Below are 288,358 nucleotides of genomic sequence, written 5' to 3'. Positions count from 1 at the left end.
GTCCTAGGCCAAGAATCAGTAAGACTCATCTTTATGAGTTCAAATCTGGCCTCAGATCCATGCTTGCTGCATGACCTTGGTCAAGTCACTTAATCTTTGCCTCAATTTCCTCAGCTAGCTATGTGACCCTGAACAAGTCATTTAACCCTATTTGCCTCAGTTCCTCATCTATAAAATGATCTGGAGAAGGAAATGGCAAACCACTCCAGTATCTTCCTCAAGAAAAGCCCAACTGAGGTAATAGAGTTGGATGTGCCTGAAATGAGTCCTCATCACCATGAGTTCAAATCCAGCCTCATACATGTGCTAGCTGTGTGACCCTGGTCAAGTCACTTAATCTCTACCTCAATTTCTTCAACTATAAAATGAAGACAATAATAGTACCTGCTATGAGGATAGTGAGAATTAAATGCAATAATATTTGAAAAGTATCTGGTACAAAGTAAATGCTCTATAAAAGCAAGCTATTATCAAAGGGCAAGTTTAGGTAATATTTGTAAAGCAAATGTACCAGTTACATACTAGGAACTTGATAAATATTTTCTTCATTGAAAGCCATATTTAAATTTTATATCTGAGATCTTAACAATGTATTTTATTTCCAATGTGCATATGCAAGATAAACACTAGAGGTTTTTGTATTCTATATTGAATAGGAAATATGGAAAGGTTTACTGAAATCTAATGGATCTTATATCCATTAGGATACAAAAAATTTGGGGAACCTGTGGACTAAATGATCTCAAAAGTCCCTTCCTCCTTTCCTGTTATAGATGCAATCTTTTTCTTGTTTCTAACCTAAATACTATGATAATCCATCAAAATGAACCTGCCACTGAATATGACTGTCCTTATGGACCTTTGCCCCCAGAATCCACAAGTGAAGCCGGCCTCCCAGTCAGATCTGATGGCTCCCAGAGTAAATGAAAATAGAAATAGAAGTAGCAGATCTAAAACTCTTAATATCCACAAACTGAATGTAGAGATTTCTATAGCACTTTAGGGTTTAAAGAGCATTTTATTCACAAGTAAGGTATGCAATATAAGTATTGGGCTCACAGGAGCAAGAGTTGGAAGGGACCCCCTTATTTTATAAGTGAGGAAACTGAGGCCCAGAGAGATTAAGTGATTTGTCCAGGGTCAGGTAAGTAGTAATCCTCAGGCTTGAATCCAGTTGTTCTGACTACAGGAGCAGTGTCATTTCCTCTATATTATGATTATTCCCCTTTTGTAGATAAGAAAATTGAGGCACAGCTGGTGATTTGGGGGAGGGGGCCTTAGAGTCAGGAAGTTTCAACTGAGTTGCAATCTTAACTTAGACATTTAGTTTGCTGTGAAGCCCTGAACAAGTCACTTCAGCATTATCAATGTCCACACCCTAACTACTTCACTGAGATGTCAGGAAGATTAAATGAGACATATTTAACAAAGCTTAAAGTATGGTAAATATATTATTAAATGACTAAGTCCAAAGTATCTAAGACAACTTAAATTCCAGTTTTCTGGTTCCAGACCACCAACAAAATACCCACTATTACCAATATGGCCACAGGGAGAGTGAGGAGAAATAAAATCAGAGTTAGTAATGTAGAGAAAAATTACTTTCCCTTACCATTTATTTTTTTTTGCCAGAACTCATGTTCTAGTGGCTGGCACATACCAGCAGAGGTTTTTTTTCCCCTTTCTCCTCAATTCTGCAAATCCTTCACCCCAGCCCTATTACTCCTATCCAGTCTAATCCCTTCCAAATTAAGAAATTGATGAAGTTGGTCAAATTTAGTACCCTCCTTCCATAATCATACCACACTACTCTCATCTGTTCAGGGTTTTATAGTTTATAGAATGCTTTCATAGGACATGATGGGATTTAGACTGAGAAGGTATTATCATATCACCTTTCGCTAGGCTCGGAAAGGTTAAGTTATACAATTCTTAAGTGGTCAGATTTGAAGCCAAGTCTCTATCTATCTATCTATCTATCTATCTATCCCTCTATCCATCCATTTTATCTATCTGGACTATAAATACCTTAGTCTAAAAGTGACCAGAGTGTGAGGCCTATCCCCATGTATGCTTCATGAGATAGTTACTCAATTTTTTCACTCTCCTTCCTCTGCCTCTCCTATAGAGGAGAAGGTAAATAGATGAAATGATTCTTCTTTCCCAATCTAAATAGCTATTTACCCAAGAAAGTTTCCAAGGCCACAATAAAGCTGGCTCTCCATATCTAAAAAGGTCCTGTTCCCTACAGTGAAAGTAGAGACAACCCTAGGCTCTAGGAGACTACAAGATTATATTGAGCATGATCAATAATGAAATATAGCCAGAAGAGACTGGAACTATGGACCACCCTATGTTGGCTCATCTGTTGTTGTTGAGTCAATTTTTAGTCATGTCCAATAGTTTGTGTTCTCATTTGGGATGTTCCTTGAGGTTTTCTTGGTAAAGATACTGGAATGGTTTACTATTTCCTTCTCCATCTCATTTTGCAGATGATGGAACTGAAGTAAAAAAGGGTTAAGTGACTTGACCAGAGTCACAAAGCTAGAAAGTGATTGAGGCTAGATTTGAACTCATTTCCTGAGTTCTGGCCCCATACCCTATCTCCTGTGCTACCTAGCTGCCCTTGACTTTATTTAAGATTTCTGATAGAGGCAGAAGTTCCTCCATGAGGTCAGAGCTACACAGCCAAAGCAAAGAAGAGGTTGAAGTGATTATTTGAGAAATCTAGACCATCTAAAATAACCAACCTGGTTCTTTCAGCTCCCCAAATCTCCCAGGACTACTTTCTGAGAGTACAGATAGTTTCACTATCCCAGGTAGAAGAAAGTTAGGGTAATGTCCAGATGTATTTTTGATCACCAAATCTCCTCTCCCTCCCTCCCAAACCCTATCAGACAGGAAAATTCTCCTTCCAAAAGAAGGATGACCCAGCTAAGTTCAGTTTATCTGGTCAGCTTCAAACCAAAAGCTTTTCTTAGTCAAGCCAAGGGGCAGAATGTGGTCCTCTGGTCCCTGAAAATGAAAATAACAGGAACTGCTCTGGCTGCTGTTTTAGACTGTGAACTATGAGGTTGGGACACTTATCTTCAATCATACTGAATCTGATCTTTTGAAGTTATCACAAAATGACAGAAGGCCAGAGCTGGGAGGGGCTTCGGAAGCCATTTCAGGCACCCACTCATGTTACAAATGAGCAATCTGAAATGTTTTGCACAAGGCCACCACATTGATCCTTTATCTTCCCATGGTCAGTGAAAGGCAGACATATCACTCTTCCTGCTCAGAACCACCCCCAAACCCCTACTGTGGCCATAACCACCAGGAACAACCCCTCAACCCCCTTCAAGCTGTACTGAGATCAGGATTGCTCATCAAGTTGAAAAATGACTAATTTAAAGAGTGGGAGCAGAAAAGGATTAAGAATATATTTTAATCTTAATCTTAAAATGATAAAATCTGGAGCTAAAAGTGACCTCAAAAGTCATCTAGTCCAGCCTCCTCATTTTACAGAGGAGGAAAACAAGGCCTAAGGAGTTTGTGTCTTGCCCAAAATGACAAAGGTAGTAAAGGACAGAGGTAGTATCTGAACCCAGTTCATTTGACTCCAGAGTCAGTGATTATGAATTGGATGACCTTCATTATCTTCCTCTGCAGGGAAGCCATAAAGAATGTCAAGATGGACTCTAAGTAAATCCTTGTCAGTTCTAATATTCCATTAGTCTAGAGTAGGGACCAGTCTTTTTTTTTTGACTATAATAAAAAACAACTGTGCTGTGTCTGACTCTTCATGACTCCATTTGGGCAAAGATACTGGAGTGGTTTACCATTTCCTTCTCCAGCTCATTCTATAGATGAGGAAACTGAGGCAAAAGGGCTAAGTGACTTGTCCAGAGTCACCTAACTAGTGTCTGAGGGAAGATTTGAACTCAGGAAGATGACTCTTTCTGACTTCTGGTCAAAAACTACATTTCCTCAAATCCTTGATAGTGAAATACCAGAACTAAAGTCCCTTTTCCCTTTTTGGGAATCCTGGGAAACCCAGGGAAAAGACAACATGGGAGCAGAAAATAGTTGGAAATACTCTATATTGGGCATCAAGACCATCTGGTAATGCCCAGCCTGAGGAGGAGTTCTAATCTGGATTAATTAATTTATGTCTAAATTGCCTAGACAAAGGGTAAAGAAAATGGAATGTTGTGAAACAATGACTCAAAAACAAGATAACACTGTTAAAATAAACTTAAAAGGGATGAAGGCCGCTGTCTCAAGACAACTTAAGTGGGGAGCAGTGGGTAGAGGTCTAAATTTTGAGTCAGAAAAAATTGCGTTCAAATCCAATCTCAGATATAATCTACCTGTATGATCCCAGGCAAATCATTGAACCAGTCTGCCTCAGTTTCCTCATCTGTAAAATGGGAATAATTATAACTCCTACCTCTTGAGTTGTTGTTAAGATGAAATGAGATATTTGTTAAGTGTTTCACAATCCTTAACAGGCCATATAAATGCTAGCCCTATTATTACTTAAACACAGGATTTAGGGTCATCTAGTTCAATCCATTTTACAGATAAGGAAACAGGCCTGGAGAGAATAAGTAACCTATTCAAAGTCAAACAAGGAAGAGCTGGGTTCCCTGCAACAACAACAACAAAAAAAACCCCAATAAAATAAAATTTAATGGATGTAAGATCTACACTAAACATGTAAGCTGATGGTGATGCCAGGTCAACGCCCTGCCTTAAATAAGTCAATACACGTTTGGACCAAGAAACGCCCTCAAATGAATTGCTGCTGTACCTTGGTTTCATTTCTGTAATTGGGTCATAAGAGACATTGCTAAGCCCATTACAGTATTCCCAGCAACTTCATGTCATTATCTAATTTAGTGTTTTCTAGGATAGATCTTTCTTCAATCCTAGTGGGGCTCACACTAGACAAACTTGGCATCCAATACTAGTTATTTTCTTCTATGAAATACCTTCTGGTCCTCTCAGAGGTCTCAGACCAGATGGCAACTGCTAACAAATAGACCAGGTAGGTGTCTCTGGAGGCAGAGTGGACAGAGTATCTGGCCTGGAGTTAAGGAAGACCTAAATTCAAATCCAGCATCAGACAATTACTAGCTATGACTCTGGGCAAGTCATTTGACCTCAATTGGCCTAAATTTCCTCAACTGTAAATGGTGATTAAAAATAGCACTTACCTCCAAGATTATTGTGAGGATCCTATGAAATAATATCTGCAAATCTTCTATAGAAGCTATATATATATATATAGATAGATAGATAGATAGATAGATAGATAGATATAGATATATATAGATATATAGATATATAGTAGGTAAACTAAAATTGCTTTATTCCTTTTTCCCTGATCTCTCCAAGCCCAACTAATTATCAAGGTCTTTAATTTTATGAGGATATGATAAAATAGTAGTACTAAAAGAAGTAATCCTGGAATAGGAATAGACCAAGGCTCAGCTCTGTCACTTACTCATGGAATGACAGCCAGACTGAGTCACCTGGACTAGGTCATTTAACCATGTCACCCATCTATAAAATCAGTGGCTATCATATCAATGCTACCTCCCTTATTAGTCTTGATTCTTACCCATCCTTTAGTTGTTGAAAGGGCATTGCATCAGACAAACTGAAACTTGGAAAAAATCTTAATTTAGGAAGACCTGGGTCATCCACCCCATCCCAGGCCATTATCAGTCATCTCGACTTTTGTCTTGCCACTGGACTTTGATGACTCTGAAGGAGAGAGTGAGTCTGATGATTTTGCACAGCTCTACCTCACTTAAATCCAATTCACAAGCAAGTTACAAAGAACAAAGGAACAGAAGATAAACAACAACTTCACAAGTGAATTTTTTAAAAGGAAAATTTTGTTCTTAATTACACATCAAAAAACAATTTTAACATTCTTTTTTTTTCAGTTTTTGCAAGGCATGTCTGAGGTAGAATTTGAACTCAGGTCCTCCTGACTCCAGGACCAGTGCTTTATCCACTACGCCACCTAGCCGCCCCTTTAACACTCTTTTTAAAAAAAATTTGGGTTCCAAATTCTCTTGCTCCCTTCCCTCCAAAAGAAGGCAAGAAATTTGATAAAGATTATATATGTGCAGTCATGCAAAATTTTCCATATTATGCATAGGTGTATTTTAAGGAAAAAAATGAGATAATCATGAAACTACTTGGGAGAGCATACAATGCTATGAAATCATTAAATACTATGACCCCGCAGTTGTCTGCCATATGCCATGGTATATAAATTGAACTTTACAAGATTAAAATCATAAAGATGGAATGGACTTAGGAGATTATCCAACCTGATTCCCTAATTTTATAGATAAGAAAACTAAGAATCAGAAAAATCAATTGACTTTCCCAAGGTCACACAAGTTACAAGAAGCAGACCTGGGAAGCTAACTCTTTGACTCCAAAGACAATCAATACATGATACCATACTGCCTACCCATACAGACAGCTGAGCTTCCCCACTCTGGATCTAAGCAACTACAGAACTGTGACTAGTTATCCTCAGGCTCCTCCTAAAACCCCTGAGAATGGAAACTTTGGGGTGATAGTTACCCATTTCCATATACTTCAGCAGCAGCTTTGCTACTCATTCTCTGCAGGGAACATTTTTTAAATTGGAGGTCTGTACAGCACCTCTTGGATTTCTCTTTTCACTTCCATTTCCTCCCAGATTTCTCTTACGCAGACATCACCTTCACTCCCTCCCCAATGGAAAACTGGATTCTGTCCCTGGAATCCCTCTGGGTGGTTCTAAGTCAGCTTTTTCTGAGTTCTATGTCTATACAGTACTTCCTGGGTATCTCCAGCTATGATCCTGGGAATGTACCCCAACCCTCCAGTCCTTTCTGATTTCCTTTTATTCATGTTAACTGTCCCAAAGTTCATTGGTATGGGACTTACTGGTGGAGAAGAATACACTGATCTGACTAAGAGAAAGAGTTTTGAAGAGGTAAGAGAATTCTAGTCTTCAACAGTTCCCCTTTGGGAATTCATCATTTGGGTGTTCTTGGATTCCAGGTACAAAAGAGTAGATGGAAGAGGCCAACCCCATTTCAAGTAGCTGAAGGAAAAGACTCTGGTAAGACAAGAGAAGAATGGTCAGCCTCCATCATGGTCCTATTCCTGGTTTAGCAGTCCAAAGATTTGGGGGGAGTTTTCCCTTGTGTGAAAGCATGAACACTCTTTTTTTTTGGTTGAATCTAGTTATCAAGATTACCTTGGTAAAGCATGGACACTTTGAGTTGTCTGATATGCATTATTCTATGTATGTCTTCTCTGATTTCTATTTGACATGATTTGACTAAATGGGTTTCTTTGCTGTTTTCTATGTGTGTTCATTGTGGTACTGGTATTAGGAGGTAAAGGAGTCAAGACTTGAATACATAGCTCCTTCTTCCAAAATGACAAAGCAAGCAAAAACTAACTTAGACTCTATCCTATCTTCTACATTAACAATCTTTTCCTCTTTGAGGAAAACAGAGTGGTGGCCTTTTACTTTCCCTCCTGACAGGAATGAAAGTCTCCTTTGGAAAAAAGATTGAGCCTAATAGGAAGCTAAATTGGTGCAATGAGTGGATCTCTGAGCACTAGAATTGGAATCAGGTTGATTGAGAATTTATGATTACTGGCTGAGTGACAATAGGCAAATCACTTAATCTTTGCCTGCCTCAGTCTTCTCATCTGTAAAATGGAGATAATAATTACACCTACCTCCTAGAGTAGTGAGGAAAAAAGGAGATAATATTTGTAAAGCCCTCTTGAAGCCTGAAAGCATTACATAAATGCTAGCTATTATTATGTATTGTCTTGTCCCATTAGAATGTCAGTTCCTTGCAGAATCAGGAGAATAATGTATACAATAACAAAACTGCTGTAAAAGCTAACTTTAAAAGACTTAAGAACTCTTAATGATCAACCATGTTTCCAGAGGTCCAGTGATGAAGAACGCTGCCACTCTGAGAGAAGGGTGATAGATTTAAGATGTGAATTTGGTGCCTGGCAAATGTTGAAATTTGTTTTGCTTAATTTTACATATTTTTAAATAGGCTTTTTTTCCTTTCAGTGAGGAAGGAGATATGAGAATGAAAAAAAAAATTCTTAATTGAAAAAAATTAACTTGTAAAAAAGCAAAAAGACCTTAAGCTCCCTGAAAGCAGGCACTATATTGTCCCTTCCAATACTCACAATGCTGGTACAAGTCAGAGCTTAATAAATGTTTTCTCTCACTAGCTACCTATCTGCCTAATCAGGGTACAAAAATTATAGGGCATAGGACAATTGAAGTCCCTTTGTATTCCCAAGGATGATTCAATTCAACTCCACAGACATGTATTAAGTACCTACCACATTCTCCTGTATTGGAGAAACAAAAATAAAAATGGAACAATCCCTGCCTTCAAGGAGCATTCTACTATGAAGATCAAAAAGTGTGCATGGATACATTATGCTAATGCTCTACAAACTTACTTCCTGGAGGCCTGGGAGGGAAAAGCACTGTGGGTAGCTGAGGATTTTTTAAATTCAAACTTTCCATTGAGTTACTATACTAGGGATCCTGAATTCTTGGGTCGGAAGGGCCTGTTTCCTTAAGATCTTGCTGACTTAGAACTGAGAGTTTATCACCTCCACCCAGAAGAATGCAGGGTGGGCCAGGTAATGCAGTAACTTTATGTGGCCTATTTGTGAAGAAGGAATTTTGTCCGTTTTCTGGTTGGGATTTTTTTTTGTCTTTTTGGAAAGAAATAACAGGATGGCATACCTATTCAGAGCCTTTCTAGGTTTGTCTTTGAGACAAGTTTGTTGTTGTTGAATCATTTCAGTTGTGTCCAACTCTTCATGACCCCATTTGGGGTTTTCTAAGCAAAGACACTGGAATGGTTTGCCATTTTCTTCTCCAGCTCATTTTACAGATGAGGAAACTGAGGCAAAAAGGGTTAAAGGACTTGCTCAGGGTCACACAGCTAGTAAGTGTCTGAGGACACATTTGAACTCAGTAACATGAGTCTTTCTGACTTCAGGTCCAGCACTCTATCTCCAGTAGGATCTAGCTACCCGTGAGTAAAACTACTACCAAAATCCCTTCCAAGTCTTAAGTTGTGTGATCCTGATTTATAAGAGCCAGATTTGGGAACAGGAGGGATGCAGAAGGGATAGACTCAAACCTGTATATTTTGAGATATGGTCTTAAGTCTTTAAAGTTTGAGTTCTCTTACTGAGCTTTTTCCAATTGTGTGACTCCAGACAAGTGAGTTAACTTCTCTTTTGTGCAGTTTCCTCAGATATAAAATGGTAATAATCATACCTGTTTCCTTGCTTCACAGTAAGTAAAAATAATAATAATAGAAGTAGTATTTGAGGCTTGTAATACATTCTATCAATATTATCTCATAATTACTTTCTCAATAAAAGGGTAGTTCTCCTCTATCCCAGAAAAATCCTACTAAGCTTTAAGGACACATCCCACTGGAATAGTCTTTGAGGGCCCAGGATCACCTATAAATACATGGCAATAAACTAGTAAGATTTTAGTGGATCAGTATTAAATTGTGGCAATGATATTAAAAGCACATGCATGCTATTCTAGGAAAGTAAAGAGGTTGATTATCCATGAATATATTAGACACAATGAACCTTCTTCCTTCACAACCTAATTTGCCAATAGCATAGTCAGACAAGAGGATTGAACATGAGGGTTATGAGTATTTCTGGCTGAATTCCACAAATATCATATAAATAATTTCAACATTAGCTATGGTTCAGAATCATTGGCACTTCCTCTCTTTCAATTAATGCTGATAACCAATGCTTAACTTGTATATAACTACAGCATCAGAAGCTGCATTCAGTAGCAACTGGGTGGCTCAGTGGATAGAGCACTGGATCTGGAGTCAAGAACTAAGTTCAAATCCAACCTCGATATTACTTAATAATTGCATAGTCCTGTTACCTTATTTGTAAAAAAACCAAAAACAACACATTAAATTCTATATAAATATTAGTTGTTATTATTATTCAAGCTTCCTGATTAACCAATGCTCAGAAGGTTGCCTAAAGGAAAGTCAGCATACAGATTGACCCTATCAGAGCAGTACTTGTATCTCTGACTAAATTGCCCTCATTTCCACCCAGTCTGTTGTCTTGGTCTATTTTCCCTACTTGAACTTCACCCTCTCCCTTTCCTCTCAATAGATATACATTTTCCTAATGGTTACAACAGAAGTTACATGGATTAATCCATTATGATGTTTATCAACATTGACCATTCAGCATTTTTGTACCAATTGAAAGGACAGGAAATGCTGTGAAAATAACAAGGTTAGGACACCCCTGCCTATACTGGAATTATAATATGTATAATTTTCTGTACTTACCTCCAACCTTTTAGGAGAAGCATTTCTCAAATAGGTCAACCTATGAGTCATATAAGAGAACCTGGGTGGAGCCAACAGGGCTAAACAGTTGCTCTTGGGCAAAAGAGGTTGTTTTCATGTGAAATTCCAGTCAGGGCCTCACTGGGAGGCAGTTTTCACAGAACCTACAGCTTAGGGAAGACTCATCTTTCATGCTTCTATTTATGATGAGGCTGTTTTGAGGCAACCCTTCCTTAATGCTCAAGTACTAAATAACTCAACTAATTCACCAGGAAGGGGAGACTCACCTAGAGGGCCAGAGTCAGGAAGACTCATCTTCCTGAGTTCAAATCTAGACTCAGACAGTACTAGCTGTATGACCTTTGGCAAGTCACTTAACTTGGTCTACCTCAGTTTCTTCAACTGTCAAACAGATAATTATAGCACTTGCCTCCTAGGGATGTTGTGAAAATCAGATGAGATATTTAAGTGCTTTGCAAATCTTAAAATGTTATGTAAATGTTAATTGTTGTATCATCATGGAGAGCTGTGAGAAAATCATTGATGTTCTATAAACACCATCATTAATTCCATAGTTGACATGTGATCCTTCTAGCAGTCTCTTTTGGGCATTTCCCTAGTTGTTTATGATATAGGAACATAGTAGAATCTCAAGGTTTATACAGACCTATAACCCAGGAAATCATCTATATTTATTTCATCAGAGATGGAAAAGAAAGGAGCAGAGACCTACTACCCACATCCTGGAAACTCCATATTCGATCTAGTATGGTGGGAACTTTTCCATATTGTTCTACAGAAATAGACCCAACTTTGCTAAAGGTTTGTTTCAACTTTCTCCTTCTGAAAATCTGACAAGTCAGAAACCACTTATCACTATTGAAAGAACAAATTGAAAGAAAAATGAAAGTAACTAAATTCAAAATTAGAAATAACTCCTGAGGAGCTAAATGAGCCTTTTTTTTCAAGGCTGAGATCTCTTTGCTATAAAATTCAACCCTAGGCAACTCTTGTACTCTCTAGAATTTCCCACACTGGACTCTGGACTCTCTCTAGAGTCATCTAATATATATAAAGTTGCTAGTGTGGTAAGGGAAACGTTTATTTACCTAAAAGTATTAAATTACTCTCAAGATCTCACTGTTACTTTTACAGAGACTTTTGTTGTCATAACTTTTAACAATAAAAGCTACTGTTTTGAGGGGGGAAAGAAAAAAGAACAAAGGCAAATGTCACCCTTATTTCATGTACCTCCAGCCCAAATGACTCACCCTCCCAAAATCATAAGTATTCATCTGAAAACTAGACTATTTACATTTATGACTCAGAAAAGAGACCACCTTCATGATGCAACTTGCAATGCTAATGTTTTCCCAATCTTTGTGAGTCTCTGTCATCAACACATCCCAACCTTCTACCTAAGTCATGGGTCAGTGCTGAGTTTAGAGAAGGTACTACTCATGAAAATATTCCTAGTAATACCACATGTCTGCATATCATGGAATGCCACAATCTCCAAAATGGTAGTGAAGAAAAAGGTCAATGGAAAGCTGTCTGGTAGGTCCACAGAGGCTCTGGCATATTACCAGTAACTCACAAGCTATCATCCAGGAAACGCAGGATTGGAAATAGGAGTAGGTTGGTCATGTAGCAAGAGTGAGGCATAACAGTTGAGTATGAGGGTGAGTATGAGGGTATCCATGAAATAGTAAAATAAGCAAAGGAAGACTCCTCTATTTCAGATTTATGGAAGGTCTCAGGCAAGAATCATAGAGAATTAGAAGGCATGGCTTGGCCATATACCTCAAGGGATACCCACATTTCAGAGCAAAATATTTGAAATCAGTCAATCAAGAAGCATTTATTACACATTTGCTATTTTCTAGGCACTGTATTAACTGTAGGAGATACAAAGGAAGGCAAAAACAGTCCCTACCCAAAGGAAGTTTCCATTTTAAGGGAAGAGATAACATTTCTAGAAATAGTTACATATAAGATACAAAGTAACTTTAGATAGGAAATATAAGGAAATGGTGAGCTCTTTTACCCATTTACCCCTTATCTCAGCCAACTTGGGTTCATGTTTGACTTTAGCATAGTGGAAGGAAAAGATTGTGCTGTCTGACTAGTGGACTAGTGGAATGCCCTGTTATATTTTCATACCATAAATGAATTTGTTAAGGCATTGATGGGTCGTGCTGTCTCTTGATTTGCTCATGAGCAAGATGGAGAAATGTGAGCTAGATTAGAGTGCCCTGAAGAGAAGACTTAAGGGAGGACATTAAAGCTTGGCTTTGATATCTATTTGATATCTACTGTTGACCCTTCCCCTAAACTATGGCTTTATCTATAATCTGTATATTGTCCTATATTTTGGACCATAATATATATTATTTTGTATTATAATCATCTTGTTTTATTTAGATCACTTCTGCTAAGGTGAAAGGTTATGATATGAAAGAGGGAATGGATTTACTCCATGCAACATCAGAAGGGATTATAAGATTTGTCTATGCCTGTGGCTCCTGTGGCTCCTGTGGCTCCTGTGGCTCCTGTGGCTCCTGTGGTCCTTGTGATCTTCCTTTCTCACCACATCCTGGAAACTCCACATTCAACCTAGTTTGGGGGGGGAACTTTTCCAGATTGCTCTACAAAAATAGACCTTTATCTGTTGACTGATTGTTAATCAATACAAACTGTGTGCAGTTCCTATTTCCCCCTTCTTTCCCAGTCAGCTTTGCCATACTGTATATGATCTTGGTTCAGAATTCCATATTTTTCTAAGTTCATATCTTCTCCTTGGATCTGATACTGGAATTACCACTGATTTTCCTGATTTCCTTGCACTCTATTATATAGTCCCCCATTAAAAAAAAAAAGCTGGAAAATTTTGTTCTTTTCAAATGCCTACAGTAATTTCAGATGTCATCCACTGACCCTGAATCACTGGCCAGGGTTGGACTGTTCTCTGCTAGTAGCTATAGCTCTGTCTACCCACTATGTTCCCTGACATGGGTACATGTCACAGTCTATGAACTGTCTTCAGTTTTTGAATTCCATACTAACTTCCTCATAGGGACCAGAGCTTTCCTTCTTGACTCAACCTGACATTCTTTCAACTAAATTGCTGTTCCTTGATCTCTAGTTTTCATATCTGTAAAATTAGTCATACAAGTTTAAAAAAATTTAGGGAAGTGTCAAACAAATGCAACACTTTTGATCAGCTCAAAAGAGTATGTGTAACAAAAACAGGTGAGCATGCAGGGAGAGAGAGAGAGAGAAGCAGAATCAGGTAGATGTAGTTGCCCTCACAGAAGGAACAAGCCAGCCGTCATCCTTAAAGGGACTGAGGGAAAAGTTGGGCCCAGGAGAAAGGTAACCCTGAGAGGGACCCATGGGAGCAAGTCAGGCCAGTAGAATTCTACAAGAGTCATTGGAGGAAGAAGTGCCAAATGTCAGTGCCCTAGGACAAAGCCCCGTTCACCACACACAAGTTGAAGCTCTTTGGAAAATGGAAAGGAGAATGGCATTTCCCAATTCATAGAGTAATTTATTGTAAGGAAAGTACTTTTTAAAGTGCCTTGTCAATGGGAATTGCAATTATCTTAATCTTTTACCTCCCTCTGAGTTTTAGTAGTCTCTCAGGTAACTGAAAAATAAGTAATAAAGATGACCAAGTGGTATTTTCTAGCAAGAGAGCTATATAAACACTTAATACCCTTTTACAGAGGAGTTTGGAGAGGTATACCTAAAGCATTCCTGGGTGGTTGAAAGTCAGTGTACCATAACAAAGGAAGTGATAAGATCCGCAAAACTGCTCTGCCACATCATGCTATCCATTGGGTCCTTCCAAATGAGGGGAGAGAAAAATGTGGCATTAGGACAACCACAGAAGACCCAAGCCACACTTCAGCCACCAGTTTCAACCTGCCTCTTCCCCTGGCTAGACAAAGGGCTCATTGTTAACATCAACTGCAAGTTAATCCACTCAGCATTTGGCTTCTCAGTAAGCCCTGGGCTCACAACATCACAAGTTTCAATCTTTTCTGTGGGCTTCTTCTTCTACTCCCCTCTCCTATGGATACCTGGCATTTCTTAGGCCGCAATTTTATCCTTGAACCTCCTGCCTTTCACACTCTGGCAGAGCAATGTGAGTCAGTGGTCAAGAAAAGATGTTTTGGAAATCCAGAGCCTTGCTTTTACCCTATAAGTTAAACAAAGAAGCTAAGACCACCATTTTTTGTTGAGGATCATGAACTAGAATAATTACTGTTGACCTACCCCCTTCCCCTAAACTATGGCTTTATCTATAACCTGTATATTGTCCTATATTTTGGACCAAAATATATATTATTTTATATTATAATCATCTTGTTTTATTTAGATCACTTCTGTTAAGGTGAAAAGAATACTGAACTGGGAGTTAGAAGACCTGGATTCTAATTCTCTCTTTTCCCTTAATTGCTCTCACACTTTGGGCAAGTCATTCTCAGCCTCAGTTTCCTCATCTATAAATGAAGAGGACTGGATGAGATGAGCTCCAAGGTCCCTTTCTTTTTTCTTCAAGGCCCCTTTCAATTCTAAGATTCTATAATTATATGCCCCAGAAGTTAATCATTCAGTAAACATTAATCAAATGTCTCTTTGTTTTAGGTATAGGGGATATAAAGATATAAAATGAGAATTTTCCCTCATTCCTCCTGGCCTCAAGGAGCTCACATTCTATCAGCAAAGGCTCCTATCTCATCTTACTCTGGATCCCTACCCCATAGCCAGAATTGTCCTTAGGATTTGATTAGGAGTAATTATCCATCAATCCCACTCCCCTAACTTAACTTCACATTAAGTCAGTCAAGTACTATAGTGGATAGACTTGGAAGAGAGGAGGGGAGAGGAGGGGAGGGGAGGAGAAGAGAAGGGAGGAGAGGGGAGGAGAGAGGAGGGGAGCTAAGAAGAGGAGGGGAGGAGAGGGGAGGGGAGGGGAGGGGAGGAGAGGGGAGGGGAGGGAAGGAGAAGATTAAGTGGCTTCACCATACAGAAACTGAGTAGAGAAGAGGTCATGAGTAGAGTTGGGAAGGGGATAAACAAGGCCTTTGGCCTACACTTACTGCCCACCCCCCAACATTGTGCTGCATATAGCCTTTCACCTAGATGAGAATGTGAATTAACCAAAAACTCCCAGGAATTATTTGCATGAGCTATAAAGTCCTGATACTAAGAGCCTCTGGAGTTTTGGCAAGCTTTGAATGTGACATTGTGTGGTTGGTTAACTAGTGGAATGGAAAGAGCACTGAGCTAGGAGACAGAGGACTTGGTTTTCCTCCAGCTAAGGTTTGCCACTTAACTCTGCCTCACACAGAACTTGCCAAGCCTCCCTTTTCCACATCTGTAAAATGGAGCTAATAACACTTAGCCTGCCTACATTGACAAGGTTATTGGGAGACTTAAATGGGATACAAAGGGCGAAGATTGTTTGGAAACTGTAAGTTGCTATAGAAATGTAATTTCTCTACTGAATAGTAATTCACATGTCTTGGCTCAGTGCCACTACCATTTACTTCAGAACAGTCCAAAATAGTCCTAACAAGTCTCTTCTAAGTATTTCCAAACACTGGGCACTTTCACTAATCTCCCCCCTCCCTATCCTCTCCACCCCCAAACCCAGGGACATTATACAGAGTACTCACTTGGTGAGTCACAGAAGATTTCACAACAATGACATATTATCTTTATTCAACATACGGAAGACAAAAACTCATCTGGAGGTTACAGGAAGACTTAGAATCCCCAGTTTGTTTTTATTGATTCAAATCACTTCAGTATTGAGTGTCTGCTAGGAATAAAGTGGTAAGATGGGAAAAATACTATGCATATATATGTATATATATATATTTATATAGAAATGGTTATAAACATATATTATTATTAAAAATGAAAAATGAAATAGCATAGATCCTGCCTCTGTTACAATAATCTATCTGGTAATACTATGTGACCTTGAATAACACACCCTCACAGGGCCTCAGTTTTTTCATCCATAAAATAAATGGGGGGGGGGGGTTGGATCATATGATCTTGGTCCCTGGCAGATAAAGAATCTACCATCTTATGACAAAATGGAATTGGAATAAAGGAGGACTAGGTAAGTGATTTGAAAAAGTTTGAGGCAGGAGAGATTCTTTTCACAGGACTTCATGGAAGATTGGCAACTTAATTGGACTTTAAAGGAAAGAACTTGAAAACAGCATTAGAGGATCACTAGGGATAGGAACCATAGTCCATTATAATAATGAATGGGAAAAGAGTGGATGGTGTGAGCAAAGGCACCAAGATGTTTTACTAGGTCACCTTGCTTGGTGGAGTTGTGTTAGTAGTTAATTGGATAAGACTAATAAAGCTGCCAGTATGGGAATTGGCTTTTTCAATAGTGTCTGCAAATAAAGTCAAGCTCCACCAAAGATCAGCTAAGTAATGGGCCATTTGCAGAAGGCACTGCCCCTCATCCCTCCAGTTCTAACTCTGGTGTCACCTAAAACATATAGTCAGATTTGCCTGTCAATCCAGAAATGCATGAAGCAAACAGTTCACCTAAAGAGTGAGAACAGAAATTTAAGAACCAGGGTCCTAGCTGCTTCCGGGTTTTCCTGAACTGATAGGAGTTCCATAAGTTAAGAAAATAACTAGTCTGATCAAAAAATACTTGCTTAGTAGGAAAAAGGTTAGTCTCTCCTGCTCCCACACACAAATTCTACCCCTCAGAACAATCAAATGGGAACTTATTATAAAAGAGAATATGCTCCCCACTTACTCTATTGAATTCCTAAAATTTGGCATTTCCATCAACATGTAAAAAGAAAACTGCTAATATTCCTAGCCCCTCTGACATCTTTTCAAATTACTCAGGAGAAATCAATGGACTATGTAGAGTCTATCCATTCAATTTTTTAAAATTTTATTCTGAACTTAAGAAATAAAACAAGCATTTCCATAACATAATAGAATAGAAAAAGATATGATTGTATAAGAAATTGCAAATCTATTATGTATAACTTGTTATTTCTTTTAAATATGTGAGAAAGTTATCACGTAACCTTTTTTTTTCTTTTTTCTCCCCTCTTTCTCCCTACTTCTAGAGAAGGCTATTATTAGACACAAATATATAATATGTATCTTTTTTTTTGGTTTTTTGCAAGGCAAATGGGGTTAAGTGGCTTGCCCAAGGCCACACAGCTAGGTAATTAGTAAGTGTCTGAGACCGGATTTGAACCCATCTACTCCTGACTCCAGGGCCGGTGCTTTATCCACTATACCACCTAGCCACCCCACAAATATATAATATGTAAAAAAAAATCTATATTATACTTTATTTCAGTCTCTTCTGTGGATGCACGTAGCACAAAGCACATATATCCTTTGTAGTTAATTTGGGTAGTTATAATAGACAAAATGACTTAGTCACCCAAAATTGTTCTTAAAACAACATTACTGCTATTGTATACAACAGACGCTTGAATCTTCTCATTCTGTTCAAGTCTATCCATGTTTTCTAAAATCACCAAGCTCATCATTTCTTATATCCATTCAAATCTATGCTGCTTTCTTCTCCCACCCCCCAATAAGACAGTTTTGAAAGAGGAATCACTAGTTAAAAAACTGGGTTTTCAAACTTGTTTTCCTTTAGGTTTTAATTTTGGGGAGGAGGCACAGTGGATGGAACACTGCCTGGCCTTGGTGTCAGGAGGACAGGAGTTTGAATCCAGTCTCAGTCACATGCCACTTACTAGCTGTGTGACCTTGGGCAAGTCACTTAACCCTGATTGCCGCCCACCCAGTTCTATCTCCAGATGTCCTGATTCATATCTGGTCACTGGTCCTAGATCTCTCTGGAGGAGGCTGGTGACAGTACAGCATCCCTTCACTCAAATCCAATTCCTGTGCTTATCATGGTATCACCACCCTGATGTCATGGTCTTCTATGAAATGAAGGGCAAACATCATCATCATCACCTGAGAACACAGAATCACATAAAGTTAAAGCTGCAAGAGATGATATTTTGTCCAATTCCTTCATTTTATGAAGGAGGAAACTAAGGGGCAGAAAGACTAAAGATCTTCTGTTATACTCATTTAAGTCTGTTCAGGAAAAATTATACGGCAAAAGAGGAAAAGAGTCAAGAAATATTGATAATTCCTATGAGTGATCCTGAAAATGTCTATATCTAACTGCTACCTGGAACTTAACCTTCTAAACAACAGTCATGCCTTACTTAGCCCGCAAATGAGGTCTAGTACAGCATGTGGGAAGTATACTTGCTTTAGAGTAGGAGTCCTGGGTTCCAATTTTGTTGCATCCCCCAGCTGTCTACATGGCTCACTTGAGCTTTTTTGGCCTGAGTGTTCTCATCTGTAAAATCAGGGGTCAGGGGTGGAGGGGTGGGAATTAGTTTCTAAGGTCTCTTCCAATTTTTCAATCTATGATCCTATGATCTTCTGAAGGAACCACAATTGCCAAGTATTTAAAGAGCTTGCACAAGGAACTGGACTTGTTCTCATTTCCCCAGAGAATAGGGTGAGAAACAAGGAAAAAAAGTTGGAAAATGCTAAGTTTAGGGTTTGCATAAGGACAGTCTTCTATTAATAAACACTTATTAACTGTGCTAAGCATGAAGGATGCAGAAAGGCAAAAGACAAGTTCTGCCCTCAAGGAGTTCACAATCTAATATGGGGGGAGGGATAACATGCAAACAAATATATAAAAAGCAAGCTATGTACAGGATAAATAGGAAATAAATAACAGAAGGAAAGCACTAGAATTTAGGGGGCTTGAGGACAGCCTCCAGGAAAAGATGGGATTTCAAAGGACTTAAAGTAAACCAGGAAGGTCAGGAGGTGGAGTGGAGGATGGTTGGTATTCCAAGCATGAGGAATAGATGAGAGAAAAGGACAGGAGACAAGAGAGATGCCAAGAGAGGAGCCAAGAGAATGACTTGTTAGTGGAATGGTCAGGAGGTCATTCCTGGCTCCAGGATCACTGATTTAGGGAATAGGCTTAGGAATGCTGGAAAAGTACGAGAGGATTACATTAGAGAGAGACAGAGGGACAAAGAGACAGAGAGAGAGAGAGAGAGAGAGAGAGAGAGAGAGAGAGAGAGAGAGAGAAATGTCAATATATATTATATACATCAAAGTGCTTTGAATGTCAAACTGAACATTTTGCATTTGATCCTAGAGGTAATAAGAAACCACTGGAGTTTATTTAGTATAGGAGTGGGATGGGGCACACAGTGATGTGGGTAAGCCTAAGGAAATAACTAATATTCCTGGTTATTGCTTAAAAGCTTTGTGGAGATTAGCTGAGAATATGAAAAAGCAATAAGATCAGTACCCCAAAAAAAAAAGCATTATTGAAATTCAGTTTCAGGGCAGTTAGGTGGCACAGTGGATAGGATACTGGCCCTGGAGTCAGGAGTACCTGAGTTCAAATCCGGCCTCAGGCACTTAATAATTACCATTAACCCCATTGCCTTGCAAAAACTAAAAAAATAAGTCAATATGAGAACCAGAGAGATCTTAGTCTATTCTTATGTATATTTTAGTGACCCTGATTCTAACTTGAGTTTAAACACCATTGGACTAGATGACTTCCAAGGTCACTCTTCAGCTCCAGATTTATGAACCAGTGCTAAATTCTGTAAATTGCCTTGAAGCTCCAATAAGCCTCAAAAAGATATTAGCAACATTAGAAGGAAAAGGGCGAAAGGTGGTGACCATTATCAACATTCCTGCCATTATGATAATTTTTTAAATAACTGGAGATCAAATATTCATGATTGGTTTTGCCAATTTAACAAAAAAAAATAATGATACTACCTAAATTAATTTACTGATTTAGTACCATGCCAAATTAAACTATCCAGACAAAATCATAACAAAATTCATCTGGAAAATTCTCTAAATAATTAGTTCCTGATCTAGAGTCATCCATGATAGAATTTTTATTTGTTTTTTTTCCCTTCCTCAGCCTCCTCTTCTTCATTCTGAGGAATCAGAAGGTAATGATCAACAATGAATATGATGCTGCAGACAGGACAGCTGAAATATGGGGTGGAGACCTCTTGCCTGAACCATCTTGGTTCCTTTTTTTCCTCCCACTTTGAGCAAATGCAAAAATGAAAGTCAGAATATTTGCTGTAGCAGCATGCCTAAAAATGTGTTTGAAGTCACATAGGGAGAATGAAGCATTCTGGAAATCACAGAACTACTTCTTTGTAAATCAGGGTGAGTAGTTCAAACTTCCATCAGCTGACTAGTCAGTCAGCTAACCAACATCAGTCAAAGGTCAACCCTTAAACATTTATTAAGTACCTATGTATCTGGCACTCCGCTAAGGCCAAAACATCACACCTGCCCTCAAATAGCTCAATAACCTAATGGGGGAGGAGGGGTGATAATAAACAAGCCTGAAGAGAAACCACTCTCTAAAGCCTCAGTATGGTAGAGAGGTAAAACCAGACAGATTAGGGAGCCAAGGCATCTCTGAAGAGAGGGAGGTCTCAAAAGCATTGGTAAGACACTACTGGAGTGGACACATGATGTGCTGGCAAAAATTCTAATTTTATCTGTTTGAAAAGTCAGGGTATGTTCATTTCTCTGTTTTTCATTTCAAATATTCAATTTATGTGCATTAAAAAACAGACTCCTGGGGGCTATCATAAGACCCTAACCATTATATGAAATATTGTTTCAATAGGAAAAATCATTCTAGGCTCCAAAAAAACTGATAAACATAAACTTTTTAAAATCATCATCTAAATCATCATACCTACCATTTCTTTAGTACTTTATGATTTGCCGAGCACTTTACAAATGCTATCTCATTTGCTTCTCATGGACATTGTGAGGTAAATATTACTATAAATCCAAATTATATAGATGAAGAAACTGAGAGTGAAAGAGACTGACCTATCTCAAAGTTGGCAAATTGAGGGGAGATGTGACTCTAAATGCAGCACCTTTATCAAGTATGTGTAGATTGCAAGCTGCCCACACACACACACACACACACACACACACACACACACACACACACACACACACCTCATTACCTCATTTACCAGTTCAAGAGTTCAAGAATTTGTTGGTTCGAGAGATTTTCAAGCACAATTGAGGAAGCATAGACATAATCTCCAGACAAATATTGATACTAAAAGGCAAACATTTGAAAGAGGAAGCTCTTGAATGAGAACACCACCAAGATCAGAGAACAGACATAGCAATGGATTCAAAAGAGAGCTGTTCTTAGCAAGAAAGGATCAAGCTATTGGATGAAGTGTTTTTCTCTGAATTATGCACCCATGGACTTATAGCTAGATTTCCAGAGTTAGATTAAAAATATCAACTGTGAGGGGGTGGCTAGGTGGCACAGTGGATAGAGCACCAGCCCTTAAGTCAGAAGTACCTGAGTTCAAATACGGTCTCAATACACTTAATAATTACCTAGTTGTGTGGCCTTGGGCAAGCCATTTAACCCCATTGCTTTGCAAAAAAAAAAAAAAAAAAACTAATAAAAATTTTTTTAAAATATCAACTAGGGGAAAGACTAAGTATAAGATATTCTTATAGAAGGACTCTGTTGTCTGGAATAAAGTCACACCCCTGAAGAGAGAGGGGATAACTGTGGGAAACTTAGCTAATTCCTGTGACCTTACTCTCTGCAAAATAGGCCAACCTCCAACCTAGAGATGAGAAATATATTGATGGAATAGCCTAGTGGAGAATCATATATGTTCAGAGTCAGAAGAGACCATAGTCTGATGCCACATAGCAAGAATGTATGCAGTTCCTAAAGAACCAATTTGGTGATGCTGAGAATCCACAGGAAGCTCCCTTTACCCATTCTGATTTTAGGGAGAGAAAAGCCAGCTGAATGTCCAATTTGAGATGGCTCCAAGGCTTTAGAGACCATATGGAGAGAAGAGCCACCTTGAGATGAAGATAATATACAACCCAACAGGCACATAACCTTATTGTTCTTGAGATACAATGAAACCACCACATTTCTACCATCTGATGGCCATAATGTGTAGGATACAAGTTGAATATGCAAATGCAAAGAGGAATTACCTCTGGAGCACAGACTCATGTGTGAGCCTTGGAAACTAGGCAAGGAAATCATACAGTAAATGTGAAGACCAAACAACCAGGGAAAATATGGTAAAGATGGAACCATGGACTACCTGGAGTCAAGGATCTTCTATGACAACTTCACAGGAGATGGTCATATATAGATTAAATGAATTTGTGAAAAGAATACAGCTTTGATGCTATAGAAGCTGTGATCTAAAGAACTAACATTGGAAAAAGAGATTATATTGGATCCAGAAAACAGTAAGTGTTATATTATTATTCATTGATTATGGGAGTATCTCACCTGGACCCAGGACTCTTCCCAGAAGTGATGACCTTCATTCTTCAATCATTTCACAAGAGATATTAGAAAAAAATAACATCAAAGAGGAGGGGGGGGAGAAGGAGGGAGGAAAGAATCTAGAACTCAAAATAACAGCATTAAGTACTTAGAAAGACTTGGATTTGGAGACCTGACTGAAGAATAAGTCTAAAATTTGCTAAGGAGATTATTGGTATCAGTATATTAGTATATTAGCACTGATTAATTCTACTCTATTCAAGAAGGATACTCCATCAAGTGTGGACCTTTACACTCTGAACACTTAGGAAGTCTGTGCAGAAGTTGACAAGAGAACACAGACAAGTAGGTTGCTTAATCTAATGACTCCCCATGACTGGAAGAATGAAAGGATTGAGGCAAATGCTCAACAGGAGGTCAGATATAATTTCTCTAGATGAATGGACTGTGGGACGTGCTAGAAGGGCAACCACAGGACCCAGGTCGATGATTCCTAATCATTCCAAAAATGATACAGGAAGTTTCCTTTATCTGTGAAGCATGACCTCAGCAACCATCTCCAAGCTCTGCTAGCTAATGGCATGATACACAGACCAGTAGCTCAACTCTCAATTATTAGCTAAGAGTCCAATACCAATTCTCATCTCTACTATCCTTTTTTCTTTTTCTTCTTTTTTTTTTTGGTAAGACAATGGGGTTAAGTAACTTGCCCAAGGTCAATAACTAGGTAAGTGTTAAATGTGTGTCTGAGGTCAAATTTAAACTCAGGTCCTTCAGATTCCAGGGTCAGTGCTCTATCTACTGTATCACCTAGCTAACCCCTATAGTTATCCTTTTTTCCCCTGTTCTTTGTATAGGAGAATTATCACATTTGTTGATGTTTGTCAAGTTCACAATAATAAAAAGAAATGTTTTTTAATAAGCAAAGTTCTGGGTAGATTTGTATGAAGTGAGCAAAACCAGGAGAATTATATATATATATATATATATGTATATATATATATATATATACACAATAATATTGTAAAAAAGAAAAAATTTCAAAGACTTAAGAACTTTGTTTAATGTACAGGCTAACCATAATCCATAGGGCTCATTATAACAAAGCTGCCTAGATCCCAGGAGGGTGATGGAGAGGGTGACACAGAAGAAGATACACATTTTGGCACATGACCAATGGGTGGACTTTTTTTTCCTGATTGTATGTATTTATTACAAGAGTTTTCTGTTTTGAGGGCTAATGACAGGGAAGGAAGTATGACATGGAAAAGAAGTGAAAGGGAGAGAAAAAATTATTAATTAAAAAAGTGAAATTCCACTTGGGGGGGGCAGGGTGGAAGGGGGAGGAAGGAATAAAAGAAGCTCTGAGATTCTTTGAAAGTGTTAGACCAAACCTAAAGACCACATAGGAGAGTAATTGCTATGATCAAGAAGACTTCCTTTAGCCCACATTTAAATTAACTTTTGAGCCAGACTTTTGCCAACATGGTTGAATCAACTAGCTGACTAGGCCACAAAAGTTAAGAGCAAGGTGGTTTTGATAATTCTACAAATGGGACATATAATTTACCTAAATGCATGAGTCAGGAGTCACTCAGGTCACACAGGAGTGTGGGCTGAAGCAAACAGTAGCCACACTAAGGACAGGCATGTGAGTATCTATTCAAGAACCTAAGATTTTAGAATGCCACTTCTGATAGCTAAAGAAATTAAAAGTCAGGTTACTGTGGTAACTTTTTTTCCTGAAAAATGACATTTAGTAGAAGACACTAAAGATGAATAAGTTTGGAAAAGTATTAGGAAGCATTAACACTGAGATTCCAAATATGTGCATACGTGCATGCCTCCATGGATGTATTTTACATAGGAACACATAGGCATGTATATCCTTGTGTGTATCTCTGTGTTATTCATGGGCATATATATGCACACACCTGTGAAGTGTACTTGCATGTTTCTATTACAAGGAAGGGAGAAGAAAGGAGGGAGGGAGGGAGGGAGGGAAGGAAGGAAGGAAGGGAGGAAGGGAGGAAGGGAGGAAGGAAGGGAGGGAGGGAGGGAGGGAGGGAGAAGGGAGGGAATGACCGGAAGGAGAAAGGGAGGGGAAGAAAGGAGAAAGAATTGGAAGAAGTTTTGGAGGAGGACTTTATGTGATAGATTCAGAGACAAAGACATCACCAAGTCAGCAAATAATAAATAGGCCCTTTGGAATGAGAAATCTTTAGGTTCACAATTCAGGTCTTTCTTTTATAACATTGTTAAATGTTGCATTTTAATATATTCAAGCATTCAGCTCCAAACTCAAATTCTCAAAGTGTATTTTGGAGATCACAGAACTCAAAGGGATTCCAAAGGTCTAGTCTTCATTTTACAATCCCCTCATTTTACAGATGCCCAAACTGACCTACTTGCCCAGGGTCCCACAAGTTGGAAGCCTTAGAGGGATGATTTTAACCCAGCCCTTCTTACAGGGGAGAAGTCACATTATCACCTCTAAAATGAGAATTAAATGACAACTTGGTCCAGGGGAAGATCACTGGATCTAGATTCAGAAGCCCTAAATTTCAGTTCTGGCTCCATCATTTTCATATCATATGATGTAGAGCTACAGGAGTCATACTTTATCAGACAGTGTTCATGTAGGAATTTGTTTTGTTTGACTCTGTATATGTTACAAGGATTTTTTTTGTCTTTTCTTCCCAATGGGGGAAATGGAGGTGAGAAGGGAGGGTGGGGGGGTAGTGTTAGAGCCACCTCCCTACCCCCAAAAAATGGACCCTTAAAGCATTTTTCTTTTTCTTTTTTCTATTTTTTAGGTTTTTGCAAGGCAATGAGGTTAAGTGGCTTGCCCAAGGCCACACAGCTAGGTAATTAAGTGTCTGAGACCGGATTTGAACTCAGGTACTCCTGACTCCAGGGCTGGTGCTCTATCCACTGCACCACCTAGCTGCCCCCTTCAAAGCATTTTTAAATGAACAGAAGAGAACAGAAGAAAAGAAAGAAGAGAAGGCACTTAAAGTAAGTGCCTTTTATATACAATGTTTTCCCATCCAATTTCATATATAAAAATGCTCATTTTATTTAGTATTTTAAAAATTCAGAATAAAATAATTCTTTAATTTAAAAAAACATCATGACCATGAGCAGATCATGATCCTGTCCTTTTCTAAGCCTCATATTCCCCATCCATAAAGAATAACAATGACAACACTATTTATTCATCAAAGCATTATAAGTTTCAGATGCAATTAGCATTTGTAGACGTTTAAGCAGCATCATAAGATATAATAATAAGTTAAAAAGGTGTAAAACCAAATTCTACCAGTCTTTGGTTCTTATACTTTTCAGCAAATAATGACATAACTGAGAATGCAGACACAGGTACCTTAGTTTTAAAAAATAAAGAACCATCAAGCAATTTTAACATTTGACATTAATACTGACATTTTAAAATCTGCTCCGGTGGTCTTAACAAGTCACAAGATTCATGAAATCCTAGACCACAAAGCCCTGGGTCTGTGTCATATGTTCACATCTCCTCCTCCTCTGAATATATCAGACCTTAAACTTGGTTCTCACTTATCAACCTCAAAGGCGAAATTTTCAAGCCTCAATTTAAAAACTTGAACCTACAGAGTTGGTGGCTGGGGGTGGGGCAGAGGCCCTAGAAACAGTGTATTTAAGGAAACAATAACTGAAGCTTCATATTCATAGGGCATAGCACAAAATTAGAGTGCAATTTCAGAAAGAATGAAGAGTGCTGTGTCCAGGAAGCCAAGAGTTATTCATTCACAACTCCCACCACTGAACTTTGCCTGAATGGACTCTGGGTTTGTTATTTGTAGGTTCTGTCACGCCTTTGTTGTGATCCAAGATTTTCCATCATATATGCTGGCATTCCTGAAGCTAGTTTTGTCTCTGCAATTGCTTTTCCAGATGCTAGACTTTGGTCTGTTTTGTTATGTTTTCCTGTTTTTAGAGACTTAGAATTACTTTAAATACAATGCATGAGAAAGGAGCAGTTAATCAGAACAGTGGGAAGCAGTAATTATAATCTCCAAGTCCATTCATGTTTAACATTGGAATGAAAGAGATACTAGACTTGTGGTCAAATGATCTGGGCTCAAATCTGGCTCTATCATTTTCTAAGTATGTGACCTTGGGCAAGTCACAATGTTTCTCCACCTGGGCAGGTGAAGGGTGGGATGGTGGAGAGAGATGTGGTAGGAAAAGAAAAAGCATAACTCTGATAGAGAATACCTATGAGACTTTGAACAAAACATTTCCATCTCTCTGTGCCTCAGTTTCCTCATCTGTAAAAGGAGAAGGTTGTATTAGATGAACTCTAGTCTCACCTCCAGCTCTAAATATAAATCTAAATTAAGAATGAAGAAAGAAGGGGGGGGGGAGGAAGCAAGTATTTAGAAAATCCTATTTTTAGTCAAAATTATTTTTGACCCCAAGACTTATGAGTTTAAAAAAATGACAGTCAATAAATATTAAGTGCCTATGGGTCAGGTATTATTATTAATAGGCACTGGGAATACAAAGAAAAACTACAATATGTTGCCTGAATCATGGAAGTAGAAAGTATTCTCCCTTCTTTACCTAAAGATAGGACTACCACTAAATTATAAATTATAAATTTTTCTTTTCCCACCATATCTCTCTCCACCATCCTACCCTTCATCTGCCCAGGTGCAGTAACATTGTGACTTGCCCAAGGTCACATACTTAGAAAATGGTAGAGCCAGATTTGAGCCCAGATCATTTGACCACAAGCCCAGTATCTTTTTCATTCCAACATTAGAAATGAATGGACTTGACTTGGAGATTATAATTACTGCTTCCAACTGTTCTGATTAATACCGGTATACCCAATAAATTATCCATATTTGTAATCTAAAAATCAGGCTGGACATCAGATTTAGGGAAGGGCTTGTCAAAAGAAGGGCATATGTCCAGTGGAAGGTAAACAAAACATAGAGTAGATTTGAAATCAATTCATCCTTCAGCCAATTAAAGGAACTAGGAATATTTGCTCTGAAGAAGAAAAAAAAACTTAGGGAAGAACACAGTACCTTTCTTCAATTATTTGGAAGGATGTCATACGAGTAGCGAGAGCTTGGTGGTTAGAATGTCAGACTTAGAACCAAGTGATCACAAGCTATGTACTCATGAAAAAATCACTTAACCTCTTTGAGACTCAATTTCCTCACATGTAAAATGAAAATGCTAAAGTTGAAGGAGTTTACCAAAGAACTCCAATGACTTGAGTTTCTCAACATACTTGATGAAATTACAGGATGGCAGGAACAAGTCATAAAAATAATGAGGTGTTAAGATTTTTTTTCCCAGTTCAGATTTTATACCTTGAAAAGCCTACAAAACTGAGAGAAATCCTTTCATTTGTTGTAAAGAAAGTGTAATTATTTGTATTTCTTCACGCCTTTAGAAAATGTGAAGAAATCCTTCAATCATACTTGATAAAATTATATAGAAACTTAACAACTATTAGCAGATATCTTTTTTCTCAATTGATTTTTTTATTTTTCCATTTACATGTTATTAAAGTTTTTCAACACTCATCCACATGCTTATGCATATTTATAAGTTATATAATTTTCTTCCTCCCTCCCTTCCCATCCCCCTGTACATTGTACATTTATTTGCATTTGTGTTTAACGTTTACAGGTTGGTCATTTTCTGCATGAGGAATTAGGACTAAGGGAAAAGAAAGAAAACCATGAGTTAGGAAAGAAAAACATAAGAGAAATTTTTAAAAGATGAACATAGTATTTATTCAGATTCTGTAAGTTATTCTTTGTTTTCTTTCTCTGAATGCATATAGCATTGTCCATAACAGGTATCCCAGGGTTGTCCTTGGTCTCTGAACTATTGGAGTAGTCTTAAAAACTATTTGGTATTGATTTTAAAATAGAGAAATAGATTAATGGAACAAACTAGATAAGGTTCAATCAAAACCAAACCAATAGTACACAATAACAAAAATGTCTGATAAACCTGAAAACATAAATTCTAAAAGAAAGAACTCACTATTTGATTTTTTAAAAAAACTATTGGGAAAACTGGGAAGCAATTTGGCAGAATATTAGACTTCAATCAACTTCTTATACAATATTCCACAAAAAATTCAAAATGTGCATGTGACCTTAATATTAAAAATCACAAAACAAAAAAAAATTTGAAGAAAAGCAACTCATATGCCTATTATAGCTATGGGTAGGAGATAGATTCTTAACCAAGCAACAAATAGTGGTAAGTTCAAGAGATAAAATAGATATCTTTGATTGCATAAAACTAAAAAGCTTCTATACACAAAATAAGTGTATCTAAGATAATAAAGGAAGTGGTCAAATGGGGAAAAATCTTTATATAAAATTTCTGAGATAGAATTTGATACTTAAGATATATAGGCAAATTACAAATACATTCATGGATATATACGTATATATGTATATGACCAAAAGTAATCCCCATCAAAAAAAAAAAACCCTACTCAAAAGATATAATCCAACAGTTCTCAAAAGTAAAATGCAAAGTATTAACAACATATTAAAAATATTCCAAATCACTAATAAGAGAAATGTAAATCAAAATAACCTGAAGTTTTACCTCACAACCTGCAAACTGGCAAAAATAGAAATAATCAATGTTGAAAAATTCAGTGGGGGAAAATAGGCATCCTAGTACATTAATTATGGAGTCATTCTTCAGTATAACCATTCTAGAAAACCATCAGGAATTATTCAAATTAAATGTTCATACCCTTTGGACCCAGAGTTTGTATCACTAGGCACACATAACAAGGATATCATTGATAAGATACACCAAAATGTTTATAGCAGCAATTTTTCTGGTAGCAAAGAACTAGCAGCAAAATAAATGGCCAACAATAATAGCAGAGCATTATGACCCTGAGAGACAGTCCTACCATTATCCCCATTTTATACATGAGGAAACTGAGACAGAAGTTAAGTGACTTGTCCATGGTCATACAACTTGAGGCTGGATTTGAATGCCAGTATGGGAAATGGTTAAACTGTTTTGGTATATTACTATAATAGAATATTTCTGTGCTGTAAGAAATGATTATGATGAATATAGAGTAGCATGAAAAAGCTTACATCATCTGATTCAGAGCAAGATCCACAGAAAGAAAACAATATGCACAAGTACTACACTGTAAGTGGAAAAACCAATAACTACAATCAAAAGTTGCAAATGGCAAAGGAAAAGCAAACATAGACTCAAAGAAAAGAAGATACCGTCCCCCCCATTCCTTTGTAAAGGTAGGACATCCGTGAACGTGGAATACTGAATATGTTTTCAGATCTTTTGGATGAATGAATTGGTTTCACTTTTTTCCTCTCTTCCTTCTTTCCTTTTAAAACTATTGGGGGGGGGGGAATGGCTAGGTGGTGCAGTGGCACAGTGGATAGAGTGCCAGCCCTGGAGTCAGGAGTACCTGAGCTCAAACCCAGTCTCAGACTTAATAATGACCTAGCTATGTGGCCTTGGGCAAGCCACTTAACCCCATTGGCTTGCAAAAACCTAAAAAAACCCCACCAAAATCTATTATTTGTTATATATAATGGCTTTCCGAGAGGAATACTAGGAGAAATTTAAAAACAAGCATACTAGCCACTGTAATAAACTGTTAGTGGAGTCATCCACACCCTATGAATCCCTCCTCACTGACAGTGGGAAATGACATCCAACTTGCCCGTGGAAGATGCCCCACCCAATAGATAGCATATCTAGAGAATATAGTTGTGGCCTCAAGATAGGGAGCATGGGACCTGGAATACGAATTCTGCTGGAAATGGCAGAGCTCAGAGATGAGATATGTGAGAAGCAGGATCAACAGGTTCAGGAGTGTAACTTGTCAGTAGAGAAAACGTATCCCATGAATGTGAGGATATCTCAAAGAGGAATGGAGGGAAAGGAAGTCTACAATGCTAAGGGTATATGTGATTTTGGAAAAATGCTCCCTATCAAGGTACTTCTCTGATGATGATGTTTGTCCTTGTTTTTTGAAGAAGACTATGATATCAGGGAGGTGATGTCACGACAAGCAAGTGAGTTGGATTTGAATGGGGGGGGGGGTGCTAAGTCACCAGACTCATTTTTTTCCTCCAGAACCACCTGGGTCCAGTGGAGATAGCCCAGGATGCAAGGCAATCTAGATTAAATAACTTGCCCAAAGTCACACAGATAGCAAGAGTCAAGTAACCGGGTCAAATTTGCAGATTCTGGTACTCTATCCACTACACCACCTAGCTGTACCTCTCTATTTGTGAAATCTATTTGTGTGTCTAATTTTTCCACTGAAAAATTGTGTATATATGTGCCTTGGGTTAATATAGGGATGTTTTTCTTATTACTGATTGTGCTGTGCCATTTCAATAAATCTTTTTGCTTTGGGTTAATTGTATCAACTGGCTGATTATTAAAAGTGAACACCTTGAGTGGGGCCTCAGGAGCTATAGTTTAGAATGGAGTCAGTAAGATCAAATAAGAAGTTCTTGCAATTATTCTGGCTGGTTCTGGTTTAATGTTTCTCATCTCTCCAATAACAGACATAAACAATACCCAAAGCAGTCTATGATTTTTTTGTTTCATTTCCTGCAGTGTTTGAGGCTTCCAAATTATATCTCAAATCATTCCATCAATGCTTTTCAGTTGCCAGTGTTACGATATGTTTACCTAAGTTTTAATGGATGATCTTTTCCTGGGTTTTTGCATTAAAAAATTAATAGGAAAAAATCAAACTTCCTTCATAAATCAGACATCATTTGAGAGCAGTCAGGTGTTGGTGGACAGCATGGCAGTCCCTGAATTCAACATCACTACAGTCATTATTTTGACATTGCTTGCTCAGTAATTCTAATCCTTAAATAAAATTGCCTACTATGCTTAATGTCTGCCTTCATAAAAGGATTGGTAACACACAGCTGCTGCTACAGCTTCCAGCAAATGAGTATATCTTAATTGATTTCATCCAAGAAGATGGCATGCTTAATATTTTTTAAAGTGTAGGCTTTCTCTGTACAGCAGATTCAAAGGAAGTGATGAAGCTGGAAAGAAACTGATAAAATGGAGACAAAACCCAAATGATTTATTCAGTTTTAGAAAGCTAAAATGCCAATGGTACAAAATTATTGTACATGGATAACACATTCAACAGTTTACAGAGTAATCACATTTGATCCTCCCAACAGCCCTGCGAGGTAGAAAAGGACTGTACCTGTGACTTCATTGCTATAGAAAACCTCTAAGTGGAAATGCAAGTTGTCACCTTCTCTAAAATTTGATCTTTGAAACAGTTTCCTGAGGTACTAAGAAGTTAGGTGACCTAGGGTCATATGTGTTGGACAGACAGATCCTTAGTCATTTGATCCTTAATCAATCAACCAGGATTTTAAGAAGTACCTATGATGTTACAAAGATAGGGTGGTAGGTACTAGTGAAAAATGAAAATACAATGAAAAAAATGAAAAAAATGAAATAATCCATGCCCTGAGTTTATATTCTATTAGAGTAAAAAGCTTGTATATAGTTACATACAAAATATACACATAGCTGATACCATATGATGGGAGGTAAAGGAGACCAGGAAATGCCTACTGTAAAAAGTAAACTTGGGGACTGAGTCTTGAAAAAAAATCAGTAAGCACAAGAGGCAGAGATAAGGCAGAAGGGCTTCACCAATTTCTTACCTGGACAAAATGGAAATAATTCCTTAGGATTTTCTATCAGTTCAACAATTTGTCTGTTTCACAAAGAAGTAATTTTACCTGTAGAAATTCCTTTCCCATCACACCAACAACTGGAGGGAAAGCTATATAAACATATCATTAAAAACAAATATCAAGTAACATTTGGCTGTCTAGTAATCCCTTTCCTCTTCATTTTTTTAGGGTTTTTTTGCAAGGCAAACAGGGTTAAGTGGCTTGCCCAAGGCCACACAGCTAGGTAATTATTAAATGTCTGAAACTGCATTTGAACCCAGGTACTCCTGACTCCAGGGCCAGTGCTTTATGCACTACGCTACCTAGCTGCCCCTCAATTGATTTTTTGCTCTCTCCAGAGCTGCTGTTTCAAACCTCCTCCTCTTCTCTCAAAACTTCCATACTTTCCCTTTATCACACCCTCTCAGCAGAAGACTTTTTTCTCCTACTTTAATGAAAAACAGAAACCATTTCCCATGAGCTTCCTCTTCTCTTCCTATTCCACACTTCAAAATAGCTTCCATTATTCCGTATATTCATCTCCTTTACTTCAGTCTCTGATGAGGAAATATCCCTTCTTCCTAAGAACAACCTCTGCTTGTACATTTGATTGTGTCTTCTCTCTTTCCCTTCCAGAGATGGTCCCCACAATAGTTACCCCACCCTCAATCTCTATATTATAACGGTTCATTCCCTGCCTAAAAAACATAGGCAAATCTCCTACATCCTTTAAAAATCCTCATTTGTCTGTTTTGTCTCAAGCTATAATTTTATATCTTTCAAAGTCAAACTCCTAGAACATCTACAATTATTGACTCCACTTTCTCTCCTTTCACCCACTTTTTTAACCCTTTGCAAGATGGCTTCAACCTTATTATTCAACTGAAATGGATTTCTCCAGACTTTAAATTACCAAATCTTCTTGGTATTTATCCTGCATGATTTATCTGCAGTATACCACTGACCACCCTATCTTCCTGAATATTCTCTCTTCTCTGGATTTTAATGGCACTATTTCCTTTACTGAATCATTACTCATTTCTCCTGTATCTAGCTGTGCACCCCTAAAGTTATGTAGTGGGAGGTGATCTATATTCCTCTCTCTAATCAGTTCCCATGGGTTCAGTTATCTGTAGTTAACTCCCCAATCCAGCCCTGATCTCTCTCTTAAACTCAAGTACCTTATCACCAGTTGTCTTTTGGACATTTAAAACTGGATGTTCCAGAGCTATTTCAAACTCAACTTATCCAAAATAGAATTCATCTTTTGCCAAAAACCTACCCTTACCCCAAACTTCCCTATTTCTTTTGATGACACCACTATGTTTCCAATCCCCCAGGTTCCTGACCTGGGAGTCTCACTGAACTCTTCTGCTCTCCATTTATGTTCCCACATTCATTCAATGGCTAAGTCTTGCCAATGCCACAACATCTCTCACAAAGCCACCATAGACCCTCATATGTCATGTCACATCTAAACCACTAAGAGTCTTAATTGATCTCCCTAACTCAACTCTCTTATCCAGTACACTACCAAAGTGATCTGACCTTGCTGCTGCCCAAATCAAAAAGTTCCAGGGGGTTCTCTTGCCTTGAAGATAAAACAAAAACTCTCCACAATCTGGTCCCAGTCTTTGCACTCATTACTCTTTTCACCGATTCTAGGGTCTAACCAAACAGACCTTTGATACAGGTTCTCCTGAAACTCATCCTTTCTCTGCCTAAGAATATTCGATTTGTTTCAAAGTTTTTCTAATGGCTCTACCAACAAAATCACTTTATTTATTTTGCATATATTTAGTTGCTACTCATATAAATAAAGGTAAAGATTGTTTCATTTTTATCTTTGTATCTCCTGGACCTGACATAAGCATATAGCAGGAATAAAGGCTTATTCATTGTTTTCTTTTAAGAAGTGGCAGTGGACTTATATCATCAGATTGCTGCTGCTTGGGGGCGGGGGGGGGAGAGAGAAGGGAGTGAAAAAATTTTACAAAAATGAATGTTGAAAACTATCTCTACATGCAATTGGAAAAAATAAAAAAAGGAAGTTGTGTTGGTAGAGGCATATGCTTAGTGGCAAAGTATATCATAGGCATTTTCCTTTGCCAAGAAACATCTTATAAAGCAGGCAAACATTACTATTCCCATTTGACAAGAGAACCATTACCCAAAATATATTGGCCTTACTTGCACAGAGACTCAGTAAAAAAATTCAGCATGTCTGAATCTCTCAGGCTTTACTTAGATTATAAAATTGCCCTGCCTCCTTAAAACCTTCAGAGAAGGTTCTCTGCAGTCTGATCTTATAAATTAAAATATCTCAACTACAGGAAGAAAACTGCTAACACTTCCCTTCTGTTATCAGTTAAATAACCAAAAATATATTTACCTTTTAGTTAAAAGTCAAATTTGTACTCTAACCACTTTGTGGTTCATAAACCTAGAACAGCTAAATTATCAGCAATGTTGAACAGCTTTTATGGGAGTGGAGGATATATCTACATAATTTTGACCTTTAAAATGAATGAATGGAAAATATTAAGTTCTTACAACATGCAAAGATTTTGTTTGGGGTCATTAAGTCAACCAATCAATATGTCAGGTCCTTAGGACAGACCTTAGACAAGAAAGGTAAAAGTAAAGCAGTTTCTACCCTTGAAGAGGTTACATGTTAATGAACGAGTCAATACCATGATTCCAGGACACTTCCTGACAGGTAATGGACTCAAGATGCAGAATGAGGTATACATTTTTGGATATGGCCAATATGGGGATTTGTTTTACTTGAGTCTGCAAATTTGTTATAGCTGCTTTGGTTTTATTTTCAATATGGGGAGGAAGTGAGGAAAAAAATATTTATTAAATGAAAAAGTTTAATTTAAGTAAAGATAAAGTCACCTTAAAGGAGAAGCCACTGGCATCTGGAAAGGTGGACCTGCCAAGAAAGGCAGGTCCCCTGTAGAAGACATTGCCTGAACTGAGTCTTGGAGGAAACTAGGAATTACAAAAAGCACAACTAAGGAGGAAGAGTAGTGCAGGCATGAGGGACAGATGGTTAAAATGAAATAAAAAATGTTTTAAAGTCCAGTTACAGGAGATGGAGAGCAAGCAGGTTGGACTGTGTTGTATATGGTGAAGAAAAGTGGAGCAAAAAGAGGGGGAAAGGTAGGAAAGGCCATTTTTATGAAGTTCATTAAAAGCCAAAAGAATTTGTTTGATCCCAAAGATAACTAGGAAGGCACTGGAATTTGAGTACTCATACTGTAGGAAAATCACTTTGGTGGATCTGTGGAGGGTGGACTAAAGTGGGAAGAGGTACAAGGCAAATTATTTTCTGTGACAAAATCATCCAGATGATAAGGGTCCTAACTAGAATGGTGGTTCTGGGAATGGAGATTTCCCAGAGATGTTGATGACTGAGGCAACTAGATCTGGCAAATAAGCTAGATCATAACTACATGTGTTGAGAGTTCGAAAACCTGGGAGACTAGAAGGAAAGTGATGCCCTGGGCAATGAGAGGGAGCTTCAGAAGAATGGTGGGAGGGGAAAATATTCTGTTCAGTTCTAGACATGTTGGACTTGAGATGTTTATGGGATTTATGCTGTGAAATGCCCAAACGGCAGATGATGATGTGGGATTGGAGCTCAAGAGAAACTAAAACTTTATATGTATGGGAATGAACATCTGTATTCATATATGCTATATTACCTGTGTGCATGCATATGTATGTGCACACATAAGAAATACAGATGGGGAAATCATCTGCTTTGTAATTTTTATTTATGAAGAAATTTTGCAACTTCACTTATTCTGACAATTAAAAAAAATTTTAAATATGAAAAGTAGAAAATATAGCCAGGACAGATATTATTTGCGCCTGACAAGTTGTTGTATCTAGACAATGAAATGCTTCCATAAGTGCAGAGATTTGCAGGCCTAATTTTGAAATAGACCCCCCCCACATACACACCTTAGAAGTCCAACAGTTAATCTTGATAATTGAACTTCTCAGAGCATACTTTTTTTTTTCCTACTAGAGAATGGAATGGAAGCATAGTCGACTGTGAGACTTGGATCTTCATCTCATATCCATTGCTTGCAAGCTCTTCAACCTTAAGCAAGTCATTTAACCAGTGCATATACCTTTGGCCATAAAAATCTATGATAAGCATTACCTGTTCTACTTACCTTAAAAAGAGTATTAAATGAGATCTCATCTATGAAAGTAGTTTGCAAGCATTGAAAATGTAAGAATTCCCTCCACCTATATAGAATTGAACTTAATCTTAAGTCCTAGGAAGCTCCCTGAGACACAAATATCAAGTGACTTATTCCAGTTATATATAAAACATGGAATTTGAACCAGGTCTTATTGACTCAAAGCTCCATTTCTTTTTCCACTATTTCCAAAATGACTCACAGTGTAAATATTAGGTATCTTTTATGAGTTAACATATTACTAACTACATCAGAGACATCTTCAGATTCACTTTGTAAGGGTATTCAGGGCAACTGAGTAATACCTCAGCTCTTACAACATGAGATTTAGAACTATAGTTGGACAGCACTTCAAAAACAACCTCATCCAACCCTCTCATTTTAAAAATGAAGAAACTGAGCCAAGGTCACACAAAGAAGCCTGTACCCTCAAATGTCACTGCTTTTCTCCAGAATACTATGTTGCATCCTTATTCATTATAACTCATTGATTGAACTTAATTCTGGTCTTTGCCTAAGAAACCAAGCAACTTTTGTAAAGAGGAAACATTTTAGTTTTAGCTGGTGGAAAAAATACAATGGAATTTTCTTAAACCTGAAAAATGGAAAATATGTTCCAAACAGAGTATTAGGGAAAAGGAATTTCCTCTGGAAAAGTCGCTTTTGCTGGCTTGGTATCTTAAGTGAGATTGATCAGTGGAACAGACTAGATAGAAAACATAGAAACAAAGATAGAGGTTTAGTGTTGGATAAACTGAGACCCTTCCACCCCTCCCCCCACCCCTACCTTGCCATGAGGTAAAGCCTTTAAAGGGCAAAAACTATTGGGAAAATTGAAAAATTGTGTAGTAGAAATTAGGTAGAAACCAATACTTTATTATACACCAAGATAAGATCTACATGGATATATGACTTAGATATAAAAAATTACAACATAAATAAGAAAATGCCCTTCACAACTATGGATAGTTGAAATTGATGACCAAATAATAGAGAGGATCATAGATTATTAAAAAGAGCATTTTTGATTGCTGCCAAGGAAACACTTAAAAGTCAAATTCTAAGGCTGAAGATTTAAGGAAAAGGAGAAAGAAAAAGGGATAGTGCACCAAAGATTTTTCAGCAGAAGTCCCACATCATCAATTGCCTATGAGTATTTTAAACTGGATGTCCTATAGGTATTTCAAAGTCAAAGCATCTGAAACAGCAAAATACATTGCTCTTAACCCACCCATCTTTAGAAGTTCCCATATTGCTAAGGACACAATGATCCAGTCACCCAGACTCACAACTCTCAATATTCTATATAATAGAGTTAATCAATAAGAGAATGATGACTGAAGATTTTGATTACCTTCCCCTTCTTAACCCAAATATATTATACATAGCTCTAGAAGGTCAATCCAAGAGCAATGGATGAAAGCAGCAAAGATACATAATTTAGATATACCATCAGGACAAGTTTCCTTGAAATTGAGCTGCCTTGAGAAGAATTGGATTCCCTCCCTTACTGGAGGTCTTCAAACATAGGCTTGCCAAGTATCTTTTGAGGATTTTTTAGGTATAGATTGGATTAGATAAGGTTAATTCTTAACTCTCAAACTTATTCTGTGCCTATATTCTGTCCAGTTTTACTATATACAAGATGAAAGAATAAAGTTGTTGGAGATACTTTCAAGATAAATAACAAAAGTTTATAGGAACTAGAAGTTTGTTTTTTAAATCTTGCTGAAAAATGGATTGTTCACCTCAAAAAAAGCAGAATACCAAATAGTGAAATAGCAGTTGCAGAAATCACTTAGGAAAAAAAAGAGCATTATCAGGGTGTTGATATATGTTGTTTAACTGTTATCATTTGCTAAAAAGGAGAGTTCCTATGTCCTAGGGTCTGTATTCCAAAAGAGAAGGGAAAAAATTATATAAATATATATAATGTATGTATGTATATATATGTATATACATACACACAAATATTTATAGCAGCTTTTTGTGGGTGGCAAAGAATTGGAAATTGAAAGGCCCCACTAATTGGGGAATGGCTAAACAAATCTTGTTATGTGATTATGATGGAATACTATTCTACTGTGGGAAATGATGAACAGGATGCATTGGGAAAAACTTGTAAAGATTTACATGAATTGATGCAAAGTGGAATGTACCAGTGTACAAAGTTACAGCAATACAGTAAGATGATCAGCTGTGAATGACTTAGGCTTTCTCTCAGCCATACAATGATTCAAGGCAACTTAAAATGTTATCCATTCCTAGAGAAAGAGCTGATGGAGTTTGAACACAGATTGAAGCATACTTTTTTCTTTATTTTTCTTGAAGTTTTTTTTTTGGTCTATATTTTCCTTCACAACATTATTATTATTAAAATTATAAAAATGTTTCACATGATTACACATGTATAATGTATATCAAACTGCCTTCTTTATGGAGGGGTAGGGGAGAAGAAAGGAAAGAATCTGGAATTCAAAGTCTAAAAGTAAATATTAAAAATTGTTTTTACATATAACTGGGGAAAAATAAAATACTAAATAAACCCCCCCACCCAAAAAATAAAGAGTTTCAATGAGAGTGGAGGGCAGGAGGAGTGAAGAGTCTTTAAGAAGAGACAATTAGGTATGTGTATAAAAACAAATACATAAAATCAATGTTAAAAGGTTTGTTCTTCTAACACTTGGATCTGAAGGTAAGCAAAATGATCTTACCAACCTGTTGAACAGGGACAAGTTGGACAGCATTCCTTGGCCAATACTCAGTTGATGAATTAAAACTTCAAGCAACACCCAGGAATATATGGACTAAACTAAGCAACTGCTAAAGGAGAAAAGTTTATTTACATATGGAGTCTTAGACGTCATTTATTATTTTGAGGGGAAGAATATGGTAAAAAAAATTTTAAACAAGTTCCCAGCAGTCCTTTGATTTTACCAGTTTCAAATTCTATGAATTCAATCTCCAAAAGCCTCTGCTTTCAAAGTTCAGTTGTCCTAGAAGGAAACAAAGCTTAGCAAAATAACCAACATTCCTTAAATACACAAAATACTAATTCTCTTTGTGTTCTGTTGCTAAACAACAATGTGGTAAGTAGCATTGTAAATCCAGACTTCAGAAATTTTTCTGATGAGAAGACAGAACACAAAGATTGATTTTAAATTAAGAGTAAGTCCTAATTTACTTTTTGGTCAACAACTCAATTTTCATGACTTCCAAATTGCCTTAGTTCTTTTTGTTCAGTTTTTGAAGTAATCCTACAACAAAATAAATCTGTCTTCAGTAGTACCTAACTAGGTTTATTTGCAATTCACTAGGGGAAATTAATGCAGTCCTACTGTCAACTTTAATTCTTTGTTTAAGCTGAGGAATTAATTTAATACTGTCTCCTAATAGGAAGAAATATATTTAAAGTCTGACACTGCTAGTCTCTTGCACAGCTCTCAAGGGGAGTAGAGAAGTTGGTTGACAAACAATCTCACAAATTATTAGCTTTTGGAACAAAATAACAAATGAGTTCATGGTGGATAAAGTTGCAAATAGTGGTTCCTATTAGGATATTTACCCACATTTCTGTTTTCAGCCTTGATAGCTATATGCACACATAACATTTCTCAAATCTGCTAAACACTAAACCTAAGCATAATCCCTTTTGTCAAAAGATGAATTAAAAAATGAATAGGTTGGGCAGCTAGGTGGCGCAGTGGATAAAGCACCGGCCCTGGAGTCAGGGGTACCTGGGTTCAAATCTGGTCTCAGACACTTAATAATTACCTAGCCGTGTGGCCCTGGGCAAGCCACTTAACCCTATTGCCTTGCAAAAAAACCTAAAAAAAAAAAAGAACAGGTTTCCACATTCATTTTGTACTTTATGAAGGCAGTTAGGTGACACAGTCAATAGAATGCTGGGTCTGGAGTCAGGAAGATCTGAGCACAAATCCAGCCTCAGATACTTACTAGCTGTGGGACCCTGGGCAAGCCACTTAATCTCTTTGTGACTCTGTTTCTTCTATAAAATAAGAGGGGTGGACTTTAATGACCTTGAAGATTCCTTTCTGGTTCTAGTCTTACAAACTGCTTTTTAGGAAACTCATTTGGGCAGTTAAGTGGATTAGAAAGACTAGAAACAAGAAAACAATCACCTACTTTATATCTCTTAAAAAGGTCAGTTACAAAAAGCTATATCCTGGGATAATTGTGGTCTCTGTTTACTACATTGTCTGTATAAACCTCCTCATAGCATGAAAACCAAATGATGAGAACTGTTATCCCAGAAACACAATAAAAGACAAGCCCATGGAAATCTCTATTTTCTAACATTTGAAGTACAATCCACATTGGTTAAAAAATCTGCTCAAGTGAATTATCTTAAATCTGGGACTACTCCACAAATGGCTGACATGACAAGTAAAGGAAAAAGACAAATGCTGGAGGTGATGTGGTACACAAATACATAGTTGATGGAAGTTGTGATTGGTCCAACTATTTCTAGAGAGAAATTAGAAACATGGCCAAGGCTGTGGCTATTTTGTGCATACCCTCTGATCCTCCAATACCACTAGGTCTACCAGTCAGAGATCAAAGAAAAAGGACCCATATGAAAACAAATAGCAGCTCTTTTTGTGGTAGAAATAAATTGGAAACTGAGGGATAACCAACAATTGGAGACTTGTTAAACTTAAGTTATGGTATATGAACATAATGGAATATTATTATACTGTAAAAAATGGACTGTTTCAGAAAAACCTGGGAAGATTAACATGAATTAATGTGAAAACAGAACTTACACAGTTAATAGTAATATTGTTAATGATAATCAACTGAAAAAACTTGGCTATTCTGATCAAAACAATGATTAATAATTTCAAAGGATCTATGATGAAAAATGCTATCCATATCCAGAGAGAGATCTGATAGAACTGGAGTGCAGATTGAAGCATATTTTTTCTCCTTAATTTTGTCTTTCCTTTTAACCCCTGCAACAAGGCTAATATGGAAATGTTTCAAATGATTTCATATGAATAATGAGTTATCTTATTTCTTGTCTTCTCAATGGATGTGGAAGGAAGAAAAATTGCAACTGAAAATTAAAATTGAATTTTAAAAATTATCTCAAATCTCATTCTTTCCCATTGCAAAAAGTTCCAAAGAATGGCACAGTAGACTGAATTAAAGAAACCAATTTAAACTAGGGAGATTGTTTAAACTCAGATGAGGAAAGTTGGAAGTTTGCAACCCTCTAACTTGGTCCTGAAATCTAGTCTGTTGGAAATAAAGTATTCAGGCACACCCTTTGTCCATTCTCCTATACTTCCTCGACTCTGTAAACTGTTGTGCATCCATTAGAGCCAAGTAAAACTGCCATACAAGAAAATAGGCAGGTGTCACCTAAAAACATTTACCTAAGAAAGGAAAGGGGTGACCATTATGCTACTTTTTACACAGCACAGCAACATTTACTAAGGAACTACCTACCATTTTTATTTACTCTTGCTTGAATAAATCTCAAGATTTCTATGCACTTTATAAGTAAAAAAAGAAGAAAAATTCAACTTATAAAACTCTGAAGGCAAAGTAGTATCAAATAATCTGATTAAGATTGCTTTCAAAGCAAGACGACTTCTGCCTACACCTGCAACCATAGCACACTGAAAATATTTTATATAGTATTTCCAAAGATTCATAAAAACTCATCAGTTACAATGCTGCCTATTGATATGAATTCAAACCTGTGTCCAATTAAAACATGATTTCATGATTTGCTATAACAAAAAATATTCATGGTCTGGTAATTAATCTTCTCAATTTAGAACACACAGTAAGCTTCTCCAGATTTAGGTAGATCTGTTCTTAGAAGATTTTGGGGACAACCAAGTTACTACAGTGGATTGAATACCAGGCCTGGAGTCAGGAAGTTCCGAGTTCAAATCTAGCCTCAGACATTTACTACCTGTGTGACACTTAAATTCTATTTACCTCAGTTCCTTTTCTGTAAAACGAGGATACTCTGGAGAAGTAAATGGCAAACCACTCCAGTATCTTTGCCAGGAAAACGCCATGGACTTTCAAGCAGTCAGACATGATTGAACAATTCTTAAGATTATTGTATTACTAAACTTTCCAATTTGCTATAAGACCTGCCAAGTTTGCATTCCACTGGCACAGTCTTGGAGAATTCAGGTTCAACTCTACATGAGTAGGACTTTTTAATAAAAATTTATAATTTTACAATGCAATTTGGCTTCACAAAATCAATGTAGTACCCCTATGAAAAGGTTATCATAAATATATAAATAGGAATGACAGATGTCACTTCCCAAATTTAAGATGACAAAATTACTATTCCCTTACCCCTACAAAATTGTTATATTACTTCTACCTATACTGTAACAGGGTGTAGTAAGCATAAAGTTATAGAATGGTTTTTCTTATAAGTCTTTTCCTTTCATTTTCAGAGCTTTCATTAGATTTCAACAATCAGGGCAACTAGGTGGCGCAGTGGATAGAGCACTGGCCCTGGAGTCAGGAGAACTGAGTTCAAATCCGGCCTCATACATTTACTAATCACCTCTGTGTGACCTTGGGCAAGTCACTTAATCCCACTGCCTTGCAAAAAAAATTTTTTTTAACCATCAACAAGTTTTCTTCAAAAATTGTTCATTATGTAATTTTTCTTTATTAAATTCCTTTTCCTTGCTCTAGTCTAGATCAACTCTTAATTTTCCATGATATATTAGGAATCCAGTGTATTCAATCCCATTCACAATAGTCTCTTTTCTGATATTTCTCAATTTAAAGCTTCAACTAGTGGATTCTGTACTAACACAACAAGGACCCTATCTTCACTCTCCCTTCTACAAATATCATCTTCAAGTAATTTCTGGAGAAATTTCTTTCCTCGTCAGTTACTGTTCTGTCCCAATTTTGTGATTCAACTTGGGATTTTCTTGGCAAAGAAACTGGAATGGTTTGCTATTTCCTTCTCCAGCTCATTTTACAGATGAGCTAACTGAGGCAAATGGGGTGAAGTGACTTGCCCAGGGTCACAGAGTTATCTGTGGTCAGATTTGAATTCAAGGGTGAGTCTTCTGGCATGCATGTAGATGCACTTCATGCTTCTTGAAACTGAATACAGAATAGCATTTTGGAGTGTCTATAGCAGGGACTAAGGATAAAAAAAACCAGCTCTGATCCCAAGAAGTTCACAAGACAGAGGAAAAGATGACATCCAAACAATTGCACAAGTGCAAGATAAACTGAAGTATTCTCAGAGGGGAGACACTAAGATGAAGGAGGGGGAAAAGTTTCTTGCAGGAGCTGGAACTTTAGGAAGGGAAGTTAGGAGAAATGACACAGAGTTTTCCAGGTCAGTGTTTTACAGGGGAGGAGGGTAGAAAACCAGAAAGGCCTGAATGCCTCCCCTCCTCTTCACCTTCCCCCTCTCCCCCAGTTTCTCTGGCTTGCTTCAGGGTTCATCTCAAACTCTACCTTCTGCAGGTCTTTTCAGGTGCCCCTGGGTTCTAGCACTTTTTCTTCCACTTATACTGTGAATAAATCATATCCACTCCTCATTATTTTGTCTATCCTGGTGGTATGCAAGTCCCTTGAGGGCAGCAAGTTCACAATTCTTGGGGACCAACTGCTCTGTAAGCATGTGGTTCTTTGAGGAATGAATGCCAAAAGTTAAAACATCAACTTTTTAACCCTTTCTAGCAGTGAGATATAGATGAGTCCATTTGTCCACAAGTCTTCCTTGTGATCAGTGGTATGTATTTGTGGGATGCAAGATATAATCTCTTGAAAGCTAAGTGGCCTATTTGGAGATCCAATCTCTGACCATGGCTGAACTCATCATCATATGATGTATGTATGCAGTCATCAAGTCATCAAGTTCATTTCTGAAGACTGAAATAAAGTACTTTGATTACTTACTATAACCTTGGTTCTCCTATGGCATATGCTCATGTCTACTCATCAATACAGTTCCCAGTGGAAATCTAATTTTTTAATGTGCTTTTTAAAAATTATTCCACATATAACCTAATGGCTTTGCTTACGATGAAATTACTTGCTGTCATGAGAAGATAACACGGTAGGGGCCAAAAATTTCAGCCTCTTGCTATAAATTTCCACATAAATACACAATGCTAGTCCTTCTGACAGTTGGATTAGATAACTTCTCATATCTCATCCAGTTCTAAATTTTGTGATTCTATAATTCTAAGAAATGAGGATAAAGAAATACTAAAACACTGATTAAAAGCTACAGCATATATTTGAGCACAAAAACTAGTAAATCTGACAGAAAACAGATCACAAGTATTGAGCCCTTTCAAAAATTTTAAGTTACACAAACACATTTCCACCCATTTTATGAAAAGTTCAAAATGGGAATAAGTATACTTATTCAATTTATGCATCAACAAGAAATTGTAATATTAATCTGTAACATTAACTTATTACAATTTTTATACCAGGCCCCAATGGCTTTGAATTTCTATAACAGGTACTTTCCATTTAAAACCAATTTCCCCTCTCCTATAGAAACTTGTTTTTTTCCTACAACTACAATTGTCAGCAATTTGGTTACAGCTTCAAGAATCAGTGCAGTACAGTACAAATTTCATTTATGGGGAAAGTTTATCAAAAATCAGATAGTTCTGTTTTGTTTTTTAACTCAATTTCTTAAAAGTGCAGATTTAGGAGAAAAGCATAGCACATCTCAGAAAAGATTGTTTTAAATGAAAAAGGAACAAAACAAGTAAAATGTACTCAATTATGTATTTGTACTACAAGAAAAATATCAGATCACATTCTCTAAGAAAAATAGCAACTGAAGATTTTTGATTATAAAAATATATAGGCAATAGGTTAAAAATGCATATGCCTTCTCAAAACAGTTCCACTTGACTCCTAAAAGAGTTTAATTTTCTATGTACCAGGATACAAACAGAACAATTTTCTCAGGTCTCAGGTTTCATCATATTTCTTAATCAATTATATCAATGTAAGTATGAAGCCACAGGCTGTGTATACACACACACACAAGCACAGCATATCAGTTATGTACATATACCTGAATGTGTGTGTGTGTGTGTGTGTGTGTGTGTGTGTGTGTGTTGTGTGTACAAATGTTATCTCTCAGAGGAAAAAATGCAATTATTTTTAATTAAAACCAACCTTGTTATACTTTTGCTTCATACTAGGTCAGGTAGATCTATGAGACCTCTGGAGCTTTAAAAAAAGTTAAAATAAACTCAATCAAAATAAGAGTTTCAATCTAATTTTAAGACAATGTAATAATTCTCAGTCACATAAATTAAAGAATCAAGTCTCTCATGATATCTGCACCATATATTCAAATTTTAAGACAAAACAGAAGAGTCCAGAATTAGAGTTAATACACTTCAAATTGATTTTTCTATACACAAAAAAAAAACCACTATAGTTATCTCCAGCATACAAATAGGAAAACTAGTGCAATACACATACAGGTTTATTATTCAATAAATATACTTTTGACCTAATGGTTGCCTCAAAGTTTGCAAACAGTGTAGAAATGGTCACTTCTCAAAAATAACCTACCATCAAGAAAAGCTCACAATTTTGAAAGATCATCTGTCACTCTATTTTCATGGATTTCAAAAGAGACATCAGAAACAAATCAAACATACTATCATTTTACAAAAATAGAAATACTGTTTGGGATTTTACAAAACTTTACAAAACCTAGTTTACTATTAATTTTTAAGTTCAAGGTTTACTTTATTCAGGGCCAAAAAGACCACTGAAGTTAGAAACCTGTTCAAACTTAAATATATTAAAGATATTTTCTGCACTTATCATTTTTGCAAATTATTTAATTCCAACTTTTCAGGCTCAAGTGTCTTTTCCATTTTTAGCAAGTAATTTTCATTCCTATATCAAAGAATGTTAGAAGAGACTACTTATTTTTAGGGTATTCAGTGGAAATTTTTCACTTTAGCTTCAACTTTTAAAGTCATTCAATTTACATTTTAAAAGAATTCTTACTAAGATTAGAGACTAACTATTGAAAAGGTTCAAAATAAACTTGATAAACTGCAAAGTAAATTCTTAAACATGACAGCCTTATTAATACAAAATTCTGGCTTATTAAATACAATTTGGTACCTATAAAAATGTAAGAATATAATCACTCTAAACTATTTTATAGGAAAAACATGCCTATGTGAAAATGACTACCGCCAAATTAGTAGCCATAGTTAGGACTTCCTTTCTTAAGCACTAATTTTATAATTTTTTTTTCAAATAGCACCAATAGGTTTTTTTTTCTCATTTATAACAATTGAAAAAGTGAGAATGTAGGGGTTTATTTCCTGTAACTGTGCTATCAATATAAGGCACTACATGGCATACAAAATCAAAAGCAAAACACAGTGATGCCAAATAAATGACACCTATGTTTGTTAGGGCCTTAAGCACTAGATAGTATGGTTAGAAAAACTACTAATCTTATGTAAATAACTTATTAATCCAAAAGTACATTCAGTTTTCCATAATTTTATGATGCTTTTATACCAAATACAGAAATGATGAAAACAGCAATGTAACATATGATCTATCAATGTTCTAAAAAAAAGCTCTAACTGAATTTTTCCAACCTTATATGAAAAGGATAGTCTAGAAAAACTCAAGTATAAGAAGGAGGAAAATGATGTGATACATTTGCAATAGTCTATCCCTGAAGAAGAGTAAACTATTCTCTATAGAATATACTGAGGCACATAGATTGGAAGTTTCTCAGGTAAATTTATGGCTAGAATGAAATTTTTGGAGGCCACAATAATAAATCTTCCCCCCCCCAAAGCAGATATCTTTGATTACACTCAATTCTGTTTCTGAAAATACTTTTATAGCTTTAGTCACTACTATCTTCATCATCTTCATCATCAGATACATTATTCTGAGGGGACTTAGGTGAATGGCTATAAGAGTCTGATCTAGTAGGTTGACATGTAGCCAAGTCCCCAGTAGAAAGTAGATCAAAGCAGAAATCACAAATCCGAACAGGCTTAGAAGACTGGCTAGGCAGAAGAAACCGTTTTTCAGAGCAGGGCCCACATACAACAAAGCCACATTTGCGGCAGTGGTGTCGACGATTAACAGGAGTAAATTTTGCTTTCTGACAACGCATACACACAGTTGCCTCAGAGTCAGGTACCCAGACAGCAGCATGTTCATTACTGGGAGTCTTCCCACTTTTGGAGAGTAAATCAGTAACACATTTATTTATGTGATTCATCCATTCTGATTTTTCAGTAGCTGTGGCAGCATAAACAGCAAATGATTTAGTTGGTGTCTTGATAAGCCATCCATTCCGTAGATCCCCCTCATCTTTGATGGAATCGATAGTGACATTTTCCAGAGGAATTATATGCTGCTTGTTATATTTTTTCTTCTGAATAACAATATTGCCATAGACAAGAATATCATTAAATAAGAAAAACTGCCTTGCTTTTGGCTTCTTTCTACACAACTTAGTCAATACTCCTTCTCCAATAAGAACTCGTCCAGGAATAGTCAAGGGTTGCCCAGCTGCTCCAAAACAGTTTTCCACTATACTTATACGCCGAGTATTTGCTTCACTGTTTGCCAATCGATCCACCATCTTCTGCCAGTAGCCTTTAAAAAAAAAAAAGAAAGAAAGAAAAATTGTTGGCACACAAGGAGAAACAAGTTTACAAAAGCTAAAACAAAATTCCTTGACTGTTTTTAAAAAAGAGTCAAGTGTTCCAAAATTCCTAGTAGAAAAGTAAGATCACCAAGACAATTCTTGAATTGACCCCCCCCCCACTATTATTATGATCCAAAGCACTTTCTCTACTGAATAGTACAAGGTTATGATAACAAATAATGAGGTTGGTTTAACAAGTTGAACAAAAAAAAATTTCATAACTTCAAAGACCCCACATACTCTCAAAAAACCAATTAAGCTTATTTTGTGGAGTGCCAAGCAATAAAGAGCTGCCTGTTTCTTCTAATTTATCATGGATGGAAGCAGGGAGGAAAAGGGATTTGAGAAGCTGCTTGAAGAATGTTAATTATTATGCTTAATATATCATTAACAATGAGTTTTACAGATTTACAAGAGAAAATTCCCTTGTCTCTAAAGTAAAGACAACTATACTACTATTTATATCACTGACCTAATGGGATTATAGTGGAAAAAAAGTACTCTTTAACTAAAATGTCTTATGTCACATCATTATAGCTCTGCATAACCACAGTTGAGTACACACAACTATTCATAGATTGGTATTTTTACCAACACCACAGTGATCTCTGCCTAAAATATTTCAGACAAATGGAAACTGCAAAGAATTCAAAGATCTGACAAAAAAGAAAATTAATTTAAAATAATATATGTTCACTAAAGTCTAATTCTTCACTATGCTATGGAGATTAACATGGGTCCTGGAAGGCTATGGCCAGCAATTGTTGTATCTTCTGGAAAGTACAGGCCTAAACAAGTATGTCCATTATTTAGCTAAATGATCAAGTTAACCACACTGCAATAGGTTTCAACCAGAGCAATTATTGAAGACCATCAACTAAGTCACAAGATGTTGTAATATGAGTAAGAAGAAGAAAGATTCCTAATGAGATGCATTAAAATCCAAAGAAAATAAAATTCAGATGCTACTGCAAAATTGCAAAATTTAAAAGTCCTGGAATTTGATAGAGCAAATGATATCAAACACAAAATTATTAAATTGTGAGCCATTTGTTTTACCATTATAGGTTTTGAAATGCCATAAATCAGACCCAAGATTTTTTATAGGGTCTCTCATACCTCCCTATTGGGCAAGTCCTGTATTAGATTAGAAGCCAAACAGAGAGAAGAGCTGAAAAGAACCCACAACTCATCAAAATGCAGCAAATATATTTCAGCTGCAATTTAAATTATCCAACCCGGAACATATATATATGGGAAACTAGTCAGAGTGGTTGTTATCTCAGCCTGGTCTTTTCTGGGTCAACACTATTCTTAATAAAGAAAATTAATGGGATCATCTAAAGGTGTGGATTTTCCTCAATAATAAGCTTAAGGAATAAGCTAACCTCAAAACATAACCACTGAGTTTTGGAATGATTGTACCTCAACTATGATGAGGGGGTACTTCCTAATCCTATGACTGAATATTGCCATGAATCCAAGAGAACTTAATTTAGAATTTAAAGCAAGCAATTCAACATACTATATCAATTATAGTTCAAATTACAATTAAGAATTACGTTAAGCTTTGGAAAATGATTCCTCTTTCAGACAAAACAAAATATTGGAAGTCCATCTGCCAAAACAAACTCAGGAACTATAATGATCATAATTACAAAACACTTTTAACATACATAGAGACCTAAACAGTTGGAGAGCATTATTATTCACAGGTAGGTCAAAATAATAAAAATGACAATTCTACCCAAATTACTCAGTATTGTAGCAACCTAATTACAAAAAAAAAATTATAGAGCTAGAAAAAATAATAAAATTCATCTATAAGAACAAAAAAGCCACAAATATCAAGGTCCAGTGGGGGGAAAAAAATGGGAAGGACAGACTAGCAATACCAGAGTTCAAATTATTACATCAATCCTCAAAATCTGGTACTAATAAAAAGTGGTCGACTGGTGGAATAGGTTAGGTACACAATACAGAGCAGTAAATAATCAAAGTAATCTAATATTTGATAAACCCAAAGATCCAAATTTTAAGGGCAAGAATTCATGATCTAACAAAAACTGTTTGGAAAAGTGGCAGTTTGGAAGAAGCTAAGCATAAAACATCTCTTATCAAGATAAGGCAAAATTAGATAAATGATGTTAACATAAAGAGAAAATTAGGAGAACAACCCAAGAGATGAAGAGGGGAATTTTGATTCCAAGAAATTAAAAAGCTTTTGCACAAATAAAATGAATGCAACCAAAATTAAAAAGAAAACAGTAAACTAGGGGGAAAATTTTTATAGTAAGTTTCTGCTAAGAGTTTTATTTCTCAACTATATAGGGAGCTGTGTAAAAATTGATAAAAGCAAGACATTTCCCCAGTTGATAGATAATCAAAAGATATGAACAGGAAGTTTTTAGAAGAAATCAAAGTTTCAAAGTCATCAATAGTCACATTTTAAAAAAGTTCTCTTAAATCATTACTGATTGGAAAAAAGGGAGCTGTGTAAAAATTGATAAAAGCAAGACATTTCCCCAGTTGATAGATAATCAAAAGATATGAACAGGAAGTTTTTAGAAGAAATCAAAGTTTCAAAGTCATCAATAGTCACATTTTAAAAAAGTTCTCTTAAATCATTACTGATTGGAAAAATTTAAACTGAGAAAACTCACCCCACATCTAGCAGATTAACATTACAGAAAAGCAAAATGACAGATACTGGAGAAAATTATGGAAAAACTGGGATACTAATGTGCTATTGGTGGAGTTGTGAACTGGTCCTATTATTCTGGAAAAGGATTTGGAACTAAGCCCAAAGAGGTATAAAATTTTGCATACCTTTTGACTCAGCAGTACTAATACCAGGTCTGAATGCCAAAGTGACCAAAGATGAGGGAGAAGGAACTATATTTATTTATAGCAGCTCTTTTCTGTGGTAATAAAAAATTGGAAATCAAGGAGACGTTCATTAATTGGAGAATGGCTGAAAGCTGTGATATATGATCATGATGGGAATACTATTATGCCCTAAAAAATAATAAGGTGAATGGTTTTAGAAAACCCTGGAAAAAATTCTATGAATTCATGCAAAGTGGACAGAACTTGGAGAACATTGTACACAATAACAAGCTGATCATCTGTAAATAACTTTGATACTCTTAGCATTACAATGATCCAAATGATTTATGATGAGAAATGCTATCCACCTTAAGAGAATGAACTGATAGGCTATAAACGTGGATCAAAGAATAATTTTTTCACTTTAATTTTTCTTGGGGTTTTTTTGTATTTTTTTGCAATATGGTTAAGATGGAAATAGATTTTTCATGATTTCATATATATAAAATCAATTACAAATGTCTTGCCTTCACAATGGGTGAAAGAGGGTTGAGGAGGGGTGAAATGGAAAAAAGGAATTTTTCTAAAAAATGATATAATAAATGAATTTTTAAAAATAAAACACACCTTAAAATTCTTTTTTTTTTAAAAATGATTGCCAAAAATTTGCATTTAATTGGGAAATATTAAAATCAAAACATATTTTAAAAATAAAATCAAGGAAATTCATGAAGAAAATGTAAAGGAAGGTAGCCCAGCAGCACCAGAGTTCAAACTATAATATGAAACCTAAGAAATAAAGTGGTAAGAAAGATCAGTGGAAGAGATTAGGTTCATAAACAAAGAGATTAGGTTGCACAAACAAAATCAATGCAGCCAAGATTAAAAGGAAAGCAGAAAATGGGGAGTGGGAGGGGCGTTGAATTTTTTACAGCAAGTTTCATGAAAAATATGGAAATCTATTTTTCATGATTTCACATATATATATCATACATATAATTGATAACATTTCTTGTCTTCTCAATGAGTAAGAATTTGGAACTCTTTTTAAAAAACAGAACATTAAAGTGGAATTACATGACAGTTTTAAAGCTGGGCTGCAGATTTTTCAATTATTTAGTTACTTAAAATATACAGTCACTGGCTCTCATCACAGCAGACTAACATCCTAATCACCACTGAAATCATGCCAATTAAACCACCCCAGCTTTCAGTTATCCTCCCTGATGCCATGTTTTTTGCCATCTAACCTATTGCAGCATATCTCCTAGATTTCTAGAGACCTAGCTCCATTTTGGAACTTCCTGCCCTGGGGTTTTATAAAGATATCCAAACTGATGAAGTGATAAATGCAAATTCACTTAGGTCACTACTAGATCTAGTTTAACAGTTCCTAGAGTATGAGACCATGCTTCCAGATAATCACCCTGCCATGAAAGGTATATGTGTATCTCTAGTTCAGAAAAATTCTAACATTACCATTGCTCCTATAACAAACAATGAATTCCCTATGACTCAATTCACCATTCCTATAATTTCCCAGACCTACACACATTTTCCTGGCCACTCCTCCCATCATGTGCTGTTTCAGACTATTAGTATATAAAACTTCTTGAGGTCAGAGATAGTCTCTTTTTCTTCATTTGCATTCCCAATCTTTATCATAGTGCCTGGCACATAGTAAGCATTTAATAAAGATTCTATTGATTCATTCATCAGAATCAAAACATCCAAAAAAGATGCTGGATCTTAGGAGGAGGAAAGAAGCAAAGGAGATACATTTCCTACTTTTTCCTTCCAGACACATTTTTCTCTTAATCAACTCTTTTTTTTTCTTCAAGTCCTGATTATAAGTTTAAAATGTTCATTTATCATAACAAAATTTCACTGCAACAAAATCTGGCTATTCTCAGGATTTCTTTATAATGCAATTTTACTACTAACTTGAACAGCACATATTCCTTGGAATAAACATATAAAGGATTACATAGATCTACAGCTGGAAGCTGACTGTAAAGGCCTGATAATCTATTCACTCATTTTACTCACTCATTTACAGATGAGGAAACTGAGGTCCAAGAAAGAAAGGCAAGCAATTTGATCAAGGTCAAACAGGCAAAAAGCAGAGATGAGATTTGAATTGAGGTCTCCTGACTCTAGAATCAGGGTGTTTTTTTTTTAATAATCTATATATTTTAAAAACCAAATGATTTAATTACCATGAGGAACAAAATCATTCATGAGATGAAAACTAAAAAAGAGAAAGACCTAAAAAGTAAAACTGAGTCAATTTAAAGATTATAATACATCTTAGAAAGACACTTTCCTTTATTACATTTAAGACAATTAACAATGAAATCTTTACAAGATGGATTTACTAAATTTTACTTAATTTAACTAAAAAAGTAAGATAAAGGAATGAAAAAATAGTTAAGTTAAAATCATTACAGAATCAAATGTGGACAAAGTTTTGGGATGTTTTCTTATTTAGTATTTCAAAACCATTAAACCATTAGTGCATACTCTACAGCAGTCTGTACTACTGGATTTTTTCCAGTCTAAAAGGTTTTTCTCCTTAGCAAAATAACAGGTTTGCTACAATGTGTAACAGGATTCTCATTAGTTCAACTGTGTTTCTTAGATTTCTATCCTGTATGAAACTTAAATTAGCCCTTATGTATGTTTTAGATATACAATCTTCTTAAATTATATGAAAAAAACTTTTTTTTTTGCATTTGGGGGCTCATCTTTTATGTTTACTATGGAAATAAAATATGAGAATCTTAAAATAATGTCCTAGATCTAACCAATAGTACTATTTCATTTATCTTCAAGTCACTGAACTAGCAACACTCTTAGCCATTCACAAGAAGACAAGAGACTAGAACAAGCAATAATAGGCTTTTAATCTCCCCAGAGATGTCAACTCCTGTTCAAAACAAAAGCACTTTAGGATGCTGCCCAAAACTGTTTCACTGTTAATTCAGAATAATTCTAACAAATTTGTATCATGGTTCATGAAAAACTAAAGCAGCAAATTGAAGGGTATATATATGATATCCAAACTGGTCCTGTCTACTACTAAAGTTGATCCAAAGATACTTTCAGTGAGGCTACAGAAGACAACCTTGTAATACAAAAAGCAGCTATTCAGATTTTGTCCCAAGGCTGTTTCTAACTGAACTTCGAAAAAGATAGAGGGAAAAACAAAAGACAAGGGGTGGGGGAGAGAGGGAGAGAGGGAGAGAGAGAGAGAGAGAGAGAGAGAGAGAGAGAGAGAGAGAGAGAGAGAGAGAGAGAGAGAGAAAACGAGAACAATAGTAAGAAATAGCTGGCATATATAACAATTTAAATATCTCATTTATCCTATGTTTTTTTTTAGGTTTTTGCAAGGCAAATGGGGTTAAGTGGCTTGCCCAAGGCCACACAGCTAGGTAATTATTAAGTGTCTGAGGCCGGATTTGAACCCAGTTACTCCTGACTCCAAGGCTGGTGCTTTATCCACTATGCCACCTAGCCACCACTATCCTATGATTTCTTATAGTCAAAAAAAGTATAGAGGAATCTAGAATTCTCTGAATATTTAAATCAACTATGTGATTACAGAGATGTCATCTGCTATAGATTATCATTTATTTATAAGTCAGGCAGTTTCCTTCTCATTTCATCTAGGATGTCCTTGATATACCCATTTCACTCACACAAAGATTTCAAAGATAGAAAAATTGATATTTTCTCAATTAATTTTTTAAAAGATAATCAGTCTGTAAATTTTTTCCTGAGAGTACTTTCCTCTTCCTCTTCTAGATCTTGAGACTTGATCCTTAAATGCCTACAAAATTGTTTCAACCAACATGGATGTCTCCTGTATATTCTTGGATCTGATCTAACTATTCTTTTCACCTACTTTTTAGTGTCGTTTCCACTTCCTCAAGTAATATATTAATCAAGGACTATGATGTTAGCATCTACTCTTAGTCTTTCTCTGAGATTATCTCACATCATTAACTATCTACTGGACATTTTGAAATGCATGTCCTATAAGCATCTTTTTAAAATTAATTTTCCCTTGAATTTAATACATAATAAAATTTTTCCCTATACAAAATTGATCAGAAAAGAAAGAACTGGACATAAAATCACAAATCTTTATTGCATAGCTTGATTTTCCTTTTTTTAAGGACATCAATACTATTCTAGTTTTCTTTCAATCCTTCTTTCTCATCTGCACATTTCTTTTATTTTTGCAAGGCAATGGGGTTAAGTTGACTTGCCCAAGGTCACACAGCTAGGTGATTATTAAGTGTCTGAGGTCACATTTGAACTCAGGCCCTCCTGACTCCAGGGCCAGTGCTCTATTCACTGTGCCACCAAGTTGCCCCCCCCATGCATCGTTTTTCAATGTTTCAATGATACTGTTTTTTAGGAGGAAAAAACAACCAACCCCTTCTAACTAACCTCCCCCACAATTTTTTTTTAAATGGGAAAGAAATAATACCCTTATAAAACAAATTTCTACCTTGGTCCTAGGAGTTTCCCCCTCTCCCTTCCTATTTTGTAATATTTTATTTTTTCTAATTACATGTAGAGATAATTTTCTTCATTATTTGGGGGTTTTTCTACAAGACAATGGGTTGAAATTGACTTGCCCAAGTCATAACTACTTAAGTATTAAGTGTCTGGGGGCTGCATTTGAATTCAGATCCTCCTGACTCCAGGGCTGGTGCTCTATCTATTGCACCACTGAATTGCCCCTTCCAACAATCAATTTTGTAAAATATCCTCCCTTCCACCCTTTCCTCTCCCCTCTGAAGTCTGCAAGTAATATGAAATAGGTTATATATGTCCAACCATGCTAAATAGTCATATGTTAGACATGTTATGAAAAAATGAAAACAAAAGGAAAAAATCATAAGAAAAAAATCTTAAAAAGTGAAAATAGTATGTTTTGATCTGCACTGAGATTCTACAATTCTTTAACTAAATGTAGATTATTTTCTACAAGTCTTTTAGAATTGTCTTTGATCACTACATTGCTGAGAAAAGTTAAGTCTCTCATAGCTGATCACACAATGGTACTGTTACTGTATACAATGTTCACCTGGCTCGGCTCACTTCACTCAGCATCAGTTCATGTAAGTCTTTCCAGATCTTTCTGAAATTTGTCTGCTCATCATTTCTTATAGAATATTGTCCATTACATTCATATACACAACTTGTTTGGCTACTCCCCAATTGATGAGCATCTCCTCAACTTTCAATACTTTGCTACCACAAAAAGATACTACATTTTTTGTATATATAGGTCTTTTCCCCTTTTTTATGATGTCTTTAGATTAAAGATTTAGTAGTGATACTGCACAGTTTTATAAGTCCTCTGGCATAGTTCCAAAATGCTCTCCAGAATGGTTGCATCAGTTCACAACTCTACCAACAGTACATTAATGTTCCAGTTTTCCCACATTCCCTCCAACATTTATCATTTCCCTTTTCTGTCATATTAGCCAATCTAGGTATGGCAGTACACAGCAGTGAAATTTTCATTTTCATTTTTCTATTTAATAGTGTTTAGAGCACTTTTTTCATAATTAGTTTCAATTTCTTCATCTGAAATTTGTTCAAATTCTATGACCATTTATCAAATGCCTCCCCTCCTTTTTGAATCCTTGTTTAAAAAAAAAGCTCACAAGATAGGGCATATTATTAATATTTTAATTTTCATTAAAACCACACAATAATCCTACATGGAAATCTCTGTACAAGAATGCATCTTAGTACAAACAGACTATATTCAACCTCTTAATGCTTACTCAATGCTCATTATAATTTATCTGTAAAGAAAAAATATACACATCAAATTAAGTCTACTTACAACCTCCAACAGCCAAAGCAGAAAAAATAAAGGGTGAGTTCATGCAGATCACTAAACAGGTGTTTACACTGAGCGGCATAGGGACTAAATGGAAAGAGTAAGGGGTTATAATCCAAAACACATGTTTGAGTTCCAACATTGTTGCTAACTTATTCCTCAATACTTCCTATACCTCAATTTCCTCCTCTGTATATTAAACTATTATACTAAAATGTCTCATGTTTCTTTCAGTTTTCAAGTCTTAAGGCCCATCAACTTATTGTTAGATTTAGAGACAATGCTAATTTGTAGTTACAGTAACAATACTATACTGGAAAACTGAAACACAAATTTAAAAAAAAAGAGGAACAAGATGAAGGGTGGGGAAAATTATATACTCCCTAGGGCAAGTTTACTATTTGAGTGCAGACAACTTCCTCTTATCTTTTGACTAATCAAGTAATTAGGGAGGAGAAGCCATTTTGTAAATTACATTTTATCTAACAGCTGACAAGGATTTAATTCTAAAGTTAAGAATGCTACAACAAAAGAGATTTTTAAAAAGCCATTAGATGCAGTAAAAGATTGTTGCTAACCTTGGATATATCAGTTTCAAAAGAATAAAATAGGAACTCATATTGCAGATGATTTAGAAGAAAGTGAGAGAAGAGGAAGTGTTTGCATATAGCACAGATTACTTCAAAGGTGCTAGAGAGTTAATACTCATTGAACTGTTATCAGTTTAGCCTGCACTAAGACTTTTGGGGCATCTCTGGACATTCCACATTGCTCTACAGTGTAAAGTCCTGTTTAAATAAACCCATGCTTCTTTAACACTAACTAGCTATTCTTTAGTACGAACTAAGGTAAACAAATTCCTCAAAATTATCATCCAAAGGCCAACATCAATGAATATACAAATGGCCAACATGCCTTGATCACAGCTCTGAAACATCACCTAGTTCATGAGTAGGATAATTTATTCTTTCAGTTAGTTTCAATGTTATGATTTTGGAGAAGATAGAGTGTATTTAGGAACAAAAGGTCATCCAGAAGTCCAGTAAAACTATATTAAAAGGACTGGCAAAAAAAAAAAAAATCTTAGGAGAAAATGTCTCTCATTAAGCCAGCTTTCTCTCCCAGCTTTTCCTTGCATTTTATTTTATCTTTTTCTAACAATAGCTTCTTCTATTAGTCCTATCCCACATTTCCTAATCTGTTTATAAGACTCATTTATCACTTGACTAGAAAAAATAAAGGGTTGATTAATGCCAAGTCATTTAACAGGTATCCCAATAAATAGACAAAGGATATGAATAGTTTTTTTTTTCAAAGCAATGGGGTTAAAGTTACTTGCCCAAGGTCACAGATAGTAAGTGTCAAGGCTGGATTTGAACTCCTATCCTCCTGTCTTCAAGGCTAGTGCTCTATCCACTGTGGCACCTAGCTGCCTTGATGACCTATATAGGGCATCTAAAACCTTCAGTAGTTTCTAGGTACCACACATTAAGAGGGGATTATCTGTATCAGGGCTATCCAATCTTACTTATAAAAGCTTTTATTGAAACAAAAAGACAATATATTTTGATTTGCCACTTTAGTGAGAACAACTGCAGTAGCTCAGCTTCATTTACTAGCATTTAGTAAACCCACAGGAGGCTGCATAAAATTGAACTGCCAGTCCCATTTTTGGACAGCCCTGGTCCACATGAAATAAAAATTTTTTAAAGTCTTAACTGCAAAAAGGATTGTCCCAATGATAATTATGAATATTATTAAATGGAAGGGAAAAAAACAACTATCTATACACAAATATTCAAAATATAAATTATAGGGCATATTCTACAACCGAGAAATATTTAAACAAACTGACAGATGAATATTTATTGCATCACAATAAATGACTAAAATAGACATGTCAAAACATACAAAGAAAACAGACTAGAACATTCAGACTATAATTACACACACAATAATGGGGGGGGGGGGCTGAGGAGTGAGAATCTAGACCTGTGATTTCATTACTTCAGAGAACTAACAATGAAGAAAATTCCTCTCCCAGAAAGGCAGCTGGATGGTGCAGTGGATAGAGTGCTGGCCCCGAAGACAGGAAGGCCTAAGTTCAAATCCAGTCTCAGACACTAACGATAGCTGTGTGATCCTGGACAAGTCACCTTGTTTTGAGGTTGAATTGAGAATCAAGTGAAATAAAGGGCTTAGGAAAAAGCCTAACAAATATATACTATATAAATGTCAGCCTATCATTAACTATTAACTATTAAACTATTAACTACCAGGCAACTAACTATTCTGCAACCAAAGAGCCTTAAAGAGTTCAACTTAGGGGTGGCTAGGTGGCGTAGTTTACTACGCCAAGGCACACCGGCCTTGGAGTCAAGAGTACCTGGGTTCAAATCTGGTCTCAGACACTTAATAATTACCTAGCTGTGTGGCCTTGGGCAAGCCACTTAACCCCATTTGCCTTGCAAAAACCTGAAAAAAAAAAAAAGTTAAACCTAAAAGCTTAAGGACCCTGCTTAACACTACCTAGTCGTGAATACAGATCTTCTGACTCCACAAACAACCTATTGCCATCTATAATAAACATCTCATGGTGTTTTTCTAGTAAAAAAAAAAAAACAAAAAGTCTGATAAGCACACTGACAGAAAAGAAATTGAGACACAGAGCAAATTAAGATAAAATGTTATTAAAAATTTGTCACTTTTCTTTTTAGTAATGTGGCAGAACAACAGGACAGCAGCTTTGGGAAAACAGTTAAAGCAGCATTGATTTCAATCAGTCCTTTAGAAACAATAGATTAATTAAAAATAATGCAGTCTAATTTACTTGTCCACATTAACATATGCAAAAAGAGAGTAGATGGTAAGCATCAAACCCAAAATTCATTATAAGTTTACAAGGGGGGCAGGCTAGGTGGTGAAGTGGATAGAGCAGGAAGAGTCAGGAAGACCTGAGTTCAGATCCAGCCCCAGACACTTAATACTTAGCTATGTGACCTTGGATAAGTCACTTACCCTCACTGCCTTGCAAAAAAAAACCAAAAAATAATTCTTCTATAAGTTTCCTCATTCATCCTTAAATCTCAATAGTAAACTATCTCTTAAGACCAATAAATTTACTCCAACTTGCAAAAGTAAAACCACATAAAAGATGTCCCAGTTCACCTAACTACAGTACCTAAATGAATATGCTAAAGATTGAATAAGAGATTAATTAATAATGAAATCATTCTCAAGATGAAATAACATTTAGGACAAAGCCTTTTTTGGGTTTTTTTTTTCCCTTTGGCAAGGCAAATGGGGTTAAGTGGCTTGCCCAAGGCCACACAGCTAGGTAATTATTAAGTGTCTGAGGTTGGATTTGAACTCAGGTACTCTTGACTCCAGGGCTGGTGCTCTATACATTGTGTCACCTAGCTGCCCCGGAAATAACATTTAAATATCTCATCTTCCTTCTGAAAAATTCTATTTTTTCAAAAGGTAAAGAAAAAAAAGACTATATATATTTTCATCAATTAAATAAAAGCATTCATATTTCTAAGTTTTTTGGCAACATGGCTAATATGGAAATATGTTTTAAATCATTTCAAATGCATAACCAATATATTGCTTGTTTTTTCAATGGGTGGGGGATGGAAGGAGGAAGAAAATCTGTAACTCAACACACAAAAAATATCAACAAAATAAAAATGTTTAATCTTTTCAGGAAACACTACTTCTAAGATAGGATGAAAGCTGTTTAAAAAATAACAAATTATAAAACATAAAAACACAAATAAAGTCCAAGCAAATAAATCCCAGTCAACACTGGTTCCTCATTCATCCTTAAATCTCAATAGTAAAATATCTCTTAAGACCAATAAATTTACTCCAACTTGCAAAAGTAAAACCACTTAAAAGCATATTTTGTCATATAATACTGTCAGTTTAGATTGTTAATGTTAGCAATATTAAAAAAACTTAATATAAACATATACCATCTAGGCTTAGTCCTTAGTATATTCACTTGCCTCGGGCTCCCTCATTCCCAAAATGAGGGGACTGAATTGGATAATCTCTAATGTTCCATCTCATTTCTAAAATTCTATTAAGTTTATGAAACTACTCATATTTCTTCCCTACCCTTTCATATCTGCCACATAAATGCTATACATGTTTTATTTGATACTCGTATTGATTTGATTTGAAATACCACTAGTTTCTATCACTTATCCTTGTTCAGTCGTTTCAGATGAAGGTCTGTGACCCCATTGGGGGTTTTCTTGGCAAAGATATTGGAGTGCTTTACCATTTCTCCTTCTCCAATTCATTTAAGGATGAGGAAACTGAGGCAAACACAGTTAAGTGACTTACCCAGGGTAAAGCTAGTTTCTGAAGCTGAATTTTGAATTCAGATCTTCCTGACCCCAGGCCTGGCACTTTATCCACTGTGTCACCTATTTGTCTTGAGGTTTCTATTACTATCCCCAACTTTTAAAAATGAGGAAAAAGGATTCTGAGAGGCCAAAGTGTTTGTTTTGGTGGTGGTGTTTGTAATCAAAGAAGACCATGACAGCAAATAAATGGGGGCATGACTTGCAAAGAAAACCTTCTCTCTGCCTTTTTTCAGACCCTATGTCGTCTGATCTAAAAGGAAACAGAACTTCTGGTGATGGGCTGGTTGTTGTGGGAGCTCTTGAGTCCCTACCCTATCTGAGAGGCACCACAGCACAACACTGGGTAGAACATCAGCATGGTTATTTTTTTTGGTGACAACTTTGCAACACAATATATTGCTAGCCTGTCTCTTAATGGTCTGCTCATCAGAGTAAGGTGAATGCATGGTTGTACTCAATTCTGCAACCCAAAGTCTTTGGTTTCCCAGAAGCTGAGAAATAGGTCATAGGAATAATGCCACCTGAGCTCAAGTCAGCATCAGTATCATTTATGGTCAGAACTACAACAGTATCTTTCAACTTCCAACTTTCATTCTTGATTAATGAAAAACATTCTTAGTAAATGCTTTTGCTCTGGTGGTGTTTTGCCCCCAGCTGCCCCTCTTAATCATGGCCCCAGTTCCAGAAAAGCACCAAACCAAATGTTTAAAAGCAGGTCCATGTCACATGGATACCCTAGCCAGAAATAATGGAATAGGATCTCAGTTTTATTATGTTAGTTTTGGGAACTGGGGCCATGATTAAGAGGGAAGCTAGAGTGACTTGCTGAGAGTCAAGAGGTGTAGTAGGAACTGTGGAATTTGAATGAAGATCTTTCTTTTTCCCTCACCTTCACCTTAGATAGAAATTTCTTTCTCTTATCTGATTTCCTAGAACTTACTATCACATTCTAATAATTTTTATTATATTTGCTTGTGTATATGTTTATAATTGTCTCAACTGGAGCCAGAACACTACCTATGTGTCTTCCACACATTCCTGAGCACTGTATGCTTCATTGAGAACTCAAGAGATACAAAATGCTAACTGTGGGGGATCAGCAGAGGGAGTGATACCTACCACCTAGCAGGTTAGTATAGTGGCTACAGTAGGACACAATGACACTGGTTTCCTTGCTGTTCCTCAAACAAGACACTCCAATCTCTGCATTCTGGGTATTTTCACTGGCTGTTTCCCCACTGGAATTCTTTCTCACCTTATCTCTTCCTCCAAGACCTAATTAAAAATCCCAGCTTCCAAAGGGAGTCTTTTCTGATCTCTCTCTTAATTGTAGTGCATTTCCTCTAAATTATCTCTAATTTATCCACAACATAGCTTATTTGTACATAGTTTCTGGCAAGTTGTCTTACTCACTGATTGTGAGCCCTAGGAAAGCCAAGAATTGACTTTTGCCTTTCTTTAGCATGATCTCTAGCACCACAAAAGCACTTAACATGTGTTTACTATTTTAATGTAGGGCTTTAAGTCAGAAAGACCTACATTAAAATCCCACATTTACTACATCTCTGCGGCCTTCAGAAGTCTCAGAATCTGTTTTCCTCATATATACAGTAATAGAAACTAACAATGTTGTCATGGGGATCAAAAAATATATATAAATGCCAAATATCGCTACATTTCCTCTGCAATGCTGACTTCCATTATAATTATAAAATAACTGGCATTTTGTATATCATTTTACCTTCTTTGTAAAGTGGATACTATAGACATTACAATTTTACATACCAGATCAGGACACTGAAGCTGAAAAAGATTAAGTGACTTGTTCAGGGTCACATAGATAACCTAAGTGTCAAAATTTGAACCTGAGAGCTCCAACTTCTGAACTCCATTAACTCACCATCATCATTATCATTATATAATTATGTAAGAGTAACATTCAGATTTTTCAACTTGGAGGACACTGCTAGAAAAAATTTAAAGTTCTCCATGGTTTTGTAATAACAAGCACACATGCAGATATCACCCCACTGCTTTTTGGAATTAGCCTCATGAACAAAATAAAATTTATGCCTGGAGTCAACTTTGACCCAAAGATAATGAGTTTCTCCACTCTCTATATTAAACATAAAGTCAGATACTAGTGCATCAATTATATATCTGCTTAAAACTACTGGTAATGCTTGTTATGACAAAGGATTTACTCATAATCAGAAAAGGGTCATCACCTTACTCCCTATGTAATGTTTACAACATTTATTTTATTCCAGTGTGCTGCTGCCCTTCCACCAACTATGTACAGGCTGTCGTTTCTCAGAAGCATGGTTTGGCAACATGGAGTCATATAATCTTATTAGCAAATCCTCAAAACGTCCTTTAAAAAATTTTTTTTTAAAAACCTTATTTCTTGTGTTGATAAAAGACTGAGGGGCTCAGGAACTAAATACAACAGTCTTGTGCAATTACTATCTTCCAAAAAAAATTTATGCTGTTTTTCCAATCTGAGAAATTGATACTGTTGAAAAATGCAGATTTACCCTCATTTATAATGTCATAATTTCAAATTTACTGTTATTTCTCTAGATTTTTAGATATAGCAACAAGTTCTAGATAAAGTAAAATTCATTTTTAAATGAGATTTTCACTAACTGAATTATTTTCCCTACCTTCAGTAAGGCAGTTTATAAACGATGATGGTGATTGGAAGATAAAATATCCATAAAGGAAAGTAAATACAAAATTAATCTGAAGAAAGTTAAGAGTAGCAACTTCGAGAACCCAGAGAGGTAACAGATAAGAACTAGACTAGGAACAAACTTTAAAGGAAGTTAAAAGGTTACTAAGAAATTGAGGTAAAGGGGCGGCTAGGTGGCCTAGTGGATAAAGCACCGGCCTTGGAGTCAGGAGTACCTGGGTTCAAATCTGATCTCAGACACTAATTACCTAAGCTGTGTGGCCTTGGGCAAGCCACTTAACCCCAATTTGCCTTGCAAAAAACCTAAAAAAAAAAAAAATGAAGTAAGGAGGGAGTACACTATACTATAAGCACAAAAACACAGGCTGTAGGAAATAACAAAGGAGACTGGAATAGAGTTTAGTAAACAGAAAATAGGTCAGTTTGGCTGAAAGAGTGTGAAGGGGAGTTAAAGTAAAATCAAATGAGCAAGTTTAAGTCAAATTGTGAAAAGCTTTAAATACCAGTCTTTGGAGTTGTCTTAGAACCTAGAGAGGGGGTCAATGAAGATTTTTTGAGCAAGGGAGTGGCATTCATTATAAACACTATACCAAATGAAAAAAAAAAATCAGATACCAGAGCAACAATTTATATATCTGTACTTTAAGATTATCTTGGTGATAATCTTTTTAGGCTGATATAAAATCCTCTAATGGCATTTCAAACCCCTTCATAACCTGCCCTCCCAAACCCCAAATTTTCTAGTCTTCTTACACCCAAGGTCCACCTTTTAGATACTGAGATGCATAACATTAGTCCCTTGCTGCTTCTTGAAAAAGATAACTCCATCTCTTGGTTCCTGACATTTTCTCTGGTGGTGCTCCACAAGTCAAAATTCCCCTCTTCTCTGCCTCCTGGCTTCCCTAAGTTCCAGCTAAAATTTCACCTTCTTACAAGAAGTCTCTCCCATCACCTCTAATTCTATTATCTTCCCTCTGTTGATTCCTTCTAATTTATCCTTATTTAATTAGCTTATAATTGTATGTGTATGCTCTTCCCCATTAAGACTGAGCTCCAGGGCAGCTAGGTGGAGCAGTGGATAGAGCACCGGCCCTGGAGTCAGGAGTACCAGAGTTCAAATCTGGTCTCAGACATTTAATAATCACCTAGCTATGTGGCCTTGGGCAAGTCACTTAACCCCATTTACTTTGCAAAAACTTTAAAAAAAAAAAGATTGAGCTCCATGAGAAAAGAAATTCTATTCTGCCTTTCTGTGGATCCTCAGCACTTAGCATATCATAGGTTTTTGTGTTCACTGCCTGCCACAGCATCCATCATACATACCTTGATCACTAAATGTCCAGTCAAATCCTGTCTGCTAGTTTCTCCATTCAAATCTAAGACAAATCAAGTAACCTCGTTGAGCTCAGCTTCCTAATCTGTAAAATGGGAAGGGATGGGGGGAATATTCTACGACCCATGATCTTTACTACTCTACATGTCACTCCCTGCCATTCCCAGGTCTTTCTTCTGCCACCACCATTCTGCAAAGTCTATTTTGAAGATGATTCTCTCATGCTGTCAAGGTCCTTGCAATTGTTCTCCTCAAGGCTACTTAACATGCCATCAAAAGAGGTTTAGCATCTGACTCGAGGATTTTGAGAACTCCCCTAGAATATCAATCCAAAGGCAATCCCATAATCTCCATTCTACTACACTGAAAAGGCAAAACATCTTAATCTCCCAAATGTTTCATTTCTATGATCATAAACTGCGAAATTCCTCTCAGATCATAGTTTTCTTATCCTTCCATTTCTACATTTATTATTTTTTCTTCTTTTAAATAGTTTCCCCATAACTTTAAAATATATGGAAAAGTTACCTATATCTAGTCCTTGCTCTGTGCCTTTTTTCTCCTAATAAAATGGGCAGATATAAAACATTTGCAGAAATTCAAACATTTGGCCTTCAGTCCTCTAATTTTATTACCTCTGATTCACTTTTAAACCCATCTTTCAAACTCACCAAAACCTAGACTACCTTCTCTCCTTTCCTTGTCCTAACTATTCTTTATTCACTTCAAAGTTCAAATGTACTGTCTTAAATTCAATTCTAAAAGCACCTGTTACTTGCCCAGGCTTGCAACTTAAATGTCATCATTGGCACCTCACTACTACCTCTCTACTATCTCTCACCTCCTACATCCAACCTGTTGCAAAAGCTTTTTTATTTCCACCTCTGCAATAATTCTCAAACATTCCCTCTTCTTTCTGGTACTGCCATCACCCTGATTCAGGCCCACATCACCACATACAGTATAACCACTGTAATAACTTGCTTATTGGTCAGCCTGCCACAAGTCTGTCCATACTCCAGACCAACCTCCATTCAGCTGCCAAAGTGATTTTCTTAAAGTGCAAGTCTGATCATGTTTGTGACTCTCTGACACATACACACACACACACACACACACACACACACAAAGAGTGGTGGTGACAGCAGCATGTTCCAGATTGGCATATTTGACACTTCTGATCTACAGGATCAAATTTCTTATCTTGTTTGCTGTTCAGAGCCCTTCATAATCTAGCCCACCTTCCCCCACACTTAACCTCTCTGAAGACTCTCTGATCCAGGGATGCTGACCTCTTTGCACCTATCACTCACTTCCAAGTATTTTCTCTGGTTGTCCCTCATGCCTGGAATGCTCTTCCTTCTCTTTGGTTTCTCTGAGATCTCAGCTAAAATTCCACCTCCAAAAAAGTGACTTTCCCAGTTCCTCTCATTCTAGTGCCTGCTTCCTCTTTATTCTATCTATGGCTCTGGGTGCACACTGTATTTCTCATTAGACTGGGAGATCCAGGGGACAGGGACAGTATTTCGCCTTTCTTTATATTCCTAGCACAAGCACACAGAAAGGACATTGCACTATGTTAAACTATGTTCAAGACATAGAATGCAAAGAGAAAAACAAAAGTCCCTGCCATCAAGAACTTACATTCTCCTGGCAGAAACAAGTACACAAAAAAGTAAATACAAACTATATATAATTTGAGGGAGAGGAAGGTAACCAGAGCTGAACTATGAAGAAAGCTAGGGACATTAAAAAAAAAGGTAGGAGGAGAGAGGAACAGGAACAGAGGACAGAGATGTGATGCTGCCTGGGGGAAACAGCAAGTAAGTGAAGGAAAGCAAGAAGCCAAAAGCCTAGAAAGTTAAGCTGGAACTAAACTGTGAAGTTTAGGAGTCAAACAGATTTATGTTTTCTCCTGGGGCTAAGAGATAAGCATTGGAGTTTCTTAAGTAGGGAAGGAGAGTCACAGAATTGCGCCTAATTAAATAGCTGTTTAGAGGACAGAATGGAGAGGGAAAAGTCTGGGAGCAGGGAGACTAATCTAGGAGTCACCAGAGAGAACTCCAGTGAGAAGTGTGATGCTTTTGAGTGAAGAGAAGGGTTCAAATGTGGATGGATACACACACACACACACACACACACACACACACACACAAACACACACACACACACTATGAGGCTCTTACTCAAGACTTGTTGACACAACAACCCCCATATAACAAACCTAATCAAATCAGTGGTCATTCTGCCAATATTTGAAGACCTACTATATTCTGAACATTCCTGGTACAAAGGAAGAGCAAAAGATTTTCAAGAACTCACTTCAAATTCTTCATGCTCTTCACTGCTTGAGTCACCACAAACAAGACACTTATCTGCAAAATGAGAGCTGAACAAGATGGGATCTAAAGTTTCTTATGGCTCTCTTTTTTCTGATATCAAACCTGTCTTACTCTTTGCAACTTTGCAATGGGAGCAACACCCATTGTTCCCAGGTCTGACCTCTGTCAGACAGCTAAACTAATCCCTAAGGATCCCCATAACCTTTCAAATACAGCAAAGACCGCTATTATGATTTCTCAAGTTTTCTCTTCTCCATAAATTGCTGACCTCAAAAGTTATGGATGAATGTTAGATCAGCAACCACAGAAGTTTTCCATATGCCAGGACATCAAAAGTTTGGTCCTTCAAAAAAGATCACACTTTTTGTTAATCTGACTTGAAAGAGCTAAAGGTCAAGATTGGGTTGCTCTAGTCACTTTCAATTCTAAATAATCTTGAAATTCAAGAGTTGCTTGAGGACTTGAAATGCTTAATTAACTGTCCAGAAATAAAGTCTCAGAAGACAGACTAGATTCCTTCTCTCTACTATGCCCCATTGGCTCTTCTTTTGTTTCTTATTTACAAAATAAAATTATTACTGAAAATTATGAGAATCACTTAAGTTTTTCATGCTGATCACCAAATTTTAATGAGTACTTAGTCACTGTATAAAATAATCACAAATAAAAAAGATCATAGCAAGATGTCCAAATTGCACATGATCAATAAATTAAGGGTAACTCTTGTCTTTTCTTAAATTGACCAGAAATTTAGCCTGTCTTTTCATCAAGAACTGTTTTGGTGGGTTTACATAGCCTATCACTTTAATCTGTCCTCTGTCAATCATTACATTTTTATTGCCTATCACTGACCAGAATGACATTATCTATTAAAGTCACCACCACTACCAATCAACAGCTACTTTGCAAAGCTGAAGGCTGCATATGTCTTTGAAAATATTTCTTCTGTTTAGTTTGCAAAACACTTATATTCCTTCCAGCTCACCCTACAAAGAACTTAAATGAAACATCTACTACTATCTGTCACATAACTAACTCAAAAAATATTCAATTCAATCAGCATCTTTTACTAAGCACTGTTCTAAGTACTAAATAAAGGTGAGAATAGGCTGTGCACTCCCAGTCATACTAAATTAGCATTTCTGATTAGCCCTAGGCTACTTTCTGGAGGGTATAGAGGTACTTGTAATCTTCTGGTATCTGGTGTTCCCACAACAGAAACATTTTGTTAAGTTTATTTTTTCCTAGTATATTACTACGAAATAAAATTAGCTGGGTGAGGGAAGTCTATACAATCATTATGCAGATTCATTGCCACTACTTCCCTTCTGTTATTGATGTACAGTCGAACTGAAGTAATTGCACCCTCCATATCTACAAGTTTTTACAAATATTTAAGCAACTATAATTCAGTACTGTCATCACAGAAAATTAAAAGTCAGTCTCTGAAGTTTCCAAATAGATTGCTGAATACGTCTATGCATTTCAAGTAACCTCAGGAGAAAACAAATTGCATATTTCACTATGTTCAGCATATGGACAAGATATACTTCCTATATTCAAAGAGGTCAGGATTAACAAACTAAAACAGATGTTTATAGAGAATTGATTTCAAGTCAGGAAAGATGGGTTTTCAGTAAGGCTGTGAAAAGCTGAAATATGGTGAATGGAAGAACATTCCATGAATTAAGACTCTAGAAAGCCCTAGAACAGAGAAGTCCCCAGATTTTTTTTGACGGCAGGTTACATAATAATCAGAAATCCAAGGTATGTATACAAGTCTGATTTACTCATATCCAGTAATGATAAAGAGAGAAAGCAAGGAAGAGTAAACAGAGAGTCAATCTTGAAGCTAGGAATGCCTAAATATAAATTTTGCCTCTGACAAGATGACTCTGTGACCCTGAGGTCATTTCACCTTTAGACAACTCCTATTACAAGCTTTAAGTTGCAGGGAAGATGTCTCCCCAGAACTTCATGATATCAATGAAATCAAAGGTCTAGTCTAACCCCAACCACAATAACAGTGAAGTATAGCTTGTTAGCTACAGGAAAAAAAAATCGATTTTAATAATACAAAAGCAATCAATCTTATTCCTTTAAAAATCTACCATTACAGGGCTAATGTCAGTCATTATCTGATTTTTTTTTTCAAATTAGTGTGACTCCAGATATTTAAAAGACATAACTATTCTCTGAAAGTGTGAGTTCTATTCAGTAACAACATCACAATTCTGACTCAGTATATATCACTATTCAGTTTTGCTTTCATCCATTTTATGAAAAAGCAGATGGACCTAAATACTATCAGAACTTGATTCAGAAATGCCATGTGGAAAAAAAAAAGGAATGCCATGTGCCCTATTGACATATTAATTCATGTAATTTGATTCTTAAAAAAAGTTCTCAACCACTTCCCTCCAGGATCTGACAGTCTAATTTTGGTCTTTCACTGGGCATCTAAGAAGAGGGACTAAATTTAAAAAGAGGCATTCTAATACTTGAAGGCTGATTTTAAGACTAGGGAGGAGGTCACAAACTGTGGCTTCAATGGAGAGTGAAAAGAGAAAATACTATTTGGAGTATTTAATGTAAAGATTGACAAGTTTCAAAAGTCAATTGCTTCTCCTTAACTTTCTAATGTGACTACTGTGAAATTCAGTTAAAAGTCACAAAAAAAATTTTTTTAAAAATATAACTGGGGGTGGCTAGGTGGTGCCGGCCCTGGAGTCAAGGAGTATCAAGAGTTCAAATCGGGTCTCAGCCACTTAATATATGACCTCGCTGTGCGGCCTTGGGCAAGACACTTAACCCCATTGCCTTGCAAAATCCTATAAATACATAAATAACCGGTGGACTTCAACGCATTTCTGATCAAAATGATGCCTTGAAAAAGATCTCATTCGGTGCATTTTAGGAAATAGGACCGGTTTTAGAATTAGAGGGCTGGATTCAAATTCTGTCTTTCCTCTTTGTGGCTCTGGGCAACGCTGCAACCTCTCTAGGTCGGTTTCTTCACCCGTAAAATGAGGCTGAACCGGATCCAGATGCCCGGTCTCTTCCCTACCTTCCGAGTCTCTACGGTCAACAGTTTTAGGGATAGATTCCGAGTATACTTACATTCTTCAGTGTTCTAGCCCATTTAAAAATCTTGCTTTTAGCTTTTTTTTTAATTTTTTAGAAAAATTGTTGGTTGCTACTGCTAAGCAATAGAGAGGTGACATCTAACACGGCTCAATCCCCTCGCTGGCACGGCTTGAGGGGAAAACTAACTAGGGGTTCCGTAAGGCTGAGGCTCCGGAGGCCCCGGATCCCTCGGCAGCCCCCGCGGCCGCCGGCCGCCGGGCCTCGCCGCGGGGACGCAGGTCCCGCTCCCCCGGCTGGCTCCGCCGTGAGAGCCCGCGGGCCCGGCAGGCAGGGCAGCGCCCGCGTCCGCGCCAGGCCCGGCCCCCCGACCCCAACATGGCGGCGCCGCCCGGGCCGCGGACGAGTCCCCCCCGGGCGCGGCGGCGGCTACCTACCCGGCCGGACGCCCGGCGGCCGTCCGCGAGGCTCGAGAGCGCCCCGGTGGCGGGAGGGCCGCGGCCCCGCTCGGGGGCTGCTGGGGGCGCCGCGGCGGAGGCGCTGTCCGGGCCGGTCCCCGCCGCCGAGCCCGCCGCTCCCTCACGGTGAGGCCGAGCGCGGCTCGCGCGGCTCCCGCGGCTCCCGCGGCTCCCCCGGCCCGGCCGCCGCCGCCTCAACCGCCGCCTCAACCGCCGCCTCAACCGCCGCCTGCGCCGCGCGCGTGCGCAAGCACTTGGAGCGCGGGGCGGGGCGGGCCGCGGAGGCCCCGCCCCCGGGCTGGAGAGGATGGGGCGAGCCGCGGAGGCCCCGCCCCCAGGCTGGGAGGGCGGGGCGGAGCGGGCCGTGGAGGCCCCGCCCCCGGGCTGGAGAGGACGGGGCGGAGCGGGCCGCAGAGGCCCCCGCCCCCGGGCTGGAGAGGACGGGGCGGAGCGGGCCGCGGAGGCCCCGCCCCCGGGCTGAGGAGGATGGAGCGGGGCGGGGCGAGCCGCGGAGGCCCCGCCCCGGACTGGGGGGGGCGGGGCGGGGCGGGAGCGAGCAAGGGCGGCCCCGGCGCCATCTTGGGCGGGGCTTGGGAGCCCCCCCCCCCACGCTCCCCGCTCCTCTCCTGCCCCGGGGCGCGTCCCGGTGGCTCTCCCTCTCCGTCCCCTCGACTTACCTCTCAGCCCGGCCAAAAAGCCCGGCATCCCTGCCTCTTCCGTGCGGCGACGCCTCCCACCGGGACCCGCCCTTGGACTTGAACTCGAACCCGCCCGGGACTCTGACTTCTGACTGTGATTCTCCCCCGGTTCCTCGTGTGGCACTCATAATAAAATACCCTTCCAAGTAAATCCATTTTCCCAATGACGGTTCACCTTGCCTTCAGTTTTTGGTCCAGCTAATTAATTGGCCATTTGCTGTTTTGCCTGAGACAGTGCAAAACTGTTAAGGGGCTCAATGGATTACATGTCCATTTCCTGCTATATTCTGGGCAATAGGATTCTTCATCCATTTTTCTTGAATGTATTATTAGGTTGATTGCTTCTTAATGGCTTTTGGCATTCTCATTGTTACAACTGTTAACATCGGTTAAACTTAAAAAAACGGAGGTGGTAACATAACATCAATAAAAGACTGTGGTTACTTAAAAAAAAATACCCTTCCAAGGTCGCTGAGAAGCTAAAAGGAGAGACTCAGATGCTGTGTAAATAGCTATTATCGGCATAGGTAGCTGTTGAATTGGGGAGAAAACCCAGCTGTTCAAAAATATTGATTGAAGGGGGCTGCTAGGCGACGCACAGGCCCTGGAGTCAGGAGGACCTGAGTTCAAATCCAGCCTCAGACACTTAATAATGACCTAGCTGTGTGGCCTTGGGCAAGCCACTTAACCCCGTTTGCCTTTCAAAAAACCTAAAAAGAAAAAATTTTAAAAATATTGGAACCGGGGTGGCTAGGTGGTATAGAGGATAGAGCACCAGCCCTGGAGTCAGGAGTACCTGGGTTCAAATCCTGCCTCAGACACTTAATAATTACTTAGCTGTGTGGCCTTGGGCAAGCCACTTAACCCCATTTGCCTTGCAAAAACCTAAAAAGAAAAATTTTTTAAAATATTGGAACCAGAGTTCTAATTCTGCCTCTGCTATTAATGTGAGTTTGTGCCTTTGGGAGAGTCATTTAAGCCTACTTTGCACAATTAATTCACTGTTGTCCAGTCGTGCTGTGACTTTGTTTGAAGGTTTTCTTGGCAAAGACACACCAGTGGTTTGCCTTTTCCTTCTCCCTCTAATTTTACAGATGAGGAAATTGAGGTCAGGTCACCAAGCTAGGAAGTGTCTTTGGTTTGATTTGAACTCAGGTTTTCCTGACCAAAGGCCAGGTGGTGCTCTATCCACTCTGCCTCCCACCTGCCCCTAGGCTTTAGGCTAAGTAATGTTGGCCAGTTTAAGGAAAGGAATCAATTGACCCCTACAGAAGTTCAGGTAGGTTTGTACAACAAGGAAAAGGTTCTACATCATTTGGTTAGTTCTCTTAACCCTACATTAATGGGGGACCCAGTGGTGAGAGTTTAGGGGCTTTTCCATTTGTTGATTCTGTGAAATGGGAAAACTTCAAATTAGAGTTAAGTGGAAACAGTGTGGTATAGTAGAAAGAGGTCTGAACTTGGGAGGAGAGACCTGAATTTAAATTGACTCTGAGACATACTTGTCTGGGTCTCAGTTTCCTTATCTGTCAATGAAGGGATTAGAGATAAATTGGGCATTGCATTTAAAAATTGACTTTTGCCCCCCCCACCTTCAATTTTACTGATATAAGGACTGAACTCCTTGAAGAAAAACTTCTATCAATGCACATGGCACATCAACCCTTGTTGTATATCACAAGTAGTTTGTTCAGTCATACAGCTGCTAATGTGTATCAGTTGGGTTTGAACCTAGGTCTTCCTCCAGTTTGAATTCCATCCAGCACATAGTCACATTGCTTATCTTATAAAATGTTTACTGACCTCATTTTATCTCTTTTTCCAACATGAAAGCTGTAATGCTATTTAGAGTGTTCATGGTTAAACCATTTAGGAAGTGACTTGACTCATTCCACAAGCCTTTATTGAACTTCAGTAGAGTAGGTAAATACCAAAGTATATAAAGATACCTCAAGGAATTTATTTTTGAGTCAGGAGAAACTAAAATAGACACAATTAACTTCATTAATTCATTCAGTAACATTTATAAAGTGCCAGATACTGTGCATATAAAGACAAAAATGGAACAGAACCTTTCCTTGAAAGAGCTTATATGTTCTTGAAAGAAACAAGTACTCAGAAATAAAGAAAAAATTTGCTGCATTGCTGACTCATCACAGGATTTTCTCTACCAGGCCATAGAAATCTGTACATACTGGAAGCTCCCTCCATCCCTGTAGCCTCATCTGCTGACTGGCCAGTTCCTCCCAGAAGCTCCAATGTAAGGAATAGACCTAGGCCAAAAATGTCTTGATCCCCTTTTCAGGCTGTCCTATTGACTCACATCACAGGACTTGACTTACCATGTACCCAAAGATACCTTCTCCTCCCCTCCATGCCCCCTTAAATGTATTATCTTTCTCCACTAGAATATTCCTTGAGGAGCAAGGCCTCTGCAAGATTTGTATTTTCATCATTCAGCTTAGTACCAGATCCGCTGTAAGCTCTTAATGTTCATTGATTGACAAAAGTAAATACAAAGCAATTGGTGGGAGAGAGGACACTAATACTTTGGGGGAATAGGAAGGCTAGGCAGAACCACAGGCTCAGTCTTTAAAGACACTAAAGATTCTAAGATGTGAGGGTAGAGTTCAGGATATGTTGAATAGACCAGTTTGGTCTGAATATAAAATGCAAGAACGGATTCATGTAAAGTAGGAGGGAAGCTAGAGTCAGACTTCGAAGGGAGTTTAGATTTTATCTTAGATTCAGGAGTTTCTTGAGTTTGGAAGCGAGTCAAGCTGGCAGCGTTGCGACTAATGGGGTAGTAAGGAGGAGCAACTGGAAACAAGACCAGTCAGGAGGCTATCAAAATAGCATATTAAGTGGAAATGAAGAGGAGATATATGCAAGATGTTGTGGAGGTAGAATCAATGATGAGCTAATATTTATATAGTGCTTAAAATTGTCTCATTTGATCTTCACAATACTCTTGAGAGGTAAGTGCAATTAGCCCCATTGTACAGATGAGGAAACTGAGGCAAACAGCAGTGACTTGCCCAGGATCGCATAACTAGTCTCTAAGGTCAGATCTGGACTTAAGTTCTTCCAGACTCTAGGATGGGTCATGCTAAGGAGATATCAGTTGTGAAGGAAACTAAAAAAAGTTTTTTTCCAGGAATATGAACCTGGGTAATGGAAAGGATAACAGAACCATAAAAATAATTAAGGAAGTTAGGAAGAGGGGTAGATTTGAAGGGGAATAATGCATTTTGTTTTGGACATGTAGAGATTGAGATTCAGTTAAATTTGATAAGTGCTATGCTAAACAATGAGGATACAAATAAAAAAGCCAGAAGAAAGCTCTTGAGGAGTTTACAATCTAATGGAAAAAATCAAAATATAAAAGGGAGGGTGGAAAGGGGACAGGCGTATAAGGGAGCATGATATTCGAGGAATTCAAACTCTATACAAACATGATATATAAAATTGTAGTGCCTTTCACAACAGCACATACAGAGAAAAGTTGGTTCTTCATAGCTAAATGGATGTCAGTAAGTGAAAGAGGTGTCAAAAATCCAAGACAGCAAGTGCAGGAGACAGAGAAGATCAATGCTCTTTGCTGAGCATCACTTGAGCATTACAGAATTTGGGAGAGATGTCTGGAGGAAAGATAGGACAGGATGGTGGAAAGAACTCTTAATTCTGAAGTAAAAGAACCTGTTTTCAAATCCTATCTCTGACATTTCCTGTGGTCCCACAACAGCTAGATAAACCTGCCTTTAAGGTCCATTCAACTTCTGAAGTTTGTCTTTAAACAATCTTCAGGAGATAGTAAAACAACAAGCACTTTATTTTAAAATTCTAACTCCATAGCACCTCCCTTATTGTCCTACTCTTCTTGAATAAAACAAAACTTTAGGAACCTAAGGTAGGTTAAAAGGGCTATTTAGATGTAGTTTATTCAGGATCTGAACAACTGACCAGAATTTATTAACAAAGACAAGGTGAAGAAATGGCCAGTTATATAGTCTTAAAATTCAAGATTTCTCTGTGGCCTCAGAGCAGTCATAGAAGTTGTTTTCTCCTACTATACTCCTGTCATAAAAAGACAGTTACTTTAATTGTGTTTTTATATAATGGTCATATCTAACTCTATCATGTCTAAATGTTTTTGACACATTCAATGCAGGGTTGTGTAGTGAAAAGAGGGCCTAGAGAAAAGAAAGGAGGACTAAATTTGAATCCTGGCTCCTACTAGCTAGGGGATTGTGGACAAGTCATTTCATCTCCAAGAATCACTTTCTTTTTCTGTAAAAGATAATACTTGCACATTGTAGTTTATATAGAGAGGAAAAAGAAATGGTCTCTGAGTAAAAAAAAAAAAAATCCTATCTTCATTTCCTGACTCTGACACACTGACCACATGTGATTTTCAGTGCCCTAGATAACAATCTAAGACCATAAATCACAGCCAAATTACAGATCATCGGGGTGATGAGAGTTACCTTTTGTTGTTAGCATTTTAGTTCAGTTGTTTCAGTTGTATCAATTCTTCATAACTTTGTTTGGGATTTTCTTGGCAAAGATCCTGGAGTCTTTGCCATTTCCTTCATCAGTTAATTTATAGATGAGGAAATTGAAACAAACAGGGTAAAGTGACTTGCCCAGATTCACATAGCCAGCAAGGCCAAATTGGAACTTAGATCTTCCCTTCTCCAGGGCTTGCCCTGTATTCCACTTAGCAGCCAAAGAGTTACCTCCCCTGAGATAAATAAATAAATAAATGAAATTACTTTGTTAGAAGGGAAAGTATTTGTAAAGACTAAAGTGCTTTATTGAAATGAATTATTTGGAAGTAAAACCAAGATAACAGAGTATAGTCCAGGCCCCATATGAACTCTTCCCAACATTCCTCTCCTAACAATTTTGAAATAATGCCTCAAATCAAATTTTGGAACAGCAAAGACATGAAAAGGTCAGAGGGAGACATCTTTTCAGTCTAAGACATTTAAGAAGTTCAAAGAAGAAATGTGTCAAATCAAGGTGAGCTAGACCCAGGGTACAATAGGAGCACCAGCAGTGGATCTTAGAACCAGTCAGGACAGCATGCAACAGCAGCCCAGAGACAGTAAGGGGATTAGACAACTGGTCAGAAAGAGATTACAGGGAACTCTTTGCTGACACTTGTTGAAGCTGGCACAGACTGGCAACTCTATTGTCCATAAATAATTCTGGGTTACATTTTCAGGATGGAGAGAAATGTTTGTGATCAATGACAAGGAGCAGGGACCCTGGTCACAGTGTCAGGGCCAAGAGAAGCACTAGCACTTACAATTGCAGAAAACAGGGGACCTGGTCACAGTTCCAGGGACAGGAAGAACACTAGTAATTATGTCTTCAGGGGACCTAGGGTCTTCCTTGAGTAAAGACCACAGCACAGACCTGCAAAGCTTCAATCACATGTTTCACAAAGATAACACCTTAGAAGTACTAAAAACAGCAGGCCCCTAGAACTAACTCTGAAAATAGCAGCACAAAAAAGCCTGAAGGCTTGACATAATGCCTCCCCATTACCCATTGAGCAGAACTCAGTTTTATCATAAAATTCAAAGTCAAGAGATAGACTAGGAAAATGAGCAAGCAACAAAAAAGGAACTTGATCATAAAAGCTATCATGTTGCGGGGAGGCAGCTAGGTGAATAGAGCACAAACTCTAGAGTCAGGAGCACCTGAGTTCAAATCCAGTCTCAGATACTTAATAATTGCCTAGCAAGTCACACTTAACCCCTTTGCCTTAAATAAATAATTTTTTTTTAAAACCTATCATGTTGGAAGAAAAGACCAAGACATAAACTTAGAAGACAACAATGTAAAAACAGCTACAAGTAAAGTCACAAATAAAAAATGTTCATTGAACCCAAGGCCAAAAAGAATTCCTATAAGAAAGAGACAAGTAATAAGGAAAATATAGGAAAAGAAATGAGAATGATGCAAGAAAATCATGAAAAAAATTAACAGTTATAAAGAGCAACCCAAAATACTGAAGAACTCCCTAAAAAGCAGAATTTGTCAAATGAGAAAAGAATTGCAAAAGCTCACTGAAGAAAATAATTCCATAAAATTTAGATTGGGCAAATGGAAGCTAATGATCTCATGAAATACCAAGAAACAATAAAGCAAAGTTTAAAAAAAAGGAATGCAGGATATATAAAATAAACCTTCATAAATCCTCAACATTTCTATGTATGACTAGCAAGATGCAGCAGAAAGAGCTGAAAGAGAAATCTTCAGATAATATAATATATAATATAAAATACCTGGGAGTCTACCTGCCAAGGAAGACTCAGAAACTTTTTGAAAACAATTATTAAACACTTCTCACACAAATAAAATCAGATTTGAATAACTGGGCAAATATCAACTGCTCATGGATAGACTGAGCAATATAATAAAAATGACAATTCTACCAAAATTAAACTACTAGTTTAGTGCCCTGCCAATCAAAATTCCAATAAATTACTTTAATGAGTTAGAAAAAATTGTAATTACTTGCAATTCATATGGAGAAATAAAAAGTAGAGAACCTCCAAGGATTTAATGAAAAAAAGTGCAGAAGAAGGTGGCTTAGCCCTACCAGATCTAAAATTATATCATAAAGCATCAGTCATCAAAACTATCTGGTATTAGCTAAGAAATAGAGTGATGGATCAGTGGAATAGACTAGGTGCAATAGCAGGAATTGATTATAGTAATCTACTGTTTGATAAACGCAAAGAGTCCAAGTATTGGGATAAAAACTCTCTCTTCAATAAAAACTGTTGGGAAAATTGGAAGTTAATATGGCAAAAACTTGGATTAGACCAACACCTCACACCCTCTACCAAGATAAGATCAAAATGGATACAGGATTTAGACATAAAAAAATCATATTATAAGCAAGCTAGGAGACCAAGGAATAGTTTACCTGTCAGATCTATGGAAAGGGAAGCAGTTTATGACAAAGAAAGAGATGGAGAACATCATTAAAAACAAGCTAGACAATCATGATTACATTAAATTAAAAATCTTTTGCACAGGCAAAACCACTGTAACCAAGATCAAAAGAAATGTAGTAAATTGGGAAACAATTTTTACAACTAGTATTTCTAACAAAGGACTCATTTCTAAAATATATATTGAGAACTGAATCAAATTTTTAAAAAGACAAGCCACTCCCACAAATGGTCAAAGGATATGTAGAGGCAATTTACAGATGAGGAAATCAAAGTAATCCATGATCATATGAAAAATTGCTCTAAATCACTAATTATTAGAGAAATGCAAATTAAAGCATCTCTGAGGTACCACCTCACACCTCTCAGACTGGCCAATATGACCAGAAAGGACAATGATCAATGTTGGAAGGGATGTGGGAAATGTGGAACACTAATATTTTTGGTGGAGCTGTGAACTCATCTAACCTTTCTGGAGAGCAATTTGGAATTATGCCCAAAAAAGCAGCAAAAAATGTGCATACCCTTTGATCCAGCAATACTACTACTGGGTCTATATCAAAAAGTATAAAAACATCACTTGGACAAAGTGATTCATAGCAGCCCTGTTTGTGGTGGCAAAGAATTGGAAATTAAGTGAATGTCTTTCATTTGGGGAATGGCTTAGCAAACTGTGGTATATGTATATTATGGAACACTATTGTCCTATTAGAAACCAGGAGGGATGGGAATTCAGGGAAGCCTGGAGGGATTTGCATGAACTGATGCTTAGAGAGATGAGCAAAACCAGAAATACACTGTACCAGAAATACACTGTACACACTAACAGCAACATAGGGGTGATGATCAACCTTGATGGACTTGCTCATTCCATCAGTGCAACAATCAGGAACTATTTGGGGCTGTCTGCAATGGAAAATACCATCTGTATCCAGAGAAAGAATTGTGGAGTTTGAACAAAGACCAAGGACTATTACCTTTAATTTGGGGGAAAAAATGATATCTTATTGTCTGATCTTGCTATCTCTTTTACTTTGTTTCTTCCTTAAGAATATGATTTCTCTCTCATCACATTCAACTTAGATCAATGCATACCATGGAAACAATGTAAAGACTAACAGACTGCCTTTTGTGGGGGGGAGGAGCGAGATTTGGGGGAAAAGAGTAAAATTCAAAGTAAATAAAATCTTTCTTTAAAAAAGAAAATGTGCAATATCTCATTGAAAAACTAACTGATCTAGAAAATAGGTTGAGAAGAGATAATAAGAATTATCAGATTATCTAAAAGTCATGATCAAAAGAAAAAACTTACACATTATTTCAAAAAATTATCAATATCTTAGTTCCAGAAGAACTATAGAAATGGAAAGATACTTCTTAAAAGAGATACCAAAACAAAAGCTCCCAGGTATATTATGATCAAATACCAGGTCAGGATGAAAATACCACAAGCAGCCAGAAAGAAATAATTCAAATATCCTGAAGCAACAGTCAGGATCACACAAATTTAGTAGCTTTCAAATTAAAGGAGTGGAAGGTTTAGAATATGATATTGCAGAGGGCGAAGGAGCTAAGATTAACATCCAAGAATAACCTGCCCAGCAAAACTGGGATAATTTGGGAAATAACTTTTTGCTAAAAAGTACATGAAGCCACATTAAAAAATTTTATATTGTTGCTCTGAAAAAGACTTTATTTCTCAAACATCTAGAGAATGGAGACAAATTTATAAAAATAAGAGCTATTTTCCTATTGATAAATGGTCAAAGGAAAAGAACAGGCAGTTTTCAGAAGAATTAAAATTATGTATAGTCTTATGAAAAATGTTCTTAAATCATTATTGATTGTAGAGAAATGCACCTTACATCTATCAGAAATTCAGGGATCAGGGGAAATAAGTAAATTAATGAACTGTTGGTAGAGTTGTGAACTGTTGCTGGAGAACAATCTGGAACTATATCCAAAAGGCTATGCCTGACCTTTGAGCAATGCCATTACTATATCTTTATCAGAAAGAGATCAAAGTACAAGGAAAGAGGTCTATTTGTACAAAAAATATTTATAGCAACTCTTTCATGGTGGCAAAGAATAGGAAATCGAGGAGATGCTCATCAATTGGAAAATAGCTGACCAAGTTGTGGCATATGGTGATAGAATTCTGTATTATAAAAAATGATGGGAAGGATCAGAAAAAACAGGGCAAGACCTCAATGGACCAAAAGATGATAAACTGGTAAAGAATTGGCTATTTTCATCAGTATAAGTAATCAAAGACAATTACAAAGGGCTCATGATGAAAAAAAGCTACTTCCAGAAAGAGAACTAATGAACTCTGAGTGCAAATTGAGGTACAATTTTTTTTTGGTGGTGGTGGGGCATTGGCTTTTACTTTTTTGTGCTATAGCTAATATGGATATGGATTATACATGACTTCAAATATATAATTGATATAATATTTGCTTTCTCAGTGCTTTGGGGTCAGTGAGGAAGGAGGGAGAGAATTTGGAACTAAGAAGAAAATTTAAACCTTTTAAAAATTTAAATAAATAAAATCCTTTAAAAAAATGATCCAAGACAATTTCAAAGAACCCATGATGAAAAATGCTATCCACCACCAGAGAGAGAATTGATGACCTTTGATTTCACATTGAAGTATTCTTTTTTAAAAACTTATTTTTGGGTGGCTAGATGGCACAGTGGATAAAGCACCAGCCCTAGAGTCAGGAATACCTGGGTTCAAATCCGGTCTCAAACATTTAATAATTACCTAGCTGTGTGGCCTTGGGCAAGCACTTAACCCCATTTGCCTTGTAGAAACCTAAAAAAAATTTATTTTTCTCCCTTTTGAGGATGTTTGCTTTTGCAATACGATTAATATCGAAATACATTTTGCATGACTTATCATATATAATCTATATCAAATTTTTTGCCTTCTCAAGGGAGGGGGAAGGATGGGAAGGAGGGAGATAATTTGGAACCCAAAATTTTAAAAATCGTATGTTAAAAAAAGTTTTACATGTAATTGGGAAATAACAAAATAAAAATATATTGACAAAAAGGAAGAAAAAAATGAGTTGTTATGAAATTTGTGCTCACAAAAGACAAAGAACCAAACCAAAGACAATGATGAGCTGGATTGCATCTATGTGAACCATAGGACAAGTCGATTATTTGAAATTCATTTGGTAAACCCAATAATAACTATTTAGCAACAATTACAAGATAATCATAAGAGGCTCTGGTGAATCAGTGAAAACAAAGGATAAAGTGGAAAAAGCAGTGGCTTAGGAGTCAAAAGACCTGGGTTTAAATTCCTTTGGGACCTTGAATAAGTCATAAACTAGCTTGGCCTCAATTTCTTCATTGATAAATAAAATTAAGATGTTGGGCTAGATTTCTGATCTGTTGTCCCTTCTAGATTTAGCTATATTGTCTTAAACACTGAATTAATACTAGGACACCTCTTTTATAAATCCATTCTCAAAAAGGACCCAATTTCTAGATAAATCAATATAAATACAATTTTTGTTGTTTTTATAAGCCCAGATGTTCAAATCTGTGAATAAAACTGAAAACTACCTTGTCTTTTTAAAGGCAATAAGAAGTGGTTACTGGCCAAGGTCATGGTTGAATCCTTTTGAACATTTTAAAAATATAAAATTGTGGTTATAGTCATCACAGTGTTCTGCCAGCAACTTTGGCATAATCAAATTTGCTAGTCTCCTACATACATAAGATGTGGAACAGATGTTGTACATGTCAAATTATTTTTGTAACAAGGATTATTTGAATAACAAAAATCCCACCACCAAATGAGGCATTATTCATTTTCCATAAAATAATCATCTGAAGCAGGAAACTACTGATTTTCTTATGAAAATAAGTCCTTTTTATGAAACATTTTTGTGAAACATATCCTGATATTGATTACAGAACATAGCACTAAAACATTTGAGCATCAAGAGTTAGAGGTCAATTGTTGAGGGGTTTGGGGGTAAAACTAAACTTATTTTCCTAAGGCATTATTTTATTTAAAATATTAATAAACTCTCTTACTTAAAATTAAACTACATTTTTTTAATTTAGCAGTATATTTGTATAAAACTTAATTAGTTTCCTGGCAGAAATGAGACCCTTAGTCTTTGAAATTTGACTATGTGAACCTGTGAGTCATACAAGAATTCTATTAATTGTTTCCAACTAGTGCTCTGGCATTTGTCTTGTCTAAGTTATATAAACTAGGCACTGTAAATTCTACAGTCATCATTAACATTTGTAGTGTTGAAACTCAGAAAAACCAAAATTTTATGTTTATCTTTCTTGTCAAAAGTATAAGGTTTATCAGTGTTAACTGTATTTCAATTTTAAATATAAAGTCTACTTGGAAGCAAAAAGGGCACTAAATGTTTGGTTTCAGCTACAGAATTTTTCTGAATTGCTTTCAAGAATTACTGTTAGGGGCGGCTTGGTGGTACAGTTGATAAAGCACTGGCCCTTGAGTCAGGAAGACCTGAGTGCAAATCTTTTTCAAAACCATAAAGTTTATTTTATTCTTCATAAAGAAGGTGGTAGAAATGGAATAACTATCATGCTACATTCCAATAGATTCCTGAGTTCATTCTTTCATGATTCCTATGAGTATATAATCAGGTTTAATGTGAAGAAATAATAATTTTCTAGATTCTAAGACTGTACCATTTAACTTTCAATTTTCCTCACCTATTTCTATCTGTTCCCTATTCTAACATTTCACACTTTCTCTCAGAATTCTTCAACCTTTAGAGTTCAACAAAGTGCAGAATAAAAATATGCATAATAAGAACAGAGAATTAAGTGGTTTAGACAAGGTAGCTGGAATGGGACAGTTCAGCTTGTACCTTAGAAAATCACTCTTGGTTCAATGATACTACCCCCAAAAATATACTTATTATAAATGTACATCTTTCTGTCTGCTACACTATGATTCCTATCAGTCTGACAAGTCATCTTTTAGGAAGTGTATACCAAAATTTGAAAAAGAAACTGACTAGCATGATGCACAGAAAGATAAGGAGAGTGAGCTAGTAGTTACAGAACATAGAATAATTTTTGTTTTAGTGTAAAAATCCCTGAAGTGTAATGGAGAAAATCCCATGGGAATCATGGGGTCTCAGAGGCTCTTAAGAACCTTTCAGTGGTGTTAGTAGAAAAGCTTTAAATATGACCTCATAACTCCTTGAAATGACACTATCCTCTTTTTTTAACCACTTAATTACCTGTGGCCTTTCCATCTTTTACTTTCTCTCATAGAATCCCATTATTCTTTACTTAAGCTTCCCTCCAACCTTTTTTTTTTAATTCCTGCATAAGACAGAGAAAATGTTATTTTCCTTCTCAATTCCTCCTAATGAGTTCCATGGTTTTATCAATCCCATGATCTCAGAATACATAAAACCTAGATAGCTGTATCATGAAATGTTTATGAAAAGGAACAAGCTAGGGTATGGCTCCGTAATTAATCCAAGTATAATATCCTTAATGTTAATATCATTCATTCTCTAATTGGAGAGTCCATATATGGGTAATTCCATAAGAAAAAAATATATAAATGAATAATCAAATAATTTTACAGCGGGATTAAGAATATGGTACAGGTTAGTAATAATATGTTAATAAAATTATTAAAATGATGTTGATCATGGCAAAATTAGTCCTGTAATAGATAAACAGTTTAGGATTTAGGGCTTAAAGGAACCTCAGAGATGATCTAGGCCCAAGGGTTCTTAACTTGGGGTCCATAGACCCCTAAGGAAACTGTGAATAGATTTTAGGGGTTCATGAAATTAGATGGGAATAAAATTATATATTTCAATATTAGTTTCCTTTGCAATTATATAGATAAATATATATTATATATATATATATATATGCTATATCTGTTTAATATGCATGACCATACATTCATATATACATATTGGACAACTGAGTGGTGCAGTGGATAGAACTCCAGCCCTGGAATCAGAAGGACCTGAGTTCAAATCCAGCCTCAGACATTTGACATTTATTAACTATGTGACTCTGGGCAAGTCACTTAACCCTGATTGCTTCTATTCCAGGGTCATCTCCAGTCGTCCTGATTGGTACCTGGCATTGGAGCCAGATGGCTCCAGAGAAGAAAATAAAGTTGATGACTTTGCACAGTGTTCCCTCACTCAAATCCAATTCACATGCACATGGCATCAACTCCCTGACATCATGGTCTTCTTTGAGAACAAGGGACAAGAAATAGCAACAAATACATACATATATATATATATATATATATATATATATATATATATATATATATATATATATATGTATATATATACATATATATATAATTACTCTAAGAGAACCAAAAAAGTCATGACACAAAAATGACTTAAGAACCCCTGATCTATACCAACTGCTTCATTTTAATAAGGAAACAGGGCAAGTGTGCCCATGTTTACACAATTAGTCAGCAGCAGAGATAGCATTTGAACCAACCTAGACCCTTTGACTCTAGTCTATATTCTTTTCATTCTATTCTTTAAAGTGCTGCCCCTAATGATATAGCCTCTCTTGATAGAAGGTCAATATTCTTACCATCACTTACATAAAAGACAAAACATTTTCAGTGGTAATCTTTCCCCTTTTTCTTTTAAGAGGAAATGGATAGTAGTAGTGTTGGAAAACACAGTAAATGAGAATTGGTGTTAATCAGAAGGTCACAGGAGGAAAAAATCTGAGAACCTCATTTTTCAAAAGTTAGTTTCTTCAACAATTCAGATAGATGTAATTTTGTTGGTATAGGTACTTCTTTCAGCAACAAAAACTAGTATTTCTCAATTAACAAATTACTTTTTTGTTTGTTTGTTTTTTTAGGTTTTTGCAAGGCAAATGGGGTTAAGTGGCTTGCCCAAGGCCACACAAGGCTACACAGCTAAGTAATTATTAAATGTCTGAGACCAGATTTGAACCCAGGTACTCCTGACTCCAAGGCCAGTGCTTTTATCCTCTATGCCACTTAGCCGCCCAACAAATTACTTTTAAGAGTTATTGTGACAGAAGTCTATCATGGTAACCAACTTTATGATGAGTTCAACTGAATTTAATTAGACTGGTCCTCAGATGATAAAAATTAGGTCATCATTAATAGACCATTCTTGAAGCATTTCCAACTTGAATGAATGTGACTCACAGAGCATATGCTCCTCTGACATAACTTCCCACACTATGAGAAGTCTTCACATAAGGCATCAAAGTAGTTCTTGAGTGGAGGTTATTGACTATTTCCAATGGATATGGTCAGGGTTTCACCAAATACCAAGCCATACTCCAGTCCCTAAGTACTTGACTGCTGAGAAAAATGATTATTTCTCTCATATTAATAACCAGTTATTTGGGAAATTCAAGACTTTTTTTCCATCCTAGTTCCTCATTCTCTGTTAGGTCAAATCAACCCCTGAAGAATAAGACTGATAATGATAATGTATTTAACATTACCCTCAATCTTATTCAGAGCCCATCTAATCATTATGTTCTATGAAGATTTGGGGGGAGGAGAGGGAAAGATAGATCCTTTGTCTAGATTGCCTGAGACTAGGGGCAGTCTGGGAGTAAGAGTGACATAATCAGAGTCACAGTCCACAGACCCTCATTAGAATAGGTCTACCTCTCACTATAATGGTTGTTAACCAACCAGAATAGACTGCATCAGGAACACCCACTTTTTCCAAGGGCATATAAACATCAAGAGGCCTCTATGAACCATCTCTGGTTTATGAAGATGGCCAAATGTCCATCCTTTTATTATTTACTAGTCATAATTAAGAAAATGATTAATTACCCAGAAATTATGTTTTTTGTCGAGTTTTTCATTCATTACTTCATAGAAAGTTACTACATAAACATATAATTCATGTCAGCATGACTAATTAAATTATGAATCTTGGGGTGGGGGAGGGAAGTAAGATTGGGAGAAAAATTGTAAACCTCAAAACTCAAATAAAATCTTTAAATTATGAATCTTCGTAATATTGAAATCAATATCTCTATTTGTATATGTATAGTGGAGGTTAAATTAGTGTGTGTGTGTGTGTGTGTGTGTGTGTGTGTGTGTGTATGTCTGTCTGTCTGCCTGCCTGTCTGCCTGTATACACGTATGTGAGAGATTGACCAGAGACATTCCTGAATCAACTTAAGCCAGTATTTGGAACCTTTGATTATTTCCGCTTCTTCCTACAGGGCAGGGATTCTTAACCTGAGATGGACGCCCAAGAGATCTGTACATAGATTTCAGAGGTTCCATGAACTTAGATGGGAAAATTTTACATCTCTGTTTTCACTAACCTCCAAATGAAATTGAATGTTTCATTTAATAAGGAATGTAATCATAAACATTCTGAGAAGTGCTTCAGCAGACTGCCAAAGAAGTCTATGACACTATATTTCCTCCTATTGGGTAAAAATAATCTTTTCAACTTTCTAATGTGGTAATATAAATGGGGAAGTGTGAGTTCCTCTTAATTCAATCTTGCTCTATCCAATGTAGTAATTCAATTCAACATTTATTAAGCTCAACCTGAGATTTTTGTTCAATTTTAGCAAAAGTAGAATTGAAATAACATTGTTAAATCCAACAGGACAATTTTATCCTTCCTATCACTGTAGAATTTCCACTTGAACTGTGACAATTCCCTCACATTGATCTCTAGCATCCATTTTCTCCTCATTTAAGTGAACCCAAATAAAGCTACCAATGCAATATCCTTCAAACACATTTTACTATATCACTGCAGTATTATTTCTTCTTGTAATGCAACCAGCACCAACTCATAGCTTCTATTTCTATTTGAATATTTTGCTGACAATTTTATATACAAACAGTTCTCATTTCCACAGACCTCTACCTATTTCCATAATGCAAATTTGCCAGGATGTGGGGAAGGGAAGAAGGGAAGAAGCAAAGGGACCCTTGAGAGGAGACTTGGCACAAGTTTCAAGGACATATAAGGACAGAGACAGAGAAATAAGAGCAGGAGGAAGAATACAGGCTATGGATACAGACAAGAAAACTGAACTTGCCAGTAAAATATGGCAAAGGTCTCTTCTCTCCCTGCTGGAAGTCTCAAGTCAAGGCCCCCATCTAGCTGTAGGGGTGATGGTCTTTCTTTCTCCATTCTCCTGCTTTCACTTGGATGTTTTGAGTATTTTTTTTTGGTGGGGGTAGTGCATGGGGAGGCCATAAATCAGAGAGTCACTGGACAGGAGCAGAAAGAGAGAGAGAGAGAGAGAGAGAGAGAGAGAGAGAGAGAGAGAGAGAATTATACAGTCAAGTTAACATAAGCATTTTTTAAATGCGAATTTCTTTCATAATTTTTTTTTGTAAAGTTGAGTTTGCACAGTGCAACTTTATGTATTGCAAGAACTATCTAGAACTATTGGCTAATCAGAGGATGGGATGGTCCTGTGTGCAATTCCTCCTGTTTCTTTTTCTGTCTGCCACAGAGAGAATTCTGTTCACTCTGCCTGCAGGAAGTGAGGAAGTCATCAAGGGAATTTTCCTTTCAAAACTTAAAAATAAAAATAAAATGACTTCTTGTCTCTCCTTTCATCGACATAATCAGGAAAAGGAATTTTCTCAATAGTAGCTGAGGTTTTGCTTTAGGCCTTCTCTCTGTGAGAAGACGTGAAAAAAAAAAAAGTCTGTTAGTCCCAATGACGAAAAGAATTTTGCTCTGGCCCTCCTTTGGTGAAAGAAGTGAGGAAGGAAATAGTTTTTTCTTCACTACAAGATGAAAGAGTGTAATAATAGTACTGTGTAACATAGAAATATGAGGAGATACTGGGTAAGGGAAACTAAGAGTGTTCTGCTAAGGGATTCCAAAATTATACACCTTTCTCTCAAAATATCTCATTTACAAGTTTAGAGAAAATTTTTTATATTGCTGTGGAGTCCCTAACCTTTTACTGTTTATTATTTCTCCTACTGGGGCAACTCAATGGTGCAGTGGATAGAGCACTGACCATGGAGTCAGGAGGACAGGAATTTGAATCCAGCCCCAGACACTTGAGACTTACTAGCTGTGTGACCCTGAGCAAGTAACTTAACCCTGATTGCCTCTTATCCAGGACCATCTCCAGTTGTCCTGATTCATATCTGGACCCAAATGACTCTGAAGGAGAACTCGAGACTGGTGACTTAGCACAGTACCTTCCTCACCCAAATCCAATTCGTGTGTTTGTCATGGTATCACCTTCCTGATATCATGGTCTTCTTTAAAAATGAAGGAAAAAAATCATCATCATCATTTCTCCTACTAATCATCTCAAGTTGGTTAAAAATAAAAACTATCATGGACAGACCTCAAGCTTTTGATGTCCCAGGAAAAATCTTTACTCACTCCTTTCCCTAGGGAAGATGAATATGTCTACCAGTTTTAATGACTGCTTTTTTAAAACTTCTATCACTGCAAACAAGATCTATCATAAACAAGACTTAGTCACTAATTTCTTTTATTTAATAATGGTATAAACCAGGGCTAGGGAACCTTTTTTTCTGCCAAGGGCTATTTGGATATTTATAACATCATTTCCAGCACTATATTTGGTCGAATATTTAATTAATTCACCCTTAAAAAACTACTAGATTTATTGAATTTCAAGTCCTGACTATGGTTGCCTTGGCAATCCCAGATTGGAGGTTCCCCACCCCTGATAAACAGTAGCAAGAGAATGGATTAAAAGTTTGTGTGGTAGAGAAGGGAGGAGCAGGGGAATGGTGGAGGGGACCACAAATAGCTGACCCATATAAGTTCATTGGCATTGAACATCTTTGAACACTTTTGCAAAATGCTACTCACAGCAACTAGGCAACTGTATTGGTTCAGGCTCCATATAATTGTGGGGAAGATAGCGAGTGACTCTGGAGAAAAGGATAGTGAAATGAGTAATGTTTTTTCCAGCTCTGACAGAGAAGGGAAGGGGGAGTTCAACTCTCAATCTGCTACAGTCTACCAGCATGGCCACAGTCCCACCCAACATTCAGTAGCAGCTATGATGTGGATTTAAAATAGCAGTCTTTTGGAGATTCTTTATGAAGACACAAAAGTGTCATAGTGGATAGAACACTGTGCCTGAAGTCAAGAAGACCTAAGTCAAATCTGGCCTCATACACTTACTAGCTATATGACCTTCTATATGTCACTTAAACCTCCATTTGTCCTCAGTAAAATGGGGATAAGGCAAGCAACCTAGGATTGTAAGTGAGGATCAAATGAAATAATGTTTGTAAAGTGCTTAGCTATTATAACTATTATCATGGAAAGAGGATCAGATACTTGACTCTACCAAATCCATATTGATATTCCAATGAGTTCCTTATATCAGTGATTGATGGAATCCTGGGAAAAGAACATTTCCAACTTCAGGACACTGAACTGAGAAAGACTCAGGAAAGAAGGCAACATGAATGAGACAAGATGAAGATCCCTATTGTGAACCCATCCCCAGTTTGTTACGCTAGAGTCTTGTGGAAATTTTCCTTTGGGTAAAATCAGCTCGTGGTTGAATTGAGGTATCTTGCTTCCAACAGGAAAGTTCCTTCTCTCTGTATTATCTAATATATAAATAGTCAAAGTGTAATAACAACAATAATAATTACTATAAGATTTTACAACTATATTACTAGTCAAAGGTTGATTTTCTTAGTTATTGTGAGCAATGGAATGTGTCCTCCTTTAGACTTTGAAAGGAAGACTGGTCCTGCCCTTCCTAATCCAGGAAAGGATTGTATCCTACCTTAGACTTGGAAAGGAGTAATAGTCCTGCCCTCCTGTATTTAAACTCATAAAAAATGTTACCTCCCTCACGCAATTTAGCCTGGTAGAAGGATGATTCTTTTTGAAATCAAATAATAGAGAGGTTAAAGGTTTTTGTCTGCTGGGGTTATGTATATTCTTTTCTCCTTTTCTCCTCCCCTTACTACTATATACTACTATATAAATTTTCTAATCTCCCTCAGTTTGGGTGATTATTACCAGAATAGCCTCCACATATAGATTAATAGTAAATCCCCAAAAAACTTCATGTCTAACCTATATTTTCTATCATTTTATTTTAACACCATTTCTTTAAGATTTAAGTTTTAAGGTTCACAATAATCTCCTATATATACTTTCTCCAAACTCTTGTATAACTTGGATAAAAGAGTTTATTTGCTCTTTGTGATGTGTGTTCTTTGTAGAATTAGTATTTGGTGGGAAGAGTCAGGTCTTGGATACAGAACTTGGGGCACCCTGTCCCTATTAAGAAATCACAATCAAGATTCTAATTTGAATCTAAAAGGTAATTTCTCTGGACTAATAATACATAAAAAAAGTAAATAGAAATAATTCTGACCCATTCTCTCGATAAGAAAAGCAGAACCTTTGCTCCCTACCTCCTGCTTCTCCTGGCAGGAACCAGTCTCCCTTGGAGAAGGGTGGAGAAAAGAAATACCAGAGATATTGATTCTTACTTTACTTCAAGCCATATTTAGATAGACCACAGGGACATATATAAAATTTAGATGGGCAAAAAGAACATATACACACACACACACATACATTTATTATTTTATTGCAAGGAAGAACTCTATTGGTGAAGGAAGGAGGGTCTTTCAGTATGATGAAAGTGAAAGTAATGATGATTGTTTAAAAACATGAAAAGATGATCAATTGAACATTCTTTTTTAAAAATATTAGCTTTGCAACATGAGGGCAATGATTAACCTTGATGGACTCGTTCATTCCATCAGTGCAACAATCAGGGACAATTTGGGGCTCTCTGCAATGGAGAATACCATCTGTATCCAGAGAAACAACTGTGGAGTTTGAACAAAGACCAAGGACTTCAATTTAGGGAAAAAACCTGATAACTTATTGTCTGATCTTGCTATCTCTTATACTTTGTTTCTTCCTTAAGGATATGATTTCTCTCTCATCACACTCAATTTGGATCAATGTACAACATGGAAACAATATAAAAACTGACAGATTGCTTTCTGTGGGAGGAGGGAGGAGGGAAGTAAGATTAGGGGAAAAATTGTAAAACTCAAAATAAATAAAATCTTTTAAAAAAAATTAGCTTTGGTCCAAGAAGAAGAAAGGTCATTGTTCTACTCCTCTACTCAGTTGATAAGAAAATACTTCCTTTTGATTAGGAAAAACCAGACTTTGACTTGCCATGGTACTAGATAGTTATTTTTCATACTTTTATCATTCCAAATGTGGAGGAAAGAAAGAAGGGTATCTGACCCCAAGGATGTTGGGGGCGGGGGGGGGGGGGGGGGGAGCTTTCTCTGTGCCTAATTCTACTACCCTAGCAAGGGTAAAAAGACTATTTGTAGTTGAGACAGAAAGATGATACTTACCTGCTCAGAGATAAGTAATTTGGGACAGATTCCAAATAAGCCCATGGTAAGAATGAACTGCCAGGGTAGCCTTTGACTACAATTCAAGTTTTAGAATGATTTTTTGTAGGAAATGTAAAAAGGAACCCGAAGCTCCTTTGACTGAACAAATCTACATATGAAAGGCCAGGAATGCTGCTAGACTAAAGGTGAGAGAAAAAGACCATTTTCATTGAATTTTGCTTTGTCTCCCCTTTTCTCTCTCTCCCATTACACCATCTGGGAGAGGAGCTGGATTTGTTGTTGAAAAACCAAAGAACGTTTGACATCTGTTGGGTTTAATATAGATAATAACCAATCAGGTGTAGTCTAGTCTTTCTGCTTCCCACACTTGAAATTTAACTTGCTAATTTCCATTTTTATGTCACTGCTCATGATCTTACTTTAAACTCCTGGCTTCTAGGAAGCTTCCTTGCATTGGCACATTTATATCTACTTCCTAATAAATTGCATCTATTTATGTTATTTTTAATTTCCCAAATCAGCAGGGGCTTTAATTTCCCAAATCAGCAGGGGCAATGATTGAATTCATAGAAATTAGTATCTTGAGAAATATACCTCCAGACTGGGAAAGATTGAAGGGGAAAGGAAAAGGGATCAGCAGAGGGTGAGAAGAGCTAGATAGTGCCATGAAAACAATGAACTTGAATTTGGAGAGACTTCTGAAAATAGCAGAGGATAGAAGGACTTAGCATTCCCTTGAGTCCAAAACAACTGAACAATTACATTTTAGTAGGGCAAGTTTGGTTGTAGAAATGTTGCATACTGTATTATAAAGGAGTATTCATCGGTGGAGAGGGCATATTAGAAAATGACTGTGATGTATGAAAGCAAAAGGTGTCAATAAAATTTTTGTTAAAGAGATTCACACCATCCCTTGACTTTTCCAGAGTGAAGAGAAGGCCTATCCATTTTACACTAAGTATAAGACATTTCCTTAGTATAGGACATTTCATGGCTTCCACTCCTCTCCTAACTTCGCCTGACTTTTTTTCATTTTTCTACCATATCCCATCTGTCTTCTCACCCTGGAAGACCCTTTAACCCTATTATCCCCTCTACTTGTTGGCGAATTCCTCTCTAAAGAACCTTCATTTTCAGAAAGAGCCCAGGATAGCCATTCCTAATGCCTCTCCCAGCTTTTAACTCTCTGGATTTTGCCACCTTTGGAGATTATCTTCTCTACCCCATCCTCCTTTCAACTCCCTTTTAAGTGTTGTCTTCACCTATAGAATGTAAGCTCCCTGAGGGCAGGGGCTAACTTTTTTTTGCTTGTATTTGATAGTGCAGTGGATGGAGCACTGGCCTTGGAGTCAGGAGGATGGGAATTCAAATCCAGCCTCAGCCATTTGACACAACTAGCTGTGTAACCTTGGGGAACTTAACCTGGAATGCCTCTCAACCAGGGCCATCTCCAGACATCCTGATTCATCTCTGGTCACTGAACCCAAAATTCTAGAGGAGAAAGTGAGGCTGGTGACTTAGCAAGCCTCTCCCTCATTCAAATCCAATTCATGTGCATGTCATGGGATCACCTCCTCGATCTGTCATGGTCCTCTTCGAGAACGAAAGACATTATCATCATCTTCATCAATCTCATCATCATCATTCCCATTATTTAGTACAGTACCTAGCACTTTGTATATACTTAATCAATTCTTCTTGACTTTGTCCACAAACACTAAAAGGTTTTTTAGGAGAAGAAAGGGAAAAAAACATTTATATGCCATATAAATGTGCAAGGCTCCATGCTAAATACTTTACAAATATGATCTCATTTGATAAACTGGCTTCTATGTACTAAACTTTGTCCTAGTTTAAGGCTATTTCGGGGTCATGTTTTCATATTTTTTTCTCTTCTATATTACTCAATATACCATACTCTTAAGTAAGTGCTTCCTGAAATAGTGAAATTTCCTTCAGGTCTTTTTGTCTAAAATATTATGGTATATTGTCTAGAACTTTTAATAGATGAGTTATTAATTGCACTTCATGTCATTCCCTTGTAGATTATATCATAAGCTTGTAATGTTCTAAGGATAAAAAGGGGAAAACAGAAACAAAATCATGCATTCCATAGGATAATTTCCTTCTCATCTCCTGTCACCAGAGTTTCCAGTGGGGAACAAATGACAGGAATATGCCATTTGTAGGAGCCATCTGGAAGATGGTCTAAATGCTAAAAGCACAGGAAGCATGGCAGGAGAATGGTTTTGATGAATATGCAATAAGAAAGAGCAGATGAGAATAGAGATTGGGAGCTTCGGTAGAGCCTTCTGGAACTTGGCAAGAAAATGCTAGAAGGAGGAATGAGGTGCAGAGTTTGGGTACCCTAGTCTTTTAGGAGGAGCCTGAGTGTGGAAAGAGGGATAGTTGAATATGAATAGAGACTGTGCTTGGTGACCCAGTTGTTAGAACTCTGTATGTATTGTGATGTATAAAAAACTCGAGACATCATTTCTGGATAATTAATCATTTAACTACTTATACTAGCAGATAATTAATGAAAGAAATCTGTGGTTTCTCAGATGTCAAAGATTCCCCATGCTACCCACTCCAGTTTATATGCCCTTGAAAGAATCCGTGTTCCTGAGAATGGCAATCAACTCTGCTTGGTAGAATGACTATTATAATGAGAGCTAGGTTTATTCCAAGATGTGCCTAGGGGAAGTCACTCCTCTTGGACTGAGAGACTTATCTCTTATCCAGACTATCCTGGCCTAGGGAAATCTTGACAAAATGAGTTCCCCTCCACTCAGGCCTGACTGACAAAAACACAGTTAATCTGATTAGTATCTCTTTATAGTATATAGGGATTTAGGGTGCATTCAAGAAAGACTACTATTTATAATATATATGTGTGTGTATATATATATATATATATATATATATTAAAACTTATCTGAAACTTGTACTCACACCCACCCCCTCCACCCCCTGCTGGTCTAGATTTCAATATAAAAACGAAGAGCAACTAGGTGGTGCAGTAGATAGAGCACCACTGGCCCTGGAGTCAGGAAGACCTGAGTTCAAATCCAGCCTCAGACACTTAATAATTACCTAGCTGTGTGACCTTGGCCAAGTCACTTAACTCCATTGCCTTACAAAAACAACAACAACAAAAAAACAAAAACAAATTAAAAATAAAAATGATTGAGATAAGCTAAGGTAATCTTATCATTTTCATCTTCTCAACTTCTGCAGCCATCCTGTTCTCTCCATTTATTCTAATCCCTCATCACCTCTCACCCAGATGATTGCAGTGGCCTACTCCTCTCTCAAGTCTCTTCCCTCTTCAATTCATCCTCTATACAAACAACCCCCCTACTCAACAAACTCTAATGGCTCCCAATTATTTCTATGACAAATTATCAGACCCTTTATTGGCCTTTTAAAGCACTATATGACCCAATTCAGTCAAATTATATATTACTCCTCTTCTTGCAATCTAAAGTTGATCTCTCTGTGTTCCTCACATATCTTCCATCTCCATGCTTTTGTATTGGACATCCCAAATGAAATGTACTCCCTCTTTACCTTTGCCACCTAGAATCTCTCCCTTCTTCAAAATTCAGTTCAAGTGCCACCTTTTCTGACCCCCCCAACTGCAACTGTCTTCTCTCAATTTTACTTGTATTTAACTACCAGATTTATCTTGAATTTATCATTATATATTCATATATATATATATGTTGTCACCCCAGCTCATACTTGGCACTTACAAAATACTTATTGATTGATTGACTGATTGTTAGCTCATTCCTATCTGATTAAAATAGGATTAAGAGCAGCTTAACATAAATAAGTGGAAATAATGATTTTTTAATTCTGAAAAATCAAATTTTTGGGTGAAACAAAAGGCAGCATAAATCTGGATGATGGACACAAGTTAGCTATATCTAGGATTTTCCCCAGGATGACCAGCACTCAAGAAGCAGTGTAAGAAATGTGTATAGAAATGTCTGAACAAAAAAAGGAGGTAAATCAGTCACTTGGAGAGAGCACAGGAGATAGAGGGCTCCACTGGTACCCAGGAAAATAAACCACCTAGAAGAAGGCTACCAACCTGAAGGCTGGTCTTTTTGTGGAAGATCATGGATGGATGTTTCCCAAAGGATGAGAAGGCAAATTGTGCTACCTCTTGGAGTCCCTGTTTCTTCTTTTTTTTTTGGTAAAGTGAGGGAGCTAGACTAGAAGTTCCTTCTAGTTCTGAATTTGTATGCTTTTAAGTTATCAGCGCAGAACTTTTTAGTTTGCACCAGTGGGGAAAATATTCTTATTCTTATTCTTATTCTTATTCTTATTCTTATTCTTATTCTTATTCTTATTCTCAGAACCACTACTGAAATATTGAAAACTGAAGAAAGTCTTGTGTTTATGTTCCTAAAAATATAAGAGAAAGGAAACTATAATTATTACATTCAAACATGGAGTAGAAGAATGGAATTTTAGCATATTGGTAGAAAATACAAAAAATAGGCAAGATGATAAATAACCATAGTAACTTAAATAGAATAGATTTTATCTATGTTATGGCAGATCTGCCAACACCCAATTTAATAAGAAAATGAGTCTTTCAAATCTAAATTCATTTAAAAGTTTGTGAAATTTGCGGGCATTTGTAGGACTTAAAAAATGTCATGATAATTTAGCAATAAGACCAGCACCATGTTTCATGATCTTAGACATTTCTCTGGATCTCAATTCCTAATCTAAAAAAAAAATGAGGGGAGTGGTACTAGATGACTTTTAGGGTCCCTTCTTGCTCTGAAACTCTTATTCTATGAACTTGAAAGGGAAAAAAGGCAAGAAAATTAATTATGGAAGATAATGTAGCACTAGTTACTTTTTCAGCACTATTAGAATCTCTATTGCCAATTTACTTTCTTTGGACTATCAATTATACTTTGATTTCATCTGGTCTCACCCATCTCGTTAGATTCATGAAGATTACTGAAAGTCCTTCCTTGAACATTTTCACCTTTCTGAAATCATCTTCTTTCAAGGGTCAACTCACGTACCACTTCCATGAAGCATTTCTAGCTTCCTTCATCTGGAAGCAACATCTTCTCTCATCATTTGTTTTTGTAGCATCCTAACTAGAACCCTTCTTTTCCCTTGTCATATTTTATGTAGTGGGTGCATAGTAACTCCACCAGGACTAATAATTATGGACACAATTGGTAGAGTGGAAAGAGAATTATCTTCTGGAAAAAAATAAGCAAGATCTAAATTGGGAAGAAAGCAGAAATAATCCTAAGAGAGCCTAGTCTGGTCATTTGCTGAAGTGTCTGCTTCCAAGAAATCCAAGATGCTCAGAGTTATTAAACTACTTGGCAGAGTCAGAGAATTTAGAACTAAAGGAATCTGCTAGCAATTAGGAAGACAAATTTTTTTTTCAATTAAGTGCCACAGAATTAACATTTTAATTCAAGTAGCTCCTAGAACTCTATTTCAGGTGGTCTTTTATTTTGGATTTGGTTTGAATACCCCACCCACTTAATAGGCCTAAGTAATATTTGGTGAACCAACCAGCTATTTCTGAATCTGGCAGCACCCCCTGCATCTTTCCTTGCTTGCTAGATGTGAGCCTGAACTCCCTACTCTATATAATGGGGGTTTAGGCCAGACCATTTAAGATGGAAGTTGAAGGAGGTGCGGGAGGGACCAAAGTACCTGATACACAGACATTGTAGAGCAAGTTCAGTGTGCAGCCCCGAGAGAAAAGAGAAATGGCTGGTTTGAGTATTCTCCTTAAAGGAGAGTTCTGGGAGGAGCAGTCTAAAGAGGAAGGGGGAACTTAAAATGTGTGAGTTCCAGGACTGGGGTGAATTTCCATGTTAAAGAGCTGAACCACAATAGAGAGGTCCAGAGTTTATCCTGGAGAGTAAAACAAGTCATAAATTTATCCCCTACTCTGCTTTTGGGAGAGATTTTGAACCAGGTAATGTCCATTTTGTTGAAGTTCCCTATCATTACAATGTCAAAACATTTCAAGCCAGGTTTTGTATGTTTTCCAAACTTTTCATCTAATTCCTCCTATCCTAATGGTAGATCATATGCTACCCCTCCCCCTACCATTATATATAATAATATCACTTCTCTATCTACTTCCACTTAATTTCAGCCAAATGCTCTTTGCAATCAATACTTCTGCCCTTAAATTCCTGATTTCATCAAGAAACATACTTGATAAAATATTTAATAGTGTTTAAGCTGTTTTGAGTCTTGATTTTAAGGTATAAATCACAGTCATATTCCAAGTCCCAGTCCATAAGGTCTCAGTGATACACTTCTCTATTTGATTAAATTTCCCTCTTTTCATTGGAATCTCTAGTTCAGTCTATTTATTACCCATTGTGGATCTGTCTGGAGACATATGAGGCTCTTCTCTTATAGACTATCCCTTTTTTTTTTTCTGCTCTTCATTTCTCCAGCGATAGAGCACCAGTCCTGGAGTCAGGAAGTCCTGAGTTCATACCTGGCTTCAGATACTTGACATTCACTATCTGTGTGACCTTGGACAAGCCACTTAACCCTGATTGCCTCGCATCCAGGTATGTCTTCAGTGATCCTGATTCATATCTGGTCAGATCTAGATGCCTCTGGAGGAAAAAGTAAGGCTGATGACTTGGTATAGCCCCATCTCCCCCCCACTCAAAACCAATTCACTTGCTTGCCATGACATCACTTCCTTGATATCATGGTCTTCTTCAACAACAAAGAGCAAACATCATCATTTAATATAGCCATCAGCACCCTTCTTTCACCCATTTTTAAAGATTATCACTTCACAGGACTACCAGATCACAAGAGTTGCTACTCCTTAACTTGGGGTCCAAGATTATTTTCAGATCATCCCTTAAATTTGGATAGGAAAAAGAAATTACATCTTTATTTTTACTAACTGAAATTTAGCATTTCTTTCAATAATTTAAAAACATCGTTCAGAGAGAAGTATCTACCTAGGGCTTCATCATATGACTGAAAAAAAAGGTGAACAACCCCTGGAGCAGAGGATACCAGTAAAACAGAAAGAGTTCAGAAAAAGGGAAGAAGGAGCAGTGAAACAGTAGATAATTTGGAAACAAATATGACAAAATAAGGAAATCAGTCCTTTGTTTGCTGACCTCATTATTTCATTGTAACTTAAAGAAAAAAATTTCAAAACTACCAAAACTTCATGTCCCATTTCCTTTTGATAAGTGACCCCATGTGGTCTAACAGTATGTAGTCAATTGGTAGATTTGGTGCAAAGAAGATTAAGAGTGGAAAAGGAAGGAATTACTTACCTTGAGGCTTCTGTAGATCTGCCATCTCATTTATGTGACAACTTCCATATAGAACACACAACCCACTCATGCCTTCTCATTCAGTCTAATTTTAGTCCCTGTGTTTCCATAAATTCATTATAGGGAATCAATTTAGAATTAGAGGGCCTGAGTCTAAATCAGCTTTGCCTATAGAACTTTAAAGAACTTAGTGAAACTCCCTGGTCCTAGTTCCTCATCTATAAAATGAGAGTTTTGAAGTAGATGCTGTCTAGGATCCCTTCCAGCTCTAAATCTCTGACCCTTTTCTGGCTCTTTTAAAACCTTGTGGGTATCAATCTCTCACTATTGGTTATCCCTCCTTCCCACCTACTAGTCTATCCCATGCCCTTTTACAATCATGCATGAGCTTGATGTAACCATAAACTGAAAGGGGCAGGACAATTGAGCTGTGGAGCAGGAAGATGGCAGGTAAGAATCCTGTGTGGTCCAATCGGGGGGTTCTGGGGAGTTTGCTTACCCAAGCAGCTTTCTCTGTGTATCTCTGTTCTCTTGTGTCCCCCCAAGGAGGGTCTCCTGTAGTGGATCATACTGCAAGCTGCTGGAGGTTGTAAGGTATTACACCTACAGTAAAGGACTCAGGCAGTTTTGTAAGGTTTTGTGATAGCTACATCTTTATCTGAGCCCTTTCCTATTTGTTTAGGCAAAGTTAATGGAATAATACTTTATAATCAGAGGCTATAGGGGACCATCATATGTGATAATGACAAGAGGAGAGCATATTTTCTTGCAATATTTATTCTATTGAGATTTTTAAGACACTGAAGTTAAAAAACCATCCAGGTGGAGTTCTCTTAATACCATATATTTTTCATTTATTTATATTTTAAAATAGCCAACTTTTAATTACATAAGCTATATTCATGATTTTAAAAGATGAGATGTTAAATAAATATTCTCTGGAAGAAGACTACTATCCCTGATCATTTTCACACTCTTTGAATCATATTCACAGAAATATTTTAAAAAATCATTAAAGACCTTTCAACCATATGTGGAGAAGAGAACTATGTGGTCAAATGAAGGGAGTTCCTGAGGTCTGTGTGTCTTCAGTAGGACAAAGTTTGAAATTATTACTTTCTTGCTCAGAAAGAGGAAATTTCTTGAGGGGTCCAGCCACAGGATGACTCCAAAAATGGCCCTAAAGCCTTATATCTAGAGAAGGAAAATTATCTGGGTTTTTTAACATCTTGAAGAAAGATATGACTTATAGAACTGGAAGAACTTTATTCAAAGGACTAAGGCTACAAAATGAAGGGCGCGAGAGAGGTGGATTTTGTTATCTCTTTGAGTGAATCTGATGGTTACCAGGAGAGTGCAAGACCTTTGAGATTATAGAAACTAATGAGCATTATGACTTTCTGGAGGAAGCAAAATATTGGACTGATTGTTTATGAGCTATTGAGAGTCCTTCATGTATTTTCTACTTTCCCAAGGAACCCCGAGGAAGGCCTTTACATTTTCTGTGTTGTGAAATTAAGATTCTTCTACCCAATAAACATTGTTATCTTGAGCTCTTGTATTGATGTTTTGTCCTTCATTCTTTTTGGTTTGTCCTTCATTTTTAAAGACCACAACATCAAGGAGATACCATGACAAACACATGAACTGAATTTGAAGGAGTGCTGTGCTGAGTCACCAGACTCACTTTCTCCTCCAGAGTCATCTGAATCCACTGACTAGACACGAATCAGAAGAGCTAGAGATGACCTTGGATGCGAGGAAACCAGGGTTAAGTGACTTGCCCAAAGTCACACAGCTAGTGTCAAATGGGTGAGGCTGGCTTCGAACTCCTGCCCTCCTGACTCCAAGGCCAGTGCTCTACCCACTGCACCACATCTATGATGTCCTAGACAAAAAATATATTACATATATATATATATATATATATATACATTATTTTTAAAATAAAAACAATAACCCTAGTAACTAGCATTTATATAGTGCTTTCAGGTTGCAAAATATTTTATAAAAGTTATATCATTTAATCCTCACAATATCATTGGGAGGTAGGTGTTATATTTATCACCATTTTATAGATGAAGAAACTGGACTGAGGGAAAGTAAGTGACTTGCCCAGAGTCACACAGTAAATGTCTTTCAGATTTCAGAGTAAACTTTGTGTCAGGATATGATAGCACATAATAGGCTCTGGGGCTCACTCTCCCAACACTACTGGATCGATCAGATCCTTAGCATGGAGCTCTTGTACAGTGATGTGGTTTCACTTGCAACTTGGGTGGTACACATATGGCATTGGAGATGACCCTGACAGCCTCAGTTATGGTTTTAAGAGAACTCCACCTGGATGTTGTTTTTACCTTCAGTTTCTTTTTTTTTTTTTTGATTCCACAAACTCTTTTTTTGTTGTTTATTTTATTTTTTTATTCTCATTTTGTACAAATGGTTTTTTTACATTAATAAAATATTCCTGTTTAAGAGTAAACAAAATACCCCTCCCCCTATGAACATAGACTTGCTTGGGTGATAAAGTAAAGGGGAGAGAAAAAAATTAAAATTAAAAAAAATAATAGTAATAATTGTAGGTATGGCCAGGTGGTGCAATGGATGAAGCACCAGCCCTGGAGCCAAGAGCACCCGAGCCCACATCCAACCCCGTAGACCCAACAATCACCCAGCCCTGTGACATGAAAGCCACCTGATCCCCACTGCCCTGCAAAAACCAAAAAGAAGAAAAAAAAAGACCCAAAATAAAATAAAATAGTAATCATAGTAGGGGTGGCTGGGTGGCAGACAGAGCATTGGCCCTTGAGCCAAGAGCACCCGGGTCCAAATCCAGCCTCAGACACCCAAAGATCACCCTGCTATGTGGCCCCAGGCAGGCCACCCAGCCCCATTTGCCCTGCACCCTCCCTCAAATAATAATAATAAAAAATGTGCTTCAGTCTTTGTTCCAACACCAACAACTCTGTCATGGGTGGATCGCATTCTTTATGGTAAGCCCATCGCAAAAGTTGCTTCCATATTTTTCCTACATTGCCATTGCTGATCGCAACTCCCTCCTTTCGTACTTCTCCACTACCATGTACTATATTTTCTCTCTCCTTTCACTCTGACTCTACTGTTGGGTCGCTGAGTGGTGCAGCACACAGATCCCTGGTCCTGGAGCCAAGAAGCCCTGAGCCCCCATCCCACTGCTGAGGCCCAGAATCCACCTGGCCCCATGGTCCTGGGCAGGCCATCCAATCCCAGCCCCTTGCAAGAAGTAAAAAAAGAAAATGTGTTACATCTGACCACTCTCCCACCATGGTCCATCCTCTCCTCCTTTATTCACATCCCCACCCCTTCCCCCTGCTCCCCCCCTCCTTCTTACTCCAGATGTCTATACCCCATTGAGTATATATGCTGTTTCCCCGCCTAGCCATTTCTGATGAGAGCAAAGGTTCCCTCATTCCCCCTTGCCTTCCCCTTTCCATATCATTGCAATAGCTCATTGTAATAAAAAAAATCTTATTATGTGAAATATCTTGGCCTATTCCCCCTCTCCTTTTTCTTTCTCCCACTACATTTCCCTTTTTTTCTATTGACTCCATTTTCACACCTTATTTTATCTTCGAATTCAGCTTTCTCCTGTGCTTCAACTATAAAAGCTCCCTCTACCTGCTCTATTAACTGAGAAGGTTCATATGAGTATTATCAGTGTCATTTTTCTATGCAGGAATACATGCAGTTCATCATCAAGTCCCTCATATTTTCCCCCTCTCCTCCAATCTCCATGCTTCACCTGAGTCCTGTATCTGAAGATTAAACCTTCTATTCAGCTCTGGCCATTCCAAAAGGAACATTTGAAATTCCCCTGGTTCATTGAAAGTCCATCTTTTTCCCTGGAAGAGGACATTCAGCCTTGCTGGGTAGTTCATTCTTGGCTGCATTCTAAGCTCTTTTGCCTTCTGGTATATTATATTCCAAGCCCTACGAGCTTCCAATGTAGTTGCTGCTAAATCCTGTGTGATCCTGACTGCAGCTCCAGGATATTTGAACTGTGTCCTTCTGGCTGCTTGTAATATTTTCTCTTTGACTTGGGAGTTCTGGAACTTGGCTATAATATTCCTAGGGGTTGGTTTTTTGGGGATCTCTTTCTCAGGGGGATCGGTGGATTCTTTCCATTTCTATTTTGCCCTCTGCTTCTAGAATATCAGGGCAATTTTCCTGTAGTAATTCTTTGAAAATGATGTCAAGGCTCTTTTCCTGATCATGACTTTCAGGTATTCCGATAATTTTTAAATTATCTTTCCTAAGTCTGTTTTCCATATCAGTTGTTTTTTCAATGAGATATTTCACATTTTCTTCTAATTTTTCATTTTTTTGTTTTTGAAGTATTGATTCCTGATTTCCGGTAAATTCATCAATCTCCCTGAATTCTATTCTTTGTCTGAAGGATTTGTTCTCCTCAGAGAGTTTTCTTATCTCTTTTTCCATCTGGCCAATTTTGCTTTTTAAGGCATTCTTCTCCTCAATAACTTTTTGAACTGTTTTATCCATTTGATCTAAGCTTGTTTTTAGCATGCTATTTTCTTCAGCATTTTTTTGGATTTCCTTGACTAAGCTGCTGACTTCATTTTCATGTTTTTCCTGCATCTCTCTCCTTTCTTTTCCCAGTTTTTCTTCCAACTCCCTCATTTGATTTTCAAAGTCTTTTTTGAGCTCTGTCATAGCCTGAGCCCAATTTCTGTTTTTCTTGGAGTCTTTAGATTCAGGAGCTTGTGCTTCCTCATCTTCAGACTGAGTATTTTGATCCTTCTTGGGCTCATATGCAAAATATTTCTCAATGGTCTTCCTCTTGTTTCTCTGCTTGCTCATTTTCCCAGCTTGGGCCTGATTTTTTGCTTCCTGAGCTTTTGGGACACTCCCACAAGGATCTCAGTGTGTGAGGCTCTGTCCTCCCTCCTGGTCTGTGAATGACCATATGTGCCCCCCTCTGCCACAGGGCTGAGGTGGGGGGCCCTGCTGTTCTATGGGGGGGCCTAGACTGCAATCAGGATCTGAATGTGGTCAGAGCCCCAGAGTCCTGTTCCAGGGGCAGAGGACAGAGCTGGGCAGTCTCTCTCTCTCTTCACTCCCCTCCCTCAGCTCAATGGGCTCTTGCCCTGGAGGCTCCTGCTTACCAGCTCCCTGCTTCTGTTTCTGGATCTGGGCTGCAGAAAGACTACACTGCTCACTATTTGCCCTGAGGGCTGGGCTCCACGTGCTCGCTCTGGCAGAGGTCCCCCGCTGTTCCCCCACTTTGTGCCCGGTGCTCCCCGGGGTGCAGCTCAGGAGACTCCCCCGCTGCTGTGAGCCTCGGCTCCCAGCACCCTGGGGCTGCCTCCGGGAGGCTGAAGTTCTTTGGCTCTGGCGGGCCACCCCTCTGGCAGGCCGCCTCTCCGATCCCAGGGAGCAAAGCCTTTCTGCTCTTTTCCAGGTTGCCTTGAGTAGGAGAACTGCCTCACTGGGTCCTTCTGTGAGTTCTGTCTCTCGAAAGTTTAGTTGGAGTCCTTAGTTTCAAGTTTTATCAGAGAGAGCCTAAGACTCGATCCCTTCTTGTTGCCATCTTGGCTCCGTCCCCTAACTTCAGTTTCTTAAAAATCTCAATGGAGTAAATATTGCAAGAAAATATGCTCTCCTCTTATCATTATCACATGTGATGGTCCCCTATAGCTTAAGTTTCATAATTGTCTTGTCCTTGAACACTAGGCAGGCGTAGCTAGTAAGGGAGATGGGCTTTGATCCTTTTCAGCATTCCTAATTCCTCTTCTTCATGTTGTGAGATAATTTCATTGTAATCTTTAAAGATCTATGTAAATTTAAGCTATTCTTCCCCTTCCTGGTATAATTAGTTTTATTAGAATTGTTTTTTATATTTGGAAAATAAATAAATAATTCACTAATTATTAAAAAAAGTGATTCACATGGAAAAATAGGAAAAACCAACTTCTTTTTATGCTTTGGTTACAAGTCTACCGATTTGTTCATTATAAACCTTAAATTTTAATTACTTTTTTTTTTTTAGCAATTATCAGTCAGCAGCGAAGCCTTGGCAGCAGATACTGGTGAGAGCGGCGGGTGGAGGCTTGGTCCCATGGAGACTAGTAACACAAAACAAGATGGAATAGTCACAGAAAAATCATCTCTGGATAGAGAGGGAAAAAAGAAGCAGTTGGATGTCTCCGTTTCTCCTAGAGCATCAAAACATCATTATTCAATATCACAATCAAGGTCAAGTGAAAGAAAATGGAAATCAGATAATGAAGGAACAAAACAGAAAAGCCAGAGCAGAAGCAAAGAGGCAACAAGACATGAATCTGAAGAGAAGTCTTCCAAGAAACATAAATCTAAGGATCATAATGACAAAGAACATTCTTCTGATAAGGGAAGAGAGACTAGATTCATCTGAAAATGGTGAGGACAGACACAGGCAGAAGTCATTTAAGATCTAGGTCTCATGAAAGATACCTTTATTAAATGAACAATATGGCAAACTGGCAGAGTCCAAAGGATATCTTTTACCTCCTACAAAAAGAAAACATTAATCTGAGTGATCAGGGGAAAATACAAAAACATTTGATTAGATTATTTGGAAGTTACAATCCAGAGCAATAGGCTTTTTAAAAATAAAATTAAATGTAAAATATAATGATTAAGTGAAAGTTTGCCAGATGTATATATGAGGTGAAATCAACTCATAGATCACTGTCAGCACCAGCTATGATTCAAGAACAATTCCATCCATAATGAAGAAGCTGTTGTAAATCCACTTTTCATAAGGTTCTCTATCAACTCCAAAGGAAGTCTAAACACAAAAATGATTTGGGGAAGAATGACAAAAAAAAAAACCCCACAAATAAAATAGGCCACACCCAGTCTCTTCAGAGGAACCAATATTAGTAACACCAATGTAAAGAACTTGGTTTTTCTAGGAGGACAAATAGATGTCATTGTCTTGATGTGAATGGTCTCTAATACCCAAAGTGAGAACTTCATAATTTGTAAATATGATGCAAAGTTACACTAAACTAGGAGCTGGCTCTAGTGAAGTCTAAGAGTTAAAATGAAAATCTGTGCAAGAAACTGGCAAAAGCAAAGAGAAGGGCAGCTTTTTTTTTTTCAATGACTTATTACTTGAAAGAAAGGGAAAAGGCCCAGAAGGAAAGGAGGCAGAGAACACATAACCTCTGGCATGAGGTCAATATGGGGTATGTGTGTGAGGACATGTGAAGAGATTATTGTTAAGTCCTTGGATTCAAATTCTGTTAAGGAAGATTTCTTGTCTGTATGAGCTTGGGCTAAACACTTAAACACCCTGGATCTCAGTTTCTTGATTTGTAAAATGTAGGGACCTAATGTTCTAGATCTGGAATACACTGAAATTAAATGAACCACTGACATTGCTGGGAAATCTTCTACTGTATTCTCATATTAAAAACATATTAAGGGGGAGCGGCTAGGTAGCATAGTGGATAAAGCACCAGCCTTGGAGTCAGGAGTAACTGGGTTCAAATCTGGTCTCAAACACATAATAATTACCTAGCTGTGTAGCCTTGGGCAAGCCACTTAACCCCATTTGCCTTGCAAAAACATATATATATATATATATGTATATATATATATATATATATTTTTTTTTTTTTTTTTTTTTAAGGGTTAGCTAGGTGGCGCAGTGGGTAGAACATTGGCCCTGGAATCAAGAGGACCTGAGTTCAAATCTGACCTCAGACAATAATTACCTACATATGTGACATTGGACAACATTATAATGTTGTCTGATTCCTGTGGACTCTGAGAAGAGAGTGTTCACTCTACTCAAGAATAAAGAAATTCATGTGTATTTGGGTCACAAACAGGGGAGAAGAAGCAATGAATTTTTTTTCTTTTAAATTTATTTTTTATTCTCATTTTGTACAAATTTTTTTTGCATTAATAAAATATTCTTGTTTACAAGTAAAAAAAATACCCCTCCTCCCCCATGAATATAGATAGACTTGTTTGGGTGAAAAAAGTAAAGGGGAGAGAAAAAAATTAAAATAAAAAATAATAATAGTAATGATTGTAGGTATGGCCAGGTGGCGCAATGGATGAAGCACCAGCCCTGGAGCCATGAGCACCCGAGTCCATATCCAGCCTCGTAAACCCAACAATCACCCAGCTGTGTGACATGCAAGCCACCCGATCCCCACTGCCCTGCAAAAACCAAAAAAAAAAGAAAGAAAGAAAAGGCCCAAAATAAAATAAAATAGTAATAATAGTAGGGGTGGCTGGGTGGCAGACAGAGCACTGGCCCTTGAGTCAGGAGCACTTGGGTCCAAATCCGGCCCCAGACACCCAAAGATCACCCCGCTATGTGGCCCCAGGAAGGCCATCCAGCCCTACTTGCCCTGCACCCTCCCCCAAATAATCTTAACAAAAAATGTGCTTGAGTCTTTGTTCCAACACCAACAACTCTGTCACGGGTGGATCTCATTCTTTATGATAAGTCCATTACAAAAGTTATTTCCATATTTTTCCACCTTTGCTATTGCTGATCGAAACTCCCTCCTTTCTTATTTCTCCACTACCATGTACTGTATTTTCTCTGTCCTTTCACTATGACTCTGCTGTAGGGTCACTGAGTGGCACAGCAGACAGATCCCTGGTCCTGGGTCCAAGAAGCCCTGAGCCCCCATACCACCCCTTAGGCGCAGAATCCACCTGGCCCTGTGGTCCTGGGCAGGCCTTCCATTCCCAGCTCCTTGCAAGAAGTAAGAAAGAAAATGTGTTACATCTGACCACTCTCCCCCCATGGTCCATCCTCTCCTCCTTTATTCACATCCCCACCCCTTCCCCCTGCTCCCCCCCTCCTTCCTACTCCAGATGTCTATACCCCATTGAGTATATTTGCTATTTCCTCTCCTAGCCATCTCTGATGAGAGCAAAGTTTCCTTCATTCCCCGTTGCCTCCCCCCTTTCATATCATTGCAATAGCTCATTGTAATAAAAAAAAATCTTATGTGAAATATCTTGGCCTATTCCCCCTCTCCTTTTTCTTTCTCCCATTCCATTTCCCTTTTTTTCTATTGACTCCATTTTTACACCATATTTTATCTTCGAATTCAGCTCCCTCTACCTGCTCTATTAACTGAGAAGGTTCATATGAGTATTATCAGTGTCATTTTTTTATGCAGGAATACATGCAGTTCATCCTCATTAAGTCCCTCATATTTCCCCCCTCTCCTCCAATCTCCATGCTTCACCTGAGTCCTGTATCTGAAGATCAAACCTTCTGTTCAGCTCTGGCCATTCCAAAAGGAACATTTGAAATTCCCCTGGTTCATTGAAAGTCCATCTTTTTCCCTGGAAGAGGACATTCAGCCTTGCTGGGTAGTTCATTCTTGGCTGCATTCTAAGCTCTCTTGCCTTCTGGTATATTGTATTCCAAGCCCTATAAGCTTCCAATGTAGTTGCTGCTAAGTCCTGTGTGGTCCTGACTGCATCTCCATGATATTTGAACTGTGTCCTTCTGGCTGCTTGTAATATTTTCTCTTTGACTTGAGAGTTCTGGAACTTGGCTATAATATTCCTAGGGGTTGGTTTTTTGGGATCTCTTTCTCTGGGGGATCAGTGGATTCTCTCCATTTCTATTTTGCCCTCTGCTTCTAGAATATCAGGGCAATTTTCCTGTAGTAATTCTTTGAAAATGATGTCAAGGCTCTTTTCCTGATCATGACTTTCAGGTATTCCGATAATTTTTAAATTATCTTTCCTAAGTCTGTTTTCCATATCAGTTGTTTTTTCAATGAGATATTTCACATTTTCTTCTAATTTTTCGTTTTTTTGGTTTTGAAGTATTGATTCCTGATTTCCGGTAAATTCATCAATCTCCCTGAATTCTATTCTTTGTCTGAAAGATTTGTTCTCCTCAGAGAGTTTTCTTATCTCTTTTTTTCCATCTGGCCAATTTTGCTTTTTAAAGCATTCTTCTCCTCAATAACTTTTTGAACTGTTTTATCCATTTGACCTAAGCTGTTTTTTAGCATGCCATTTTCTTCAGCATTTTTTTGGATTTCCTTGACTAAGCTGCTTACTTCATTTTCATGTTTTTCCTGCATCTCTCTCCTTTCTTTTCCCAGTTTTTCTTCCAACTCCCTCATTTGATTTTCAAAGTCTTTTTTGAGCTCTGTCATAGCCTGAGCCCAATTTCTGTTTTTCTTGGAGTCTTTAGATTCAGGAGCTTGTGCTTCCTCATCTTCAGACTGAGTATTTTGGTCCTTCTTGGGCTCATTTGCAAAATATTTCTCAATAGTCTTCTTTTTGTTTCTCTGCTTGCTCATTTTCCCAGCCTGGGCCTGGTTTGGGGTGTTTCTTGAGCTTTTGGGACACTCCCACAAGGGTCTCAGTGTGTGAGGCTCTGTCCTCCCTCCTGGTCTGTGAATGACCATAAGCGCCCCCCTCTGCCATGGGGCCAAGGTGGGGGTGGGCTGCTGTTCTATGGGGGGGGCCTAGACTGTGGTCAGGATCTGAATGTGGTCAGAGCCCCAGAGTCCTGTTTCAGGGGCAGAGGACAGAGCTAGGCAGTCTCTCTTCACTCCCCTCCCTCAGCTCAATGGGCTCATGCCCTGGGGGCTCCTGCTTACCAGCTCCGCCTGCTTCTGTTTCCTGGATCAGGGCTGGGGAAAGAGGATGCTGCTTGCTGTGTGCCCTGAGGGCTGGGCTCCACGTGCTCGCTCTGGCAGAGGTCCCCCGCTGTTCCCCCACTTTGTGTCCGGTGCTCCTTGGGGTGCAGCTCAGGAGACTCCCCTGCTGCTGTGAGCTGAGACTCCCAGCGCCCTGGGGCTGCCTCCGGGAGGCTGAGGTTCTTTGGCTCTGGCGGGCCACCCCTCGGGCAGGCCGCCCCTCCGACTCCGGGGAGCAGAGCCTTTCTGCTCTTTTCCAGGTTACCTTGAGTAGGAGAACTGCCTCACTGGGTCCCTTTGTGGGTTCTGTCTCTCGAAAGTTTAGTTAGAGTCCTTAGCTGATGAATTTTATCAGAGAGCTCCTAAGACTCGATCCCTTCTTGTCGCCATCTTGGCTCCGCGCCCCCCCCCCCCCCAAGCAATGAATTTTTAAAATAAATGTATTCAGTACAAGTAGCTTTTGAGCTGAGGGGTCTTAATCATGTTTATTGATGTCACATCATAAGGTGATGGCAAAGTGGAGAGAACCCTAGGGCGGAAGTCAGGAAGGCCTAAGCTCAATTCTGACCTCAGGAGCAGCTAGGTGGATCAATGGTTAGAGCACCGGCCCTGGAATCAGGAAGAACTCAGTTCAAATCCATCCTCAGTCACTTAATAACTACCTAGCTGTGTGACCCTGGGCAAGTCACTTAACTCCATTGTCTTGCAAACCACCCCACTTCCCCCAAAGAAGGGTCATTCAAGCCTGACCTCATATGGTCACTAGGTGTATGACCCTGAGCAAGTCACTTAATTTCTGTTTACCTCAGTTTTCTCAATTGTAAAATAGGGTTAAAAATAGCAACTACCATCCAGAGTTGTGGCAAGGATCAAATGAGAGATAATTGCAAATTCTGTGGCACATAGAAGGTAATTAATATACACTTGGTCATTTCCTAACTATATACTAATTGGGGCATAGAAGAAAGTCAGGATAATAATCATTGTAGACAGTTTGGTCAAAATACCCAGATCCCAGGCAGGATTCCAAGAAAGAAGTGACAGCTGGGCCTCTGAAGTGATGGAGACATGCAGCTGCTACTTCCCCTGCTTTATTGTCCCTTATTTTTATAATAATAGAATTATTATTCTATTCAAGAATTTCAGGAACAGGGCTTCTGGATGCTTATCAGTGATGCTGTGGCTGAAGCTGAGAACATGGAAGTAGATTAGAAGAATGAGGAGGTCAAGGACTGAGTGGCCAGGAGGAGCACTGGCCCCAGTTGTACACTGACCTCCAGCTCACAGGCCATCACAGCCCTTGCTATACCTAGCTTAGACACCAGAATGGATGGGCTGGGGACTAGCAGCTTTGTTCTCATCTCTCTGCTCTACATCCTGAACTCTTTCCAGTCCACTTTGGGGAAGAGAACATGGGAAGGCAACAGAGATTGGAGTGGAACACGGAAGATACTGGGAAGCAAAGCAAAATCAAGGAGTCAAATGGGCAATAACTAGGGATGCTGCAATGAGGCGTTATTGATGGAAGGAAAATATGGAGCCTATAACATAAACACTGGTCAGCAGCCACTGGACCCTGAGAACATGACAAATACCATTATGGACCATCTCTGCATCTACATTTGAGCCATTACTGGAATGTGAATTAAAATTAGAATATAATGCAAGCAAGACTCTAAATGAATATTTCAATAGATTACCAGTCCAACTGTCAATCCTACCTCAGATGCAGTAAAGCCTTTATCTTTTTATTCAGAGAATCAGCCTTCCAGAAGTTGGAAGGAACTTCAGAATCTATCTAATCTATCCCAATGAGGGGGTTATCCCCCAGAAGTTCAAGGATGCTTCTACTGTCCATCTTTATAAAGGTAAAGAGAAGACATTGTCTGGTGACAATCTATGAAGAGATGAGAGGAGGCACCAAGTGGTCACATGGACATTCCAGTCACCTTCCCTGGCAGCTGCCAAGAAGATTTACCATTGCATCAAAACCCAAACCTGGCTTTGGCAACTCCCACAACCTGCTCTCAGCTTTTTGTGGTCAAGAGGACTGAGTCCCTTCTACATCAAAGACCTCTGAATACTTAAAATATCACATTGAGTAAAGCAAACAGAACCAGGAGAAAATTGACAGCCATGCTGTGTGATGATTAACTTTGATGGACTTAGCGCCTCTCAGCAGTTTAGTGATCAAGGGCAATTCTAAAAGCTTTTGATAGAAAATGCCACACATCCAAAGTAAAAACTATAAAGTTTGAATACAACCAAAACATACTATTTTCACTTTTTAAAACTTGCTTCATTTTTTCTTTAGTTCTGATTCTTCTGTTATAACATAACTGATATGGAAATATGTTAAACACAATATAACCTATATCAGATTATTTTCTGTCATGAGAAGGGAGGGAGATAGAAAAATGTGAAATTTGAAAGCTTACAAAAAGATCTCTCCATGCATACCACTACTGGGTCTATACTCTGAAGACATCAGAAAAAGAGTAAAAACATCACTTGTACAAAAATATTCATAGCAGCCCTGTTTGTGGTGGCAAAGAATTGGAAATTAAGTGAATGTCCTTCAATTGGGAAATAGCTTAATAAACTGTGATATATGTATGTGATGGAACACTATTGTTTTATTAGAATCCAGGAGGGATGGGAATCCGGGGAAGCCTGGAAGGATTTGCATGAATTGATGCTGAATGAGATGAGCAGAACCAGAAGAGCATTGTACACCCTATCAGCAGCATGGGGATGATGATCAACCTTGATGGACTTGCTCATTCCATCAGAGACAATCAGGTACAATTTTGGGCTATTTGCGATGGAGAATACCATCTGTATCCATAAAAATAATTGTAGAGTTTGAACAAAGATCAAAGACTATTACCTTCAATTTTTAAAAAAGTCATTATCTTATTATTTAATTTTGCTATCTCTTATACTTTACTTTTCTTCCTTAAGGATATGATTGCTCTCTCATGACATTCAACTTATATCAGTGTATATCATGGAAACAATGTAAAGACTAACAGAATGCCTTCTATGGGGGATGGAGGGAGGGAAGCAAGATTGGGGGAAAAAATTTAAAACTCAAAATAAATAAAATCTTTCTTTTATTTAAAAAAAGATCTCTGCATGTATTTGAAAAAATAAATAAAATAACATTAAAAAGCCATTCATCCATTTGCATATTATAAGTTACACATTTTTCTACTAACTGTCCTTCCCACCTCACCTCCCCTCAACAGTGATAAGTCTGGTAAAAGTTGTGCATATACATTTGTGTTTAACAAATTTACATATTAGTTATTTTGTGTATAAGGAATTAGGACTAAGAAAAAAGAAAGGAAAACATGGGATATGAAGCGAAAACATAAGAGAAGGTTTTTTTGGTTTTTTGGGGTTTTTTAGGTTTTTGCAGGGCAAATGGGGTTAAGTGGCTTGTCCAAAGCCACACAGCTAGGTAATTAAGTTTCTGAGACCGGATTTGAACCCAGGTACTCCTGACTCCAGGAGATGTTTTAAAAATGTGAATATAGTCCACATTCAATTCAGATTCTGTAATTTGTTCCCCTCTTCGCCCCACCCCGCCCCCCTGCTGTGAATGGCATTGCCTTAACAGATCTCCTAGGGTTTTCTTAGATCTCTGAATTCCTGAGAGAAGCTGCAACCATCATAGTTGATCAATTCACAATGTTGTTAATGTAACAATGTTAATGTGCTAGTGATAAAATGCTAGTGTTCTCTTGGTTCTATTCCTTTGCTCTGCATAAATTCATGTAATTCTTTCCATGCTTCTCTAAAGTTCAACCACTCATGGTTTCTTATAGAACAATAATACTCCTTAACATTCATATACCATAACTTGCTCAGCCATTCCCCAATTGTTGAACATCCCCCCTCAATTTCGAGTTCCTTGCCCCTAAAAAAGAGTTGCTATAAATATTTTTGAATATGTGAGATTTTTCCCATTTTTTATGATTTCTTTTGGATATATAGGCCTAGTATCATATTTCTGGGTCAAAGGATATGATCAGTTTTATTGTTCTTTGGACATAGTTCCAGATTGCTCTCCAGAATAGTTAGATTAGATCACAATTCCACCAACATCAATGTCCCAATCTTCCCACAACCTCTCCAACACTGATCTTTTTTCCCTTTTCTGATCTTAGCCAATCTGATGGATGTGAGGTGGTACCTCATAGTTGCTTTAATTTGCATTTCTCTAATCAATAATGATTTGGATATTTTTTCATATGACTAATAGTTTTTGCATAGCTATAATTTCTTTATTTGAAAACTGCCTGTTCATGTCCTTTGATCATTTCATCTGATGTTTGTCCTTCATTCTCAGAGAAAATCGTGGCATCAGGGAGGTGAAGCCATGACAAGCACATGAATTGGATTTGAGTTAGGGGGTACTGTGTTAAGTCACCAGACTCACTTTCTCTTCCAGAGTCATCTGGGTCCAGGGGCCAGATCTGAATCAGGATAATTGGAGATGTCCTTGCATGTGAGGTAATCAGGTTTAAGTGACTTGCCCAAGATCACACAGTAAGTGTCAAGTGTCTGAGGCTAGATTAGACCTCCTGTCCTCCTGACTCCAAGGCCAGTGCTCTATACACTTCACCACCTGCACCCTTTTTGGCCATTTATCAATTGACTTGTAACCTTAAAATTTTAATTCAATTCTCTAGATAGTTTAGAAATGAGATCTTTAACAGAACCTCTAGCTGTGAAAATTGTTTCCCAGTTTTCTATTTTCTTTTTTTATCTTGACTGCATTGGTTTCATTAGTGCAAAAGTTTTTTTAACTCAATATAGTCAAAAACATCCATTTTACAATTTATAATGTATTCTATTTCTTGTTTCATCATAAATTTCTCCCCTTTCCATAGATCCAGCAGATAAAGTATTTCCTGTTCTCTAAAGTGATCTATGGTATCACCCTTTATGTGTAAACCTTGTACTAATTTTGACCTTGTTTTGGTATAGGGTGTAGGATGTGGGTCTATGATTACTTTTTGCCATACTATTTTCCAGTTTTCCCAGCAGTTTTTATAAAGTAATGAGTTCCCCCAGAAGCTAATGTCTTTGAAAAAAAGTTTGACAATATTTGTCAAACAGTAGATTACTATAATCATTTACTACTGTTTCTTTTGTACTCATTCTAATCCACTGGTCCATTACTACTTTATAGTATGATTTTAGATCTGGTACATCTAGGCCACCTTCCTTTGCTTTTTTCCAACAATTCCCTTAACATTCTTGACCTTTTGTGGAACCAGATAAATTTTGTTATTATTTTTTTACAGCTCTATAAATCAGTTTTTGATAGTTTAACTGTTATTGTACTGAATAAGAAATTTAATTTTCCCCAAAATTTTTCATGTTATTTCCCCTTTAGAAAGCAGATGTTTTATATAGTGAAAAATTTTATTTCTATTATCATGAAATGAACCAAAAATAAAGTAGCATTTGGAAACCTGATAAAAATCATGCTTGCATCAAAGACAGTCAAGGCTGTCTTTTAGCATCATATAGGTACAATCACAAAAAACACAAGTACAATTACTAAGAGAAAGGAAGAATGTTAGGAGAGTGATATAATTAATATGTTCAATTAAGGGAAAATCTACCTTAAGATTTTAAAAATTTATCAAGTAGGCGTGTTTGTCACAAGATAATGAGACTTAACAAATGCACACATACATATAGTGATACAATATTTAAATCCACTGAATATCTTGAATCTGATTTAACCTTGTCTTGCGGATCCCTTGTCCCTTTGAATCTGACCCCATACAGTTTCTTCAACTGTAAAATGGGAATAATAATAATAACATCTACTTCCTAGGATTGTGGTGAGGATCAAATGAGATAAAATGTGTAAAGCATTTAACAATGGCTGGCACATAAAAGACTTAATATAATACATATTCCTTTCTTTCCCTTCTTCCTTCCTTCTGCTGATAGTAATGTTTAAGAATATTTGAAAGACATAATTTCTAGATAATAATCATTTTATTAATAATGCCAACCTCTTAATAAAAGGATGGTCATTTAGTTGTCTCTCTCTTAGACCAAAGACAATCATGGCAGTGAACTCATGGCTTAGATGCCCTTTTGGAAGAGGATGCATGTTTCTAAGGATAGCATCAACTCTGATTGGTGACAATTAATGAGAGGTGGAGTGAGCTCATTCCAATGAAGGACTGAAAGTGACATCGTTTCACTCTTGGACAGAGACCATCCCTAGATCGAGACCACCCCCAACACTGGACAATCTAGACAAATGATCAGATCCCCAACCAAAGCCTAAGCTAGTTGGATAGAACAGCTCAGAATGAAGAAAATGACAATCAGTCTTGTTCCATCAGTCTTGTTCTTGAGAGATTGGAGAAGGAAATAAGACAGAAAAAATGTCGGGTATCTCTCCAGTTTTAATAATTAGCTATTAATATGAGAGAGAAATAATCATTTCTCACATAGTGAGAATGGTCACTGATTGATTTGGGGATGTTATAGTTGCTGTCAGCTCTACTGAGCACGGTTGCAGAGCTTCTCTCTACTTCCAGCCCCTGGTTTCAGAGGTCATCCTCATCTGATGGGATGTCCATTCCTTGTTTCATTTCTGTTTTACTATAAATCCCAAAGACATTTTGAGTTTTTAGAAAGACCAGAATTGTAAGGCCCTTTACATTATGACTGTCATGATACATTTCAGAATGTCTGGTTCATGATTTCTTTGGCCCTTCCTGATTTATTCATATATATGGATATTTTGCATCTCAGAACTTTGTAACTTTTGTATGTGAGTGTAATTCTTTTTTTCACCAGGAAATGAAGGTGATCTGATATTACTTGCTCTAAAATTGATATCACACATTTATTAAGGTCTTTTCCTCCGGTTAGGATCTTTGGGTTTTAAGAGTTTATCCTTAACTGCCTAAGAATTAAATTAATGCTTAAATACAAAATGTCAAAGTGATTACATTACTAGGCTCAAACCACAGGGAGGTCATTGATAAGAAAATTTCAAATACAGCAAAATATTTATAGAAGCACTTTCTGTGTTAAAAAACATTGGTAACAAAGTGGATGTCCATTTATTGAGTAATGGTTAAATAAATTGTGATACATAATATAATGGAGTATTATTGCTGCAAGAAATGACATATATGCTGCACACCCAGAAGCACAAGAAGATTTGTAAGATGATACAGAGTGAATTAAGCAGAGCCAAGAAAATAACATTCACAATGACTGCAACAATAATGGAAATAACTACCACAAAACAATCAAAAGTGAATATAAAATTATAAAGAAAAAGTATGACTCCAAAGGAGATCAATAGTAAAACAGCCTGCCTTTCACTTTTGCTGAGATGGAAGGTCCAGGGCTATAGTACTTTGCTTATAATTTCAGTCTTTTTTTCTTTTTTCTTTTTTTTTTCTTTTTTAGGTTTTTGCAAGGCAAATGGGGTTAAGTGGCTTTCCCAAGGCCACACAGCTAGGTAATTAAGTGTCTGAGACTGGACGAACCCAGTCACTCCTGACTCCAAGGCCCGTGCTTTATCCACTACGCCACCTAGCCGCCCCATTTTCAGTCTTTTTTCAATGGATTAATTGCTTTTTTTTTTAAGTTTTTGCAAGGCAGTGGAGTTAATTGGCTTGCCCAAGGCCACACAACTAGGTAATTATTAAGTGTCTGAGGCTAGATTTGAACTCAGGTCCTCCTGACTCCAGGGACGGTGCTCTATCCACTGCGCCACCTAGCCACCCCGATTAATTGCTTTTTGCCAATCCTTTTTTTCCTTTAAAAATATTGTTTGTTATTTTCAATGGCTCTCTGGGAAGGGGGAGGAAGAAGGATAGTGGGGAAATTTTTGATTATGTAGAAAAATAAACTATATCAATAACAATTTTATATTTTTTAAACCCCAAAGACAAAAGTTATAAGCACTTTGATCCTCAACTTGAGAACTACTCAAGGCTATCTGGCTCTCCTACTGGCCAAAAAATTTAGAAGTCTAGACTCTTCAAGATGACCCATGTTCTGAACTGATGCTGAGTGAGATGAGCAGAACCAGAAAAACATTGCACACCTAAGAGCAACATGGGAGTGAAGATCAACCTTAATGGACTTGCTCATTCCATCAGTGCAACAATCAGACACAATTTGGGAATATCTGTGATGGAGAATACCATCTGTATCCAGAGAAAGAATTGTGGAGTTTGAACAAAGACCAAAGACCTTTAATTAAAAAAAAACAACAACATAATCTTATTATATAATTTTGTTATCTCTTATACTTTATTTTTTTTCTTAAGGATATGATTTCTCTCTCATCACATTCAGCTTAGATCAATGTATATCACAGAAATAATGTAAAGACTAACAGACTGCCTTCTGTGGGGGCTGGGGAGAAGAAAGCAAGAGTAGGGGGAAAAAATTGTAAAACTCAAAATAAATAAAATCTTTCTTTAAAAAAAAAGATGAGGGTGGCTAAGTGGCGCAGTGGATAGAGCACCAACCCAGGAGTCAGGAGTACCTGAGTTCAAATCCAGCCTCAGACACTTACTAATTACCTAGCTGTGTGGCCTTGGGTAAGCCATTTAACTGCATTTGCCTTGCAAAAACCTTAAAAAAGAAAAAAAGAAAAAAAACAGATGGTGTGGCCAGGTGGTGCAGTGGATAGAGCACCAGCCTTAGAGTAAGGAGTACCTGAGTTCAAATCCGGACACTTAACAATGATTACCAAGCTATGTGGCCTTGGGTAAGCCACTTAACCCCATTGCCTTGCAAAAAAAAAAAAAAAGATTACCCATATTCATATAATTTGGCTACTGTGATGCATATATACTGTAAACAGCTTGGATCTAGATTCAGGAAGTCTCATTTTCCTGATTTCAAATCTGGCCTCAGACACTTAATAGCTATGTGACCCTGGGCAAGTCACTTAACCCTGTTTGCCTTAGTTTCCTGATCTATCAAATGAGCTAGAGAAGGAAATGGCAAACCACTCTAGTAACTTTGCCAAAAAATGGGGTCACAAAGAGTTAGAAATGTTTGAAAAGGGCTCAACAATAAAACATGCTGTATACCTAAAGAGTTTTTATTTTCTCATTAGTCTTCCATAGTTTTCCTAATTACCATTTCATATAATTATCCACCTGAGTCAAAGATAGGATCTTTCACATTCTCCCCAGCCAACTTGGGTTCATTGGGAAAAATTCTAATCCTACAATCTCATTCTCTTCAACTAATTACTATGTTCAAAGATCTAAAAGTCTAGATCTAGACATAGTTGTTCCACCAAACATCTTCCTAAAAAGGCTCAAAAGGAGCTGGTATTTCTAAAATACTTCAGAATAGAGGTTCTTCCTACACAAAAGTAAAAGCTAAGAAGTCATCTTAAAGGAGTTGCCATGTCATTGCCCAATTTGGACACAGGGTTGGAGGACCACAAGCACCCTCTGCCCATGCCAAAAGATTATAAAAATATTCTCTAGTCTGGTCTGTTTTGGACTTCCTCTTTTCCAGTACAGATTCTGGGTTACCACATACCACATCACTCCTTTGGAGAAGCATTTACCAACCAAATGTAAGAATTAAATGAGTAGGAGAAACTGATCAGTTTTCCCTCATTTTAAAACACAGAGAGCTGTCATTCCAAGGCTAAGAGAAAATCCTCACCGGTTTTTCTTCCCATAACAATAGTTTATCTAAATATCAAATATTTGGCTGAAATAGTTTGATTTGCATGTGAGAGTGTATATCTGGAGAGGAAGCAGATCTTAGCAAAGGAGACTACAGTATTTAAAGAGGAATGCTCCTGCTTTATGGATCCTTCTATCTGCAGTCCCCATCATGACCAGTCACACAATGAGAGCATTTCATACTTCCCTCCTTTAGGGTAAGAACTCTATTCTTAAATCTCCTCCCCTGAACCTTGATGAGATATTTTGGGGCAGCAGTTTTCAAATGTTTTGTTTTCAGTTCAACTCTCTTGAAAAATTAAGGATTCCAAAGAGCTTTTGTTTATATAGGTTATATCTAACACTATTTTTACCATATTACAAGTTAAAACTGATCATTTGTAAAAAAAAAAAATCTACTAGTTAATTTAAAAATAACAAACCCATAATATTTTAATAAAGATAACACATTTTACAAAAAAAATATCAAAACAACATTTTCCAAAACAAAATGATATAGCAAGAAAAGTGGCCTTGTTTCATGTATTTTTGCAGGCTTCTGAAGTCTGGTTTAAAAGAAAACAGTTGGATTCCCCTGTCTGCTTCTGCATTCAATCTGTTGTGAGAAGTTGTTTTGGTTGAATTATTTGAAGAAAACCTAGCCTCATGCAAATAGTTGGAAAAGTAAAGAGTGTTTTTATAAGCAAATATTATTTTATTATTATTTGATGATGATGATGATGTTGATGATGATGAAAGTAATTTTGATCTTGAGGACCCCCTGAAAAAGTCTTGGAATGCCCAGGAGTCCACTTTGAGTACTGCTGGCTAGAGTATTGGACAAGGTACAGAAATGAATGACTAAAAGCATGTACAAAGCCCAGTAAACATCCACAGTGCTAAACACTAGGAATACAAATAACAAAAGAGAAGATAGTCTGCCCTGCCCTCAAGGAGTTTATAGTCTAACTGGAAGACATCACTTAAAGAGGGGAGGAGGTGGTCTGGAGAGTTTGGAAAGATGCTCAAGGTGTTGCATGGGGCCACAGGAGAGTGGATTGACATACCTTTTCCAATAGCAATGTCAGTACTTCTTGATTATATTTCATGTATATGTTCATGATTGATAAATGGATGTGTTTGTACTCTATACACATCTGGTTTTGGATTAACAGATTGTTGGATCAAAAGACTAGAGAAAGGCATGATCATCCTCTCCCAGCATTCTACAACCCAATCACATTGACTTTCTTGTGATTCTTTGAATATGATGCTCCAACTCTGTCTTTTTTTTTTTTTTTAGGTTTGTTTGGGTTTTTTTGCAAGGCAATGGGGTTAAGTGGCTTGCCCAAGGCCACACAGCTAGGTAATTACTAAGTGTCTGTGGTTGGATTTGAACTCAGGTACTCCTCACTCCAGGGCCAGTGCTCTATCCACTGTGCCACCTAGCTGCCCCTAGTCTCTTTCTTTTTTTACTGATTGTCTGCCATGCCTAGAGAATTCATCTCTTCACTTCTGCTTTCTGGCTTCCTTCAAAACTCAATTCAGATCCTATCTTTGAAGTGACTTTTGTCAGACTCCCTTCATGTCCCACCTTCCCTTCAAGATTACATCCCATGTACATTGTATAAATCTTGTACATCCATAGTCATTTGCATGTTGTCTTCTCCATTACATCAACTCTTTGAAGGCAAGGACCATATGTTTGTCTTTCTTTGCATTCCTATGCATTCCATTTAACAAAGTGCTTTGCATTCAGCTAGCACTTACTAAATGCTTGTTGACTGACAGAAAATTCACAAAGAATCATTGATTCATATAACTGAGTAGAAAACATAAAAATCAAGAATGGTAATGCTAAAATTTCTAAATTCATTTAAAAAATCAAAAGGTAGAAAAATCATCTTAGATACGTAACAACACATTTTCCTCGTGTTATAGTGTTCACAAAGTAACTCTAGGTAGCATAGTGGATAGAACACTAGCTCTAGAGTTGGGAAGATCTGAGTTTAAATCTAGGCTCAGACATGTCCTAGAAGCAAGTCACTTAACCTCTGTCTGTCTCAGTTTTCTCAACTGAGAAAAAAAATTTTAAAAAAACTTGATAATAATAGTGCATACTTCATTAAGGTTATTATAAGGATCAAATGCAATTTGTAAAGTTCTTAATACAATGACTGGTATGTGATAGTTAAAAGCTTAATAAATTACTTGTTCCCTTCCCTTGTCCCTTTAGCCTTAGTCTGTGACTTATCATTATCCCACTTTTAAATATACAACTCAAAGTTATGTGCCTTAGCCAATGTCACCTTGTTAGTAAGTCTAGAAGCACAGATTTAAATCTAGTTATCCTAATTTCAAATTCAGTATTCTTTTACACCATGCTATCTAAAAACATTATCAACCAGAAATCATGACATAGAAATAACAGTTGGGTACAAGTATTTGTTTAGTGCATAGGAGGTATAACTTGAGACAAAGCACTTGAATTAAAAGAATTTATTGAACAAAGAATTTAATAAAATGAAAATTTATTTAAATGAAAATATTAGGACAACATGCGAGAGGATCTTCACAAAAGCCTTCACTGAAAAATAAGTAGTTAAAAAAAAACCCTGAGATATCTTGCATCATTAGTTCTTCAAAGTCAGGAACCACAACTCAAATTACTAACACCAGTCTCAGTCCTATATGAAAACAAGCTCTTAATAAATGATTGTTTATTATGTTTAAACTATGCATAGCTAATCTTGAATATTGAATTACATTTTAAGGAATTTCATGTAAGATAAGAAGATTAAAATGATTCTTAAAATTATTATATAAGAGGAATGGCAGGATAGTTTTAAATTTCTCCAATTCTTATGGCCAAAACTTTTTTCAACAGTAGAGTTTTTTAAGTCAGTGGAGCAGTATGTTGCTCGGAGGAGGGACCTGGGATTGAATCTCAGCTCTACCATTTACTACCCAAGAATTATTTTTTTTTGGTTTGTTTTTTTGCAAGGCAATAGGGTTAAGTGACTTGCCCAAGATCACACAGCTAAATAATTATTAAGAGTCTGAGGTCAAATTTGAACTTAGGTCCTCTGACTTCAGGGCCAGTGCTCTAGCCACTGTGCCACCTAATTGCCCCTACCCATAAATTCTTGGGCAAATATCTTAACCTTTCTCATTTTCACTTATCTATAAAATGAAGCAGTTGAACTAGATAGCTTCTAACATTCCTTCTAGTACTGAATCTATACAATATGATCTAAGTGACCACATGTAAATACTCCAATCAAGTCATTCTCTCTTTTTTTCTTATTTTTTTTTTTGAAACTGGGTTGAACCTATCTTCCTATTCACTGGTCAATCTCACTGATGATCAGCATGGAAGCTTTGGCTGGCTCTGCTTTTCTAATCTTTTATAATGAGAGGCAGCAGATTCCTCCTTCATTATCAATCTCATAATCCCCTGAATCTGAGGGTTTATTGTATTGGTGCCAGATTTCATTCTGACACCTAATTGGCTTTAACCTTCCTGCAACTCAGAATTCCAGAATTTAAGTGATCCATCAACCTCAGCCCACCTGTTTAACCAGGTCATTCTAACTCAGAGTTTTTTTTAACTTTTTTAAAATTTGTTAATATTTTATTTGTTTTCCAATTATATGCAATAGTAGTATCTACCTATCATTTTTTGTAAGGTTTTGAATTTTACAATTTCCTCCCCTTCCCCGCCCCAGAAGGCTGTCTGATAGTCTTTACACTGTTTCCATGCTATACATTGATGTAAATTGAATGTGTTATAAGAGTAAACATAAAATCCCCTCACCCCCCAAGAAGATAAGAAATCTCAAGAATAGAGAAAAGAAAAAAATGTACTTCAGTCTGTGTTCAGATTCCAATGGCTTTGTCTCTGGGGTGAGTTGCTTTCTTTATCATAAGTCCACCAGAGAAGTTGCTTCATTATTTTCCCACAGTTGCTATTACTAGCTGTATCTCCACTCTATTTCTCCCCACTCTCATTTATACTATTCTCTTTCTCCTTTCATCCTGGCACTGTCCAAAAGTGTGTTGAACCTGAGTACCCTCTCCCTCAATCTTCCCTCTCTTCTATCACCTATTCCCCCCTTCCCTCCCCCCATTCCCCCTTCTCCCATCCCTTTCTTCTCATTTTTCTCTAGGGTAAGATAGATTTCCTCACCCTATTAAGGGTACATGTTATTTCCTCTCTGAGCCTTCTCTGATGAGAATGAAGGCTCACTCATTCCCCCTTGCCTTCCCCCTTTCCACTCCATTGAAAAAGCTTTTTCTTGACTCTTATGTGAAATTTCTTAGCTTCTTCTTCATCACCTTTCCCTTCCTCCCAGTACTTTCCTTTATCACCCATTGATTCCATCTTTTTTATTATATTATACCATTATATTCTGCTCCTTCCTATGTCCTGTCTATATACACTCCTTCTAACAGCTCTTATAAATGAGGAAGTTCATATGAGTTATCAATATCTTCTTCCCATGCAGGAATACAAACAGTTCAATATCATTAAGTTCCTCATAGTTAGTCCTTCTCTTCCATCCCCTCTATGGTTCACCAGAGTCCTGTACTTGGAGATCAAACTTTCTGTTCAGCTCTGGTTGTTTCAACAGGAAAGTTTGAAAGTCCCCTCTTTCATTGAAAGTCCATATTTTCTCCTGAAAGAGGATGTTCAGTTTTGCTGGGTAGTTGATTCTCGGTTGTAAACCAAGATCTTTTGCCTTCCAGAATGTCATATTCCAATCCCTACAAGCCCTTAATGTAGATGCTGCCAGATCTTGTGTAATCCTGACTGTGGAGCCTCTGTAGTTGAATTGTTTGTTTCTGGCAGTTTTTAAAATTTTCTCTTTGATTTGGGAGTTTTGGAATTTGGCTATAATATTCCTATAAATTTTTCTTTGGGAATCTCTTTCAGGAGGCAACCAGTAAATTCTTGATTTCTATTTTACCCTCTGTTTCTTGGATCTCAGGGCAATTTTGCTGTATCATTTCTTGAAAAATGAAGTCTAGGCTCTTCTCCTGATCGTGGCTTTCAGATAGCCCAATAATTTTTAAATTATTTCTTCTGGATCTGTTTTTGAGGTTGGTTGTTTTTCCAATGAGATATTTTACATTTTCTTCTAATTTTTGAGTTTTTTGAAGATTTATTTCTTTTGAAGATTTATTTCTTCCTGATTTCTTGCAAAGTCATCAGCTTCCTTTAGTTCCATTCTGCATTTGAAGTTCTTTTCTTCAGAGAGCTTTTTTATCTCCTTTTCTAGCTGGCCAATTCTACTTTTTAAGGCATTCTTCTCCTCATTTGCCTTTTGTTTTGCTTTTTCCATTAGGCCTAAACTGGTTTTAACATATTATTTTCTTCAGTATTTTTTTGGTATATCTTTCACCAAGCTGTTGATTTGGTTTTCATGATTTATCTACATTGCTCATTTCTCCTCCCAAATTTTCTTCCACCTTCTTTAATTGCTTTTCAAAGTCTTTTTTGAGCTCATCCATAGTCTGAGCCCATTTTCTATTTCTCTTGGAGGTTTTTGGATACAGAATCTTTGATTTTGTCATCATCTGAGTATGTGTTTTGATCTTCCATAGGACTAAAGTAATTCTCTATGATCAGATTCTTCTTTTTCTGTTGTTTACTCATTTCTTCAGCCCAAGACAGCACTTCCAAGGCTTTGGGGTTTTTTGGGGGGGCACCCCACTGGGACCTTTATTCCTCTAAGGTCTTATGCTCTCTTGCCTGTGCTTTGATGGCCCCCTGTACTTCCCTCTACCCTGGAGCTATAAGGAGGAATTCAGCTTAGCTATCTTAGTATGGAAGCCCAAACTGCAACCTGAATCAGAGTGTAGGCTAGCAGCAGAGTCCTACCCCAAGGGAGAGCAGAGAATCTCTGCAGATTTCCCTTACTGTCTCTGGGGGTGCAGGCTGCTTTCTCCAGATTCTTGCTGCAGATTCTGTGGCCGGTGCTCCTCACTCCACACTCATTCAGAGTTCTCTCACTGCCCCTTCAAGCTGTTGCCAGTGATCTCAGGGCTGGGCTGGGCTGGGCTGTACTGCCACCCAGGCTTTTTCCAACCCCCAGTCCTGGTGAAACAAACCTTTGCTGCAGAACTTCTAAGTTATCTTGGGCTGGGAAAATGTATCACTCAGTCCTTTGGTGGGTTCTGACCCTCTAAATTTTGACTAGGCTCATAATTTGCTGGCTTTTGGAGTTGGGAGGGAAGGAGGTCCCAGGAAATGCTGCCCTCATGCCACCTTCTTGGCTCCACCCCCAACTCAGAGCTTTTCAAAAAGTTACTTCCTTTTCAAAAAATATTTGATTTATTTATTTTTTCCAACTACATGCAATGGTAGTTTTTACCAATCTTTTTTTTTTTTGCAAGGTTTTGAGTTTTACATTTTTTCTCCCTCCCTCCTTTCCCTCCCCCCTCCCCCTGAGAGAAAATTATCTGATATAGACTCTACATTTATAACCATGCTAAACACAGATTCATAGTGTCCATGCTGTGAGAGAAGAATCAAATCCAAACAGAAGAAAGAAAGCATTAAAGAGGCGGGGAAATGACATGATATAAGACAACTTTTAAAAATTGAAATTTGGCCTTCATGTAAACTCCATAGTTCCTTCTCTGGATATGGATGGTATTTTTCATCACAAGTCCATTAAAATTATCTTTGATTTTTGTCCTGCTGAAATGAACAAGTCCATCATGGTGTATCATCACCCCATGTTGTTGTTGGTGTGTATAATGTTCTGCTAGTTTTGTTCCTTTTCATTTCACATCAGTTCATACAGGTCTTTTCAGGCTTTTCTGAAATCCCATTCTTCATGATTCAACAAGTTAATCCTTAAAGTTAATTACTCATGTATTACATACACTTTTTTTTGCTCTAAATTATTTTATCAGATCTCTGCAGCAACAGAAGTGGATCTGTTATAACTATTTGTGACTTGCCTTTAGTTGAAAAGCAATGGTATTCCAAACCTCAGGGTTTCCAGACAAAATGTACACTGTGATCTATTTTTAAATATGGAAAATGCATCTAATAAGGAATTACATCACTACCTTTCTGGTCTGGAGAAAATGGTCTCCTTCAACAAAAGATATGAAAAGGATATGTTCAAATGTCAGGATAGAAGTATGCTGATTAAAAAGTTCAAGAGACATAATTTCTTGGTAATGTAATCATTTTATTAATAAGGCTAGAATTCTTATTAATAAAAAGAGATCAGGGGCACTGCTGAATGGCAAAGAACTCTCAGGACTATGGGCTCACAGTTTATATGCCTTTGGAAAACTAGGTATTCCTGAGGATGACAATCAACTCTGATTATTTAACAGTTGATGAGAAAATGAATATTATAATAAGACACAGGCTATATGCAATGAGGGTCTTGGGATTCTTGACTTGGATCACTCAAATCTTGATCAGAAAGACATCAATTTCCATATCACTTGTCTGACAAAAGGAAAAATTCACATTTTCCCAGACTTGTTTGAGCAGGAATCCATTCCTTTAGCCCAAACTCAGAATTTCTTTTACTGTCTGGTTAGATCTTAGTCTGGGTAAGTCTTTGCTGGTTGATTTCTGAATGAAGAAGTAGAAAAGGAGGAAAATGATGGTGCTGATTTAAATAATTAGTTATTAATGCAAGAGAGAAATAAAATTTCTCTCAGAAGGTGGTGACAAGGTGGGAAGTTGGAAGATCATTAAAAACAAAGTTCCCATCCTTTCTTATGGAAAAATCTTTGTGTGCATAGGTAATGTAACAAGTTGTTTGAATTTAGGTAACAATTACTTCTCTTTCTTAAAAACACCAGGTAAATATGCTTATTGAAAAACCCAAATGATCACTGAGTTCCTGTTTTTCATTTTATCTCCCTTTCTCAATTCCTCCCCATCAGCTTATGTCAAAGTGATCTTTTACTGGCTCATTTCTTGGGTTCCATGTGGCAAAAGTTGGGAAGCCTTTATACCCACAGGAAAGAGGGAGGAGACTGAATCTTTTGTAGCAACAGAAGCCAAGATGTCACAGACCACCTAAATAAGGGAGACTATCTGTAGTTCCACAATCATATCTGCTAATTAGTCAGCAACAATGAAGACATCCCCTCAGTTCATATCTCAGTTGTGCTTAAATGAAACTCAAGCTTACAACTGAACAATAAAATAATAGTTGAGGTTAAAGGAGGTTGTTGATCATGTAAATGGAGAGGAAAAAAGTAGTTCAAACAAAATTGGGAATATTGGAATGATCAGCTGTTTGGAAATTTATAGGAAAATATCTATTTGGGGTCTCTCTAACTCTACTTAGTGGTCATTTCAAGTTTCCTCAAATCTATTAGAGTTCCCTTCAGAGTTTTGATAATGCCCTTTTATTTCAATGCTCAGGATTTATTTCTGGAATTAAAAAAAAACCTCCTTCCTAGTTTTATAACCAATATGTTATAGCACATTTCTATAAAGTTTTGATCCATATTTCATTCATAAGATGGCTAAAATTATACTAAACAAATCAATAATACAAAGAACAAGCACACAAGTATTCTTTATGACTTAATAAATCCAAAAATATATTGCCTATTATATGTGACAATGGAAATTAAAAAGCTTTCACCATCAATCAGTATATAAGAGGGCAGGCAAAAACCAAAGAATTCAATGACACATGCAATTAAGTGTGCAGTTCAGTTAGCAGCATATAACTCCAATAAGCGTTAATTAGAAGCAATTAATACTTTACCAAGGGTCCATACCAACATCACAATGCATCACATATTTGGAATTCTATGGGAAAAGATTGGATTGGTTATTTAGTGGTGGGGCCCTACCAGCCAGTCTTCATTCTCTGCCCATCTCTGCTCCTGAGCCTTCAGTCTTCAAAATCAAGTCTCAGCTAGGATGTCAACAGGGAACTTCACTCCTTGCCTGAGACATTCTCACCCCAGGATATCCAACAGTCCCTGTCTTCTTACTCTCAAATAACCTTCTGCCATTGTGTGAAGGGGCTCAGTCTGGTAAACTTTCAGCTCTGCTGTTGGCTTTCTAGACTTCAAAACTATGTCCCCATATAACTAAATTCATCTCTGCTCTCCCCACTATCCCCTCTCTTCACTTTTTAACTCTCTTTTGGGTTTTTCTTCCCCCATTAGAATGTAAGCTCCTTAAGGACAAACACTCTTTCTTTTTGCCAGTATTTGTAAGTCCATAGCATAACATGAGCCTAGTATATAGTATGGGTTTAATAAATTCTTATTGTCTTTACCTTGTTTGGTTAGAAGAGGGCCTCTCAATTCTGGAAGGAAAGGAATGTCAAATCTTAGGATAAAAAAATTAGTAAAGAAAAGAAAAAAATTTAAATCACAAAATTTTAAAATGGAAAATTCAAACAAATCATCACAAATTATTCCTTAATTAAAAGAGGAGACTAAAAATCATAATAAGAAAGCATATGATGGGGCAGCTAGGTGGCGCAGTGGATAAAGCACTGGCCTTGGAGTCAGGAGTATCTGGGTTCAAATCCGGTCTCAAACACTTAATAATTACCTAACTGTACGGCCTTGGGCAAGCCACTTAACCCCATTTGCCTTGCAAAAACCTAAAAACAAAAAGCATATGACAAACCATGAATAAAAAAAAGAACAAATTTCAGATAGATAAAGCATTGATAAAGACATAATAGGCACTAATCATTGTGTTAATAACTGGGAATACAAATATAAGTCAGCCAGACATCCTCCCTTCAATGATTCCTTCATTGGAATGTAAACTTCTTTACAGAAGGAACTATTTCCTTCTTTGTGCTTTTTTGTCCAAGTCTATTGCATATTAGAGGGTTAATAGTGATTTATTGGGGTGGCTAGGTGGTGCAGTGGATAAAGCACAGGCCCTGGAGTCAGGAGTACCTGGGTTCAAATCCAGTCTCAGACACTTAATAATCACCTAGCTGTGTGGCCTTGGGCAAGCCACTTAACCCCATTTGCCTTGCAAAAAAAAAAAAAAACCTAAAAAAATAGTGATTTATCAATATCAAAATGATTTATCAATTAATTGTTTGAGTCTATATTTTAGTGGGGAAAGGTAACACATAATGAAGAAGTGGAAAGGGGGTATATGAACATAAGAGGAAAGTTCACTCATCTGAAACAGGCATCCTAAGGGCAGAATGCAAGACTGGGAGGGAGGACAAAATTCAGTATGGAGATGATGAAGAAGAGTTACAGGGTTCTGGTACCTGGTAAGATGATCCCAATGAAGATTCTTAAAAAAAATCATGATTCAAAAGAAAATGTAAAAATATACAGTGAAAAGCAATTTTTCAGTGAAAAGATTCCACTGGGGGGAAATAAGATGCTGAGCATCTGTGTGTCATATTTATGAGCCCTAAAAATTTTACATCTCAGGACAAATCCCTATGTTAAAAGTATTCAGGTAAATGAGAGGGGGTAAAGAGAGATGCCTAAGGACCCCCTTTGTAAAGTGGGGTATCATTTAGGTGCCCTCCATATATAAGAAACTGATGCTCTGGCTGCAGAGAATATGGGAAGCTTTCCTCAATATGGCAGCATTTGGCCACTATCTGGGCCCAGTGTTATCTCAGCTAAGTCTAGGGTTTAAAATACAACATTATTTTCTGACTTCTGTAGTATAATAAAACAAACACTGATTCTGTAGTTGAGGACATGGATTCAAATCCCACCTCTGATGTTTACCACCTGGATGAATTTGGATAAGTTACTTAACTTCTCTGGGTCTTGGTTTCCTCATCTTTAAAATGGGGGAGTGGAGGAATCTGGACCTATAAAATTAAGCATAAAATATTTCACATATTTGTTCAGGTCCCTTACCTAAACATTTACAGAAACCTCCAGATACTATGTAGCTCATCTTTCCCATTAAGATTCTTCCCCCTGAAGCAAGAGAACATTGTACATATTAACAACATTGTGAGTTGGATGCAGCTCCTCTCAGCAGGTCAGACCCAGGAGACCAGCTATGGACACTGCTATCCCCATCCAGAGAAAGAGGAACAAAACAAACAAAAAACAAGGCCTTACCCTACAGAATCTGAATGAACGCTACATTCACTTTTTAAAAATTTCTCTTATGTATTTCTTTCCCATCTCATGGTTTTCTTTCTTTTTCCCCTCAATCCTAATTCCTCATACCAAAAATGACAAATCTATAAATGTGTTAAACACAAATGCACAAAAAATGTACCACTAAGGTGGTGGGGAAGGGAGGGTGGAAAAAATGTAGATGCATTTGATGGAAATTGAAAAATATTTATAACATGCAATTGGAAAAATAAAATATCAATTAAAAAAAGATTTTTATCTCCCATCCAACTTCCTATAACCCTAAAAGAAAACACACTCATATTATCAAATATTTATTGCTTTGAGTGAAAAAATAATAAAATAAAGAAATGAGATTCATTGAATCTTAGGTCTAGAACTGAGAATGTTCAATAATCTCATTTTGCAAATGAAGAATGTGAAATCAGGGAAATTAGGTGATTTACCCAAGATTTCAGAAGCAATAAACATCACTGGTGGGATCTAAATTCAATTCATGTCCTCTGGTTCCAGAACTGGGTATCCACTATATATACTCCTTTATAATGAAGCAGTTTAGACAGGTACCTGGAGTAAGAGTTCAACCACAAACAATACATTGCTCTCCCTAATGCTAACAGCTAGCATTAATATTGCTAAGATTCACAAAACACTTCAAATATGCTATTTCATTTTTTTTCTCACAACCCTGGAAGGTAGGTGCTATTATGCCCCAATTATATATAAGAAAATTGAGACCAAGGGATTAAGAGACTTGCTTTGGGTCACAAAGCCTAGTAAATTATTGAAGCAGAATTTTCACTCAGGTCTTCCTTATTCCAAGTACAGTTCTCTAAACCGAGATGCCACCCAGGATGAAGGTACTTGCATAGCAATTATCCTCATGATTGTCTATTTGGTTATACTCATCAAAAGCATTATGAATATATAGATAGACCAAGAGTTTCATGAAAATATATTTCTTTTTACTTTTTCTGTATATGGTGAAACCAATATCTTTATTTCCCTCTCTGAGGAGAACCTATGAACTCTTTGATTCTTGTTATTCTCTCAGGCTCAGTTTCATTTTTATCAGAAGGCTACAGGGAGAGTAAGGGAAGGGTTTAGTGACTTTACCCTAGATTATCTGTACTTTCAAATATCCAAATACTACCTGGCACTAACTAATCCAAATATATAAGGTTGAATAATACTATCTATTTTTCATTTTTGAAGGATTAATCACATATTAATCATTTACTGTGTACAAAGTAACTGTTACTTGATGAAAGTCTCAAAGGTATGTATGTGCCTCAGAGAGAGGTCTTCTGAATTGCCCCCTCGGGATTCTAGAAGTATTCCTGAAGAGATATGCCCCCCTTCCTCCCCTCCATTATATACCTATGTATGTCCTAGGTTCATTTCACCAATTAACATCAAATAGATTTTTTTTAGGTCTGTTTTTGTTTTTTTGCAAGGCAATGGGGTTAAGTGGCTTGCCCAAGGCCACACAGCTAGGTAATTATTATTAAGTGTCTGAGGGCAGATTTGAACTCAGGTACTCCTGACTCCAGAGCCATTGCTCACCTAGCCGCCCCATCAAATAGATTTTTTTAAAAGGGATATTTAAGTTAAAAATATAGAAGGACTAAAAGTATAACTATTTCTCCCCCAGCACTTCAGGGACTTATTATCTCTCTTTGGTCCCCAAGAAAAGTGGGCCTAGACTTAGCATAACATTGGTACTACCAAATTAATGTCCAAATGTAGATTTGTTTCAGTTTGAATCCTAATCTCAACTACTCCTGGCCTGGATCCTAAAGGTCATTCCTTGTTCCTCTAAGCACTGTTGCTGGGATGGCTGCAAAACCCATCATGGACTCAACTTCTGCATTCCAAAAGTCCTAGACTCATATAATCTGGGACTTCCAGATTTTAGGTGGCTTATTCCTGGCATCTTATAGCATCAATCAAAGAACTGAGGCCTAGAATCACAGGACAGCAGAAGGACAAGGTCCAAAGTCTCTTCTTTTATAGCTGTCTAGACAGCATCTAACCAAAGCTGAGTTAAAGAATTTTGAAGGTACCTCTGGTTCTTGTTCCACCACAGCAATCATTCACTGAGTGGCTAACAGGCCAGAACCAATTACAAAATATCTATACTTGCTCCCAAATCTCTCTAAGGCACATCACAACTCTCCTGAATGCAAGTGCCTGATAATTCATGGTCCAAAATACTGCATGCTTCAGGCAGTACTTGTACTAGATGACCTTTAAATGCTTTCACAACTCTAAGAAATCAATGATCTTTTGAAATTTTTCCCCCTTTATTATAAAATTAAATTATTATAAAATTAAAACAGTAGTAAAGATTGTGTGTACACACACATATTTTTGTTCGTTTGTTCACTTATTTGATTCTCACAGTGATCTTGTGAAGTGATACTATGAGGAAACTGAGGCAGATAGAGAATGATATGCCCAAGATCACATAGTAAGTGTCTAAGGCTGAATTTGAACTCAGGTCTTCTTGACTCCAGGCCCAGTCCTATGCTATATAATATAACTTATAAGCTGCCTCATGGGCAAGTTCAAATTCAGTCTAAGACACTTGCTAGCCAGGTGAACCTAGACAAGTCACTTAATTTTCTGTTGGCCTCACTTCCTCCAACTGATAAGAGTACCTCCCTGCCAAGCTTGTTGTGAGGAGTAAAAGAGATATTTCTTAAAAGTATTTAGCATAGTGTCTGATAAGTAAATCACTTGGCTTAGTGGATAAAGCCACTGGCCTTGGAGTCAGGAGTACCTGGGTTCAAATTCTGTCTCAGACACTTAATAATGACCTAGCCATTGGCCTTGGGCAAGCCACTTAACCCCATTTGCCTTGCAAAAACCTAAAAAAAAATCTAACAAAGATTGTTACAGAGACAAAGCTATCTCTTCTTTTCTCTATCAACATAAGTATATCTGCTTCCCACTTCTAGTCTTTAATCTTCCTTCCTCACTCAGCTTCTCCCTTCCCAACACACTTCTCATTCCTCTATAATTTTTCTTCCTTTGGCACCCCATTTCTACATTAACCTAAAAACATTGCTTTCTTTTAGAGGGAATATTGTTTCTAGTGTCAAGATATTAGGAGACACCAGTTTTCCAGGGCTAATGCCCAGCAAGTAAGCTATGTACTAAATTTTGCCTAACAACAATGCTTTGTACTCACCCTCAGGATGATCTCACCCTCTGGCAAAATTACATAATCATTGTATAACTTTGACCAAGTGTTCTCTGAGCTCAGACAAGTTCTGGTCACAAAACCATGCTATGAATCAAACAGTGCTGCCGTTACCCCTCATGGTCAGGACTACAACTCACTGGACAACCATTGGTATAAATATTGAGATCTCTCCACACTGCCCCCAATTCCCCGACTAGGGGCAGGGCCTGGAACATATGTAGCTGCTTGTAAGCAGGTACCCTCACTTTGAAATTAAATTTCTATTTAATTTCTGACTCTTGTTTCCAGCCTGTTCTGTCAGCTACAGTTAACAGTTCAGTCCTGCTGACCCTAGAGGTTGGGGGGTGGGGCAAGAAGGAGAGGGAAGAGACATATGTCAAGGTAGGCAGCCCAAGGGTGCAACATGAAGTAGAGGAATACTTTAATTTGTTACTTTTTTGTAAATGCACATATATTTACAGCCAGAAACTAGACTATTCTAGATGTGTGGTATTTACTTTATGATAATTCAAGTTGCATGTGCTAGAGAAAGCTGAGTGCCTTGAAGAGATAACCCAGATACACAGGGCACAATTTTCAAATTTTGTCTGAAGAATATAAAAGTCTCTTATAGACCTGAAAAGATACCCATGTTCTAGTAGACTTCCCTTACTCCCTGAGGCTAAACTATAGAAATAGCATCTGAGAACACATATTCTCTCTCTCTCTCTCTCTCTCTCTCTCTCTCTCTCTGTCTCTGTCTCTCTCTCTCTCTCTCTCTCTGTCTCTGTCTCTTTGTCTCTCTCTCTCTCTCTCTCTCTCTCTCTCTCTTTTCTTCCCTAGGACATCTTATTTCTGCCTTGCCTGGGAATCTCAGATAAGCAAAGAAATAAAGTAGGGAATAGAAGAGATGGAGAGAAAAGACACCAAAGTAGGCATCTCAGAGATACCTGAGAGTGAATGTCTATGTTAAAGCCCCCAAGGGGACAAAAGGGCACACCCCCAAATGATGAAAGTCATACCGATAGGCTGGTGATTACCAGAAAGAATCCTAGTTCTTTTCTTTAATAATAATAATAAGAAGAAGAAGAACAGAAAAAGCTGAGGAGATGAGGCAAAGAAGGAATAGACAGGAATTTAGGGAGAAGGAAAGTCATTTTCCAGGAATAAACACTGGAAAATTAGTCAAGGTAGGCATTTCTCAAGCATTTTTTAAAAATCGATGTTTTTTTTTTAAGTTATGGCCTTCTAAAGTCAGGCAAAACAATGGCAAGCTATAAGAGGATAGAAAAACTGAGTGGATGATAAACTAAACACATTGGACTGAAAATTATTCCAGAAAAGTCCCATGAGTCTTTATTTTTGGTCTTGCTTTAGTATCTGCCATAGGTGTCGTTGGTTCCCCCTCCAGGTTCATCTGGATAACATAAAAAGATTACTGCCAGCTCACCCACGCAGAGGCATCGCAAAGTAAATATTTTGTTTCGGGAGAATATTCCACAAGCTGCCCCGCGAATGGGGGAGGCTGGAAGAGAGGGCGGCCTTTCCTGGGTCAAGCTGCTGCCGAGGAAGACAAGGAGCAGCTGCCGAGGAAGACAAGGAGCAGCTCCCGTTTCGGTGCCATCTCAGAGCGCAGAAGGCAGCCGTGTGGGGAGGGAACTCGGGATCTCCTCTGAGGGCGGCCCTCGCTGGCAGCCCCTGGTCGGGAGCAAGCCGCCCCGCACCGTCTGCCGCCTGGCGCTGACCGCACTGCGGCAGGTGCTGGCAATCCCCCCGCTGCCCGGCGATGCCCAGGGCTGCCTGAGCGCCCCCTTTTGGCCCCGCACGTCCTGGAGGTCCCGTTGCCGGTATACACAGAAAACCCTCCGTCCGACCCTGATCCCCTCGGGCCAGCCCGTCCTGAAGCTCTGGGCCGGCCCTTCGAGGGCAGCACCTCTTTCCTGGTACCACCGACCCCTAAAACTGGAGTCGTGGCTCATCCGCCTGTAGAGTCTGGGAGCTCGCCCCCCATTCCTGGGGAGCTGCCCCCCCCAGCCCCCGGGGGGCCGCCCTGGAGGAGCAGTTTCCCTGGGACTAGAGGACGCGCGGCGGGTTCGAACCGGTCCTGACCCAGATGCGCCCCGCCTCCCGCCCTCCTTGGTGGGGTTCTTAGTAGGAGACGTCCGAGGCGGTCTTTGTATTTCTTTGCCTTTTTTGCTGCTCTACACTGACCGTGACCGCACCTTTCCGGGCCCGAGGTCACTATCTCTTCTCTGGATGCTCTTTGCTCCCGGGAAGCGGGGCCGGCGGGTCCTGCCTGAGCCCAGGTCAGGTCAGGCCATCTGTCAGAGACCATCAATGCATCCTCTGGGAGGATCAGAGGGGTCACCTCCCCTTCCCCCCTCCACCTCCACCTGTCATCTCCGGGGCTGAGCTCACTTTATCTGCCTCCTCATCCTCCTGGGAGATGCACTGAGGGAATGTGGGGAGTAGGTCTATAACTAACACTTCAGGAGACTCCACAAGTACAAACCCATTGTCCTCCTAGGTAAGAAGGCTTTTCTGTCTTCCCTGGAACTCTCTCTCTCTCTCTCTCTCTCTCTCTCTCTCTCTCTCTCTCTCTCTCTCTCTCTCTCTCTCTCTCTTTCTCTCTTTCTCTCTCTCTCTCTCTCTCTCTCTCTCTCTCTCTCTCTCTCTCTCTCTCTCTCTCTCTCTCATTCACATTAACCACTCACACTTACTATCCCCTTAGGGAAATACTTAACTTCTGTTATGCTAGGTGGAAAAGATAACTACAATAAGTCATTTGCCATTAGCAGTGGTTTAGTTTCTCTTTGTCCTGTCCTTGGAAAGTCGGGAACAGGTACTTGAAGGACTAGGTCACAGCACTAGATAGCTTGGATCTAGGAGGCCAAGACGGTCATGCAATGTCTGAGCAGGCCAGTGATGGGCTGTTACCAGTCACTCTGGATTTACTGCGGGGTTGAACAGGGAAGGATTGGCTAACTTCTAAGATCCTTCCCAGTTCTAAACTGGGATATGTGAAATGATGAATCCCTAAAGCAGGCTTTTTAAAGAATATGAACCTTTGAATAGGCTTTATCTAGAATCTGTTCTCCATGCCCTTGAAATCAGGAAGATCTCAGATTACAATTCATGGCAGAACTATTTAATAACATGTATATGATCCTGGATACATCACAGCCTTTTCTCAGTTTTCACTTCCCTTCTCTACAAAAGTAGTAGCTCCTGTCTCCTAGCCTTAAAAGATTCAGATGAGATAATGACTTTGCAAACCTTAAAACTCCATATAAATACCAAGTGTTATTATTAATGGTCCCTTCTCATAGAATTTTCAATATTTGAAGGTGAAGAAGTTCACTTGTTTATGACCTGTTTCCTCTCCTCTGGATAAGAAAAGGCTTGAAGAAGGGCAGACCCAGAAAAAAACATTTTAAGTCTTGTTTGAAACTTGGATGGACTTGAAAAGTTATCTGGGTTAACCAGGGAAGAAAAAAAAATTTAGGAGAATAGTCCAGAGCTACGACCACCATTATTTTTTATACAAAAGTCGTCCTCAAATTGAGAGCTCATGATGAAATTCAGCAATTTTGAAAGATGCCTTGCCCAGTATTGAAAATAATGCTAGGGGTCTAGAATCTGGTATGCTTTGCATTGCTTTTCAAATTTCCAACATGCTATTACCCCAAACATACATTCAAATAGGAGAGACAAGTCTCCATCATCCTCCAATTCACGATCTTGTCTTTTGCCAAGATTTATATTTGGCAACAAGAGGTACTAAAAGATAAGAATGTTTCCCCCTGCTCCATATTCAGCTGAATGATTCTGAGTAGAGTCTACCAATGAGGCTGCCTAACAAGTAAAGACTGCCCTCTCAAGTCCCATTGAAGATAGACAAGTCACCTCCAGAGAGCTATTTTCTTCTTGGACCTCATAAGCTGCTGTAGCTAAACACATTGCAAAAAATAATAAATAATACTAGAATCTACCAGTGATGGTGGTAGATGGGAGTTGGCTTAGGGCCAAAGAAAAGTGGGTTCAAATTCTGACTCTGATGTATCTACTATGTGACCCTGGTCAGATCATATATTCTCTGTACCCCCAGGCAATTCTCCAAGATTATAAATTACAGGACAGTTATTTGCATTGGTAAAGGAATTTTCATCTTCCATACCATTAACAATTAAATCAAAGATTCAGTCCACAAAAATAATGCTGGTCCTTACTGCCAAAGTAAGTTATTAATTGGAATTTAAATATATATCTGTAAATGCAAAAATTTATATGGTATATTATATAATTATATTTGTGTATCTGCATATGTATGTACACACATGCACACACACACACACACACACTCATATAAACCCCAGGGAGTGGGTCCTTAAAACTGCACTATGGTTTTTGGGACATTCTGTATATATCATACCAAAGAAAAACTGATCTAAATTATTGAGAAAAGAGAATCCTATGATCCTAGGCAAATTTAAAATTGTATACTTTATTGACATATCTTAGAATAACTTTCCCCTCACTAAACCACATATTATGGAAAGGATGACAAGACAGAAAATAATGGAAGGGAGAAGAGAAAGGATGTGGGAAGTATTTTTAGATAAAGGACTAGAAAAAGTGTAGTGAGTAAAGACTATCTTTCCTTTATGGATTAAAGCTGAATTATAATATAAAAGTGCTATCCTAATGAAGGGTAGCATGTTTATCTAATTGATCTGGTAATAGAAATGTTCAATATAACTTTTAATGTATTAATTAGAAAAAGAATGAATTAATTGACTTGGTAACAGAAATGCTCTCTGTAGCTGTTAGTAACCTCTACCATTGCCTCACTTTCATGATTGTGCAAGGTGCTGACAGTTTTTTGGGGGATTCTATCAAAGACAATTGATCATTTGTCAGGGAAGTTATAGAGGAGATTCTTATTCAAATACAGATTAGACTAGATAACCTCTAAATTTTATTCCAAAGTTAAATTTTTACCATTCCAATTTAGTGATTCTGGGACTTGATCTAATCCAAAAAGTTTGTGAAGACTGTTGGAATAACATTATAACATTCTGAGTTCTCACTTTCTCTCCCTTCCTCCCTCCTTCCTAAAAGAAAAAAGAAAAAGAAGCCAGAAAGGGAATTCTGAAAATTACACCTACATGCCATCTGTACTGCTTCTATTATTTGCGGTACAGCTATAAATGAGTTTATGCAAACAGACATGGAGCAGGGTAGTCCTCTCTCATGGCAATGGAAAGAAGGAAGGAAGGAAGGAAGGAAGGAAGGAAGGAAGGAAGGAAGGAAGGAAGGAAGGAAGGAAGGAAAGAAGGAAGACGGAAGAAAAAGTGAGTGAAAGATATAAAAAGTATTCATAGTAGCAATTTGGGTTATCAAAACCTGAGAATAAAGCATTAGGAATAATGGTTAGGGCTAAATGAATAGTGGTATATGACTGCAATGAAATATTACTATGAATAAATGAAGAAAATGAGGGATTTAGAGAAATATGGGAAGGGTTTTATGAAGTCAATCAATAGAGTTTAAGTAAGAGCCTCCTACCAGCTTTATATTGTGTCAGTGCTGGGAATAGAGATAAGAATGAAACAATCTCCACACTTGAGGAGTGTATGTTAATAAGTTCAACAGTTGACCTACCAAGCCTAGAAAACTTAGGGTATTCTTCCATGAAGGAGCCCCAGGGGTGGAAAAATTCCAACCCTTCTTTCCCTCCCCACCCCCAATCGAAAAGACAGTTCTATTCTGGGAAAAAAAAAAAGAACACAGATAAAGTTGTTTTCCTTTCTAAAGTTTACTAAGTGGGTAACCGTATTAGAAGGAAGATGCTTCAAAGAGCCAGGAAGAACTGTGAGAGGAAGTATTAATAGTTTAAAAGGTTAGGAAAGTCCTCATCTAGGCACTTGAACTGAGCTTTGAAGAAAAACAGTGATCCTAAAGTAAGAGAACTGACTGTCTGTGCAAAGCCTTGGAGACAAAAGATGCAATGATACATGTGAGGAAGAGCAAGGTCAGTTTGGCTAGATTGAAGAATGCATGAAAGAAAGTGATGTTTCTCTTTCGTTTTTGAAGATGACCATGCCATCAGGAGGTGATGCCATGACAAGCACAGGATTTGAATTTGAGTGAGGGGGGTGCTGTACTAAGTCTCCAGCCCCACTTTCTCCTCCAGAACCATCTGGGTGTCTAGATATGGTGATATCTGGAGGTGGTCCTGGATGTGAGACAATCAGGGTTAAGTGACTTTCCCAAAGTCACACAGCCATAAGCAAGTCAAGCGTCTGAGAATGAATTCAAATGCCCATCCTCTTGACTACAAGGCCAGTGCTCCATTCACTGCACCACCTAGCTGCCCTGAGAACTTAGTGGAAAATAAACCATGAGAAAGAAACAATATAAAAGAGGTTTTAAAAAGTGAACATAGTATGCTTTGTTCTGAAGTCAGATTCTAGAGTTTTTTACTCTGGATGTGGATGGCATTGATCTTAGCAGATTTCAGGATTGTCCTTGATCACTGAACTTCTGGGAGAAACCGAGTCTATCATAGTTGGTCATCTTACAATGTTGCTGTTAATGTGAAGAATGTAATAAATAAGCCTAGAAGATAGATTTGAGTTATATTACAAAAAGGGTTTTAAATGTCAAATAAAGGAGTGAATATTGAGCCCACAGGCAATAGGAAGTCATTGAAGCTTATTGAGCAGGGGAGTGACATGGTCATATGTACTTTAGAAATATCCTTTTGGGATATGAACAAGCAGTTTTCAGATGAAATTAAAGTTATTTATAGTCATATGAAAAAGTGTTCCAAATCCTTATTGATTAGAGAAATGCAAATTAAAACAATTCTGAGGTACCATCTCACATCTATCAGATTGACTAAAATGACAAAAAAGAGAAATGATCAATATTGGGGAAAGTAGGACAACAATGCATTGTTGGTGGAGTTGTGAACTGATCCAACCATTCTGGAAAGCGATTTATAGCTATGCCCAAAGGGCAATCAAACTGTGCACAGTTGCTTTTATATAGCAATAACCCACTACTAGATCTACTTACCAATCAGATCATAAAAAAGAGGAAAAGACCCACATGTAAAAGATATTTATAGCAGTTCTTTTTTTTGGTGGCAAAGAATTGGAAATTGTGGGGATGCCAATCAGTTTGAGAATGGTTGCACAAATTGTGATATATGAATGTGATGGAGCTCTATTAAAAAACCATGAGCAGCCTGACTTCAGAAAAGCATGGTAAAACTTTTTTTTAATGTTTTATTGGTTTTCCAATTATATACAATAGTAGTTTTTACCTATTATTTTTGTAAGGTTTTGAATTTTACAATTTCACCCCCCCTTCCCTTCCCTCCCCATCCCCCCACAGAAGACAGTCTGATCATCTTTACATTGTTTCCATATTACACATTGATTGAAATTGAATGTGTTGAGAAAGAAATCATATCCTTGAGGAGAAAATAAAATATTAGAGACAGCAAAATTATGTTGTACATAAGACACTTAAAAAAAACTGAAGGTAATAGACTTTGGTCTTTGTTTAAACTCCACAGTTCTTTCTCTGGATACAGGTAGTATTCTCCATCGCAGGTACTCTAAAATTGTCCCTTATTACATTGATGGAACGAGTTAAGTCCATTAAGACTGCTCTCTACCCCCATGTAAGCATGGTAAAACTTGCATGAACTGATGCTGAATTAAGTGAGCAGAAATAAGAGAACATTGTACATTAACAGCAACATTGTGAAATGATCAACTATGATAGACTGTTTTTCTCTCAGCAGTTCAGTGATCAAGGACAATCCTAAGATCTGTTATGGACAATGCCATCCACATCCAGAGAAAAAAATGGAGTCTGACTTCAGAATGAAGCATATTAGGTTCACTTTTTTTTTGGTTTTGCAAGACAATGGGGTTAAGTGACTTACCCAAGGTCACACAGCTAGGAAATTGTCTGAGGTTGGATTTGAACTCAGTTCTCCTGACTCCAAGGCCGGCGCTTATCCACTGTACCATCTAGCTTCCCCATTAGTTTCACTTTTAAAACTTCTTTTATATTGTTTCTTTCTCATGATTTATTTTCCCTTAGTTCTAATTCTTCTTTTACAACATGGCTAATATCAAAATATGCTAAATACAATTGTAAATGTACAACCTATATCAGATTGGTCACTGCCATGGAGAAGGGGGAGGAAAGAAAAGTTGGCAGAAAAATATAGAACTCAAAGGTTTGCTAAAGGATAAATGCTGAAAAATATCTTTGCATATAATTAGGGGAAAATAAAATAAAGCAAATGCAGAAAAAAGAAATATCATTTTTGGCACCTGTAAAGAGTATGGATTGGAGAGGGGAGATTTGAGGCAAGGAAATCAGTTAGCAGGGTAGGGTAATAATTCAGACCAGAGGTTATGAATGCCTGAACAAGGATGATGACTGTTTGAGTTGAGAAGGAACAGATTTGAAGGATATTATAGAGACAGAAACAACAAAATTTGGCAGTTGACCTGGCACACCAGTAATCCTTGCTTCTAGGGAGACTGAGGCTAGAAGAGTTCTAAGCTATAGGAAGGCTAAGCCTATCAGGTATCTGCACTGTCTGTCCAGAGTACAGTTAGCTCCAGGAAGTTGCAGGGGTTCCAGGATGTCTAAAGAATGTCATTTGACAGTGTTGACCACCTTCTCATCTGGAATACTTTCTCCTTTTTGGCTTTTCATAAATCTCTCTCACTTCTATCTGTATGACTGCTTATTCTCAGTCTCATTTGTTGGATCATAATCCATATACTCGGGGGGGGAGGAGTTCCATTTCCTCTCTTATAATTCTCTTAACTTTGCTATATAGCTTTTGACTTCATTGTTCAACTGTAAATGAAACTGCTCGGATCCCAAATCTAATGATCTTTTCTCAGCTTTCACCCTTCTTAGTCTCTTTCTGCAGCCTTGAACCTTAATGTTTTGTCCTTCATTTTGAAGAAAACCACAACATTAGGGAGGTGATGCCATGAGAAGCATGTGATTTAGATCTGAGTGAGGGGATGCTGTGCTAAGTCAGACACCAGCCTCACTTTCTCCTCCAGAGCCATCTGAATCCAGTGTCCAGTTATGAATCAGGATGACTGGAGACAGCCCTGGAGGGGGAAAATCAGGGTTAAGTGACTTACTCAAGATCACATAGCTAGTAAGTGGCAAGTGTCTGAAGTCTGATTCAAACTCCTGTCCTCCTGAATCCAAGGCCAGTGTCATGCAATCCTGGCTTAAGTAATCTATGACTCCTCACTCTCTCTCACTGCTCCCCTTCCACATATAATAAACAGGTGTCAAGTCATGTCCTTTCTTTTTAGCCAAGGGAGGGCAATTGGAGTTAAGTCCAAGGTCACAGAGCTAGTGTCTATTGTTAGATTTGAACTCAGGTCCTTCTGACTCGGGGGGGCAGTGCTCTGTCCATTGTGCCACCAAACTACCCCAAAGTCATCCTAGTGTAGGCTCCAATCCCTGGAACCTAGATAATTGCAAGAGTCTATTGATTGTTCTTTCCAATCATTAAACTGAGTTTCCTAAAGCATAAATCTTACCATGTTACACACACACACACTCTCTCTCTCTCTCTCTCTCTCTCTCTCTCTCTCTCTCTCTCAAATCTTCATGATCAAATATAAAATACTCTTTAACTTTTAAAATCTTTCATAGCCTGGTTTCCTCCTGCCGTCCCAGGTTTCTTATGTCTTACTTCCCTCCATGTATTTTGTGCTTCAGGGATACTGGGTCTCCTTATTGTTCTAACAGAAATCAGTGGTGATTGAAATCAGTGTTGATTGATATTGGTGAGCAAAGATGGGTAACTGAGCATTAAATAAAATCCCCAGTGATAACTTCCTAGAATCCTAAGTGGGAAATGTAGACATCTTTGCTCTAAGGGCCAACCTACCTATCCTAGTAATCTTATGTAAATCTTATACCAAGTCTTCTGCCTGGTCTGCAGACTCTCAGAGGAAAAAAATGTCAATTCTATCATGCTAGATGGCCTGCCCAAATCTCCAGTCTTATTCAGGAAAAGAAGAAATGCCATTGCATCAAGTACAGGTTTCCTATCTTTAAATTTCAGGATTAACTTCTCTGCTGGCCTAGGGCAGCTAGGTGGTGCAGTGGCCTTTGGAGTCAGGAGGACGGGACTTCAAATCCAACCAGACACAACACTCCCTAGCTATGTGACCTTGGACAAGTCACTTAACCCCAATTTCCTTGTATCCTGGGCTATCTCCAATTGTACTGATTCATATCTGGTCATTGGACCCAGATGGCTCTGGAAGAGAAAGTGAGACAGGTAACTTAGCATAGCACCCCCTCTCTCAAATTCAATTCATGATCTTGGCATGGCATCACCTCTCTGATGTCTTGGTCCTCTTTGAGAATGAAGGACAATCATCATCATCATCATCTCTGCTAGCCTATACTCTTGAATTTCCAACAGTCTATTGTACATCTTGAATTGGATATCCCATAGACATCTTAATTTCAACATATCCAGAACTGAACTCATCTTTTCTTCCAAACCATCTTTTTTCCCTTAATTTCCCTATATTGTTCACAATACTTCCATCATCCCAATAACCCATGCTCTCAATCTAAGTGTCATCTTCAGTTCTTCAGGCTTTCTCATTTCCCTACTCCCAATATCTAATTTGCTGCCAAGGCCTGCAAATTTTACCTTTCAAGAATTTCTTCTACAGCTCTCCCATGACTCCTATGACACTATCACCAACTCAGTGAAGACCCTCATCACCTCATACCTGGACTATTGCAATAGTCTGCTGGTTAGTCTGCCAGTGTCAAGTCTTTCCCCACTCCAATCTGTCTTCCATTCAGCTACCATGGCGATTTCATTTTGTCACAAAATGATGTCACTCCCCTACTTGATAAAAATGTAGTGGCTCTCTATCACCTTCAGGATCAAATATAGAATCTTCTATTTGACATTCAAAATCTTTCATAAACTTCCCCCCACCCACCCCCTGCCTTTCTGGTTTTCTTATACTATCACCTTCAACCCACACACTCTGATTTATCTAACAATACTGGCCTCCTTGCTGGTTCATCTCCCAGTTTGGTGCTTTTCTACTGGTTATTCCCCATACCTGGAACTCTCTCCCTCTTCAGCTCTTCTTCCTGGCTTCTCTGACTTCTTTCACATACCAGCTGAAATCTTACCTTCAAGAAGTCTTTCCTAAGCCTTCTCAATTCATGTGCTTTCTTTCTACTGATTATTTCTAATTTATCCTGTATTTATCTTATTTCTAGTAGCTTGCAAATTGTCTTCCCTAGTACTGAGTTTAGCAGCTCAAGAGTGGAAATGGTCTTTTACCTTTCTTTGTAATCTTAGCACATAGAACACACAGTGTGTACCACATAGTAGGCAGTCAATAAATGCTTATTATTATATGCCCCTACCTAGGATAAATATTAGGCCCTTTGTATTTATAGGAACCTACTAGAGTGACTTTAATCTGTACTCAGTTAAATTATTAGATAGCCTAATCTGGGGATCTACTTAGTTTCCTTTGTAACCAGCAGGGCAGAAATGAAATACAAAGTATAATGAAAAAATCTTTTCAAGTCATATTTAATGTTGCATTTCCAAAGTATTTTTGTAGCAACAATAAGATAACTATAGGCTGAAAAGCTCATGAACTTGTTTTCTGAAATGTGTATTATGCAGAATTGTGCCCAGATACACAAGATATCATTTATAATTAAACAGCTGTGGAGAATAATCTTGATTAAAACTGAAAGGGAGAACACAGTCCCACAAAAAAATAAATCACTTTTTTTAAAAAGGCAAATTAAGATTAGAATACTGCACCTTTCTTTCTGCCTCACATCTGATTAAGCAATGGACTAACTTTGGAGATAAAAATAATTATGTGAGTTCATCTGGAGAGAAAGGCTGATTTTGTTTAATCTTTATATTTCTTTTAAAAAAAAGTTTTTTCCTATACCAACATTCTAACTTCAAACATTACAAAACCACAGTTTACTTGACGATTACCTCAGATTCAGTTTCCTCATTTATAAAATGAGGATAATAATAGCACCTATCTTGCTGGGTTATTGGGAGGCTAAAATGAGGTAAAAGGTTTAAATCACTTTACAAATTTTAAATCACTTTACAAATCTATAAATGCTAACTATTCTTAGTATTATAACTTCTTTCTGCTTCCCATTTTCTCCCAACAGCTACAAAACATAATTCTTAAAAACTAGTTTGTCATCTTAGCAGCCAAGCAAAAGGTTTATTTGCCTCTTCTTAAACCAAAAGTCCAAAACAGTAAAGATAAAACCAAGCATTAGAGAATAAAGCTTTTAAAACTGTTTTTCAAAGCTTCAAAAAAATTTTTTTCTTCCATTTTTAAGCTTTCCTTTGTCAACTTGACAAAATTAATAACAAGAAATATTTAGAATGAAAGTCCCTTGAAGGGTCTCATTTTTATATTTTAATCCATAGTGATTAGCAGATTGCCTGGTCTCTACTTAGTACAAGAACTAGTTGACATTTGAGTCAGTGGGGTAAGGTTTTTGTCTGATTTGGATGGGAGTTCTGTGTTTGTATGTTTATGTAAGTATGTATATGTGTATATTTACACATATGTATACTCATAGACAGCTGCCTCAAGGAAAAAATAATTTTCCATTAAACAGAACTCTTAGAATTTAACTCAAGTATATCTTAATGACCTAACAAGTGTATCTTAAGGTCCTCAGGATTGAAAAGTTATTCAACTAACAAATAGCAAAAATGCAATCTGGGGGGGCAGAGCCAAGATGGCAACAGGAGAAGACCCTCTCTCAGTTGCTCTGGAGCAAAACTTATAAACCAAGGGCTCTAACTACATTTTCAAGAGACAGAACCCACAGAGGGATGCAGTGAGGCAATTCTCCAATCCAAGGTAACCTGGAAAAGAGCAGAAAGGCTCAGCTCCCCGTGGTTGGAGGAGTGGCCCGCCAGAACGAAGTAACTTCAGCCTCCCAGAGGCAGCCCCAGGGCACTGGGACCCACTGCTGTGCAGCGGGGGCAGTTTCCTGACCTACACCCTGGGGAGCACCAGGCAAAACTTGGGGGAAACAGCGAAACCCAGGCCTCAGTGCACACAGTGAGCAGCATGGCCAAGGCAGCCCAGATCCAGGAAACAGAAGCAGGCGGAGCTGGTAAACAGGAGCCCCCATGGCATGAGCCTACTGAATCTAGGGAGGGGAGTGGAGAGAGACTGCTGAGCCCTGCCCCTGGAACAGGACACTGGGGTTCTGACCACATTCAGATCCTGATCACAGTCTAGGCCCCCCAGAGAACAGCAGGGCCCCCCCCCACCTCAGCCCCATGGCAGAAGGGGGCACATATGGCCATTCACAGACCAGGAGGGAGGACAGAACCTCACACATGGAGATCCTTGTGGGGGTTTCCCAAAAGCTCAGGAAGCACCCCAAAACCAGGCTCAGGCTGGGAAAATGAGTAAGCAGAGAAAAAAGAGGAACATGATTGAGAGATACTTTGCCTGTGACCCCAAGAAGGATCAAATTATTCAATCTGAAGATGAGGAAACACAATCTCCTGCATCTAAAGACTCCAAGAAAAAACAGAAATTGGGCTCAGGCCATGACAGAGCTCAAAAAAGACTTTGATAATCAAGTGAGGCTAGGTGGCGCAATGGATAAAGCACGCCCTGGAGTCAGGAGTATCTGGGTTCAAATCCGGTCTCAAACACTTAATAATTACCTAGCTGTGTGGCCTTGGGCAAGCCACTTAACCCCATTTGCCTTGCAATAAACCCCAAAAAAACCTTAAAAATCAAGTGAGGGAGATAGAGGAAAAATTGGGAAAAGAAATGAGAGATATGCAGGAAAAACATGAAAATGGAAGTCAGCAGCTTAGTCAAGGAGATCCAAAAAAATGCTGAAGAAAATAACATGTTAAGAACCAGCATAGGTTAAATGGATAAAACAGTATAAAAAAGTTGAGGAGAAGAATGCTTTAAAAAGAAGAATTGGCCAGATGAAAAAAGAGATAAGTAAGGTCTCTGAGGAAAACAAATCCTTCAGACAAAGAACAGAACTCAGGGAGATTGTTGATTTTACTAGAAATCAGTTCTTCAAAACCAAAAAAGTGAAAAATTAGAAGAAAATGTGAAACATCTCATTGAAAAAAACTGATATGGAAAACAGATTTAGGAAAGATAATTTAAATATTATTGGAATACCTGAAAGTCATGACCAGAAAGGAGCCTTGACATCATTTTCAAAGAATTACTACAGGAAGATTGCCCTGATATCCTAGCAGAGGGCAAAAATAGAAATGGAGAGAATCCACCCATCTCCCCAAGAAAGAGATCCAAAAAAAAACAATCCCCAGAATATTATAGCTAAGTTCCAGAACTCCCAAGTCAAAGAGAAAATATTACAAGCAGCCAGAAGGACACAATTCAAATATCGTGGAACTGTAGTCAGAACCACACAGGACTTAGCAGCAACTACATTAAAAGCTCGTAGGGCTTGGAATATTCTGGAAAGCAAAAGAGCTCAGAATGCAACCAAGACTCAACTACCCAGCAAAACTGAACGTCTCTTCCAGGGAAAAATATGGACTTTCAACAAACCAGGGGAATTTCAAATGTTCCTGTTGGAATGGCCAGAGCTGAACAGAAGGTTTGATCTTCAAATACAGGCCTCAGGCGAAGCATAGACAGTGGAGGAAAAGAGGACAATATGAGGGACTTGATGATGAGCTACATGTATTCCTGTATAGAAAAATGATACTGATAATACTCATATGAACCTTCTCATTTAAGAGAGCAGGTAGAAGGAGCTTTTATAGATGAAGCATGGGAGAAAACTGAATTTGAAGATACACTGTGGTATAAAAATGGAGTCAATAGATAAAAGGGAAATGTAATGGGAGAAAGAAAAAGGAGAGGAATAGGCTAAGATATTTCATATAAGATTTTTCCTTATTACAATGAGCTATTGCAATATGGAAGGGGGGAAGCAAGGGGGGATGAGGGAATCTTCACTCTCATCAGAGGAGGCTAGGAGAGGAAACAGCATATATACTCAATGGCGCATAGGCATCTGGAGTAAGGAGGGGGACGGGGGAAGGGGGATGTGAGTGATAGAGGAGAGGATAGACCATGGGGGGAGAGTGGTCAGATATAACACATTTTCTTTTTTACTTCTTGCAGGGGGCTGGGATTGGATGGCCTGTCTGGGACCATAGAGGCCAGGTGGATGCTGGGTAAGGGATGGTATGTGGGTTTGGGGCCTCTTGGCCCCAGGGCTGGGGATCTGTCTGCTGCACCACTCAGCTACCCTACAGCAGAGTCAGAGTGAAAGGAGAAAGAAAATATAGTACATGGTAGTGAAGTATGAAAGGAGGGAGTTGCGATCAGCAATGGCAATGGTGTAAAAATATGGAAGTAACTTTTTGCAATGGACTTATCCTAAGAATGTGATCCACATGTGACAGAGCTGGTGGTGTTGGAACACAGACTGAAGCACATTTTTTATTATTATTATTTTATGAGGTGTGCTGCAGGGCAAATGGGACTGGGTGGCCTGCCTGGGGCTGCACAGCTGGGTGATCGTTGGGTGTCTGAGGCCGGATTTTGACCAGGGTGCTCCTGGCTCAAGGGCCAGTGATCTGTCTGCCACCCAGCCGTCCCTACTCTTATTATTATTATTATTATTACTATTTTATTCTATTTTGGGTCTTTTGGGGGGGGGTTGTAGGGCAATGGGGTTGGGGTGGCTTGCATGGGGTCACACAGCTGGGTGATTGTTGGGCACCTGGGGCCGGATTTGGGCTTGGGTGCTCCGTCCACTGCACCACCTGGCCATACCTACAATTATTATTTTTTTTAATTTTAATTTTTTTCTCTCCCCTTTATCGCTTATGCAGATCTATATTTTCTTGGGGGAAGGGGATATTATGTTTACTCTTAAACAAGAATATTTTATAATGTATAAAAAATAAGAATAAACAAATAAATTTAAAAAATGCTACCTGATGCTTATTTGGTGCTTCCTATGAGCAAAGTTCTATCAACAAGCCCAGCATAGGCAATGCTAAGAGAAGATAAAAGGTAGCATTGCTATTCCTGCCCTCCAGAAGTGAAAGGGAATAAATCATCTAGAAACATGGTTCATTGTTTTCTGATAGTGGTTATCCTAAACCAAGCTAAATAGCTAGATATACTTTTTATAAGCTATCTTTCCCTGATTTACTGTTATGGATGCCTCAGCTATTAATTTATCAAAACTATTCTTGGTGTTTTTATTTTGCTTTGAGCCTATTAATATCTGTGGTTCATATAAGGTAATTTTCTATGCTAAGACTGTTATTCCCCCTCATTCCATGTTGAATTTGATCCATCCTTTAAAATGCAACTCAAATGTTATCTTCATCAATCCTTTGCTGACCATCTTCAGTCATTAATGCTTACCCTGACTTCATAAAACTTTTTAAAAAGTCAAATGAGGTAACATGTTTAAATCACTTTAAAAACCTTAAATCTTTTTTTTTTAGATTTTTTGCAAGGCAAGGGTTAAGTGGCCTGCCCAAGGCCACACAGCTAGGTAATTATTAAGTGTCTGAAGCCAGATTTGAACCCAGGTACTCCTGACTCCAAGGCCAGTGCTTTATCCACTACGCCACCTAGGTACGCCCAAAATCTTAAATCTTAAATCACTTTACAAAAACTTATCCTGTGTTACTGGGCATTATATTTATCCATGTGTATATATATTATCCCCCTACTTGACAGTGAGCTCCAAGGGGGATAATAAATGCATATGGATATACAATGCCCAGTAACACAGGGTAAGTGCATTTGATTTTTTTTTAAAGTTTACTATGAAGTCAGAGTAGGCATTAAACTTTGTATTCCATCCAGCAATTAGTATAGGACTCTGCATACAATACTTATTTATTGAATTGAATGTCACACTATAAAGTAGTATTTTTTTTTTTGCTCTGAAAGTAAATATTTTTCCAACTTCAAAGAGACCCTTTTGTGGATATGCACAATTTAGTAATTCTGGGGACATATTTCAAGGAAGCACCTTAACTTTTAAAAGAAATCTTATATAATAATCTCCCCTGAAACACTCCCATTCCCTTGCCAATGTTAACTGACTCAGTCTACTTAACATTGGACTGAGGTTCAGAAACTTGAGCCCTAGTCCCATGCCGTACACTTTTGTGTGAGCTTTGGCAAATCACAACCTCTTTGTGCTTACTTTCTCCATTGTAAAATAAGCGAATTAGTTCATGTACCCCAACTAGTGCCCCACAGACCAAGTTGATCCACAACAAATGTTTACAGGTAGACCTGACAAAATTTTACTGACAAAAGGTATTTAATTCTTAAATCTTCTAAACTTAAAAAACTCACTTTCCCTGTAGCCAGAACTCCTTTCCCCAGTTTCTAGTACTTAATTTAGATATTTTACTGTTCTGAATTTTAAACTTGGAATCAAAAGACCATGGTTTTTTTTTTAATTTCTAAAATTTTTGCTATTCTGAACTTGAAAAACACCCACAAATATAAACATTTCCATACACACAGAAAAAGAACATCATATATGAAATTGAGAATACATAGTAGCTTTTAAAAAAACATTTAATTAAGCATGATATTCTCAAGTTATCACACTTGTGTTTCCCTCTGAACTTTTTTGTTTTTTTTCTGGGCATTTTTTAAACCTTTCATTAACATTTTTTCTGAAAGTGTTACTTTTGTATTTATATCACCTAAATTTCCCCTTATCTCCTTTTTCTTCCTCCTGAGAAAGGGGTTTCCTTCATTCCTTGCATGCTATCACCATCTTTCTCCTAATATTTTATTCCACACCTTCGTATTAAAACATCACTTGAAACAAATTACCATTGACATGTAAAACAGTGGTCATATCTAAAAATGGTTGACTTATTCAGGACTTCTAACTAGATCATCACCGCTTGGTCCCATGGATAGCAAGTTCCATTTCTTTATCCTCTGGAATAATATTTATTCTCACATTGATAAGAGTTCTTAAATCTTTCAAAGTTGATTTTCTTTAAAATGCTGTAGTCATAATATAAATTTATGCTCCAGGTTCTGCTCATTTTATTCTTCATCAACTCAAGTCTTTCCAGGTCTTTCTGAATCTATCCTTTCATTTTTAAACAGCACAGTATATTCAGTTATATCACATACCATAGTCTTTCTGGACACTCCACAATTGATGGGCATTCCATGACCTTACAATTCTTTGTAGCAACCAAAAGTGCTATGGTGAACAATTGATAATTTGTAAATTTATACTCTTATTTTGTTGGGGGGAAATAAACCTAGTAGTGGTATTCCTGGGGGCAAAGGGATATATGGTTTAGTGAATTTTGGGGTATTACATTGATTCACAGCTCCAACAATTCAGTTATACTATTAGCAGTATATTACAATGCCTGTTCTCCCATATTCCCTCCAATGCTGCCATTTTCCCCTTTTTTGTAATCTTTGCCAATATAATAAGTGTAAAGTAGAATTTCAGAGGTAAAATTTACTTTAATGTACATTTCACCTATTATTAATTTTTTGGAGAATTGTCTTTATGATAGCATACTTTTTTCCTTTTGAGTACTTGCTAATATTCTTTGAAAATTATTGGGGAATGGATCTTGTTCTTTATGTTGAAGCTTTTCAGATATCTTGGATCTCAACCAGAGTAATTTGCTGCAAAGGTTTTTTTTCCCTCCAATTATTTTCCTTCAGATTTTAGTTATATTAGTTTTGTTTATACAAAAGCTTTTTATGATTCAAAATTGTCCATTTTATCTCCTGTAATCCTCTTTCCCTAGTTTGTTTTTTCTCTATTTGGTTGTTAAAGGTATTTCTTCCTATTCTTCTCTAATTTATTTACAATGTGGCTTTTCAACCTAGGTCATGTATTCATTTGGATTTATTTTGATACATGGTATAAGATTCAGCCTATTATGTGCTAAACCAATTAATAAATAGAGGTCAGAGGTTCTTTTGAAAACCAAAGACCCTGGATAGAGGTCACCTGAATGTTTTTTCCCCCTCTTATTACCTCTTTCTTTTTTTATTTGTCAGTTACATGCAAAGATAGTTTTCAACATTCATCCTTTTGCAAGCTTTCAAGTTCCACATTTTCCTACCACTGTCCCTTCCTTCTCCTCTCTCCATGGCAGCAATCTGATATAGTTGCATATTATGACCATGTATATACATATATGTGTGTGTGTGTGTGTGTGTGTATATATATATATATATATGCTTAATATATTTCCACATAATATCTATTTCTAACTTACTTCACAAGGCTTCAGAAAAGGTTCCTGAGATTGAAGCTTTGAGGCATCAGAGAGGACGATCCAAGTGTCCCTGCCACACAAGTCTTTTGCTAGCAATGAAAAAATAAGGCTTATATTCGAAATGTATGGAGAAATGCTTTTGCCTCAGAGTCAAAGTACCAACTCTATAAAATGCATAATACCATGCATTCTTTAAGTTAATCATTGATTTTACAATGGTTCTTATTTTATTTTTTATAATTTAACAAGAATAATTTTACTAAATTTTCAAAGAAGAATGTCTGGTTTCAGAGTAGGGAAATTTGATTAGGAACTAGGAATTCCAAAGTCACTCACTTTAGTACTGACCTGTTTTGTGAAGACACTTAAATGAATCTGTGTTTTAATAAATATGTGAGTATTCTCTCCACCAAGAGATCCCCATCTCTCCATGTTTCCTATCCTGTGTAGTAATTCTTGTCCATACTTGTCTGCAAATCTTTTAGAGCAGAGATGTCTACCCTATAACACTTCCAAATGCAGTCCAAACCAGATTGAAATGTAAGTGGGAAATACTGAATGAAAGAAAAATGAAACACAGATAATACATTTTAAACTAAGTCAATATGAAACCTTCAGTAATCATTATGAATAGATAGTTGGCTCCATTTGTATTTGAGTTTGAGACCATTGTTTCAGACTGAAGAACCCAGTTAGGGTTAAGAGTACTCTCCTGATTCTTCTGGTATATGAGAGTTACTTAAAGCAATGAAGCACTTGAGTTATCTGTTGTCTCACACCTTACTACATAACTAACGCCCTTCTTTACTCAGAACACAGAATCTCAGAGCCAGATGAATTTCAGAGGCCATCTACATTAACTGCCACATTATTGTGGGTTTTACCTCTAAAACTATCCTAGTGAAAAATCTGTTCAGCTGATACTTAAAAACCTCCAACAAGAGTAAAGCCCATTGTCACCTGAAACAGTTCCTGCTACTTTGTGATAGCTCCAAATGACAGGAAAAATAGTCCTTTCTTCAAAATGAAATCTACAACCTGTGCCCAGTGCTTCAAGCTCTGCATCCAGTAACTCTTCAAAATAATAGCTTTCAAATATTTGAAGATAGTTAAATATATTTAAATCCTTTCAACCAATCATCGCGTGGCAGGACTAAACACCCTCAGTTTATAATTTTATTAGTATAAATTCGCCAAGACTCTTCTCTATCTGTGAGGGGGCAAGACTAGATTGTGCTCTGATTAACACTCAACAAAAGATATTCTTTTGTCAGTAGCACAAGCCTTTTGTAGGAGCCTCAAACCATAAATGATGCTGTTCTAACTAATTACATCCAGTTTACCCTTGAACAATTTAGTAGTTATAAGTTCTCTCCAATAATAGGTGCTATGAAATATTTAAATATTATTTAAATCTTTATGAATTATCAGTGAAATAATGAGTCATCTCAGTATTATAAATTAATTTTAATACTTCTTTTTCCAAGACCTAATATAGAGATGCAATGCTAATAATGTGTTCTTCTGCTGTAATAGTGGGTGGAACACATCAAAATCCACTCTTCGAATTTTTTCTAAATAATCCTCCAAAGCAACCTGAAAATGGAAAAGAGTTTAGTCAGCACATTAAAAACATTATTAATGTTAAAGAAATTGAAGAGAAATTACAATGATTATGATAAATGTATATGAAAAACAATAAAGGAAAAATGTTAAGTCATGGAAAAAAGTGAAATCAAGGTCAATGAGGTCAATGAAAGTCAATTATGTCAATGAAAAAAGTTGACATAACAAACTATGATGAAAGATGATTCAGATTTTCTCTATCAGAAAATTGGATAAGGATAGGAATAAGATCCATGATTTCTTTGGAATAGGAAACTCCCCTAAGAAGAAACTCCTTTTACCTAAAGAGGTTAACACTTTCTCAGAAACTGAAAATCTTTGAGAACTGATTAGGGCACTAAGTGATTATGTGGCCTGTCAATAGTCACACTGCCAGGAATGTGTCAGAAGCAGGAGTGCAATTAGGTCTTCTCAGCTCTTAGGCCAGTTCTTTGTACTAATGCTCTCTCAGTAAAAAGATAACAGATAACTCAAATGTTTCATTGCATTTAGTAGCCCTCAGGTACCAGAAGAATCAGAAGAAAATACTCTTAATTCTAACCTTAACCATAAGAGATCATTTAAACAACTTTATTTTATAATATGAAAGGCAGTCTGATGTAGTGGATGCTAAACTGGTCTCAGAGACAGGAAGGCTTGAACTGAAGACCTGTTTGATCCAACCCTGGCTGTGAGACCCAGTCAAGTCAATCACTCAGAGTTCTAAACAGTTCCCTAAAATAGAAGTTGAAGAGAAAGTGCTATCTTGTATCAGCAGTAAGAGTTTCTCCCTCTGGGAATTCCCAGTGAAATCACAGGTCTGGTCCTTTTCCCTATTTGTGGTCTTGAGGCTACTGCTGCTAAAACACATTTCCACAGTCATACCAGGGCTATTGCCAGCTCTGGCCACTCATGTACTGCAGGGTGCCCTGGGACACAATGGGGTTGCTGCCCATCCCAGTACCTCTAACACATTCCCAGGCTTTCTCCTAATAAACAGAAAAGGATGGAACTGTTATTAATGATGGAAAAGGATGTACTTACTTGTATAAGCAGCAAGGTGGCTCAACAGAGAATGTACTAGACTTAGACTCTGGGAGATCCAAGTTCAAATCCTGCCTCAGAAACTTCCTAGTTATGTAATCTCAGAACCAAATCTTAAGCTCAACAAATACTTGCTAGATAGGGCATGCTTCCTATATCTTTCATAAACTTTACTCATACTACCTTTAGTTTTTTCCCCAGTTTATTAATATCCCTCTTAAAACACAGTATTCAAAACGAAGTAAACTACTCTTTTCTTTTTATATTTTTTTGGTAAGGCAGTGGCATTAAGTGGCTTGCCCAAGGTCACATAGCTAGGTAATTAGTGTCTGAGGCTGAATTTGAACTCAGGTCCTCTTGATTCCGGGACCCATGCTCTATCCACTGCATCAGCTGGTTGCCCCCAGATCTCGATATGGTCATATCAGATCAGTAGAAGAGAATAATTATCTCCCAGGCTCCAGACACTTAATTCATTAATGCAGCCTACACTTTTTTAGAAGTTATCTCACAATTAATTCACAATCAATTAATCAACAAACATTTATTAAGCCCTTTGCATATGCTAAACACTAAAAATATAAGAATAAAAATGAAAAAGTCCCTGCCCTCAAGGGAGAAAAATTATACACACACACACATACACACACACACACACACACACACACACACACACACACACAGAACCCATTATATATAAAACAAATAGAAGTTAATTGGGGAGAAGAGGAACTAACAGCAGTAGGGAACCAGGAAACACCTCATGTAAAAAGTGTTGCTAGGAGTTGAGCTTTTAAAAATGCTCCAAATCATTATTGATTAGAGAAATGCAAATTAAAACAGCTATGAGTTACCATCTCATACTTATCAAATTGGCTAAGATGACAAAAAAGGGAAAATGATCAATGCTGGAGAGGTGGTAAGAAGATTAGAACATTAATGCACTGTTGGTGGAGCTGGGAACTAATGCAACCATTCTGGAGAGCAATATGGAATTATGCTCACAGAGCAATAAAATTGATCATAACCTTTGACCCACAATACCAATACTAGCTCTATATCCAGAAGAAATCATAAAAACAAAAATGGGAAAAGACCCACATGTTCCAAAATATTCATAGTAGTTCTTTTTTGTAACAGCAAACAATTAGAAATTGAAGGGATGGGGGCAGCTAGGTGGTGCAGTGGATAGAGCACCTACCCTGGAGTCAGAAGGACCTGAGTTCAAAATCAGCCTCAGACACTTTTTTTTTTTTGGTTTTTGCAAGGCAGAGGGGTAAGTGATTTGCCCAAGGTCACACAGCTAGGTAATTATTAAGTGTCAGGCTGGATTTGAACTTGGGTCCTCCTGAACCCAGGGCTAGTGCTCCATCCACTGTGCCACCTAGCTGCCCCTCAGACACTTATACTAGTTGTCTGAGCTTGGGCAAGTCATTTAACCCCATTGCCTTTCAAAAACCAAAAAAAAAAAAAAAAGAAAGAAACTGAAGGGATGCCCATCAATTGGGCTGAACAAGTTATAGTATGACTATTATGGAATATTATTAGTCTGTAAGAAACCAAGAATGGTTGGGCTTTAGAGAAGAATGGAAAAAATTATAGGAACTGATGCTGAAGGGAAGGAGCAGAAGCAAGAGAACATTGTATACATTAACAACAACAATATGAGTTGGTCAACTAGGATGGATGCCGCTCCTCTCAGCAGTTCAGAAATCTAGGACAGCCCTGGTAGATTGATTATGGACATTGCCATCCACATCCAGAGGGAAAAAAAAAAAAAAACAAAGAATCTGAATGAATACTATGTTAACTTTTTAAAATTTCTATTATATTTTTTCTTCCTATCCCATGTTTTCTTTCTTTTCCTTTAGTCCTAATTCCTCACACACAAAATGACTAATATGTAAACATGTTAAACATCAATGTATACATACAACTTTTACTGGAGTGTTCCCCACTGAGGGGAGGAGGGTGGAAAAATGTGTGACATATAACTAACTAAATAAATAAAGGGTGGGATAATTATATTTTAGTGTTTAGCATATGCAAAGGGATTAATAAATGTTTGTTGATTGATTGTAAAGACAGGGATTCTAAGAGGCAGAGATGATGACAGAACACATTTTAATCATGGGATGTGTTACCCAAAGACTTGGAGACAGGAGATGGAATAGCATATGTGAAGTCTGCAGGGGTTCTTTCCTTGAATTAAACAAGCTTAACCTAAAATATTATTAAAAATAATTGATTTTCTGAATCTAATTCTTTATAGTTACTCCTATTAAATTTTACCTACTGGATCAAGAGCTCTTAACATTTTGATTCATGAACTTCCTTTAGAAGTGTGATGAAATGTTGATCTGCTTTCTCAGAATGTTTTTAAACATATAAAATGCATGAGATTAAAAGAGAAACTAATCATATTAAAATAAAGATTTTTTTATGTCTAAATTCATGTACTCTCTGAAATCTAACCAAATTCCTTGAAGTTCCATGGAAACTAGATTAAGATCACTTGTATTAGATTCATCCTATTTTTCCAACCTATTAATCCAGATCTTTCTAAAATCTTGATTCCATTTCCCACTATAATAGCTGTCTCCTCCATCTTTGAGTTGTTTACAAGTTTCAGAAGAGAGTGGTTTTCATCTATATTACTGATAAAAACATTTTTCTTTAGACTGAGAACATAGAATACTACAAATTTCTTCACCAATATTTTGATATTTTACTAATGATAGTACATAGTTTACACAGTTTGTCTTAAAACATAGTAATCTCTGCAATAACTAGAATGTTATTTTAGTGTATCTATTAAAAATTCCTTATAGAAAACCTAGAACCAAATGTTGGGAAATAGGAGGAATGAGTGATATTTTAAAATAATCTTTAGGGAAAGAGTTGTTTATCTTTATATACTATAAGAGGATCATCATTCTCAAAACTTAGAAAAACAAAGAAAAATAAAACAAAAAATAATCAACATTACAGACATAAATTTTTGCAATTTTAAAATATATAAGATTATATATACCTAGCCCCTTAATTAAGTTCTGTGACTCTGTCTGTTATTCTACTTACTGTCTGAAGAAAAGCAGGAAATGCTTTCACAGGAACACTTTTCTGGAAAGATCTGGCCTAAAAAGAACAAGGAGAGGAAATTGATTTGATGTAGAAATTCCCCTCAATGTAAATACTAACTCTTAGGATGAACAAAAAGCTCCAAACCTACACAAAATAAATCTATTGGAGAAAGTCACAAAATTGTAGAATTGGACTGGAACTAGAGTGGGACGGAGGGGTAATAACAAATCCCCTCTAGAACATCTCTAACCAAAATAGTGGTAACACAGTCTCTTCATGAAAAGCCCTGGAGCTGGGGAACTCACTGTCACTCAAAGGCAACCCTCTCCATTTTTGGACAACTGTTAAGAGGTATCTTTTTATACTGACATTTTCTGGCTAGATACTCTCTGAAAAAAAAAAGAAAATTAAAATTTTCTGTTTAAGCAGATCAATGAATATTATCAGAATCAAAAACTTCTGTAAACCCAGAGAAAAAGAGGTTAAAATTTTAGGAAATTCCTTATTCCCTAGATTCTTTTCGACATTTCTTATTATTTATCTTCTTGTGGACAAGTGACTTCAATTTTGGTCTCAGTTTCCTCAACTTTTAGATAAAAAGGGCTAGACTCTATAATCACTAAAGCTTCAGTATTCTAAATTCTAATAATAACACAAATCAAAACATAAAGAGTGCATATAAGTCAGAATATCTTGAAACATTTAAGGGAATGATCACTACAGGCAGAAAATCAAGGAAGGCCTTAGGAGTAAATAAAGTATTTTATAGAAGAAATTTCCATTCCACTTATGGCAGATGGGAACACCAAAGACATATAGGCAGAAGAAGGCAGAATTAGAGGAGGTATCAGCTCATTGTGCAGTCTGGTCAGAATACAGAGAAAAGGTATAGAGACAGTGAGGCGAGTCAGAAGATCTGGGTTCAAATTTTACCTCAGACTAGCTGTGTGACCATGGAAAACCAATTTCCCTCACTGAACCACTGCTTCCCAATTTTATAAATGAGGAACTGAGTGGGATAAAATATACAAAATGCCTTGCAAATGTCAAGCACTATATAATATCAGCTACAAAAGACTGGAGACTTCAAAAGACTAATGATGAAGCTTATCTCTGGCCTCTTGGCAGATAAATGATGCATCAGGTGTGCAAAATGAAATATATGCATTTTATGACATGGTCAAATGTTAATTTGTTTTGTTGATTTATTTTATTCAACTATATTTATGTTGATTTATTTTATTCAATTACATTTACTGGTAAAACAGAAGTCTAAAAGGAATGTTACAATGGCGGTATGTGGAGTATACAAAACTAGACAGAAGAAAACAAAAACATTCAAAAAAGGAGACAAAAGAAGGGCAATTTTGTTATAACTGTTAAATTTAACATACATGTTGTTCATAGATGCATATGTAATCTGCTTTTTTTTTATTCTTTGTATACTGGAATATACTCTTCAACTTTGACACAATGGGATAGTGCCCTGGCCTTGGAGGCAGGTAGATTCATCTTCATGGACTCAAATCTGACCTCAAATACTTAACTAGTAGGTGACCCTGTGCAAGTCACTTAATCCTGTTTGCCTCAATTCCTCACAGCAAAATGAGTTGGAGAAGAAAATGGCAAACCATACCATCATCTTTTCCAAGAAAACTTCAAACAGGACTACTAAGAGCTGGCCGTGACTTAAAATGATTGAACAATATTGGAATATTTCCTTTTTTTAAAAAAGGAAAGAAAAAATAACACTGAATGGAGAATGATTATGGAGGACTTTGCCAGATAATGGGATGTATATTTTTATTTTTGAAAAAATAGAAAGCTAATGAAATTTTTTTGAGCAGAGAGGTAATATAATTAGACTCATGTATAAATATTACTTTGTGCTAAAAGAAATGAAAACTATCAATATTTAGAAAAAACAAATCTTCAAAATCAGTAAGCAAAAGAATGCAAATTAAAATAAGTGAGATTTCACAATTCACACCCAGTAAATTGGCAAAGATAATAAAAGAAGAAGTTAATATGGGAGGAGCTATAGGAAAATAGGTACACCTATATACTGTTAGTAGAACTATGAAATTCTTCAGCTGTCCTGAAAACAATCTAGAATCTTCCTAAAAGAGTTACTGAAGTATTCAGATCATTTCACCAAATACAGCAAAATATTTATAGCACCACTTTTTGTGGTATCAAAAAGCCTGAAGCAAAGCAAAGCACTGATTAGAGAGCAGCTGAACAAATTATGGGATATGAAAGTAATGAAATTCCTTTATATAGGAAATGATGATTCAGGAATTAAGAGAAATGAGAAGATTTTTATAAAATGATGTTTTAATAAAAATCTTTTCTGGTAAGACAAAACAGTGGCTTAAGAGAACACTATAGAGTTAAACAAAATTTATTTGTTTGTTTTCCAGGTCCAGGAAAATTTCTGCTTATATTAGGGTTGAAGAAAACAAGTCAGTGGAAAAGGTGTTATTTACTGGACTGATTACTCAGGAGTATTACTAATGGAGCAAAGTCATGAAGTAATCAGGTGGAATGGACTTGACAACACAGGCATAGAGAAAATTAGCCTTAGAGAGCAAATTATGTATTCCCTGAAATAGGATAAATAAGATAAATATAAAGACAGATAATTTGAGGAAGAGGGGAAGACAGAGAGAATTAATGCCAGCAATTCTCAATGAAGATGTGAGGCTTTCTCTTTAGAGTAAGGGAAAAGGGGTAGGAACCAGAAGCTTGGAGAGAATAAAGAACAGCTTACAAAGGGAGCTGTGTGAAGAATCACTCAGTACAAGATGAATCTAAAGAATTCTAAGTCACAGATAACAAAACAATATTATAGAAAATATGGCATCTAGGGATTAAAATGTCTTGTATTCATTAGTCCAGAAAAGGAAACTTACATGTTTTAAATGAAGATGTCCCTGGCTGGCAATGTCATAAATTACATCCCTCACATTTTTATCTTGGTTCTTACGCAAAAAATCTTCTTGTGAAACACCATGCTATAAAAGAAAGAGCAGATTAGGATGTTCTTAAAATTTACAAACATAAAATAGTTTCTGGGGGGTGGCTAGGTGGTGCAGTGGATAGAGCACCGGCCCTGGAGTCAGGAGTACCTGAGTTCAAATCCGGCCTCAGACACATAATTATTACCTAGCTGTGTGGCCTTGGGCAAGCCACTTAACCCCCTTGCCTTGCAAAATCTAAAAGTTTCTGGGATAATAAAGATAATAAATAGGTAATTATGTAACATACAATAATGTCACTGGTTCAGTGAAATCATTAAACAAGAAGACTACATTAGCAACAAAGTCTTTCGAGAACAAAGAATAGCAATTTCTTTCCTTATATTATAAACTTAAGTTTATGTGTTTTAAAAAGTAAAATGCTTTTGTTAATTTGTTTATGAGTAGGCTTCAGGAAAGGCTGACTAACTAGAAAGATCTCTCTGACTGCCTGGATAAGGGAGACAAGGCACATTTATTTTCAGTTTGCAGCTTATAGCTAGCTTCCTTTTTGGATTTTCTTACCAGCATGCAAATGTCCATGGGAAGAAACACCTTTCGTCTGCTAGTATGATAGGGAGTTGCTCTCAAGCAGGTGATGATGCCTTGTGCTTTCCCAATATGACTTGCAGCATGATCTGCATGGAGGTCCCTTACACCTATTAATTTTTTAAAATTAGGATTAGTTTTATTTGCATATCATAAGTTTATAGGTAATGGATATATTTTATGTCTAAAGAAGTCTGTGAACAGACTCAAAGCATAATCATATAAAAGAGTTAAAGTATAATGGATTTCAAAATTAAATAACTTAAAACTTTCCTCAGGTTATATTGCACCAAGAGTATACCTAGATATGGAGCAGCTAGGTGGCACAGTGGATAGAGCACCGGCCCTGGAGTCAGGAGTACCTAAGTTCAAATCCAGCCTCAGACACTTAATAATTACCTAGCTGTGTGGCCTTAGGCAAGCCACTTAATCCCATTTGCCTTGCAAAAACAAAAAAACAAAAACAAAAACAAAGAGTATATCTAGGATTTAATATATTTTGCAAATAAGTAATCCTATTTTTTACACTTTTCATTATTATAGTAAAAGTTTCTGGGTGTATTTTTAAGAGAAATTAGAATAAGAATTTTTATTACCTACTTAGAGTATCAGGATGACATGGTTTTCTTTAAAAAGTTATATTATCCAAGGCCTAAAGACCTTAATAATTATAATAAGAACTCACTAATCCAAAACATAAGTTGGAAAAAAAAATCCTGTCTAAATTAATTTCAAAAATTTGCAGAAAAATCTTAGGAAATGCTCTTCTCTAAATATAAAAACATTATTAACAAGGCACAAAGAAAAGTAAACCGAATTATGGGGTCTTTGAAAAATCTTAGAAAAATACTTTAGTGATTAGTGATTTAGAGATGTAAGACATTAGATTAGACAGGGTCAGGATAATATAGATTCAATTCCATCCTCTGACAGAAGTTAAATCTCTAAGTATAAATATAACTTCTCTGTGTTTCCCAGGCAATTATGGCTGCTGATTATTTTGACAAAAAATGAGCAGTCATACCCTTCCCCACAAAAAACAAATAGTTACTAATCATTCATAAGTAGATTGCTAATTACAAATAGAAATGATGGTGTCAAAGCTTTTTTATAAGTGCTATAAGTTAATAAGTTTCCTCAGTTTATACTGCACCAAGAGCATGTCTAGGATTTAATCATCTATTAAGAACTTTGTACTGATCTTTCCTTTCTCTTCTTTTCAGTAGAATTTCTATAGAAAAGGCTTTTATAACAATTTATTCAGTAAGCTCTTTTCTCCATAGATAAAACTAAGAAATATACTTTATTACTATCCCTACTAGGATAAAATTTTCAAATAAACTAAAACAAGTTTTACTGAAGAGAAATATCAGGGGGAAGGTACACAAACCCAAAACTTCCAGCGTCAAGTAAAGAAGAGAACTTTGTGTGTTTTCAGCATATGTTTCTAGTTCTTGGATGTTTCTGTAAGCTTTGTCTTCCAAATTTTTTTCCTAGAGTCAAACGACAAATATAAACAAAGTTTGCTAAAGCATCAGTATTTTGTTTTCATTCTGAGTAGCAAATAGTAAAGAACAAAAATTATATTTAATATAGTACTCAGGAATAAAAAATTAGAATTTAAAGCTTCCTTCTGGTCAATATCATATACACCTGCCCCGAAAACACTACATATACAATTCTTCAATGTACAAGTCACCATGACAACACAGAGCTCCATTTTTATTTCTTTCTAAAGACCAAGAGATGAAGAAGAGTTCAAGTTTTAGTGGGGGTTTTTTTTGGAGAAGGATTGGAGAAGAGGAAAATTGAACCATAAACATATAAAGAAGAAAGAGATTTCTAAAGATGATACAAACAAGTTAAATAGTTATACACAAATCAGTATCATGTTTAAAAATTACAACATATTTGGAAAACAGCCACTGGTAGCTTACATTAACCACAATTACTTAGTTTACAGTAACTGCAACTACAGACTGAAAAAAGTCAGTTCTACTAATATAAATAAGAAAGAAATGTGGGCTTTGTTGAGTTGTGTCAGGTTAAATTACTTGGTCAGCAGAAGAACAATTTACACAATAACAGAAAATTAATTTTGAAAGGCTGATCAATGAAACGAGGAATCATAATTCTGTAAGACATAGACTCAAGGTGTAGAATGAAATACATATTTTTGAACATGAACAATACAGAAATTTGTTTTGCTTAACTATTCTTATAGCTTGTTACAAGTGTTTTTTTATTTTTTAATGAAGATAGATGGGTGGAAGAAGGAGGGGGAGGGGAAGAGAAAGGAGAGTAAAGGAGGAGGAAGAGCACAGCTTTGAAAGTTATATTTTGAATTATTATATGCTTAAACAAAAAAAGAATCTATATGAAATAGCATTGCATTTTTTGTACAATCTTTTTCTATTCTACTTCACATATGGAAATTATATGGTGTTTGCAATGTTCAAAATTTTTTAAAAACAATTTAAATAACAAGTTGATTGGTTAGTATTTGGCACTAATGAAGTTAAAGTTGCAGACTTCCCACAAAAGGTCTAACAGGAAAAAAATCCTAAACCCTATCAACTAAATGTAAAAACACACAAAGAGCATTAGGTTAAAATATATGGAACAGTCTGAATAACTTACTATCATTTTTGGAAAAACCCTTAAGTTCATGTCTAACTGACTCAGAGGATCATATCCTCCAGTGCTGTTTTTACAACATTTTCCTCAATAGACATTTGGCAATCAGTAAAACAGACCTAATTTGAGACTATTACTACTTATGGGAACCACCTCAGTGGTAGGTCATTGGTTTTTTCTAATCAAATACCTTGCTCACTTAATAATAACTATAATATAGGAAACAGAATAGGACAGATCTTGAATTAGGTATGCAAAAAAATCTAGATCTATTCTTGCTTCTAACAATGATTGTGACCTTGAGTGATTTTTAATTGCACTTAAGGTTTTCTTACTTATTATTCAAAAAGGGATAAAAATATCCAAGTAATATTAATTTCAGATATTTTAAAGATATTTTTAAAAAGAAACATGGATGTGCTCTGAGGATCTCAGCATAAAAATATACTAATAAAGGCACCAATAGTAATTATTGGAACATTAAAATATGAATTAAAAGAAAATTACAATTACTTCAAGAATCACATCCTAGGTGGCCAAGTGGATAGAGCACCAGCCCTGGAGCCAGGAGAACCTTAGTTCAAATCCAGCCTCAGACACTTAATAAATGTCTAGCTGTGTAACCTTGGGTAAATTACTTAACCCCACTGCCTTAAATAAGGTTTTATAAAAAAGAATCACATCCTTCCTTTCATAATTTCTCAATTAAAATCTAAATCTTCAGAAGTGAGATTCAGCAAGTTTTCAATTCAACAAACATTTACTGAGTACTTACAATCAAAAATAGTCCTTGACCTCAAGGAATTTTGTTTTCATTGAATTTGAAAAATATCTTTAAATTGCAAGTCAATTCTCAAAGCATTTTAAATAATTCAAATTACAACAGTATTTTTAAAGTTATTATATATCAAAAATTACATTTACACACAATTTTTCAGGTCTATAACTTTTAAGAAAAATATAAAGTTATACATGTAGGTAGGAATTATTTCCTGATAGCCAACTGCTAACTGAGCATAGACAAACAGCAGTTCAAGATATGAGAATATTTTATATAGAATAAATTTCATATGTAGAGCACACAACTGTAATCAAGTTTTGATCATTTCCATTTAGTAGATTTGTTTTCTTCCTTCAATTGTTCAGACTAGCAACATGTTTAAGAATGTTTAGCAATAACTTTTTTATTAACACGTACAATGATATTAAATAAATTTCCATATTGTCATGTTGTGAAAGAAGAATAAGAAAAGGGAAACACCACAAAAAAGGAAAAAAACAAGAAACAAAAAATGACAACATTATTTAGCAACACTTTCAGAGAATGATTCTTCACATTTCGATTGGACTGATTTGATAGGAACAAGCATCAAATATACACCACGAATACAGAAAAAAAAGAAAATCTTTTTAATCTTTCTTTTGAACTAATTCCAGGGTTTATCTCTAGAGGTCCCAGAAAAAAAATTATTTCTGGCAGTTTCTAAGACTCTAATTTCAATTCAATTTCATATAATTTATTAAACAGAGACTTTGCGCCAAGACCTTGTCCTCAAGAAATATTCATTCTTCTGAAGAGATATAGTATGTACACAGATGAGCAAAAACAAGATAATCTGAATAGGGAAAGATAGCACTCTATTTTAATGTTCCAATAATTACTAATGATGCCTTTATTAGTATATTTTTATGCTGAGATCCCAAGAGCACATCCATGTTTCTTTTTAAAAATATCTTTAAAATATCTGAAATTAATATTACTCAGATATTCTTCCCATAGAAGCCGGTACCAGAGCTAAGCCTTGAAAATCTCCAAGAGGCAGGGATAAGAATGGGAGGCCTTCCAGGCATCAGGCAAGAGGCTGTTTAAATGCAGGAAGGCAAGAAATGGAAACCAAGTTCAGGGAATAGCAAGTAATGAATAGTTTAGCTGGGATCCAGTGAAGAAATGGAAGCAATGTGAAGTAAGGCTAGAAAAGAATGCTAGGCTAGACTATGATGGGATTTAAATGTCTAGCAAAAGAGTTTTACATTTATTCTAGAGACAAAGAGAAGTCACTGGGGATATAATCAGATGCACTTTTTTCAATTTAACAATCCTCTTATTAATGACATTTTCCATTAGATGCTACATAAATACATAATGTGGGAGAACATCACTAAAAACAAACTAGATGATTTTGATTACAATAAATTTAAAAGGTTCTGCACAGACAAAACCACTGTAACCAAGATCAAAAGAAATGTAGCAAACTGAGAAACAATCTTTACAACTAGTATTTCTGACAAAGAACTCATTTCTAAAATATACAGAGAATTAAGTCAATTTTTTTTTTAGTTTTTGCAAGGCAATGGGGTTAAGTGGCTTGCCCAAGACCACACAACTAGGTAATTATTAAGTGTCTGAAGCCAAATTTGAACTCAGGTACCCCCTGACTCCAGGACTGGTGCTCTTATCCACTGCGCCACCTAGCCGCCCCTTGAGTCAAATTTAAAAAAAAAAAGCCATTCCCCAATTGACAAATGGTCAAAGGATATGCAAAGGCAATTTACAGATGAGGAGATCAAAGCAATCCATAGTCATATGAAAAACTGCTCTAAATTATTACTTATTAGAGAAATGCAAATTAAAGCATCTCTGAGGTACCACCTCACACCGCTCAGAATGGTCAATATGACTAGAAAAGACAACGATCGTTGTTGGAAGGGTTGTGGGAAATCTGGGACACTAATATATTGTTGGTGAAGCTGTGAACTCATCCAACCTTTCTGGAGAGCAGTCTGGAAGTATGCCCAAAGCACAACAAAAATGCACATACCCTTTGATCCTGCAATACCACTACTGGGCCTGTATCTGAAGAGATGATGAAAAAGGGTAAAAACATTACTTGTACAAAAATATTCATAGCAGCCCTGTTTGTGGTAGCAAAGAATTGGAAATCAAGTAAATATCCTTCACCTGGGGAATGGCTTAGCAAACTATGGTATATGTATGTCATGGAACACTATTGCTCTATTAGAAACCAAGAAGGGGGGGGGGCAGCTAGGAGGCACAGTGGATAGAGCACAGGCCATGGAGTCAGGAGTACCTGAGTTCAAATTTGACCTCAGACACTTAATAATTACCTAGCTGTGTGGCCTTGGGCAAACCACTTAACCCTTTGCCTTGCAAAAACAAAAAAAAGAAAAAGAAACCAGGAGGGACAGGAATTCAAGGAATCCTGAAGGAATTTGCATGAACTGATGCTGAGTGAGATAAGCAGAACCAGAAAAACATTGTATACCCTAAGAGCAACATGGGGGCAATGATCAACCTTGATGGGCTTGCTCATTCCATCAGTGCAACAATCAGGGACAATTTGGGGCTATCTGCAATGGAGAATACCATCTGTATCCAGAGAAAGAATTGTGGAATTTGAACAAAGACCAAGGACTATTACCTTTAATTTAGGAAAAAAAATTGATATCTTATTGTCTGATCTTGCTATCTCTTTTACTTTATGTTTCTTCCTTAAGGATATGATTTCTCTCTCATCACATTCAATTTGGACCAAAATATATCTACTGGGAAGGCTAGGTGGCGCAGTGGATAGAGCACTGGCCTTGGAGTCAGGAGTACCTGAGTTCAAATCCGGCCTCAGACACTTAATAATTACCTAGCCGTGTGGCCTTGGGCAAGCCACTTAACCCCATTGCCTTGCAAAAACTAAAAAAGATTAAAAAAAAAAAACACATACACACACACACACACACACACACACACACACACACACACACACACCATGGAAACAATGTAAAGACTGGCAAATTACCTTCTGTGCTGGTGGGGGAAGTAAGATTAGGGGAAAAATTGTAAAACTCAAAATAAATAAAATCTTTAAAAAAGAAAAAAATAAATACATAATCTGCATAGAATGTTTCATGAGCAAAACAGTTAAAAAACAACATGTAGTAGCAAGATGGCAATGAAAGAACCTCAGGGTAAAAAGATTTCATTGAATTGTTTTTTTTATTAGTTTTTTTTTTGCAAGGCAATGGGGTTAAGTGGCTTGCCCAAGGCCACACGGCTAGGTAATTGTTAAGTGTCTAAGCCTGGATTTGAACTCAGGTACTCCGGACTTCAGGGCTGGCTCTCTATCTACTGCTTCACCTAGCGGCCCCTTCACTGAATTCTAAAGCAGTGTCTGAAAAGCTATGATGAGGAGGGATTATTCAAGATAATGAAGATAGGAAATTTGTATTGATTTCAATCAGATATGCTCTTTAAAAAAAAAATTTATTGAAGGCAATGGGATTAAGAGACTTGCCCAAAGTCACACAGCTAGGTAATTTAAGTGTCTGAATGCAGATTTGAACTCGGGTCCATCTGACTCCAGGGCCAGTGCTCAATCCACTGCAACACCAGTGCTCAATCCACTGCAACACCTAGCTGCTCCCAGACATGCTTTTAAGATTATTTTGACAATCAAGTGAAGGAAATTGGAAAGGCAATAACTGCTTTGGCAGAGAGAAAAGAAAATGGGGGACAATGGTCAAGATGAAGAGTGATGAGTACTTGAATCAAGGTGACAGTGGACAAGAGGAGAAAGGACAGGATTAAGAGATGATAGAATAGGGGCGGCTAGGTGGCGCAGTGGATAAAGCACCGGCCCTGGAGTCAGGAGGATCTGAGTTCAAATCCAGCCTCAGATATTTAATAATTACCTAGCTGTGTGGCCTTGGGCAAGTCACTTAACCCCAGTGCCTTGAGAGAGAAAAAAAAGATGGTAGAATGGAAGAATCAATATGACGTGGCAAACATTATGAGAGAAAAGAAAAGGAAATAATCGTGGGACTTCAAAACAAGTACATGGAAGGAGGATGGTACTCACAAGAGAAAAGGAGAAGCTTTGATGGTGGGGGAAGTTTAAGGCAAAAGAAAACTAAGTATCATTTGAATAAGTTGAGTATGAGAAGCAACTGGCAATGTGAAAATGGGAGAATGGTGATGTCAATTCAGAAAAGTGAAGAGGACTAAATACATGAATCTGTGTGGAGATTATAGTTGAACCAATAGAAGCTGATGAGATAACCAATAAAGTGTGCAAACAGAGAAAAGATGAAGATGACCCAGTCTACCCAAGTTAGGGGCATGTTGTGAATGATAATCCAGTAGAGGAATCTGAGAAAGAAAGTCAGATAATTAGGAGAAGCCTGGCGAGAAGAACATCAAGGAGAAGCAAATGGCAAGACTGTCAAACACTGTAGAGTAGACAAGAAAGATCAAGTCTATGAAATTGCCACATGCTATTACAAATATTAAAAGGGACTACCTTATTTCTGGCTCACAATCCTTCTTTTTCTACTGCCCATAAATTCAGGAAATGTTATGTCTGAAAAATTAAAATTTTTTTTATATTTGGAGTTAAAGAACTATATTTATATTGTTTACTATGTGTGTGTGTGTGTATATATATACACACACACACATACATATATTTTGGATATTGAACCTGTTATTAATGTTGTCACAACTGCATATTTGTGAATGAATTTTTTTTCAAATAAACTCAATTTAATTTAGATTTTATAGCACAACTGTGAGAAAAGAAGACTGATGAAAGAACCCAGATAACAACAAATCAGAAAATTCAGATGTTTTAGCCTAAACTACAGAGCAATTTGGAATGAGAATTGAACCTAAATCCAGTTCAACAGATTTAGTAGAACTGGCATCAACTATGACTGTTAAACTGTTAAAATTGCTAAATCTGAGCTACTACATTATTGGATCATAGGCTAGTAATGGACTATGATTAGGTATATTAAAGTGGTGAGGGTGGTAGGACTAATAGTTCTCTTCAAGTTCACAAAGAATGAATGACTCCAAAAAAGCCCAATCTACAAAGTTACTGATGGAATTTCCTCCTCATGAGATTTAATAGAAGTATTACCCTTATAACTAGAAAAGAAATTAAGTTTGTGGCATTTCCAACTTACTCTTTCATCAATGATTTTCATAAGCCATCTTTTAGTTAGATGATGTCTCTTGACTGCCTAAAAAAAAGAGAACATTTTTAAAATCCTGACAAATTAAAATACTTGATAAAATCTGAATGAAATAAATCCAACAAAAGCAGTGGTTAAGGGAACAACACTTGCAAGAGTACATTATTAAAGAAATAACGGTGCTTAGAAAAGACAACAGAGAAGAAGAAAAAAAAATCAAAGGAAAATATTTTAAAAGTATCTCCAAGTGAAGAATTTTCCTAGTATTTTTCCACTAACTGGATGCTTCCCTGAACTATTTAAATGGTTCAATTACTATTAAACTCCTCCCTCCCCCCATAAAAAGCTTTTTTATTTACCTGATACACCCCTGGCTTCGCTGTAGCTGGTATTTTAAGGCTATCCAGTTATTAAGTACTTCACTTCTAAAATATACAGATGGTCTCTTTGAAGACAAAACTACTTCCTTAAAAATGAAAATAGCACATCCTAAAGAATCAAAAGAAAAATATGAATTATGTATCACTTCAGTTTAGGTATAAAAAGGAGCTTAAGTATTTTCTAGCCAAAGACTACTTGGATAACTAATACTTTTTTAAAGTTATCGCTTCTTCTAAATGTACTTATAGTCCTTCTTTCCAAACCTGATCTATCTTTACTGTAGGACAGCTAGGTGGCGCAGTGGAGAGAACACTGGCCCTGGAGTCAGGAGAACAGTTCAAATTAGCCAGCCTCAAACTGATTTGTGACCCTTGGCAAGTCATTTAACTCGGATTGCCTTATATCTAGGGTCACATGCAGTCATCCTGATTCAGATCTGGCCACTGAACCCAGATGGTTCTGGAGGAGAAAGTGAGGCTAGTGATTTAGCACAGCATCCCTTCCTTATTCAAATCCAATTCATGTGCTTGTCATAGTATCACCTCCATGATCTGTCAGGGACCTCTTTGAGAACAAAGATCATCATCATCATCTTTACTGTGGAATATTGCTTTCTAAGTGGTTGTCATTGAAGTCAATGTCTCACTGACACATTCTCATAGTGATTAGACAAACAGTAGACAAAGCTAAGTCCTTTGGAGCACTCCTTTATTTAAGATTTTTAACACTCATAGGTTGGCATTTTCCCACAGTCAGAAATAAATTTTAAAAGCTAGATCACTGATCTCTTATTTTAAAAAGTCTGCTCATGACATATGTTAAGGAGTTGTGTATGTTGTGGGATAGGCAAAAACCTGCCAGGGAACTGTAGTGCCAGTCTCTATGATCCAATGGTTATTGGTACCCATGAGCATCATTTCAAGAGCTCCCACTGTAATCCAACTATGAGAGGGAGAAAGAACATATTTCCAAATGGGTTCAGTTCCTACTGGTCTAGGATTCATTAGTTTAACCCCAAATTACAATAGTTCTGTTTTCATTTGAAGGAAGTAAACAAAAATTTTTTAAAACAAATTTAAAATACAGCAATTGCAAACAACTTTGGAAAAGTACAGAAAGAGAATTTAAAAATTCTCAATATACAAAATTAACTTAAACTGGAATCTTAAATTCATACACAAATCACTACCAAAATGTATTCAATAGGGGAATTCCTATATGGAATATGTAAAGCAATTAAGTAATAATTGCTGTTCTATTCCTAATTCCGTATGAATTTATGTAAATTTTTACAGTCTATGACACACTTTCATAAATATTTCCTCATCTTCATAATAATCCTCTGAGATAGGCAGAGCAAACAGTTTCCCTACTTTATAAGATAAGAATACAGAGCAAGAAATTAAAATGACTTGTTCAAGATTACAGTTAGAAAGTGGCACGGTCTGGATTCAATACCAGATCTTCTGACTTCTAATCCAGAACTCCTTCAATTACAAGGAAGGAATTAAACAATGGTAGGAGCAAGAATTTAGCTGGACATATCTTCAGTGCTTCTATGCTACACTTTCAAAGAAAATATGACATTCTACTAAAGAATAAAGAAAAGCTTTGGACAGCTACAGATGAAAAGATGAAAAGTGCCCCTAGGCAGTACAACTAACTACCCTAAATGCCACCAATTATTCTTCAAAATTAGCCACAATGGAAAGCTAAAGAAATAATCACAACTACAGTTTAAGTTGCTCCAAAGAGAACCTGATAGCTGGCAACTATAAACTGGTACAGAGGGTAATGTTTTATTTTCTACTTTTAGCTTTCTAGGAAAGGCAGATATAAGAAGGATTAACCTCCTAAAGCAAATTTCCATCAAAGAACTAGTATTCCACTCCTTAGTGAGGCAACAGAACTATGACCTGCCCCTGATGGTGATCAGACCTGAGAAAATTTGTGCCAACATTGCTTCTACTGTAAAATACACGCCTAGTTCTGATTACACTTTAGTTACAACATTAGAAGTATTACAAGTCACTTGAATTTTCTTTCTCATTACATAGCTTGTACAGTTAATCAACTTGGGGTTTCTGTGTATTAAATATGGTACACATGGAGGTGCAGTTAGTTGGCACAGTGAGTACTGAGTCTGGAGTCAGACTAAAAAGAACAGAATTCAAGTCTGACACTTACTAGCTGTATGATCCTAGGTGAGTCACTTGACTCTTGCCTAAAACTGGAGAAGAAAATAGCAAACCATCCCAATATCCTCACAAAGAAAACATAATGGATAGGTCCATGAAGTCACGTAGAATTTAGCCATGACTGAACAACATCAAAAACACAAAGGGGTTCAATGTGGAAATTTTCAAATGACTGGAAATGAATATAAATAGACATAGAATTATTAATAGAACCTGATCTCATGGATTTACTTTATGTGATATCTAGAATACTTTTGATTAACTGCATAAAGTGACTTCTGTATCAAATCAATTATGAAAGCAAATTAATCATATCATTTAAAAACTGACATTTTAACCTATCAAAGTCAAGGATGGAATAGAAAGCTTATAAAAGATGATAATGAACAGAGAGTAAAAAATGTTTCTCAGGGGTGGCTAGGTGGCGCAGTGGATAAAGCACTGGCCCTGGAGTCAGGAGTACCTAGGTTCAAATCTGGTCTCGGACACTTATTAATTACCTAGCTGTGTGGCCTTGGGCAAGCCACTTAACCCCATTTGCCTTGCAAAAAAACCTAAAAAAAAAAAATGTTTCCCAGAGTTTAAATTCTACAACCAAGTACCTGGAGCACAATCACAGAATTTTGGAGGTGAAAGGATCTCAGGTGTCATCTAGTTCAACTCCTACTTCCAAAAGAATTCCCATTATAACATATCCAAAAATCACTTATTCAGCCTTTGTTTGAAAACCTTCAATAGGGGAAGGACCCTACAGCCTCCCATGGAAGCTCATTCAACTTCTGGATAAATCTGTTGGGCTTTTAAAAAATATTAAAACTAAATTTGCCCTTCTGCAAGTTCCACTGACTGTTCCTAACTTTGCCTCCAGAGCCAAAAGTCTCTCCCTATGACAGCCTTTTAAGTACTTAAAAACAGCTATACCAAACCTTCTCTTCTACATTTTAAAATGCCCAGTTCCTTCAACTGATCTCATAGGGCATGTTCTCATGGCCTCAACTTTCTCAGTCTGCTGGTCACTCTCCACCAAGTTCAATAACTTATTTCATCTGCTAAATGCCTTCAAATGCTATGCCTAAAATTTTATGACCCTGTAGTCAATCTCTGGGGATGAGTCACTTTGAACTTAGCCAAATTGGTCCTCAAGTCACAGACATGAACATCCCTAGGTAAAATCTGCCAGATTAGTATAGACCTCAAGAACCCAGTATCTCCTCATTACCACAATGGATTATCAGAGAAAGCAGTTGGAAGATAAGTCATCTGTGATACTTAAAAAAATAACATTCACCCAGTTCTGTGCTGATATTCCTTAGTGAGAAGCATAACAAGAGAAGCAAATTTATGTTCAAGCTAATTTCAGGCTGTCATCAATGGATGTTTTGAAGCCCTTTGCCACATTTAATAGATCTCAAGCTAGCAATTTCACAAAATTCTAATTTATAATAAAGGACTATCAAATAACATATAGAAGTCTAATAATTTCTTCCAGTTAAAACTAAAATAAAAAAAGGATTTTTTTTTCACCTTCCATAGTTCAATGGCTACTGGCTGATGAGGTGGATTGTCAGAATATATATCTTCCACGGCTGTCTTCCAAAACTGCATTCGCATTTGGCCAATTGTTTTCTGAGAGATTGAGTCTTTAACCTATGAAGAAAGTTTAAGACTTCAATAAATTCATGATTTAAAGGAATATTTAAGCATGCAACTGTGGAGGTAATCAGATAATGATTCAGGTCAAAATTAGAATTGGTGCTACACATGTGTTTCTGATTTCACCTCAAATTCATATCAGTTAAATTTTTATCACTATTAGTCAGCTAAAGCCTTAGTTTTGGATTATTTTGTTTTCTAGCAGAAAAAACACTTAAGTCTATATTTTATAATTAGGGTAGTGGACAGAAACATGAATTTACCAGCTGCTGGTAAATACATTTTAAAGTCTAAGTAACAGCACTAAGGAATGGTAAACTGTGTTCCATGGAACTATCAGCTTCAAAGGTTTCCTGGGCACTAGAAAACAACCTAGCTCCCATGTAAGAAAATACTACTCTCTATCCTCTCACCTTAGCTGATCAGAACAGCAACTACATTATATAGATGATTTTAGCAAAAAATACTATTCAGGAAAACCAAATGTGTACCTGTTCAACTGATAGTTTGGTATGGTTCTCAGACATATGTGAATATATACCAAGAAATCAAATCTCAAATATGCCTGAGGACTGAAAATGAAGCCTAGCGATTTATTTATTAATCTGTAAATATGGGACCATCAAGTGGGAAATGTCTAGACAAGATATGGTATACAAATGTGATAGAATAGTATTGTGCCATAAGAAATGATGGAGAAGGTTTCAAAAAGGGGGAAGATATGTATGAACTAATACAAAGAGAAAAGAGCAGAACCAGGAAAACTTGATGTTTACTATCTCAAAGAGAGGGGAGTTAAGGGAAAGAGAAAATTTGGAAAAATTTTTTAAAAAGTGTTAAGTGTTAAAAAAAGGGTTAAAAATAAAATGTTTAAAAAGAACTGAGTAGAACAAGAGAATAATAGTAATGTTGTGAAGTTAACTTTGAATTACTTAGCAACTATAACATAATGACTAATCACTATTTCAAAGAAACTTACAAAAAAGGACAGAATCAAAGTGCAAACTGAAGCTGTTTTCTTCTCTCCCTTTCTTTTTTTGCTATGACTAATCTTGCATAACTACACCTATTTGTAATGTGCTTTGTTTTTCTTGCCCTCTCAAAGGGAGGGAAGGGAGAAGTGAGAGAATTCAAAATTGAAAATAATTTTGAATTAAATATTTTAAAAAGAGAAAAAAACAGGGCAGCTAGGTTGTGCCTAGGGCACCGACCCTGGAGTCAGGAGTACCTGAGTTCAAATCCAGCCTCAGACAGTTAATAATTACCTAGCTGTGTGACCTTCGGCAAGCCACTTAACCCCATTGCCTTGCAAAATCTTTAAAAAAAAAAGAGAGAGAGAGAGAGAGAGAGAGAGAGGAAAAAAAACAAATATTTAAGTGTGAGATGATTAAGTATCTTAAATGTTTTAATGGGAGGAAATAGTAATCTCCCAGGAACAAATGATTGGATGATTGGTCGGTCTCTCTCTCTCTCTCTCTCTCCACCTGTGGAGACGCTTTTCCCTTTGTATTAGTTCATATATATCTTCCTCCTTTTTGAAACCTTCTTCATCATTTCTTATGGCACAATACTATTCTATCACATTTGTATACCATATCTTGTCTAAACATTTCCCACTTGATGGTCCCATATTTACAGATTAATAATTAGTCCCTATGGACTTAATTATTCTCTTTATTCAAATGACATTAAGATTTTAAATATCAATTTCTAGCCTCTGTCTTGAGAAGTAGTCCCATATCACCAACTGCTTATTTTACATTTCAAAGTGGATGTCCTGGAGGCATCTCAAATTCCACATTTAAAACAGAACTTTTTCTCCCCTTGAATCTATCACTTTCTTCATCCAAATTTCCCCAATACTGGACAATCTTCCAAGTCACCCAACCTTGGTGTTTTCCTTCATCTCATCTAATCAGTTTCCAAACAATTTCATTTCTTCTTCTTCTTCCAAACACCTTTCATATCCATCTAATTTTTCTTCACTCACATATCTTACACTTTATTTCAGGTCCTCATCACCTCTGGTCTAGATTACTCTAATAATTTTTAATAGGTCTCCCAACCCCTTTTTCTAATTCAGCCTCCACTGTTTCCAAAATGATTTCCTAAGTGCAGATCTGACCATATCACTCATGAGCTCAATAAATTCCAGCAGATCTCTATTTACTCTAAAGTTTTTACTCAAAGTTTACAGATTTATTATACATTACTCCCCTTCATACATTCTCTGGTCCAGAAAAATTGGCCTTTTTCTTCCTTACCCACATTATCTGGCATCTCTTTGACTTTGCACTGACTAATCAAAAGACCCAGAATACATTCCATTCTCACCTCTATGTTTCACATCAATACTTTGTATTTATTTGATAAATTTGTGTTACTTGACTGAGGAGTTGTAATCTCCTTAAAGATAGTACTACTTCATTTTTGTCTTTGTACCATCAGCATTAAGCACAATGTGGCACAAAGTAGGCACCTAATAAATATTTAATGACTGATGACCAAGACAGATGGTAGCTACTCTGGAAGCAGTTTGGACCAGAAATCCAATAGATTAATGCAATGTCCAAAAAGAAAAGGACCACAGAGTAGAGGAAGGGGAGAATTATCTCTACACCAAAGTACTTCAGTGGTAGGCATTGTGCTAAGCCTTCAAAAACATCATCACTCCTTCAATTGTCACAATTATTATTATCCTCATCACTTTAGAGGAGAGTAAACCAAGGCAAACAGTAGTTGGAGGCTTTGCACTTGGTTCTTGCTGATCCAGATGCAGTCCTCAATTCACTGATAATCCTCATAGATCCAATAAGGGACAGGCTTGAACTGGAGGAAGAAAGTAAGGAATGGCATTTCAAGGAGCTGAGTATTTAGGAAGGATCTGTGGATAAAACATCAATGATGAAGGAGGGCCTAAAGAAGGCTACTTAGTGATTTAAACCTATAATGTCTTATCTATAATTTATCTGTTATCTTTAATATTGTTCTCACAAATCTTCCTACATTGTGATAGCTTTGTTGTAGACTTTAACATACCATGTGCTAAACTACAGTTGCAAAGTAAAAGTTTAAAAATAAAATGTATCCAAGGCAAGAACTCAACCCACTCACTTTGTGCCCTTGAGTTGCAACAACAAAACTTATCTGAGATAAGTAGCAACAAGAAAGGGAGATCAGCAATCCTGCAATTTATTGTGGGTACAACTCATCCCTTGCTTGTAACAGAGTAAGTCTCCCTATCAGATCTTGAGAACCCAAAAGTCTAGCCAGCACAGAATTTCACCTTTGCCTCTGGCATCAAGGAAACACTGGAGGGGCAACCTAGCAGCAAGGATCCTTATCACCTCTCTCCAGATATCCCTAGCTTTTCTAATTTTCATTTATTTCTAACCCTAGGGTGAATATTAATTTTGAGGGAGTGAAAAAGAGAAGACAAGAAGGGGTAAGATGACATTTTAAAACAAACAGCAGGTTCTACTGTCAATGAAAAATTTAAGTAATGCCTCAGTGTATACAATTCACCAAATGCCTATTCCAGGCACCTGATTAAAACAAACATCTCTTTTTTCATAAATTCAGAGATATTACTAGCAAATAATTAACATTTGGCATTACATATCATTTAAAATTGGTGGGGAAAAAATCCTATTCTATACCCATCAATTGGGGAATGGCTGAACAAGCCATACGATATATATGAATTCAATGGAATACTATTGTTCAGTAAGAAATCATGAGCAGGCAGATTTCAGAAAAACCTGAGAAGACTTAAATGAATCAATGCTGAGGTAAGCAGAACCAAAACATTGTATATAGCAACAGCAATATTATATGATGACCAAATATGATAGACTTCACTCTTCTCAACAGTACAATTTTCCTTCTGGACAATTCCAAAAGACTTGTGATGGAAAATGTCACATGCATCCAGAGAAAAATGATGGAATCTTAATACAGACCAAAGCACAAAATTTTCAATTTTTATAATTTTTTTTGATTTTTTCTTTCTCATGGTTTTCCCCTTTATTCTGATTCTTTTTTCACAACATGACTAATATAGAAATATGTTTAAAATGACTACATGTATTATATGTACAATGGACAAGTCACTGAACTTCCTAAGGTTCAAGCAGCTTTCTTAGATAATAAAGCACAGAATAAGCATTTACTAGAAGTGCCAGACATTGCTAAAAACACAAGTCTAGACAAAAAGAAAAAAAAGAAATCCCAGGTCATATGACTGACAGGGCTTAAGAAAACATGTAGATCCCAGATAGGCACATGTATAGCTACTATAAACCACTTATTTCTTTAAAAATCTCTATCAATAACAAGTAACATGGTCTTTGCTAAACTGAATGATAAGGAATAAATTAGCAGCTAGATGGTACAGAATATAGAGCACAGGCCTAGAATCAGGAAGGCCTAAGTTCAAATCCAGCTTCAGACTCTTATTCACTGTGTGATCTTGGGCAAATCATTTAACCTGTGTTTGCCTCAGTTTCTTCATCTATAAAATAGGAATAATACCACCTACCTCCCAGGGTTATTGTAAGAATCAAATTAGATAATAATTTTAAAATACTTAGCACAGTGTCTGGCACATAGAAAATGTTATAAAACTGTCAAATATTATCAATGTTATTGTTGTTGTGATATCTAATAAGCGTCCTTTAGTAACTTTTGCAATTATAACAATTTACTGGCAATACACATCTTTTTGCAAGAATAAGAAAATATTGATAAAGTGACTTTCAAGGGGGTGGCTAGGTGGCATAGTGGATAAAGCACCGGCCCTGGAGTCAGAAGTACCTGGGTTCAAATCAGATCTCAAACACTTAATAATTACCTAGCTGTGTGGCCTTGGGCAAGCCACTTAACCCCATTTGCCTTGCAAAAACCTAAAATAAATCAATAGATAGATAGATAGATAGATAGATAGATAAACAAATAACTAAGCAAATAAATAAATAAATGAGCAGGTAAGTAAGTAAATAAATAAATGAATGAATAAATAAAGTGACCTTCATCTCTGGGCTCATTAACTCTCTAGTCTATCTTTCTTTCACACTTAATTTGAATGAATATATTTATAAGTAATGAAAAGTGAAGTATCTCACCTTTAGTTCACAAAAGGTGAGGGAGTATCAAGAAATTTCTAAACAAAACTTCAGTTTATTATCTTGGTATATTATGCTGGTTTATATGAAAAAAGAATTAAAGAACAAAATTATGATCTAGATAATTCAATTTTCTAAGTTAAGGCAAAATTAGATTCAATAAATACTTGAAAACCTACTATGTACTTTGCCTTAGCATCATTAAGCATTATGAAAATTAAAAACATACATGCATACAGCAAAGTAAAACTGAGGTAGAATGACCCAGGGAGAGAGTGAGGGACCTGGATCTAGGTTCAAATCTACCCGCTTTGAAGCTTTCTGTGTGACTTTGTGTGATGCCATATCAAAGCCCTTCACATTGTAGTCCCCTCCTACTTTTCCATTCTTCTTACACTTTACTCCCTAACATGTAGTCTTTGATCTAGTAACACTGGTCTTCTGGTCATTCCATGAATAAAATACCCCATCCCACAGTTCTGGGACTTTTCTCTGACATTACCCAATTCTGAAATGCTCTCTATCATCAACTTTGTCTACTAAATACCCTAACTTCCTTTAAGTTCCAACTAAAATCCCTTCTTTTACTGAAAACCTTCCCTAATCACTCCTAAAGCTAATACCTTCATTTTGTTTCACTATTTCCTGTGCTCTGTATATATTTATTTGAATGTTGTCTCCCTCCACTCATTCACTGTAAGTTCCTTAAAGGAAGTGTTTGTCTTTTGCCTTTTTTGTATGCCCAGCACTTAGCATAAAGTCTGGCACATTATACTACTTAATAAATGACTGAGCCCATGGGCAAGTTTGCTTGAGTTTTCTAAACCTCAAACAATTCTGAAAAACTTGTAGTTAAAGATCAATTAAATGGCAGATTTCAGACACAGAAGCAGCATCATGTAGTAGAAAGGCACAGGACACCTGAAGTCAGAGGTCATGGCTACAATCCTTTCTCTAAATCTTTCTAGACTTCTCACATCTAGCAGAGAAACTAAGACTTATAAATATGAAACAGATTATAATTTGATCAACAAAATTATAATGAGTCCCTAATATTTACAAGGTACAATGAATATTATAAAATAAGAGTGCTATGAAAGATTCTCAAAGAGTTTACACTAGAATTAGACAAGAAATAATAAGAAACAAAATGTAACTAATTGGTAAGATTAAGCTCTAACATTGATAATAAGTATTATAAGTATCCAAAAAAAATTACTATTAACTAGTGTGGTCACAAAATTGTGCTCTAAGAAATAACAAAGGCAATGGTTTCAGAAAAATCTGGGAAGACATATAAGCTGATACAAAATGAGCAGAACTAGAAGAACATTGTACATAGTAATGGCAATATTGTAACAATAATCAACTGCGGAAAAACCTATATACTATAATCAATAATGGTGATGCACAACATTTCCAAAGCATTAGCAAAGAAAAATATTAACCACCTCCAGAAGGAAAACCGATGAACTCTGAGCACAGAATAAAATATTTATTTTTTCATTTTATTTTTCTTTTACAATATAGCTAAAATGGAAATAAGTTTTAAATGACTTCCTATATATAATGGGTATCCTATCTCTTGCCATCTCAAAAAATAAAGGAAGGAGAGAATATAGAACTGAAAATGAAAAAATTGTTTAAAAGCTCACTGATATTTAAAAAAAAGGAGCAGGGGGCGGCTAGGTGGCACAATGGATCCAGCTCTGGAGTCAGGAGTACCTGAGTTCAAATGCAACCTCAGACACTTAATAATTACCTAGCTGTGTGGCCTTGGGCAAGCCACTTAACCCCATTTGCCTTGGAAAATTAAAAAAAAAAAGCAGCTTTAATAGAAAAGGATAGGTACCTATCTAGACTTTGAAGAACAGGCATAAAAGAAAAAGGACAGCATTCTAGATAGAAAGAATAACATGGAAAAATACAGAAAGAATAATATTGTATGGCCTGAATTTCTCTATCTAGATTGTTGGTATCAAGTTCAAATAGAAATGAGAGTCATTAAATGGAACATTAGGGTCCCTATAGGCTGCATACTGATTTGATTTTAAAATGTAATATTATCTATTTTTTGTATTTTGTTAAATATTCCTCAATAATATTTAATCTGGGTTGCATGTTTAACACTTCTGACCTAAAGAATGATCTTCAATATTCTCTTTACATGCAAAGATACAGTCTTACCAAAGATAAGACATTTGATGTTTTAGAAAGACAAATAAATATATAAAAGGGACTGGTGCAATTATTTCCTAATACTCAACAATGACATTAATTTTATATTATACAAATGGACAAGTAAACCATATTATCTCTATGGTTTTTCTATTATTTCTTTTTCACCTTTAAATATTAGAAAAAAGGTAACCTAAAAAAAAAAGTTCCAAAACTGGGATGTATAGAACTGGAAGTTTACCACTGAAAATTTGAGATGGGTTCTTAAAATTACCTTTACTTCAAAGGTTTAGCATCTAAGTAATTTTAAAATAATATTTATTAAGAAAAACAAACCTTCTATGATATCTTAGAAACACTAATTGTTAATTATTTAATATATAACTAGTTTTCTTTATATTATACAGACTTCAACCTTAAACTCAAACATTGACATTTTCAGTTAACTATTTTAATTATTTTAATACCAGCCTGAGCCAGTTCCACATTGAAGGCTCTCAATGCAAAAGCAGAACTTCGGGCTTCTGCAGGCAGTAACAGGCAACATAAATAGCCTTCATAGTCTCGTTTCCTACAAATAAAAAAGAAAACAAAATTTATTAGATTTTTTTTAAACTCTATATAAACATACATTTGGCATGTTAATTTATAAACTGAGAACTTTCAATTCTGAATAGGCTTAAAGTCAAGATCAGTGTGAAAAAAAGTTAATTGGGATCTCATAATCCTTTTTTAAAAACTGCTATATTGAAGTTTCTTTTTTTTTACTGAGAAACTGTATCATAGGATACTTTCTTTTCTTTGGTTTTTGCAAAAATAATGGGGTTAAGTGACTTCCCCAAGGTCACACAGTAAGGTAATTATTGAATGTCTGAGGCTTTTTTTTTAACTCAGGTCCAGATTCCAGGGCTGGTATTCTATCCACTGTGCCACCTTACTGTGTCCTTCATAGGATACTTTCTTGAAGATATAGGACCAACTTTTCAAAACATTAAGAAAACATTGTCAGGAGAATATTATAAGTTTTTTTGTTTGTTCTGTTTTTAAATAACAGATACTTTACAATTAAAAAAACATAACCCTGAAAAATGATAAGGCCAGGTTGTTTTTTTTAATAGCTGCTAAGATAGAGTGCTGGAGACAGAATCTTTCTAAATTCAAATCTGGCCTCCAACACATAAAAACTATGTGACCTTGGGTAAGTCACTTAACATTTTGCCTCAATTTCCTCATCTGAAAAATGAGCTGGAGGAGGAAATGGCAAACCACTCCAAATATTTTTGATAAGAAAACTCCTAATGGGGCCATAATGCCTCAGAAATGACTGAATAACAATAAAGTTTAAAAATAATAAAATACTCAACATACATAGATTTGTCTTAACACAGTATCTACAATTTAAATTCTTTCAGAACTACTTTTGCTTTAGTCATATAGTTACAGATATCAAAATCAAATTACAAAAATGTTACTGTGTTCTTTACATTATACATTATATCATTTCAAGCAATTTACATAGTTCCTTTTTTTAATTTCAAGGAAAAAAAATATGATACAGTATCCTATGGACTTTGAGAGGGGGAGAAAAGTAATCTTTGTCCAATTCTAAAACCTTCTTTTGACATGAACACTTAAAAGTTTTCATTGGCAGTATTTTTACTACCATATCACAAATAAGTGATCAAAAACAGCAATGTGATTTCTGCCACTAGGGAATGCCTAGAAATTAAAAATAAAAATGGCCAAACAAAACATGTCAAAATGTTATATAGATAAGAATTTCACCCAACTGCTTTTCTCTTGCTATGGAATATTTCCGACTTAAGTTTTCTAGAATGGAGGGTTTTACCTGATTATAACTATCTAAACCAAAATAACTTTTATGCTTTTTTATACACTTCATACCCCCAAGATTTGAAAACTTATTTTCAGGACTTCAGGATTAAGCCCAGATAACCCTAAGAAAAAATTTTATGGCTTATATCTTCACTTCTGCTAAGACAGGCCATAGGGAAGATAGATATAGATATAGATATAGATATATAGATATATAGATGTATATGTATATGTATAACTACAATTCGCTAGACTCAATTCTCAATTCAAATAAGTCATTTCAGACAAGAGTTCACAGGACAATAATAAAAACTGTCACCTGGCTAGTGAATCAAGAGATATTTTTAAGCATCTAGTTGCTAATAAAAGTATATGTAGGAGTATTTGCTATGAATCTTCACTTCATTTGTACAAACAAAAATCAATTCCTATCTCTGGAAATCTTTTTCTACTTTTTGATTATAAGGCTATTATAAGGCTATATAGGCTATTGCTTCCTAGAGTACCAAACATTCTGTACTACTGTCACATGTACATATCCTTCCACAATACACAGCAAATAACTACACCACTTATTTACTAGTTACAGTAGAAACAAACTAATGACACTGTATGGCTTCATGCCTTTTTTTCTATTATTTTCTTTAACATGATAGAGTTACAACAGGAAGCTAGAAATGGTGTCTTAACAAATAGTAAAGGAATTTTCCTCCCTTTTATTTCATTTCCCTTTTTATTTTATTCATCCTAGCATTGCTAATATTTAAGACATCCAATAATGCAGCAAGAAAGCAATTTACAATAAAAACTATATTCACTGGGGGTGGAGCCAAGATGACATGAAGGCAGGAATTCCCAGAAACTTGCTCCCCCCCCCAAAACTCCAAAAGTCATCAAATTATGACTCTAGTCAAAATTTAGAGGAGGAGAACCCACAGAAAGACAGAGTGATACAATATCCCAGTACAAGACAACTTAGAAGTTCCACAGGAAAGGTCTGTTCCACTGGGATTGGGGGTTGGAAAAAGTTGCAGTACAGTTGTAGCACAGCACAGCCAGGCTGGGCACCTGGGTCTGTGACAGAGGGGGCAGTTTCCAGAGCTCTTGGTCCAGGGATTATCAGGGACAGTCATAAGGGATGGTGAGAAAACTCTGCCACACGAGAATGAGTATGGAGCACCAACCTCAGATCAGCCCTGCAGGGGAGACTGCAGAAATTTCTCTGCTCTCCCTGGGGCAGGACTCAGCTGTTTGCCCACACTCAGATCTGGGTTGCATGCAGTCTGGGCCCCCACCACACTGCCATAGCCAAGCAGACACCCTCCTCACAGCTCCAGGGCAGAGGGGAGGTCCTGAACACAGGCAAGAAAGCACTCAGAGTCTCTCTTAAGACCTTGGAGGAATTAAGGTCCCTGTGGGTTGTCCCAACCCCCCCCCCAAAGCTTTAGAAGTGTGGGAAATCAGTCATAGGCTGAGGAAATGAGCAAACAACAGGAAAAAGGAGAATCTGACCATGGAAATTTACTTTGGTCCCATGAAGGACCAAAATACATACTCAGATGACAAAAAAAAAAAAATCAAAGCTTTTGTATCCAAGCCTCCAAGAGAAACAGAAAATGGGCTCAAGCTATGGATGAGCTCAAAAAAGACTTTGAAAAGCAATTAAGGGAGGTAGAGGAATTGGGAGGAGAAATGAGAACAATGCAGATAAATCATGAAAACCAAGTCAGCAACTTGGTGAAAGAAATACAAAAAATACTGAAGAAAATAATATGTTAAAACCCAGTTTAGGCCAAATGGAAAAAGCCAACACAAAAAAGGCAAATGAGGAGAAGAATGCCTTAAAAAGCAGAAGTGGCCAGCTGGAAAAGGAGATAAAAAAGCTCTCTGAAGAAAAGAACTCCTTCAAATGCAGAATGGAACTAAAGGAAGCTGATGACTTTGTGAGAACTCGGGAAGAAATAAAACTATACCAAAAAAAAAAAAAACAAAAAATAGAAGAAAATGTGAAATATCCCATTGAAAAAACAACTGACCTTGAAAACAGATCCAGAAGAGATAATTTAAAAAGTATTGGGCTACTTGAAAGTCATGACCAGGAAAAGAGCCTAGACCTCACTTTTCAAGAAATAAAATAGCAAAATTGCCCTGAGATCCTAGAAGCAGAGGGTAAAATAGAAATTGAAGAAATTCACCAATCACCTCCTAAAAGAGATCTCAAAAAGAAAAAAATCCTAGGAATATTATAACCAAACTCCAAAACTCCCAAGTGAAAGAGAAAATACTAAAAGCTGCCAGAAACAAACAATTCAGCTACCATGGCTCTATAGTCAGGATTACACATGATCTGGCAGCATCTATATTAAGGGCCTGTAGGGCCTGGAATATGATATTCCAGAAGGCAATAGATTTTTGGTTTACAGCCGAGAATCAACTACCCAGCAAAACAGAACATCCTCCTTCGGAAGAAAAGATGGACTTTCAATGAAACAGGAGACTTTCAATCTTTCCTATTGAAACAACCAGAGTTGAACAGAAAGTCTGAGCTTCAAGTACAAGGACACTGGTGAACCAGAGAGGAGGTGAAAAAGAAGGACTAACTATGAGGAACTTAATGATATTGAACTGTTTGTATTCCTGCATGGGAAGAAGATACTGATAACTCATATGAACTTTCTCATTTATAAGAGCAGTTAGAAGGAGCACATATAGACAAGGCACAGGAAGGAGCTGAATATAATGATATAATATAGCAAAAAGATGGTCAATGGGTGAAAAAGGAATGTACTGGGAGGAAGAGATAGGAGAGGAAGAAGGGACTAAGATATTTCACATAAGTGTCAAGAAAAAAAAAGCTTTTATAAGGGGGAAGGCAAGGAGGAATGAGTGAGCCTTCATTCTCATCAGAAATGGCTCAGAGAGGAAATAAGATATTTACTTAATAGGGTATAGAAATCTATCTTACCCTGGAGAAAAATGAAAGGAAAGGGATGGGATGGGATGAGGGGGAACGGGGGAAGGGGAGAATGGTGATAGAAGAGAGGGAAGATCGTGGCAGAGGGTACTCAGATACAATACACTTTTGAACAGGGACAGGATGAAAGGAGAGAAAGAGAGAATAGAATAAATTAGAGTGGGGAAGAATAGAGTGGAGGGAAATACAACTAGTGATAGTAACTGTGGGAAAAATATTGAAGCAATTTCTCTGGTGGCTATGATGGGGAAGGCAACTCATCCCAGAGACAGAGCGACTGGAATCTGAACACAGACTGAAGTGCACTTTTTTTTCTCTCTCTCACTATTCTTGAGATTTCTCAACATTTTTGGGGGAAGCAGGGTTTATAAGATTATATTATTTTATTATATTATATTATTACAAGATTATTGTAATAATATAAAATAAGCAAAAAACTATGTTCATATAAACTGAGACTGCTGGGTACCATAAACCATAAGTTATCAACAGGAAACAGCCCTCAGAATATTCCTTTTTCCCTTAAGTTTTCTATTTCCTTTGACTTTTGTTTAACTCAATTGCACAATAAGCAATCATAAGCAGTTATTTTTACACTTAATGACAGGACTTTGTTCATAGCTTAAATAACCTAATTTCTTGGGGTGGCTAGGTGGAGCAGTGAATAGAGCACCAGCCCTGGAGTCAGTACCTGAGTTCAAATCCAGCCTCAGACACTTAATAATTACCTAGCTGTGTGGCCTTGGGCAAGTCACTTAACCCCATTTGCCTTGCAAAAAAACCCCACCCTAAAATAAATAAATAAATAAATCTAACTTCTTTGTTAAGAAAACAAATTTCATAGAGTCTCATTTGGGAATAAAAAAACTGTGTATGTGTATGTGTATCTGTGTATTTGAGGGGAGGGAGGGAGGGAGGGAGGGAGGGAGGAAGGAAGGAAGGAAGGAAGGAAGGAAGGAAGGAAGGAAGGAGAAAGAAAGAGACTGCGAGAGGGGAAAGAGAGAAAACTAAAAAAATATGTGTTGTGGGGTGGCTAGGTGGTACAGTGGATAGAGCACTGACCTGGGAGTCAGGAGTACCTGGAGTTCAAATCCAACCTCACACACTTAATAATTACTTGGCTGTGTGGCCTTAGGCAAGCCACTTAACCCCATTTGCCTTGCAAAAAAACCTAAAAAAAAAAAGAGTTGTACCTTAAATGCCTATAGTGATCTTCCTTTATAGATTTCTTACAGAATATTTCCTCAATAGATATTTTTGTTCCTTTTTTCTTATTCATCTTTGGATAGGACTTAGTTTCCCCTTTGATCTCATTTGAACCCTTGAGAACATGGGTTGTTTTTTCATCTTTTTTTGTCCTCTGTGAATAATACTCTGTATCATTCAATAAATATGATTGCCCATCCCCACCTTCTATATACTCTCTTCTCTCTTGATTTTCATGAAGCTGCTCTCTCCTGTCCCATCTCCTATTTGTCAGAACTTCTCAATCTCTCCTGGTAGATCATTTATTTTTTGTTTCCTAACTGAAATGTACACTAGAGCTCTGTCCTGATTATCCTTTTCTTTTCTTTCTATATCCCCTTGCTCCAACAGCTCCCATCTATATAGCTTGCCCTAGTCTCTCAAGCTTTATTTCACAATCTCCAACTATCTCCTAAATATTCCAAAGGTATCTCAAACTCAGCAAGTCCAAAAAGAACTAGGTCTTCCTCTGTAAAAGTCACCCCTTTCTCCAAACTTGACTATTTCTGTTAAAGGTACCATCTTTCTACTCTCCAAAGTTCTTATCCTCCTTTCCCTTTCCCCTCACTCCAATATTCAATTTATCAAGTCTTTTTTTTTAAGACATGGGGTTAAGAGACTTGCCCAAGGTCACTTTGTTAGGCAATTATTAAGTGTCTGAGACTAGATTTGAACTCAGGTACTCCTGACTCAGGGTCAGTGCTCTATCTACTGCACCACCTAGCTGACCCCTCAATTTGACAAGTCTTGTTGATTCTACCTTATAACATCTCTCCCATTAGTTCTTTTCCCTCTATTGATGTTGCCACTATCTTCTTTCAGGTAATCACATATGATTCGGACAGCATGGTAAAGTGAAAATAGTGATAAACATGTAGTCAGAGAAACTACCCTAGACCTTGGGCAAGTTGCTTAACCCTTCTTGGCCTCAAATTCTTCATCTGTAAAAAAAAGAGACTCAATGACCTCCAAAATGCATTCTAGTTCAAATCTATGATTCTATGATCCCTTGACTATTAAAGAATCTCCTAATTGGACTCCTAGCTTCTAGAGTCTCCCTTTCCTATCCTCCACACACAGCTGCAAAAATAATCTTCTTAAAACACAAATCTAGTATGTCAGTCTCCTGATGAAAGATAACATACAAATTCCTTAGCTTGGAATTTAAAGCCCTTCAGAATTTGACTCCATTTTACCTTTTTAATCTTATTTCATAACACTCCCCTTTCACATACTCTATGTCTCAAAGTGGACATCTGCAATTTCCTGAACTTGGAATTTTTATATTTCCCACCTCTGAGCCTTTCACAGGCATTTACATCCATGCCTGGAATGCACTTCCTCCTCAGAGAATTCCTAAATTTCTTCAAGGCTCAGGACATGTGCATAAAGCTATTTCTGATTCCTAAACTTGCTAACACTTTCTCCCTAAATTATCAGGGAAATATTTATCCATATGTTAAATCATATTCTACCTGCCTAGTCCCAGCAGCATTATAAGCTACCTGATGGATGAGTTCCCTCCCCCCAGCCATTATGTTTTTGTATGCTGAAGTACTTCACACATTGTAGCCACTTATTGGAATGGGATTTCTAGTAGCTATAAAAGCTGATCCTCTCTTCAAACTTCTTGGCTCTTCTGTACACTATCATCACAACTAGATTAAGTTATTTGCACATTTGTAAAAGTAAATTGATATTGTTTTTGCTTAAGTTGTTTTCTGCACTTGGAGTATCCTTTAGCATATCTTACCCCTGAGGACTTGTTGAAATGTTATTTTTTTCAAAAACTAGTATCAATGTCACCTATTCCATTATCCTCTGAGTTTCCATTTAGTTTTATAATTATTTGTGTGTAAGTTATCTACTCAGGCAGCAAGGTGGAACAGTCGATAAAGTACTGGAACTGGAGGTAGGAAGATTCCTTTTTCCAAATGCAACCTCAGACATTTACTATTTGTTTAAGCCTGAACAATTCACTTCATCCTTTTTGCCTCAGTTTCCTTATCTATAAAATGAGCCATGACAGACAACTCCAGTATCTTTGCCAAGAAAACCCCAAAAAGTGTCATAGGGAATAAGTTATGACTGAAAAAAATTACTGAACAACAAAAAAGTATCATCTCAGTCCATCCCTTCTGTTTATGTTCATGTTCAATCCAATTCAACAAGCTACTTAGGAACCAACACTGCAATATGCATTGAGACTACAAAGACAAAAATAATGTAACTTACATAGAGGGGTAGAGGGAAAAGGCAAGTCAGTTCAAAAAAATGTGTGTGTGTGTGTGTGTGTAGTAAATAAAATTGAGGAACGGGCCTACAGGAAAACATGAATAAGAAGGGCCTTGTGTAGAAGAAACTTATTAAATGCTTATTGAATTAAAATAAATTTTCCCAGAGGCAAGAGGTTGTCACTGGAGTCTACTTAGTAGGGGTTGAAATGGTAAGATCTAGTTTTATGAATATCAATCTGACAACTAAGAAAAAAGCAGAGACAGATTAGAAGGTTATTGTGGTTGTTTAGGTGAAAGGAAATGCTGGCCTGAACTAGGTTTGTGTAAAAAGAATCAACAAGATTTGGTGACAGATTGGATATGAGAGATAAGAAAGAGGGAAAAGTCAAAGGGGGAAGTCAAAAGGGAAAAGTCAGAAGTCACTTTATAGTTAATAAAGTTGTAAAACTAGGTGAAATAAGAAATTATAAAGAGAGGTTTAGAAGGAAAGTTAGAGAATTTGATTTTGTGCATTTCATTTGAGATACCTATGGGATATCTGGGCAGTTATTCAGCAGTAAGCTGTTAATGGAGAACAGGAGCTCAAGACAGAATTAAAGACCATAGGTTAGCTTCAAAGTCACTTGCATGGAGAGGATCATTGAATTAAAAGGAGCATATATCAATCAATGAGCACTTATTAACTATCCATTACCTTCCAGGCACTGGATTTCAAACACAAATGAAACAATCATCTTCACATGTACATTTTAAAGTAATTACATTCTATGAGGAAGAAAAACAAATATACATATAGGCATATATATATATATAGAAGGTCCAGGATGAGTTCTGTGGTGCAGATAGCATATGGATGATAAAGTAATAAAGGAGGCTAAGAAGCAATCAAGCAGAAGAACCAGAAGAGCAATGTTTGAAAGACCAAGGGAAAATAACAACCAGGAGCACTGTGAAATGTTGCAAGAAGATTGAGGAGTAAGAAAAACAATTAAGAGATTGCTAGTAAACTGAGTAGTTTGGTTGGATACCAGATAAGAGGCTTAGAGTAGAAGGTGAAGAAATGGAGGCAATAAAAATGGTTATTACTGGCATAGCATCATATACCCAGTTACCCAGATGGAAAATCTGCCTTTAAAAATCTGTCCCTTCAAGTCCCAACTGAGGTATCACATTTTTCATGAAGCCTTTCATGATCCCATCAGATGGAAACGACATCTACTCAAAATTTTTCAAACCATTTTGCTTAGACACGTCTCCTTTTTAGCCATACTCTGCCTTATGTTAAGTGTATATATGTATAATCCCCCTCCCTTGAATGTAGCTTCATTTTATCATTTATTACACATAGTACAACAGCATTTAAATATTTACTGAATTGGACTAGACTCTATATAGGCAGGTGTCAGTTCGTTCCAGTACAAATAAATAATAAAATAATAAAGATATATTCAATTCAATAAGTCTAAAAAGACTCAGGAAGGAGACTATGTCCAGGAGGACAGCAGGATCAGCAGTGTTCAATTAATATTAAATATTGATTTTTGAAGTGAAATGAACCTTACTATAATCTAATTCCCTACAGAAAGGCATTCATTTCCAAAAGAATTGAATCTTATAGTATAGAAGCCCTTATTAAGTGCCTATTTGTACATGGCAATGCACTAAGTATTGGGTATACAAAGAAATGTAAAAGTATGAGTGCCTGTCCTCAATGGTTCATATTCTAATGAGAGAAACTATGTACATCGAGATAGATAGATGTATATACATATATATATATAATATGCATATAATATATATGGTACATATATACACACATACACATAAATATGTGTATACACACATACACACACACACACACACACACACACACACATAGGAAAGCACTAGCAGCTAGAGGAAAAGGTCTCCTGCAGAAGATTTAAGCTGCATTTTGAAAGAAGTCTGAGAAGCTGGAAAGTCTTAAAGACAGAAACCAGGCAATCAGGACAGTCAGAGTAGACACCAAGATGGAAGGTGTAGTGTCTTATGGAAGAAGAAGCATGCAGGCAAGCTAAATCACAGTATGTGGAATGAATGTAAGGGGACTGGAAAGGTAGGAAGGGACCAGGTTTAAATAGTAAAGAGAAGAGTTTGTATTTGAGCCTGTGTAACAGGGGGCCAGTGGAGCTTATTGATCAAGGTAGGTGACATTATCAAAGCTGCACTTAACAAGACTACCATGGCTACTGAGTGAAAGCTAACTAGAAGTAGGGGAGAGATTTAAGGCAGAAGGCTAAAGCAATAATCCAGATATGATAGGATGAGGGCCTGCCGCAGGTTTGTATAACTGAAGAAAAGGGAACATATGAGATGTTGTGAAGGTAGAAACATCAAAATTTGGCAACAGATTGACTATATGGAGTGAAAATGAAGAATCAATAGAGGACACAGAGATTAAGAGCCTGGGTGACTTGAAGGGTGGCAAGGCCCTCAACAATAAGAAATTCTGGAATGTTATATGAGATGCCTAGAGGACATATAATTTAAGACATCTATAATGTTCATTGGTGACCATGACTATTAATCAAGTGAGAAATTAGGGCTGCATAAATAGAATTGGAAATCATCTGCATCGAGATGATGGTCGAACCCACTGCAGCTTTTGAGATCTTCAAGCAAGATAGTATAAAGGGAAATGAAAAGAAGGCACAAAGCCTATAGGTACACTATGGTCAGTGGTCAGGATACAATAGACAAGACTAAGAAGCAGTAAAGCAGGTAAGATGAGAATCAAAAGAGTAATGCCATGAAAATTTGGGAAGGAGTATTCTGAAGGAAATGGTGATCAAACAAGGTCAAAGGTTGCAGAGAGGTAAAGGAGGATAATATTTAAAAAACATATATTTAACAATTAAGAAATCATTAGTAATTTTGGTTAGGGCAGTTTCAGTTGCATGATAACGTTGGAAGTGAGACTGCAGGGGATTTAGAAGGCTGAGAAATGAAAAAATGAAGGTACCAATTATAGACATCTTTCTCAATATAGCATGATACAGGATATGCAGAACAATACATATAGAAAAGCTATTAGGGCAACAGTTAGCAGAAATGGTCAGATCAAATGAAGGTCTTTTATGGCTGGTGGAAATATAGACATGCTTATAGGAAGCAGAAAAAGAACCCATAGATATTGAGACTGAAAATTGGAGGGATGATAGTAGAGGCGTATTGATAAAGAAATCATGATGGAAGGAATTGTCTTGGTAAGGAGAAAAGCTATCTCTTTATCAGAGAATACAGTAAAGGGAGATAGTGAAAGGACATATCTGAGTGACATGAGATGAGGAAAGGGAAGGGCAAAGTTCTGGATGAACGGTCTAATTATTTTGTTTAGATGTGAAGCCACCTGAGAGGATGGGAGAAGAGGTATCAAGAGAGACTGGAGGAAAGATGAAAAGACTTTGAATAATTTATAGAGGGTCAGAATAGTAATACAATAACAAGGCATAAAAGAACTATCTTGTTGCATTGAAGGCTGAGTTAAAAATTATATAACATGCATTTGTAGCGGCCAGGTTCTGTCTAGTTCAGTTCAGCGACACTGTGAAAAGATGCAAAGGTGGCAGATGCAGGTAATCATTATTACTATGGTTTACAAGTTTGTGAACAATTCTCTTTGCACAGCTCCGTGCTCCTGCCCTCAAACCTAGAAGGCATGAGTCAAAGACGCTTAGTTTCCTTCCAAAGTTTAACTCAAGCCACTTTCCTCTAGAAAGCCTTTTCCTGATCTTCTCCCCCCTTTTATACATTTCACATTTACTTGTTTGTATGCCTGGGAACCTCTCCTGAGGTCCCCTTCCTGCTAAGAAGGAAGTTTATTGAGGGCCGGAGTTGTTTTTTGGCTTCTGTAGTCCTAACAATTCCTCCGTATATCTAACACAGGGGTCAGGATCACATTGGACAATAATAATTGCTTGTTAAACCCAGATGCCCATCCATTGGGAAATGGCCCCATGGGTGCAGAGAAGCCAGAACTGCCCTAAATCACCCCAAAGCGGAGGCTGTAGAATTACCAAGAAGAAGTAAGGCTGAAAAGGAATGGGCCGGCAACCCCCCACCCTCCACCCCTTCCTTTGTCAAATAGGGTGCCCCACGTGTGTGGGGGTCACGATCAGCCAGGCCTTTCTTCCTATTTTTTTACTAATCTTTAAAAATATATGACAGTGGAAACAATGTAGAGAGTGTCAGCCAGCCTTCCGGGGGAAGAGGGGATTGTAGTATTCGGAGCCTTGTTGTATATAACTGGAAAACAAACCGTTAAAATGTTTAAAGATCAAAAAAAACCGGGGATAAAACTGCCTGGGGAGGGGGAGGGGCGCTGCCGGGGGCCGCCCTCCCCTCCCCCCCCCAGCCCGCAGCGGGCGGCGGCCTGGGGCCGGGCTCACCGGAGCAGCTCCACGCAGTACAGGCCGCTGCCGGGGGCGTCCAGCCCGCTGGACGCGGTCGCGCTTCGCCCCCAGACCACAGCCGCCCGAAGCCCCCTCCCGCGGGCGCTCAGGGCCCGCGGCGCGCGGCCACGAAGGCAGCCACCGGGGCCGAGGCGGAGCGGGGCCCGGCGCAGGGCCAGAGCGGGGGCCGCCATGACGCCGGGGCACCTCTGACCCTTCACCTTTCGCACCGCCTCGGCGCGCCTGCGCGGCCCCGCCCCTCGCGGCCCCTGGCCCCACCCCTTCCCTTTGCTTCCGTCTTTCCCTCTCGCTCCCACATCCGCTGATCCCTCCCCCGCCTCGCCCCTTCCGCCTTCCGCTCCCCCGCTTCCACCTTCCTCCCCCCCGCCTGCTTCCGGCCTTTCTTGAGCTTCCCCTTCCCTGCGCCCGCCCCTCAGCACGTGACGCCCCGAGTCCTTTCCGTTCCCTCAAGTCAGTGGTTGCCCACTGTGTGCCAGGTGCCAGCCAGGAGCTAAAGAAAGGCCTAAAGGAAACCAAGCAAGAATCAACCGGTACACAGTGCCAAATACCTACTCTGCTCTAGGTGGTGCAGCGGCCCTGGAGTCAGGAGGACCTGAGTTCAAATCCAGCCTCTATGTGGACCCCACTGCCTTGCAAAAACTAAAAATAAATAAATACAAGAAGCAAAAGACAGTCCCTGAAACTATAAACAATCTCGAATATGCAGCCAATGCCCTCTGATAATAAAAAATAAGAATTAAAAAAGAAAGTGAAGAAGTAAAAAGCCTTGTGATAAGAGTAAAAGAGAAAAGTTTCAAAACTAGGGTCTTAACAACTAGTTCCATTACTTCCCGGCAAATAGAAGGCAAAGAAATGGAAGCAGTGTCAGATTCTATGTTCTTGGGTTAAAAGATCACTAAAGATAGCAACTCCGTCTTTGAAATTAAAAGACACTTGCTCCTTGAAAGGAAAGCTATGGTAAATCTGGACAGTCTACTAAAAAGCAGAGTCACTACCTTGTCAGCCAAATCCAAATAGCCAAAGTCATGGTTTTTCCAGTAGTATTTTATGGCTATAAGAGTTGGACTCATGGAAAAAACCCAGATTGGGAAAGACTTAAAGCAAAAGGAAAAGGAGATAGCACAGGATGAAATGAATAGATACTATCATGGAAACAACAAGCATGAACTTGCACAAACTTTGAGAAATAGTGAAGGACTAGAGGGCCTGGCATGCTGTGATCTATGGGGTCCTAAAGGAGTCAGGAGTGAAGGAATGAACAAGGAACTCTTATGGAGCTTACAATCTAATGACATAGACACCATGCAAACAAATTTATTACAAAGCAAGATAGATGCAGGATAAATAGGAAATAATCCAAAGAGGTAAAGTTCTAGGATTAAGAAGGTATATGAGAGAGAATTAATATGCCCTCAGTTTAGGGTCTAATGAGGAAGACAACATGCTAACAACTATATACAAACAAGATATATATATATATTATATATATATCACCAATTTATCATATATATATATATATGATAAATTGGAGGTGATCTCAGAGGAAAGGCACTAAGGTTAAAGAAAACTGGGAAGAGCAGAAAACTTTAGTTGAGATTTGAAGGAAGCCAGAGAAACTCTTTCACTTTCCCTTTTCTCCTACCTATTTTTTTTAATTTTCCTTTCGCTTCCCTATGTTGTTCCTTCAAAGCCTTGACTGCATATCTGTGTGCCCTAGGCAAGACTAAAGAGTCACAGCCCCTGTAAATTGTTTTCACCACAGACTCTAAATTTTAAATGTAATCTTTATAATTTGACTCATACAAAATAAATTCTAGTGTCAAAGAAGCAGAATTTCCTGGCATCAAACCATGTACATTTGTAAAAGGCAATATTAGTGATACCCGTGGGATTTCTTCCCTAATGCTTATGGGTCCAATAACCCAAGTACTGTTGATCAAAGCTGACCAAAAGAAAATGGGTCAGTCTTATTATTATTATTATCCAGCCTTTGGGAAACTTCTTAAAAGATTGCAATATTCCCATTAGCCACCAGAGGATGCTCAGCTACGCTGCTCCCCACCACTACCTTGGTGGCTCCAAGCCATAGCACCAGTCAGTAATGCTAAGAATTGTGCAAAGTATAAGAGATACAGAGAAAAGTGAAACAGTCCTTGCCCTCAGGGAGTTTTCATTCTAATGAATGAAATGGCATATTACTCAAAATATTAAATATGAAATCTACAGTTTAGATTTCAGGGAAGCCTGAAGGGATTTGCATGAACTGATGCTGAGTGAGATGAGCAGAACCAGAAAAACACTGTACACCCTAACAGCAACATGGGGGTGATGATCAACCTTGAAGGACTCGCTCATTCCATCAGTGCAACAATCAGGAACAATTTGGGGCTGTCTGCAATGGAGAATACCATCTGTATCCAGATAAGGAGCCGTGGAGTTTGAACAAAGACCAAGGACTATTAACTTTAATTTGGGGGGGGGGGGGGGGAACAGATAGCTTATTGTCTGATCTTGTTATCTCTTATACTTTATGTTTCTTCTTTAAGGATATGATTTCTCTCTCATCACACTCAATTTGAATCAATGTACAACATGGAAACAAAGTAAAGACTGACAGATTGCTTTCCATGGGGGTGGGGGTGGGGGAGGGAAGTAAGATGGGGGAAAATTGTAAAACTCAAATAATATCTTCAATTAAAAAAAAAGAAATCTACCGTTTGTATATAAGCCCCAACTCTTCAGTTCTAAACTCTTCCCTCTATTCACAACTTGCTCCACATCCACAGGACTCAGATGTTCAAGGTAATTTATTGAATGTAGTGAAAATGAAAGCAAATGGATTACACCCTCCTATGAAGAGCCATCTGTATGCAGTGTTCATCTAAATGCTTACATCATCCCCAACTTGCCCAGGAACTGTCTCACCCTTCAAAATCTTCTACCATGGTAACCCCTTTTCCCATAGATTAGTTCCTTTTGGAACCAGACCAGTCATGCTTCATTCCTGTCTCAGGTGGGATTCTGATTTTAATGGCTTTGTTACTATGCTCCCTTCCTAGTATCCTTTTATCCTTTATCCTATTCCTCCCCAGCCGACTTTAATGTATTGTCTTTCCCCATTAGAGGGTATACTCCTTAAGAGCAAGAACTGAATTTCTTTTTTATTTCTATTTTTATCACTAGTGTTTATCTTAGTGACTAGCCTGTAATAAATACTTAACATGCTTATTACCAACTGAAAGCAAGGGAAAGGAATATCCAAACCACTATTCATGGAAAGGAATAACAGAAAAGATTAGGAATGTCTCTGATCCCATCTTATGGTCCCATAAGGAGGGAAGCAGTGGAGAAGTTAAAAAAAAAAATCAGTCTTTCCCCATAGATCACCAGCCCAACCAGATTTGCAATTGCTGGCAATCTGGACACTCAGAAAGCTTCATAGTCTCAGCAGCTCCCTCCAATTTTTCAAGATCAGAATGTCTTCCTCTGATCAATTCCAGCAAGCCATTCAGTGGCTTTGATCACAGCAGCAGTAGCCACCCCTCTAGACAATCAGGAAGTCCTACTCTCAAGAATAGTGAAGGAGAAAAAAAGCAGCAAACCCTGTACAAATGGGGTTATTTTCTGTCCCCAGACACTTTTGAGGCAACCTAGCTTCCCTGTCTTTTTTCTATTGTGAAGATAATTTTGATACCCCTCAGTATTTAGTCAGTTCATTGTGATTTTAACAGGTTAGAGTGTTCGGGTAAATTTGATTTAGTTAACACTATTAGAATAAGAGCAATGTAGGTTAGAATTAATTCACCATGAATTGATGATTATACTAATATTTGGGTTAGATAATAGATTTATACTTTATTAACTGGATCTGTATTACTAGAGATAGGGATTTGTTGTATTATGCCCCCCCCCCAAACTCCTTTAAGAACAATGCTGAAAAAAATCAACCACAGCTTCCTTATGCCTCTGTGTTCTTTCACACCTAAAGTTCATAACAGCTTGTGGAAAGTCCCTGCCAATCATCCTTCTACAGGATATTGGTCACTCATGTTTGTCCTGTGGAAAGCCCCTGCTAAGACAGACTATTAAGGTCCAAGAATGCCATTAACAAAGTCATAATGATTGATGGACATCTCCCTTGACCAAATATAAGAATTGCTTCCTTTGGCCAAATATGAGATTTATTTTTTACACTTCTCTTCCTTAGCCAATCATGTAAATCTGCCACTTCTTGAACTGATCAATAATAAATTCATTCTATTTTAGTGATCTCACAATGTCTATAAAAAGAGTTGAAGTTCAAGAAGAGGGATCCTTGACCAAGAGAAAGGTCAAAGATCTAATTGCTTAAGGACCACTGGTCTTCCTAATAGATGAATATCTGCTCAGACTTCTACCTCAGTGAATTTTTTTTTAATTTTTAATTTGTTATTTAAGTCCACAGGGTTAAGTGACTTGCCCAAGGTCACACAGCTAGGCAGTTTTTAAAAGTCTCAGGTCAGATTTGAACTCAAGTACGCCTGACTCCTGGGCCGGTGCTCTATCCACTGCACCACCCAGCTGCCCCCTCAGTAAGCTTTTGATACAGATTGAATTTTGAGAGCTCACATGGTCTTAGAAAGTCTCAGTTTCTGGTATCTCACTAACCCCCATGCAAATAAAATAGTGGAACAAAAATATGACTGTGGTTGTTCAGTCATTTTCAGTCATCTCTGACTTTTCATGACCCCATTTGGATTTTTCTTGCCAAGGTTATTAGAATGGATTGATATTTCTTTCTCCAGTTTATTTTGTAGATGAGGAACTGAGACTAATAGAGTGAAGAGATTTGTCTGGGCTCACACGGCTAGTAAGTATCTGAAGTCGGCTTTGAACTCAGAAAGAGGAGTCTTTTAGATTCCAGTCCTAGCACTCTATCTACTGAGCCTGCAATACAATACCTAACTGCATTGAAATAACTTGTTTCCAAATCAAAAATGATCTGACCTTTTCATTCAAAGTCCTTGTAAGGAATCTGATAAACTAATTTATTCTACCATGTTACTGGCCCAATTATACCTTTTCATTCAGATATGAAGTTCATTCATGTCAGAATTTTAGAATTGGCAGAGCCATTTAATCCATCCTACACCCAGAAAGAAATCTCTTGCTTTTTTCAGATTGCCTTTTATTGGGGGGAGAGGGGAGGGAGGGGGTATTGTAAAATTCAAAACCTTGCGAAACAAAAGATGGTAGAAACTACTATTTTATATAATTGGAATACAAATAAAATATATAATTTTTAAAAAAGAAATCTCTTGCTATATCATACTTGATTAATAGTTACAATACCCAACCACAGCACAAAAAAATTCAATAAAGACCTCCTTGAGTACCTTATTTAGCTGCCAAATTGATATCCCTAAAGCACAGATTTGACTATATCACCCCTCTGTGAAAAACAAGCAAAAAACTGCTATGGCTCCCTATTGTCTCTAGGAAAAACAAAAGAGTTCTCTGGTATTTAAAACCCTTTGTGATCTGATTCCAGTCTTCCTAATTACTCATTATTATCTTCAAACTCTCCATGTTTCACTCCAAAATTAGGCCTCTAAAAATGCATTCTTTCATTTACATTTGACCTCAATAGATACAAATGTTCTCTCCCAGAAATTCATTTGTGTCTAATGTTAAATTTACATATCTATCTACATATATATGTATGTAAGTATGTATAAGCATATATATATGGATATATGTGTTATTTCCTCTAATAGAAGGTAAACTCCCTGAAGTTTATTAGTTCTTTGCACAAAGAGCTTAATAAATGCTTGTTAATTCATTGACTCATTGATGGTTGTTCTTAAGTATGGATGGAGTATTTAGTAGAATTATATAGTAATCCCTTAATAGCTATTGCTTTTCTTTACTATATATTGGCTGTTAGGATGCTTACTTATTGCAACTCTAACTAATTGCAACTCTTTTCTACCTTACCTGCATTTTTTTTCTGCCTCCATCACTTTTTATTCTAAGAGATTAGTCCTAGGTCCAACCTAGAGGAAGGGAATTCTATTGTGTTTTTTAAAATGTTTTATCAGTAGCAGAATCAAAATATTGCAGTTACCTAATCCCTTTTAATGAGAATTATTTGAAACCTTTCCATATTCAAATTAGACTGTTCATAAAAAAATTTTTTTTCCTAAAAGATCACAAAGATGTTCCTGGAAATGAACTAGCCCAGAGGGTTATGGTTCAAGTTGTTCCTCCCTTGATGAAACTTCCTGGATGCCTCTGGTCATATTGTCATGGCTCTCTGGTCACCTAAGGACTTTTAAGGCTCACCTACATGGAATTGGAGCCCTTGAGACCTGGAAGATGTCCCAAGACCACAGGATTCTCTCCACCCTTTCCTTCTAACCAGTTGCATTTTTATATGAGGGAGGCACTGTCTATCCAAGCTAAGTCCTATTGTACATTTATTGAATAATTTTTTTTATCTAATGACTATTTAAACCTTCGTCTGTTAACTGATGAATGACCTAAAAAGACCTCATTTCATTCCAACATCAAACCTAAACAAAGAAAATATAGGCCTGACTCTGGCTCTCTTCCTCATCTATCACCTTAATTATGTCCCTTCATTCTTTTGGTGCTCCATCCAAGGTTGTCCTTCTATGTAGATAGAGAAAATCATTGAATCACCAAAATATAAAATCTCAGATTAGGAAGAAATCTCAGAAATCTACTTATGCAACCATAACTCCCAATATGAATCTTCCTGCCCAGTCATGCCATTCTGCTCAATTTTATCTGAAACCACCAAGCTCTTCTGAACCTCCAGACCTTTAACAGTGTTCTGCCTACCTAAAATGATCTCATTTCCTCACTATTCTAGACCCTTAGCTCTCCTTTTGCAATCTTATCTCATTCTATTTCCCATCACATTCTATAAACTCTGTTATAAATGGACTATTTACTCTCTACTCATTGAGGGTATCTAGGTGATTCAATAGATTAAACTCTGTACTTAAAGTCAGAAAGACAAGGTCAAATGTGGCCTCAGATACTTATTAGCTATGTGATCCTGGGCAAGTCACTTAGTGTCTGCTTGACTTAAACCACTGGAGAAAGAAATAGCAAACCACTTCAGTATCTTTGCCAAGAAAGTCCCATGAGTCAGACATGACTGAAAAACTACACATCACATCTATCCCATCCTCTGATCTGCTCTTTGTATCATTTATTGAGAACTTAATCCTATGTTGTTTTGAATTATCTTGTTTCCCCCAATAAAATTGTATGTTCTTTTGGGAATAGTATCATTTCTCATACTTTTTAAAAATTGTCCACAGAACCTGAAATATTAATAGCTGGTATTTACATAGTTATATGTAATTCTTTCTTGATATGACATTCCATCTTAGCTCCCAGGCATTTTCTCTATTTCCTCATGCCTGAAATGTTCTCCCTCAATTATACCCAATGATTTCTCTGTTTCCTTTAAGTCTCAACTAAAATCCCTTCTTTTATAGGAAGACTTTCCCAAATCTTTCCCTATGTTCATTATTTCTTATCTTATATTTAGCTTACTTTGAATATAATTTTTTTGCATAGTTGTCTTTTCCATAAGATTGCCAAGTTCCTTTGAGTTCCAAGATCGCCTTTTGTCTCTTTTTGCATCTTCAGCTTAGCACAATGCCTGCCATAATTATGTATGGGCATAATAGATGTTTATTGATTAATTAATGTAAGGAAAATTTTCCTAGTCACTAAACTGAAAGAGGATGATGCCTCAAGAGATCACAGATTTCCCCTCAGTGAAAGTCTTCAAGCAAAAGCTTGAAGGCCATTCAGTTTGTTCTAGAGTGGCTTTATGTTAAAGTGTTGAGCAACTATAAGAATGAATGAATGAAGCATTTTCGAAGTACTTAGTATGTGTAAAGACTTGTGCCAAGCTTTAGAGATATGAATAGAAAAGTTGAGTTGGTCCTAAGTTTAGAAATTCACATTCTGGAGTTGTCCCTTGTTATCAAAGAAGACTATTCTTTTTTTTTTAAAGATTTTGCAAGGCAATGGGGTTAAGTGGCTTGCCCAAGGCCACACAGCTAGGTAATTATTAAGTATCTGAGACCGGATTTGAATCCAGGTTCTCCTGACTCCAGGGCTGGTGCTCTATCCACTACACCACCTAGCTGCCCCTCAAAGAGGACCATTCTACTGGGGTAGGAAACATATGGAAGGTTTCAACTGCAAGTCAGAAAAATTCCATGATCTTTAGGGTGTAGCAAAGCAGATAGATTATAATGCCTCTTCTTTGATATAATTTCCATTGAAAAAATAGTATTGGTTTCTGATACAGAATTATTTGACATGACAAAGATTTTGGTGGCAAGAACTTTCTTTTCTGGGTCTTCTTCAGTAGCTATAGATGTGGAACATTGACAAGTTAGACCTCCTCAAGGGGTACTCCCCACAATGAGGACTAAGGACACCAGTCTGAAAGCACAGCCATTCCTAAGATTTCCAGGCTAATGATCCTGGGCTATCTCCATAAGGATCTGAGGGTGGATAGTGATCAAGGGAGTGGTGGTGACCTGACTTGACTGGCTTTTGAAGTCCTAATCAAATCTGCAGTTGTTCAATTCTATGATCTAATTTGACTTTCAGAACAACTGAGGAATTTTTAAAAAGAAAAAAAAAAGAAACCCTCTCCATGTCTTTTGACAAATCACCACCATAATCTACATACTTTCAATTTGTTCTACTATAAAAATTATTGCTTATTTAATTGATAAAATAATAGAAGAGACAACAATGAAACTGCTTTAACATGCCTCTCAGACTCCCTGGCAGTCCCAGACCCATCTCATTTTCTAAGTGACTATCAATGAATAATTATAACCTTCCCACTGAGTATATTGCCATTATACCATATCATTCTAAACAAAAGAACTTAGGACTTAGAGATTTTCAAAATCATTTGATCCAAGTGCCAAATTTAGCAGATGAGGAAACTGAGGCCCAAAGAGTAATTTACCAAAAGAAATACATAGAAAAGAATCAGAATTTTAGTCCATTTCTGATTCCAAATCCATTGTTCTTACATTCTCTCAAGCTATCTTAGATTAAGTATAGTAGCCACAAAAAAACCTGAGACCTACTTGTGCTAATGTTTAAAAGTCTAACATCTATCTATAACAAAAGAATTATGTCCTTATTAATGTCTTCATCATGATACATTATCTAATTTACTAATTGAGGTACATGGCTCATTAAAATAGTGGTTTTTCAGTTTTAACAGACTAGTCATTTGTGCTTATATTTACTTTTCATAGGGCCCTTAAAAATGCTATATTGAAGTATTAGATGCCAATAATAAACTAAAACACTAACTTAAGAATAGATGTGCCAATACCAGAACAATAAACTGGTGGCTCATAGACACTAACTTTCATATTTAAAAATAAGAGTATATTTAACTTATATATTATTAATTTTCATTAGTAATTGATTAAAGAGTATCAGATGGGGTGGAGAAGGCAGCATTTCTTGGGAACTCCTTCCCCGAAAACTCCAAAAGTCATCAAATTACAACTCTAACCAAAATTTAGAGGGGCAGAACCCACAGAACGACTGAGTGATACATTTTCCCAGACCAAGATAACTTAGAAACTCCCTGGGAAAGGTGTGTTTCACCAGGACTGGGGGGGGGGGGGGTGGATAAAAGCCCCGGCCACAGCCCAGCCCACCCCAGCCCAGCCCAGGGATCACTGGGAACGGCTTGAAAGGGCAGTGAGAGAACTCTGCTATACCAGAATGAGTGTAGAGTGAGGAGCAGTGGCTGCAGTACCTGCAGCAAGAATGGAGAAAACCAGCCTGAACCTCCAGGGCACAGCCCACACATGGTAAGAGGGTCAGGGGAAACTGCAGAAATCTCTCTGCTCTCCATGGGGCAGGACTCTGCTGTTTGCCCACACTCAGATCCAGGTTGCAGTTTGGCCTTCCATACTAAGATAGCAGGGACCCTCCTCAGAGGGCCAAGGCAGAGGGCCTATGGTCATCTACATAACAAAGCATAGGCAAGAGAGCATAAGACCTTGAAGGAATAAAGGTCCCAATGGGTTGTTCCCCCCGCCAAAAAAAACCCAAAGCCTTGGAAATGTGGTAAGTTAGTTTTAGACTGAGGAAATGAGCAAACAACAGAAAAAGAAGACTCTGACCATAGAAAATTACTTTGGTCCCATGGAGGATCAAAATACATATTCAGAAGATATCAAAGTCAAAGGTTCTGTACCCAAAACCTTCAAGAAAAATAGAAAATGGGCTCAGGCTATAGATGAGTTCAAAAAAAGGATATGAGAAGCAATTAAGGAGCCCAGAGCCAGAAACAGAAGCAGGTGGAGCCTGTAAGCAGGAGCACACAGGGCATGAGCCCACTGAGCTGAGGGAGGGGAGTGAAGAGAAACTGCAGAGCTCAGTCCTCTGCCTCTGGAACAGGACTCTGGGGCTCTGACCACATTCAGATCCTGATTGCAGTCTAGGCCCCCCCATAGAACAGCAGGGCACCCCCACCTCAGCCCCATGGCAGAGGGAGGTGCTTATGGTCATTCACAGACCAGGAGGGAAGACAGAGCCTCACACACTGAGACCCTTGTGGGAGTGTCCCAAAAGCTCAGGAAGCACCCCCAAACCAGGTCCAGGCTGGGAAAATGAGCAAGCAGAGAAACAAAAGGAAGACTATTGAGAAATATTTTGCAAATGAGCCCAAAAAGGATCAAAATACTGTCTAAAGATGAGGAAGCACAAGCTCCTGTATCTAAAGACTCCAAGAAAAACAGAAATTGGGCTCAGGCTATGATAGAGCTCAAAAAAGACTTTGAAAATCAAATGAGGGAGTTGGAAGAAAAACTGGGAAAAGAAAGGAGAGAGATCCAGGAAAAAAATGAAAATGAAGTCAGCAGCTTAGTCAAGGAAATCCAAAAAAATGCTGAAGAAAATAGCATGCTGAAAACCAGCTTAGGTCAAATGGATAAAACAGTTCAAAAAGTTATTGAAGAGAAGAATGCTTTAAAAAGCAAAATTGGCCAGATGGAAAAAGAGATAAGAAAACTCTCTGAGGAGAACAAATCCTTCAGACAAAGAATAGAATTCAGGGAGATTGATGAATTTACCAGAAATCAGGAATCAATACTTCAAAACAAAAAAAAATGAAAAATTAGAAGAAAATGTGAAATATCTCATTGAAAAAACAACTGATATGGAAAACAGACTTAGGAAAGATAATTTAAAAATTATTGGAATACCTGAAAGTCATGATCAGGAAAAGAGCCTTGACATCATTTTCAATGAATTACTACAGGAAAATTGCCCTGATATTCTAGAAGCAGAGGGCAAAATAGAAATGGAGAGAATCCACCGATCCTCCCGAGAAAGAGATCCCAAAAAACCAACCCCTAAGAATATTATAGCCAAGTTCCAGAACTCCCAAGTCAACGAGAAAATATTACAAGCAGCCAGAAGGCCACAGTTCAAATATCGTGGAGCTGCAGTCAGGATCACACAGGACTTAGCACCAACTACATTGGAAGCTCGTAGGGCTTGGAATACAATATACCAGAAGGCAAAAGAGCTTAGAATGCAGCCAAGAATGAACTACCCAGCAAGGCTGAATGTCCTCTTCCAAGGAAAAAAGATGGACTTTCAATGAACCAGGGGAATTTCAAATGTTCTTTTTGGAATGGACAGAGCTGAACAGAAGGTTTGATCTTCAGATACAGGACTCAGATGAAGCATGGAGATTGGAGGAGAGGGGGGAAATATGAGGGACTTAATGAGGATGAACTGCATGTATAGAAAAATGATACTGATAATAGTCATATGAACCATCTCAGTTAATAGAGCAGGTAGAGGGAGCTTTTATAGTTGAAGCACAGGAGAAAGCTGAATTCGAAGATAAAATATGGTGTAAAAATGGAGTCAATAGAAAAAAAGGGAAATGGAATGGGAGAAAGAAAAAGGAGAGGGGGAATAGTCCAAGATAGTTCACATAAGATTTTTTTTTATTACAATGAGCTATTGCAATGATATGGAAGGGGGGAGGCAAGGGGGAATGAAGGAAACTTTGCTCTCATCAGAGATGGCTAGGAGAGGAAACAACATATATACTCAATGGGGTACAGACATCTGGAGTAAGAAGGAGGGGGGAGCAGGGGGAAGGGGTGGGGATGTGAATAAAGGAAGAGAGGATGGACCATGGGGGGAGAGTGGCCAGATATAACACATTTTCTTTCTTACTTCTTGCAAGGGGCTGGGAATGGAAGGCCTGCCCAGGACCACAGGGCCAGGTGGATTCTGGGCCTAAGGGGTGGTATGGGGGCTCAGGGCTTCTTGGCCCCAGGACCAGGGATCTGTCTGCTGAGCCAGTCAATGACCCTACAGCAGAGTCAGAGTGAAAGGAGAGAGAAAATATAGTACATGGTAGTGGAGAAATAAGAAAGGAGGGAGTTGTGATCAGCAATGGTAGTGTTGGAAAAATATGGAAGTAACTTTTATGATGGACTTATCATAAAGAATGAGATCCACCCATGACAGAGTTGTTGGTGTTGGAACAAAGACTGAAGCACATTTTTTGTTATTATTATTATTTAGGGGAGGGTGCAGGGCAAGTGGAGTTGGATGGCCTGCCTGGGGCCACATAGCAGGGTGATCTTTGGGTGTCTGGGGCCGGATTTGGACCCAGGTGCTCCTGGCTCAAGAGCCAATGCTCTGTCTGCCACCCAGCCACCCCTACTATTATTACTATTTTATTTTATTTTGGGTCTTTTTTTTCCTTCTTTTTGGTTTTTTCAGGGCAGTGGGGAATCAGGTGGCTTGCATGTCACATGGCTGGGTAATTGTTGGGTTTATGAGGCTGGATATGGGCTCGGGTGCTCATGGCTCCAGGGCTGGTGCTTCGTCCATTGCTCCACCTGGCCATACCTACAACTATTACTATTTTTTTTTTAATTTTAATTTTTTTCTCTCCCCTTTACTTTTGTCGCCCAAGCAAGTCTATCTATATTCATGGGGGAGGAGGGGTATTTGGTTTACTTGTAAACAAGAATATTTATTAATGTAAAAAAAAATTTGTACAAAATGAGAATAAAAATAAATTTAAAAAATTAAATTAAATTAAAAAATCTTAAAAAAAAGCAATTAAGGGAGGTGGAAGAAAAATTTGGGAGGAGAAATGAGAGCAATGCAGATAAATCATGAAAACCAAATCAGCAGTTTGGTGAAAGAAATACAAAAAGAAAATAATATGTTAAAAACTAGTTTAGGCCAGATGGAAGAAAAGCAAAACAAAAACGGCAAATGAGGAGAAGAATGCCTTCAAAAGCAGAATTGGCCAGCTGGAAAAGGAAATAAAAAAACTCTCTGAAGAAAAAAACTCCTTCAAATGCAGAATGGAACTAAAGGAAGTCAACGACTTTGCAAGAAATTAGGAAGAAATAAAAATCTTCCAAAAAAGCCAAAAATTAGAAGAAAATGTGAAATATCTCATTGGAAAAACAACCAACCTCAAAAACAGATCCAAAAGAAATAATTTTAAAAATTATTGGGCTATCTGAAAGTCATGACCAGGAAAAAGAGCCTAGACTTCATTTTTCAAGAAATAATACAGCGGGGTGGCTAGATGGTGTAGTGGATAAAGCACCGGCCTTGGAGTCAGGAGTACCTGGGTTCAAATCCAGTCTCAGACACTTAATAATTACCTAGCTGTGTGGCCTTGGGCAAGCCACTTAACCCCATTTGCCTTGCAAAAACCTAAAAAAAGGAATAATACAGCAAAATTGCCCTAAGATCCTAGAAGCAGAAGGTAAAATAGAAATTGAGGGAATTTACCAATCACCTCCTGAAAGAGATCCCAAAAGAAAAACTTCCAGGATTACACAGGATCTAGCAGCATCTACATTAAGGGCTTGTAGGAATTGGAATATGATATTCTGGAAAGCAAAAGATCTTGGTTTACAACTGAGAATCAACTACCTGGAAAAACTGAACATCCTCTTTCAGGGGAAAAGATGAATTTTCAATGAAACAGAGGACTTTCAGACTTTCCTGTTGAAATAACCAGAGTTGAACAGAAAGTCTGATCTTCAAGTACAGGACACTGGTGAACCATATAGAGGGTGGACAAGAAGGACTAACTATGAGTAACTTAATGATATTGAACTGTTTGCATTCCTGCATGGGAAGATGATATTGATAACTCATATGAACTGTCTCAGTTTTAAGAGCTGTTAGAAGGAGTATATATAGACAAGGCACAGGAAGGAGTGGAATATAATGGTATATAATAAAGTAAAAAGATGGAGTCAGTGGATGATAAAGAGAAGTACTGGGAGGAAGAGAAAGGCAAGGAAGAAGCAGCTAAGAAATTTCACATAAGAATCAAGAAAAAACTTTTTCAATGGAGTGGAATGGGGAAGGCAAGGGGGAATGAGTGAGCCATCATTGTCATCAGAAATGGCTCAGAGAGGAAATAACACACACAATAGGGTGAGGAAATCTATCTTACCTGAGAGAAAAATGAGAAGGCATGGCATAAGGGGGAATGGGGGGAGGGAAGGGGGAGAATAGGTGATAGAAGAGAGGGATGATTGAGGGAGAGGGTACTCAGGTTCAACACACTTTTGGATAGGGCCAAGATGAAAGGAGAGAGAGAGAATAGAATAAATGAGAGTGAGGAGAAATAGAGTAGAGGTACAGCTAGCTAGTAATAGCAACTGTGGGAAAAATATTGAAGCAACTTCTCTGATGGACTTATGATAAAGAAAGCAACTCACTCCAGAGACAAACCCATTGGAATCTGAACAGAGACTGAAGTACATTTTTTTTCTCTCACTATTTTTGAGGTTTCTCATCTTCTGGGGGGAGGGGTTTTATGTTTACTCTTATAACAAAATTTTTATAATAATATAAAATAAAAGGGGTGGCTAGGTGGTGCAGTGAACAGAACACCGGCCCTGGAGTCAGGAATAACTGAGTTCAAATCTGACCTCAGACACTTAATAATTACTTAGCTGTGTGGCCTTGGGCAAGCCACTTAACCCCATTGCCTTGTAATAATAATAATAATAATAATAATAATAATAATAATAATAATATAAAATAAATAGACCAAAATCATATTTTTAAAGAGTATCAACATTTGAGAAATAATGTTACTTAATCTCCTTTCTAATATAAACAATATTTTTAAAGTAATAGTTGATTAGATCTGATTTCTAATTCCCTTCCCTGTATTCTTATTAGTAATGCACACAAAGTGACTGTGCTTTGTAGTAATACAAATTCTTAATGTGCTGGAACCTTGCTGTAGCTTCCTTGGATTCTATGCCCTAATACTGTAGTGAAGCAACACTTGAAGGAAATCCAGGATTATCTAGAAATCAATAACTCTAAGGAAGACCTGGTTTTTATTGCTTTTAGTAGTCTTGTGGGTTGTGTTATAAAACAAATCTTCAGAGTGTTCTTTTTTCCAACCACTTAATTAAGATATTTTATGAAGTACTTTCTAAATTGTAAAGAATTATATAGTCATAAAGCACTGGGAAGAGGCAGGTTGATGTGATGGATTGAGAGCTGACCTTGGATCCAAGAAGTTCAAATTCTCTTTTTTTGATTATAGTGGCTGGGACCCCCTAGGCAAGTCACTTAATTTAGTGATCTAGGTCAGTGACTTTCAACTCAAATAGAAACTGGTCACTAAGCCATACAGGAGGATCCCTCCAGGTTACATATTGACTTAGAAAACCCTAAATTAACAGTATCTATGTTTTATTGCAAAGCAGCTAGACAATGCCTGTAGTCAGGAAGACTGAATTCATTAGCTGTGTGACTTTAAATAAGTCACTTAATCCTATTTGCCTCAGTTTCTTTATCTGTAAAATGAACTGGAGGAGGAAATAGCAAGCCATTCCAGTATCTTAACCAAGAAAATCCCAAATACTATCACAAAGACAAAACAAAACAAGAAAAATGTTTTATTATATTTTTATTTTGTTAAATATTTTTCAACTATGTTTTAATCTTTTTGGGGTATTAGACACCTCTGGACAAGATGAACTCTAAGATACCTCCTAGCTTTGGATCTTTGACATGCTAAAAGGCAAGTAGATACATGGTAATTGCAATGATCAATTATAGTTTCTGAAGAACAGGTGAAGAAATACATTCCCTTGTTCTCAGTAGAAGGTAGGGGCACTGGAACCTTGGATGTAGAGTGTTGCTAAGTATGCTGCAACTGATTTTTCAAGGGACTATCAAATTAGAAACATTAGGGTGGCAATAACCATTTTTTCATGTACCTGCAAGCAGGCAGGGCTGGTTGAGAGTTCAAGTTTAGACCCTAGATAAGTGGCCTGGGGTTAGTAGCTTGGACCCATCTGGCTAAACAAGAAGGCCCCTACCTAAAGTAGAAAAGAGGCATTGGGGTGGCTAGGTGGCGTAGTGGATAGAGCACCAGCCCTGGAGTCAAGAGTACCTGGGTTCAAATCCGTTCTCAGACACTTAATAATTACCTAGCTGTGTGGCCTTGGGCAAGCCACTTAACCCCATTGCCTTGCAAAAACTTTAAAAAAAAAAAGCATTGGGGGGAGCAGTATACAGACAGGTCCCCGGGTTGGCACTACTGCCTGGGTAAGAACTGGTGTCAAAGATTGCATTGAACAGCCTTAATTGCAACAGAACTCTTCCTTTTCCCCACCCCTTCAGCAGGCTCTGACAACCATGTGTAAATGTGTTCCTTTATTCTGCTATAAATTGTGTTTTATAGAACTGGTTTTATTTCTCATAAACTTTATAGTTGACTCTGGTTAACTGTGAATTTCCTTGTGCTTTCCCTCTGTTAATTATCTTCAAATTATATTGTGTATATCTTATATCTTTATGCAAAGCTGTTTACATAGTCTGTCCTCCATTAGACTGTGGGCTTCTGGAGAGCCAGGACTGTTTTTTGCCTCCCTTTGTATCCCATAGCACTTAGCACAACTACTGAATAAATACTTGTTGACTTGGTTTACCCATTGGTTTGTGGTATGAGAGTGCAGGCTCCAACTCTGGAAGTGACACAAGAGAGTGACTTTTCCTAGCATAGGACTGAGATCTCTCTCCATTTAGGGGCATAATCACAATCTGTTTATGTACTTCAAAACTAAAATCTCAATTTATTAATTAATATGAACTTGGACCTTCCTTCAGACTGCCCCATCAGATTACAGGTCTAACCTTTCCTTTTAGGGTATAATTCAGATATTTGGTTCACCAAGAGTGGCAGGGCCCCAGAAACTCCTCAGCAATATTTTTCTAAATATTTAGGAATATTAGGAAACCAAAACACCATACCATATAACTAAACACAGAGTTCGCTGAATTTGGCTTTTAGTTATTAATATAATATCTAAGTATAGTATTTAGAGCATCACTCCTGGAGGCAGGAGGACCTGAGTTCAAATCTGGCTTCAGATACATACCAGTTGTGGGCAAGTCACTTAACACCAATTGCCTCAAAAAATATAACTTTTCAGACATGCATAGTAAGACAATAATCTATATCCACTATGATTTGGTTCCCTTTCTTGACTTGATCAACTTCATGATAAGGAAAAGGAACTTAGCTTTTAAAGTGAGTTTGAGAAAAGATAAACTAACCATCAGTCCTTTGGAAGAACTTAAGTCCCATATTGGTTCTACTGTTTTTGCTTTTGTCTTCAATCACAAAACTGCAAATTTGAGTTAGATAGGATATCTATGTCTATCTAGTCCAACACATTCCCATAACGATCTCTTCTACAACATACGGAATAAGTGGTCATTCAATTTTTGTTTGAAGACATCCACTAAGAAGGACATTATCTCCTGGGCCAGCTCTTGCCAGTTTTAGAGTGATCTAATTGTTAGGAAGTGTTATGTCAAGTTTAAATTGGCCTCTTTGTAGTTTCTAACTTCTTTCTTTACAACTTGATTTCATGTCTGACTTCTAGAGCACTTCCTTGAGCATTCATTAAACCAGCAAAGGTTTTAAAGGATTCTTATAAAACCTTTCTTAACTACATTCTGCTATTCTGCCATTTTGGAACAGGAGAACTGAGGTCAATGAAAGTGAACAGAGGAAAACAATTCAGAAAAAAGAATAAGAAATAAAAATTTTATTGAAACAATTGTTGAGTACAGGATTACAATGATTTATATAACCACAGAAATTAGAAATAAATTTGATAAATTAATTTTATTTAGTTTCTTTTGTGGTTTTTCTTACTACTTCTTATATCTAGACATGAATCATTGGAAAATTCCAGTGGTGACAAGTAGAACAATTGTAAAAACACTATTGTTGAATAAAATATCTGTTCATTAGTGACTAGACATGATTTTTGTTTCAACCACTCCAAGCATCAGTTTTTTTCCCCTCTGTAATAATAAATCATATTTTTACAATATCTTAAGGTTTTATAAAGAGTCTCAGAGAGGTAAAGTAATTTTCCCAGAGTCACACAGCTATAAAGTACCAAGGCCAGTATTCAAACTCTTGACTCTCACTTTGGTCATTTTTTGACTGTAACATACTGCATTCAGTTTGTAAATTTAGACCATCCATTCTCTCTAAGTCTACTCCCAATGAGTATGCGGCTGCTCAATTCCTCCCCAGCCCCACTTATCTTGCCACTGTCTGAGCAGCATACTCCCATTGGCCTCAGTACCTCCCCCTTAGAATTTTGAGGGTCAAAGAAGTATTCCTGCTCTTATGTTCCATTTGCTTTTTTATTCATCTTATCCTGAGTCAGCTGGGACAAGTTAGACCAGTGATCTGATACTGCCTCTTGAAGATCTCCATAGGGAGGAGGTTCCCAGAACAGGGAGAACCCAAAGGCAGAGCACAAACCCTCAGTGTCATAAACTGAAGTAACCCTAAGGCCTGTCTTTTTAAGTCAGCAGAAGCTATTTTTTTCAGAGAAAATAATTAAAATTTTTATCTTCTGTTCCACTATATGAAGTAGTTCTTTGAAACTCTTCCAGTCCAGTGTTGAGATAAGCAAATCATCTAGGAACAATATTTTAATATTTTCTGGAAAAAAAAAACTTAGTGACAAACACATTTTATTTGTCTATGTAAATAACTTTTAGTTAACAAGAGGTTAATGTCCATTAGAACACAGTCCTATCAAACCAGGTTCTCCGAATAAAGGTCACTAAGTTTTATATATAAAGAAATAACGTAGCAGAAATTGTTCCAGTAACACATATTATACTCCCAGATCTTGCCAAGTTTCTTATCTTACGCTGCGTAAAGTGTGACACAAGAACAATCTGTTTTGTTGGTTTTTACAAGGCAGGGTGGCTAAGTGACTTGCCAAGTTCACACAGCTAAGGTAATTATTAAGAGGTTGAAGCCGTATTTGAACTCAGGTCCTCCTGACTTCAGGACCAGTGTTCTATCCACTGTGCCACCCAGCTGCCCTACAAGAACAATCTGGCAAAAGAACCTATCAGACAAAAGAACACCACTAGAAAAATAACTCAACTGAACATTCCATATTTAGTCCTATATTACCTCAAAATTTTTCTCTGCTTAATTCAATTTAGTAAGTATTAACTAAATTCGTGTTATTTGCAGGGCACTGGTTTAGGTGCTAGAGATACAAAGTCAAAAATAAAACAATCCCTGCCCTCAAAAAGCTTACATTCTATTAGAACTATTGGTTGAATATATTTCTTGTGCTTCATTTTGTTGCACTTTGCAAATATTACATTTTTCCAAATTGAAGGTTTGTGGTTACCCTGCATCAAGCAAGTTTTATCAGTGACATTTTTCTAACATCATGTGCTCTCATCATGTCCCTGTGTCACATTTTGGTAATTCTTATATTCTTTCACAATTTTTCATTATAATTATATCTGTTATGTTAATATGTGATCAGTGATCTTTGTTGCTACTGTTGCAATTGTTTGGGGGCACATATAAGAAGACAAAATGAATGTGTGTGTGTGTGTGTGTGTGTGTGTGTGTGTTCTCTCTGCTCCATCAACCAGTTATTCCGATTTTCTTCCTCTTCACAGTCCTCCCTATTCCCTGGGATGCAACAATATTGAAATTAGGTCAATTAATAATCTAACAATGGCCTTTAATTGCTCAAGTAAAAGAAAGTACCAAAAAGATTCATGTGACTTCGCTTTATTATGTTAGTTGCCTTATTGCGGTGGTACCAAACTCACAATATCTTCAAAGTAGGTCAGTATGACTTCCTTCCTCTCTAGACCAGAAGCTCCTCAAGGGCAAGGACTCTCTTGCCCATAACATCTACTACAATGCTAAGTGAGGAGGAATTGAGTGAATATCAGATTATACCTCAGAAATCATTAAATGAAATGGAATATGACCTCCAATTCACATCCTCACACATGCATAAGAATTCAGTAGGTGCTTAATATTAAATTAAGAGAATGTTTGATAAGACCCCTTTAGACAGATTATGACATTGGAACTTATCCAATGGATGAGGGGAATAGGCACTTAGATGAAGATGGCATTATTGACTTTTCACGAACCTTGAAGCCGCATCTTTTTTTGTGGGAAGGACAGCATAGTCATATGACAGGAATCAAACTGACCATGTGGAAAATATTTCTACATAGAAGTCTCTATGAATTGCTTTGATGTTTTCAAATGATTGAGTTCTCTGAACCTGTTTGTGGAGTTCTTGGAAGACTGGAAGCTGCAATGAACCCCATGAGCTGGTCTGCTCAGCAAAATTATGAATTATGCTTTGATTTTAAACTAGCTACTTAGGACCACATACACAGTAAATAGGCAACAAATATTCTTTCTTTTGGTGATCTCTGACTTGACAAAAAAGGTGATGGACACTCACGAACAATGAAGTTCCATGAACCTTACTCAGACCCTTCTTTTTTCAATATTCTAAAACCAGGCAGAATAACTCTGGGGGATTTATTCCTTTATTTATTTATTTATTTATTTTTAGCTCAGCAGGCACTTATGTAACCTTCTTGAAATGTTTCCATGAATGGGTAATGAAAAAGTCAGGCCAATATTTGTACCTAATAAAAGTCATCAAAAAGAACAGGGGACAAAGTCAAGAACATTTTGTAAATACAAAAGGAACATTGCAGTATATTTGCTTCTTTACCACTTGGATGGGCCGAAATGCCCTCCACTGGTGCAGGTCATAAGCACTCTGTGCCTTCAAATCCAGGTCTATTCTTGTCCAAGTCTCAATGAAAGTGAGCAGGGAAAAACAATTCCAAGTCTTTCTATAAATCTTCCATAGAAGATGCACCTGGGGAAGCTAGGTGGCGCAGTGGATAAAGCACCGGCCCTGGAGTCAGGAGTACCTGGGTTCAAATATGATCTCAAACACTTAATAATTACCTAGCTGTGTGGCCTTGGGCAAGCCACTTAACTCCATTTGCCTTGCAAAAACCTAAAAAAAAAAAAAAAAAAAAAAAAAGATGCACCCAACATTTTGAAAGCCTTCCTTGGGTTGTAAGCATAAAGGTTAGCCCAGTACCTAGACTGCTTCTCTGACCTTATTCTTGTGACATGACCAGCCCATATACTTTTTCATGCATCCTTGTCCTTAAAATATTGTTTATGCCACAACTTATAAATGATTCACTGTTGGTAATATGTTGACTATTAATAGCCTCACTTACCTTTCTATTATCTTTTCAAGCACCTGCAATTTGAAATCTTCTGAGATTATGGTATCCCATGCTTCATAGAAATGTGACATTATTGGGAAAATAATACTATGGATATTTGGGAGTAAAAACACTAGGTACCTCTCATGGTTAGCATGAGGTTCAAATGAGATAATATTTGTAAAGTGCTCAGCATATTTCCAGGTACAATGTGCTTAATAAATGCTTTCTCCTGCTCTTCCCCACCCCCACCCCCAAGACATCCACCTTGGATTATTTGTTCAACTAAGATCAGAAAAGAATAAACATAGGGTCAGAAGTGACTAACAGCTATCATGGTGAGATGTCTTCTCCTCTTCATGCTTCTCCTCCTCAATAATTGGACTAGCTCAAAGTCGTCCACCACACTCAAAACTGCCAAGGTAAAGGAATGAAAAAAATAAGTATGCCCACTCAGTCCTGGTTGAGAAATCCTGTGTTATCAGCTCTTTTAACTCCACAGTCAAGCAAAAGACTTTGAATCATCACAAGTCCCTCGGTCACACATTGGATGAAAACATATTTCCTTCAAATTTCCACATGGTCATTCAGATTGGAGTCAAACGGAATATTTTTGAATTCTTTAAAGACTAATTCAGAAGCATCAGTGGTACAGTGGATAGAGCACCAGTCCTGGAGTCAGGACTTGAGTTCAAATCTAGCCTCAGACACTTAATAATTGCCTAGCTATGTGACCTTGGGCAAGTCACTTAACCCCATTGCCTTAAATAAAATTTAAAAAAAGACTGATTCTCACAGACCAGACTAATCCCATTCCATGGAATTGTCTCCATAATTATATCTGTCATATATCCTTCTGTCTTTTATAATTCTTGACATTTACATGGGAAATACTTTTTTTGGGGGGGGGAGAGAATCCATGAGGCTACATTTTGTTTTTGTTTTTTTTAATCCACAAACATTGGACATGATGGGACCACATTTGCTCTAACTTGTGAGACAACCATGTCAGCCATAAAGACTCTATGGGGAAAAATTTTGATGAGCTATCAGAAATTCTCTTATTTTCATCAAGGATGTCCTTGATATAGTTCTAGACTATTTTCTTGAAGATTTCCTAAAAGTAAGCAAACAGATGATGGAAGGGACTGTTGCGTGTGGGAGATTGTAAATTATCCCCTGGTGTCTTTGAGCACCAGAGCAATGTTTTACTAAGTGCCATGGGAGTGGGGAGGATATTTAAGCACTTATATTTGGTTTAATAAACAGAGATCTTGGAGAACTAGGAGAACTTTAAGGAGAACTTGTCATCCTTGTTATCTTTGCCTTCCTTGTCTCCTTCCCTTCAATGTTCACCTGGGTAAGGATAGGCTAGCCCGCAGGAGCCTAACACTTCCTGAGCAGCTAGTCTAAAAGGAACTTAGCAAGATGACATACTGAATAGAATATTAATGCTGGAGTCATAAAGACCTCAGTCCAAATCCTACCTCAGACACTAACAGAGTGAACCCCGGCAAAGCACCTTTCTGAGCTCGATCTGCAAAATGAGAGGATTGGCTTCTCAGACACCTTTAGCTCTAAAAGCTATGATCCCATGTCAAGGGTCAGTAGATGCTGCTATATTTTGGGCAGATCAATTGGGTGGGTCTGACCAGTGCTTTCATCAGTATGGGTAACTCCCAGTGTGAGAACTCCCTGCCTTGATGCAGACCTGCAATGCCTCTATATCTTCTAGGCTTTGCAACTTACCTTTAGCACTGGGAGTTTAAGTGACTTGCCCAGGGGATTACAACTAGCTTGTATCAGAGCCAGGACATGAACCAAAGTCTTTACTCCAAAGCCTATCCCTCTAACCATATACTCTATTGGATCTCTTGGTCTACTGTGTGACTTTTTTTAAAACATTATTTGGAATAGTCTCCATTCTTTTAGAAATTTCCCTCTTTGAAAGATCTTTGACACCTTAAAAATTGGTCTCCCCAAATATCTTTCTTATTGTGTCCAAAATAGATTCTTCCCTTAAATATCTGATAGTGGTATAACTATCTTCATTTCTCTCCATTTCTGATAGTTTAGGAGCCAGAAGAGTTTTTAAATAAACCCAGTTAGAACTGTGACTTGGTGGCTTGAGTGTTTGGTTTGGAGTCAGTAATAATAGTTAAAATGAAAATAGCTAACATTTCTATAGTGCTTACTATAGGACAAGCACACTTTTAAGGGCTTTAAAATTGTTACCTCATTTGATGGGATAGGTACAATAATGATCTCCATTTTACAAATTAGAAAACTGAGGCAAACAAAGGTTAAATGACTTACCCTGAGTTACACAGGTAGTAAGAATCTAAGATAAAATATGAACCCAGGTTTTCTGAATTCCAGGCCTGGAATCCACTGAGCAACTTGTTCTCTCACTCTATGACTAACATTTATGGGCTGTGTGACTCTGGACAAGTCTACTCTCTAGACTACTCTCTAGGATATGCCTATTCCCTCATAGCCAGGGATTGAAGAAATGACAAAGTCCTTCATATTAAAAAACATATTCAGAATAACAACAGTTAAATGAATATTGGCAAGCAATCTAACACAAGATTCTTAGCAGCCTCTCTTTCCTGATAGTAGTATATAGCCCTTACTGTGGCAGTTAGTCAAAGGCCACTAAAGATGATGACAATTTTGCTTTTTAATCTGTTTTGTGCATTGCTTATGGCCAAATAATTCACTGACTAGTGGTCAGCCTTCCAGTAATGAGCCTCTCTATACTTAGTTGCCCTTAAATGATAAATATAGCCCTTAGAAGCATACTTAAAACTTTTTTCCAACTTGGTGGCATCTATCTGAATTTGTACTCCACTGATCCCAAGACTCACCTCCAGGCTACAAAGGCATCAACAAAATAGTATTGTAAAGTCTAAAACAGCAGTTTAAGATGTAAGGAACTACACAGGATAAAAAGGTATGGACGGGCTAGATACACTGATGAAATCATGGAACTGTTAAAGCACTGGAAAAGAGAAAAAAGAACAAAAAGATAGAGTCACTAGCAATATCAGAGATCCCAATTGTTGGGCTTTGAACCACAAGATCTAGCCATAATTCACAGTCAAATACCTGGGTCTTTATCTGAGGTTATCCCCTAAAGAGAACTTAATGTTTGAAATAACTACAAGGTATCATTTCATATCTATTCAATTGTTAATTTTTTTTTTTTAGGTTTTTGCAAGGCAAATAGGGTTAAGTGGCTTGCCCAAGGCCACACAGCTAGGTAATTATTAAGTGTCTGAGACTGGATTTGAACCCAGGTACTCCTGACTCCAGGGCCAGTGCTCTATCCACTCCACCACCTAGCCGCCCCCAATTGTCGCCCCCAATTGTCAATTTTTTAAGACAAAATTCAATGTTGATGGAAGCTATATTGAGAAAATGGCATTTTATCACACTGCTGGAAGGAATTGTAAAATTGGTATAATAATTTTTTTAAGGTTTTTTTTTTGCAAGGCAAATGGGGTTAAGTGGCTTGCCCAAGGCCACACAGCTAGGTAATTAAGTGTCTGAGACTGGATTTGAACCCAGGTACTCCTGACTTTAGGGCTGGTGCTTTATCCACTGTGCCACCTAGCTACCCTGGTATAATAATTTTTAAAGACATACATAAATAAATTGTAAGAGCTACAAAATTGTTCATACTCTTTTATCTGATGACTGTAGTATTAGGATTGTATATAAGGTAGTCATTGAAAGTGGAAAAACACTTATCTTGATAGACCTTGAAAAAGTTATGGCTTTGTGCCCAAGTCAAAGGACTCTCTCGACTGTTTGTAGTCACTGTTTACCTCCTAAGGCTGTAAAGAAACAGTACATTTTCTTCTTGCTAGTTATTAGTGGATTGAGCTTTGATAGGAAACCAGTCCCTGGGGGTGGGGAATATAGAGTACAGAGAACAGAGGTCAGAAAGTTAGTGATGTGCTTCAAGTGATTAGACTTTAGGTCAGAGAGAGATAGCAATTAGCCATGGAACTGTGTGGAACCTGAAGGAGTTTGAATCAGAGTGAGTACTATTGCATGTGTCTGGACAGATTCTCAGCAATTTATAGGTTTATTGAGGATATATTCAGATGCACATCCACTGAGGCAGATTGAAATAGACCTTCAAACATAGGCCTTGGGCAAGCCACTTAACCCCATTTGCCTTGCAAAAAAACCTAAAAAAAAAAAAAGAAGAAGAATGGGAGAGTCAGTGAGACATAATGGAAAAAACTCTGGACCTGAAATGTCAAGACTTTGGTTCAAGTTCCAGTTTTGCCATTTATATCTCTTTGTTTCAGACAAGCCACTTTTCCACTACTTTGGGCCTCAGCTTCCTCATCTGTAAAATGAGGGAGTGGAAATTGATACTCAATGAGGTCCCTTCAGTTCTACATCTATGATACTATGACCTGCCTCATAAGATCATTGCCAGTCAGTTAACAAGGGCATTTTTTAACACTTAGTAAGTGACAGATACTGTCGAGAGTTAGGTATACAAAAGTAGCTGAAAATATCATCATCCTCAAGGAAGGTTCTAATGAGGAAGACAACATGTAAATAAGGAAGGGCATAAAAAAACATAAGGAGCAGGGAGAAAGTTGTTATTTGTACTTTGTTCTCATTAAGAAGGTGATCCCATGATTTGAAAGTAAAACAGATTTAAGTGAGGTAGAGCTATACAAAATCACCAGCCTCATTTTCGCTTCCAGAGCCAACTGGGTCCAGTGACAAGATATAAATCAGGATGCCTGGAGATGGCCCCTCAGGGGCCAAGGTAATAGTATCTAAGGGAACTGAGAAAGGCTGTCCACAGAAGGTGGGATTTAAGTGAAGTCTTTTTTTCTTAATTTGATATTTTATTTTCCTTCAATTATATGGAAATTAATTTACATGGAAATTAAATTACATGAAAATAATGTTAACATTTGATTTTTAAAATTTTTGAGTTCCAAATTTTCTTTCTCCCTCCCTCCCATAAATTTAAGAAGGTAAACAATTTGGTGATGATGATGATGTTTGTCCTTCATTCTCAGGAGAGGTGATACCATGACAAGCACATGGATTAGATTTGAGTGAGGGGGTGCTATGCTAAGTCACCATCCTCACTTTCTCCTCCAGTACCATCTGTATCCATGATCACATATGAATCAGGATGCCTGGAGATGGCCCTAGCTAGGAGACAATCAGGGTTAAGCCCAAGGTCACATAGCTAGTAAGAGTCAAGTGTTGGAGGCTATATTCAAACTCTTATCTTCCTCACTCCAAAGCCAGTGTCAATCTACTGTGCCACCCAGCTGCCCTTAAAACAATTTGATATAGGCTCTACATACGCATTCATGCAAAATATATTTCCATGTCAGTCTACTGTGAAAAAAAAACCCTAAGAAAAATAAAAAGTATGATTCAGACTCCATTAGTTCTTTCTCTGGAGGTATGGATAGTATCTCTCATCATAAAGTCCTTCAGAATTGTCTTGGATCATTGTATTGCTAAGAAAAATGAAATCATTTACAGTTGATCATCATACAATATTTATGTTACTGTATACAATGTTCTCCTGCTTCTGCTCATTTCACTTTACTCAGTTCAAGTAAGTCTTCCCAAGTTGATCATTAAAGGAAACTAGAGAAACTAAGAGATAGAAGTGAGGACAAAGAGTCCTCCAAACATAGGGGTCAGTCAGCAAAAGCAGAGATGAGGGATGAAGTGTTATATACTAGGAACTGCAAGTAGACCAGTGTACTGGATCACAGAATAAGTAGAAGAGAGGAAAGTTTAAAGGAAAGATTTGATATTCAATCAAAGGAAAAAAAGGAAACAACTGATTGACCAGTATAGGGTTGTTGGGTTTTTATTTTTCAGATAAGACATAGGCTGCTTGAGATTTATAATTATAAGAAAACTTCTTGCATCTATCTTCAGATCTGACTGAATTTCTGGTCAGTGTAACCTGGGTTCTTAGTTAAGGGTCCTAAGTAGCAGACTGAGATGGTCCAATTCCATAGCCATGGAGGACCAGGTTCAAACAATGCAATAATGTTTTCTTACATTTCCCATAATTAAAAAATTTCTCAGACAGAAACTGGACCAGCTCCATAACCGAATAGAAAGGAAACTGAGCCAGATCCATATTGAAGGGGGGTCAGTATGGTTCATTCAATTCCCACAATTCCTTCATGGGTGCAACTTGGAACTAGAGAAAAGAAAATTACAAGAATACATGTGGAACTGAGAAAGCAAAGTACAGACACATCCACCATAAAAAAAAGAGGCCAGGACTTAGAGAACAAGGTTATTTTGACTGATTGGTACAAAGTCAATCAGGTAAGACAGGATAGAGCATTTGCCTTGGAGGCAGGAGGACAGAAAGTTGAATCTGGCTTCAGACACTTGACTCTTAGTAGCTAAGTGACCTTGGCTAAGTCACTTAATACTGATTGCCTGGAATCCAGGGCCATCTCCAAGTCTTTTTGATGCATATATGACCACTGGACCCAGATGGCTCTGAAGGAGAAAGTACAGCACCCATAACTCAAATCCAATCCATATACTTGTTATAGCAACACCTTCCTGATGTCATTATCTTCTTTGAGAAGATCAATTGAGAATCTATGTTGCTGAAAACTCAGTCCATAGAGTCCAAGGCAGTGATCTCATATCTTCTTGAGCACTTTGTATGAAGCTTTTTCCTTTGACCATGGGAAGGAGGTGGTTTATCTTTCTTTGTTTTAAATGTTTACTTTGTCTTATAAACAATGGTAACCACCTTAAATTGCTGGTTAGAACTATACTAATTGATAGCACAGCTGTGATGAAACAACTAAGGAGGGAAACCTCTCTGGAAAAGATATAGGGAAAAGCCAGGAAAGGTGTACATGAACTGATGCTGAGTGAAATGAGTAGAATCAGGAGAATTTACAGCAACATTGTGTGATGATCCACTATGATGGACTTAGTTCTTCTCAGTAGTACATTAATCAAAGACAATTCTAAAGGACTTGTTATGGAAAATAGCAACCACATCCTGAGAAAGAACTATGGAGTTTGAATGCAGACCAAAGAATACTATTTTCTAATTTTAAAATTTGTTTTATGCTTTATGTTTTTTGTTTGCTGTCTCATAGTTTTTTGTTTCCTTTTGTTCTGATTCTTCTTTCACAACATGACTAATATGAAAATATTTTAACATAGTTATATATGTCAGATTCAAGGAGAGGGGGTGGGGAAGGGAGGGAGAAATATGTGGAGCTCAAAATCTTCCCCCAAAAATGAATGTTGAAAACGGTTTTTGCTTGTAATTGGAATAATAAATAATTTTTCTAAAAAAGAAGGTAGAGATGAATATGACTGAATTGCTTTTGCCAGAAATGCTGGCTCTGGTTGGGGGCTTAAAACTAACAAAAAAAGACAAAAAGAATGACATATTGTTTAATACTACCTTAAAAACTCATCTGGCCAATGAGTCGGTAGTAGTTTACGTGTAGGAGTGTCTGAACAACCCTGATCAATATACCATCCCTTTAACATAGCTACAAATGGATTTCTCTTAAGTAACAGACATTCAAATGTTAAGTTCTTAATTCAATCCAATAAAAATTTATTAAGTTCGTATTTGGTGCCAGACACTATGCTAAGCTCTAAAGAAGCAATTAATGAAAAGAAAAATATTCCTTGCTCTCAAGAGGCTTACAATCTAATGCGGTGGGTACAAGACAACACATAGAAGGAGGTGGGAAGAGGAGGACAAACATTGGAATTGAAACACAGAAAAGAAATCTAGCTTAGAGATGTAGATCTCACCTTTTTTTAGAAACTAAGATCTATTTCTTTTATGCTGTGGTTTTGTCTTTTTTTTTCTTCTAATTGCATCAAACTGAAGCTAAAGCTAGTTCAAATTCAGTTCAAATTAGCTCAATTCATTTGTATTTATTGGGGAAAACTTCCTCTGCCAATGCAGATCAGCAACTGTCCTACAATGGATAGTCTTAAAGAGAGATTGGAACTTTGCCAGGGTTACATGACCAGTTTATTCCAAAGGTGGAACTTGAACCTGGGTCTTCTTGACTTTGAAGCCAGTTCTCTATCCACTACAACTCACTGCCTCTATTTGATGGCTTCAAGGCCTATAATTGTGTTAGGTGCTATGGGGACAAAAGAATGTAACAAAATCCGTACCCTCAAGAAGCCAACCAGCCAACATACTTGGGGTTTGCTTGGCTGTTAGATTAAGGGATTCAACAAGTAATTCTGAAACTGGAAAAATAAAACCCACACAAACAATGTAGTCTAAACAGTATCCTTGGAAACAGTAGAAAAAGCATTTTAAATTGTGTTTCTCATACACACATAACTTGAACAAACCAAGAAAGATGGTCAAGAAAAGCTCAAACTGAGTCTGAGAACCAATAGACATGAGGAGGGAGGAAGGCTGGCTGTAGGGTAAGAGAGCAGAAAGCTGTGGGCTACATAAAGTCTTGGGCTGGTCTACATTTAAACTTTATCTCTTCACCAGTTGGGCCTCCTCCAACAATTACCACCCAGGCCTCAGTTATATACTTGAACTCAGCTGATGCCAGAAGTGAACTCTGGAAGGTTATCTTTAATTTATAGAGTCCAGACCTACAGTATCTGATTCACTCAACCTTTCTGGTTTCTTTTAACCCAGACCTGCTTCACAATTAATTTTAAAGTACTATATAAACCAAGGAGAGAATATTGAACTCAAAGTTTTAAAAATGAATGTTAAAACTTATTTTTCTATGTAACCAGGGAAAATTAAATTTAAAAGGGGGGGGAAAGATTAAATAAACAAAGAATGCCTTATTCATGCAAAAGAATCATAAACATTCTCTATTCCACTTTTTGTTAACTTTGAGTAAATCATTTTGCTTCAGCTATCAAATACATTCAAGTTTATGTAATATATTCAAAAAGAGCATCTTTATTTGTCCAGTTTAAGCATACCTATTTATTCTTTTGCTTTTATAGCACTTTCATTTCTAAGTACATCTTTTTTTCCTTTCCAATTAGGGAAAATTACTTTTTAACAAAGAATAAAAAAGAAAAAGCAATCTAGCAAAACTATGTAACAAATCAACCAAATCTGACAGTAGATGCCATGTTCTACATCCATAGTTTCTCATCTCTGAAAAGATGAATTAAATGATAAAGTACTTATTGATCATTTATTTTAAATTTTTTTTTATTTAAGGCAATAGGGTTAGGTGACTTGCCCAAGGTCACACAGCTAGGTAATTATTAAGTGTCTGAGGCCAAATCCGAACTCAGGTCCTCCTGACTCCAGGGTTGGTGCTCTATCCACTCCATCACCTAGCCACCCTTTGATCACTTATTACATGTAAAGTACAATGCAAAGTGTGGGGAACATAAATATCCTCAAAGACAATCTTTGATTTCAAGGAGCTCATATTCTAATAGGAGAGATAATAGAGAGAAAAGACTTCAGTTCTATGTCAGATGTGGTTCTTAGGGTGTAACAACAAAGCAGATGATAATACATCTTCTTTAATGCTATTTCTATGAATAAAATAATGTATTTCTGTGGCTGAATTACCTGACAGTAACAACTTTGTTGTGATAACTTTGTTTTGTAGACTTTCAGTGGTATGACTGCAGCACCCACAGAAGTGATTGCTAGGACCTAGAGAGTTTAAACTCTAGAGAGTTTACTTCCCCAGATAATGCTTATAGGGATTGGGCTGGAAGTGCAGCTATTCCTAATATTGTTGGGTTGGGGTCTTAAGTCAGGAAGAATTGCATTACAGTCTCACCAGCTTTAAAGATGTATAGTCTGTTTTGATTAGCCCATCAATTAAAGGAGGCTAGCCCCCATCCATATAGCAGAGAGGTCATAGAGTGCCTCCATTTTAGATGATCTGGGTCTACTCCAAATGCATTGTTTTATTTTTACTAATGAAAAGCACCAGACTGTGCTTGATTTAATTTGGGATGTTATGTAAAGCAATAGTTCAAATGAAGGGAAGTGTATAAGCCTAAAATTGCTTCATTTCTCAAAGAAAGAGTAGTTTAGTGATTCTATATATCTTAGTTGAAGACCCATAGTTCCAAGGTCTCAGCAAAGAACAATTAATTCATTTCCATTTCTGTTCTCAGATACTAATTATTTGTCTTAATTACTGGAATAAAAACTTTTTAATGTAAATATAAATGTAGTTTATAATGTGGGTAGCTTGGTGGCAATGAGGAGAAATCATTGGGCCTGAAGTAAGGAAGAGTTAAGTGCAAATCTAGCCTCAGATACTTATTAGCTGTGTGATCCCGGACAAGTCAAATAATCTTATTTGCCTCAATTTCCTCATCATCATTTTAGATGAGCTAGAGAAGCAAATGTCAAACAACTCCAAAATCTTTGCCAAGAAAAACCTCAAATGGGGTTATGAAGAGTCAGATCTCAACAACAACAACAAAAATTTAACTATTATTTAGAACAAGCTTCCTGAGAGCAGAAAGTATGGCATTTTTGAATTTGTATACCCAACACCAAATATAGTGTCCCTTACACAGAAAAAAATATTTTATTAATTAATTAAGCTTTGAGGCTTTGAGTTACAGACACCTTCCTCTGCTGCAAACATAGTAGCTTCTCTTAGCATTACAGAATGATCGATTTAGAGCTGAAAGGATTTTAAAGGGAATCTAATCTAAGAGTCCCAGATCCCTAACTAACCCTTGGTCTCATCTTGCATTGTGGAAGGGTTAAATGTATGTAGTGCCTACTATGGACCAGGTACTATATGCTATATTTTTTTTACAAATATTATCTCATATGATCATTAATGAGATTGTAACAAGCATTTGTGAAGTACTCTAAAGTTTGCAAAGAACTTTATGAGTATTAATTCATGTTATTCTCACAACTCAGGGTGTCAGGTATTATTATTATTATCATCATTATTATTATTATTTTATAGATAAGGAAACTGAGACAGAGAGAGGCTGTCCAGGGTCACATAGCTAATAAGTGTCTGAGGCACTTTTGAACCTGACTCTAGGCCTAGGTATTCTATTTACTGTGCCACCATTTTCCCCTTTTTTCCTAAGCTAATAGGAAAATATTATCAATATTGATTATCTGGATTTTGGCAAACCACTTGATGAAATAGCTGTACTAAACCCTCTGGGAAAGATGAAAAGTAAGGACTAGAGAATGTTATGATTCATTTCATTTTCTCCACATCTCCCCCTCTCACCTTCTGTTCCTACTGCAAAAGAAATAAGCTCCATAAGCAAAGAAAATTAAGAAATATATGCAGTTATCTTTAGACAAGAATTATATAGTTTCAAAGTATTATACTTTATAACTGAAGTTTTCAGCATTACATCAACTCCTTTTAGTTTCAGAATACAACAAAAAAAAATTTAGCATTAAAATTGTGCAGAGATGGAGTATACCATGGCCCTTAAGAGGAGTGTTTCTAGCCAAATTCTTCTTTAGATGGAATATTTTTTCCTCTTGACATTTTTTTGCTCTATTAATTGTATCTCTGGAAAGCATGGAGGGTGCACTAAATCTGATATCAAATACAACCTCAGACACTTTCTGTTGTGACCCTGAGTAAGACCTTTTAACCTCAGTCTCCTCAACTGTAAAATGAAGATAATAAAAGCACCCACCTTCAAAAGTTGTTGTGAGGATCTAGGGGAAAATACATTTATTTTATAAACCTTCAGTGTTTTTATTATTATTATTATTATTATTATTATTATTATTATTATTATTATTATCATTTGAGGAAAAACAGCATACTTTCTAAGCTGGGATAGTTCCAAGTCTCTGCATCATTGTATCTTCTCAAAGGTAGAGGTTTCATTGTTCTGTGAATTTTGTGCTTTGTTGCTGTTAAAAAAAAAAAAACTATTCATCACAACATATTGGTTTTACATGTTATTTTAAAATTAGGTTAACAGATTTTTTGTTATGTCATAATCAACAAGAATGTGTCCATTTCCTTCATCCTCCAAGCATTTCCTTCTCTACCCTCTTGGTTTCTGCTGAAATTACATCTCTGCCTAGAGCTTTCTCATTAACAAAAAAAGAGATCGCTTTTAAACACAGACAACTTAACTTTCATTAAGCACAAGCTTTCAAACCGGGCTAGTTTAGAAGTGGTAAAATTCCACAGACAATGACCAAACCTACCCCCAACTTTCAGCTATTTCTTTCTCAGATGGCAATACTCTGGGTAGAGTCACCAAATTCTTGTCCGTGTTCCAGTCATTCCATCACTTGCAGAGCAAGATGGTTAACTTCTTTAAAGTGCTGGAGCTAAGTTCTGGAAATACCACTGCCTTAGAGAGACAGTAAGGTAGTCCTCAATTACGATTTACCCCTAGAGAGTTGAACAGATGGTGATCATATTTTATACTACTATTCTGTACACAGTTGTTGTTCAGTCATTTTAGTAATTTTCAACTCTTTGTGACCCTATCTGGAGTTTTCTTGGCAAAGATACTGGAGTAGCTTGCCATTAGCTTGTCCAGCTCATTTCAGATGAGGAAACTGAGGCAATTTTTGAATTTGTATATCCAACACCAAATATAATGTCCCTTACACAGTAAAAAAAAATTTGATTAATTAATTAGGCTTTGAGATGTCGAACACCTTCTTTTGCTGCAAATATAGTAGCCTCTCTTAGCATTACAGAATGATTTAGAATTGAAAGGAATTTTAAAGAGACTTGCCCAGGGTCACACAGCTAGTAAGTATCTGAGGCTGGATTTGAACTTGGGAAGATGAATCTTTCTGAACCCCAAGGCTGGCACTCTACCCACTGTGTCACTAGGCCCATGTTATTTAAAAGGTTCATATTATTCATCTTTTTGCGTCTGGACCCGAAAAGCTGCCACTTGGGGAGCACAGAGACTACAACTCTCAGCATTCCTCGCGGTGAGAATGAGGCAGGGAACAGCTACATGGCATCCTCCTCAGAAGAGTTGGAAGGATGACTTGCCCCTCGTAGGCTGAGGGAAGTTCTCCTCTGTCTTAAGATTGCTTTCCGATGGGGGGGAATGAGGAGGGAAGTTAAGGAGAAATGGTTGCGATAAGAAAAAAGTAGGCAAATAGCGGCTGGATTCTAGCACAAAATAAAAAAATCAGAAACAAAACAGGTTACAGGTTTTAAGAATGCAATTTGCAGAAGCCCTTTTCTAATCTGATTAAATTCTTTCTTGGAGGAGAGACCCCAAACCAGAACTAGATTCAAAAAGAGCGGGGTTTATTTCGTTTTTTCAAGGCAAAGCTGAAGACCAGAGGGATGATTAAGCAGTTAATGACCATTACTGAATGATCCCAGGTAGCAAGAATATCGGTATTCCTCAACTTCTCAAAAGGTGTACTAAACTTGCATAATTAAGCTGTTTGAAACTCAATGTATTTTCCCATTGAAGCCATGTTAAATTTGTTGGATCCCCTGGCCACTTCACAAAAGTTTATTTAACCCTTTAACGTCTGAGATATAGAATACTGTGTAGTATAAACCCTAACGACACGTATAATTGTATTTCGGGCGGCTAGGTAGCATAGTGGATAAAGTACCGGCCCTGGAGTCAGGAGGACCTGAGTTCAAATCCGACCTCAGACATTTAATAATTATCTAGCTATGTGGCCTTGGGCAAGCCACTTAACCCCATTGTCTTGCCAAAATATATATCTATATATCTATATCTATATCTATATCTAATACCATTTGAGAAACCTGGAACAAATCTCCACCTACTCCAGCAGGTGATCTAACTAGCTTAACACTGGGAACAGGAGCCGAGGGCAAGAAATACAATAAAATAACTTAAAAAAAAGGTTCATATTATTGTTTGTCCTTCATTTTCAAAGAGGACCAATGACATCATGGGGGTGTCTTGACTAGTACACGAACTGGATTTAAATGAGGCAGAGTTAGACAAAGTCATCAGCTTCACTCTCTCTTCTATGTCATCCAGGTCTAGCAGCAAGACAAAAGTCAGAGTGACTGACAAAGGCCTGGATGCAGTGGATGACCTTGAGGTCTTAGATGTCTGGCCAAGCTCCACAGGTCCTTCTTCATCCACCTTCATGGCTGTAGGAACCAACTGTCTTCACTGCCTCATTTGTGGGAGGAAACTTCACATGCCTGGATGTAGACACCCCTCTTAACTCACTGACCAGCTTGAAGCCTCTTGGTTACCTCAGCCTGGGTTAGTTCAGATACTTTTTACCAAGGTATGACCACTGCACATGCTACAACTTTTTGGAGCCACAGGTGAAAGCTGAGTGCTAAATGGACACCAAGGATGGACAAACAGTCCTGAAAAGAATTCAGCAAGCCCTAATACCAGAGGTTATATCCCTACTTGAAAATTCCATACACCTCATCGTGTATCATACAAACACAGGTATATATACAATACATACAGAGGAGATAAAAAGTAACCTCAGAAGAGAAAGCTCTAGCAACTGAGGGGCATTGGGAAAGACAACAATGTTCCGGTTCATATTAGCCAATAGTGATTGCATCTTTCCCTCAAACTAGAGGGTTTAGGATGTTTCCCAATTTGTGTATAGGGCAATTCAAAGCTTGGGAGATTTGTTGCAGTCCATATAGAGGTGATGAAGGCAGAGATGAAACTCAGCAGAAAGAGGACAATACCTTCTTCTCTTTTGTGCTTGCTAGATACATTTGCATGGCATGACCCAGGAAAGAAAAAAAACTTGTGACTCAGACCCAGCCAGCCCTGTAGGACAGAACCCCATTAAATGTGCTAAGGAAGGGACAGCTAGGTGGTACAGTGGATAGAGCACCGGCCCTGGAGTCAGGAGGATCTGAGTTCAAATTTGACCTCAGACACTTAATAATTACCTAGCTGTGTGACATTGGGCAAGTCGCTCAACCCCATTGCCTTAAATATATATATATATATATATTTAAATAATGTGCTAAGGAGCACGAAATTGTGATAAGGGGATTAAGCAGGAAATAAAAGGGCATTCTAATCACAAATCAGAGAGGAGTTTATAAAAGGGATTCTCCTAGCAAGTCAAATTGAAAAAAAACCAAACAGTTTGAGACTGGAGACATGCTGTCTGAGTTTTGGACTTAAGTGGGTATTAGTATCTCAAGGCACTGTCAATGAGTCTTTTAGTCACTGCACCATAGAAGACCTATTCTGAAACCACATTTCATGCTAACATACCTGACAAAAAAATATATACACAGTATTCAAAATCCTTGCAGGACACATGTGAGCAATGTGATGACATCACCAGGAGACTTTGGTGGCCTGGCAACACTGGAGGTAGAAGCTGTACCCCCTGAACTTTCCTGATCTTCCATGCCTGTCTTTATGTGTACACAAGATATGTGTGAACCTCTAAGTATTTTTCCAGGTTTGTTCCTTTTTTCTCACTGATAGTATATATATTTTGTAGAACATGCCCCTGGGGACAAGGAGTTTATTGGGAAAAAAGCTTCTTTTCTTACTATGCTATTTCATGAAATTCCTTTGTTTTAAACTAATTTTATCCTCTGGTTAATAAATAAATAAATGAATGAATAAATGAATAAATAAATAAATGAATGAATAAATAAATAAGTAAATAAATGAATGAATAGATTTGATTAGGATAATGAGTTTGGAGTAGATGTAGATCCCAAAGATTTTTGAAGCCTAGGTTGCCTCTCTGATAGCAAAGGAAGTGCCCAGAAGGCCACATATGTATATATATTTATCAGCATTATTAACTACTACCCAATCATATTCAGCAAAAAGGACTGGATATGGAAAGTTCCATGATGACCCACCTGATGGAGGGAGGGTGTTGAGAAGTGTCAAATTAGTGGAGACAATGCCAAACCTAGTGCCAGGAAGATGTGAGTTCAAATTCAGACTCAGGAACTTAGTAGCTAGGTGAGCCTGGACTTTCCTGTTTGCCTTAGTTTTTTTATCTGTAGAATGGGGATAATAATAAGGCCTATTTGTTGTTGTAAGGTTCAAATAATATATTTGTAAAGGATTTTTCAAACTTTAAAGTGATATATAAATATTAGTTATTATTATTATTATTATTATTATTATTATCTTTAATTCTCAAGAAGTATATGCTGTCCTGTTTCCTAGCTCTGACTTGCTGTGTGACTTTCTCAGTACTCTAAGAGTTGTGATTAGTAAGGATTTACCCAATTAGAATTGTTCTTCACTCTCCACCTACCCTACCTAAACCCTACTTCCTCCCTAAATATGCTATCTTTGACTATGTCTTAATCAATTGATCTTGACATAATGAAGTTGGCCTGATATATGAACAGGCAAACATTCAGGAAATAGCATGGTATAGTATCACTAAAACTCAACAGTCACAGGACCTGCCACTGTGGGACCAGCTTAGACAATCACTTCATTTCTCTGGACCTCAGTTATAAAGTAGGCTGTTGGACTAGATAACTTCTCAGGTCCTATTTAACATCAGATCTGTGACCTTTAGCTTAGATATTTCCATCAGTGTTTAACTTTTGCACAGAATCCATGAAAAGATATAGGCCATACAAAACAGAACATTTCCCATGAGGTGCCATGCCTGTACCTTCTTCTAGACTCAGGTCCCCAGAATCAATATAGGGGCATATTCTTGAAGTCAAAAATCTCAGGAAATATACAGTTAAATTGTAGCACAGTTAAGTTGTTTAGTTGTCCAGTCTTTTGGCTACTTGGCAAGGAATAGTTTTTCTAGGAGTCCACTATCTTAAGTGCACCATGCCTACCATGACTATACTCAAAGCTTTCCTGGATGGTGAAAACAAAGCCTATGTTCCAATTGCCATACCTTTAAGGAACTGAGGGTTACCTCCATGACATGATGATTTAGCTTTAACAAGCTATTAAATTTAATAAGCTTTAATATAAAGACTTTAATGAGCTTTAATAGCTTAAGGTTGCCCTAAAACTTTTGGAACCCCCTATATATGCTAAATGCAGATAACTTAATGACTGCTCTAAGACTTTTGAGACACTCTTAATATCCTATATGCAGACAGGGCTGTTAATCCTATCTGTTGCATAGATATTGTAGCATAGGGGCTAGAGTACTGACTTGGAATCAGGAAGACCCTGAGCTCAAAGTTGGCCTCAGATATATACTAGATGTGTGAACTTGGGCAAGTCATAAAACCTCTATATCATCTACCTCAAGCAACTTCTCAAGTCTTACCTCCTAAATCACAGGAGGGTCAAAAATTTGTTTTGGTGGAGAGAATGCTCACACTGGAAGTTCCCTACAATGATCAAAAATCTTGGATCATTCATATCTTTGATTATGTAGATGGGCACTAGCTTTGCTTCTAAAAGTAAGTAGAACAAAGGGCACAAGTTTTACCCAGTCTCTTCAGTCTTGTTTTTTGTATGAGATTTTCAAGGACCAAAATTTACCTCAAAGGAGCAAAAAGGAAATGAAGGAAATTTTCTCTCAATAAGCCAGAGAATAAACTAAGCCTCCAAACTGGCAAACTAAGGTTGAAATAATGGAATTATAAAAGATTTTAATGCCTAAAGGCTTTGCTAACTAGCTAGAGGCTTAGTCCAGCATAATAGGTATAGAACAGTTAGTTCTCAAGTAGATAGAACAAGTGCCTCAGTCTTTATGCACTCCAAATCCCCATTCAGTTACTTTCCTAAAGGGTGGGTCTGACTGAACATTAATAAAAACTTACTGATAGTTTACTTCACTAAATACTTGTGACACAAATACAAAAGGGATCTATATTCTAATGGTTACAACAACATATATACCGGAATGGAGGCCCTTATGGTTTGGGAAGTCATTATTATAATGGTGAATGCAGCAATTGTCTTTGTTTAGTCATTTCAGTCATGTATGACCCTTAGTGACCCTGTTTGGGATTTTCCTGGCAAAGATATTGGAGTGATTTGCTATTTCCTTCTGCACTTCATTTTACAGATGAGGAAACTGAGGCAAACAGGCTTATATGACGTGCCCAGGTTGACACAGGTGGCAAGTGTCTGGGACTGGATTTGAACTCAAAAAGTTAAGTCTTCAGCACTCTTTCCATTGAACTACACTTTCCAAAAGCCACCTCTTCCAGAGGGGGAAAACTACTTGTATGATACATCTTAGAGAAGAAATGGAGGGAAAAGAGCATGCATTGGGGCAGAGGGAAAATAGTGAGATACATGGTTCCAAGGAGTTCAGAGTCTAGTAGCTTCACTCCTCCCAGTCATGGTCTTGGATAGTCCAACTTGAGGGGTGGAACATTAGTAACCATAGGGGAGACAGAAGGAAAATGGTCAAGATGAAAATGAGTAAGACAATTATCATGAAAATGAAATCATCCTTACTCTCATGGAGCTTACATTCTATTTGGGGATGGTGAGAATCAACTATAACAAATAAATAGCTGAGTCTAATACAAATAGGAAGTGATGAAGTTCAAGGAGAGGTCACAGTAGCCTAAGAAAATCTGAAGAGGGAAAGAATAAAGTCCAGGAAAGGTTTCACAAAGAATTTGTGGAGGAGAGAAATGGTAACCAAGCTATATACGATTTTACAGTCAGAGCACATGGGTTCTAGACCTTACTTTGCCAGGGTTCAAGCAGTTGTTACTACTGTGTGACTTTGGGCCAAATCTCAGTAGCTTAGTTTCCTCAAGTTAAAACAGGGATTTTGACTAGAAGATGACCTTGAAGGCCCCATCCATCCCTAAATCTGTGGATCTTCCTTCTTTTTGAGATCATCTAATCCAGTTCTCATATAGATAAGGAAACAACCCAGAGAACTTATTTATGTGCCTTTAACAAAGCATGGTAGAAGCAAAGATGGTATTTGAACTCAGATCCTCTAACTCCAAATTCAGTTTTTTTACAGAAAATTTTTCATATCTAAAATGGATCCTTTTCATCACTTCAGATTTTTGAGAAATTTTATCCCTCATATATACATCCCTCATATAATTATATTATAAATATTCATGGAGTATTAGATTAGTTATTGTCATTTGTTTATTTGAATTAGAATCCTAAAGCTTAGGATCACCTAATCCAACCCCTTTCATTTTATGGATGACAAAAGTGAGACTCAGAGAATTTAAGGAGATGCTTTGGTTTTGAAAAAAAGGTTCTGAGATCATGAGGGGGATGGTTACTCAGGTTCTTCCATAAGCAAACAGTAATAATGACCCAGGAAAATCAGAACATTGGTGGGATGCTCTCCAGGCTGAGAGCAATTCAGGTTAAACATTTTTGAGGTCAGTTCATTTCATTTCATTTCCTCCACTTGGGTTCAGAGATCCAAAGACTGTTGCACAAATGAAGGGTTTGAATTCGGCAGTCAAACTGAGAGAATTCATTTTGTAATGTTTCAAGAAAAGTTAAGCTCTGAGTTAATTGAACATTAGCTCATTTATCAGGGTTCTGTTGGCCCACACAGAGGTCTCTCTCTCTGCAAATTTAAAAATCCTTGAGGAGTTTCAATTAATTTCACTCCTAAGAATGGTCACAGATTAAACAACTGGAGACATAGCTAGCTAGAACTGAGCCTGAGATAGGATGATTTCAGACTTTAAGGACTATTGTTCATTTAACCTTTACAGTATCCCGTAATGGGATGGGTTGGTTTGAGTCCAGGGAAATGTTTTAATCTCTTGAAAGCCTTTGTTTTGCCTATTTTCTTTTGAGTACTGCATGAATTACTGTGTGAACTGAATGCTTTACCATTTGATAGGATATTATGAAAAGGCCAGGGTTCCCTTGTTTTCCTAAAATAGGGATTAATTTTCTCTAAAATCAAAAGCAACAAAGCTGCCCCCTCAGACTTAATTGGCCCTTCTCTCCTGATACAAGATCCTGGTCACTCAAGGGTACCACCTGTGGGGATTTAGGATTTCTATTCCCTGCCCTGTAAACCATCCTGGAGATGACCAAAGCTGCATACAGAGAAACTAAGTGTGAATCTATTTCTATTGCATATTCTTGCAGTATTAGGGCAAGTATACTTCCTTTTCTTAATTGTCCAGTGATTTTAGAGGATCTCATTTCATCAGATTTGTGTCTAATGGGCAATTATATGATTTAGTGAGGTTTCTAATCTTAGTTCTAACTAGTGAGGCTGTAGCTTTAGCTTTGTGATTCTGGCCAAATTATTTCCTATTTCTTTAAGGTCCTTTCCAGCTATAAAGTCCTGAGGGAGTGGGATATGGGGCTTGACCCACATAACACAAAACTGATCAATATGAGGGCTGTGATGAACCAAAATCTGCCTCTAGATCAAATCCTCCTTCTATTCATACTACATTCCTTTCTCAGTCCTTTTGTTAACAGGGTTAATGAAGAAGAAAGAATGTAACTTATATGCTCTTTATCTAGATGCAATGTACACCTACCTAGAGATAAATGTATTTTTTATTATCAAATGTCAAAAGAACAAGGAACCAATGCAGAACCTTTTAAAAATAGATTGGAAATAAAATACACTAGAAAGATAATGCCTTGTTTTCTCTAAACTTAAGAAGCTGCAGGAGGGAATAAATCCCCTCTTCAATGCCTTCAAACTTCCATTAAACTGAATTATGTTTGGATTAATATGATCCTCTACTGACCTAAATCTCAGCATGTGTTCAGCTATAGGTGAATTCTTTGACTAAAGAATGAATCAATTATTAAATGTCTCTTCCAAAGACTCATTTTTCTTGGCAAGAAAGTCTAAAGCTCAACTTATCCCCTTGGTTTAAATCTGAGGACTATCTCAGGAATCTTTGTGTAACCTACATGTTGTTCAGTCATGTCTGAGTCTTTGTAACCCAATTTCTTGCACTCCAGTGGTTTGCATTTCCTTCTCCACTTCTTTTTACAAAGAAACAAACTGAGGCAAACAGGTTAAGTGACTTGCCCAGAGTCACACAGTAGTAAGGATCTGAGGTTAGATTTGAACTCAGACCCTCCTGACCCCAGGGCTGGTGCCTAACTTATGTGCCACCTAGCTGATACTATATTGTGGATAGGTGTTTTTCCTCTTTTGCCCCTTCCCAAATGTTACTCAAGTATCAGTTTCAGATGTCCTATTTTTGTTGCTGTTTAACTTTTTTTTAATAATAAGTATATTGGCATCCAATGGCATCATCATTCATATATACATCCAAATTCTATTAGGGAGGTCCCAACTTGTATATGAGTGACTCTGTTTGCCATCTGAGTACCTCAGCTTGGTTTCTGCTAAATGAACATTCCTCTGGTTTCTTGAGGAACAGGTCCCTTTTTCTCTTGGTATCTCATGAATCATACTGAGATGTCCCTTCAAGGTCTATTCAGCCTTATCCTATGTACTTGAATAGATGATTTTTTAAAAAGGAAATATCTTTCTAATTATCAACCTGAAGCAGAGTAAATAAAGTCCTGGAGAGAGAGAGAGTCAGGAAGATCTAAATTCAAATCCAGCCTCAGATAGTTACTAGTTATATGACCCTGGACAAGTCACTAAACCTCTAGCTAGCTCAGGTCCCTCAAATGTGTAAAAAGGGGATAATAGCAGCATCTACCTCACAGGGTTTTTGTGATGAGCATATAAGATAATATTTGTAAAAATGCTTAGCTCAGTGTTTGGGACATAGCAGCTATTATAACACTAGCTATGATTATTATCATTATTGATGCTATTTCTTTTATTGAAAAATGAATAATTTTACTGAATCTTTTTTAAATGCTATTTCTTTCCAATTATTCTCCTACCTTACCCATCCTACCTTAGCTAGTAGCTCTAATTATTAGGAAGTTTTTTCTTACGTTAAATCTAAATTTACCTCTCTGCAATCTCCATCCATCACTCCCAATTCTTTATTTTGGGGACAAGGATAAGTCTAATCCTTTTTCCTAATATTTGAAAACCATTATCATCTTCTTTCTTGCCTCAAAAAAAACATCATTTCTCTGTGCTAAACCTCTCCAGCAGTTCAAATTTGATTTCAGATACTTACTAGTTGTGTGACTGCAAGCATAAAAAAGAAGAAAAAGAAAAAAAAAGAACTACATGAATATCCAGAAGAAATGAAAACATAAAAAAAGAAATAAAAACTCTAGAACAAAGATTTAGAAGGAAAATAAATAACTTAGAAGAGAAAATATTAAATCCTATCCAAGAAACAGATTTCTTGAAAGCTAAAATAGACTAAAAGAATTCAGTGACTCCAGCATGACTAATATGGAAATATGTATAACATGATTGTACATGTATAATCTATGTCAGATTACTTTTTAATCTTATAGCAGACAAGGAGGATGGGTAGGAGGGAGAAAACATTACAAAAATGAATGCTGAAAACTATTTTTACATATAATTAGAAAAATTAATTAATTTTTTAAAATAATTAAAAAAGACAAGTGAAGATAACACAAAAAAAATTCAGTGACTCCATAAGATAGTCAAAAATGTTCAACCAAATCAAAACATTAAAAAAAAAGAAAATGTAAGATATCTGATATTTAAAAAAAAAAAACTGACCTGGACAACAGATCAAGAATAGACAAAGTAGGAAACAATAGACTTCCTAAAAACCGTAATATACATAGATGTTATATGTATATATAAATATTTGGATAATATATTTTAATTAAGAAATGAAAACTTCTCAGATTCATTAGAACCAGAGGACAAAGAATCTATTAATCACTTCCTTAAAGGACCCCCAAAAGAAACAGCTTCAGGAATGCCATTGTCAAATTCTACCTCTTCTACATCAAATCAAAAGTTCTATAAACATTCAGAAAAAAACACAGTTCAGGTCCTAATCAAGTACACAGTCAGAATCACACAAGACCCAACAACTTTGAGGTGCTCTTAGAATACAATATTCCAAAGACAAAAGAGATAGACTTACAATCAAAAATAACACCTTGAAAAATTGAGTATAAATCTTACAGGAGGAAAACAGACCTTTAATGCAATAAATTCCTGATAAAAAGTTCAGAGATGAATAGCAACTGTGAAATACAAACAGGAGTCCAGAGAAATTTAGAAAGGAATTTATAGTGGTTGACAGTACCTATTCCAAAGGTCTGCTTTTTTTGCTACTTCTTGGCTGTTGAGAGTTAAAAAAAGTGGAAGCATTTTGATCTGTTCACTCTGGAGTGTGGGGACAGAGAAGTTGAGTGGCTCACTAATGAACTGAATGCTCTGTTAATGCTATGGAATTGAAATCTGACATCAGGATAAAAATAAAAAATCTGAACATCCTGAATACATGGTCCACTGGGGATGGGGGTTAAATTTTCCAAATGAGATTTACCACTTGTCACACCCCCAAAAAAAATTTAGGAAATTTAAACCTCAGACTATTTTAAGCAAAACTATATCAGTGGTATACATTACAGAGTTCTTATGAGTTAACATAAAACTTTAAACTTATTGAACAAAGACTTGGCTGATACCATACTATGAAATAATTGTTTTGTCTAAAAAAAAAAAAAACAGGGGAAGAGGGGAGGTAAAAAGGTTATCAGAGACAAACTTAATCTGATTTCACTATCTTGTCTAGTTCTAGACTTGCATCTGGTTCTGGAATTTGCTTACTGCCAAAGTTCAAGGGAGTCAAGAATTCGAATACACTGTTTGCAGATGCAGTATGAACTCTGTATATGAGACTATCTGATGAGACCTCCAGAGATCTTCTGGCCCTCCAAAACAGAAACTTATTGTGATGAAAGCATTTTCTAAACCTTAAACTGCTATATAAATGTGAGATATCATCAGTATTATCCTGCCAAGTGAGTCAAGTACTATGAATTGACTTCTTGTCCCTCTGCCTCTTCTCTCTAATATAATTTGCCTGATTATAAGTCATTATTATTGATATATAAATTATTATTGCTATTAGAATAATTTCTTAAGCAAAAATATTTTTCGTTTAAACTTTTTTGATTAATTCTTTTTGTTATATTTTATATTTTCAATTCAATTTAATAAACATTTGTTAAGCAACAATGCCAGGGCAATGTGTTGATTGATGAAGATACAAATTAAGAAAAAATAAAAGTCAGGGGCAGCTAGGTGGCGTAGTGGATAAAGCACCAGCCTTGGAGTCAGGAGTACCTGGGTTCAAATCCGGCCTCAGACACTTAATAATTACCTAGCTGTGTGGCCTTGGGCAAGCCACTTAGCCCCATTTGCCTTGCAAAAAAAACCCTAATAAATAAATAAATAAATAAAAATAAAAATAAAAGTCAACATATAAAAGGAAATTGAAAAGAGAAAGGGACACCAGGAAGTACCAGGCATGGTGGTGGTGGGGCATGTTGTTCCCAAGCAGAGCAATTGACAGGAAATGGAAAGACCAGGAAGGTTTATAAATCACAGAAAGGTTTGGGGAGGAGTTTAGTGCCCCACTTTCCTATCAATGGCTCCTGTGGCCTTCACAAAACTAGCACCAACACAGATTTCCAATGAGAACTTTCCCACCAAGCCAGGCCTGTTGACTAACTCATTGGCTCCTGAACGGGTCTTACAACATTCCTGCCTCCACACCTTTGCTCACATTCTTCCTTCCCTTAGCCCTTAGCTTAGCCCCTTCTGTTCCAGATTGTACCTATTCAAATCCAATCAGCCTTTAAGATCTGACTCATATATCCCCTTCTCCAGGTGATCCTTCTCTCTTTCCAGACTATCCTAACCCATAGGAATCCTTCCTTTCCTTCACTTACAATCTCTCTCTCCTTTGACACCTCAATGTAGATATAGCGTTCTCCTCAAGAACCAAATTCTCAATTCCTGGATGTCAAGGGCTTTATTTTAAACTTGTTATAATTCTGTAGATGCTACTTTTCATGGAGATAGTATAGTACATATAGCAGAAAGTACACTAACTTTGGAGTAAAAGGATCTGGGTTCAGATTCCAGCTCTGCTGCTTACCAGCTGTGTAAAGAGTAAATCACTTGACCTCTCTCTGAGCTTGTATCCCAATGGCCTCTAAGGTCCTTTCCAGTTCTAAATCTATGCTCCTATGTAGAGATTATTAATGGATAATCAATAATTAGCAATTAATTGATTGTTGTTTATTTTTCCTAAGTGTCTATAGTAAGTAAAGCTTAGTTACTGTGCTAGATATAAAGAAAAATAAAATACAGTCCTTGGTCCCACCAAGCTTACTAATAAATGTTAATAACTTTTGGTTAAAACTTTAGGGAGAATTAACTGAAATATGGAAAAAAGCATTGAGTAGTACCAAAACATTATTAGAATTCAATTTCATTCTATCTGGGGGGTGGGGGGGAATCAAGATATATGACATAGATCCTACTTACTCTAGAATTCTTACAGATAAACTACATTCACCATAGGGGCCCTTGATAGCTTGAAGTCTTATTTTTTTTAGACTTTTCAAGGCAATGGGGTTAAGTGGCTTGCCCAAGGCCACACAGCTAGGTAATTATTAAGTGTCTGAGGCCGGATTTGAACTCAGGTCCTCCTGACTCCAAGGCCGGTGCTTTATCCACTGCGCCACCTAGCCTCCCCTCTTAAAGTCTTATAAAACATTTATTTCACTAACATAACAAGAAGGAATTATTAATCCAATAGCAAAGTTAGATAAATTAGCATAAAAGGCCTCAAAATTAAGTAAGTGAAAAAAAATCAAATGATAAAATCATTTGAATCTTCCCATATGGAAATGAGTACATAGACTCAAGCAATGGTGGTAAAGAATTCACCTTCTTTTCCTTAACTAAATCGCAGGAAAACTAGCTTTTAGGGCTATCTGCAGCTGCATCATGGCTAGAAACCTTCTGCCAGATGATTCTGCCTCAATACTGCTCACCTTTGTCTCCCACCATTACCTAGTCATCAATAAATAATTTTATCTGCTCCTGTTAAGCCTTGGAGGCCTATGCCTCAGATCGTCACTCACTTTAGCCATGTCCTGAGGCTCCCTCATCTTGCTGTTACTGCTACTACTGCTCTGTAGGACTTCTCCACCCAAGTTCTACCCTTCTGCTCCTGCCTAGCTGCTTTGCAGAAATATCATCACTCTTTTAGGGTAAAAATACCCAGATCAGTATACCTTGGGGCTAGTGGACACATTTCCAGCTGTTATGTTAATCACTCTCAGGCTTGCTTTAGTGTTAGTCCTTTGGCTGCCACCTCAACAAATGATCCCTCAGCATTTGCTTCTAGTTGAGTTGGGGTGATTGAATTCCATTTACCTCTTTTTCATATCGGAGTAGAAGCAGTGTTCCTCTCAACACCTACCGAGTCTTTCTGAAAAACAGAATAAGGGACAGCTAGGTAGTATAGTGGATAGAGCACTGGCCCTGGAGTCAGGAGGACCTGAGTTCAAATCCAGCCTCAGACACTTAATAATTACCTAGCTGTGTGGCCTTGGGCAAATCACTTAACCCCATTGCCTTGCAAAAAACTAAAATAAAAAAAGAATAAACACATGTACCCATTTCCATTTGACTTTCCAACTCCTATCATTGCCCTAAGTAGAAGGCAAAATATATTGAGTCAACATAAATGGTTAAACTCTAGAGAAGCATGGAACAATTACAGGATCTGATGCTGAGCAAAGGGAGCAGAAACAAGAGAATATTGAACACATTAACAACATTGTGAGTTGATCAACCCTGATGGATGAAATTCCTCTCCATAGTTCAGAGAGCTGGGACAACTCTATCAGACCAGTAATGGACAATGCTATCATGACATACAGAGGAAGAAAAACAAAACAAAACAAAAAACCCTTCAGAATCTGAATGAACACTACATTCACTTTTTAAAAAATTTATGTATTTCTTTCCTAACTCGTGGTTTTTTCTTTCTTTTTCCTTAATCCTAATTCCTAATACCCAAAATAACTAAACTGTAAACATGTTAATCACAAATGTGTATGTACAATATTCACCTAACTGTTCACTGCTGAAGGGAGGGATTAGGAAGGGAGGTGAAAGGATATTATGTAACTTAAAATTATGCATATGCATGTAGATGAATATTGAAAAACTTTCATAACATGTAACTAAAAAAATAAAATAAAATATCAGTTAAAAAAAAAGAATGGACTGGGTTGAACCTTGGATTTGGAAAACATAAGTTACTTTGAACAATCTCTCATGGCCTCCAGAGGGGTTACACAACTAGCTGCCTGCATGTTTTGAGTAGGACCAGAAAAAGATAAAACTAGAATTGCAGATAGTTAAAAAAAATACATAAAAATACAATATTACATAAATAAAATTAATATATTTTTTAAAAGTTAATTTGACACCTAGAGTGATCCTTTAGTGTCTTTCATTCTAATTGAGTTTGACACTACTAGACTAAAAGGTCACTCTCAGTTCTAGGTTTATTAACTAGTACTTAGCCCTGTAAAATGTCTTCATGTTCCAAAAAAGCCTTTGCTAGTAGTCTTTCCTTCATGATAATTCTCCTTAAATAACTGAAAATTGAATGTTCGTGATTGGTTTGTGCCAATTTAATTAAAAAATGATGATTCTGGGGCAGCTAGGTGGTGCAGTGGATAGAGTACCAACCCTGGAGTCAGAAGTACCTGAGTTCAAATCCAGCCTCAGACACTTAATAATTACCTAGCTGTGTGGCCCTGGGCAAGCCACTTAATCTCATTGCCTTGTAAAAAAAAAAAACAACTAAAAAAAATGATGATTCTATCTAAATTAATTTATAGATTTAGTGTCATGCCAATCAAACTATAAAATCATAGCAAAATCATAAAAAATTCACCTGGAGAATTCCAGAATATCAAGGAAATCAATGAAAAAAGTAGGAAGAAAAGCAATCAGTACTAGAGCACAAATAATAGTAGAAAGCAATAATTATGTCTCCCTTACTTAAGAATAACTTGTCTAGGGGTGGCAGGTGGCATAGTGGATAAAGCACCGGCCTTGGAGTCAGGAGTACCTAGGTTCAAATCCGGTCTCAGACACTTAATAATTACCTAGCTGTGTGGCCTTGGGCAAGCCGCTTAACCCCATTTGCCTTGCAAAAAAAAAAAACTAAAAAAAAAGAGTAACTTGTCTAGAGCAGGGGTTGGCAAAGGTCCCTTTTTTAATGCTTTGAAGCTAAGAAAGGTTTTCAGACTAGGTGGATGAGGCAAAACTTTGAAGTTGACAGTTTGTCTTTGATACCCTCCTACCTCACTTTTCAACAACTTTCTCCACTATGTTAAGTAATAAATTCTCTAGACATTTGATATCCTTTACTACATTCTAACAGTCTGGGGAACTCAAATCTGGTTTCCTATCTATGTATACTCTGTAAAATAGTGGACCCACCTTACCCTCTCTGCTGTACCTTCTTTACCTTGCTCTCCTGATGTTGACTGTTACTTTGGAATGAATAGAATAAGCAAATTCTTAGGAATGACTTTCTAATGGTAGAATTTCAAGTACCAAGAGTCACCATAAGAGAGATTTTTGAATAGGTGCAATGTTTTCTGGGACTTCTTCAATCTTCCCTTCATTTACTAACTTCTGATGTGTCTCTCTCCCACCCTATCCATTCTTTATCTCCTCTCAGTTCTTCCTTGTTCCTATAGGCTAGCCTGATTTGAGCATGGGATAACCATGTAATGGCCCCAAAATAGTATCTTCAAAAGTGTCCATACCCTCTGACTCAGAAATCTCACTGTCAGACACATACCCCTGAAAGGTCAAAGACTGAAAAAAAGACCCTATATCCACCAAAATATTCAGAATAGCACTTTTTTTGTTATATCAAGGAACTGGAAACATAGTAAGTGCCCATTGATCAGGCAAACAAACTGTGGTATAGGAATATAATAGAATATGACTGCACCATAAGAAAAAATAAATATGAATAAATCATGAATCATTGGAAAACTTATATAAACTTATGCTGGGGAAAGTAAGCCAAGAAATTAATATACACGATTATTATCACAACATAAATAGAAAGAATAAAAACAAAACTGAGTACCATGTAATTAGATTGACAAAGTCTGACTAGAGAAAAGCTGAGACAGTGTACCTCTTTCACTTCATTGCCAGGATAAGAGGCAATTATGGGTGTGGAATGTTACATATATTATAGAACTTGATTCGTATATTGGTTGATTTAGATGAACTGGTTTTTTTTTCTTTTGCTATAAGGGATGTCTATTTGGTTAAAAGAGAAGAATGGATACATTTGAAAATGAATATGAAGCAAAAACAAAGGACATCAATTAAAATAAAATAATTTTAAAACCTTTTAAATTATGTTTTCCTTTCTTGTTCCATCTTCTTTCTTCTTCTCTTCTTCCTGGTCATCTCCATACCATGTTCCCCACATTTTACCTATCATCCTTATCTCTGCCAGATCCTCACATCCTCCCCTGAAACCTGGGACTCCAGCCTTGGCTGTCCAGCTCTGATAGGTGAGCTTTCATCTTATCTTGTCCAGAACAGAGACAAGCTTCCACGTCATGGGCCATTTCCACATCATATCTCCCTTTTTTCTGGTGTCTTCCCCCTTCAGAATTTAAGCTATTTTTCAGGGCAGGGACTTGCCTGTATTTATATCCTCCAAGCTTAGCACAGTGTCTATGATGTAGTAATCATTGAATGCTCTTTCATCCTCTCACTCTCCCTTCATCCCTGAATTAACTTCTTCCTTCCTGGTCTCTGAATCAGCTCCAGCTCTGACCCTTTCATTCTAAGTCTTCATTACAATTTAGGAAGTTGAGAATTGCTTCTCAAGCAATGAAGGATCTCTTCTGTGGAATTATTATTTCAATATTACTAATAACAAGTGTAATGGGAGGTAGCCCGAAGGTCTTTCTGGTCTGCTCTGGGGTGATGAGTCTGCCCCAGGGACTCTTCACTCTGTGTGTGAGTTCCAGCTAAGGCTGACCAGGGGTGCATGCTGTTTCCCCATCTCACTGTACAAAGGCAATATCTCAATGTACAAAAAAAGTATAAAAATGCCCCATAAATCATGGTATTAATAACAAAGTGCTGAGTCAATAGAAGCATTCCATGTCATTTCAAAGAGTCTAAGATTACTGTGAAACTGGTGGCCAAAGCAGTTACTTTCACCATAGTTCAAGACATCAAAAGACTTGTGATTTTTAGTATGTGGACTTCTTCCACCAATGCAGATTGAAAACTGTATCTATACACCTACAGAGCTGGAAGGTACAGCCACTAGACCTGGCATGAAGAAGGCCTGAGTTCAAATGTATCCTTAGATTCTACTAGCTATGTAATCTTGGACAAGTCACTTAACCTCAGCTTCCTCAATTGTTATATAGGGATAATCACATCCCCCCCCCCCCCCAAGTATTGTAGGATCAAATAAGACAGAAATACTTAGCAGTGCTTAGTTATTTGTTGTTGTTAAATCATTTCAATCACATCTGACTCTTCCTGACCCCATTTAGGATTTTCTTGGCAATGATACTGAGGTAGTTTGCCATTTTCTTCTCCAGTTCATTTTACAGATGAGGAAACTGAGGCAAACAGGGGGAAGTGACTCTCCCAGGGTCACACAGTTGGGAAATGTCTGAGGTCACATGAAAATCCAAGAAAATGAGTCTTCCTGAGTCTAGGCCCAGTATCTTAACCCCTGCTCCACCTAGCTATCCTGCCTGGTATATGGCACTACTACATAAATGCTAAATATTGTTGTTATACCTGCTGAAGTTAAGTCAAGAAAACTAACTGGTGAAATCAAAATGTTGATTTAATGACCAATATAGTACAGTGACATGTGCTATCCACCATCAAGCAGTCCCTGGACTCCAGGATACATAGCAACACAGCTATCACCAACCAAGAGATGATCAGGCATCATTCAGAACCATTGATGTTTACCTATTGGTGACCCAACAGGTAAACACAAGTGTGGGATTTTTTTTATTCAGTAAACAAAGGTCCTAAAGCAGCTAGTACACAACACCAAGGAATATTGCCAGAGGAGTCAAGTGCTATAGTGAGACCTACGGTGGGCAAGCACCCAGGACTGACATTTGAGAAGGGAATGAGGCCTTTTTAATAAAAGCAGAAGGGAGGTCATTTAAGTTGTCCAGACACAGAAAGAAATAATTCCCGAGTTATAAGGTGGGGCAGGACAATTCAGGATTGTGAAATAGGAGCAATCTGTTGAAAACAAATGACATCGTCCCCCATGGCCTAGACTAGCTAGGTTTACTGGCTCATCACACAACCCGTCTATAGCTTAGTAAGAGATATGTCATGAGTCACTATAGCCAAAAACAATAATTAGCTGGTGACCAACCCTCTGGTGATGAGTCTCCCTAGACTGTTATCTGTTGATAAACACTGAGCTTGTTGTCAGACTTGTATTTTCAATCTTTCCAATACAGAGAGACAAACCAGAGCTTCTCCTCCTCCTCTAGAATAGGCTCTAAGACCCTGGGCCCACCTCTGTACAGCATCAGGGACACAATTAAATTGGCCTTTATAGAAGTTATTGATCATACAAAATATATGGGAGATAACTGAGGGGACCAGAGTCTCTACAAGAAGGTTTTTCTCTACAAGAAGGTTTTTTGTTTGTTTTTATAAAGGAGTAGAATCTTTATAAATTCTTCTTATCCAATGGGGAAAAAAAAGTCATTTTTTTTATTTCTAAAGTAAGGATGGCATCCCAGGAATCCATAAAAATCTAAAGGAAAAAAGAAGAGGTACAGATTGGTGACAATGTAAGGAAAAGGATATAGGATTTGGAATCAGAAGACCTGGGTTAAAAACCTATATGACTTGGGACAAATCACCTCTTCTCTCCAGATCTTATTTTCCTCATCTGCAAAATGAGGTAACTGGACTAGATGACATCTAGGGGTTCCTTTCTAGAATTTTTCCATCACAATCTCCTGACTTGGAAAATGTGACAGGTGAATTCTGAAATAAATGAATAAACAAAGGTATAAGCTTCCAAGTATATATCGATTTATTAAGCAATGAATGCCAATTGCATAATAAATTGGGGCCAGGCCTCCTCCTGTCTCACCTAGTACAAGGGGAGACAGAATTTTATGAATAAAAAGAAAACAAATAACAGGATATAAAACAGGATACAAGATTAGGTAATCTGATTTCTAATTGGAGAAAAGATTAGGGGCTTTCTGAGTTGGGAAAGGGAGAGCAAACAAATGCAGTTCCCTAAATATCAGCAAAAGAAGTGAATTTCTGGTCAGCACAACCTAGGTCTTTAATTAAGAGTACTAAGTAGTAGATAGCTAGCCACCCATTCATGCAGCAGTAGATTCAAACAATGCAATAAAGTTTTCTTACAATTCTCACGACTGAATAAAGTTTTTTCAGAATACAGAAATTGGACTAGACCCATAATTGAACAGAAAGGAAACAGCTATATCCAGAATTGAGTCACAAGAAGGAGTCAGTGTGGTTTTCTCCATTCCCACAATGCCCACAGAAAGTACAGAATGTTGTTCTAGTTGGAGTAGAAAATGTGAACTCACAAAGGTAACCCATATCACCAGGATCCACAAGAGGGAGGGCAGAGTTCAGCAAATCTCTCAGTTTCTGAGAAATAAGCAAAGCTGTAATTTTAATGAAAAACTAAAGGGCCTCTGCTCCCCACCTCCACCCCCACTGTTTGTTCAGCAATTGCTGAGAATCATAGTTGCAGTACAGGACAATTTGAGTTAATTTAGTAAATGTTTAGTAATAGGCTTCTTCTTCACCCAGACCTCTGGCTATGCTTTCTAAGTTCTTTAAAATTCTTTTATATAAACCTAATTGACAGAATTTAAAGAGCTTTTTCTTACAAACCTGTTGTTCCTATGACAACAATCAAATAAGAGCCAAAATGTCTAGAGCATTTAGAAAAATAATATACACTAATAATAGGTAGTACTCTGGATCCTCTTTAACATGACTCGTAATTGGAAGCCAGCTACTTTGCATGTTAAAACAAGGCCGGCTGTTGAGAACATATAGACTTTGAAAGGCTTTGAAAAGTTCTGGTTGAATTTGCTGAAATCATCTTGAGACAGAACTATATTCACAGGTACTTTATAAATTTCCATCCTAGCTTTCCAAAAATAGTCATAAGCCCCAGAAAACTCCCTCTTTTTTTTGGCCCCTTTTTAATATGCACTTGAAATGGTCCCTCTTTGTGCTGCCTTCTTTGTATAAGTGCCCACAGAAGCCCTGGCAGGGACAGGATTGGCCTAAGCCCAGCTGCCTCCCCTGCGGCGGGCACAGGCAGGGCAGCTTGGGAGAACACAAGGAAAATTGCTTCCAGCCTGGCTGCATCTGCCTCGTGAAAATAGAGCAAAAACTCCCAGCAGGAGGGGGACTCTCTCTGCTTGGTTTTCTTCAGGTTATTGTTCAAGGAGCTAAGTCGAGCCCCATTTCTGACCCATTGTGTAGCTAAATGAATAGAGCAACCCCACTCACTTCATATTCAAAATGGACAATAAATCAAGCCATATGTGGCAAAAACAAAACAAAACAAAAAACCGCCACCAACAAACAATCAAACAAAATCTCACTTTCTCAGACCGCATCTCTGCCAACTGTCCATAAGGTTCTTGTAATGGGTGAAGTTGGACTGGATGGCTTTCACATTCCTTCCAGTTCTAAGATTCTAATTCTTGGTAGAGTCAGCACTTTATCAATTGAAAATTAAGTCAAAGAATCTCACCCAAACTCAATTCAGGAGTACAGACAGAAGCAGAACAAGTCATTCTATCTTATAGCTCATGGGTTAACTCATACACTCTGCCCCTCAGGTAAAATAGGACACAGGTCTAACAATGGAACTCCATTGCCCCAAAATCCTAAGAGACCCTCTAAGATAAAATGAAAAACCACTTCAGTCTGGTATTTAAAGCCAAGCAACAGTCTGATTGCAACCTTCCTTCCCAGACTTACTTCACAATATTTCCCTTCAAACTGATTATGTTCCAGCCAAGCTGGCTTACCTGCTGTTCTCCAGATTGAACATGTCATCAACCATCTCTCTGTCTTTGTGCAGCCCTCTTCAATTCTGCCTCCTAGAAGTCTACAATTCCTGTCAAGGTTTCACTCAGATAGCACCTTTTTTGATGTTCAGTAGTGTCTGACTCTGTGATTGCATTTGGGTTTGGTATTTTTGACAAAGATACTGGAGTGGTTTGCCATTTCCTTCTACTTTATTTTGCAGCTTAAGAAATTGAGGCAAACAAGGTGAAGTGACTTGCCTAAGGTCATGATTCTATTAGTACTATTTGAACTCAGGAAGATGAGTCCTGCTGACTCTGTCTTGCCATTCTATCCACTAACTCTGCCTAACTGCCCCAAGCCTCTCCTGATCCCTTCCAGTCTTGTGTGCTTTCTCTTCTCTCAGATTACTCTGCATTTATTTATCTGCAAATGTCTTGTATATGACAGTAGAATATCAGTTTCTTCAGAGCAGAGACTGTTTAATTTTTTTTTTGTCTTTTTATCTCTTAGCACAATGCCTTGTGCATAGGAGGCACATAAGGGCAAAATCAACACTCTAGAGTCCTCCCTGTCCTCTAAGATTAAACTGACAAGTTGGCTAGATCAGACATACACACATGAAAAGTTAAATAGCTATGTGAGACAATGACACATGAGATGTCACAGGGCAGTATAAGATTCAATGCCAATTGAGTGGTACAGGGATCAAACGGTGTAAGTTCAGAGATGAAGGAAATCATTACCAGCTTGGGTATCAAATTAACCACCTTCCGTGTGCTAGGTTAAAGGCTAGGGAGAAAAAGAAGGGAGAAAAACAGTCCTTGCTCTCTAGAAGCTTATAGTCTAATCATGGAGACAGTGTGCAAATAACTATGTACAAACAAGATATAGAATATATCCCTATATATTTACATATGCATGTATATATCTAGATACACGTCTGTGGGTGTGTACATATGCATGTGTGAGGGTGTGGTGTGTGTGTGTGTGTGTGTGTGTGTGTGTGTGTGCAAGTGTGTGTGTGTGTAATTGGAGATCATTGTAGAGGGAAGCCACTAATATCAGAGAGGACTGGGAAAGGCTTTTTGCCAAAGTGGGTCTAGAGTTGAGACCTGAAGGAAGCCAAGAGATGGAGATGAGAAAGGAAGAGAGTTCCAGGCAAGGGGTTACCCAATGAAAATGTTCAGACCACCCTGTGCAAGAAATAGCAAAAAAAGACCAGTGTCATTAGTTTAGAGAGTTGTTGGAGGGAAAGGGGCCAGGTCATGGAGGGCTTTAAAAGTCAAACAGAAAATTCTATAATTTGATCCTTGAAGTAATAGGGAGCCACTGGAGGTGATTGAGTAAAAGGCTGACAGGATCAGATTTATGCTTTAGGAAGATGAATGGAGCATCTGAGGGGAAGAGGGATTGGAGTGATCAAGAAAGTCTTTACAGGGGCAACTAGGTGGCGCAGTGGATAGAGCATGGACCCAGGAGTCAGGAGGACCTGTGTTCAAATATGGCCTCAGACCTGTAATAATTACCTAGCTGTGTGACCTGGGCAAGTCACTTAACCACACTACCTTGCAAAACAAAAAAAAAAGAAGTCTTTACAGAGGAAGATAGACATGAACTGAATGCTGAAAGTTGTGTAGGATTTGGATGGATGGAGAGGGAATATATCATGGTGATTAAGAAAAGGGAATTCCAAGGACAGGGAGTAGACTAGTTTGGTTGGAGCGGGAGCCTCATGTAGGGAAGTAGAGATTGAGATGAGGTCTGGAATAATCCAAGCATTTAAAGTACTCCAGAATCTATCTCCCTCCTACCTCATCAAACATTGCAGAGGGCTCAGTTTCCTGTACTTTAGACTCCAGTCAAACTGACCTACTCTCTGTATCCTGAATTTCTATCCCCAATACTTTGCCCAGGCTGGCTCTCCAAACTTGGAATGCACTCCTTCCCTCCTCACCTTTTAGAATACATTCTACTTCCTATGACAAACCTTTCCTATCTATATCTTGTATACATATCTTGTGTGTATATATATATATATATATATATATATGTATATAAAATTCCTGTCTAAACATATAACATATATATTCTGTATATATATCTTGAAACTTATGTAATTTTTGTATATAACTACTATATAAATAATTCCTGTGTATGTATATATTCCTATATATTTTTATATATATATGTAATTGTTTGCATGCCATCTCCATCATTAGAATGTAAGCTCCTAAAGGAATATTAAAAATATATTTTTAGGGGCAGCTAGGTGATACAGTGGATAGAGCACTGGCCCTGGAGTCAGGAGTACCTGAGTTCAAATCTGACCTCAGACACCTAATAATTGCCTAGCTATGTGACCTTGGGCAAATCACTTAAATCCACTGACTTAAATAAATTAAAAAATATATTATATATATTTTTGAAAAGACCATAAGTTCCTTTAGAATAGGGACTGTTTTGTATCCCCAGCAAAAACACATACATATATATACATATATATATGTGTGTGTGTGTGTGTGTGTGTGTGTGTGTGTGTGTACAAAACACAGTGTCTGAAACATGCTAAGTGGTTAATAAATGATTTTTAACTTGCTGACAAAGTATGGATAATTTTTTTTAAATATCTAAGTATGTGTGTGTGTGTGTGTGTGTGTGTGTGTGTGTTATAGAGGATAGATATTGGACCTTGAGTCAGGAAAACCAGAGGTTAAATCTAGTGTCAAACTCTTACTAGCTGTGTGACCCTGGACAAGTCATTTAACCCTATTTGTCTCAGTCTCCTCAATCTATAAAATGAGTTGGAGAAGGAAATAATTCTAGTATCTTTGCCAAGAAAACCCAAAACAGCCATAAAGAATCAGACACCAAAAACATCACTTGCACAAAAATATTCATAGCAGCCCTGTTTGTGGTGGCAAAGAACTGGAAATCAAGTAAATGTCCTTCAATTGGGGAATGGTTTAACAAACTGTGGTGTATGTATGTCATGGAACACTATTGTTCAGTTGGAAACCAGGAGGGATGGGAATTCAGGGAAGACTGGAAGGATTTGCATGAACTGATGCTGAGTGAGATGAGCAGAACCAGAAGAACACTGTACCCTAACAGCAACATGGGGGCAATGATTAACCCTGATGTACTTGCTCATTCCATCAGTGCAACAATCAGACACAATTTGAGAGTATCTGCAATGGAGAATACCATATGTATCCAGAGAAAGAATTGTGGAGTTTGAACAAAGACCAAAGACTATTACCTTTAATTTAAAAAAAAAAAGTTATCTTATTATGTAATTTTGCTATCTCTTATATTTTATTTTTCTTCCTTAAGGATATGATTTCTCTCTCATCACATTCAACTGAGATCAATATATATATATATATATATATATATATATATATATATATAAATATATATATATATATATATATACATACGATGGAAACAATGTAAAGACTAACAATGCCTTCTATGGGGGTGGGGGAGGGAAGCAAGAATGGGGAAAAAATTGTAAAATGCAAAATAAATAAAATAGTTCTAAAAAAAATAATCAGGGAGTCTAGGTGGCACAGTAGATAGAGCACCGGCCCTGGAGTCAGGAGGACCTGAGTTCAAATCCAGCCTCAGACACTTAATAATTATCTAGCTGTGTGGCCTTGGGCAAGCCACTTAACGCCACTGCCTTGCAAAAACCAAAAAAAAAAAAAAAAAAAAAGAATCAGGCACCACTGAAAATGACCACACAACAAAAATATATTAACTAGAGATTTTAAGGAGAGGAGGCAAATTTGATTTCATAAGTATCAATGAAACTTGAAGGGTGTGTAATTTCATCCCTGGAAAATAGTTAAGAAAATTACATACCTTATTTGAAAGTATACCAAAGAATTAGAAAAGGCATAGGAGCAACACAGCATATGGTGAAGAAAAATCCATGAAACAGAGAGAAGTGCACAGAGCATTTGTTTGAAGGTCAGTGGAGGGAGCAACAGAACTGATACTGTCTTGGGTGTGTTCTACAACCCAGCACTCTAGAAAGTAGAGACAGATGAAGCATTCAGGAATCAGACCACAAAAACAGTGTGCAATCATGTGGCAGGATATAATAGTAATAGGAGGAGGAGAGGGGTCTTCCATGTTCTGTACATCTGCTTGAGTTCTATATCAAAAGTAGAGCAGAGGAGAAACTCTTGACCTATTTAAATGAAAATTTTATTCTTCAGAAGAGAAAGAAAGGGTTTAGGGAAACCTTTTCTAGACCTAATTATGACTATTAAGGAGCTATTTGTTGCTGAAACAGAAATGATTTGAACTATGGGAGGAATTGACTACTTCACCCCAGAGGTCAAGGTATGGGAGAAGAAAACAGCTGAACATAGTCTAATCCATAATGCAGATTTAGGGAGAGAAAGTTGCAAAGGATTCAGAGAAAAAGTCACTGGATCCTGCATCCTAAAATTCTACAAGGGAAGCTGACCTAAGAAGGTTAAAAGGTCAAAAAAAGGTTGAGGATAAAAAAATGGAAAACTAGCTAAAATGATATGTATAGGGAATAAATGAACCAATACAATTTTTTTAAAAGCCATATACAGAAGATGGAAGAAAAGAAAAATAACAGAATAAATATAAAAGATTGGTTTGGCCATGTAAAAACAATGTCAGGAAATCTAAAAGCTAGAATGTGAGCATAGGTCAGTCTTCACAAAGAATATTAAGGATAGAATGAGGTTAGGGGAAATTTTTAGCTATGTTGCAGATAAGACAAAGGTCAAAGAAGGAACTACTACTGGAAGGTAGATAAGAATGATAAAAGAATGAAGGAAGAACTATTCAATTCTTTCTTATGGAATGGGACTTTGGAACATTCTCAGGTAACCTAAGATGGAAGCACTTTCATGAAAGATGCCAGAGAACTATTTGGGAGAGAATGACCTGTAAATACATATCACATGAATGTCAAAGGCCTCTTTCCATTGTCTGCATTACCAGAACTGCCACATCTTTAAAAACTACCTCTCTTTTTCTAATGGTCTCCAGGGGCACTATGCACTAAGTTAGGTGGAGAAGTGGACCTTCCTTTTTCCTTTCCCTTACCAAGAAATGGGCCTTGAGTCTTTGTTCTGTTGGTCCTTTTCAGACCTGGAAGCTTGAGCCATTCCAGGCCTGATGTTGCTACCAATCCACCCTGAATAAGCCAAGATGCTGGGATCCAAATTTAGGGGCACTTTGGTCTTGGAACCTGGTAGGACTAATTCCATATACAGGAACTGAGTTAAATCTATAAACCTAATCCCCTTCCTCTCTTCAGAGACTAAGATGGAATTTGGAGAATTATATTGTTGATTAGGTGTTAGGATTGTTTATATTTGTTCTCACTGTAGCTTTAAAGTAAATATTTCTTTGTAAAAGTCAATCTTATTTTTATTTGTTAAATGGAATAGATGTATTTAAAAAAAAAATCCCTAAAACTGAGGAAACCAAATCACTGAGAGATTAAGACAAAAGCTAAGGCAAAAGACCCCAATCCCCTTAAATGACCAGAGTACTCTGGGGTGAAATGTAATATCCTTGACCTTAAGGCATTGAAGGGTCAGCATTAAGAAATATGACATTTGTTCCTTCCTAGACAGGGAAAATAAAAAAAAAAGAGTAGAACAAAAATAGAAACAGGAAGTAGATACCAAAAATAAATGCTTCAACAAATTCAAGTCACTAAGCCTAAATCAACTGTATCCCAGGGTACTAACAAAACGACTATCAGGTCAAAAAACAAACAAACAAACAAACAGCAATAACAAAACAACTGAAACTGAATGCTGAGAATTTATTTTGACAAGCTTGAATGCAAAGAAAAGATACAAGGGGCAGTTAGGTGGTGCAATGGATAAAGCATAGCTCTGAGGTCAGGAGGATCTGAGCTCAATCCTTCATAGACACTTATTGTGTGACCCTGGGCAAGTCACTTAACCCTGATTGCCTATTTAAAAAAAAATAATCCACAAAGAGAAGATATGAGATAGCACCTCTGCCCTCATACTCTACAGAGGTCAGAGGCTATGGATACAGAATATTAAATATGATTTCAGGTTTTTTCAGGCTTGGTTAGTTCTACTTACTGAGCTGTTTTTTTAAAACCTTCTCATCTCTTTTATTCTTCCTTTGAGGGAAGGGAAGAAAGAAAACATTGGGAAACATAAGTGATATTTAATAAAACATCAAAAACTTTTATTTGAAAGAACCTCCAGTTTAGATACTCAGATACAACTGATTATTGTTATTATTGTTCAACTTATTAAGTTCCAAGGTAGACGAATTTTCTTCAAGTGCGCCCAAGAATCCCCACCTACAAGTACAAAGAGCCAGACCAACATGATTCTATTTTCCCAGCTTTCCCATAAATGTCTCTCTGACCTTTTGAACTGTTTCTTCAGAGAGTGTTTATATCTCCTTGTGCAATTTTCCTATGTTCTTGGAATGATCAGTGGTCCTTCAATTTAAAATCATCTTTCACAACACTTTCTCCTGGAAAGATTATTTAGGCTTTATGCAATATGGTTTGGTATGATATAAAGACTTGTTGTTTTTCCTTTGTTCTCAAAGACCATGACATCAGGTAGATGATGCTATGACATGCAAACGAATTGGATTTGAATGATGGGATGATGTTCTAAATCACTAGCCTCACTGTCTTCTGGAGCCATCTTGATCCAGTGGCCAGATATGAATCAGGATGATTGGAGATGGCCCTGAATGCAAAGCATTGACTTGCCAGGATCACATAGCTAGTTAATGTCACGTGTCTGAGATCAAATTTGAACTCAGATCTTCCTGATTCCAGGGCTGGTGCTCTATCCACTGCACCACTTAGTCACCCTAAGTATTAGTCTTATGTCAGGAGAGGGTTCAAATCTTGCATTAGCCATCCACTACTTATGTAATCATGAGAAAATCACTTATCTCAGATTCAACTGTAAAATTAGTACAATAATACAACTTTCCAAGTCAATTAAGGATCAAATGATATATATGTAAATTCTGCAACCCCTAAAGTATTGTGACAGCTGTTATTATAATTTCTGATATAAAAATTAAAACATATGGTCTGACAAACAATATGTCTTGAGAAAAATGTAATTTTCCAGAAACCACTGAAAGTTTAATAATGATGATGATAATGATAATATCTAGCATTTAAATAACTTAAAAGTTTTCAAAATATTTTATAAATAGTTTAGTATTTGATCTCCAAAATAACTCTGTAAGGATGCTTCTACTGTTTTCATCATTTTACAGATAGGAGAACCAAGGCAGACTAAGATTAAGTGACTTGCTAGTAAGCATCTACTCTCTCCACTTCACTACCTAATTGCCTAGGTTGGAGAAGTTCAAAAAGTCAGAAGGAGAACTTAGAGAAGTGTAGCCACAATAAAATACCTAAGCTCTACTTTTCCTACAAGGGGTTAAGACAAAATGAAACTTCACCAGCTTGTCCTGTTCTTTAACATAAAGCATATGGACTTAAAGCTTAATCAGAATTCTTTCTCTTGTCTGATTAAGCCCCTTTAAAGTTTTGGGTTTTTTTCCCTTTTCTTCTCAGAGTTAAAACTACTTAGTATTCAACATTGTGAAGAAGCATACTCTTGCCCAGTGTAGTTAAAGTTAAGTAGTTTTAACCCTTACTTGGTTACTAAAGTTACTTGAGTAACTTACTTAAGTTACTAATTTAATTATTTCATATTCAACTTAGTGAAGAAGCATACACTGCTTAAGAGTCCTTAAAAAGTGAGCAGAACTACACAATCAGAAGCACCCTATTGAAAAATGTATACTCGAGTCCTTGTTCTGGCAGGGAATAACTATGTGGCCACAGTGTTAAACTATTTATGGTTTTTTCAAGAGAGTTTTGATGCTTGCATTAGCAGGATAATCCCCCCCCCCCCCACCTTAAAGACTCAGAAGAAAAAAAGATTACTCAAAAAATTCTTCTCTATCACACTAAGAATCAGTTTGTCTTTTTGGGGACGTGCCTAGAAGCACCCATGCACAAAAGAGGAGGGACACAGAGAACACAGGATCACCACAGAGCTGACTCAAAAGCCCAAGAGAGCAAGGGCAAAAATCCAAAGGGGACTGTAACTGAGCCCTCTGACTCCAAGGTCAGGATTTGGGGTTGGTTTTTTTTGTTTTGTTTTGTTTTTTGTCTCAGTTAGGCTATTGTCCCTCCTTAGGACTGCTGGGCTGTAGAGCAGAACCAAGACCTCTTGAGCTGAATGCCCCTCTTCTGAGTATGGGACATAGAGGTGGGAGCTGGGCCTTGCTTTGATCTTCAGGGTGATGAGGAAGAGACAGGCCAAAAGTCCTCAACAATAAGCTAAAGTCAAAGACTTCAGAGTACAATTTGGAGCCAGGCCATTTAGTTTTCTGGGTACATTTCTGGCACAGTAACTTGGGGACACTGGCATAAGGGTCTCCAATAACTCTGTGGGGAATAACTGCATTATCATGTGGGGGCAACAGCACTGCCACAACTTCGGTTTCCTCATCAGTAAAATGGTAAGAGTATCCATCTCATGGACTTCTCCCCAATTAGAAGTGCTTTTGTAAATCAGTAAGTGAGTGTTGCTGGAGAACTAACTTCAGCAAAGGAAGGAAAAAGGTAAGGTAAGGTACTTAAAAGGTGCAGGGAGGTCAGCACTCTTGCGTGTTTTCCCTCAAAATTCCACTAGTGCTCTTAGTAGAAGATAGAGCCAGCTTTAAAGGAGAGTTGCTTCTATTCAACTAGATCTAGACCAAGAAATAAGATGCGTGTCCATAGCAGTGGACTTGGAGGCACAAGACTTGGGTTTAATTCCTTGGTTCTGCCACTAACTAGCTTTATGACTAGGGGTAACTCTTTTTACCTCTCAAAATCTCATACTCCTTTTTTTTTTTATGTTTTTGCAAGGCAAATGAGGTTAAGTGGTGCCCAAGGCCACACAGCTAGGTAATTATTAAGTGTCTGAGACCAGATTTGAACCCAGGTACTCCTGACTCCAGGGCCGGTGCTTTATCCACTATGCCACCTAGCTGCCCCTCTCATACTCCTTTGTAAAATGAAGAAGTCAGATAAAAGCAGTGGTGCTCAAAAGATATACTGTGAAATTCTGGACATGATATTATTATAGATAAAAGATAACTTAGAAATAACTTCATTTAATATACATTTTATTTACCCAGCATATGTAATATAGAAAATACATTATTCACAAAATAAATAAAATTTGCCCATTATACATGTAGTATGGGCAGTAATAGGAAAGTGATGGTATTGTGCTGGTATAGAAAAGGCCAGTTAATACCTTTCTGTACCTGACCTTCAAAAGGATTAGTTGTCCACTTCCTGGTCACTCCCTCTGTTCTCCCCTTTGGATATAAAATTCTTTCCAGTCACTCCTTTGGCTCCACACCTGGATAAGAATGGTCTTTTCAGAGTGAGAAGAGAGAGGTGGGAAAAAGAAGTAATCAAAGAACTCTCTCTTACCAGTTCCAGTTTGTCACTGCCTCCCCCCAAATAAACACTGACTCATTTGCCCAGGAGAAGTCCAAATCCATGTTTTATACAAATATGAATCAATAATTCTTTTGTTTATTCCAAACTTCTATTCCAAGAAATGCCCCTCAGTAATTGAGTGTCTCTGTCCATCTATCCTCTTTCTCTTTCCCTCTCCTTTGCTCTCTCCTCTTCCTTCCCCCGTCTCTGTCTCTGTCTCTCTCTCATCCATTTGCCTCTCCCTCTGCTGATTTGAGCCAAGGAGCACAGATCAGTAATGCAATGGTTAACCACATATATCTCAAGGAAACCAGTTTAGCACAACAGTAAAACAAAAGGCAAAACAAATTCTTAAGAAATAGTGATTTGGGAATAAGTTGTCTCTTGAGAAAACAAGAGTGAGAAGGAAGCAGACAACACGGGGAATTACCAGTTCTGTTTTCAGCAGTAGGAACACTTCCCGCAGCTCTGTTTGCCATAGTTTGTCTTGATATCCCAGTTTTTGCTCCTCATTTCTCCTTGGTTAACCCAGCTTGTCGAGTTGCAGTTGTTGAAGCAGCAATAGCAGCTCCACCTGCATCCTCATTTCTCTGCTATATTTTACCTTAGCTTCCCTGGCAGCATGGTTGTTCTGGGTGGTAGTATTGTCTGCATATCAATAAGATTATGGTGCATTAGTTCTGGTCTCTTAAAGGGATGAGTTGGAGAACAATAGGAAGCTTCTACTCACCATCTGACATTGTCTCCTGCATCCTATTACATATGAACTCAAAGTCATCACTTAAATCCAATTCTCTTGCAAGTCAAGACATCACCCTCCTGATGTCATTGGTGCTCTTTGAGAAGGAAGAATGAACAACAGCCACAACTGCAAAATGAATGTACTAACTTCAGAAAGCATCAGACCATGAACTTGTATAAAACTCAACAAAAATGGATACTCCTATGTGAGGGAAGCCATGTAGGCACAAATTTCTTGATTTTCCTGTAGTTGCTGAGTTCAATCATTTAGTCCACTCTGACTGCTCATGGAAAAGAATACTTAAGCTGTGAGTAAGAACATTTGAGAACCACAAGATTCTATGGTCTCTAAGGTCCAATTTTAAATCTAGGATCTTTGATCTACCCACACCTCTCATCAGTTTATTACAGGGCTAGTTCTAGGTGTTAGGGAAGCAAAGACAGCTATTCCTACCTTAAGGATTCCGAGAGCTAGAGCTAGAAAGGAACTCAGAGATCATATTAAATCCATTTCCCTAATTTTGCAGATTAGAATGAGATCCAGAGAGGTTAAAAAGCTTACCTAAAATCACACATTAAATGACAACTCAATGACAATGATTGGAATCCCAGTCTAATCCACAGCCAATCATATCCTAATAGGAGAAAGGGGGTTGGGGGGAAATCAATTAAAAACAAAACTATTACTTGATTAAGAAGTGACAACTTGTAGAATAGTCGTAATCACATTTCAGTATAAATTGCCTGGCCACAGAATGTGTAATCTATTCAATGTAAACCAATTTTATGTAAACAAAATTCAAGATCTTATTCTCTTTAGTTGTTTTTATGTTCTACTTTCTCACATAATCAAATATTTGTTTGTCTGTTTATAAGTTCAATTAAACATTTATTAAATGTCTACTATATGGAAGGCACTGGCACCAACAAAAATAATTAAACAAAATAAAAATAGTTCCTTCCCTCAAAGTGCTTACATTCTACATGAATACATGTAAACAAATATAAATTATATGCAAAGTAATTTCAAAAAAGGGGAGAATGCTGATAACTGGGAGAATCAGGAAAACCAGGGATTTTAGGAAACGGAAATGAAGAAAGTGAGTTTTACTCATGAGGAATGTAGGGACCAGAATTTAACAAGAATTAGATTGAGGCAATTGTCCAAGAAAGATGTCCTTTATTATCAGATGCATGAGACCTGGTAAGAAAAGAATTTTATGGCTAACCTCCACTGATGCCAAAGATCCAGGAGGGCCAATAGCATTCTTTATACCTAGGTCTGTCTTCCTTCTGATTGACCTGACAGGATATCTTTTGGATTTCCTCCAAGGCAAACATAAAATAACCCTATTTTAATGAGGAAGAGAGCTAAGTGTTCTCAACTCCTCCTTATTACCTCATCTTTGGGAGAGGACAGGTTAGGAGAAGCCAGGACTTCTGGAGAGGGCCTTTGATCAACTGGCTTTTGCTTTAATGAGGTAAACTGAGGCAAAGGGTTCCCACCCAAGCTAGTTTAACAAGCAGATGCCTTTGGTATTGGAAATAAATACAACTTTACAAAAATCAAGAGATTTGCACCTGCATGGTTTCCCTCACATAGTACTATCTATCCACTTTTGTTGAATTTTATACAAGTTCATGGTCTGATGCTTTCTGAAGTTAGTACATTCATTTTGCTGTTGTGGCTGTTGTTCATTCTTCCTTCTCAAAGAGCACCAATGACATCAGGAGGGTGATGTCTTGACTTGCAAGAGAATTGGATTTAAGTGATGACTGAGTTCATATGTAATAGGATGCAGGAGACAATGTCAGATGGTGAATAGAAGCTTTCTACTGTTCCCCAATGCATACCTTTAAGAGACCAAAACTGATATACCAGAGTCCTACTGATATGTAGACAATGCTCAGTTATACACTTCAGAAACTGTCTGACCTCCAAAAATTGGAAATGGATGTGGAAATGGATGGATTTACATAATAAATAATACAATCCCACACTAATTTTCCTCAGGGAGCACTTGTTCCAAGACTTGGAAATAGAAAATGGAATTTCATGTATGGGGAACAATCTGTCCAGGTCAATTTGATTGAATCATGTAAAAGGTAAGATGAAATGACTAAAAAGATAAATGAGAGGGGCAGCTAGGTGGCACAATGGATAGAGCACCAGCCCTGGAGTCAGGAGTACCTGAGTTCAAATCCAGACTCAGACACTTAATAATTACCTAGCTGTGTGGCCTTGGGCAAGCCACTTAACCCCAATTGCCTTGCAAAAACTAAAAAAAAAAAAAAAAAAAAAAAAAAAAGATAAATGAGAGCCAGATTTCTGGAAAGTTTTATGAACCAAACTAAGGATATAGAACTCTCTCTGTAGAATGTATGTTCTTTGAGGGCATGGAGTATTTCCTTTTTGTCTTTGTATACCTGGTACCTACTTTGTCAAGGGCTGACTTTCAACGAAGACTTTCTATAGACTGCAGTCAGCTGCTCTGTTACACAGGAAACCCCGAAGCAGAAACAGATTGCCTGTGAATGATTTAGCCCCAGATTATATAGTGCAGTAGTTAGATGGTACAATGGGTAGAGCACAAGCCTTGGAGTCTGAGGACCTGAGTTCAAATCTGGTCTCAGACATTTGACAGTTACTGTGTGACCTCAGGCAAGTCATTTAACCCTGATTGCCTCACATCCAGGGCCATCTCCACTCATCCCAATTCATAACTAGCCACTGAACCCAGATGGCTTTGGAGGGGAAAGTGAGGCTGGTGACTTATCACAGCACCCCTTCACTCAAATCCAGTTCACGTTCATATCATAGCATCACCTCCTTAACATCGTGGTCTTCTTTGAAAAAGAAGGATGGGGCGGCTAGGTGGCATAATGGATAAAGCACCAGCCTTGGAGTCAGGAGTACCTGGGTTCAAATCCAGCCTCAGACACTTAATCATTACCTAGCTGTGTGGCCTTGGTCAAGCCATTTAACTGCATTTGCCTTGCAAAAACCTAAAAAAAAAGGATGAACATCATCTAGCACAGGTCTTCTACCATAGCAGCTGCTCGTTATTTTGGATGAGAACACAATGAAGTCAGTTACTGGTATATTGTCATTTTGAGAGTCAGAGGCTGATACAAACAGGTAAACCTGGTCAGAATGTAATATATAAAACTATATCTTGGACTTGCAACTACAATTTTCTTTTTATTGTCTCTCCTTTTCTCTGTTTCTAGTTTGTCTCTTTAAATAGGGGACAGAGCTTCCTGTCTTAAAATTGGATGTTTTCTGGCATAGAAACCTGATGGCAGTGTGCAAAGGAATCCACTGTCAGATTTAGGAAGCTGAGTGTTATTTTACAGATGTGCTTTTGTCTTATTAAAGTAAACTGATGAATTTGAGTAAAAAAAAAAAAAAAAAGAAACCTGATGGTATTCCACTGAAAAGAATTAGCCACTTTAAGAGATTGTTACATTATCCATGTCAAAATTTCCAGTATATTTTTAAAGCAATCAACCACATTCCATTCCTTAATTCTAATCATTTCAATTCCTGTATATGAACAAGGCCATATATAAGAATTTTGTACTAATAGGGACCCATAAATAACTTTATATTCTGTAAAAATATAAGTATCTTGAGAGAGTGGGGATGAAAGATAAGAGATATTTCTAACTTAGACTTTGATGCAACTGTGCTGGCAAATGGCCAATTCTGGTTATAATTCTGTACATGTTGGGGCCCTCAGAGCCAGACGAGAAAGAGAAATAGCAAAAGGGCTTAGCTGCCAGTATTTTGTACTTGAGTAAATTGATACTACCCAAAGAATTATTTTACCTGGAAAGGTAAAAAATTTTCTTTGACAACTACATTTCCACTGTGGTTGTTGTCTCTTTTAAGTCGTGTTCAACTCTTCATGACCCCATTTGGGGTTTCTTAGCAAGATACTGGAGTGGTTTGTCATTTCTTTCTCCAGTTCATTCATAGATGGGGAACTAAGGCAAACAGGATTAAGTGACCTGCCTAAAGTCCCACCACTAGTAAGTGTCCAAGGCTGGATTTGAACTCAGGTCCTGACTCCAGGACCTGTACTCTATCCACTGTGCCACCTAGCTAACCTATTTCCAGTGTAGCTAATACTTTTGCTGGAGTGATAATGTACAACAAATATTTTATGCTAATACAATTCTTTCCTTCATTTAATTATCTTTTTTTTAATATTATGAAATTCTTTGATCATTAAGAATTCATTTTGGTATATGTATGTCATGAAACACTATTGTTCTAATTAGAAACCAGGAGGGATGGGATTTCAGGGAAGCCTGGAGGGATTTACATGAACTGATGCTGAGTGAGATGAACAAAATCAGAAAAACACTGTACACCCTAACAGCAACACGGGAGCGATGTTCAACCTTGAAGGACTCGCTCATTCCATCAATGCAACAATCGGGAACACTTTGGGGCTGTCTGCAAAGGAAAGTGCCATCTGTATCCAGATAAGGAGTGTGGAGTTTGAACAAAGTTCAAGGACTAGTCCCTTCAATTTAGAAAAAAAAAACAGATATTTTATTGTCTGATCTTGTTACCTCTTAGACTTCTTGTCTCTTCCTTGATATGATTTCTCTCTCATCACACCTAATTTGGATCAAGGTACAACATGGAAACAAAGTAAAGACTAACAGATTGCTTTCTGTGGGGGGAAGTAATATTGGGGGGGGAAACTGTAAAACTCAAATAATATCTTTACTACAAAATAAATAAATTCCAAAAAAAAAGAAAGGAAATTGGAGTTTTCATAACTCTCCTTAAATTGGTCATGATCACGTGAAAAAAAAAGAATTCATCTTGGGGGAAAGATTGAAAATAGGTCCTACATATATAATAAAACAGTCTGAAGCTCATGATTGTTCTTCAGGCAAATGGGTAGGTCCTAAGACTAACAACAAGAAAGTAAGTCTCCAGGGTCAACTATCATTCATAGTGTCACTGCCAGTACAAAATATAAAGACCCATTTGCTGGTGCAGGGGCAGCTAGGTGGCACAGTGGATAGAGAGAGATATGTTATTTGATTAACCATTCACCACTTAGTTTTCAATTTTTGGAAACCTCTTTCAAATGAAATCCCTTTATCATTACTTTATCTATTTACCTTGTTGCTCAGATATTTTTTTCAGTTGTGTCAGAATCTTCATGGTCTTATTTGGGTTTTCTTGGCAGAGTAGTTTGTCGTTTCCTTCCCCAGCTCATTTTATAGGAACTGAGGTAAACAGCATCACACAACTAAAAAGTATCTGGGGGTGACATTTGAACTCAGGCCCAGCTCTCTACTGTGCCACCTAGCAGTCCTTTATTTACTCTTACTTTCATATAAATAAAGATGAATCATTTGTTCTTTTATCAGTATTCTTTTCATATTAGACTCTTATGTAACTGTTCTCATAACAAGTATAGAACAACAGACTGTACTCAGGTTTTGATCAGTGAGATTTGGAAAAAATAATGTGACCTGTATTCAGACTAATTTGGTACTTCACTAACAGATTCCCAGGATTGAGTACATAATGGGAAAATATCTGAACACTCAGTATGGGGGTTTGAAGTGGCTAGACTAACCTTGATCTTTCACTTGTTTTTTTATCCTTTGGAGAGCTGCCAGTCTGTAAATATAAACACACTGATGAATGAATGTATGATTCTGGGGCAAGGCGGGTGAATGGTGATTTTCCATAGGGGTTTTGTTTTCCCTTAGATGAACAAGGGAACTTTCACCAGGACATATTCTTAGTGATGATGCAATTGGCACCAAGTTTCAACAACCAACACCTATGCAGGACAGATAAGATCAATATTTCTTTAGGTAGAAAGTCTGCTTTCCTGTTAATGGATATAGCAAGCCAGGAAAAAATAGAGGTATAAAAGAATAATAGGAATGATAAGGAATCTAAGAGGTCAATATCTCAAGTCCTTTATTTTATAGATTAGGATACTGAGGGAGACCCAAACAAGTTAAGGAACCTGATCAGGGTGCCAGCAGTTAAGAAGACTAAAATCCTAGTCTTCTATCTTCTAGCCAGGAATTTTTTTCCCCATAAAGTTATAGCATTTTAGAGTATTCCATGGGGATTGTGGAGGTGCAGTAGGGCTATATTTTGTCAAATAGTTCCTGAATAAACTACTCTTTCTGAATTTCAGTCTCCTTTAACAAAATATGAACTGCCCAGATTTATTCCAACAGTTGGTGAACTTTGCCCCAGGGACTTGGGTCTCAGGAACAATGAATTGATAGTGAAATAGGCTCAGGGGATATTCAGGTCCTTTTATCTTATTAAGATTGTTGAAGCTGTTTTTCAGCCATGTCTGACTCTTTATGACCCCAAAGATACTGGAGTGGTTTGTTATTTCCTTCTCGAGCTCATTTTACAGATGAGGAAACTGAGGCAAACAGGATTAAGTGATTTGCCCAGTCACACAGCTAGCAAGTATCTGAAGCCAGAATTAAATTCATGAAGATGAGTCTTCCTGACTGCAGGTCCAGCACTCTATCCACTGAACCCACCTGGTTTAGCAATGAATAAATAGTTTTTTTTCATAATACATGCTCTGAAATGGATAGCAGTGTTCTTCCTTTCTGCATCAACACACACCTCAAAAAAGTAGGTTCATTCATCTTTTGGATGTGCTTCCAGGACTGGGCACTCATTATGTTATAGATTCATAACAACAATATTTGCATGGAGATTACTAAGTGCCAGTCTTTTACAATTATGATCCCATTTGATCCCCACAACAACCTGAGGAGGGAGGGGCTGTTATTATCCCCATTTGATAGAAGAGGCAGACCTAGCTTAAGTGACCTGTTGAAGGTCACACAGCTAGAAAGTATCTGCAGATGGAATAAGAATAAAAATCAATGAATTTGTGAAAAATGGAGCATCTCTATGTCATTATGTGTTAGTTCAAGGAAGGCTGTATGGTTCGGTGGAATCAAAAAACCTACAATTCAAATTCCTCCTCTGCTACTTATTACCTGTACGACTAGATAAATTACTCAACCTCCTGGGTCTCAATTCTTCATCTGTAACTTGAGTTTCTAACAAGATAACTTCACTTCCCTTCCAGTTTTAAATTCATTATGTTAGGATCTATTATAAAGACAGTGTTCTACCTAGTCTTCTTTTTATTGCAATGGCAATAGTTTTTGTCAAGTACAGCAAGATTAAAAACTATTAAATTATTCACATAAAAACGTTTATTGTCTTAATAATAAAAAAAAATATTTGCAATAAATTACATCTTTTGTATGCAAACCCTTCTTGGTGACCCAACAGCCCCCATTCAGGCCCTCATCACTTTCCCCCCTGTACAGTAGCTTCCTATTTGAGGTCTCAAATTCATCTCTTACCTTTACCACCCATCCTCCTCTACACAACTTCAAAAATGATCTTTGCAAGGCAGAAATTGAACTATATCACTTCCTCAGAATCTATGGCCTTTAGACTAAAGTACAGATTCTTCAGGGGTAACTAGATGGCTCCGTGGATAGAGCTCTGGGATTAGGAAGATCAGAGTCTGAAAGTGGCCTCAGATACTTAATACTTATAAATCTGGGCAGGTCACTTGCAAACCACTCTAGTATCTATACCAAGAAAACCCCATGGACAGCATGGTCCAAGAGTCAGAATGACTGAGCAAGCTACAAACTCTTCATATTGGTTTTTAAGCCCTTCACAATCTACAACTCATCTTTTCAGAATGATTTTTTGTTATTACCCTTTTTTGCATATCTGTTCTAGCTAAACTGGTCTCCTAGGTCTCTGAGTTTGGCTTTCTATCTCTAGCTACCAGTCTACATGCTCCCTCCTAACTTCTTCCATTTAGTTCTATTCCTAGCTTCCTTCATAGCTAAGCTCAAATGCCACCCAGAACAGGAAGTCTTTCCTGACTTCTTCAGATACTGATGCTGTCTCTCTTCCAATGATCATGTCATATACCTACTTATCTGTTATATGCTCTATTCCCCCAATAGAAGGTTAACTTTCCGAGGTCATAGACAGGTTTTTTCTTTAATTTCTTGTTTTTCTATATCCAAAGTCTAGTGCAGTGCCTTGAACATAGTATATGAATTACTAATTACTACTTACTACTTTTGGATTAGATTGGATACTTTAATTCATAAAATCTCCAGAGAAATCTACCCCGCCTCAAAAATGTGAAAAAGAAAAAAAAGCAAAGAAAAGGCCTCTCTTTTCACTGTTAGATTCAGAACTATTTTCTAAAAATAGTACAGTTTGCCAAACATGAATAGTATACAAAGGAGTGGAACAGAGTAAATAATAACAATGCAAGCTATTTTAATTATGAGTGTTATTTATATGGCACTTTAAGGTTTACTAAATCCTTTCTATGTTATCTATCCTATTATCACCTCACTTAGGTGAAGCAGGTTTAAATAACTTGCCTGTAGCCACACAGCTAGGCCAAGCTTATATATATTATTATTATTATGTTCTCCTCCACAACATCAGGGAAAAGATGCCATGAAAATCACATAAACTGGATTAGAGTGAGGGGGGTGCTGTGCTAAGTCACCAGTATCACTTTCTCCTCCAGAGTCATCTGGGTCCAGTGACCAGATATGAATCAGGAGGACTGGAGATGGTCTTGGATGCAAGGCAGTCAGGGTTAAATGACTTGCCCAAGGTCACACAGCTAGTAAGAGTCAAGTGTCTGAGACTGGGTTTGAACTCCAGTCATCCTGACTCCAAGGGCCAGTCCACTGTCCACTGTGCCACCCAGTTGCCCTCCTTATTTATCCTGTCTCTAGCCTACAAGACTACTTTTTTTTCTTTATACCATGCTATCTAAGCCTGAATCACCTTCTATCTGGATTAGAATAATAGAATCCCTCTATAATAAACTGATTATTTTTAATGACTCATATCAGATCTTGTAAAGAGATGATGAAACACATGTCTCTTTTTGGAAGAGGGATAGGGAGACTATGGCAACAGCAAGTTTTATATACCTCAGGCACAATTATTACCATTTGCTTTTGTTTAATAATTTTTTCTTGTTACAAGGGAGGTCTCAGGGGAGTGGATGGACATTGAGAAATTATTAGTGCAAAACATAAAAGACATCTGAAGTAGAAACTCCCCCTTCCCCCAACCGTTGGGTGCACAGCAGGCATGTCCTAGAATTCTCATATTTCTAGGGTTGACTCTGTGGGTGGCCACTTCTACTTCCTTCTATGGAGTAAAGTACAGATTCTTCAGGGGCAACTAGATGGCTCAGCGGATAAAGCTCTGGGATTAGATTAGGAAGATCAGAATCTGAAAGTGGCCTCAGATACTCAATACTTATAAATCTGGGCAAGTCACTTGCAAACCACTTTAGTATCTTTGCCAAGAAAATCCCCACATCCTGAGCCCCCACTGGTATGCTTGCTATTAGTAATTGCTCTTATTTAGCTACATTTAAATATTAGAATGACACAATACATCTTTTATTAATAAATGAGAATAATAACAAAGCTACATATTTAACTATTTAAAATATTTTGGCTATCATAAATGCTACTACCAAAGTCACCACAAACCCTTAAAAAAACAAGAGCTGAATCATTTTCACAGTTCTGGAAACAAAGTATTATTACTTCATTCAATATCTCTTAAGATAATAAGTAAAGGGATACTAGGTGGTGCAGTGGATAGTCAGGAGGACCTGAGTTCAAATTTGAACTCAGACACTTAATAATTACCAAGTCACTTAATTCCATAGCCTTGCAAAAAACAAAAATAGTAAATAAAATCTCTTCTCTTAAATCCTCTCCATTAAAAAAAGTAGAAAACCTTCTTTTTTTTTTTTAGGTTTTTTGCAAGGCAAATGAGGTTAGGTGGCTTGCCCAAGGCCACACAGCTAGGTAATTATTAAGTGTCTGAGACTGGATTTGAACCTAGGCACTCCTGACTCCAGGGCCAGTGCTCTATACACTGTACCACCTAGTCACCCAAAAACCCTTCTTCATCTCTTTGTATTATTTTTTTCTTCAGCTTCTCTCCAACAATGACAAACAGAAACATTTCCTCAGTTTCTTTCAAGCTAATATTTTAATATTAAATTGTTTATCTATTATTAAATATATTGATTTAATATTAAATATTAATTTATCAAGTAGATCCTCCTAGATAAAATGTCAAAACCTCATACAGTCTTCTTTACTCCATAGGAAGAGTTGCTTTAAATTGTCATTTTTCAATTGTCACATCTATCACCAATTCCCTTAATCTTAAAATATTCAATCTGTATCTTAAAGCTTCAGTAACAATATCTGAGTTCTCATTTGACTCTTCAAGAGAAGAGTCTCTAGAAGCTAGACATGCAGAACAAAAGTTTTATTTGTCTTGTTCCATTCGATTAGCAAAATTGTCAAATATTGAAAGGGACATACCCAAACCAAAAAGCTTTAAAAAAATTATATGTTCAATCTCTCTCTGCTATCAAATAAAGTTTTAGAAAGCAGTGCTGTCATTATGGTACCTTTCCCACTTAGGAACTACTTTTAATGATTCCCTATTTATTAAAAGATCAAGTTTAAATTCCTCAGATTATTTTTCTATTTTACAGTACTTCTCTGAACTCTTCTTCATATCACACACAGTCCATGTATAGAACTGCTATTGGGTCCTAATTCAATGTTGTTCCTCCAGCCTGGAATGCCCTCTCTGCCAAACCAAATTTTGTATCTGTTTTAGATTTCAGGTCAAGACCAACTCCTATACAAAACTTTATTAAACCCCACACTACAATTAATTTTCCTTTGCCTTTGATTCTACCAACTATCTCCTGTAAGGGATGAATCATCAGGAAAGCACAACCGATTTCGTGAGGTTGTCCAAATCAGCTTAGGCAAATGGTCCATGACTAGTTGATGGATGAAGTATTGGACTGGAAATAAGAGAGCTCTGGATTTGAATCCTCAATTACTTATTGCTGTGGTACTAATGGACAAGCGATTTATCTTCTCGGAGACCCAGTTTCTCCATCTGTAAAATAAAGACCTGATAGCATCTAAAGTCCTTTCAGACTCTTAACTCTAAAATGCTAATTAATAAATTGAAGAGATTACAGGGCGTGGACTTGGACAAGTGGTTGAATAAATTTTTACAAATTGATTCCTTATCAGAGGTAACCCAAGAGAAAAGCTCAGGAACTTTATCAAAAATCACTAAATTTTAATCTATAGTTCTAAGACAAGTGCCTGGAAATTTTCCCTTTTTATAAATCCTCCTATTGATCTTTTTTGGAAGAGACAAGTGGGGAGGGCCAGACCAAAGTGCCTCTTGGTAATTAAGCCAATTAGCATTTGAGAAGACTGCTTAGAAATGACTCCCTTGCTAGTAAACAAAAGCCACTTTTTTTTCAACAAAACTTTTATTTTTTCTAATTATATGCAAAAATAATTTTCAGCATTCATTCTTTTTGCAAGCTTTTGGGTACCAAGTTTTTTTACCACCCTCCTTTCCCTCCCCCCCCTCTATGGCAGTGAACAATACAACATGGGTAGTCCATGTACAATCATGTTTAACATCTTTCATATTAGACATGTTGTGAAAGAATTAGAACTAAGGGAACAAAAGGCCATGAGAGAGAAAGAAATAACAAAAGAAATTTTAAAAAGTGAACACAATATGCTTTTCTCTGCATTCAGACACCATAGCTTTTTCCCTGGATGTGGATTGCAATTTCCATAACAGGTTTCTCAGGATCTCTGACAGGGGCTGTGTCCATCATAGTTGATCATCTCAAAATGTTGCTGTTAATGTGTACAATGTTCTCCTGGTTCACTGAGCATCAGTACATGCAAGTCTTTCCAGGTTTTTCTGAAGTTCAACCCATTCATGATTTTTTATAAAACAATAGTATTCCTTCATATTTATATGCCATAATTTGTTCAGCCATTCCTCAATTTATGGGCATTCCCTTAGACTCTAATTCTTTGCCACCTTATAAAGAGTTATAAATACTCTGGTACCTTCTTAGAATTTTTTTTGCTCAGGACTAATTCCTCTCTTAAAGAGTACCTTCTTCTAATTACCGGTTTGTCTTTCTTCCCTTTCCCTGTTGAATAAAATATATTTCTGAATCCAGTTGTGAATATATTCTACTCTTTTTGGCCAATTCAGAGAAGAGTTCAAGTATTGTACACTCCTCACACTCCTTCCTCGTTTTTATAATGGTAATTTTTGTTTGTTTGTGCCAGTCTCCCTTTTTGACTTTATATTTTATATTAGACTCTGCACATTTCCAGAAGGGATATTTAGGATGGCCCTATTGCTGCTTTCCTGGGATACTGAGAGTGGTGTTATTCTTAAGTTTTCAGGACAATTCACCTGCAAGTTTTCGGTGCCTCCCACCCTGGTCTGAGTTCTGTAAGGTCCTGACCTGGGTTTAGGTCTGTATTACAGTTGATGCTACTACAAGAAGTTGGAAAATTCAGCTATTTGAAAGTGACAGAATTCATTCAGTCAATTATAAAGTGAAGCTTATAGGCTTCCTTTTAGACAAGGTTTCCTGCCTTGGTTATGCCTCTGCAGGTTTCAGATTGGTCTAAAAGCTAGAAATGAGATCCTTATCTACTCTTTCTGTCTGAACTACATAGTTAGTTGCCTTTTGATTCTGAACTGTTTTTTATCTCAGGGCAAAACATAGGACCTGTAACCATTCCTTACCACTGAATTCAGGGATGTGCTTTTAAATATTCTAACAATTGGTCCTGTAGAGGAAAAAAATGCAAAGTACTCAGGTTTAATATACATCTTTAACATTTTTTCCATCCCTTTATTAAGTCTAGGCAAATAACAAAACAATACAAATGGCTCTCTTGGTTAGAGCTGGCTCCAGCACACCCCAGCTAAAATGCTTCCTCTGGGCAAGGTCCCTTCCTCCATCAGGTCTGATTCTGTGACCTGGTGATGGGTAAAAAAGCTGTTCTTCACTCTACATTGAGTTTAGATGAAAGGTAGATCTGGAACCATGATAGAGCTGGAACCTCTTATTGCTCAAGTGAACATTCCTGAGCCTGAATGATCAATGTTGGGTGCTTCCAGTTTGAGTCTAGCCCCAGTGTCCACAGACTTCTCAGTCTCTCGGTATTGTCTGAGTTGGAAAAATTATTGTGTTTTTTTTTTTATTTCTCAATTGGAAATTGCTCTGATACATTTTCTAACCCTGTTTGAGGAGTTTTGAGGGAGAAGCCACTGCACTTCACTCTATACTCTTGTCACTTTGGTCTCTCATCTCTAAGTGTTTTCCTGTTCTTTATTCATGATATCCTAGGAGTGTCTTGTGTTATATGTTTTCAATGACAAGATAAAACTGTCTTCTATCAATATCAAAATTGCATAATGAGTACCTACAATAGAGTTGGGCTTCTTGTTATCCACATTTGAGAAAACCTAAAGATGAGGAATAATGGAAATTTTATTCAGATTTCCTTAGAATTTTACTCAGACATGAAGACAATGGACCAAAGAAAGAAAATGGTCCCTTGAGGGACCCCATTCCTAGACCCAAGGGTGTAAGATCCCAGAGTGGGTGAGGTTGTGGGGGGGGAAGAAAGGGGTCAGTGTACTTGGATTTATTACCTTTACTTATCTTTACTTTACCTTTATTTATCTTTACTTAATCTATGTATATCTTGTCTATACAATTATACTGTCTTTTGTTTCTTTTGTTTCTTCCTAGATCAAATGCCTATGGGAAAACAAGTTAGATAGTTACATAAGATGCAAAATTCAACAGTGTAAAAAAAGGAATATTTCAAAATATCACTTTCTATAAATGTATATTTATTTGGTGCCAGAAAGTTCTTATCATCACAGCTAACAGATACTTTTGTGATAAGTCAAGTTGTGTGTGTAAAAAGCTTAAAACTGATAGTAACATATCTTTTGAGGTTCTTTACAATAAAGTAAAACAGCATGATCAAGGACTAGGGAAAGAGGGAAAGGAAGGGGAATGGAATAAACCTTTCTATAGTACCAATTGCTAAGTTTATAAATGTCTCTTGCGCCTCACATCAACTCTTTGAAGTAAATGCAATTATTAAACCAAGATAAATTGAAATAAACACTATCAGAAAGAGGGCCAATCAAAGGCTGCAAAGGATAACAATGGCAGCAAAGATAAGGGGAACTATGAAAGCTGACAGGGGTAGACAAGCAGTCTGAAAAAGAACAAGGTCTCTCAGATAAAGAAACCTGCAGCCTTGTAGAGCTCAACCATAACTTCTGACTATTGTCCCACCTGGGGCAGTATTGTCAGGCCCAGAGATTATACAGAACTCTGGAGGTCTCTATACAGACTCTGGAGGAGGTGTATCTTGATTCTTCTTGGCTGGGATGTGAGTCCTTCCTAGATAAATAAAACTTCTATGCTTGAGCCTTATGAACTCATGTGTGTTAGGGGAGTTAATTGCTACCCTTGGGAGAGTGCTAGATACTGAAACTGCCATGTTCCTCTTGGGTAGGGACAAAATTTCAGAGAAATGAGCGATTTTCAAAGTATAACTGGGCCCCCTGACAAAATGAATAGGCATACACACATATACACACACATATGAAAGGACTTTGAAAACTGTAAAGTGCTCTGTATTTTTTTTATTATTTATTTTTTTAGTTTTTTAGTTTTTGCAAGGCAATGGGGTTAAGTGGCTTGCCCAAGGCCACACTGCTAGGTAATTATTAAGTGTCTGAGACTGGATTTGAACTCAGGTACTCCTGACTCCAAGGCCAGTGCTCTATCCACTGCACCACCTAGCCACCCCATTTTTTTATTTTTTTAAAAATATTTTATTTATTTTGAGTTTTACAATTTTTCCCCATCTTACTTCCCTTCCTCATCTCCCACAGAAGGCAATTTGCCAGTCTTTACATTGTTTCCATGGTATACATTGATCCAAATTGAATGTGATGAGAGAAATCATATCCTTAAGAAAGAAAAATAAAGTATAAGAGAAAGCAAAATTACATAGTAAGATATCAGGTTGTTGTTTTTTTTTTAATTAAAGCTAATAGTCTTTGGTCTTTGTTCAAACTCCACATTTCTTTCTCTGGGTACAGATGGTATTCTCCATCACAGATAGCCCCAAATTGTCCCTGATTGTTGCGCTGATGGAAAGAGCAAGTCCATCAAGGTTAATCATCACCCCCATGTTACTGTTAGGGTGTACAATGTGTTTCTGGTTCTACTCATCTCGCTCAGCATCAGTTCATGCAAATCCCTACAGGTTTCCCTGAATTCCCATCCCTCCTGGTTTCTAATGGAACATCACAGTTTCTTAAGCCATTCCCCAATTGAAGGACATTTAATTGATTTCCAATTCTTTGCCACCACAAACAGGGCTAATATGAATATTTTACAAGTGATGTTTTTATCCTTTTCCATCATCTCTTCAGGGTATAGCCCCAGTAGTGGCATTGCTGAATCAAAGGGTATGCACATTTTTGTTGCCCTTTGGGTGTAATTCCAAATTGGTCTCCAGAAAGACTGGATGAGTTCACAGCTCCACCAACAATGTATTAGTGTCCCAGATTTCCCACATCCCTTTCAACATTGATCATTGTCCTTTCTGGTCATATTGGCTGTCTGAGAGGTATGAGGTGGTACCTCAGAGAAGCTTTAATTTGCATTTCTCTAATAAGTAATGATTGGGAGCAATTTTTCATATGACTATGGATAGCTTTGATTTCATCTACAAATTGCCTTTGCATATCCTATGACCATTTGTCAATTAGGGAATGGCTTGTTTCTTTTTTTAATTTGACGCAGTTCTCTGTGTATTTTAGAAATGAGTCCTTTGTCAGAAATACTAGTTGTAAAGATTGTTTCCCCAGTTTACTATATTTCTTTTGATCTTAGTTACAGTGGTTTTGTCTGTGCAAAAGCTTTTTAATTTAGTGCAATCAAAATCATCTAGTTTGTTTTTAATGATGTTCTCCATCTCTTCCTTGGTCATAAACTGCTTCCTTTTGCATAGATCTGACAGGTAAACTATTCCTTGATCTTCTAGTTTGCTTATAATATTGTTTTTTATATCTGAATCCTGTATCCATTTGGATCTTATCTTGGTATAGGGTGTGAGGTGTTGGTCTAATCCAAGTTTTTGCCATATTAACTTCCAATTTTCCCAACAGTTTTTATCGAAGAGAGAGTTTTTATCCCAATACTTGGACTCTTTGGGTTTATCAAACAACAGATTACTATAATCAATTCCTGCTATTGCACCTAGTCTATTCCACTGATCCATCATTCTATTTCTTAGCTAATACCAGACAGTTTTGATGACTGATAGTGCTATGTATTTTTAAGTGACTTGTTGAAGGCATTTTAAAGGGCAGTCTGATTGAAGAAGCATGGTTCCCATGAGACATAAACCTCAAGAATGCTCCAATACTGAAATCTTGTGAGACATGTTCCACATCCTGTTTCAGAGACTGGTTCCATGACCTCTCTTCACCTTAGATCATGAATTTACAGAAATGTATTCTCTCTTTCACCTCCATCCTCACCCTCACCCATGACCACCACAGAAAAACTCTAATTCATTGAATAACATTTGAGATTATTTTCTAATTTGTTTTAATCCTGGATAAGGATTTACTTTTAAAATGCATGTTTCTTGTCCTAGTTTGCTAATAAGGTTCTTCAATTATTTAGATGATTTTTAGAGATTTCTAACAAATCTGAGATTTGAGCTGGTTAAGGTTTATATCATTTAAGTTATTCTTATATTAATCCCAGTTTGGGGGAATTTATTATTATTTTTTAATATTTATTTATTCTCATTTTGTACAAACAATGCTTTTTTACACATTAATAAATATTCTTGTTTAAGAGTAAAAAAAATATGCCCCCCAAAAATAAAGACCCACTTGAGTGATAAAGTATAGGGGAGAGAGAAATTAAAATTAAAATTAAAAAATAATAGTAATAATTGTAGTTATGGCCAGGTGGCACAGTGACAGAGCACTAGCCCTGGAGCCAGGAGCACTCAAGCCCATATCTGGCCCTGTACGCCCAACAATCACCCAGCTGTATAACATGCAAGCCACCCCAACCGCACTGCCCTGCAAAAACCAAAGAAAGAAAAATAAAGACCTAAAATAAAATAAAATAGTAATAATAGTAGGGGTGGCTGGGTGGAGGACAGAGCATTGGCCCTTGAGCCAGGAGCACCTGGGTCCAAATTCGGCCTCAGACACCCAACGATCACCCTGCTATGTGGCCCCAGGCAGGCCACCCAGCCCCATCTGCCCTGCACCCTGCCCCCCAAAATAATAATAATAAAAATGTACTTCAGTCTGTGTTCCAACACCACCAACTCTGTCGCAGGTAGATTACATTCTTTATGATAAATCCATCACAAAAGTTACTTCCATATTTTTCCAACGATGCCATTGCTGATCGCAACTCCCTCCTTTCATATTTCTCCACTACCATGTACTATATTTTCTCTCTCCTTTCACTGACTCTGCTGTAGGGTCGTTGACTGGCTCAGCATACAGATCCCTGGCCCTGGGGCCAAGAGGCCCTGAGCCCTCATACCACCCCTTAGGCCCAGCATCCACCTGGCCCTATGGTCCTGAACAGGCCATCCAATCCCAGCCCCTTGCAAGACATAAAAAAGAAAATGCATTATATATGAGCACTCTCCCCCCCCATGGTCCATCCTCTCCATCACTCACATCCCCCTCTTCCCCCTGTCCCCCCCCCTTACTCCAGATGTCTCTACCCCATTGAGTATATATGCTGTTTCCTCTCCTAGCCACCTCTGATGAGAGCAAAGATTTCCTCATTCCCCCTTGCCTTCTCCCCTTCCATATCATTGCAATAGCTCATTGTAATAAAGAAAAATCTTATTATATGAAATATCTTGTACTATTCCCCCTCTCCTTTTTCTTTCTCCCATTACATTTCCCTTTTTTCTATTGACTCCATTTTTACACCATATTTTATCTTCAAATTCAGCTTTCTCCTGTGCTTCATCTATAAAATTTCCTTCTACCTGCTCTCTTAATTGAGAAGGTTCATATGAGTATTATCAGTGTCATTTTTCTATACAGGAATACATGTAGCTAATCATCATTAAGTCCCTCATATTTTCCTCTTCTCCTCCAATCTCTATGCTCCACCTGAGTCCTGTATCTGAAGATTGAACCTTCTGTTCAGCTCTGGCCATTCCAACAGGAACATTTGAAATTCCCCTGGTTCATTGAAAGTCCATCTTTTCCCCTGGAAGAGAACATTCAGTTTTGCCGGGTAGTTCATTCTTGGCTGCATTCTGAGCTCTTTTGCCTTCCAGAATATTATATTCCAAGCCCTATAAGCTTTTAATGTAGTTGCTGCTAAGTCCTGTGTGGTCCTGACTACAGTTCCATGATATTTTAATTGTGTCCTGGCTGCTTGTAATATTGTCTCTTTGACTTAGGAGTTCTGGAACTTGGCTATAATATTCCTGGGGGTTGTTTTTTTTGGATCTCTTTCTTGGGGAGATCGGTGGATTCTCTCCATTTCTATTTTGCCCTCTGCTTCTAGGATACCAGGGCAATTTTCCTGTAATAATTCTTTAAAAATGATGTCAAGGCCTGGTCATGACTTTGAGGTATTCCAATAATTTTTAAATTATCTTTCCTAAGTCTGTTTTCCATATCAGTTGTTTTTTCAATGAGATGTTTCATATTTTCTTCTAATTTTTCATTCTTTTGGTTTTGAAGTATTGAGTTCTGATTTCTCATAAATTCATCAATCTCCCTGAGTTCTATTCTTTGTCTGAAGGATTTGTTTTCCTCAGAGAGCTTTCTTATCTCCTTTTCCATCTAACCAATTCTGTTTTTTAAAGCATTCTTCTCCTCAATAACTTTTTGAACTGTTTCATCCATTTGACCTAAGCTGGTTTTTAGTATGCTATTTTCTTCAGCATTTTTTTGGATTTCCTTGACTAAGCTGCTGATTTCATTTTCATGTTTTTCCTGCATCTCTCTCTCTCTCTCTTTAGTTTTTGCAAGGTAATGGGGTTAAGTGGCTTGCCCAAGGCCACACAGCTAGGTAATTATTAAGTGTCTGAGGCTAGATTTGAACTCAGGTACTCCTGACTCCAAGGCCAGTGCTCTATCCACTGTGCTACCTAGCTGCCCCCCTCTCATTTCTTTTCCCAGTTTTTCTTCTATCTCCCTCATTTGATTTTCAGTCTTTTTTGAGCTCTGTCATAGCCTGAGCCCAATTTCTGGTTTTTTTTTTGGAGTCTTTAGATGCAGGAGCTTTCCTCATCTTCAGACTGAGTGTTTTGATCCTTCTTGGGCTCACAAGCAAAATATTTCTCAGTGGTGTTCTTCTTGTTTCCCTGCTTGCTCATTTTCCCAGCCTAAGCCTGGTTTTGGGGTGCTTCCTGAGCTTTTGGGACACTCCCACAAGGGTCTCAGTGTGTGAGGCTCTGTCCTCCCTCCTGGTCTGTGAATGACCATAAGCACCTCCCTCTGCCATGGGCCTGAAGTGGGGGGGACCCTGCTGTTCTATGGTGGGGCCTAGACTGCTATCAGGATCTGAATGTGGTCAGAGCCCCAGAGTCCTGTTCCAGGGGCAGAGGACAGAGCTCTGCAGTCTCTCTCTCTCTCTTCACTCTCCTCCCTAGGTTCAATGGGCTCATGCCCTGGGGGTGCCTGCTTACCAGCTCCGACTGCTTCTGTTTCCTGGATCTGGGCTGCTGAAAGACCAAGTTGCTTGCTGTGTGCCCTGAGAGCTGGGCTTCACATGCTCTCTCTGGCAGAGGTCCCCCCACTGTTCTCCCAGGTTGTGCCCAATGCTCCCCGGGGTGTAGCTCAGGAAACTCCCCTGCTGCTGTGTACTGGCTCCCAGCGCCCTGGGGCTGCCTCTGGGTGGTGAAGTTTTTTTGGCTCTGGTGGGCCACCCCTCTGGTGGGCTGCCCCTCCAACCCCGAGAAGCAGAGCCTTTCTGCTCTTTTCCAGGTTACCTTGAGTAGGAGAACTGCCTCCCTGGGTCCCTCTGTGGGTTCTGTCTCTAGAAACTTTAGAGTCCTTAGTTTAGAAGTTTTACGAGAGAGCGCCTAAGAGATGTTCCTCTCTTGTTGCCATCTTGGCTCCGCCCCCAGTTTGGGGGAATTTAAAAGAGAATAGAGGGGGCAGCTAGGTGGCACAGTGGATAGAGCACTGACTCTGGAATCAGGAGGACTTAAGTTCAAATCCCACCTCAGACACTTCATTAATTACCCAGCTGCATGATGTTAGGCAAGTCACTTAACCCCATTGCCTTGCAAAAAAAAACAAAACAGATAGAGAGAGAATGAAAAAAAAAAAGGTTCTACAACTTTAAATAACAACAATAGAAGACATATCTATAGTACATTAAGCTTTTCAAAAGCATTTTACATATCTTATCTCATTTGATCTTCACAACAATCATGTGTGAAAGATGGCATGAGAATTATTATACCCATTTTGTATTTGAGGAAACTAAAGCTTAGAGAAATGGTTTGCCCATAGTTATATATCAGAAGTAGGACAAATCTAGCATTCTGTCTGTGCTGTACTACCTTGGCCTTTATTTCTACAAAATTTCATCTTATAAAATAATGAATGAAACAAAGTTATAAATGAATAAATTGGGGAAGAAGAGAAGCTAGATAAGTGGGAAGACTATAACTAGAGTTTGGTAGATGAAAAGTACATAATTGAAATGTTTTTTTAATAGTTGTAAAGAGAACTGTATTTTTGCTATTTTGCATGAAATCTATATATCTTGCTCCAGTCTTTCCCTGCTGAACTTCTGTCCTGCATCACCAATTACATATCAGAAATTTCAAACCAGACATCTGTGATACATCTCAAATGCATCCTGTCTCAAATAAAATGAGTTCCTCTCTCAAGACCAAGTTGGTTACACCTGTGCCTTGGAATTTCTGTAGAGGAAAATATCTTTTCTGATCCTTATTTGTTTTGCTAACTGTTGAGGTTTTGCTTGAGCAGGGAAGTGGGAACTGGGAGATGGGGGGGGGAGTATCAATTTTCTCTAAAGGCGGGGTGGCTAGGTGGCGTAGTGGATAAAGCACTGGCCTTGGAATCAGGAGTACCTGGGTTCAAATCCAGTCTCAGACACTTAGTAATTACCTAGCTGTGTGGCCTTGGGCAAGCCACTTAACCCCATTTGCCCTGCAAAAAAAAAAAAAAATTTCTGTAAAGACAACCAATTTGGAAGGTGGTTTGAAAAGTCAAGGATCACATTCCATCACTGCCAAAGCATCCTAGAAGACAGTCTCTCCTCCTTTGTACTTCACTGAATTTCTCTGGTACAATCTAAACACCAATTTCTTTATGAGGTTTCTCCTAATTCTCTCAAGTGCTATCCTCACTTCTTCATTCGTATTTATTCTCTTTATATTTATTCTGTATATATATGTTCTTATTGTCTCCCCATTACAATGTAAGTTTTCTGTATTCTTTGTATTTGTATTCCCAGTTACTAGTTCACAGTAGGAGTTTAATAAATTCTAGCTGATTGACTGCAGATTGATGAGGTCAAATTTTCAAAGAACCATTTTCTCCTGAGTCTTAGATTTGTTGTAGTTCAGTTGTATATGAATTATTCATGACCCCATTAGGGGTTTTCTTGGCAAAGATACTGCAGTGGTTAGCCATGTCCTTTTCCAACTTATTTTACAGATGAGGAAATTGAGGCAAACTAAGTGACTTTCTCAGAGTCACTAGTATAGTGTCTAAGGTCAGATTTGAACTCAGGAAAATGAGCCTTTCTGATTCCAGGTCTCATACTCTATTCTCTATACCACCTACTTGCCCCTTTATTTACATTATATAGTGAGAAAAGCAATGATTTTAGTATCCTGGAAATTAGGTTTGAGTCCCAGTGCTGGACATATTTCCTATGTGATCTTGGGCCAATGAATAAAGCTTCCTGAATCTTATTTCCAATTCTTGCACTTTTTATCGTAGAAAAATGCTTTGCAAAGCCTAAATCAAGATATAAATTAATTGCTATCAAGTTTTTAGACACTAGCTAAAGTATAATGGAAAGAATACTTGATTAGAAATTGGGAAACCTGGTTTCTGTCTTTAATTGATTACTAAGTTTTTGACCTTGGGCAAGTCATTAACCTTTCTCTGAGGAGGACAGTCTTTTAATCTCTAAAATGATCAAGCTGGACTAGATAATTTCTAAGATCCAGCTTTCTGTGATTCTGTGTTTCTAATGATTCACATAAATTAAAAGATCAGAAGGGACCATAGGCTGGTACTGCTAGACATTCTTCTCCTCATTATAACATATTACACAGCTGATGCTAGAAACATCCTTGAAGCTTAAAGAATGGCAAAACCACCCATAAACAGTATGAAAAAGCAAGTTATATCAGTCTATTCTGAAATAGAAATCGAAACCACAGAAGTTCCAAATACCTTGCTATGGAAAACAAATGTTTTCTGTACCACCAGCTGCCCCAGGTGGTTTGCACAAAAAAAAACTAGAGAAAATAAGAGGTTTTTTTAAAGGAAGTTATTTGGAGGCACAATCTGCAGTGATAATTTTGCATTAAACTCACATCCACAATTGTTAAGTATCAGGTCTGCCAACTATACTTGAGTTTTCATCAGGTGATCTTCAAGATTTAACCAGTTCCTAACAAGACACAACTGAGACATATCTCATTTAACCATAACCATGTTGCTCACTGTTATTAGCTAATCTTTTTTTTTTTTAATGCTTCAGTCTGTATTCAGACACCATCAGCTGTCTTTGGGATGAATAGCATTCTTTATCATAAGTCCATCAGAGAAATTGCTTCAATATTTTCCCCACAGTTGCTATTGTTAACTGTAATTCCTTCCATCCTATTCCCCCCCAACCCCATTTATTCTATTCTCTCTCTCCTTTCACCCTGTCCCTCCTCAGAAGTGAGTTGCATTGACTACCTCCTTCCACAATCTTCTCTCTTCTATCACCTACAACCCCCCTCCCCATCTCCTTTCTCCCATACCTTTTCTCTATTTTCCTCAAAGTTAAGATAGATTTCTATACCCAATTGAGTATTTATGTTATTTCTTCTCTGAGCCACTTTTTTTTAGGTTTTTGCAAGGCAAATGGGGTTAAGTGGCTTGCCCAAGGCCACACAGCTAGGCAATTATTAAATGTCTAAGGCTGGATTTGAACCCAGGTACTCCTGACTCCAAGGCCGGTGCTTTATCCACTGCGCCACCTAGCCGCCCCTTCTGAGCTACTTCTAATGAGAGCAAACACTCACTCACTCCCTCTCACCTTCCCCCTCTTCCATTCTATTGTAATGTATTCTATTGCCTTTCTATTTCTCCTTTCCCTTTCTTCCAGTATATTCCTTTCTCACTCATTGACTCTACCTTTTTAATATATTTTACCATCAAATTCAACTCCCTCCTGTGCCTTGTCTATATATGCACCTTCTAACTGACCTAATAAACAGAAGATTCATGAGTTTTCAGTATCATCTTCCCATGCAGGAATGCACAGTTCAACATCCTTAAGTCTTTCATAATTTGCCCTTTCTGTCCATCCTCTCCATGTTTCACCTGAGTCCTGTACTTGAAGATCAAACTTTCTGTTCAGCTGTGGTCATTTCAACAGGAAAATCTCCTAATTCAATGAATATCCATCTTTTCCCCTGAAAGAGTATGGTCAGTTTTGCTGAGTAGTTGATTCTCAGCTCTTTTGCCTTCTGGAATATCATATTCCAAGTTCTATGAGCCCTTAATGTAGACGCTGTTAAACCTGTGTTGTCTTGCATTTGAATTGCTTTTTTTTCTGGTTGTTGGTAATATTTTCTCCGTGACTTGGGAGTTCTGTAATTTGGCTATAATATTCCAGTTTTATTTTGAGATCTCTTTCAAGTGATAAGTGGATTCCCTCAATTTCTATTTTCCCCCTCTGCTTCTAGAAAACCTGGATTATTTCTTGAAATAATATAGTCTCTTTTCTTGGTCAGGACTTTCAGGTAGTCCAATAATTTTTAAATTTTCTCTTGTGGATCTGTCTTCTAGGTCAATTGTTTTTCTAATGAGATATTTCACATTTTCTTCTAACTTTTCATTCTTTTGGTTTTGTTTTATTCTTTCTTGATTTCTTACAAAGTCTTTGAATTCCCTTAGCTCCATTCTACATTTAAGAAATTATTTTCTTCAGAGAGCTTTTGCATCTCCTTTTCCAGCTGGCCAATTCTGCTTTTTAAAGCTTTCATTCTTCTCCTCATTGGTCTTTTGGACTGCTTTTTCCAATTTACCCAAACTGGTTTTTAAGATGTTATTTTCATCAATTATTTTTTTTATCTCCTTCACCAGACTGCTTACTTGGTTTTCATAATAATCCCACATCGCTCTCATTTCTTTTCCCAATTTTTCCTCTACCTCTCTTACTTGATTTTCAAAATTTTTGAGTTCTTCCATAGCCTGAGACCAATATATTTTTCTTGGAGACTTTGGATATGGGAACTTTGACTTTGTTATCTTCCCAGTGTATTTTGATCCTCCATAGGACCAGAGTGATTGTCTATGGTCGATTTTTTTCCTTCTATTGTTTGCTCATTTCCCCAGTCTTTGACTTGATTTTAACTCTTTGTTAAGGTGGAGCTCTGCTTCCAGGGTCGAGAACACACTGTCCCAAGCATTTGAGGGTTTTTACAGCTATTTTCAGGGACATCCCCTGCCCCACCCCCAGGGATCTGCAAGGTCTCCCTTCCTCCAAGGTCTTATGTATCTATGACTGCTCTCCTGACTCTGGTCTGTGGTTGATCACAATCACTCTTTTCTGTCCTGGAACTGTGAGGATGGTCCCTGCTGTGTTACAGGCAGTGAAATCCATTGTACTCAGGTTCCTTTTCCTGAAACTGGGACCCCAGATTGGGACCCAGATCTGAGTATAGGTGAAGCAACAGAGTCCTTTCTCAGGGATAGCAAAGAGACCTCTGCAATCTCCCCTAATCCCCTTATTGTCAGTTGACTGAGCACTCTGAAAGTAGTTGCCAGATGGCTCCCCAAAACTATTCCTGGTACTTTGGGGCAATGCTGAGGCCTCCACTGGATTGGGTTGTCCTCTCACTCTTGAGGGGCAAAGTTTTTCTGCTGAGATTCCCAATTATCCTAGACAATTCCTGGGCTAAGAGGTCTGGAAACCACTGCCATTGCCACAGACTCAGGTGCCCCCAGGGACCCAGGCACCCTGTGGGCTGTTCCTGGATGGCTAGACCCAGTTTACTACAGAGTGGCCCAGGCTGATCTGTGGGCCCCTTCTAACCCTGGTGTAACAGATCTTTCCCGTGGATCTTCCAAGTTATCTTGGGCTGGAAAATTGTTTCATTTAGTCCTTTTGTAGGTTCTGTCACTCTAGAATTTGGTTAGAATCATTATTTTAAAAAGGGTATAAATATCACTTGCACAAAAATATTCATAGCAGTCCTGTTAGTGTTGGCTAAGAATTGGAAATTAAGTGAATGTCCTTCAATTGGGGAATGGCTTAACAAACTGTGGTACATATATGTCATGAAACACTATTGTTCTATTAGAAACCAGGAGAAATGGGAATTCAGAGAAGCCTGGAAGGATTTGCATGAATTGATGCTGAGTAAGATGAGCAGAACCAGAAGAACACTGTACACCCTAACAGCAACATGGAGGTGATGATCAACCTTAATGGACTTGCTAGTGCAACAATCAGGCACAATTTGGGGCTTTCTGAAATGGAGAATACCATCTGTATCCAGAGAAAGAACTGTGGAGTTTGAACAAGGACCAAAGCCCATTACCTTTAATTTTAAAAAAAGTTATCTTATTATGTAATTTTGCTATCTCTTATACTTTATTTTTCTTCCTTAAGGAGATGATTTCTCTCTCATCACATTCAACTTAGATCAATGCATACCATGGAAACAATGTAAAGACTAACAGACTGCCTTCTGTGGGGGGTGGGAAAAGGAAAGCAAGTACAGGGGGAAAATTGTAAAATTCAAAATATAAAAAATCTTTTAAAAAAAAAAAGAAAGGAGAAGGGTCCTTAATGGAGCATTCCTGAGGTTTACCTAAATTTTAATAATTTTTTATTTCCTACTTCTGCATAAAAGGCATGTCTAATAAATAATAATAAAAGCTGCAACAAATAAATAAATACA

General features: G+C 37.3%; 2 protein-coding genes and 1 long non-coding RNA gene across 13 annotated transcripts; 1 reads left to right on the top strand and 2 right to left on the bottom strand.

Moving 5' to 3' along the window:
• Positions 1–45,079: 45,079 nt before the first annotated feature.
• On the bottom strand, positions 45,080–71,650 carry PLEKHF2 (pleckstrin homology and FYVE domain containing 2). Of its 2 annotated transcripts, none has more exons than XM_074200298.1 (2): positions 71,508–71,650; positions 45,080–48,487 (listed from the first exon to the last, which is right to left on the bottom strand). In XM_074200298.1, the coding sequence occupies exon 2, from the start codon at positions 48,471–48,473 to the stop codon at positions 47,724–47,726; it is 750 nt and encodes a 249-aa protein (XP_074056399.1). In that variant the 5' UTR covers positions 48,474–48,487; positions 71,508–71,650; the 3' UTR covers positions 45,080–47,723. The 2 variants fall into 2 exon arrangements, with proteins under 2 accessions (XP_074056399.1, XP_074056400.1); XM_074200299.1 differs by lacking the exon at positions 71,508–71,650 and adding an exon at positions 71,107–71,269.
• Positions 71,651–130,069: 58,419 nt separating this feature from the next.
• On the bottom strand, positions 130,070–247,376 carry NDUFAF6 (NADH:ubiquinone oxidoreductase complex assembly factor 6). 9 transcript variants are annotated; one of them, XM_074200291.1, is made up of 11 exons: positions 247,163–247,376; positions 243,999–244,195; positions 229,723–229,812; positions 183,945–184,048; positions 176,048–176,170; positions 171,936–171,992; positions 164,710–164,812; positions 163,296–163,429; positions 162,666–162,767; positions 159,748–159,804; positions 149,802–155,613 (listed from the first exon to the last, which is right to left on the bottom strand). In XM_074200291.1, exons 4-11 carry the CDS (start codon positions 183,963–183,965, stop codon positions 155,485–155,487), a joined length of 726 nt encoding a protein of 241 aa, XP_074056392.1. In that variant the 5' UTR covers positions 183,966–184,048; positions 229,723–229,812; positions 243,999–244,195; positions 247,163–247,376; the 3' UTR covers positions 149,802–155,484. The 9 variants fall into 9 exon arrangements, 7 of the variants coding, with proteins under 7 accessions (XP_074056392.1, XP_074056391.1, XP_074056393.1 ...); XM_074200290.1 differs by having other exon boundaries at positions 244,141–244,195; XR_012471366.1 differs by lacking the exons at positions 229,723–229,812; positions 243,999–244,195; positions 247,163–247,376 and adding exons at positions 130,070–131,154; positions 196,197–196,427 and having other exon boundaries at positions 154,018–155,613; positions 183,949–184,048.
• On the top strand, positions 221,849–241,787 carry LOC141497587 (uncharacterized). Of its 2 annotated transcripts, none has more exons than XR_012471369.1 (5): positions 221,849–221,955; positions 222,644–222,708; positions 231,912–232,343; positions 233,183–233,334; positions 241,481–241,787. It is a non-coding gene; the product is annotated as an uncharacterized LOC141497587 (long non-coding RNA). The 2 variants fall into 2 exon arrangements; XR_012471368.1 differs by having other exon boundaries at positions 235,900–241,787.
• Positions 247,377–288,358: the final 40,982 nt, after the last annotated feature.

Source organism: Macrotis lagotis, chromosome X (assembly GCF_037893015.1).
Source record: "Macrotis lagotis isolate mMagLag1 chromosome X, bilby.v1.9.chrom.fasta, whole genome shotgun sequence".
Lineage (NCBI taxonomy): Eukaryota > Metazoa > Chordata > Mammalia > Peramelemorphia > Peramelidae > Macrotis > Macrotis lagotis.
This window is presented reverse-complemented; position numbering and strand designations above follow the sequence as displayed.

Bases quoted from the DNA above. Each gene is read 5' to 3' on its own strand.
- PLEKHF2 (XM_074200298.1), bottom strand. From the start codon at position 48,473: ATGGTGGATCGATTGGCAAACAGTGAAGCAAATACTCGGCGTATAAGT.
- NDUFAF6 (XM_074200289.1), bottom strand. From the start codon at position 196,393: ATGGCGGCCCCCGCTCTGGCCCTGCGCCGGGCCCCGCTCCGCCTCGGC. The intron at 163,430-164,709 runs GTTTGTGTACCT...AAAAATTAATAG, and splicing joins CTTGACGCTGGAAGTTTTGG to GTGTAAGGGACCTCCATGCA. The intron at 159,805-162,665 runs GTAAGTTTCCTT...TGTTCTTTTTAG, and splicing joins GACATCTTCATTTAAAACAT to GCCAGATCTTTCCAGAAAAG.